At 34.2% G+C, this 288,358-nt stretch overlaps 8 protein-coding genes across 10 annotated transcripts in view; 5 read left to right on the top strand and 3 right to left on the bottom strand.

Moving 5' to 3' along the window:
* The first annotated feature begins 90,203 nt into the window (after window positions 1-90,203).
* LOC149413499 (general odorant-binding protein 28a-like) lies at window positions 90,204-90,593 on the top strand. Its single transcript, XM_089644413.1, has one exon. The coding sequence runs from the start codon at window positions 90,204-90,206 to the stop codon at window positions 90,591-90,593; it is 390 nt and encodes a 129-aa protein (XP_089500539.1).
* A 6,166-nt stretch (window positions 90,594-96,759) lies between these two features.
* LOC149413498 (uncharacterized) lies at window positions 96,760-98,938 on the top strand. Its single transcript, XM_089644566.1, has 3 exons — window positions 96,760-96,828; window positions 97,482-97,995; window positions 98,558-98,938. Exons 2-3 carry the CDS (start codon window positions 97,512-97,514, stop codon window positions 98,566-98,568), a joined length of 495 nt encoding a protein of 164 aa, XP_089500692.1. The 5' UTR covers window positions 96,760-96,828; window positions 97,482-97,511; the 3' UTR covers window positions 98,569-98,938.
* Window positions 98,939-101,746: 2,808 nt separating this feature from the next.
* LOC149413497 (general odorant-binding protein 28a-like) lies at window positions 101,747-102,136 on the top strand. Its single transcript, XM_089644412.1, has one exon. The coding sequence runs from the start codon at window positions 101,747-101,749 to the stop codon at window positions 102,134-102,136; it is 390 nt and encodes a 129-aa protein (XP_089500538.1).
* A 9,414-nt stretch (window positions 102,137-111,550) lies between these two features.
* Window positions 111,551-120,622, bottom strand: LOC149413496 (beta-1,4-glucuronyltransferase 1-like). The gene is made up of 5 exons (XM_089644492.1): window positions 120,337-120,622; window positions 117,512-118,717; window positions 116,723-116,843; window positions 115,418-115,543; window positions 111,551-113,605 (listed from the first exon to the last, which is right to left on the bottom strand). Exons 2-5 carry the CDS (start codon window positions 118,690-118,692, stop codon window positions 113,405-113,407), a joined length of 1,629 nt encoding a protein of 542 aa, XP_089500618.1. The 5' UTR covers window positions 118,693-118,717; window positions 120,337-120,622; the 3' UTR covers window positions 111,551-113,404.
* A 4,693-nt stretch (window positions 120,623-125,315) lies between these two features.
* On the top strand, window positions 125,316-243,302 carry LOC149413494 (uncharacterized). Its single transcript, XM_089644621.1, has 7 exons — window positions 125,316-125,699; window positions 169,810-170,369; window positions 190,074-190,238; window positions 195,218-195,369; window positions 212,470-212,552; window positions 237,184-237,361; window positions 242,340-243,302. Exons 1-7 carry the CDS (start codon window positions 125,670-125,672, stop codon window positions 243,170-243,172), a joined length of 2,001 nt encoding a protein of 666 aa, XP_089500747.1. The 5' UTR covers window positions 125,316-125,669; the 3' UTR covers window positions 243,173-243,302.
* Window positions 202,415-203,752, top strand: LOC149413495 (uncharacterized). Its single transcript, XM_089644381.1, has 2 exons — window positions 202,415-202,664; window positions 203,157-203,752. The coding sequence occupies exons 1-2, from the start codon at window positions 202,415-202,417 to the stop codon at window positions 203,750-203,752; spliced, it is 846 nt and encodes a 281-aa protein (XP_089500507.1).
* An 8,951-nt stretch (window positions 243,303-252,253) lies between the features above and the next one.
* LOC149413493 (glucosamine-6-phosphate deaminase-like) lies at window positions 252,254-274,291 on the bottom strand. Of its 3 annotated transcripts, XM_089644659.1 has the most exons (7): window positions 274,004-274,290; window positions 268,009-268,248; window positions 262,576-262,758; window positions 262,016-262,200; window positions 260,286-260,459; window positions 255,526-255,562; window positions 252,254-252,487 (listed from the first exon to the last, which is right to left on the bottom strand). In XM_089644659.1, the coding sequence occupies exons 2-7, from the start codon at window positions 268,232-268,234 to the stop codon at window positions 252,468-252,470; spliced, it is 825 nt and encodes a 274-aa protein (XP_089500785.1). In that variant the 5' UTR covers window positions 268,235-268,248; window positions 274,004-274,290; the 3' UTR covers window positions 252,254-252,467. The 3 variants fall into 3 exon arrangements, with proteins under 3 accessions (XP_089500785.1, XP_089500786.1, XP_089500784.1); XM_089644660.1 differs by lacking the exon at window positions 255,526-255,562 and having other exon boundaries at window positions 274,004-274,291; XM_089644658.1 differs by lacking the exon at window positions 252,254-252,487 and having other exon boundaries at window positions 252,561-255,562; window positions 274,004-274,291.
* Window positions 274,292-286,903: 12,612 nt separating this feature from the next.
* LOC149413492 (uncharacterized) overlaps window positions 286,904-288,358 on the bottom strand; it is a 17,866-nt gene continuing 16,411 nt past the window's right edge. Inside the window, exon 11 of the mRNA XM_089644411.1 lies at window positions 286,904-287,027. Coding sequence (XP_089500537.1) covers window positions 286,923-287,027 — 105 coding nt within the window. The 3' untranslated portion in view covers window positions 286,904-286,922. The remainder of the gene's footprint in view (window positions 287,028-288,358) is intronic.

The following is a 288,358-nucleotide window of genomic DNA, read 5'->3' as shown; positions in this document are numbered from 1 at the left end:
GGTCAGTAAAGAATCGACAAAACCGAGTACGGTATACCGAGAGACCAAATATTCAACATGTTTGAGGTACTACATATAAGCCAATTATGCATAAAACACTTCTTAACTACATTTTTAACCAAATAAACAAATTTCAACAAACAAAAAATTTCATAAATAGACCAATTAGACAAGCGAACAAAAAAAGCATAAGAACTCCGACAGTATACACAAGCTTTGGACCACAAATACCTAACACTAAAAGCATTCACTAGCAGATATAAAAGCGAGGGAAAGAAAATAAAATACAGATACTAATTGAAAAGATGGATTAAAGAACTAAACGGCAACATTACAAAAGAATTATATCGTAAAATAATAAAACATATAAACGTTATATACAATACAATTAGAATACACACATCATTGTGTACAATCGTACCCCATAGAATGTACCATTGTTACCTATTTTATTTATTTTTTTATTTACCGCCTTTATTTTCTGTATTTTTGTTTCATCACAATTTTATTTTATTTTAATTTATTATTTCATTTAATTTTTTTTAAATTTAATATTAACTGTAACCCGTCGTCTCAGTCTGTGCAGATAGAAAAACAATAGAGCGTGTTGCTTTTACGTCCAACAGATGAAAAAAATGTGTTTTTTTTTATTTATTTATTTTATTTTTATTTATTTATTAATCTTAAGTTAGCTCACTAATCTTTCTTTAAATATTTTTGTTCAACAGATAGCGTTCTTTTTCGAAAAAGCATGTTTTTACCTGTCACAGGTGACATCTATATATTCGAATACACGTGTGTGTATAAAAACACACGTGTATTCGAATGCAAAGTTATGACAAAATTTCAAAGCATTCGGTTAAGAACTTTTAATGATTTATGACAAACCAATATTTACATTTTTATTTATATAGATTATTAAATTGTAGAACGGTGGCTTCAGCACGAGTGAAGCACCCAGTTAGGCCCACATTATCAAATAATGTTTTAAAAAATATAAGTATTGTAACTAATAAAAAATAAATATGCCTTAGCAATCCGATCTATGTATAAATTACTAGATAAGTCCCAAAGAGGAGCGCAAAGTGTACCTCAGTAATAACCCGCTCTGTTAATTTTCATGTTATAAGACTGTACACATGTATCCCATCAGTTGACGCGATCAGCGCTGCTCTGAACGCTCTCATACAGATAGTAAGCGCGTCGGTCGACCGACGACATAGCGATGACGAGCTGGATCGATGACTGTGTACTAGAGTGCTAATATTACAAAAAGAGCATTATTGATATTGTTGAAAACTATTTTTATTTTTCTTTGAAATTTCGAATTTTTGTAAGAACATTTTTAAGAAATTTCATTTTGGCCGTGTGTCGCACGGATTTCCTGAAAATCTTCATACAAAAATCGATTTTCGAAAAAAAAAATGCCAACTATGGAGACACCTTAAAACTACATTACTATATATCTTAATTTGAAACTATACATTGCGACGACATCTGCTGAGTGGCATTGACATACACTACATATATATATTTACCAACATTACACCTACACTACACACTAGCCATAGTCCTAACGGCTCCGCGCAGTTAGGGGCAATTGGGACTCTTATGGGCGGTATTTACATTAAAAGAGAGAAATTCATTGATATCCAATGTTCGGTAAGTAGGTACCTACTAGTTTTCTAGAAGATGGCGTTCGTTAATTCAGTGTGGCAATAAAATGGATAAACCATGTTTTTCTTCGTAACCCTTCAATTTACATATCAAATCAGATAACTTAAATAAACCACCACTAATCAATATCTACTGAAAAGGTAGCACTTGTTTGGATACGCGAATAAATATTAGCAATATTCCCTGAATGAAATGAATCCCTAATTAATTAAATATTATTACCCGTACCTATCTCTTCTCGGTTTTGAATCATAGCTACAATAAAAAAAATCACCCGGAGGTTGCGCCGTGTTGGGTGTCCCGAATCTCAGATTACATGATAAAAAATAAGCAAGATAATAAAATATGATCGAGAAATGAGATTGGATATCGGATATCGCGGGATTTTTGTAAAGTCTGCGGAATATTTTAAATAACCTCTTCAACACGAACTACCCGGTGCCCCCTGAGGGCGTTAAATCAGGTTTGAATGGCATTTAACACCCTTGCGTCCAGGGGTTTAATAAGGTTGTTTTATGGAGTTTTAAACGTAAATATACCCTATTCTTTAAGCTCTGGTTAAAGCTTCTGAACACGTATAGAAGTTATCACGTTAGTTCAGGTTTTATACGAGTAATTTAATTTATTTAATTACTGCTATTAGGGTTTTTAAACAAAGCAAGTCAATGAATAACGTATCTTGTATTTGTATAATATATCAAGTTATATACTTAATAAAGTGATATCCAAACAAAATTATTTAATTCACACTTACATCTGTTTATCTTATTCGGTGAAGATATATTATTCACATCATTACATTATATATATATCGGTACGTTTTTAATCCGGACTAATTTTGTGTGCACGCTTTCACACGCTTTCACTTTCACACTTTCATGTCACCAAACCATCTTCGCATCTTATATTTAGAAATAAACTGTTTCTCACTCAATTCACTCCTACGAAAGTATTGTTTTTCATTCAATCTTAGAGATCTCATCTTTATAGAATTCAAACCACGCTTCCCATATCTGCAATTCACTATCTCAAGAAGTTGGGTTTATTCACTGAAGAGATGATGTCTAGAAAGGAGATCTACACAGATTTTGAATGAAAACTGTTTTTTATTATTATTATTATTCTTTGTAAGTACCCGTTAAAATGCCAAAACAGTTTTTCAGCAGGTCAATTTCACAAAATTGATTATTTAATTTTTTTTTATTTTGGTACAATATTTTTTACATTTCCAGTGTTGGCCTCACTGGGTGGCTTGCCCGTGCTGAGACCTTAATTTTATAATAAAAAAATATAAAACTAAAGTACACATAAAACAAGAAACCTTAAATATATATATGTATATAACACAGTGTGATGTATTATATTACGAGTATATTTACATATCCAGTTGCAATGTTAATTATAGTATACTTGAATGATAAATATTACAAGATGATCTTATGCTTCAGACAGGTCAATGAAATTTATTATCCATAAGAAAAAATATGGTTAAATTATAGACGCACAAATAGAGTTACAGCAACCAACACATACTAATGATTGTGTGTATTGGTGCATATATGCCTGTATACTTCTGACAATGATGTCCTATACGTCACTGAAAAACAGCTGATATGTCACATCTGCCCTGATGATGGACACTGTAACACTGTCCGAAACGTTGGCTAAATAAGGAGTTAGCGCAACATGGCATAACACCCCAAAAACAAATTGCTTGAAATTGCAAACAGCTTGGGATATTATGTATGAACATGTTGAAAAATTTAAAAAAATTTCCATTGTTTTTTTTATTACCTGCGATTTATTTATAAAATACGATTGAAAATAACATGCTGCGCTACCTATACATAATACGGCACACTGACTCGCCCACAACACATTCCTATCGGTTAATCTCTTCAGTTGGTATACTGTAAGTCGATAAGAAAATTCATTTCGCCTTTTTTTTCTTTTTTCCGCACCTTATGAACTTCTGGATATAATTTCGTCTCGGTTTTACGAGGGTTATGCTATCGACAGCCAATGATCGCGATCGGTTCAAAATACAACGGAGCTTTTATAAGATTAGACATCTATTACGTCAGTATACGTCACGTATATACATAGTCCGATAACGTCATCGACGTTCAGACGCCTACGTCAAGACGAACGCTGCGCGTACTTTTTCATACAAAGTTATTTTTTTAATCAAAAGGTAAGCTAGTACGGATTTTTTGCTATTTTATGTATTTGTGTTTTAAATTATAAAATCCAGATCAGAATTAATTTTTTAATTCTTATAAATAAGCAATTTTGACATTTTTGTGTGATTTGATAGAAATTAATGTAAAAACATAATTTTGCCTAACCTGAGAACAAATACTACACGTTAATACAAGAGGCAGCTCGTGACTGAATTTGAAAGTAGTTTATTTCACTTTAAAAATGTACTTAGTATAAATAGGTATAACGGGGGTACTGCAATTCACTCATTCCACTATGTTTAATTTATGAAATAATTGAATATAAAATACTGCTCCGTCAGCGGTTGCAAAAAGAGAGTAAAAGAAACTCAATTTATTGCTGAAAATCTCGCCAAACCAGTGCCAATATGTGAATGTTGTAGCGCTAACATTGGAAATTAGTATTTACAAACGAAACCATTTCAGACGCATTAGGTTACGCATGATGCAAGTTGCGCCGAATTTATTGGTTTTAAAGGCGCTTTGCACATGATGTCAAAAATGCATGAGATGAGTTATTTATGATTTATCTGCACTGTTCCAACACGTGATTTGTCGTTATGAGGGCAATCTGTCTCGGTCATGTCACCGTTTCGGCAGGCCGAAATGTTTCGTTACCGCTCGATGCTGTTCCCAGTACTTCGCAAATTGGAATATGCAATCAATTGTTTGCACTTGCTTGAACTAGAAGATAGTTCAAATATTGACCTATCGGGAATTGTTACTGCAACTTACATTCGTATATCGATGAGTGGAGCACAGATATTTTTTTTATTTTTTTTTTATTATTTTAATATACATCATATGGGTTACATTTACATACATATTTTGCAAAATATAATATGAAGGTTCATATATGGTCATGTATACCTTATCAGAAAAGAGGAGCTCTTGTGCCTGATAAGGGAGCCACGATTCTTACTTAGATTCATAATTCATAATGAGATATAATAATAATAATATAATAATATATATTATAATAATAATATATATATATATTTTTATTTTTGTTTAATATAAGTTTTTTGGAAAAAAAGTTTGATTTTATTTATTTGTTCTTGTTGGTTCGTAATACAGCGCAATTCGGAAGGGAGATTATTGTAGTTTTTTATGGCTTGGTAAATATAATGGTTTTGCATTTGAGTTGTTTTAAAGATCGGCGTAATAAATTGATTTCCATTTCTCATGAGTTTATAAAATTCTTGATATTCTGTGTTATTTTTTTCTTTACACATTTTTATAATGGAAGTTTGCTTAAATATATCATCAATATTTGGTACTGGAAACAATTTAAAAAGCAATTTTGTTGGGAAAGTAGATTTTTTTTTAAGTATTACTTTTATAATAATTTTTTGCGAGACTTTTACTGAGTTTAGGTTGTTTTTATAAGATCCTCCCCAACCTATGATTCCGTAAATAAGCAGGGAGTGGACAAGAGCATAATATACATTTTTTAGTATTTTCACATTTAAAATATTTCTTAACCTAACAAATATATATATACATTTCCTTATTCTCTTTACTAACTCCCTAATATGGCTTTTCCATTTCAGATTTTCATCGATGATCACACCAAGATATTTGATTTCAGAAGAAGAGTTGATTACAGTACACATAGGATTAAGTAGTTCACAGTTGATATTGTCACAATTTTCATCATGGATTATGATATTTACTTCGTGTTTAGGTATTTTTTGTAGTGAAAATAATACATATGTTGTTTTTTTAGCATTAAGTGTGAGTAGGTTATTATCAAACCATGATTTTAAGATATTAATACATTCATTTGCAAGTTTGTTAACTAGTTCCCATGTTTGACCTTTTATTAATAAAACAGTATCATCAGCATAAGAGATTAATTCACCTTTGATTTTCTGTTGGAAAATGTCATTTACATACATTAAAAATAGTAATGGTCCGAGGACCGTGCCTTGAGGAATGCCAAATGTACTTGTTAGTGGTGTACTAAAATTTTGGTTTAATTTTACAATTTGAGGTCTCTCTGTTAAGTAGCTTTCTATCCATTTAAGGGCTAAGTGGTCAATGCCATTTTCTTTTAATTTTAATATAAGTTTTTCATGGGAAATGCTGTCAAATGCTTTCTTTAAGTCAATAAAAATTCCTATACATTTATTTGATTTGTCCAGGGTACTCTGAATACTAGATGAAATTTTTGCAATGGCATCTTGGGTACTTTTTCCCTCTGTGAAACCGAATTGATTTTCATTTATAATTTTGTTTTTATTTAAGAATGCAGTTAGTCTTTTTTTAGCAATTTTTTCAAAAATTTTCGATATATTAGATAAGAGTGAAATGGGTCTATAATTAGAAATGTCCTCCGGGCTACCGGACTTAAATATTGGAGAGATTATGGTTTTCTTATACGTGCTCGGGAAAACTCTTGTCTTAAAGCTATTGTTTATAATATGAGAGATTGGTGTAGAAACATAATTTTTAATGATTTTTAGTGTTTTTACGGTGAGACCGTCAAATCCCGGAGCAGAACCACCTCGCATTTTTGATATAATTTGTACAATTTCAGACGGATTGGTTGGTTCGAAGAGTTCAAGTTTAGTTTCTATATTCGGAATATTTTCAATATACATATTATTTATTTTTTTCACGGTAATTTTTTCTGCTAGACTCTTTCCTATATTTGCAAAGAAATCATTAAAAGCGTTTGCTCCTTTTTTAGGTTCTTCAATACAGTTAATTATGTTATTGTTTTGTATTACACTCTTAATAGTATTACTTTTGGTTTTTTGTTTATTTTCCATGATTTCATTGATTATATTCCAAACTTTCTTACTGTCATTTTCAGAATCATCAAGTTTGTTTTTATAATAAATTTCTTTCGTGTTTTTTATGAGCGTGGTTAATTTATTTTTGTATTCTCTAAAATGACCATTTAATTTAATGTCTAGTGGTTTTTTTTTTGTTTCTTTATAAAGCCATTCTTTGTGTCTTATGGATACAACAAGCCCATGTGTTATCCACGGTTTGATTTTACGAAATTTTGCTGTATTTCCTTTTGGAATAATTTTTTTTGAATCATTTATAAAGTTTGTTAATCTATTTTCAAATATTTTACAGCACTCGTTGACGTTTTCACTTCGGAGAATATCTAACCATAATTCCGATGACAATTTATTTTTCAAAGATTCGATATTAACAATAGATATTTCTTTCTTATTATTAGCAGCTTGTCCGCAATGTTGGTTTATCGCCTGAGGTATTATTGAATTGTAATGTAGCAAAGTCATGTAATGGTCGGTAATTGAGGTTTTTATAATTCCCGAGTTTAAATTATTTATATCCTTGATATTTGTGAAAATGTGATCAATGCATGATGGACGTTGCCCATTGACGTTTCTGGTGTAAGAGTTAATACACGACACATAATTCAATTCCGCCATCATATTTAAGTAATTATCTTTATCGTTCGATGTATAATCGTGCGATATATTTAAATTAATGTCACCTAAAACTATTGTATTCGCGTTTCTGTAGTTTAATAACACATGTCTTAATTCTTCTATAAACAAACCTACAGTAGACGAGTGCGTTCTGTATAGAGAGATAATATCAATTTTTTGTTATAACACTTCATTTGTACATGTAAGCAGTTTGTTCCATTCACATTAATTTCTTCCTCGCACAATATGTCACAATTATTTTGTAGGAACATAACGATTCCACTGTTTTTGTTAATTCGGTTTGTAGTAGATACACAGGTATATCCCGGTATATAGTACGCCACTTCGCCACTTGAATGTGTTTCCGTTAACACAATGCAAGCGGGCTTCCTGAGATCATTATTTACTGTTGTCAAAAATTCATCCATGTTTCGTTCCAAACTTCTTATATTCATGTGTAGAATTAAAGGACTGAGATTGAGATCGTTTTGGTGAGTACGATATTCTTGATAGCTGCTATATGTTTTTTCGTCAATATTATTTTTTTCGTCTAGTGCGTTATATAAAAATTCTGTCATTTTTCTTCGAAGTCTATTCTGTCTCTTGCTACTTTCAGCATTTTATTTTTGTAGGGACATAAGTTACTGAAAGCTGTGTGGTCTGTTTTATTTTTCTCGCCATATTTCTTATTTTGCGATGTGCAATTTGCACAAACCGGTGTTTTTTCTCTTTCAGGGCATTTAGCAAAAGTATGATCACCCGTGCAATGCGGGCACACCGATGGATTCATTCGATTTAGGCATCTGGCGGCTGTGTGCATGAATTTGCAGCAGTGGTAGCACTGGGTTAAAGGATCACAATCCACTATGTTAACCCTTTGGTACTGGATATTTATTTTTTCTAAGGATAGCAAATTTTTTCGTGTTGTACCGCTGGTTTCCACGATATAGTTCGAGAATTTGTTTTGTTCTTCATCTTCTTGATCCCGAGTACCACGTTGGTATTTCTTAGAATGTTTGTATTTTATTTCAGTAATCAAATTTATTTTATTTTCTTCGTTTTTCGTTACAATGTCTTGAATCCCTTCGTTTTGTGTGAGTATCCCATTTACTATTTCCTCTTCCGTCAAGTTCGATTTGAGTCCTTTCAAAATTAATTTGGGTTTTTTCTTTTTTATTTCATTTATTTCTAAGTTATAATTGAGTTTTTTAATTTCCTCCGTAAGAGTGTTGGTATATTCTTTTTTTGGGCAGGATATGATTACTTGCTCTTTATTTGTTTTTCTTAATCCATTTATTCCAATTTTAAGTTGGTCTAGTTTGATGTCTTTCTGTATCTTATCACATATTTCTGCAGCTTTTGTTGTTTTTTTAGTTGATGATATTATTATAGAGAACCTCTCTTCTTTTGAAATTTCTTTTTTATTTGCTGTTAGAACTTGCGCGTAAGATGGTATTTTATTGTTTTTTTCTACGACTTTTTCAATTTTCTTCGTAAGTTCTTCGTAATTTTCGATAATTTTTTTTTGTAGTATGATTATTTCTTTTTGGTGTTTAATTTTTTCAGTTTTCCAAAGCTCTTCTAATATATAAACATTTTGTTCTAGGTTCGTTTTTGCTTTCGAATCTTTCACTGTTGTAATTTTTTGTATTTCAGTTTTTATATTATCAATGGCCGTGTCCATAATGTGTTAAATCGCTGCGCTCGGCGCAAATCGCTCGGCGCTCGGCAGCGCTTGCAATTTTTGCGACAATACTTTACTTCACTGCGCGCGACCGTTCACGTTGATTATAGAACTAATACTGACTGATATGTCTTTATAATGTTCGTAAAGGCAGAAAACAAGCAGTGCTATGCACAATTTAACATATTTCCCTTTCTTAACTTCATCTAAATTTGTTATTTAGTACGACCAACAAAATATTAATTATCGGAATACCAAAGATAACTTGTATGTTAGGCATCCCTTAATTTATTTAAAATCTTCAAACAAACACTATTTTCCGCTACAACGTAGGTAATAAATTCCGCCAAAGGGACATTTACAAGGTGAAGCTAAGAAATAACTCCCGCATATTTTGCATGGGAAAGATGAGAAAAGTTGTTCCAATATTCACCCTTTAAACTTTTAATAAATTAAATTGAAAAACTTCTACTTTGCCGAGACTACCGCCACCTGTTGGAAAAATATGAAGTTCTTGAATTGAAAACGGTAATTTTTTCTTTTTTTTTGTCAAATAGTTTATTTTTATGAGGATTTTTAATTGGAAAGTTTGTAAATGCATTCTTGTAGATTTAGAGTGAATTACCGGAGGAAATTTTATTATAAGAAAATATAATCAATTTTTGAATTTTTTTTTTTTTAATTCCAGATCTCGGGGAGGGTGATGCAATCCCACGAGCTCCATATTATACATAGAATATATATAAAGTAAATATAAACAATATTGTAAGATAATACATACAAAATAAACGAAAACAAAAGACAATAATAATAATACAAAAAACATAATGATTAAAGTTTTTTAAAAAGAAAAAAATATATATATAAATATATATATATTTTTTATCTATGACATCAGGATTTGCCTCCATCGCTTGTAAATAGGTCCCTGCCATTTAAATTACTGAAATATACGATTAATGTATTGCATAGAAAAAGTCCCACAATGTACTCACAACAATATATTAACATTTAAATCTCAAATGAATGGCTGGATATAAAATATAGGGATATCAGATATAGATAATATACTATATAGATCAGAAATAGATAATTTACTATATAGATCAGAAATAGATAAAAGACACCAAATACAGACAGAAAATGAAACAGGACAAAACTAACTTAACTGGACAAAAGAACACCTTATATCACTTTTAATATGTTTATAATTACTTTTTCTTATACTTACTACTAAATTTTAATAACATGGAGATCTCAGTGAGGATATTATTGTATCTATTTATTACAAAAATGAAAGATAATAAAACATTTATTATCTTTACTGCGCTACAAACCTTTACCTTAATCTAGTAAATGATTAATCTGGTTATTTAAATGTGCGCTCTTCGGCGGTGAATATACGACTGATGTGGTTGTTTATTCAAAGCTTTCTCAAACCCTCCTGCTGCCAAAAATATGATCACAAGGTTTGCCTCCAGCTCTTCGAAATAAGAGCCCTGAAGGAGTAACCATCTGTTACTTATACCAGGGCGGGTAAACGGTGGATATCCTCCAGCTCGTTGAATGATACCCAGCCTTCGTGTCAGGGTAATATTAATGTCCATAGTGCTAAGACATTATAACTGTGCAGCGGTCCATCTTCTCTGCTTACTCCTGCGGGAAATATGTAATGGTTATTTAGTTAGTTTAGTTTGGTCGTATTCCCATCTTCTACCAGAATCCTCAAGATTAAGTTTATCAAAACTAGGTCATCAATAAAATCATCGTTTTCCTGCTTAGTTTCTAATGGATTTAAACCCTAATCAAGATGATGGTAGGTCAACCCTTAACTCAATCTAAGTGTGACTTACACTGGTTGCAGGTCACAGATTGCTAGTTAGTAGTACTTTGGTGTCAGATATTATGATCCCTTAACTTAAATTGATAGAAGCAACACTTATGAAATCCAGCCAACTTGTTACCACTACGAAATTTTGAATATATATTTTTTGCAGCATTAATATACTTGTGAGTCATTTATTTTTGCTTATCATCGTACCGTTACTGCATAAACCTAAATTAAACTACAATTTTGGACAATTTTTGCAAATTAATTTGCAAAAATCTCAAGAAACTCACAAGACTGGAAAGCATTCAAAAATGCAAGAAATAAATACTCAAAACAACTGAAAGTTTGTAAGAACGATTACTTCAAAAATAAAATTATCTGTGAAAAAGGAAACACTAAAAAAATGTGGAAAACCATAAAAGGATTAATGCAAACTGAAGATAAAGGGATGAAACATGACATTGAATTTCCACATCAGATACAGGGTAGCATACAGAACTGCTTCAACAAATATTTTGTAAACAGCATAACGGAATTACATCAGAGTATACCAATACTGAAGGAAGACAACCGCGTGAGAAATGTTCCCCTAAACCGAGAAAAACTTGTGTTTAAAGAGATTGATGAAACATATATTTTACAGATTCTAAACAGCACCAAATCAAAAGAGAGTCCAGATGGAATAAGTTTTACAGTTTTAAAGGATGCAATGCCAGTGATAGGACCTCATCTACTGAACATAATAAATGAATCATTAAGAAGTGGAAAATTTCCAAACACATGGAAAACATCTATTGTGATCCCGATTCCGAAAGTTGTTAATACCAGAAAATGTGAAGAATTTAGACCTATAAATATGTTACCAAAATACGAACAGGTACTAGAAATTGTAATAAAGAAACAACTCGTTGAGTATTTGGAAAAACATCATATATTATGTGACGAACAATCAGGATTCCGTAATAATAACTCTTGTGGAGCTGCAATAAACATTGTGATTAATACATGGAAGAAAGAAACAGATAATAAAAAAATCACCATTGCAACATTCTTAGATTTTGAAAGAGCATTTGAAACGATAGAAAGGAAAAAACTTTTGGAAAAATTAGAAGATATAGGTCTTTCTGAAGTAGCTCTAAATCTTTTCAAAGAATATCTCCATGAAAGAAAACAGGTAACAAAAGTGGAAAGCTCAGAATCAGAACCAATAGAAAACAACCTCGGTGTTCCACAAGGGTCGGGTTAATGATATAATTAAAACCATAAAACATTGCAAAATTAGATTATTTGCAGACGATACATTAATCTATATTTCATGTGAAGAGTACATAGATGCAATCAATAAATTAAATGAACACCTACAAAATATAGCGAAATGGCTGAAATTAAACAAATTAAAACTGAATGTCAACAAAACAAAATATATGGAAATAGGCAACAAAACGCATAACACAGAGTTAAAATTGACAATTAATGGCGAAAAAATTGAAAAAGTAAATGAAATTAAGTACCTGGGTGTGATACTAGATTCAAAACTAACTTTCGCAGCAAATTTTGAATATGTGCTAAAGAAGGTATCTAAAAAAGTCAATTTTCTTAGAAGATTAAGAAATAAACTAAATGGAAACACTACAGAGCTGATTTATAAAACTATAGTTGCTCCACATTTAGATTATTGCTCTACTATGTTGTATTTGGCCAATGAAGGAAACTTGAACAAGCTAGATGTTATACAGAATAGAGCTATGAGATGTATACTAGGAAAAGGAAAATACGCAAGCATAGATCAAATGAGAGAACAGCTAAATTGGATTTCTATAAAAAAGAGACTATTATTTAATGTGTTAATTTTTGTACATAAAATCATGAACAACCAAATGCCAAAATATTTTAAGGATGAAATTGTTTTTAATAGAGATGTTCATAATTACGAAACCAGAAATTTAAATAGGATTAGATTGCCACATATGAAAAAAACAAAATCACAGAACTGCCTAATGTACAAAGGACTAAAAATGTATGATGAAATGCCTGAAAGTCTGAAGAATGAAGGAAGAATGAATGTATTTAAAAAGAAATGTTATATTTATTGTAAAAATATGTAAAATTACAAAATGAAATATGATCTTGTTTATATTAGTTTATATTCAAATGTATAAACTAACTCAATAAATAATAAAAAAATAAAAAAAATTTATGAAAGTAATAAAAATTCATTAGGTAACTGGAGTCGGAGACTATGGCATCTGCAATTGAACTATTTTGTGAGGCTATGTTTGAGAAGAGGATAAAGACGAGGAAAATTTGGATGTACCTGGAATATACCTAAAGGCATTTCAAACAACGTTTCGATTCTTATTTATTTATTTATTTATTAACGCCGATTATAGCGGCTTTTACAAAATAATAACAATTGTTTTACATATGAATACAGAATATACATAGATAAAAAAATATATAAATATAAAATACATAAAAGAGAACAATAGAAATAGTAGTATCAACATAAAAAAGTACAATGAGTAGGTTATTATAAATACAATACAACATATTATAAATCCCGGATATTATGTAATGAGTGTTAAGAAATTAATACTTTAAAACTGTATTTGATTATAGTCAATCTGAGAAGCGCTGACAGACAGTTTTAATTAAGTAGTGTTTGTATGAGGTTAAACTAGCAATGTTTGTAAGTTCATCCAAAACATATTTATTTCCAAGTACATGCAGATTCTGAATTATAGTCTTTCATCAGAACGATACTAGAAGCATCTATCATATCTACCATCTGGAACGTGCTTCAGAAGAGAACATAATATATGATTTTTAATCAGTTAATTGTGAAGTATCACAAATTAATCAATCAAATTTACTTGCGCACGCCGGGGATTTGGACCCGCGATATTTGGATTCGATGTTGAGGTCGATCACGGAGGCAGTTATCTTACTACGAAATGTCCTTTTACTATATAAATCCTGTTTTTAACTCTGATTATTAATGATTTATGATAGACATCGCAGGAATGTTCGATTAACTTCCGATCTTAAAATAAAGGACGCCCCAAAATTAAAAAAAATTAAAATTTCTGTGATTTTTGCTAGTTGTCATCACTTTGTATAAAAAGTATATTTAGTGTTATAACACTATTATAATATTAGATCTGTTTTGGGTAAGGCACACTGTACGAACAATTTTAAGAACATGACCACTAATACTGAATTACCGTTTTTAAGTTTGTTTTAGTTAAGCGCACTTGGAGTGAAATGACACTAAACTGCGCTACATAAAGACCACGATATTATTATTATTTTTATGAGAAAACTATGTATCTCAGGTCGGTTAAATTTGATGCTTCAAATACAATACTGATTGAACCTTCACATTTGAAGGTTACGAACTAAGAAAGAGCACTCGCTCAGAGACCGCCCAAGTTCCAAATTATTTGAACGATCTGCCATTACTCCGAGGTCAGAAAAGGATTTAAAAAACTTTAATTCTTCAGGCCTCTGACATATTCTGTCAGAATGTCTGTATTGTCGCTCTGCAAAATTCAAATCAATAGAATAATTCTAAAGGAATTTGAACAATTATTCAAATTTCAAATGATTTGTGATGCAACTGGCTAATAATAATATAAGAACAGAACTTGAATAGAACTTTACAAAACTTTAAAATTAACTTTGAAAATTGAAGAATTGTTCAAATTACCTGTCTTAATATATCCGAAAACTAAATGAAATACGCTTTGAAATTTTATTATTAGAAATAAGCATATAAAAACACAAAAAGTTTTTAGAATACTCACCTTAGGTTTTTTTCGTCTAAACGCTGAACTTAAATTATAGATAAAAAAAAAACAGACGTTGTATTATTATTATAAACATTACTTTTACCTCATTATTGTTCGTATCAAAGTTTTATTTTAAAGGTACCACCAACAGTACAGTAAGAAGAACACCAAGAAAAAGCTCCCTGATAACTTTTAATCCGTTAATTCTTCGGAGACTTAATTTCTCATCTCCATTCAGAGTTATAATTTTTTACCTTTGAGTTAAGCTTCCGCGGCGATAACTTCCGGGGGATTTCCTTGCAAACAAGATTAGCAATTATTGGAACTAAGCTGGACCTAAGATGGATTGAAAAATACCATTTCTTATCGGCGAAGAAAAGGAAGTTTTACAATTAGATAGTGTGAGGATGTCTCAAAGAAGAACCATGCTTGCTAACATCTTAAAATGTGTATAAAAAATCCAATAATATTAATATCTGACCTTCAAACAATTTGGAATAGAGAATGAAACGAAAAAAATAAAGGTTAGGTGCGACCAAGGATAAAGTTAGGATGTAGGTTGCGATCGAGACTTGAAATCAGGTATTGATTAAATTTTCAGGTAAATAAGCGGTAAAAGAAAATTTTTAAAAATGTTTTCAAAGCACGCCAAAAAGTATGCTAGCTGTAAATTGACGCCAAGGGAGGTTTTACTAAATATAAAAAAATTGATTCTTACTAAAATTCTGTTCTTTTTCTAAAATATTATATTATTTTATTTTAGTATTTTTTCATTATATATACTTTTGTTATTCTATATACATTTTGTTTATTTCTTACTTTATAAATAAAAACTTTCTTTCTTTTCGTTACCCAATATAATATATTGTAATGGCAATACTCCCCGACTCAAACACGAGAAACGTTTTTCTCTATTGAATTGTTTAGTTACGTTTAAAAGAAAACATTTTTATTGTAATTAGTTTTTTTAGTACAACATATTTATGTTTTTATATAAAAGAAATATATTTATATAAAAAAAACATATAAAAGTATAAATTCAGACTATTTAAAAATTTTATAGAGAGTGTAAAAAATTAGGTAATTTGAGATTTTATTATGGTTCCTATAAAATGTCAATCTTTTTGGGTTTCATAAAATATCTCTTGAAATGTATGAAATTTTTTTAATTTTATTTATATTACATAATTTATCTATCTCGAAAAACTTAACTTCGTTGACGTTATTTCTGAGTAGATTTATTTGAAAAACAAAAACCAAAAAGATTTGACTTCAATATGGTTGTGGCTACTGTCTGAACTAGATTTATGAACTTTAAAAAAATATATATCCAAAAATAATCCTATATTGATTAATATTAAGATTTTAAAAGTACCTTAAAACATAAATTGTCAAATAATTCTAGTTCCGGCAGCAGCCAACATGTGTCAAATGTGTAATTAAAATTTCGTAATGATACGTTTAGTAGTTCCGGAGAAAAAATCAACGAAGCAAGAAAAAATGTGGTTTCGAGATAAAAGCGTTTAAAGTTTTTTTTTAAATCTATCAGCTAATCAGCGATGCCAGCACCATACAGAATGCCTTCCGCTTGTTCAAACAGTTCATATTCTTCAAGTCTGGTATCTTTTTGGCTCGTTCTAGCTGTTTGTGTATATAAAGCCGAAAGTCTTAAGAAGGGGCAGAGCAGCTAGGCTAACATATACCAGCCCGCTCAAGTAAAGTCATGCTGATGAGAGCGCCCTCAAATAAACTGTAAATTATAAATGCTGCAGATGTATAATTCGTATTTATATAAACACCTAAAATCCACCTTTATTGCTCGTCAAATATCCTAATAAATCATCTGGGATTACTTCCATTTAAACTCATCCCTTCTAGGAATTTGCTTAAAATATTAGGAGGAGTTTGTGATAATTGCGGATCCAATCAATCCCCAAAGTGTTCAAACTTGCTTCAATATCGGTACGAGTTCACCCACTCTATACAGGGTGGAGCAAGACGCCCAAGACAGACATAAACCCCCAGAATTTTCTTGAGAGATGTTTCTTCCAGCATGACGTGGACTCAATATATGAATAAAAGTCATGTATTCTCATTTTGTATTACTGTGAAATATATGATTAAACGGGGTTAGATAGAGAGAAAACCGCGCTTTGTATTTTGATTTAAATGTTTAAAGTAGACGCTCTCGAAAATTTGAATTAATTTTATGAAACAACATTTAACATTTGAAAAATATTTGTCATGGTTAAAAGGAAAAAATGTGAAGTTAGTGAAGATAAATTAATAAATAATTACATAATGCTAATTAAATGTATTTTTGGTTTCATTTAAAATTGTAACAATTACAGTTTACAAACCCTTGACTCTGTGCAGAAACGGGCGGTCCGTTTGATAGATTCCCTAATCTTAACAAACGGACTGCAATCTTTAGAGCACAGGCGTCAGGTAGGTATGCTGTCCTTGTTCTATCGGTATTACAATGGAAGATGCTCTGAGGAACTAGCGTCATTGATCCCTTCGGCACCGGTGCGTAGTCGGGATACACGCCAAACGCGCGCCCAACATTTGTACACGGTTGACATTTGTCACATGAGAACGGGTCGCTTCTACGATTCGTTCTTAAATTCAACAGCTCGGCTGTGGGACGAACTGCCGGCCTCCGTGCTTCCTCCCTCCTACAACATGGGACTCTTCAAGACCCATGTTCACTCCTTCCTCTCCACAAAAAGACCCTCCACACAGCATCCCCAAAGAACACATAGGCCCTGAGGGAAATTATTGTCTTCAGGGCCTCCTGTGTGGATTTAAAAAAAAAAAAAAAAAAAAAAAAACAATATAAAAACCACCGGTAAACGTTTGACGGTTTCCGTGGTCGTGGGGAAAGGCTCGCGACTAGTAAGCTGGAAGTCGCGGGTTCAGATCCCAGCGTGCGCAAGTAAATTTTATTTCGTTCACAATTTACTCATGTAAAATAAAGTGGAAGATACTCTTAGTATCGCCACATTGTATTCATCACATATCACATTTGTAAGACCACCGTTCAGAATTGAAACGTTGCTTGAAATGGCTTTGGCCGTGTTTGGTGTCCATTTCTGAATAGTCAGGTGTTTCCCCACCTTCATCTTTCCCATCTCCTTCCCCTCCCCCACTACCTTCAGCCTCACAAACCCGATTGTAAATGCCATAGTCTCACTGGCTTCAGACGGTTGGGACTCTTGTGCGGTTTTATATATTTTTTTTAAAAAAAAAAAACGACTTTAAAAATATTATTTCGTCTGTTTTCAAAAATATTATTTTATTTTTAAATTTGTTCAAAAACAGCGAATCTATTTGAAATTGAAAATCAAGCGGGAATATTTGATCATATTTGTGTCTTTTTTCTTTACATCACAAGTGTATGTATCAATCTACACCCTGTAGAGCATGAAACGTTAGTCTGAAACTACACCAACTCATGTAAAATATATCTTTGTATTTTGTTACCCCAGAGTAAATTGAAACTAACCCCTTGTGTTGAGTAAAATATGCTGGAATATAATTGGGGAGTTGGCGTATTGAGCCAATTTAACCCCTCGGGTGTGTTATGTTACCAATTGAAATTATTATGGACTTCGTGGGAAAACACACCTGCGGGTATTCAAGATGGGTCGGATTCCGTCAGATATTTCTTATATTGTGATTACAATTCTGGAGTCTCAGTGGATTGTGGCACCCCAATTAGAGAAGTTTTATTGAGAAAGGCAATAGATAAGTTTAGTGCTTTGCAGATCAAGATAAACATAGCTAAAACAATAGAAAAAAACAACACAAGAAGTGGACGTGGTGGGCTTGTTTCGTTATCGAGAAGTCTGGCAAATCAGGCCCTAAATTTCAGACATAAAACTGTGTTTCTTCAAAACAAAAATAAGATGGATTGGTACGAAGTAGACATTTTTGTCGATAATTTATACGGATTAAAAAAAAATACTCTGCTATTGGAAAAAATATGTAAGTTAAATAAATTATTTGTTACTTGTGTCTCTATTGGTGTTGTCTCTTGTCTCTCTTTGTATTATTTTTTACGTGCGTCTCTATTTGTGTATCTCGTTTCTTCATGTGTGTATATTGTCTCTCTTGATATTATTTTTTACTTGTGTCTCTATTTGTGTATCTCGTGTCTTCATTTGTGTCTCTTGTCTCCCTTTGTATTATTTGTTACTTGTGTCTCTATCTCTTTATATTATTTGTTCATTTTGTCTCTCTTTGTATATCTCTTATCTTATTTTGTGTCTCTCGTTTCTTTTTATGTTCTTTGTTACTTTTGTCTCTATTTGTGTATCTCGTGTCTTCGCTCCTGTCTCTTGTCTCTTTTTGTGTTATTTGTTACATGTGTCTCTATTCGTATAACTCGTGTCTTCGCTCCTGTCTCTTGTCTCTTTTTGTGTTATTTGTTACATGTGTCTCTATTCGTATAACTCGTGTCTTCATTTGTGTATTTTGTCTATATTTATATTATTTGTTACTTTTGTCTCTATTTGTGTATATCGTGTCATCATTTGTGTCTCTTATCTCTTTTTGTGTTATTTTTTACTTCCGTCTCTATTTGTGTGTCTCGTTCATTTGTGCCACTTTTCTCTATTTATGTTATTTGTCATTTGAATGAGCTTTTATATCATTTTATTTATATGGGCCTATGCAAATTAGTAGATTTTTGTAATTGTATGGGCATATTGCGTATTAACTGCGTTTTTATAACTGTATTGTTCTCATGTAGTGAGTAGGAAACCAGTATAATTATAAATAAATTAAAAAACCTCTACATGAAATCCAAATCAGTTATGGCGACATGCGATGTCAGGCAATTTTAAGGGAGACAGCGCGTGTGCTAAATGGGCTAAAACCAAAAGGCACATTGAGGCACGTCCCAGTGTGGAAGATACTTGCGTTTGAGTTATTATTCACATCGCTTTATTTTTCAATATTCGCATGTTTTAATTTTCTCTTCATTACTGAGAAAACCATTTCTTGAACAATATTTAAAGTGTTGTGATATAATTGTATTGTAATATAATATTAATATTATATTTTGCAAAATATGTATGTATTAATGTAACCCATATGATGTATATTAAAATAATAAAAAAAAAAAAAAAAAAAAAAAAAAAAAAAATATTATCTGATAGCTGTCTTTAACTTTGTTTCTGATTCTGCCAAATTTTACAATTTTTTTGCAATTTTATAACTGTGAAGTCTTCATAATTTTTAAGAATCTTGGGTTTTCAATTAGATTTCTTTATTGATTATTACCTTGGATGGGATTTTTTTTGTGGCTGTACTCGTGTATTTCGTCTTATCAACATTTAATTTAAGTCATTTTGATACAGTAACCATGTCACTATTAATCTTTTCGATTGCTTTCTGCAAATAAATCAGTGCATCGTCTACAAACAGTCTTATTTCGCAACATTTTAGTATTTTTACTACTTATATCCCACACTATTGTCATGTGTGTGGGGTATAAATCATATCGGGTCCAATACCGATCCTCGCGGTACCCCCAGATTATTTTTAATCAAATAAAAGTATTTGAAAAATTATTCTAGATGGGTAAGAAATTAGTTTGTTGTAAATTTGATCAATCTGATTGTAGCATCAAATGTACCCTAATCAGCCCTTGCAAAGCCAATTTCAGATTACGAATCATAAAAAAAAAAATACAAAATTGCTAAAAAAGTATATTTTTCATAATGATATTTTAACTGCGGAAAAATCCTATTACAATAATTTTTACGATAAAGATCTTCAAATGTAAACAGATATCACAAAAATAATAACCGGACACACTTATCCATGTAATGATCATAGATTTTTATTTATAAAATTACCAACATACAATTGCTTAAATATAGCCGAAACACTAGATTAATCTTCAATTGAAATCTAATTTTCTACAAGAGCTGACGCTTCAAAGTTTGTGATATAAAATAGATATTTAAAAAAAATCACAGAGAACACCTCTGTTGACGGAATAAATAAGTTAATAATATGTCCGACATTTAAGTGCGTTCCACTAACAAACACAAACGAAATGAATTTTTGAAGCAAGTTAAATTTGAAATAAGAACAGTTGAAAGCATTCTTCGAAATGGCGGAATTCAGGGACGTTTATAGGGTGATGTTTCTTCTCGCTCTGGCATTAATTTCGTCTTATGGGATATTGGCGAGTGCGGAAGAGACGACAGTAGTTCCTCCGGAAAATGCGGATTTTGAAGAGGAGGGCGATACGGACGTGGAATGTTCAATTTGGTGTTGGATGCAAAAAGCCCTTATCTGGTTCTTGACAAATGTAGTGTCGAGATTCTTCTAGAAATAGAACACAGATGGCGTTATATGAATATTATATTATGTTTAATTAAAATCTGAGAGATGGCGTTATATGTATTTGATAAAATTAACGAGATTCTCAAAGTAATAAAACACATATGACGTTTTATGTACGTTTTAAAATGTTTTGTTAAAATTGAGGCGATTATTCGTGTAATATACTAGACTCAGAGAGAGTTCGTACGTGACGTCATAGTTCCAATATCTTCTGTCGTTTTCTTTTTCACACGAGACGCGTGAGAAGGAAGAGGACAATCGTCCATGATGTGCGTACGAGCTCTTTCTGGGGCTACTTTAGAACAGCAAGTTTTATTTTATTTTATTAACAGGCTGTTGAGAAAATGAAAATATATTATTTATTTTTAAATTGTATTTTTATTTCAATAAAATTAACCCTAGATTTCCAACATTATTAATGTAACTCAATAAGCTACGACTTTTTGACGAACATTTTTAAAATATTTTTTTTAGTTTCATGTGGTTAAATATAGAATGATGGTGTTATAAATTAAACAACGTAATATCTCATATCGCATATCTTAAATGGAAGTACATACTTTTAATAAATATAACCTTTCAACACTATATACAGAACTATATTTGGGAAAATTTCCTTTTTCCTATGACATTGTGAAGAGAAATGATTTGAATCAACGATGACAATCGAATTAGGTACTTATGTTAAGTTGAACAAACTCATTAAAACACCAAATTGAACTAACAATTTGACAAAATGACGAGTAAAAATAGGTATCTTTAAAACAAAATAACTCAGACTAAATACAACCGCCGCGCCGTGCGCACAAGCCGCCACATAAGAGTAGATTTGCTTTTGATGCTCGCCATTTTGACTAACGTTTGCTACCTAGGGTTAACCAAAGAAGTTATGACAATGTTTATAGAGATTAATGGTATTATCAGATTTACCCATTATATCAAAATAGTTGTAGGTTTATCGAATCAATTCTTAGAAAACTTAAAACCCTTCAAAAATCCTGAATAATTCGGGTTGCTAGTGATGCTACTATGGTAACCTTTACTCACGACTGGCGATAGTGAAAATAAATAGCCAGCTTTGATACCTACGCCCACACAATCAAATCTTCTATTTCTGTTGAAATATAATGTAAAAGGATACTGGCTTGGTAACCCACGCTAGTATGCAGACTGTGCAATAAAGGTTTCCATTGGAAAGAGAGGTATTCCGTTTTAACCCCTTAGACCTTAGACTAAGACAAAATAATATTATACTGTCATCGAAATATTTCCGCTTGTCATTCAAATATTTATATTGAGGGATCAGTAGGATTTATAGGCCCTGTTAGGAGTTCTACGGAGCCGAACCCTCTGATATGAAAATATCTGGAGTCGGTGAATTATTTTCCCATTTGATCTCTGGTAAGTTGACGTGTTGTTCTTGTATTGTTTTTTTTATTTATTATGCTTGTATAATGCACTTGCATAATGTGGATTGACTAGATGATCATTTGTGGAAAAGTGTGTGGATAGGTTTAGTTTTTCCTATGGGGAAGATTTAACCCGGACATAAAGTCGGAAAAAAATCGTAATAATCATCAATAATTTCTGATGATTTACTCGGAAATTAATAAGAAAATTTATAATAAAATTACCTATTAATAACCATCAATAATTTCTGAAAATTTTATCGGAAATCAATAAAGACATTAGTAATAAAATTACTTCTTAATAACCATCAATAATTTCCGACAATTTACTCGGAAATCAATAAGGACATTGAGAATAAAATTAAAACAATTTGATTTCATTAAGAGTAACTATTTTATTGTATTTATTATGTTTAGGAATTAAACAGCTATTTTAAAGATTAATTACACAGTGAAATGAGTGTGTGATAAACCAATTAATTATCTTAATATACAAACAAATAATTATACATCAAGTATTCATTAATATTTTTTCGATTCCGATACAAAATTTTAACAAAAACAAAAGAAAAAATAAACAATAGAACTAATGACCAAAAAAAACAGTGAAAACAACAATAAAAGTAAATAACAAAATTCAGTCTGTTTTATTTTATATTTTTCACGGTTTAGTGTAAAATGTTTACTTCTCGTTTTGCAGATACGTTTCATTAAATAATTTTGCTCTTAGTTAGACTAACAATGTGGTTAGACTTACTTAGGCATACTTATTAAATAATTTTATCTGGCGTAGCCTTCAGAGCAACGATTTTTTTAATACTTTTCGTAGCATACGATTTTTTTAATATTTAAAAAATCATATAAAAAGTTTTTCAACATATTATTTTTTTTGGTTTTTTTACTACTTTTAAGTCCCTAGCCGGGCTTTAACCCATGGATTTTAAGAACAGAATATACCTTGTGAGCTATCGAAAATTATACAGAATATTTCTAAAGCATTATGTAACAGTAAACTGAAAAACTGGACATGAAACAATATTAGTAAAACATGTAACAGTAACATAAAATAATATAGAAACTAGAACAATACTACATGTACGACAAATCACTAAAACTACGTTACCAACGCTACTACAATATGTAGGATTCAAGAAAGTGCTTAGATTACGCTTAGTTATATAAATAGAGTCAATCAATAATACCCAAACTTATTGCCCATATCATACATCATATAGGTTAGTGAGTGTGTCTGATAGTTGGTTGTGTATGCATTGCAGAAGAATTTAACATTTTGTCGTGTGATGGAAATAACATTGTTACCAAACAGAGATTATCTTAAAAAATAACATCATTTTTTATCAGCTTTAATACTCAAATTGTTGAAGAGAAATATGTTAAACTTCAGTATAAATTCGGAATATGGGGTTTCAAATATGCAGGTTTCTTCAGGGTGCGAGATGTTACACAAACTTAAAAAACAATATTGGTTTCACAGGTACATATTGTAAGGGATATATTATTTATATATTCAGATGTAAACAGGACAACCTTCAACAACAGATGTACCGCGTAAATGCCACATAGAGTTTACGGGTATAAACATTTAGGAACAAAGAAGAGATTAAAATTGGTTTCGGAATGAAAATGAAATGGAGAAAATTTCCCATTTCATTAAGAAATCTATTTTAATATGTTCTTTGTAATTAACGGTGATATAATTAGGCATAAAATTGTAAAACGAAATTTTTAATGACAAGAGAAAGTGTAGGTTTCATGAGTTTATTTTTATTTTCAACACCACCCCCAGACAGAAAATGCATCACCACCCAGGGCAGAAAATAAGTATTTTCCATAAATATATTGATGACTCGAGGAACCAGAATATGTGAACCCCGCAAAACAAGCAAATCATAAGAGCCAAATCTACACCAAATGAAGAGAGAATTTAACAAGAGCTAAAAGGCTGCGCTTTCTTGCTTTATTTTGTTTATTTATTTATTGGACAATTTTTATAGCTCCGCTTTTGTGAGATATCACCTCAGGGGAGCTTTACAGTTGATGCAGGTATTACAAAAAATAAAAATATTATAAAAATTAAGTGAAGTTAAGTTAAGTAAAATGAAGTATAGGAAACGTGTCACCTAACGAAGATAGAAGATGGAGACTCGGCAGCAAGAATCCGAGGTGGTGGAGAAACTGGATCAGCTGCTGCAGCGAAAGAGTCCACCGCGTCCACATAAAGTGCCAGCACGAGGTTCGTCATCCGTCCAGGTATGTGTCTGCTGCTGATAAAGCGCTAACAGAATATCCTCTCACAGATACCAGACCTTGGCAGCACCGCTGTGACGTTCGACGAAGATAGAAGATAGAGACTCTGCAGCAAGAATTCTAGGTTATGTTCATAATGTGAGAATAAACAAGATACTGAGAAAAGAAAGCATCAAGACTGTCTTCGGTACCACGGTATGATGACCTCTTCACACATAAACACACACTTTATCGCATCTGCGCTAATAATGGACACTGTAATGCCGTCCGAAAAAATGGTTATAGAAGGAAGTAGCGCAACATGTATGTATAATCCAAAAATAAATAACTTTATAACAATTCTTAATTCCACTCTAGTAATTTAGAAATAATACAAGTCCCCATCGAATTGCGATACCTCGCCTCGAAAACCTAGATATAAATTCCCTGCAGTATAAAACAGAGCCCAAAGTTATCGCTTGATTCCACGATAGTAGCATAGAGCTATACAATTAGAGACACTGTTGCGTACTAATATGTTCCATTAGCGATAATCGATAGACCCGATTTTGTTTCCTGTAGGTCAGGGAGCAGTCGTCGGTAGAGCGTTGGAGGCCAAATCGGACAAATAGGACAGACAAAAAGTGGAACCTATTTCTTCACTCCATGCTCATCTAAATAAAATACATCGATGGTTAGTAGTTTAGTTTTGCTAGAATGGAATTTTATAGCTATCCATGAGGTACAATTTTATTATAAATATTCGTATAGCTGATTAAATATATAATGATAAAGTACGCGGTAGTGCCTGCCTAAAATATTGCTAACTGCCTCAAATTCGTGTTATATTAACACGATGTTAGCGGGAACACACTATGGAAAACCGATACTTTTCATGTGGTGATATTAAAATGTTTGATGTGAACATGGTGAATATTGTGGAGCGTGTTAAATATTTATTCTATCCCTATTCTAATATTGATCATGGTAATTTTTATTTTTATTTCATGTGTGTATTTTTTATTATTTGTAATTTAATGTTTATTATTTCTTAACTAACTAACCATTACGCCGTTTCCCGCAGGGGTAGGCAGAGAGGACGGAGCGCCAAAAAACTCGGTCTTGGCACACACTCCTAGCTTCATTCATGTTCATTCATCGTCTCATACATACTCTTCACTTGACATAGCCTGATACAAGTATCTAATTTACTTGAACATGCCATGTCTTCCTCGGGCGTCCCCGAATTCTGCTACCATTTACATTTACATTCGCTCTACATTTCCAAACCATATAAGCGTCCCTTTCTTAATATCATTTGTTACGCTTACATCATCCTTTCATTCTTTGCGTATCTCGTCGTTCCTCAGACGTTCCTTCGTGGTTTTACTAGACATACGCCTCAGGGATCTCATTTCTACTTTCATCCTTCCTCTGCCAGTTTCATGCCTCACTTCCATACATCAGGGAAAGTACCAGCACTCCATTGTGGACTGCTAGCTTCGCTTCGTAGAACAATTTTTTTGCTAGGTCCAACTGTGTTCAGTCCTCCATTAATGGAGTTACCTGCATATACCATTCTTTAAATATCTCTGTCAGCATTCCCATCTCTCTTAAACATACTTCCTAAAAGTTATTTCTGTCTCGCGAAGTTATACTACGTATAATTGTGTAAGAACCCTCTAGGCGCCATTTAAATATCGTTTTATCGTATGAACATTGGCTTTTATTGTACTTTAACACCACTCATAGCGTGGAGCCTGATCCAATTGTTTCATACATAACCTTAAAGTTTCCGAAAAAAAGGGAAAAAGATTTGTTTTAAATCTAAACGTGAAGAAATTAAAAGCTTTTAAAATGTTTTTTTTTGGTTCTCCACATGATGCAGATTTTCCAGTTTGTGCCCTTTGTTTTCGAACACCGAGTATTTGCATTTTAGCACTAACCAAAAATAACAATCCTCTTACTTTCGGGTGTCATTTGATGGTATTAGGGTGATCAAAATCGCATTATTATGGGATTTCAGTTTCACCCATTTAGTGACGATGGCTTTACGAGCTTCCTAAATGAAAGCCCTTTTCACTGACTTTATTCGGTCACACTAACGCAATAGTTAAAGATATTATTAAAAAGTTGCGCAGATCCTTGAAAAATCATGAGATGTTATACTTGAAAAAAATTGTCGTACGATTTGAAAGACAATTCTTTCAAATGAAGAAAATTACCTTTCGGATGTTAGCAAACTTAAAATTGACGTTTCTATCCAATGACATTATAAAAATACATTCCACAAGATTATATTCACACTAATTGAACAAAAAATGTATCACTGCCTATGAACAGGATAGCAATTCAAAGAATATGAGTGTATGAATGAAATAGCTTTATAAACGGCCCGCTAAAGTGTGTTCACTGGACCTTGTTCAGTGAAATCATGCACACGGCGAAAAATCACTTTTGCTAATTATTAATAATCTCTTTAAATTGTTTGTATTTTGGGTTAAGAACGGGATTGCAGACCTTACGAACAGGTTTCCTGATAAACTTAAGTTTATATTAAGAATATACATCATGATAGCGTGTTCACGAAAATCGGAATATTTTTGTATTACGATGAAAATTCTTGTATCGTCATGGTATCATGGTATTATAGAAAATTGTTAAATTGACTTTTTACTTTTAAGGGATGTTAATTTATCGCAAGAGAAAAATCAATTTATTCTATGTACGTTGTCTTAAGTTTATTAGAAATCTTATTAGCATCTGTCAAATATTAAAAAAAAGAAATACAATTTTTTTTAATAAATAATTATTTTGGTAGTTCCAATTTTAAATTTAAAGTTCATCGAACTTGAATAATGTTACGAATAAAGCAATATTTTTTCACATTACTAACCAACTCACCGACGATATAAATTAACTAGTTAACTGTTGTGCATTAGGGCGGAGTGAAAAAACTTTTTTTCAAATTTCGTGTTTCTTATATTACCAATGGGTGCCTTGGTAGTACCCTATAAAGTACACAAAATATCATCAAATTCCAACTTCATCTTCAGGTGGCGCACTGACCCTAAAGTTCTACAAAAAATGGTGTTTTTTCAGATTTTGTTAGTAAATAAGCGCATCATCTAATCCAGCTTAAACGTCACAAAATGTATTTTAGTTTTGGCCATCTAACTTACTCCTCTTCCCCCCACCCTTTGACACTATTTTGCGTAGCAACAGCTGCAGTTAATCAGTAATTAACAGACATTAACACGTTCGTTGGAACAGCTGCAAAAACTTGATTGTGATTTCTTTGTAATATGCCTAAAACAAGAAAAAAATCAATGTGTTCTATGTTTGGTGGCCCAGAAAAATTAAAAGATAATGTGTTGCCAACTTATTCGGATGTAATAAAATATTATTGTGGATTAGAAATGACTTGCAGTGGTTATCAAATGGAAAAGATCTTTCTGTGAAAGATATATGTGAAATAATTGCAATTGATATAATTACGTTGTGGAATAAAGCGTCTATTCCTATTGTAACTGAACGTCAAATTGTAACTAAACTAATCCGGTATTATCACAAGTACAAATGCTTGAAATGTCGAGTACCTAAAAAGAAAACTGAATTTTATGAAGATGCAACAAAAAAACTCTTTGATATTGCTGTTTGTGTCGATTTTTGTAAATGTTTAGTGAAAATACCCAAGAAGGAGCTTAGAATTCCTGCAAGATCAGAGAAGTACCCGCAAAATGTATATCGGCTCAAAAGATATAGTGGCATCCAAGGCTTTGGAGCGTAGGCAATTACGACTGATGAGGCAAAATAAATTACTTCAAAAACAGACTGTTGAGAAACCTCTGAGCCCCTCACCAGAGACTTCAGAGACCTCGGATGATAGTGTAAGATTATCAGACAGCAATCAAGATCCAGACTTTTATACACTTTTTCCGACATACTCCACGCCATCCACATCGAAATCACAAACAAATCAGATGAGGCATCGATTAAAAAATCTTGCCACTGCCTGTGACAGGACTGGTGTCTCCGACAGATCAGCATCAACCATCGCCAGTGCAGTTCTTCAAGATATTGGTTTTATTTGTAAACAAGATTTCTCAAAAGTAATAGATAGAAGTAAATTACGACGCGAGCGCCGAAAAGTTCGAGAAGAGTTGCAAAGAAGGCAGATTTCAAGCTTCGGGAGTTCTGACGGTAAAATAAGTGGGTTATATTTTGATGGTCGGAAAGACAAGACCATTGTGCAGGAAAAACATGATAACAAGTACCACAGGAAAACCATTACTGAAGAACATATTGTTTTGCTCTCCGAGCCAGATTCTCAGTACATTGGCCACGTCGCGCCTCCTTCTGGAACCGCTAATTCTATTAAGGATTCAATTGTAGAATTTTTAAATTTGCACTTCGGAGATTTATCAACCATTGTAGCCATTGGATGCGATGGAACGGCTGTAAACACGGGCTTCAAGAATGTAAGCAATCGCATTGATTGAAAGACGTTTAAATAGACCATATCACTGGTTTATATGTTTGTTGCATGCCAACGAATTACCACTGCGTCATCTTTTTAATACTTTGGATGGCAGTACTTCAGGTCCCAATACGTTCGCAGGAGTCATTGGCAAGATGTTACAGCACTGTGAAGACCTCCCTGTGGTGAAAATTGATAAAATTACGACAGTCTTACCCGATATCGAAAATTCTAAGCAATGATCAAAAATATCTGTATGAAATTTTTCAAGCTGTAACACAAGGCAGCGTAAAAACTGATTTGGCTAATAAGCAACCAGGAAAGCTGGCACACTCTCGTTGGCTAACCTGTGCAAATAGAATATTGAGACTATATGTAGCAACAAAGTTTCCAACTCATATTCTGGTTGAGATTGCTACGTTTGTGATAAAAGTGTATGCGCCAATATGGTTCACCATAAAAACAAAACCTTCACGTAAATATTGTCCGAAACATGTCCTTAGTATGATAAAAAGATGCTCCTATTTAAAATATGAGCTGAAAACAATTGTTTTTCGAATAATCGAGCGGAACTCTTTCTTCGCTCATTCTGAAAATATTTTATTAGCGATGCTACAAGACGAAAGACAGCATATAAAAGAATTAGCAGTAAGAAGAATTCTTAAAGCCCGACAAAATGCAAATGAGAAAAAAGAAAGGACATTCTTGACTCCAAAACTAAACTTCGAAGCCAACGATTATTATGATTTGATAAACTGGAAGACAGAAAAAATATTCTAGCCACCATTCAAAAAGAAATACGGTGACAGTGAATTATGGGACAAAATTATGAGCGAACATATAAATATCCGGATTGAAAATTTTCCCTGTCACAGGCTGTGGAGAGAGGTGTGAAGCTGGTCACTGAAGCAAGCTTGGCTGTTTGCGGAAGTACAGCACACGATGGATATATCCGAGCAAGAATAAAATCGAGAAAAGAAATGCCGAATTTCGGAACAAAATTACACTTTTCCTCTGGAATTCAGGGAGCTACCCCATACGCATATGACACGACTGAAGGCTGAAATGATTAAAAAAAATATATTTTCTTAATGTTCCTTATATTTTAAAGCAAATAATAAAGTTAAATATGATAATAATTTTGTTTTAAATTTTTAAAAAATTTCTAGAATCGATCATTTTTTCAAAATTTCAGGTCCTCTGCGCCACCTGAAGATCATATGTCAAAAAAAATAAAAAATATTTTTCAACAGCTATTTATCTACAGCAACATTAAATGATATAGGATTATTGAAATTCGAAAAAAAAAATTTTTCGACCTCTTTCACTCCGGGCTATTGTGCATACCAATACAATTTTTTGTGAGTGAGTCCCAACTGCTCTCAACCATCTGGAGCCAGTAAGACTATGGCATTCTTAATCGGGGAATGTTATGAGGCTGGAGGAGGTAGTGGAGGGAAAGGATATGGTGACGAGGAAGGTGGGGAAGTACCAGGCTATTCAGATTTGGTCGTCAAAAGACATTTAAAAAAAAAGACAAACATTCCCGGGTTACGAATAACCTGACAATATTTTAAAATCTCTTACTACCACCACAGTAAGCTGAAAATGTTACTTGTGTTGTGATGGAGGACTTTGGCAGTCGAGGATTGAACGTACAACGCCTGGGTGGGGCCCAAACGCGATGTCAACTCAGCCACCGACCATTTCAGGCAACGTTTCAATTCTGAGATGGTCTTACACCAATGCGATACTGAGAGTATCCCCCACTCTGCTAATAACATTTATTTATAATACATCAATAGTTGCCAAGTACTCCGCTAATAAGATTTATTTATAATACATTAATAGTTGTCAAGTACTCAGATAATTACATTTAGTTATAATACATCAATAGTTGCCAATTACTCTGCTAATAACATTTATTTATAATACATTAATAGTTGCCAAGTACTATTCTAATAACATTTATATGTAATACATCAATAGTTGCCAAGTACTCCGCTAATAACATTTATTTATAATACATTAATAGTTGCCAAGTACTATGCTAATAACATTTATTTATATACATCAATAGTTGCCAAGTACTCCGCTAATAACATTTATTTATAATACATTAATAGTTACCAAGTACTATGTTATAACATTTATTTATAATACATTAATAGTTGCCAAGTAATATGCTAATAACATTTATTTATATACATCAATAGTTGCCAAGTACTCCGCTAATAAGATTTATTTATAATACATTAATAGTTGTCAAGTACTGTGATGAACTTGCCCTGGGATAAATTTTTTTATTGTTGATTTATTATGGTGAGAAAGAATTTTTCAGTTGATCTCACGAAGTAGGGATTTACCAGATGTTGGATAGCTGATTTAAAAACAAGTGCTTAGATTTATTATGGTAGAGAAAAAAAAACTTGGAACATGCCCTGCGTATAGCAGAGACCTCCGGGGTGGTGTTTAGAATTCTTAGATTTAGTTCAGTGCAGTAGTAGCGAATTTGCCAGGTGGGGGGCGGGTAGAAAAAAAACCCTAACAAGATCAATAAGAAACAATTCAACTCCGTTGAGCAATCCTACTAAGTGACTTTCTAAGTAGGAAATACGCCGTTAAATATAGTTACGTAATTTTTCTAAGGATTTAGACGAATTATAATTGTGACTGGCGAGGTAAATCACATTTTAACAGGACGAGTTTGGAAGTTGCCTAATTAAATTAAAATCTCGCAAGAAGATTTAAAAATAAAACTATTACATCATAATTATTTACTACATCCTAGACCGTGTTGATAATTGTAAGCCGAGCTAAAATGCTGGTGGGCCGACACGCCACTGGACTGAGTGGAGTCAGGTTTCATTCCTTTGCAAAGAATTGGACAGTTTACTTGATAAGTAACAAGTTATTGGTTTTGAAACGATTTAAATTAATGTGACGGGTTCTAGAGCTCATAATTGATGTGGTCTTTTAGTGCGTTTCTGTCTTTGAATACACAAAGTTTTCAGAATTCAAAGAACATAAATTAGATGTCGCCATATGGAGAAGGGGAGTTGATTTGGGGGTGGGGGGAGCGCGAGGGTTGGACGAGAGTCTAGATTGGATAGTTAACGTGGAAGAGCGGGGGAAGATAGTCGAGGGTGAAAGAGCGGTTCGAGGAGTCAGGTTTTGAAAGCGTTGGAAGGCGGTCAAATAGAGTCAAGCAGAATAGAATCAAGGGGGTCAGAGATTCAAGGTTTGGGAGACGGTCAAGCATAGCCAGCATCGGTCAACGTTGTAATATAGTCAAGGCAATTAAAAGCTACGAGGCGCGCCAACAAAGAGTTTATCGTCGGGACACGAACACGGCTAAAGTCATTTAGTGTAGGAAGTGTGATTTTTCTAACAACATGGGTATCTTACTGCATGTGACTGTGTTTGGTTTTTTATAATTATTTGGATTGCACTGAGATGAACTGGTTAGTCTTATTATAATCTAATTATTAACCCTTATTTCCCTCATGTAAACCAAATAATTCAATTGTGTTTTGAAGTAGGAGTATTTAACTTTAATACTATAGGTAATTATGTTAAAATCTTCAACAGAATAATAGAGTCCGGACCCTTTTAGCAGAAGGGGCCATAAATCACACATTGTATTGAAGACGACCGGGACTCGGCCATTTCAAAACAAAATAGAAAGGGAAGAGCGGTTACTCTAAAAACGCGTTAGATTATTCAACAATAGGCATTATTTATGAGTTAGACTATTTTTCGCAATTTAACATGATTTAAAATAATTCTCCAGTAGTTATACTTAGCGTCAAAAATTTATAAAATATAAATCATTGTACTTATGCGATGTTTTTATAATCCGGTGAACGGTTATTAGTCGAAACGATCAGATACCTATAGGCGGAATAGTAACGGATAGAACGGTTAATTATATGCTTCAATACCTGTTATTTAACAATAAGTTATCGTATTCTCCTTAGAAATCCAATATATTTGGTATTATCAAAGTTATTCGCGGAATTAACACAGCGGATAGAAAGTAGCCGCCGAGAGAACACATCTGACTAGCTTTCCTATTCTATCAAGTGAGATTTTCATTCACATAAGTTTAGTTTGGGACGAAGTGTACGAATTGTCCGTAGGCTGTCCTATCTTATCAAAGCGAAAAAAGCGAAGGAATCGAAATTGGTAATTGGCTTGCCTAATAGGGACTTTTTTTGTGTTAGCAAAATCGGAACTCTGAATACCGAGGTAGCGCCTATTCCAGTAGAGCAGCGCCGGCCTTTTCCCGTGCTCTTGGTGTGGTTGAGTTATTCCCGTAAAAGAAGGAGTCCAACGAGTTTCAATCGAAGGGAAAAAATATTGCCAATGGGCTTTCCTACTTGAGTTAGCTTGGTAGACGAAGGAACAAAGCGGATAATGGCTATGCTATTCTTTTCTGACGTATGGGGAGGATTTTCTCGCTGACAAAACGAAGGGATCGTGACGAATATGAAGTTTTTTCGGCAATTTCTGACGCCCTTCCTGTCAAATTCAATAAATACTTACCCCACTATAGGAGGAGAAGTCATTCAGAATTAGGTTGGGAATTGACTCTGACTGAAACCGTTTGAGCTGACGGAGATCGGATGATTTCAGATTCACGACCTGATAATTCCAGTATCCCTGATCCTTAGCGCCGGAAGTCGAGGATATCATTTTCTACCATTCTTTGATATTTGAAGCGAACGGAAGGTAACAAACGATAGAGCGAATGACCATGACTTTAAAATGGGGTAAGATCTCCCGTCCCGGAAACATTCGTTATGTCGGATGGATGCCCTCATTTAAATTAAATATTGATATGACTATTTTGAGTGTGGACGAAAGACTTGAAGTATGTTCTGTATTGCACATATAATATACATGTGTCATTACCTCTACTGGAACGAGAAGCTGTATAGACTGGAGCCAGGAGCTATTTGGAGTAACGTGACTGCAGAGGCAAAGGCGAACAAACTGGAGCTGGATCTAACTCATTCTTACAAGCGCAAACCAGAGGGGTATTCACGGGACTCCCGAACTCCTGACGTTGATGATGCAAACCACTTCAGTATATGTTTATAATTGAGGTTAGTAGAGTGGACTCCTAACTTTCGGCATGCTGGCGAAGCTTAACTCATCATCGATTTGGGGGAGGTTGACGCAACCTAAACCTCGCGCTACCCACGTGACCCAAATGGTTACTGACATCAGGCTATCATGCCACCGGACCGGAGCAGCTCCTTGTACCTAACGGTATAAGATGAATCTTCATCAATCATCATCATCATCAACATCATCATTTACCAACAAGGCCCCACATATCAGAATTCAAAGGAATCCTACCTTCATCACCCTCCGGCAGGAGGCAAAACATGTCATTATTTCATCTGTCGCTGAGCGATATTCAATTAATTTCTGGAGGTGTTGGGATTGGACCATCAATTTGGCTGCTCTTGAGCTGATCACGTTGATGGATGGGATTTGGACGGAGACCAATCGAAAGCAACACATGTTTTGTCTCTAGCTATTCCCAAAAATACCTACTCATAGAAATAACTCACAAAACTAACAATCCATAGTTAAATGACTAACCTAGAATCTTGTGCATCTTGAATTAATTGTCTCATTATATTAGCACATCAACGACTGCAGTAACCGGAAACGTTCTGGCGAGCAAACAAGGTAGGAAAAGGTAGTTAAAGTCAGGGTAGTCGGTCATTGTCTTATTTTAAAACCATACAGAATGTAACACGCCTCATCTAAAAAGAACCAAAGTTACCACAACCAATTAAAAGGATCCTTCAATGAATTAATCACTGTCGAAACAAAAAATTGACACAACGTGACATATTAATTCGTTAAGATTGAAGGGTTGATGTACCGCGAGAAGTTGCAAATCAGACGGGAGAGATCATTACTTTTCACGAAGTGAGAAAATAGAGTCAGCGATTCGCTTTGCGCGGGAGAGGGGTATTTACCGACATTTATACCCGAGTAAAACATTAGAATCATTTCAGTGAATCTACGATATAAAACTGAAGGGTAAACGTTAAAAACATTACAGTACTCAGATAATTACATTGAGTTATAATACATCAATAGTTGCCAATTACTCTGCTAATAACATTTATTTTTAATACATTAATAGTTGCCAAGTACTATTCTAATAACATTTATATGTAATTCATCAATAGTTGCCAAGTACTCCGCTTATAACATATATTTATAATACATTAATAGTTGCCAAGTACTATGCTAATAACATTTATTTATATACATCAATAGTTGCCAAGTACTCCGCTAATAACATTTATTTATAATACATTAATACTTACCAAGTACTATGCTAATAACATTTATTTATAATACATTAATAGTTGCCAAGTACTATGCTAATAACATTTATTTATATACGTCAATAGATGCCAAGTACTCCGCTAATAACATTTATTTATAATACATTAATAGTTACAAAGTACTATGCTAATAACATTTATTTATGATACATAAATAGTTGCAATCAATAATTTCTAGTTAAGCCTTTCGATTCGGACTGGTGGTCTTTCAAACGGGATATTTTATCAAAAATATTACGTTGCTTATTGTTGCCATACCAAACGATATATGTAGCACTCTGAATTTATCTGCCTATTCCTTTGGCAACCCAACGCAATTGTGACCCTATCGGGTGGATAACGTAATACCCATACCGCAGTATCGCTTCATTTACCCAAGAATGGAAAGTTCGCTACCAGGAAGCGATATACGTGAACTGTCGGGGAACGGAATAACATAGGGTGTGACAGTATAAGGTTGTCTCCCATAATGTAATTTGATATGTTCAAATGTATGAATATCGTATTAATTAGAGCATGCTGAAGCAATTTTTTTTAATTTTTGGAAAATAACAAATAGTAATAAATTTTAAAAATAGTAAATGTTAAAAAAAAACTCTCAAAATTTTATAAATGTAGCATTTAAAGAAACAATGTGAATTTGTTCACACTTGTTAAATAAGAGAACCAGATTTTTTTTCATGTCTTTGTCTTTATGTCTTTTCCAATTGGGGAATGTTGTGAGGCTGATAGTATTGGGGGGAGAAAAAAGAGAGGAAAGAGGAAGGTGGGGGAGTACCTTGCTATTCAGATCTGGTCACCAAACACGGTTAAATTCATTTTAAGCACAGTTTCAATTCGGAATGGTGGTCTTACACTAGCGCGATACTGAAAGTATCTTCCCTCTGAAACGCAAGTATACTGTATATTATTTTAAATAAATTAATAATAATCTACCTAGGGAATTATACATAAGTACTTTTTCTATCGAGGGAATTTTACAAGAGTAAAATTCTTTTTCTACCAAGGGATTTTTTACATAAGAAATTACTTTTCTACCAAGGGAATTTTACATGAGTAATTAATTTTTCTATCGAGGGAATTTAACATAAGTAAAATCCTTTTTCTACCGAGGGAATTTTAAATAAGTAATTACTTTTCTACCGAGGGAATTTTAAATAAGTTATTACTTTTTCAACGCAGTTTTATCGGTATTACAATGGAAGATGCTCTGAGGAACTAGCGTCATTGATCCCTTCGGCGCCGGTGCGTAGTCGGGATACTTGCCAAACGCGCGCCCAAAATTTGTACACGGTTGACATTTGTCACATGAGAACGGGTCGCTTCTACGATTCGTTCTTAAGTTCAACAGCTCGGCTGTGAAACGAACTGCCGGCCTCTGTGTTTCCTCCCACTTACAACATGGGACTCTTCAAGACCCATGTTCACTCCTTCCTCTCCACAAAAAGACCCTCCACACAGCATCCCCAAAGATGACATAAACCCTGATGGAAATTATTTTCTTCAGGGCCTCCTGTGTGGAGTTAATATAAAAAAATAAATAAAAAAACGCAGAATGGGGGTTCTTAACTCTTGACAGGCCAAGATGCCAAACAAAACGTCTGTAACCAAGTGGGTCTTCCGACGACCCCATGCATTTTTCTGTTTTATGGGCTTTTGAATTATAGACTTCCCAATTATTCAGTCAATTATTAATGGTAACTTATGTATTTGCGCAAGAATACGTAAAATACTAAAAAGATATGTCAAGTATTTAATCTTATATAAGGAGGAAATAATTTTGGGTACTACCTACTCCCCCATTTGGCTGCGGAACTGTTAACAAAGATATTACAATCTAATAATACCATGGGAAAGGGACGGCGCATCATGTTCGGTACAAGTGAACTGGTCTAAAGTTAAAAAATTTTTCATTGAAATAAAATGTCACCCGACATGAAATTTAATTAATGATATAATTTTTTACTTCACTCTTAAAGTTAAAGTCTGTCTGGTGAGACCTGACACACCCTGTATACGTAACGGAATACTTCCACATCATTTATGTTGACAAAACACTTCAGATATTCGATTCCGCGAGAATTTCCCATGCACAATACTTCTCGTTGAAATCCACATTTCTCACACAAAGCGGCATTGGTTTGTGGATTCTAGAATTCTACATTTTGCGTGCTACACGTGTGTGAAGTTTCTTTAATTTAATGGGGACCAGGGGATCGATTCTCCAATAGCTACGTGTACATTAAACCGACCAACGCACCGAGCCGCTCCCAACCAGCAAATACATGATTAAATTAAGCAGTCAAAAGGGCAAAATAAATGTATTAAATAAATTACATGTATTATTGTTCAAGCTGACGTGCACCCGATCTTGCTGGGGGTTATCCTTAGGAGATATACGTATAACACCGTGACCTTTCTGTAGACCTTTTTAAGACATACAATTCCGTAGTACATTATTTTGATGTGTTTCATAAGATTTAGCCAGCGTTTAAAAGCGTCTACTTGATTACAAAACATGGATTTTTTTCTACTTTATATAAATATAATATCCATGCATTATATATATAAACCTTTCGGAAGAAATTCTCTAATTGATGGTGAAAATTATATCACAATCTGTTGTGTTGTTTGAAAGAACTAAGCGAACAAACAGACAGACTCGGATAGCGATTTTATTTTATAATATTTAGAGATTCGGAATCTTTGCGCAACTTATATGGTGGTATGTAGGTATATATTCACAAGGACTCGATGGTTAGGGAGCATCTGTATCGAATCCTGCTGTTGTTCTACCTACCTGATGTACACATCCTAAAATATCACCATGACTGGAATCATTGTTGCAAGAAGAGGAAGATCTCAAAATTATCTTTCAAACTCACAGTTTTATCAGTGTAAATTAATTCCTCAGAAAGAAAGGATCGATGTGTTAAATTAAGAAGATCACGAAATATAATTTTGTAAATTTATTCGTTTTTCATTCCTAGTGAAGCATCCAGAAGCTGACACACTTTGTGGCCCCAACTGCCACAAGTGAATCTTTTTTCTTCTGTATTCCTGTATGGATTAGAAGCCCAGCTTTAAAATATTGAGGAATACTGTAAATCGATGCATAAAAAATAGTTGTCCCATGTAATATGATAGCAGTTCACATTACTTTGCTTATCCCTTAACTTACACCGTGGAGTCGGAGTTTCGCGAAACCGCCGGCCTTCCTATTAAGATTAGCTCCTTTGAAGGCATCACTGTGGAATAAATTATAACTAAATAATAATAAAGCATGTACAGGGTTTTCCAATAAGAGGTGTCATTTTGATATACAATCGTAAAAGATCAATGGTTTCGTTGCTTGTGTGGCACGTAGCGCCGTCTTGTTGAAAGTAAACGTTGTCCAGATCAATACCATCCAATTTCGGCCATAAAAAATCATTAATCATCACTCGATAGCGCAGTCCATTCACCGTAACTGTTGCTCCAGCCTAATTTTCTAAATATTAAGGACTCTGATGTTCTATCAATGACTCCGCTGGACCATATACCGGACCAAACAGTCACACGTTAAAGATAAAGAGGCTTTTCAACAATAACTCTTGGGTTTTCCGAGCCCCAGATGCGACAATTTTGCTTGTTGATGAAGCCACCGAGGTGGAAATGGGCCTCATCACTCAAGATGATTTGCATTTGATTCACTCAAGTGAATTTTAATAATTTTAATGCGTTGTTGAAGCATGTATCGTTCCATTTTTATTAATGACGTAGTTTTTACTTGTCAAATGTCAAAAAATGACAGCTTTAAAAGTAACATCTACCGAAATAGCGGGCTATTCAAAATAACACCTCTTATTGGAAAACCTTGTATTTTACGATGTGTGGGCTTAATGTTGATTTTTTTGTAAAAAAAAAACAGTGTTGTAGAAATTAGCCAATTGTTATTTTAAAGATACTGAATTTCATAACAAACTGACGTCGTATTATATTCTCCTCTGAAATATTTTTTCAGTATCAACGACGTCATAGTTAAGATGCCACCCTCTTTCTTCCCACTCTTAGCTTTTACCTTCTAACTTTAGCCACATCAAACGTCTGGGAAACCCACTGAAGGTATGAACCGACAAAAGCGTGCTGTGGGCGTGTCAGTTAGCTCATAAGCTCTATATTAGTTTACTTCTGCTGAATTTGATTAAACTTTTTAAAAATCGAAATATTTCCATGAATTGTAGACGAAGTCGAACAAGCCCGAGAAATAGAGCACGATCAACTGAATTAGATTCTTAGTCAGGCCATGTCATGAGTCAGAATAATAGAAAAGTATGTATGAGACGATGTATGAATGTGAATGAGGCAAGGAGTGTGTGCCAAGACCGAGTTGTTTGGCGGTCCATCCTCTCTGCCTACCCCTGCGGGGAAACGGCTTGATGACTAGTTAGTTAGTTAGTTGAACAGAACATGCTCATAACACAAGACTATCTGCAAGCGATGGATTTGTTATTCACTTTGAATACCTACATTCATATTATGTGTCGGAACACGTGTTCATCCACCTGCATCATACCTTGATTACATATAATGACAAAATGCGAAAATATAATATTTTTTATGAACTCGTGTTCCGACATCGTGATAATATATTTCTCTTTTACTAAAAGTTCAGGAAACCATCAATCCATTTGTTAAGGGCCCCAAATCCCGTTTTTAACCGGATCACGAATAATTTGAAGATATTTTTTAAAGTTAACAACATTTTATTTTAGTAAGTTTTCTCCGTTTTTTTCTCAATAAACACAAATTTTCAGAACGAGATGGATGCTGAAAAAAATGTGAATATTTTATAAAATATGATTCACTTAAAATAAAACAAAAATCTCTCGACAAATGTCTTAATTGGCATTTAAAGAAATCCAATGTTGAATACCAGAATCAGAAGCATCTTATTATAATTTTCGGAGCATACTTCATAATTTTATATAATCACTTATCGCTCTTTAACGCATTTATCGCATAACGCAAGAAATCCTTTTTAATGGGGTATAATCTTATGTATATCTATGTAACTTTTGTTCGCTTGCTACAAAAAATTAACTGATGACATTATTTTTTTTTTATGTGAAACCGAACAATTCTACTGGTCACTAAACACGGATAAAGCCTTTTCAAGCAACATTTCAATTCTAAATAGTGGTGTTGGGGACGGAAACGCACCATCGCATCGCGGAATGCAATAGGAATGGAAACTTCGGATATATGCCGACTTACCTTTTTCTATTCTTCCGCGTTTTCTATCCTTTGCGCTGGTTCATACACAACACACTAATTTTCACCAAAATGCGCGAGCTCACGATGGTTTTTCAAGTTTCGACACGGTCGAAAAGGGGGGCTCCGTAATCAAATACAGGTTCGATGTTGACAGGACAATTTTTTCAACTGAACTAAAGTTACACTAAGTCGGCGTAGGAAAGGTAGGAACTGGGTCGGTGGGCAACAATAATATTCATAAAGGAGATCAAAAGGAAAGGTGTAGGTAATACGATGCTAGGTACCAACAGTGATGCTAGGTTACACCAAGACGCAAATTTACAAATATATTATTTTAAATGGTGAAATAACACAAATTAATCAAATAAAATTTAAGGCACACGCCGGGATTTGAACCCGTGACTTTCAGATTGCTAGTCGAGAGCCTTACCCCTCGTGCCTTCGACCATTAAGTCCGCCAAATACAACATAGGTAAAATACTAAAAAGCATTAATGAAAGAGATCATAAATTTAGCCACCAGGCATTTCCCAACATGTTGCAATGATTTTCCATTGATCTTCATAGGTAAGAAAACTAGAAATATAAATATTAAAATCAAGGAATATTTAAGATGTTAAAATAAAATTAAAATAAGTTAGCTGATGATCTCATTTTCACCGATCGTTCTTTTAATAAGGAGACACAGGGGTGAAAATTCTTAGCTGGAATAATAAAGGTGAAAAAATAGATAACTTAGAAGCACTTCAAATTAGAAAATCACAATCCGATAATTCTAGTTTATTTCGTAGTCAAATAAATGTATCTTTTAGTGCGATTAAATTGCTCTGTTCTTCAGATAAATTCCATAATTACTCCCACTCCAACAAAGAACACAGTCCTTTTATTTAAGGATTTTACAAGAAAACCGTGAAAACTTCATTGTTACCTCGTTCATACAATTAAAAATGATTAAAAGTATGGTAATAATTCTCAGAGAATAACCAAAAAAATCAGACATTTTGTCATCAATATTTTTGACCAATTTGACCGGTCAGTGGCTGAGTTGGCCACGTTGGGTCCCACCCGGGCGTTGTTGTACGTTATGTATATTCCTCGACTGGCCAAGTCTTCCATCATGATACAAGCAACATTTTCCGCTTACTGTGATGGTAATAGGAGATTTGCAAATATTGTCAGGTTAATCGTAACCCGGGAACAAAACGTTGTTTTTTTTCTTTCTATTTATTTACACATGCACATAAGGCGACGTTATTATACATCATAACTTTCATGGAAGTTTTATAAAATTCACCCTGTGAAAATTAATTAAAAAATAATAAGTCCGAATTTACATCGCTTTTTTCCATAAGATGAAACTCTATTGTTCACAAAGATATTATGAAGGGATTAAACGGACGAAAAATAACACAAATTGTAGTAAATGCAGGGTGCAGAAAAAACAAACATTGCAAAAACAGAAAGTGCAGTTTTGAAGAACTATTAAGAAAAAACGGCACAATTTACGGTAATGGGGTTTATCTAATTTTATTCGGTACATTATGCAGGTATAGCGTCAATTTCCTTCCGAACTCGATCCTTGAATTCTTTCAAAGTGTGAGGCCGATCTTCAAAAACATTTTCCTTTTGGTAGCCCCACGGGAAGAAGTCGCAAATTGTAGTCGTAAGTCCCGCTAGGTGGTGACGAAAGAATGTCAATTTTCATGAAATGTGCGGACGGCGAAGATCCGGTGTGGTCCTGACCAAACTATGGTAACGACTGAAAACGGTACGACCCTTCAGACATAATGAGACTCCTCCCAGGTTCCTACCTTCACTATATGGGATATGCACTCCCATCAAAACTGCACTGTCTGTTTTCCAGCACCCTGTTTCTCTCATAACAAGTAAATCAGTTTCATCACACTTCTATGTAATAGCTGTTCAGTGTCGAAACTAGATACTAGTTGTGTGAGGTAAGTTACATTATATTATACTGAGTGCACTCTATAATCAAGTCCCCACTACTTGAGTAAGGGCAGGGAAAAGATTAGACAAACTGGACCCACGTACGCAACGAGTGCATTGCTACATTCCCAGGCCAACGTTCGAACTTGTTCCAAAATGTAACACTTATCATTGATCGTGTTATTCTTTAATATTTAGGGGTTATAAAAGAAAAGAGCATGTATCAATATAAAAAAAAATATTGGAAAAGAATGAAACTAACAGTTTTAAAGATTCTGTTACCGTGGGATTAAGTAACAACAAATAAAAGTAAGGAAGGGTTTATTTTCTAGAAATAAAAAAAAATATTTAAGAATACTTAAATATATTACCACAAAAAAGACATAATAAAAAAGAAATTAATAAGCATCCTACTATATAATCTGTCTGGCGCTGGGCTTGCATAGGTAAAATGAAGGTGTGATACCAGTTCGTTCTTGATGCGAAGTAGTAGATTTCGGTTCTTCACAGCAACTCAAGTTTATAATTTATCCAAAAAATAGTCTTGTAGTCCAATGCAAAACAGCCTAACGCTGCTGGTCTCCAAAAGGGTTCCTCTTAACCAATGAGGATCGGCAGATGCCATCCGATTCCATCAATCCAATGGTCAATGCTCCATATGCAAAGCTGATGCTCACAAAAATTGGCGAATGTGTTCGTCGAACCTAAGCCAAGAGGAATTCCCGCTGCTCTGGGTTGGTGATCAAAGAATGGCGACTGCTTCCAATGCAAATCACAGATCCTTGCTCCCTCAGGTTTGGCAACTCTCCAAGTCAGAATTCCAGGTCTGTCAAATTGACCAATAGCAAAATGACAATGTGTAGATATTTAAAGGTCCCACACACCAAGACCATAGATGCGATGTGAGTAAAGTGATGCACCACACCTTGTTACAAATCTTATATGTAACAATTCATCATTTATTCATAATTCTATAATTCATAATTCTTCATCGAATGTCTCTGAATTTGATTGTGTAATATATCTCAGAGTGTGGATGAGACTCGAATTATTCTCATCAGATTAAAATTACTTTATATTCATTTGTGTAATTATTACGATAAACATGCCGGTAATTAAATTAATAAATCTTTAAATATGAATCATTTTATAGGGCGCCATCTCATTATTAAACACAACGATAAAAGCAAAAGGAATTAAACAAGAGGTAAACCAAGCAAAAAGTTATAACCTAATACCAGTTTATCTGATTGTAAGTTGTCCAGACATCTTAATGCGTTGTGTACATTGCGTACGTGGACTCAGTGTATCTTATCTTTAGCTATCTTCTTATCCACACGAAAAGCTGTACTGAACACTTATCTCCTCCTATCTAGAACCCACGAGTAGAAAATTCTTAAGGATCCTGCACACTAACCACCAAATTATTGCGTAAAATATATAAACAAATATATTTTATTTTCATTTGACCAGCGAAAATCACGAAATAGTCATAAAGGCGCTATTGCATGAAAATATCTCGTCAAAACGTGTTCTACACGCGTTTATCAAGCGAGTAGCGGTGCGTGGGAACTGAATTCAGTAGTTTACGGTCGTTCAGCGTTAGAGAGTTGGGAGCGTGTAACGGTTATACATTCCAATGTAATGGTTATATATACAGGATCAAAGTAGAGGAATTAATACGGCAGAGCAGAGATCTTAACTCATGATTATGGGATTAGTTTTCTGTCAAGTAGGTAGGAAATCAGAAATAAAAGAGGAAGAACTTTATCAAAACTATAATGTAACCATAAAAAAAACACAACATGGGAGTTCAAAGTATACCAATGTAACATAAAGAATATAAAGTATACACATACCAGATGGACTCCTGAACAAACTATGCTAACCAAACGTGGCCGGGTATCGAAGGAAAACAACGGATGGCGAACGAAAACTTGATTCAGGTAGAGGGGAACGGACCCGTGACGGAACCACGGATCTACCGGGGACGGCGTGGAATCCAGGGAAGCAAGGTAATCCTTCACTTAGGGGAGAAAGGGCGCAACACCTTCAAAGAGCGTCTGTAGAATCTTCATCCGAATAGCACGTGGAATTCAAGGAAGCAAGGTCATCCTTCACTTAGGGGAGAAAGGGCGCAACACCTTCAAAGAGCGTCTGTAGAATCTTCATCCGAGTAGCACGTGGAATCCAACCAGTCTCCAAGTCTTACGGACTTCGGAAGAACCAACAGCAATCCGAGACTTCGCGACGCGGGGTTAAACAGGCATAATATTCTAGCCACAACTAGGACCAATCTCTTTACAATTTCAAGTCCAAAACACAAAATCCACAAAACTGAGCACCGGCCATCACCGAAAAAAGTGGGGTTCACATAACCTCCACTAAAAATAAAAACCTACACGAACTATTCGTGTTAGGAAAAACACCCCGCGCCTTTTTTTAAAGATGAAAACAACTTGTAATCACATGATTTTCTCAGATTAAAACACCTTGATGGTGAGTGACTATTTCCGCGTGCAGCTAGCCCATGCTGACGGGGAGGAAGTGATCATAAACAAAAACTATTTCACTTCCCCAAAAAATACTGTCAAACTTAAAAAAAACACCATAGACAAAATAACCCAAATAGGCAAGAACTGCACTAGTCACATAATATTTATGTGACAAGCGTTGGAGGTCAAGTTTGACTAGAAGTTTGGAGGTAAAAAATGAAAACCAATCAATTTTAACACTCTGAATTCTCGACCAATCAGTTATAATTTTCTGTTAAAATTATTATACATTATCATTTTTACTTTATCTTTTGTCTGAATTATCCAAATAAATACTTGCAATTTTCAAAATTAAACTTAAATTCCGAGTAAAAACTATAGAGTTTGTTAAACCGGACAGTAACAGCTGCAATTTTTATTTTTAATTAACTCCCCACATGTAGTCCAGTCAGTGGGGAGTTTTACCTTGCAAAAGGTTAGGTAGTAGCGATTTTGATATATGTTGTTAAGATTGGGACTCTAAGGAAAAAAAAAAGTTTTCGACCTTGGGAGGGTCGAGCTCGACCCGCCATCTTGGATTGAAGGTGCCAAAATTTGTTTTTTTCAAAATAATTGTGAAGTGGTCGTTTTTACAACCAAATTGTCGAAGGCAAACTTAAAGACAACTAAATTACCTACATTTTTTGTCGAAAGTATTTTTTTGTAAGTCTAATAGGTAACGAGTTACAGCGGTTGAAAGAAGAAAATTTTGACAAAAAATTGTAAAACTCCAGTTTTCTTGATAAATTTTGTATTATGGTATTTTTTTGTAAGTCTAATAGGTTTCGAGTTACAGTGGCGGAAATGTGAATATTTTTATAAAAAATGATGAATTTACCAACTTTGTAATTTTTTCGGGTTATTCATTACATAATTATAATAATTTTGTAAACTCATTTAAACACCACCATGAGGTATAAAACATGGCGCATTTTTTTATTGTGGTATCTCCAGTACGTCTACTCCACAGATATACCAGCGATGGTAGATTTCGAAATTATGTTACATTACTATGAATTATGTTACTATAAATTATGTTACTTAATAACAGTCTTCGTCACCAATGTCATCATCTAACTCATTGCCTGTGATACTGAGATTCTGGGCTTTCATTGACAAAATCTCTTCTTCTTCGTCCTCGACATCGATGTGAACCTCTAGCGAATTTCAGCATGTTTGACCATTACAGCACCCACATACAATAGAACACTTCAATCCAGCTTTCGTGCAGCTATATGCAACGCCGCATCCTTTTTTACAATTGCATGAAATAAATTTTAATAAAGTCTCGGGTGCTGGTTTCTTTGTCATTCTTACTGGAACAAGCCCGTTGGTGTCACGTTTCCAGCCCCAGTTTCTGGATTTTTTTGGATTCCATACCATTTTTGGACTTGATGGTACGTTCTAAATGCATGGTACCGTGCAGCGTCGTTCGTTGGTGGCAAAGAGGCAAGATTGAATTTGCTTTTTGTTGTCGACTTTGCGAAACGTTTGTAGCGGACTTCTTCCAAGGTTTCCTTATTCATGTCACCCCCGTACAAAGCAACAAGAAAGCGTGTTCTTGCAACTGCTATGTCTTCTGGTGTTGCATCATGTTGTTTGAAGATTCCTATCATGGCATTGAGTCTTGTGTCGTTTTGTACAAGCGAACAAAATTTTGTTATTCCTTGGTTGAAGAAGGACGATGTTGTATCGCAGCCGCTAAAGGCATGAAGAAACAGAATATTCTCAGCCGCCTCTTTGTATTTCACACTATTCGCGGAACACAGTCTTCCAAAGTTTTGCCTCTCCCGGGTTTGCGAAGATATATACTACTTTTGGGTGGTGCTTATGCTGTCAGCAGAACTAGGAGATCAACGTCTTCGCCAATAATGAAAACAGCGTCATATGATGAACACAAGGAAATCGCAGTATTGACAATCAACTCATCAGCATCTTCTTCAGCCTGCTTAACTGTAAAATCATCCTGTATAAATTGCTTTGTAAGCATCGAAATCAGACAGACTTTGTTATTTTCATTGGCTAAAAATCGTTCTTGTGAAACTTGAACTGGCATTGTTTCATCGAAAAGAACATCTGCAGACATGAGCATCCAGGCAACGTCCTGTAACCAGGACTCAATCAGTGTTGCCAAGTCAGTTGTAGACTAGGATCCCACTATAACAAATCAACGTCATCGAGTACACGGATGATGCTATATAAGTATATTGTAATGTAGAAATATGTTAAAATGATATTGTGTAATATGTTCGTAAAAAATTTATAAAGAAAACTGGAGTTTTACAATTTTTTGTCAAAATTTTCTTCTTTCAACCGCTGTTACTCGTTACCTATTAGACTTACAAAAAAAAACTTTCTACAAAAAATGTAGGTAATTTAGTTGTCTTTAAGTTTGCCTTCAACAATTTGGTTGTAAAATCAACCACTTCATAATTATTTTGAAAAAACCAAATTTTGGCACCTTCAATCCAAGATGGCGGATCGAGCTCGACCCCCCCAAGGTCGAAAACTTTTTTTTTTCTTTAGAGTCCCAATCTTAACAACATATGTGAAAATCGCTACTACCTAACCTTTTGCAAGGTGGAGCCCTTTTTTATCCCCCACTGACTGGACTAATGAGGCACTGAGGGAATTAATTACCCACAAAACCTATAATAACATGCCTCACTAGCTCCAGGCGGTATTGTTATGAATTCCTTATATATTGTTTTATAGAGCCAGCAGAATCTTCACAGAAATACGTATAATATCTTGTGGGTAGCAAAAGAATTCTTCGAAAACGCTTTACTTTATGATGAAGTCAGAATCCCTAGTATGTTTCAACATTGCATTTCCTTTCTTCTTGGAAGTCGCATGTACGCAGATGGCTTATAGTGCCTTTACAAATTGAAAACAATTTTTATTCAATTACCCCGAGGAAGAATAATCCCTTGGCCTGTAGCTAGATTGAGTACGACAGGCCTTAAAGTCTGGCTTTTAAAGTAAAGTTTAAAATTGGTATTATTTTGTTTAAACATAGGTAGCCAAATTTCGAGGAGATGTTGTACTTAAGGCGACATAAGACTCTAATAACGGGGGTTTTCTCACATTTGAATTATTTCTGATGAACGTATTACTAAAATCTCAAATAATTCCTAGTCGTGACCGTTATCTTTTTTTCTGTGTAATGTTCTGTTCCTTGTTTCGTTTAGATTATTTATTAGATGATTATTTATTGGACAATTTGTATAGCGCCGCTTTTGTGAGATATCACCTCAGGAGCGCTTAACAGTTGTCGGATAAAATTATTCGATGTTTATTTATGTGGGATACCTATAGGCTTTTTCTAAAAGTCTAAACGAATATTTATTATTGGAAGAAATGAAATCCCTGAGGCGCATGTGCGGTAAAACCATGTATGATCGTGTGAGAAATGTGGAGATCCGTGCAAAAAAGTGCAATGTTGATGTAAGCGTAATGAGTAAGATTAAAAAAGGGACGCTTAGATGGTTTGGTCATGTAGAGCGAATGAGCGAAGAAAGGAGTGTAAGGAGAATATATGACACAAATGTAAATGGTAGCACAAGTCAGGGACGCCCAAGGAAGACATGACACCATCAAGTGAATCAGTCGAGTGATGTCAAGAGTCAGAATAAAAGAAGAGTATGTGTGAGAAGATGTATGAATGTGAATGAGGCAAGAAGTTTGTGCCAAGACCGAGTTACTTGGCAGTCCGTCCTCTCTGCCTACGGAAACGGAGTGATAGTTAGTTAGTTACTTCTGTTAATAACTTTGAATATTTTCAAAATTCATCCGAGGACTATCTAGGTTACAAAATAGTCTTTAGAACTTAAGCATTTAAAATGATAGCAGCAAAAAACATGAGAATAATTTTGTTAATTCTGAATTTGAAATATGGGATTGACCATGATGACGTAAAATAATTAGGTCCCAATGACTGAGTGGTTAGAGGCGTTATCCCGGTAAGACAGAGAACTTTGGTTCGATTCCCAGTTGAGACAGTTACCTTCATATTTTGTTTAGATTTACTAGTATTATATTCTTCTTCAATGATATATTTTAAAAAATTAGAAAATTTGAATAAAAAAATATTTCACTTTGAAAAACTGCAACTCTGAAAGTTTTCCGTTGCATGTAGGTACCGCGTACTACAGTACTTAACCAGTTACTTCAGCCGGAGGAATTTATTCTCTTAGAATGCAGTCTCGCATTATATTGTTCCAATTCTTTACTCGTGACCAGAACAACGGTTCCGCGTTTAATTCTCGGGGAATTCTTCTATTTCATTAATAACTTTACTTTCGTGATTAGATTTACATTACACAGCTTATAAATAATAAAAAAACAGTTATAAACAAATTCAATAAAATATAATACTATTTAAAACATGCAAAGAATGGAAAATGATGGCCTAATATTATATTTAACTGTGGGCCAGGGGAAAAATTCCATTCTACACCTATTTTTTTTTGCAAAAATATATTGTAAAATTTTACAGTCTTACTATATAACGTGATAATATGTTTACAAAAAATATAAACATCTATCCATGTAGCATTTTTATTTTATAAGTTTTAAAAGATTACAATTTTGGTAGTTTTCTCAACTACCATACAAATGGCAAAGGCAAAGGACATGTTGTGGCTTACTGAAAGAATTAATTTGTATTAGCTTACAATGATATATTATTCTAAAGACTTTTAAAATTGTTATTTATTTTTTCATAATTTTCTTTAGCTATATTTCTGTAAATTTTTAATTTTTTTGTTTTGTTAATATAATTGTAAACTCACTGTAATAAGATTTATAATGTAAAGACCCGTTAGAAAAACTGCTGAAAAGCAGTTTATCGGGACTTTTTTGCCTTAAATTTGTAAAGTGTTCAATAAATAATTAAAAATAATAATAATAAATCGTGGTAAGTACTTATCTAGAAATGTACCTATTTACGGCTACATTTCACATTGTCACATTTGAATTAATTAATGATATAGTGAAAACTTTTTTTTAAACAGTGTTACCAGCTCATGTATTCTAATAAAGCTCGTCACGTTTCAAATAGCCAATGTTGAACACGGATAGTAAAAAGGTTTATAGAATTAGTTGAATTTATATCGGTGTTCAATGCATTGTGTATTTTAGAAGCGATGAACCAGAATTGTAGTTAGCTACTCATCATAGTCAGAACTATATCTGTTTATTAACAGAAATTTTAATTTATTAAATTTTAATGTTAATCTAATTTTATAAAAAAATATTGTACTGTAATAAAGACATAGTGAAATATTCTTGATTTTTATTTTATTTTCCTGCTAAATAAACGTGATACAGCCGCCCGGGAACCATTAATTGGTTAACCAACACTCCAGCCATAGGTCACCCCAAGAGGTTCGCTACGTTTGGTGACTTAGCAGAGGTGCCCGGGTTTATCGGATGAGGTGTGGTCTGGATGCGCTTGCCCACCAGTTGCGTGGCGTGCCAGTTCGGGAGTTGGTTGAGGGAGATCTTTTGACCTCTCCTACCGGACTCTCTCGCCTTGCACTGCAGTGGGAGTGATCGATTAATAAGTCCGTCACTCCTGGACACATTGACCACTAGATACCTAATCACCCCTCATACTTTTTTTCCTTCCCAGAACTTTCTCTTCTTCCTTTCACAAAAAAGACCAACCGCACAGCATCCCCAAAAATGACATAGTCCCTCAGTGCCTCCCTTATGAAGCTAATGTAAAAACCATCAATAATGGTAAATATTTAGTGATTATGACTGAACCCACAAGGGCAGGATTATTTTTCAAATGACGCATGAGGTAAATTAATTTCAAAACAACTTCTAAAACCTATAATAACAATCTCATCAAACAAATCTCTTCCAAAATAGAAAATTCAATTAGCACTCGACCTTTAAGGTTAAGCTGCTGAACATATAAACTGAGAAATGTGCAATGGGCGTGTCCATTTGCCCAAAGTAAGCTCAATTTTACCTTACTTATTTTTATGTTAGTACCACAGAAGAGTCCCAACTGCTCCCAACAGTAAGAAGCCAGTGAGATTATGAAATCCCCAATTAGGGTGTGTTATTAGGTTGTAGGTAGCGGGGAGGGGCAGGAGATGGGAAGAGGAAGGTGAGGAAGTATCTGGCAATCAATCTTTTTATTTATATAATGTATAGTAGCGAGCGGGCGGTGTGGATTTGATTTAATACAGATCTACAGTTTTATTCCGAAATTGAAGAAATTTTGAACCCGTAACCTTCAATTTATTTGAGTATTTGAGTAGGCTTCAGTTTATTGAGGTTATTTTTGAAACTTTCAACTTTAAATATGAATAATATTATAAAGTACATATTTAGTTTAACCAATTTATTCGAATACGTTTGTGTTTTATATACAGACAGGTAAAAATACATGTGTTTTTTTAAATAGCGCCATCTGTTCAACGTAACAGAAACACGCGCTATTGTTTATCTGCACAGACAGACAGACAATTCCACAGCAATACGTGGCGGGGTACAGCTAGTTTTCAAATAAATACATGCATGGCTTAGTTTAGGTAAATACACAGATATATCGGTAAATTTAACAATATGTATTTATATTATTTGACATTATTATTGTGAATATTCAGTGTTTACAGCTGAAAACCTCACATGGGTGGGTTTAAGTACCTACCCTGTAAAATACTGATATAATATTTTTTAAATCAAATCGTATTAAATCTGTTTCAAAAATTTTAAAATGGTCTTGAACGCCGAAACAGCTGTCACAATAATTAAAACTAAAATTCGTAATCGTAACATTAGTTAATTTGATTTGCATACAATTAATAAGTAATTGTGTAAGGTTATATATTTTTTATAAATACAATGAGCTTTCGTAAAAAGTATCTATTTTGTACGCGGAGCAAAGCAGTTCTTTTAGAACTAGCAGGGTAGCCGAGCCGTCCTTTATCTGAGTAGAGATTAAACAGTTGCATCGTGTAAATTGTTTTATTCTAAATGAACTCAGATGAATATTTTTCAACAGGAGTGTATTTTTTTTACTGAAGTCACCTGAAATCTTAGCATTATTCAATGTAAGTTTATCCAAACTGCCAAGGTAAATTCGACCACTTTGTAAAGAGAAAAGGGTCTCAAATATAATATTATGATTTGAGATCTCTCTAATCCGACATCTGTCTCCCTGATCGCATATTTATCTGAAAATTATAATATTTTCTCTCCGTTTTCTCGGAATCCATTTACGTCAGAGATATTTTGCTGATTTGGGGACCATCGGGAATTTGCATTTTAACTAAATTTAGTTCAACATTATCGGGGATTTATTACGTAGGTCCTTTGCTATAAATAGATTATTTATTATGTTTTTATTGAATTTCGTGCTTGAGTCTAAGTGGTAGAAAATTTATTTTCTGAATAATCTTTCAAGCGCTGAGCTCAGGCGCACTGAAATCAGAGTTTTTAAGTTGCTGCTAGTTCAAATACAACAATAGTCAAAGAGAGTGTAAACGCATTTATTTTACATTTTTTGTTTTTAATGAGTTTTTATTATTCACAATGTACATTTGTTACATATAAATTTTTTTTTTAAATTAGCGACCGGTTTCGACACGTCCTTAGACACGCATTAGAAACATTAGAAATCAACAAAAAAATTAATTCAACCATTAATATAGTAAATAAAATAATAGCACCTTGCAAATCACCTCTATTGACAATGTTCCCCGTTATGTTGACTCCTCCCTCCGTTTCCCTCTCAACCCCCTCCCCCTACCTCAAATCCCTCCCACCAAAGAACCAAACTCAATAAAACCCCATATTTCTGCACTTAAAAATTTAGTTTTAAAATAGCTAGTTAATGTAAACCGGTCGCTAATTTTATATTAAAAAAAAATTTATACGTAACAAATGTACATTGTGAATAATAAAAACTCATTAAAAACAAAAATGTCTAGAAATTGTTACATAGTGAATGCCAAAGAAATACAAAAGCATTTATTTTATCCTGATCAAATCTTCTAAAGCAATCATAAAAGTTATCTAAATCATACTATTTTACAGTATAATAATGGTGTAGAGTAGTTGGGTTATCAAAAAAGTTTACAATATAAAAATTGACGATTTTTGCAAGTTAGTTACGGCCGTTATAAGCCGATATAAACTTGGGTTCGAACTTTTGAGACCGTTTTCTCTGGATCTACTCATCCGAATGGTCTGAAATTTGAAATTCGAACTGAAATTAATGGTCTTAATAACATGAATCGAAATATATTCTACAGAAAATGGCATTTGTGGAAAAATCATTATCCTCACGGACACAAATGAAGACTTGGGTTCGAACTTATGACGCCATTTTCTCAGGATCTATCCAAACGAACAAATTTACTTTTTTATCCACCCCTTACAAATGCGTGCTGAAATTAATGGTATTAACCTGAATCGATTACAAAATCAACAGATAACAGCATTTGTGGAAAAAATAGTATTCTTCCGTGCACAAATGAAAGACTTGGGTTCCAAATTACGAAGCCTTTTTCTCAGGATCTACACATCCAAATGGACTGAAATTTGAAATTCGAACTGAAATCAATGTTCTAAACCCGAATCGAATAAAAAATCTTCAAAAAATAGCATTTGTGGAAAAATTATTATTTTTCCGATCACAAATGAAAGACCTGGGTTTTAACTTTTGAAGCAGTTTTCTCATAATCTACACAACCGAATAGACTGATATTTTCAAAACGTACTGAAAATAACGGTCTTAAGCTAGATCTTATTAAAATCTGCAGAAAATAGCATTTGTGGAAAAATCATTATCCTCACGGCCACAAATGTAAGACTTGGGTTCGAACTTTTGAAGCAGTTTTCTCAGAATCTACATAACCTTATGTTGAAACCACTATTTTCAGTGCGAACTTTAAATTTCAGACAATTTGGTTTTGTACATCTTAAATTTTGGCCGGGAGAGTGATGATTTTTCCAAAAATGCTATTTTTGGTAGATTTTAGATTTGATTCGGGCTTAGAGCATTAATTTTAGCACGCCTTTTTAAATTTTAGTCCATTCGGTTGTGTAGATCCTGAGGAAACGGCGTCAAAAGTTCGAACTCATGTCTTTCATTTGAGCCTGTTAGAATAATGATTTTCTCACAAATGCTACTTTATTAAGGTTTTTTAGTTTTTTTTTTAGTTCTATTTTCAGTGCGTGCTTAAAATTTCAGTCCATTTGGTTTTGTAGATCCTGAGAAAACCGCGTTCGAAAATAAAAAAATGTTCGAACCCAAGTCTATCATTGGTGCCCGTAAAAATAACGATTTTCTCACAAATGCTATTTTATGTAGATTTTATATTCGATTTATGTTGAAACCACTATTTTCAGTGCGAATTTAAAATTTCATTCCATTCGGTTGTGTTGATCTAAAGAAAAAGTCTCCAAAAGTTCGAACCCATGTCTTAAATTTGGGCCCGGAGGATGATGATTTTTCCACAAATGCAAATATATATATATATATATATATTGAATTATTTCGCGGATAAGAGATAAGCCGCCATAGCTCAGTGGTCAGAGCTGTCGACCGGAAATCGAAAGGACACGGGTTCAAGTCCCGTTGGCGTAATGTATCTTTTATCAGGAGATTTTTCAATGTGGATGAGTGTTTCAGGCGAATAATTACTGATTGTAAAATAATTGTTACCCTTTGTGCTATGCATAAAAAATCTTGTCTTTAACATTAGTTTACCAAAAAAATAATAATTACTCCAGACGGTTTCACATTAAAAATATATATATTTCTTAAAGTAAAACCACACGTTCTAAGTGTGTCCTAGCTGTATTAATGAACAGAGAATAATACAACATGAGCGTTTTAATCCTTAAACATGTAACTGGGAGTGGTTACGTCATTTAAATAAGTACCTACTGGAACTATTCCCGACCAAACGGTTCCTAGTTACGAATACCAGGATTACATAAATACACAGGATAATAAATTTCAATATTATTTGCTCCGCCATTTCGCCATTTCCTTGTAAACCTTCGTAATAATAATATCACCATATTTCTTATCTCCTTTTCAAATTTTCGTTAGTGGAGGGGGGAGGGGGGGATGAATGTAAAGGAGTTGGAAGGGAAATTACAAAATTATATTTTAAGGGAGGTGTTATCTTCCATCTATTGATAGTCATCAGGGTTGTAAAGGGTGTGGGTGGTACCAGGGACGCCACAGGCATTTTTTAGAATTCACTGTTAAGGAAACTTACAATAACGAATAATCTACTCATCCATTAATGGTGCAAATAAAATCTCAATTCTTTCAAGAAAGGCATACAAATACAATATAGGATTGAATCACGGATACAATATTGTATTTATATGCCATTCTTGAAAGAATTCAGTTTGTATACGGACGAAGTTATTTATTCATATGCCGTTCGCACAATCGCCAACAAAGCAATTTTTCATCTTAATATTTTAAAACATAACTTGTAAATAATATTTTTTTTCTAAATTAAAAAAAATAGCGCCATCTATGAAGGGATAAATGAAAAAAATGAAGTTTAGCCGCTTTGGAAGACTTTGGCAGGATGGCCACCACAATAGTCACCTAGGCCGCTGCATACCCAATTTTTACCGATTTATAACAAGTTTCTCGTTAACTCTTTAGGTTTTTAAGTTCCAAAAAAATAAATGTTTTTTTTGAAGAAGAATCTGTACATTTGTAGAGCTTAAACGGTAACTACCACTTTTCTCTCAGCTCTGTTGAAACTGCTCAGCTCTCAAATCTCAGCTCTGGTGAAACTGAAGGTCCGGATTTCATACGGAGGAAATGATAATATCCCGTTTGGATCTTCCAGAATGCGACTTTTACATATTGCTCAGTAAAATGTAGCCTTCAGGCCGTTCCCACAGTTCGTATTTTCAAAGTTAGCATAGTTTCCCATATTTGCACATTCGACCCTGCAATAAAACAATTCATTGGCCTGGTATTTTTATAAAAATATTGTCTTGTTTGTGTATCATTTATGATTTAAGAATTCGTGACATTTTACTTCAAGCGGCGACAGCTTTCAAATAGAGCTGTTCGCTCTCTATTTTATGATCACCTTAGTTAAACCATTATGCCTAAAAATATTTTCCAATATCTTTCCCACCCCTGTCCCATAGTAATAAAAACCCCAAATAAAGTTTCATCTCCCTTAAAATAATTCCTTTAAAATATTTGTATTGTTTAAGTCACGTCTGTATTATTTAGGATAGTTAAGTGCATTATCTTTTATGTTCAAGAAACAACTTTATTTTTGTAATATGTATTTCAAGAATTTAGTTTAAATACAGATACCTCCCAGAAAAAGGGCAGTGTTGAAATAACTGGTAGGTACATGCGTACCTACGCAGTCAGTCGTGAGATAATTTCTAGGTTTATGTAAACCTTGGGAAAACTGAAGAATAAAGGAAACTAGACCTTCATTTCTTCCAGTTTAAGTTTGAGCAGAGGAAAATAAGATCCTCTGCAATTATATTGTGATTTAATAAATTTATATGTCAAGAAGAAGAAGTATTTTCCTGCATTCCATCTGACGGCGTGTTCTCGTACCACGATAGCAGAAACATATGGTCCTTCGAGCCGCATCGGGAACAGCAGCATCATGGAAGCGGGACAACACTCAAAGACGTAACAACACTCATCTGTCTGCGGCAGCAAGGCGGGAACCAGCAGCAGCTGGATGGAGGCTCAAATAAAAACTTCAGCAACCAAGGTTCACATCACGAGACAAAAGGCCCGCCTACTTACGGAGATGGCCAAAGTAAAGATGGCTGCTTCCGAAGCAAAGATGGCTGCAGCAATGTCAATCTTGGAAGCAGAGGAGCAACATGCGGCGCTCGTTTTAGAAGCTGCATCAAGGACTTCGCAACGGACTCTCGAGGATAGAGTCAATGACTGGGTGGACCAGTCACATCACAGTTCATCATCAGAACTTGAAGATCACGATGAACAACCTCTTCGAGTTCAAATGGAGCAGCAACAGGAACTGCTCCATGATGGGCGGTTATCACTACAACCGCCCACAAGAACTGCACAGCAACAGCCCTTGGCAGGGCAGACTCTCCCGTGACAAATGGAGTCTCGGGTAGAGCAGGCTCATCCGCTGCAATTGGAACAGCGGTTGGAGCAGCACAAGGGTGGGCGGTACGCATTACTCCCACCAAAAGGATCCTCAGGGCAACAGCCCTTGGCAGGGTAGACTCTCCTGTCGCAAAGGGAGCCTTGGGTAGAGCAGGCTCATCCGCTGCAATTAGAACAGCGGTTGGAGCAGCACAAGGGTGGGCGGTACGCATTACTCCCACTAAAAGTATCATCAGAGCAGCAGCCCTTGGCTGGACAGACTCTCCCATCGCAATTAGAGCCTCGGACAGAGCAGGCTCTTCCGCTGCACTTGGGACGGCGGTTGGAGCAGCAGCAGCAGGGCGGGCGGTACGAGCTACTCCCACCCTGAGGAACATCACATCAGCAGCCCTTGGTAGGGCAATCTCTTCAGCTGCAGTCAACGCAGCATCAGCAACCAAGCAGTAGCTGCTGGGAGCTGCCTACATCAGAGCAGCCATTCAACTTAGCAGAGCAACGCGACGGGCAACAGTGGCCAGAGTCGCTGGGCCGATTCCAGGGACCAACACCTGTTATAACTGAAGACCGTCTCGCGGAATCAATTGGTAAAGCAATGTCTTTATATAATACCAGGCCCAAAGTGAATGATCTTCCCACATTTAACGGCAATCCAATTGAATGGATTGCATTCAAATCAATATACCATCATACCACAGACTTCTTAAAAGTATCTGAAAGCGAAAATTTATATAGATTACAAAAAGCGTTAAAAGGAGAGGCGCGTGACGCGGTTTCTTCCCTTCTATTATCTCCTTGCAATGTCAAGGAAATAATAAATACGTTAGAAAATATTTTTGGCAACACGGATCACATCACACAAAAAACTATTGGCGAGATCCGAAATTTAAGTAAATTAGATGAGAATACCAGTTCAGACGCCATAATTCGATTTTCTTGTAAAGTAAAAAAAATAATTTCTATTTTAAAATCATTTAAAAATATCGGACATTTGCACAATCCAGATTTGTTATCGACATTAATCGGTAAACTACCTAGTACACTACGAACGTTGTGGCTTACAGACAAAGATAGGCGGAACACAACACAGCCAATACTCTGCTATTTATCACTTTGGATGGAAGAAATCATAATTAATTCACGTGACTCACGAATAAGTTTTAATTCTAAAATCAGTAACGAAACTAAATTCCCTTCCAATAACCATTTCAAGCAGTATAGTAATAATTATCATCCACGGCAAGCTAATCAACTTCAAAATTAACAAAATTTTAATAGGCCTTATGCATCCAAAAATAATCATTTCGAACGTCCGTACGATACGTCAAAAAAATTCCTTTATCACACCACTAATAATGGAAAACCACCGTGCTGTGTTTGCAAAGGAGAACCCCAGATTTGGCAATGTGAGAAATTTAAAAATGTCCCAATAACGCAAAGATGGGAAATTGCTAAATATAATAATGTTTGTTACAAGTGCTTAGGGTACGGACATTCCCGTTTTAATTGTAAAGTAAATTTAAAATCACCAAACAAAAAAATTCACGATTTGTTAGTTAATCACAATCGGGTTTAAACCGATGAAGTTGTCACAAACACGTGGGAAAGTAATCGAGTACTTTTAAAAATTATTCCGATTACAGTATACGGGCCACTCGGAATCCGAGATATTCATGCGCTGTTAGACGATGGGTCAACCGTCACATTGTTAGACCAAGAAGTAGCCAAACAAATCGGTTTGTCTGGACCAGTAAATGACCTCTCATTGCATGGAGTCAATGAAATGAGCTCCAACAACGCGGATTCTATGTCAATAAATGTAACAATAAAAGGTAAAAACGAAGTAGAATCGTACATAGATAGTGCTCGAACCGTTCGGGGTTTAAAGATACCAGCTCAAATGGCGCTATCTAATTCTTACATTTCGAGTAATAAACACTTAAAGAACGCTCCTCGCTTTGAAAGGAATGTAAAACCCCAAATGTTAATTGGGCAAAACAACTGGGAATTAATTATTTCCAGAAAAATAGTTCAGGGAGATAAAAATAAGGTATCATTATCTTATACAAAGCTTGATTGGGTCGCGCTCGGCCATATTTCAAAGAAAACGGGAAATAGTGTAGAATTCAATTTTTATGTTCGGGAAAACGAAAATAGCGAATTGCATGAAATTATCAAAGAGAGTTTTAAGATAGACGAGATGGGAGTAGTGAGCCCGAAAATATGCAAAGATGATAAACGTGCATATTCCCTATTAGAAAGTACCACAAAACGCGCTAGTCAGGGGTGTCATTGGGAGACAGGTTTGCTGTGGAAGGAAGTAGAAAGATATTTTCCTGATAGTCTTCAGGTTGCGGAAAATAGATTAAAAACTTTAGAAAAGAGAATGCATAAAGACCCTGAATTTGCGGAAGCCTACTGCAACAAAATACAAAATTATTTAGAGAAAGGATACGCAAAAAATTCAATGTCAGTGGTAGGTATCTGGATAGCTCGGATAAATTTTATTTACCACATTTTGCTGTTTACAACCCAAATAAGCCAGGAAAGCTTCGGGTTGTATTTGATGCGGCGGCAAAATCAAAGGGAATTTCTTTGAATGATAGGCTTTTAACCGGGCCCGATCTATATAATTCTCTGCTAGGAATGCTTTTTAAATTTAGGCAAAATAAAATTGCATTCACCGCCGATATCCAAGAAATGTTTTTACAAATTAAAATTATTGATGAAGATACACCGTTTCAGTTGTTTTTATGGAGAAGAAAAGATCGTAAGGCAGCCCCGTCTGTATACGTTATGAATTCAATGATTTTTGGCGCAAAATCATCACCTTGTTCGGCGCAATTCGTAAAAAATAAAAACGCGGATCAATTTTTATCTCAGTATCCCCAGGCCTTCGAAGCAATAAAAACAAAACATTACGTGGACGAATATTTGATAGTGTAAATTCAGTAGAAAGTGCGAAGAAATTAATACAAGATATTACATACATACATGCTCAAGGCGGGTTTAAGGGGGGAGGTGAATGCAAAATTACCTACTACAACCATTTAGTCATAAGATATACATTTTTTACGGAATTTATAGTTTTAAGACATTACCTACTACAAAATTTTTAGTCATAAGATTTACATATTTCACGGAATTTCTAGTTTTAAGAGTAGCATAAATATTTGTATTTTAGACATTTTAATAAATTTAACTGGTAATTTTCGTAGACAAGCAGTAGGTACCTAACAAAGATAACTGTCGCATTTTTTGTCTATTTTGTGAAGTATCTTCACGGGAGGAGGTATGGATCTTCCAGAATGCGACTTTTACATATTGCTTAGTAAAATGTAGCCTTCAGGCCGTTCCCACAGTTTGTATTTTCAAAGTTAGCATAGTTTCCCACATTTGCACATTCGACCCTACAATAAAACAATTCATTGGCCTGGTATTTTTATAAAAATATTGTCTTGTTTGTGTATCATTTATGATTTAAGAATTCGTGACATTTTACTTCAAGCGGCGGCAGCTTTCAAATAGAGCTGTTTGCTCTCTATTTTATGATCACCTTAGTTAAACCATTATGCCTAAAAATATTTTCCAATATCTTTCCCACCCCTGTCCCATAGTAATATAATATATCATAAAAAGTGGAAGAAATTAAATATCTAGGTGTTATTATAGACTCAAAATTGATCTTCTCAAAAAATGCAGACTATACAATTAAAAAAATTGCAAAAAAATATCATTTCTTGGTAGAATCAGAAACAAAGTAAATAAAGAAACATGCCAGATAATATACAATACAATTATATCACCACACTTTAATTACTGTTCAAGTATTCTTTTTCTCTACAATAAAGAGAAAATGAAAAAAATGCAAATACTGCAAAATAAAGCAATGCGAATAAGCGCAACATATACACACGAATAAGAGACATGTTAAAGGAGCTGAATATTTTGACGGTGAAGCAAACTGTGTATTTGAATGTACTTATTTTTATACATAAAATTAACATAGGGATGATGTCTAAGGAACTGAAAAGAAAAATAAATTACAATAACGAGATACACGGACACGGGACGAGAAACTCTAAGCAAATTAGATTGCCAACAAGAAAAAAAAACAAGCACCCAAAAATCTCTGATGTACCAGGCCATTCAACTCTATAACAAAATCCCGAAGGAAATTGCTGTGATAGAAAATATTAATAAGTTCAAAAATGAATTAAGAAAATACATCTATCTTAATTATTAATGTTTCTTTTTTGTGACTTTATTGAAATATTTAAAGAAAGATTATGTTTGCCAAACAATGTACATGTTTATATGTTTATAAAACTATTAGCACACGCGAAGATGTGAGCTAACTTAAGATTAATAAATAAAAAAATTAAAATAAATAAATAAAAACCCCAAATAAAGTTTCATCTCCATTAAAATAATTCCTTTAAAATATTTGTATTGTTTAAGTCACGTCTGTATTATTTAGGATAGTTAAGTGCATTATCTTTTATGTTCAAGAAACAACTTTATTTTTGTAATATGTACTTCAAGAATTTAGTTTAAACACAGATACCTCCCAGAAAAAGGGCAGTGTTGAAATAACTGGTAGGTACATGCGTACCTACGCAGTCAGTCGTGAGATAATTTCTAGGTTTATGTAAACCTAGGGAAAACTGAAGAATAAAGGAAACTAGACCTTCGTTTCTTCCAGTTTATGTTTGAGCAGAGGAAAATAAGATCCTTTGCAATTATATTGTGATTTAATAAATTTATATGTCAAGAAGAAGAAGTGTTTTCCTGCATTCCATCTGACGGCGTGTTCTCGTACCACGATAGCAGAAACACCGTTATTTCATAAATACTTTCAGCTTCACAAATCCTACAATAACTATAATTTCCCGTTATTTCATAAATACTTTCGGCTTCACAATTTTTTTTTTTTTTTTTTAAATTAAAAAGAAAGACAAACATTCCCAGGTTACGAATAACCCAACAATGTTTGAAAATCTCCTACTACCACCACAGAAAGCCGAAAATGTTGCTTGTGTTGTGATGGAGGACTTAGCCAGCCGAGGAATCGAACACGCGACGCTCGGGTGAGACCCAAGCGCTATGCCCACTCAACCACTGACCGGTCAAAATCCTACAATAACTATAATATCCTGTTATTTTATAAAATTTTTAAGCTTCATTTGTGAATTTGTGGATTTGTCCTACAGTAATTTCGTTATTTTTAACAATAACAGAAACTATAGGTCATTAATTCTGAAGAGAATCCATTTTTTTACAGGCTGGACTATTTTTTGAAGTTTAGGGCGGTAATTTTTTCGCATGTAGGCGGTTGTATCCTTGCGGTCCTGTACGAAATTGAGAGGTGATTGAAAAGAAACTGCGCACAACAGATTACTGGGTGACGGGTTAAGGACGTGGAAGCGATAAACATATTCCCCGTGCAAAGGGATTCCAGGAAGGGAAACAATATTCTTCCTGAAAGGTCGAATCAAATTATTTGGTTTCCGAGGTTCGGCCGTTAGGATTGCAAAATAAACATATTTAAATGTTGTCAGTAGCTTCGTCCACATTACAATTTTGGGGAAAAAAATCGATTTGAGCTTTGGTTTTCAAGTAAGTCAAGTCCTAGAGTTTAATAGGACAGATTTGAAAAAAATCCGCTTCTACGGGATTACTATCAGCTGTTTATTGTCTTTTAAAATGTGTCCAAATGAAGACACAGTTTAAAAGTTTTGGTAATCCTCTATTTGTCGAAAAATAACGTATTTCGTGTATTATGTTTTTGATGCTCAGAAAAAAATGTATTCAAAACATAATTTAATTTACGCTTTCAAAAACCTACATAACTGCACGTACAAACTCTGGTCGATTGACAAGATTCTCTCTACAACATACTTTACAACATAATTTCTCAGTTCGGGTAGACGGACATGCCCATTGCCCACTACACAATTCTATCGTTTTATCCATTTAGTATTTCAAATTTACTCGAACCCAGGACCCTTGTCTTTCCGGGACACTGCTCTACCAACTGAGCTAATGGGACCCTATCCCCCTCGGTCACTTTTAACTGTATCATACTTCGAATAAGAACTACCAACGTTGTCTTCATTTTTTCACCGCACATTTTTCGAGCAGTGTCCCGGAAAGACAAGGGTCCTGGGTTCGAGTCCTAGATGTGACCGTATCCTTTTCTGATTTTTCTGTTTCAGATTTTCGTTTAGAAATCACTTATATTGTCTTCAATATTTAAATATTACAATTTGAGGTTTTACTCAATAAAGTTATTCCGAAAAATAAATAAAAAAATTTCCTTTGCCATATATTTGAGGTGAGTCACACGAGTCAATCAGGAAAACACAAATAGACGGACTTTTACTAATTCAGTCAATGAGAAATGAAATTGGTTGGGTCAACAATAATAGATTGAATCTCTGACCTAATAGTGACCTTTAGCTTTTTGTAACATCATATTTCTGCCCATATTACTTTGTGTGTTTTTGATAGCCATTTATTTTTACTAAAGCAATTTTTGCTATTATAATTCAATGAGAGTATTTTGGTAAATGTTCCAACCACTGAATGTAATGTATAGAAGAGTGTTGTGAGCATGTCCGTCTGCCTGAACTAAGCTCAATCTTATCTTACTTCTTTTGATGGAGGCAGGAAAACAATTTTATTTGCATGTCTGTGGCCCAGTTAAAGGTTTTACGCAAGCTAGTGATTTCAGTTTATATTCATATCTGTACTTGTCGCACTTCTAGGGATAAGCTCTTCGGTGGGAATTTTGGTAAATTTTTTACGGATACATTAATTATAGCATTAAAATAAACTCAAACAAAACCAATCGTTTACTATGAAATAAATAAAGTGTACCAAATGATCTTTGAAATGTCAAAGGCAATTTGAAACAGTAATTTGAAAAAGAAACAATTGTTTTTAATCTTTCGATCGATGTATGTTATGAACACCGATAAAAATGAGTATGGCGAATCTCTTCAACTAATTCATAACCCGGTTAAAAACGGGATTGTAAGCTGTTTAGTAAATTCTTAATACATCGGAATACGTAATAATGACACGTGTTCCGACATCGAATATATTCGTGACTTACTAAAAGTTTACCAGGAAACCTATTAATTCATTCGGTAAGCCCTACAATCCCGTTTTTAACCGGTATACCAATAATTTTAAAAGATTCTCAATAAATTAGCAATAGATGTGACAATATTTGCTGCATGTCCTACCGTAGTAGATATTTCCAGTATAGCCCTACCTACAAATCCAATATTTAGAATCGAAACAATGTTTAATTTTTTGATATTGTAATAGACTTGTTTGGTGACCAGATCTGAATAGCCAGGTAATTTTCTCATATTCCTCTTCGCCATCTCCTTCCCTTTAACAATATAACTAAATTAGTTATGCCAGATTCCCATTGATTCCATAAAAATAAATGCAGCCGATAAATGCAGGGAACTTAAGCACCAATCCAGCTTAATTAATTAGCATCATTACAGTAACTATAATATTTATACACGGTATCCGGAAACTGGTAGTACAAACGCGAAAGTGGTTAATCTACATCATGTAGAGCAGGGTTTTTCAAAGTGAGGGGCGCTCCTCCCAGGGGGGCACAGGGACCTGCAAAGGGGGTGCAGCCACCTGCGTAGTTAAGCACCTTATTTACATATTAACAAGAAATGTCCTTAGTTTTGTATGTAGGCACGGCGTATGTATCAATTACTTCGCTACAAGCGCCTACTCAACGCCCTAACCGCAGCGATCGTTGGTTTTTGTTCTCTTTTTCTGGCTTGATCTCAACCTAAAATTATTTGATAGAAAGATTTTTTTTCTATAGAAAGGAGGCGGGACATAAATAAGTTTGGGAACCTCTGAAGTAGAGAAACCCAAAAAAAATGATTTAGATTTTTCTTCCTTTTTTTCTATTTTTTCGGGAAATACAGTATTTAAACAAATTGAATGTCTATATCAATATACTGCAGTGAATTGGCATTTTCGGAAATACGATAAGTAAAATTAAAATGTAATAAGCAATAATTTTTTAATAAAATACTAGTAAACATTGAATTATTTGGCGGCTTGGGAATAAGTCAACGTAGCCTAGTGGTCTAGATCACCTGACCAACAGAAGGGTGCGGGTTCAATTCCCGTCGGCGGCATTTATTTATACTCTGGAGATATTTGCAATTTGTAAGGGTATTTTTCAGGCGAACAATTATTGCTTATAATAATTTGTTATTTTTTATCCTTTGTGCTATGCATAAAAACCTTGTCTTATAAAGTTATCATTACAAATAATAGGCTTAATTGCCTTCCAGCAGAGCTTGAACTGGATTCTTTCAGGACATTTGAGCCAGTGAAGATTTTTGAGATGCTCTGAAATGTGGGAATCTTTAGATACGACGGCCGGTGATAATTTTTGCCGCAGCGTTGAAAACGGATTGCAATTTGTTAATTTGATATCTGAGTCTTGCGTATATTGCAATCTAGACGTGAAACTGCATTTAATTGCATGAAATCTATCTAGTATATATCATCTATCCCGGGCAGACGTTGTCCTTCCACAGACTACATTCTATGTATACCGCATTTTATATAGACCTCATTTTATGTAGACCGCCTTTTATCTGTTGTCGGATATTTTATGCATTTGACATACATAGAAATACATGCGCAAGTCACATCAATCGTATATATTGTTTTGACGTTTCACTTGATATCGATCATTTCAGCAGATTGTGATTATTGTTCGGTACTCTTAAAAGTACCGTTCTATACTATTAAAACTGCCATGAAGTATATATCTTTCACAGTGAGAAAGATTGGATACGATCCATAGAAGACACTTTCGATATACATTTTTTATTCATCTCATATTCAAGTATAATAAATATAATGAAAAATCTTAATTGATAGTGGATAAAAATTAAATGTTATAAATGAGTTAAATAAAGATTTATTCTTAAGTCTAAACAATACTGTTGTTTTAAATTATAGTTATGAATTTTAATTTGATTTAGTGCGATTTGGTGAACGTTATTTTTTGTCAATCCATCTTTTGCCAACATGAATAGATGAAGATTAAAAAAGTTAAAAATTAATTACAACCGCAGAGAAGTTAAAATTTGTGGTTCTATGTATTTGTTGATGATAAAGCTGAACACGATAAACAAAATTCCTTAAAAAATATTATTTTTTATTTTTTTTTTAGATCTCGACAACAGCGCCACCTATCGGGTCCAAAACTAAGCTTTGTTTCAAGCTGAAACTAATTATACACATTCACAAAATCTCATTGAAATCGGTACGAACACAGTTACACGTGCAGCATAGATAAAAATTCAGTCAAATTCGCGAAACTTGAAAAGTAGTCGGCCGATTTCTATGAAAATTTCAATTTTTGTTCTTATTAATGCCAGAAGTGTTTAGACAGTCGTTTGAATGGTAGAAGTCGGGGACGCCCGAGGAATACTAAAATATCTCTGCACCGGAATGACATACAGAGTGGAATTAAAGTGTTTGTAGTTTATTACCAGTAACATTGTGGTATGCATTAATGGATAGTGGAAGAAGTCGTAGACGGCCAAGTAAGACATTATTAAAAGCAAAGCATTGCGGGCCACTAGTATAAAATGAAATGTTTTAATCCATAAAAAAAGTTACATTATTTCAGCTTTTCCACGAAATAGACAATTCATTATTCGTACTCGTGGTGTAATTAATACCACAAACGCAAAAACACGTTAAAAAGAATGACTTTAATGCCGTTACAAGAACTTTACCGTATAATATGATACGCTAACTGATTCTTTAAAAAGCTTTTTATATAGAAAAGTTTCCAAGCGTTGTCAGCGTATTGCATAAAGTTGTACGTAATATAGACAGTTGTTAGAGGCAACATTATACCCGAGTCCAGAGTCCTTTGTTCTTTCCCTGGAACAGTATTATGTGAAAGAATACACTGGGTATAATAGTGTTCTTGCTCGGTACAGTCTCTATGAAAATTTACGGACAAAAACATAGTTGCAACACACCGAAATTACATTTTACCACTTTAGTACTGATACTAACTAAGAAACAGAGGAATTTGTTAAATTTGTGTGCATTTCCAACTGAAATTGATGAGATAAAGAAACAATTTTGTGAAAGAGTATTTTTAATCAATTTGAAGATTTTGTTTTTGCCATTAACACAAGTAATAATAATAATATTTGGCTAATTTATATAGCGCCGTTTTCGTGAGAAATCACCTCAAGGGTGCTGTACAAATTTATTTCTTAAATAGTTAATACTAGAACTACTGACTTATCTCTAAGACTTATATTTAGTGACTTACGACTATGGCCTATAACTACTATCTTACCGTCATATATACGAGTATTTACATATTTAGCAACTTACAACTAAAATTAATATTAACAATCTAATTTTACTAACGCCAGAAGAAGAAGGAAGTTCTATTATATTAGGGTGTTTTTATTGTTAGCTGGATACATATGTGAAATGAATGAAATTAATGAATAAAATCAGTCGTCAATCTTAAACGCATTTAGATGATTCATCTGCCAAAAATTAAACCGATTGTAGGCAACTCAATAGTAAAATTGAATTAACGGAATCGCTAGATAATATATCAATTACGGTATAAAAAAATGAAAAAAATATATTTGGATAGAATGACGGATTTGTGGAAATGAGTGTCTGAAAAAGGGAGTTTTTAGTTTGGATCTAAATTCTGTTGGGCTGGTTATACATCTCAATTCCATAGGAAGTTTATTCCAAGCCTTAGGGCCGGATACTCCGAATGCACGATCACCAAACTTAGTGTTCGGATTTCGCTTGGGCTCTTTCAAGCTTCCAATTACAGATGATGTCGCTGATCTAAGAGTTGACTGCCTTAGACCAGTATTTTCCGGAATGCATAGCTCAGTAATATACGGTGGCGCCATTTCGTTGATAGCTTTAAACACCATTCAGCATAGCTTGTACTGGATCCTTTCAGGACACTTCAGCCAGTGAAGGTTTCGGAGGTGTTCCGAAATGTGCGAAAACTTGGGTACCCCGGTGATAAGCCTTGCTGCGGCGTTGAACACTGATTGTAGTTTATCAGTTTCGCATTTAGGAAGATTTACATAAACGCCGTTGCAATAGTCAAGACGTGATACTATATATTAATTCACAAGTAATTTAGTTGCCTCTGTTGAAAGATTCCTACGAACTGACTTAAGTTGTCTAAGGTAGAAGAACCCCGTGCTAACGGTCTTATTTACCTGACTTTTTAAAGAAAGGTCTGAAGTACGAAGTGTAAAAAACTATAAAGTATAAAATACCAAAAAAGTACAAAAAGTTTAAAATAATATAATATGAAAAGTATGAAGAATGAAATATATAAGTAAAAAAGTAACAAATAATTTATGAAAGCAGGTATAAAAACATAAAAAAAATTAATAAAGTTTTAAAAAGTATGAGGTATAAAATATTTTTTTTAACTTTGAAAAAAAATTTAAAGACTAGGTTAAGTGAGACTGTGATATCTCCAATTGGGGTATGTTGCGATGCTGAAGGTAGTGGGGAGTAGAAGGAGATGGGGAAGAGGAAGGTGGGGAAGTACCTGGCTATTCAGATCTAGTCACCAAACATGGTCAAAACCATTTCAAGCAATGTTTCAATTCTGAATGATGGTCTAAACCAGGGCGATACTGAGAGTATATTCCACTCTGGAATGTGCCGCAAATGTATGTAAGAAAGTATCAAGTGTAAAATTAGTAAAAAACAACAGAAGTAATAAATAATCCATATAGGTAATTTCTTAATATATGTTTTAAATAGGAGGCCTTGAGGAAAATAATTCCCCTCACGGCCTATGTCATCTTTGGCGATGCTGTTTGGAGGGTCTTTTTAGGAATGGGAAGTTTTGTGAAGGAAAAAGGTATGAGGGGTGAGTGAGAATCTGGAGGTCAGTGTGTCCAGGAGTGACGGACGTATGAAGCGATGTTCCGGGAGAGTCCAAAAGGTCTCCCACCACCAGTTTCTCTCCATCCGGCCCGCCATGCAGTTGACAAAACTCGCATAACCTCACCCTATGAACCGTGGCACCCCTGCTAATTCACCCTGCTAGGGTGTCCTTTAGCGAAATTATTATATAATAATTAAATTTTAAATCATTAACAGTTTTTTTTCCAGATTGATGAAATTTTGCACACTTGTCCAAAATTGAAAAGAAAATTAATTACGACAGTTTACATACAACCTTTCGACTCCTAGGCCCCACACCTGTCAATGCAATAATTTTATTATCTATTCACGAAAAAAAAATCTAAATATATTTTTTCAATTTGTCAATTCCACAAATGTAAAAGGGAAATGAACTAACTTACTGGCAGACGGACTTTTATCTTTCTATCTATTCAGTATTTCAAATTTACTCTGGTGAAGCCGGGTAGTACCTTAACAATATGATATAAACGAAGGTACAGGGAAAGCAAATTTCTTTTGAAAGAACCGCAATATAAGTTTCTCCACTTCACTCCTGTACATGGTGTTCGCAAATTAATGTTATAAGCGGGAATCTGGTGAATCTACATCACATTTGACGTCAATTTTATTGAAGTTTTTAGGTTGTATTTGAAAAATAATCGCTCCCTAGGGAGCTTACCATCAGCTGTTTATTGTTTTTTTTAAATGCGCTGAGACGTAGAGTCCACCCGCAGCCTACCTACGTGGACCTAGAAGTCTACTGATCTCCAATCGTTTATTAATCTTAAAGAATCTAGAAAAATATTTTCAAAAACTTAAAAAAAGTAAAATTTGAAAAAAAAGGGTATCTTTTGTGGGACAGCAAAGTCAAGTGTTTGACTTCGTTAGTGTAGAGCGAGACATATATATTATAGTAGTATAAAAGCCCATGTATTAGTTTCATCTCTCTCTCACATCCCAGCTTGCAACTAGATAGCACCACGTGATCTCTGTACTCGGTTTAGCAATACACTAATGTAATCTAAACTCAGTGTTACGTACCGCTGGTTGGTATTTGTAACGAATGGACTGTAATTTTAACAAGAAATGAAGAATCATGTTTGTTTATCACAAGGAAAATTAAGAGTGGGGAAAAGGAGGCCTTTACATTCTGATGATGTTGTTTCATTTGGAAGATCTAGTGGTTTCTGGAAGGTTTCATAGGCACTATTATTAATAGTTAATAATAATAATGATTGGATTATTTAAATAGCGCCGTTTTCGTGAGAAAATCACCTCAAGGGCGCTTACTTAGATGTAATCTAATAAGCAGCTTTGTTTCCACCACACCAACGGTTTTGCAATCACCAAAAGACATTTTTTTTTTTTTAGATTTTCACGGCCAAAATCATTTTTGTTGTTTGTTTTTGGGGTGTTATGCCGTGTTGCGCTAACTCCTTCTTTAGCCGACGTTTCGGACAGCGTTGCAGTGTCCATCATCATGGCAGATCCGGTAGATCATCTTCGGATCTACCAGATCTGCCCTGATGATGGACACTGCAACGCTGTCCGAAACGTCGGCTAAAGAAGGAGTTAGCGCAACACGGCATAACACCCCAAAAACAAACAACAAAAACCAAAAGACATTGTTTAATATATTTATCTTGGGGATGGTAATATACACTATTTTACGGGCTTTTCGCGAGATTAACGTGTAACGAGGGGCTAGATAATAATATGCAACTTTCAATGAGGGAGATTATTCGAACATAAAACGAAATAACACTTGCTTTGAGCTTCTTTTTTCAAATCTTCTTTTCTTTTATGGCAAGACTTTTAGGAATGGAACAAAACAAGGGAAAAAGCAATTTATGAAGGAACTAGAATGTGGGATCATAACACTCAGAATATCATAATCTTAACAAGTCTGAAACAGTTAATATAACATCTATGTTGCAGATTCCCCAGTTTTCCGCTTGTACCAATCGTTTCCGGACACCATGTACATTGCAGTATATTCCACGTGAAGTCTTGAAGTAACACACAACATACTTATATTAGCTCAACGGTTCTGATATTCTTGATGTTATCATAGCTACCAACGAGAGCGCTCTTCCTACGCTATAAAAGCAGAATGCATATTATCATGCATATAATAGTGGTTAATAAAATATGCATATTACGGTAGAAGATTATGCATATTTTATTATGAAGCGAATCTGAATCTTGACTTTTGAGTGTTTTATTTGCTTTTTAAATGAGATTAAATGTGAACTCTTAGAGTCTAGTACACGGAAAACCTTACTTATATAAAATATTGCGATTTTATTAAAAATCTCTTCAAATTATTCGTAATCCTCTTAAAAACGGGATTGCAAGCTCTTAACGAATGAAGTGATAGGTTTCGTGTTGAACTTTTAGTAAAAAAGGTATGTATTAACACGACGCCGGAACACGTGTTTGTAAAAACCATAATATTTTCGCATTTCGTTATTGTATATTAAGAAAAATAAAAATTTTATTAGGAAACGGTTTGCTGTCACATTTTTAATAGAATTTTAATAAATCATCAATACTAATTTTTCCATGTGTGGTTTCAATTCATGGTTACGAAATTTCTGTTTTTTTTTTATTTGAATATCGTTCCCATTCCCAACTGGCCGGTGCCAGTAGAACTATGGCATCCCCAAATGAGGTATTTTAAGAAGCTAAAGTGAGTGGGGGGAGAAGATGGTAAAGAGGAAGATTGGGAAACACCTGATTTGGTCATCAATCACGATAATAGCAATTTGTGGCAGTAATTAATTCATATTAAAAACAACTTTCCAAGGCCTCCTGGTCGAGGGGTAAGGATCTGGACTAGCAGCTGGAAGTTGGGACAGACATGATAAGTATTCGCTAAGAATGGCTAAACTGCTGGCTTTAGCCGATGTTGGTTAGGATTACCTGTAACATCAAATATCCAAAAGAGCGCTTTGTTTATGCACATTACAAGCTAATTACTAATATATTCAAAAATCATATTTTTTTCATCGCGCAATAGCGCGAAAGAAAGCCAGCACAAAAAAAGTTGTACTTACTAAAGGTACCAACAGATGGCACTGATCGCTACATTTTTGTGATTTGTACCGATAGGCACGGCCTTTTTTGACATTAAGGCGATGCACTACGTAGTAATGCAATATCACGTTTTTTTTGTTTGAAAATTTGGTCGCCTAGAAATGTTTCAGATGCTTTAATTAAATACTGCGAGTAGAATACATCCTGGCCTTTGAAATAATCGAGAATTTTTTAAATTAGTCTTTTTATAAGCTCAAAAAAATAATGTATAAGGCCTATGAAAACTGTTTAAAGTTCAAAATCTCCTACTTACGAACGTATTTTTGATTATGATTTTACTGTATAATGTTGCACATTAATTTATTTATAATATGATCGAAAAACATTTAAATATTTGTGCCTGAACATCCACAAAATAAAATAAAAGGCACTTTTTTGCCATGTTTTTTTCTTGTATAAATCAAAAAAGGTGGATTGTGTTAAGCGGGAATTTAAGCCTTATCGCCATCTACGTAAGGTGTGTTATTGATAGCAGCTGGATTCAAAATATTACACATACTTACATGTACTTTTTGTGGAAAATAGCAGCAGATGGATAGACGCATACACCGCCCAGACCTAGAAAAACCTCCCCCCCCCTCCCTGCTAAGTCACCAAACGCAGTTAACCAATTGGGGTGACCTATGGCATAGGTGTTGGTTATCCAAGAAATATTATAATCTATAGAAAGAGTCCACACAAAAAATAAAAATAAATGTCTAAAAGACAACGAAAGGATATTAAAGGATGTAGGTTTGGTCCTACACAACATATTATTACCAAATAAATAGTTTCATAACATTAAATTAATTGCCTATATTAAAATTGTCCTTCCATAAATTATATTACACCTTTAGCAATTTTTTTTAAATAATATTAAACATATAGTTAACCGTACAGTGATTGTCCACTTTAGTTATTCGATCGCTTCAAAATATGATTACACTTTTCAACAACGTGGCTGAAGGCTGTTTCTGCCGATATGGCATTTTGTCAATTCACATTGGACAAATAAAGACATCTGTGAAATATAATTATTAAATGCTTCGTTCCAAACCCGCATTCCAATTAATTTTAATAAAGAAACAATGCAAACCAAATGCCTCGCCTGAGGGGACTCCGCATGGAAAAACTGAATTATCATATATTCGGAATTGCTTTGTACTTTGCGCAGTTTTTCAGGTTGTTTTGTAGAAAGAGTGTAATTGAAAAACAGTGCCCGGGGCTGATTGTTTGCTTTGTAAACTGCTGTTCTATCAAATACTTAACAAGCAAATCCTAATGCAGTCTGAAGGGAAAAATAATAATGACTTATTTGAGTTTTTAAAAAGGTTGTCGGATCGCGGATGGAAGCTACCACTATCATTACAACAATTTAAAAATATGTCTTTGTGAGTATCATATGCAGGACTGAGAATACAAAGAGACCATGTCACATTTTTACATTTCTTAGTTCATTATCGTTTGTGACCACAGTAAAATAAAATGACGAGGAAAATTTTTGTAGAACTTTGTACGTAATACAATAATTCAGTTTAAACATTTATTCATACTGCTCTTCCATTGGAAGCATTTACTTGTGGATGGAAGGAAGTGAAAAATAATAGTATTTTAATATATACATCCATACTATTGTGAAATAGTTAGCATTTCTGTCTGAATTAAGGAGTTTTTTTTAAATATATATGGGGATGGTTACATCGTAATCATGATTATGAAACTAAAAGTCCTGCATATTTATGTATTTGGAATGAAGAAAAAAATATTATGGAGGATAAATAGAATACTCTAGATATTTTGTATGCTTTTCTAGTGTAAATAGGAAAGCAGTTATTTTCACTTTTTCAATTTCAATTAAATTTTTGTATTTTATCATCAGTATATAATCAATAAAATAAAATAACTGTTCAAATTTTTTTTTTAGTTTTAATGTTGTTTACGTTTTAATGTGGTATAATGTTTTTTTAGTTTTAAGGTTATTGACTTTTAATGTGATATAACATTTTTTTTAGTTTTAATATTATAGACTTTTAATGTGGTACAACGTTTTTAGTTTTAATGTTATTGACTTCTTAAGGTGGTTTAACGTTTTTTAGTTTTAATGTTATTGACTTTTTAATTTGGTATAAAGTTTTTTGATAAACTAAATAAATTTCCACGAGATGTATGTAATATGATCGTGACTTGCGACTCGTGGGAGACACCATGCATTTTTTTGAAGTTCCAAAAGCTTGACTTCTGCGTATTACAACTCACCAATCAATAGAGAGACCCAACTGCATAAAAAAATTTGCATTGACCATCGATATTTTCAACGCCACTTACAGACAGTTCAGCAATTATCTTTTATTTATTTATTTATTTATTTACACATATACGGCACAACACGTGCCACTAACATAATTGACATACTTATAATAGTACAACAACATGAAGAATAACAGTATAATGTTAGTAAAATTTAAGAAAATAGGTAAAAAGTAAGGTAATAAGTAGTGTATAAAAACTATAATGTATAAAAGTAAATTGTAAAGTGAATAGTTTAAAATATAAAGTATTAAAGTACAAACCATAATTTATTAGGAAAAAGTATAAATAAAAATAAAAATTTAAAGATTGAAATAAAACAATAAAATGTACCAATAAGATACCTATCTCAAGGTACCGACAATGACTTAAATATAAAAAGTAATATATCCTGGATTATGTTAACCGATATGATAAATTTTACAAGTACTTATGATTTCAAGTGCATTAATAGTTTTAGAAGTACTGGTAGGCATATTATGTTTACATGATGTATTTACGTGGTACTAGCAAACAAATTTAGTTTAACGCATCTTTTGTATGAAGACAGATTACCGGCAGCGTGATCAATATTAGCATATTCATTGCCTAAAATATGCAAGCGATTGATGGTTGAGTTTTGTTCTGCGTTCGTCATAGTATTGTCACAGTGAAAAGGTGTTTTGAGTCGAGTCGGTCTACTAGGTACATGGTAATTTATTAATGAGACCAATTCAGGGGAGTCAAACCAGTTATTGTTTATTTTAAATAAGAAAATAAGATCATTGAGTATTCTTCTATCTTTTAACGATAAGAGTCTCATTTTTTGTAATAAAGATTCATAGTTTATGTCAACCGCAGGAATACCTAATTTGAAATTAATTGATCTGAGAAATTTGCGTTGGATTCTTTCAATGGAGTTTGCATGGCTTTTGTAGAAAGGGTTCCATATGGGGGAATTGTATTCTAAATGACTCCTAACCAGAGTTGTATATAGTATTTTAAATGTTTGGATATTTTTAAAATCTTTACAAATTCTTACAATGAAGCCCAGAATTTTCATTGCATTACCCGTTATTATATCAATGTGATTGGTAAATAGTAGTTTAGAGTCGAAGGTTATTCCAAGGTCCCTTATTACAGGTACTGACAATAAACTGTGATTGTTAAAAGAGTAACTATATTTGATAGGGTTTTTAATTCTAAAGAAACTCATGATTTGACATTTTTTTTATGTTAAGTGTAAGTTTGTTAATGGTACACCATTCTACGAATTTTATAAAATTGGATTGGAGGGACAAGCAGTCGTATATATTTTTTATGATTTTATATATTTTCATGTCATCAGCAAATAATAATATGTTAACATCAGTGAATATGGAAGTGACATCGTTTATGAATAGTATAAACAATATTGGACCAAGGTGCGAACCCTGAGGCACACCACTAGTGGCTTCAAATTCGTAAGATAAGTGTTCTTTAATACAGACAGTTAGTACACGTTTTGATAAATAATTCTTAATCCAACATAATAAATTACCACTTATTCCTAATTTAGACAATTTATTTATAAGAATTTTAATGCAAACCTTATCAAAGGCTTTACTAAAATCCGTGTAAATTGAATCAACTTGTTCTCTATTAGCAAGAGCACCAGAGATAAAATGTTCATACAGTGTAAGGTTAGTTAAGGTAGATCGTCCAGAGATAAAACCATGTTGAAATGATGAGATATTAAATTTTATGCAAGAACATATTTTTTGGAGAATTAACTTTTCAAAAATTTTTGGTATTGACGATTGTATGCATATTGGTCTGTAATTTTCAACTAAAGACTTGTCTCCGCTTTTGAATATAGGAGTGAGAAAGCTATTTTTCCATATTTGTGGGAACTTGCCTGTTAAAAGTGATTGATTAAATAGTAGGTACAGAGGGTAAGAGACACTACTCCCACAGTTTTTTAGAAATACGGGGGGAATTTTATCTGGCCCTGAGCACGATTTAGGTTCCAGTAGTTTGATACATGCTGCAATTTCTTTAATCTCAATATGTATCTGAGATAGTTGTAAATTTATATCGGACTCAAAGTTTGGAATGTCTTCATCAGGGATATCTGTTTCATATACATCCTTGAAAAAATCTGCAAACAAATTGACAATATCTTTGATTTTACAGGAAGTTTTCAGTTTATAGTGCATAGTTTCAGGTATGCCAAGGTTGTTGTTATTTTGAGCTTTACAATAGTTGAAAAAATATTTTACATTGTTACCGATCGAAAATTCCACATTCTTAATGTAATTATTATAACAAATGTTTGATAATTTATTACAATCTTTTTGCAGCTTGCTGAAAATTATAAAATCAGAAAGATTTGTTGTTTCTTTGTAAATTTTATGCGCTTTTTTCTTCTCAATTACTATGTTAATGAGGTCCTTGCTAAACCAGCGAGGGAAATTTGAAGATAGTTTATAACTAATTGGGACAAAGTTTTCTATGGTTTTATATAGATGATCGTAAAAGGCTTTAATATTCTCATCGAGATTACCTCCTTCTAGTATAGACCAGTCAGTGTTATATAGATAATCGCGTATTGCAACATAATTGGCTTTATTAAAGTTAGGATATTGTGTCTGGTTTTTAATTTGGCATTTTATAGGGTTACATAATACAGTTATATCTAAAGGTGGGTGATGAGAATCAGGGGGAAGAACTGAATCGAGTGACTTTCCAACCGCAGTTGACAAGTCGGTACAAAGAACAAGATCTAGTAATCTATTATTGTCATTTTTTACATTGTTTAATTGAACTAGGTTAAGGAAATCACATAATTCAACTATTTCTTTTTCTGTGTCAGTTAAGCTAGAGTTTTGAGATAATGTAGAATTGTCGCGGGTACCCCAGTTGATTTTTGGTAAATTGTAATCACCGATGATAGTGATTTTACTATTTGGAAATTTAAACGACAGTTGTTCAATATCCTCGAAATGACTTTTGTATACACTTATATCTGATGATGGCGGAATATAAACACTGCCTATGATATTTTTTTGATTTTTGCCGTTTAGTAAAATGTAAACTTGTTCCACATTAGAATTTTTGGTTTTCAGAAGTTTTGAAGGATGTATCTTGTTGACAGCTATCATGACGCCACCGCCTCTAGATTTAGCGCTGGTTTGTTGACTTCTGTCAGACCGGTAAATATGATGGTGGGGTAGACCAAGCTCAGCAGAGTTGATGGATGGTTCCAGCCAGGTTTCCGTAAGAATGAGGATGTCATGTGGCAGTGTTGGGGCATGTATTTTAAAGTCCTTAAGTTTAGTTTTCATGCCTCTGACATTTTGGTAATAGCACTTCAGTTTGTTTACATTGTGTCGTTTTTTGGAAGGGTTGTAACAATAGTTGGTTTGGAGTTTATGTACTTTATGGTAAGGTTTGGTTCACCATTCTCTTGACGGAACAATAACTGCTTTCTAAGCTCCACCAATTGATTCCTTTGGAGGATGGTTAAGTCATTACTTGCTTTGATTCCGTCTTTAAATTTGGTGCTATTACGTAGGAGAGTTTTCGGTGCGATATTGTTTGTAAATTCCAATTTAATTGGACGATTTTTGTTGGCAATTTTCTTGGCACCCAGTCGGAATACTTTGACGTTGATTAGATCTAATGACGGGTCGATAGCTTTTATAGCCGAAGAAACTTTATCTCTATCTTCCGTAATGATGACTGCCTTTTCATCAGACAAGCTCTCGGGAACGTTATATAATATGACGTTGTTAGATCTGATGGCCCTATCTTCCATTTCGGTGACAATATCACCCATATTAATGTCAATCGGGTTGGTCCTGCTGAGTTGCGTATTATTTTTCATTGAATTTAATTCTCCTTGCATTACTCCAAAATCGACTACCAATTCTGCAATCGTAGCCATAAGTTCGGTTGTTTTTGGTATTATTTTTACGATATTTTCCTTAGAGAATTTATTGCTAGGCTCATGAACGATTGAGATCAATCCACTGATTATCGCATTTACTTTGGTAATGTACTGCGAAGCTTTATCACTCAGAGCCATTGTTATTTTTATTTTTATTATTATTTTTTTTTTTTTTAAACAGTTGTGAACCCCTGGATTTTTGGTAGGGCGTGTAAGTACTACCGCTGGCGGCGCGGGCGGTGTAGATGCGGGCGCGGGGGGCTTATAGCAACTGTCACTTGATTACACTAATCCTTGTTTTAAACACTTTTAATGCACTATATACTTTTCTGACAATTAGTAAACTTTAAGCCAGTGTTAATTTAATATAATTAGGTGAAACACTTTAAATTTAATACTTTTTACGACTGCTTTAGATGATTTTGTTAGGATAAAAATAATGCGTGTGCACTCTCCGTATTGTTGTTGTTGTCAATGTGTCACAAAATAGTAAAACTGGCCCGTGACCTTTTATACTTACATGTATCTCAGATTTATTGTCTTCTCCGGATTTATTCCGAAATTGATTCATGTTTTGCACGCTCGACCTTCAAAACCAAAGGAAGGTCACTGTTGACGTGAGATTTCTAAAAACTACCCCTCTCTACTTTTCCCACTCCTTAGAGAAAGTGTTGATACTTCTCGATAAAATTTTACACACTTGACGTTAAATATAAGAGGAAAATTACACTCTAAGTTTACCTGATTGTGAACAACTCTGCGTAGAGCCCGGGAAAGGCTAGTACCTAATAAAATTTAATAAAATACTCCCCAATTGGGGTACGTTGTGATGGAAAGGGAAGGTGATGAGGTAAAGGAAAGTTGGGAAGTACCTAGATTTTCAGATCTGGTCACAAATACGGTTGAATTCGTTTCAAAAATTTTTATTCTTAAATACTTCTCTGGATCATTCCGAAATGTACATTTTATATGAATGAATTGTGAAATATTTCAGTTATGAAAGCGTGGGTAAATGATAAGTAATCTGAAATATATTCCTCCGTAATGCGTAGCATTATTCAATGAACTTTTTTACTATAAAAATTGAAATTAGTTTTTGGAACTACCTATCTTATTTGACAAGCCATAAAGAAGTTTATGAGTAAATAATTCTTTACTATGCGGATTTAATTTGTTTACATTTTTGACAGATGCTTAGAGAGAAGGCACGTTACTGCGAGATTTTTCACTGAACTAGGTCCAGTGGACATACTTTTTATATCATTATGTCCACTGGACCTAGCTCGGAATATTGTATTGTATAGGAATATTGCAAGTCTGCTTACATTCAAAAGTTTCTTCTTTTGAATGTTAGCAGACTTTGTCCGTACACAAACTTAATTCTTTCAAGAAAGGCATTCAAATACAACATTGTATCGATGATTCAATCCAATATTGTATTTGTATGCCTTTCTCGAAACAATAGAGTTTTTAAACGAACAAAACTATTTATTCATTTTCATATTTTGAAAGTACCGCCGCAAACAAATAGTTTGTCTTAATACTGTAAAGCAACACCCTTGCAAAAAGCGTATTTTAATAAAAAATAATTAATTAACGCCATTTTAAAACGCATATAATTATAACGAATGTTACGATTAATCTTAAGGGTAAACGGAACATACGTTGTCATCTATACTATACAGTAGATATACAATTTTTGCAAGTCATGCTTTAAATTATTACGATGAAACATTTGTTTGCGCATATACATACGGAACGCATAGATTACATCGTATGTTCCGTTTACCCTTAATAAATTTCCTCAACGTCAGTTTTATTTGTAAAATAATAATAAAAAAGTCATTAAATTTCTGTTTTAGATCTCTATAATATTAAATTGTATTTTGATCGAATCGTAAAAGCAACATATTTTCAAAGCGTTTTCTCGTAATGCACATGAAATAGTGCCAGGATGCACATTTAATAGTATTTCGATAGCAGGAAAATGCTTTCGTAAAGTAATGGTCTATCTAAAAATGTCACTCGCAGCGATGTGCATAAAATAAAATTTTATGTCTAAGGAACGGAAATATTGAAAAGAAGAAAAATGCTAAACAAGAAAACTTGCGGCCCAAGTCCGACTTGGACACAAAACACGGTTAACGCCATTTCAAAGAATGTTTCAATTTGCCTCAACACAGGTTCGCCTAGTGAGGCAGGTTATGCACAACTTAAATTTATTTATTTATTTATTATTGGATAATTTGTATAGCGCCGCTTTTGTGAGATATCACCTCAGGGGCGCTTTACAGTTGATGCAGGTATTACAGAAAATATAAATATTACAAAAATAGAGTGAAGTTAAGTTAAGTAAAATGTAGTAAAGGAACAGGTGACACGAAAATAGAAGATGGAGACTCTGCAGCAAGAATCCCAGGTGGTGAAGAAACTGGTCCAGCTGCTGCAGCGAAAGAGTCCACCGCGTCCACCAACAGTGCCAGCACGAGGTTCGTCATCCGTCCAGGTATGTGTCTGCTGCTAATAAAGCGCTGACACACTATCCTCTCACAGATACCAGACCTTGGCAGCACCGCTGTGACGTTCTACGAAGATAGAAGATGGAGACTCTGCAGCAAGAATCCTAAGTGGTGAAGGAACTGGACCAGCTGCTGCTGTAAGAGAGTCCACCGTGTCCAACAACAGCGTCCAGGTATGTATCTGCTGCTAATAAAGCGCTGACACCTCACATAGATAAGAGACCCTGGCAGCACCGCTGTGACGTTTGGCAAGTCCATCATTTATCTCCATGTAATCCTGTTCCTGGTAATTGTTAAAGTGGTGCATTCTGTCCGCAATAAAAAGCAACGGTTGGGGTAATAAACCCTGGGCTTAGTAAAAAAACTTGCAGGGTCCAAGCTTGCCCAGTTTCCGAGAATTTTGTTGAAAACATCTGGAGTGCATTTACCGGTCGCCGTTCGTTTCGAAAGTCCGATATTTTTGAGCAAATTTCAGAATATTCACTTTAAAACACTGCACTCAAATCACATATTATAAAGTTCTAATAATTATTAAGTTTATTTTTATTTAAGTTCAAATGTTGATGGATTGATTTTAAAAATAATTCCAAAGGGATGTTGCCTCATTTCCCTTGAAAATACTAAAAAAACACAAAGCGGTTGTAGGAAGCGTTAGGACGCGTCCTGCTGCCACGAAGGGCGCTACAATAATTATAGTATATTATATCATATCTATATAACACTCTTATATTCATATTTACTTTTCTTCAGTTAGAAACTGCTCTATTATTGTAGTTATTATTTCAACAATGTCATTGTTACTAACTTACGTTTAAGTTTTTTACTTACTGATGATAATATATTCTGTAATTTTTTGATGAAATAATTTTTTTTTTTTTTTAAATGGTGGTCTTACACTAGGGCGATCCTGAGATAATCTACCTCTCTATTATTTTAATTTATCTAATACGTTTGTGAAACAGCACAAATAAATCAAATGAAATTTACTTTAAAAATCAGCAGTGTTCAAATGTTAGGCGCGCGTTTGGCTTGTTTCCCGACTATGCACCGTTGTCGAAGGGATCAATGACTCTTTTTCCTCGGAGCATCTTCCATTGAAATACCCGTAGAAAAATAATAGCATTCCCACCCCACGCCTGGCTCTAATGAATGCCATCCATTTGGTCTGGAGCCAGTGAGACTATTGCATCACCAACTGGGGTATGTTGTGAGGCTGAAGGGTAGTGGGGAGGGGAAGGAGTTGGAGAACATGAAAGTGTGGGAGATCTGGCTATTTATATCTGGTCACTAAACACGGCATAAGCCATTTCAAGCAAAGTTTTAATTCTAGAGAGTATTTTCCACACTGGAACTTGCCGCAAGTATACTATATATTATTTAAAAGAATAAATTGTAAAATTAATCAAATAAAATTTACTTGCGCACGTCGGGATTTAATAGCCTTACCCCTCGTCCACGGAGACATCTATCAAACGGACGACCCGTTTCTACACAGAGTCAAGGGTGTAATCTGTAAGAATTCAAACAAACGACAAGTACTTACCTACAAATATGTATATTTTATTAAAGAAAATTACTTTAATTCTATTTTTGAAATGTACATTGTTGAAATTTCTTAGGGTTAATCTTGGCAAGCAAAGTCAAGTTCAAGGGTTTGTGCTTTTTAGCAAACATGCAATTATCAACCCTACAATTGTGATTCTATCGAAGTAATTTTTATATAATTTACTAGCAGTACCTACCGTTAGAAAAACTTTTTTGATACGCTATAGGCACTTTCATGTTTATGCTAAGGGGTCTCCCACTCAAAGTGGTTTAATTTTAGTACACAAACCAGAATTGCTAGGTTTTTTGGAAACTGATATACTTTGTAACTAATGTGAATATGGCACAAGAGTCCCAACTGCCCGTAGTAATCTTATGTCATCCCCAATTTAGGTATGCTCTAAGGCATACGGTGGTTTTACAAGGGAAGAAGATGGAATTTATTATTTTTTATTGCCGGTAAACCGGTCGTTTATTTACAAATCAAGTGCGCTACCCGACTCACTAGACAATATCTGTTCTGAGCCGGGTAGCAGTATCATTACATATATTTTGTAAACAAATCAGGGCTTAATAAAAAATACAAAAGAATACATAAAATAATCTAGTTATAAATTATTACATACAAATATAAAAATAATTGAACAATCTTTAGTGTGAGAGTTCTTATGGAGATGGAGTACCCCATAAAAACCTATCATATGTATAAAGTAAAGTTGTGTTAAAATTAAAATAAGTAAGAAAAATACTTTAGCAATTGCATTTAAAATATTAGAAACAGTATAATAGTCTGTGAATGTGTAAAAAATAAAATAATAACACGCTCAATTGCTTAACATGAATGATGTACCCATAATAAATACATTCCAAGAAGGAAAGAAAAATGCAATAAAGAAAAAAGAGAGAGAGAAAAAGAGTATTCAATAGGGAAAGGTTCGAAATTACCTGACTATTTAGATCTGGCTACCAAACATGACTTATTTAATTTCAAGAAACATTTCGAAACAGCGCATTACTGGGAGTATATACTACTACGCAATAAAAACAAAATTTTAGTCGTAGGAACCAATGACTCGAGTAAGATTAAAGTAATACCCAAACAAAAATTTATTATCGTTTCACGCTTAGATCCCGACACGACGACGGAGGAAGTCATTTCCCATGTCAAAACGAATACAGCTCTCAGCTGTAATGCTGAAAAGTTTATGGCGTTTTCTAAAGAATACTCATCCTTTAAAATAGGAGTCGACGAGCGGAACATCGAGTTGTTATTAAAAGAAGAACTTTGGCCCCGAGGAGTGGTTGTCCGTCATTTTAGTTTTTACAAAAAACGTATTTCTGACAAAGAAAACAATAAAAAGCCACTTCAAACACAATGACTACTATTGTACCAAAACGTGCGAGGACTCAGATCGAAGATGAACAAATTTTATGAAAATGTTCTTAGCCAAGAACATAAGTTTATCGTAATTACTGAGACTTGGCTTAATGAATCGATTTTCAACGCACAGATTTTTGACAGTAGATACATCGTATTCCGAAAGGACAGAAGCACTGGACAAACACGAGGTGGTGGACTACTGATGGCATTACTGAATGAAGAAAACATGAAGACAGAACGTTTTTCACAACTAGAAACGGGCGATGAAAATTTATGGGTCAAGGTCACTATTCACGACGTTTGTTTGTTTATTTGTGCGGTTTATATACCACCCAGTTCCAAAACAAGTGTTTACACGACTTTTTTCGAAATGCTAATTAGTAATTTAAACTACCTTGTTCGCAAGAAAATTTTAGTGATTGGTGATTTTAATATCAATTCTTCACAAAATCCACGTGCTGTGAAAACCGAACTCTCGTATGTTATGGAACTATTTCAGCTGAAACAATTTAATATAGTTCTGAACTCAAGTGGTCGTACTTTGGATCTAGTGCTAGGTAATTTTAATATGGTCATAGAAAAATCTGATTTCTGTCTTGTTCCAGAAGACAACCATCATCCCACACTTTTGTCAGAAATTAACCTTAAACATGATAAACCGTTAAAAAATCATCATATACTATCAGAAAATAACTTCCGTGGTTGGAATTTCTACAAGGGAGACTTTGAGAAGCTGTACAGCCAACTGCGTGACCACAATTGGCAGGCTATCTTGGAGATTTCCGATGTTGACGAGGCAGTTAAATGTTTTTACGATATCCTATTCGCGTATTTAGATGAATGCTTCCCAAGAAAAAAAAGGCATCGAAAAGAAAACTATCCTAAATGGTTTTCGCGCGAAATTATTGGGGACATAAAGATGAAGCGCATACATCACCGGCGGTGGAGACAATCAGGTTTGGAAAGTGAACACGAGTTATTTAAAACTTATCGTACTAGAATTAAACGCAATATTTCAATAGCCCACAAAAATTATATTTCGGAGGTAGAGAATAACGTGAAAAACGATCCGAAATCATTCTGGAAATATATTTCTGACAAGAAACGTGACAGAGGTTTCTTAAGTCATGTTAATCTAAATGATAGCACACACAAAGGATCCGACATACCGGAAGCCTTCGCAAAGTATTTTCAATCCGTATATAATTCAAAAAAAGTTGATTTTGAATCTTATGTTCCAAGACAGACTGAATCAACAAAAGCTCAAAATATATCTATTCATAGCGTTGATATTGTAGATTTTGTTTTAGCAGTAAAGAAATTGAAACCAAAAACATCGTATGGTCCTGATTTCATTCCACCCTTTATTATTAAGGGATGTTCTGAACCATTATGTAAGCCACTTCTATATATATTTAATCTTACGGTTAAAAACGGAATTTTTCCTAAATTATGGAAGCTGTCGAAAGTCACCCCTTTACACAAAGATGGCGACAAGTATCAAACAACCAACTACCGTCCTATAGCGATTCTCTCCGCACCTGCTAAACTATTGGAAATAATTATCCATAAATATGTTTATACCAAAGTTGAACCATTCTTGATCGAACAACAACATGGATTTAGACATGGCCGATCAACCACTACAAATTTAATGGTATTTACAGATTACTTGTCGAGAGCACTCGATAACAACGAGCAAGTTGACGCATCTTACCATGACTTTGCAAAGGCTTTCGATAGAGTTGATCACTTAGTGCTTCTAAATAGGCTCGAAGAAATTGGTTTTTCGGAAAACTTATTGAAACTCTTTTGTAACTATTTGAGTGAAAGAGAACAATTCGTGTCCTATGGTGAGTTCAACTCTAATGCATATCCTACAAATTCTGGTGTGCCGCAGGGATCCAATTTAGGACCCCTATTGTTTTTAATTTTTATAAACAATATTCAGGGAAAGATTAAATTCGTCCGTTTTCTACTTTTTGCCGATGACATCAAACTCTTTCTGAGAATAAGATCGATAGAAGACTGTAGAAAGCTCCAGGAAGATATCGATGCAATTATTGACTGGAGTATTGATAACAAACTTGGGTTCAACTTCCAAAAATGTTCAGTGATGTGCTTTACAAGGGCACACAAGACCATATATTTTAATTACAAAATGAAAGATACGTCACTGAAGCACATGGTGACTTGCAAGGACTTGGGAATTGTGTACGACATTCGCTTAACATTTCACGCTCATATTGAAAAGATCTGTAAATCAGCCACTAAGATGTTGGGTTTTGTCATACATAATTCGAAAGACTTGACCAACCTTGCAGTAATAAGGCTGCTTTACTTTAGCTTAGTGCGTAGCATTCTCGAGAATGGATCTCAGGTATGGGGGCCAGAGGACACTGTCTATGTACTAATGGTCGAGAAGATACAAAAAAAGTTTTTACGATACCTCTACATGAGAGAGTTTGGTTATTACCCATGGCTGTTTCCAACAGCATTTATCTCGGGAATGCTGGGTATATGCAGCCTTAGTTCCAGAAGGGATGTTGCATTACTCCTGATGGCGTATAAGCTACTAAACGGTTTAGTATCAATACCAGACATTCTGGCTAAAATAGGATTTTATGTCCCGGATAATTTCGCGCGAGGCCGCCAACACAGGCTTTTGATTCTTCCTAGGTGCAGAACAAACTTACCAATGGTGATGCCCTTGGGAAGAATCACTAGGTTAATTAACTGCCTCGCAGGAAATGTGGATATTTTCCACATGTCCTACAACGTATTTAAACGTGAAATATTATTATTCAATACTTAAAATTGTAAATCTAAATTTGAAACTTTTTTCTTTGTCCCACTTGTAAATGTACCTATTTGTTATTCACTTTTTTGTAAATGTTAATTATCGATATTGCAATGTTCTGGTTCATACTGTTTTTGCAAATAAACAATAAAATAAAAAATAAAAAAAATAAATAAAATACTCTGGAATGTACCAAAAATAATACTTCGAACCCACGACCTCTGGATAAGTCGAAAATCTTAACTGCTAGACCAATCGTCGTCAATTATTGTCAAATTTACTAGTACATGTCGACAAATTACCAATATTGTTGATAATTTATCGTGGCAATGTTGAATGTTCGTGCTATACAGAAAATCATTTTAATTCTATTCTTGAAATGTGCATTGTTTAAATTTCTTAGGGTTAATCTTGGCAAGTAAAGTCAAATATAATTTAAGATTTTCACTGCCAAAAGTATTTTTGTTCATGCTACGACCCCGAACAGCCAATCCCTCCTTTACTTGTGGGACGTGGTTTGTGTTTGAACGGGGCCGATCCATCACGGGAATGTCGGTAGACATTTCCCTTATATAAACACATTTGTCAAAAATAGTCTTTCAGGCATATTGAAGTTAGGCACTTCTTCCAAGGAGATACGCAAGCATTCGATACTCATGTTGTATACTCATGTTGTGTACTCACGTTGCAAATAACTTTTCGCGCACAGTGCATACACATCGCTACTGAAATCATGACGCATGCATCGCTAAATTATAAACAATATGGCAATATCTCGAATATGAAGATTGTAATAATCTTAATTCCGTAGAATGTAACGAATGGGCATCTTTATAAATAATATCCTCGAATATTTTATAAAAAATAATTAACAATAATTTTATTAGCTGTAAGCTATGAAGTTATGGTAAATAGAAGAACTTGTACAACAAAATTATGTAATAACATTATTTTTACATCTTTTCTTTCTTTTTTCTCTTTCTTTGTACTAACAATGTTATTTATCATCCAAAAGAAGTGCCTACGAAAAATTACAAACTCTGATCACCTGGATTCATGTAGACCAATTTTTAAAAATCTCAAACTTCTGACAGTGACGGACATATATATAATGGAGTTATGCCTGTTAGTTCGATCATCTCCAGAAAAGTTCCCACAAAAAAACTCAACACATAAACACGCTGCAAGTTTCACAGAAAACTAATATACCAAAAGCAAACAAAACTATATTTCAAAAAGGACCACACTACATGGCCATTAAAGTATATGACAACCTTCCACGTAGCATCAAACAAATAACTGACACACTTAAATTTAAATCATCACTAAAAACATTTCTTTTAAACAAATGTCACTACAATTAAATGAATACCTTAGATAAATTAAATACCTCTGTTTTTTTTTATTTTTTATTTACATACATTTGTTACCAGGTAATTGTTGGGTTATGTAATATAATGTGTATTTGTTGGGTTAGCTGGAAGAAATAGGATGTAACCTTTAAGCTATACCCCTTGTACTCTGTATACAATCAATGTTTTTTTTAAATTTTATGTGTTTTATTTTGCTTTTAATTGTTTATGTTATTTCACTAGTAGCATCTCCACCTAGTAACGACAAACCTTAATTTACGCTGTAGACATTTTTAATTGAAGTATTAATATCTATGCATGTCCCAGTGTCAATTTCATTGAAGTATTAATATCTATGCATGTCCCAGTGTCAATTTCATTGAAGTATTAATATCTATGCATGTCTCAGTGTCAATTTTATTGAAGTATTAATATCTATGCATGTCCTAGTGTCAATTTCATTGAAGTATTAATGTCTATGCCTGTCCCAGTGTCAATTTGATTGATGTAATAATTATTAACACTAATTATTAATGTCAAGTGACCGACCAGGTAATTATGGTACTGTTGATAAATGTAATTAAGTAATAATAATAAGATGTGTACATTTTAGCATCACGTTCATCAATCAAATGCATTGTACATTTGGCTTTGTATTGGTGATCGATATATATTTGTACAGCGCCCTTGCGGTGGTTTTGCACAAAAACGAAAACCCAACTATTATTAATATTAATACGAGTATATTATATAACTCACAATTATATTAGTATTTTATTGCCTTCGAAGCCATCATAAACAGAGTTAAAAACCGCTTTAATATTTTTTGAATGTAAGAGCAAAAAAAGCAGTAAAATCGTTAGAGTAGGACCGACATTAATTTAGTATTTTAACTACTCAAATGTCGTACGATTTCATAGAAATGCGTACATTTCCGCGTGTGAGTGCGTGATTGTCGCCAAAAGTTGATTGAATGCATTGTCATCAACAATGAGACTATTGAATTTAAGCTCGATCGGATGTCAATAGCCAAGTACTTCTCAACCTTCCTCTTCCCCATCTCCTTCCCAACCCACTACCTCCAGCCTCAGAGCATACCCCAATCGGGGATTCAATAGTCACACTGGCTGCAGACGGTTGGGAGAAGTTGGGACGCTTGTGCGGTTTCACTCATAAAAAAAGTCCAGAAAATCCACAAACATTTTTTAGATTTTATTATTTTCATATAAGTAGTCAATTAGAATTTCAAGTACTTTTGTGAGAATAATTTAATGTGAGGCCTATAGTTCGAGGGCTATAATATTATTTTAAATAACATTATTACTCCAGACGTATTATGTCATTCGTTTAATAATTGACGTCAGATGACCTGTAACGATAATATTTAAAACATAATCATACTTATACATAATAACACCTGCACGACATATTCATCGTATATAATATATTATTTTTAATTTTCATAAAAAAAATTATAACCATAAAAATAATGCTTTAAGTAGGTACTTAATAAAGATTTTTTTCTAAATATCACTTATAGGAGAACTCTTTTTTGTGAAATTACAGTTTTAAATCACCTTATCATTAGATTCAGTAATTTAATCGATACACATAAAAGCAAAGCTCAAATTTTTAGATAGTCCAAAAAATAAATGTTCACATTTCCTGTGAATTAGATACACAGTCGTTTTAAAAGCAATCAAATGACACGAATCTCGATGATAATTATAAATACTTTATCGAAACACAAAATAATTGTGTATTATTGAGAGCATATAAAATAAGGCTTGCACATTTTTATTTTATACTTTGTCACTGCTCAGAGTGTGTCAGACGTAATTTTTATAGCAATTTCAAAATTAATTAAGCATTTTTAGTAATGTTTTGCAAGTTTGGGTTGTCTTCGATAGCTTTGCTTTTGTGTATCAGCTATGGAAATGGTTTCCCCATGATGGACATGGCAGACATGTTCATGAGACATTCTCAGGACTTCATGAGGAATGGAACCGATTGCATGGCCAAAGTTGGAGCAACAGAAGCAGATGTTGCAGTCTTCATGAAGAAGAAGATTCCTACCACAAAAACTGGACATTGCTTGCTCGCATGCATGCTGGAGAAGATAGACATGATCAAAGATGGTAAATTCATGCATGAGGCTCTGCTCAATGTGGCTAAGATGATATTGGGAGAAGAGGAAACTGTGGCTGATCTGATTGGAGAGGTTGCTGAATCCTGCACGAAGAAGGTAACCACGACTGACAGCTGTGATGCAATTGGTTTGCTGGCTGAGTGCACTGAAAATCACATTACCAGATTTAGGGCTGAAGTCAAAAAACAATAATTAACAATTTTGAGACAAATTTTGGGCCGGTATTTTGACAACAGCGCACGTTGAAACGTTGATTTTCTAGCGGAGAGCGCTACTTCTTCTGTCTGAAATTCCTAGGTCAAAGTAACTGTCAAATAATTATACAACATATGATCTAGATTATTCAAAAAACCTATGACAAATTTGAAAACTTATGACGCTTATTTAGTCCTAGATAGGCCAATGAAATTATATTTCATCTGGTCAAGAAAGAATTTCAAGGAAGATTTGAGCTCAATCCGGTCACACAGCACACTTCTATCGGTTTGTTCTTCAACGGTACCACAATTTGGTTTTATTTTCAAGCTTTGTACTTGTATGGTTTATTTTATGATAAATTCGTGTTATGAGAGCGAAAATAAAAATATTTTTAACAGCAGTTTTTATATTCTTCACTGTTCTCCAAGTATTTTTTAAATAAGGAAGCATACAGGGTGTCCGGGGGTAAAGTGCGGTCAACGAATGCCCGCTGCATTCATTCCCCGACGGGATTGTTGAGGTCCACATGGCGACGCCTGAGACCCTAGACTGGCTTGCAGACCTACATGTCCCTCTCTGACACCCCACCATACGAAAGAAGAAGAAGGGGGTAAAGTGTGCTAACTTTGGTTGATTTGGTTGACACAATGGTAGACTGATAAAAGATAGTAGAAAAATAATAATTTCTTTCTAATTTCCAATACAAAAATAAATTCCATAGAAACAATTCAACTATTAGGTTGTCGTCGTTTCGTAGTCATTTCACAATTTAATAATTCAAAAATATAATTAATATATTTGCCACACGTTCCAGAGTGGAAGATACTCGCAATATCGCTATGGTGAAAGACCACAATTCAGAATTGTAACGGTTGCTTGAAATGGCTTTAGCCGTGTTTAGTGACCAGATCTGAATAGCCAGGTACTTACCCACCTTTATCTTCCCCATCTCCTTCCCCTCCCCACTACTTAACATCTTATACCTACCTCCATTGATAATTGGAAATATTTGAAATTATCAATGATTTTCAATATTTAAATTTTAAAATTAACCCCATTTTTATTGTTTAAATTTGAATAAACATCTTTAAAGTAAGGTGTTTCCAAAGTAATAATTTGAGTAACTCGGGGTTTTCATTTTCCTGCAATAGTAATTTACTAACTTGTATTTTTGTGTTCTGTAATAATTGAACTTCTCTGTAATAATTGAACTTGGCTTTAACTTATCTTTTACTCGATACAAAAAATGAGTGAAACAACAAACATTTTATATACAAAGTTAAAAAATGGATTAAAGAACAAATAAGACAATAATATTGTAATAAAAATATTATTACAAAAATGTGGTGATCTATCGACCACACCAATTTTTTTGGGTGTTTTGACTGAGTCACTTTTTAATAGACTTGTTCCTCTTTGTATATTACCTGTGTTTTCTTCTGGAGAGATGGGTAGCTTTACAATAATAATACTGGAGTATAGGTACACTGTTTTCACTACTGGGCCTCGATTCTTGACGAAGTCATTCCACTCGGACAGTGGAATGACTTTTGACGTTTGACGTATGTAAGTGTGTACCTTCGACGAGATTCAAGAATAAGAATTTCGACCAATATATGTACTTTAGACAGCGATTGCGAGCGGCCTGGATTGGAGAATCTATACCCAGGTACATGTGACTTAGAAGGAAGCTACTCGTAATAAGATCTACTCATCTATACTACTCGGCATAATCATACTGTCTTTTTCATACACGAATGTCTCTTTCATTTTAAATGGGTCCCTCAGCACGGGTAAAGCATCAAATGAGCCCCACATTATCAAATAATATTTTAAAATGTGTAAAGGTATTGTATAAAATAAAAATAATAAAGTAAAAAAGATCGATATATCTGTATTGTTTCTATGTGCCCTCCCGATGTCATTCATTTAATAATTTATTAAAGCTTTTTACACCGGTTGTTGAAAATATCGCAAAATGAACTTTACATTTTTGTTTTCCCCGTTGAAGTTTTTTTTTTCATTAACCCCACACAGTTGGCCCTGAGGAAAATAATTTCCCTCGTGCTGCTTTGTGGAGGGTCTTTTTTAAGGGAAGGAAGGAGAGGAAGTTCTGGATAGGTAAATGGTTGGGTAGGAATCTAGGGATCAATGTGTCCAGGAATGACGGACATATGAAAATATCCTTGCCACTGCGGCGCAAGGCGATGGGTCGAGAGACACTGTTGGAAAGGTCAAAGGGTCAGATTTGTTGGTTATCCAATAAATGGTTCCCGGGGCGGCGGTACAAATTGAAAATAATAAATGGATAATAATGAATCATTTTGTATAATTTTATACTACCACTTCGCTGAGTTACGATAATTGTGTTTGATTACTGTTATTGCGAACAAAAATTCACAACAGCTATTATTTTATTAAACCTTGCAACCCTTAACCTACCGCAATGATTCAACGAGTTGCCATTTGACGTGTATTTCGCAAGGGAAAGATGTTTCATAGTATTTGGATACACGAAAAAAAATGAGTATTGCTGATTTAATAAAACATCATATTAAAATGAGGCCGTTTCCTGATAACATTTTATTACATTCCAGATATATCGGAATACGTGTTCAAGTACCTGCTTTTCCTTTGTTAATATTTAATGACGTAGTAAATAAAATAACAGACCCAGATGTTATTTATTTATTTATTAATCTCAAGTTAGCTCACATCTTCGTGTGTGCTAATAGTTTTATAAACATATAAACATGTACATTGTTTGGCAAACATAATTTTTCTTTAAATATTTCACTAAAGTCACAAAAAAAGAAACATTAATAATTGAGATAGACATATTTTCTTAATTCATTTTTGAACTTATTAATATTTTCTATCACAGCAATTTCCTTCGGGATTTTGTTATAGAGTTGAACGGCCTGGTACATCAGAGATTTTTGGGTGCTTGTTTTTTTTCTTGTTGGCAATCTAATTTGCTTAAAATTTCTCGTCCCGTGTCCGTGTATCTCGTTATTGTAATTTATTTTTCTTTTCAGTTCCTTAGACATCATCCCTAAGTTAATTTTATGTATAAAAATAAGTACATTCAAATACACAGTTTGCTTCACCGTCAAAATATTCAGCTCCTTTAACATGTCTCTTATCCGTGTGTATATGTTGCGCTTAAGAATGTGTTCTATTATAATTTTCGGAGCATAGTTTACGATCTTTTCTATCAAGGTAATTACATGTCATTCATTACTTTTACAACTCGGAATCTCAATAAGATTATTTTAAAAGTAGAATATCTTTTGTAAGAGCCAAATCACTATTTTGATTAATCTTTGTACATTATATAATTACTGTACATTTGTACAAACGAATTGGTGTACATTATGAAAACCAAAAAATATGCTTTAGTTAAATTGAAGGTTTTCCTATCGCTTCGCTTGAGTAGAATACAAATAATATAACAAAAATAAATTAAATTATTGAAGACAATATTGGCGATTTCTAAACGAAAATCTGAAACAGAAAAATCAGATAAGGATACGGTCACATCTAGGACTCGAACCCAGGACCCTTGTCTTTCCGGGACACCGCTCTGCCAACTGAGCTAATGGGACCCTATCCCCCTCGGTCACTTTTAACTGTATCATACTTCGAATAAGAACTCCCAACATTGTCTTCATTTTATCACCGCACATTTTTATTGGCAACTATCTTTACGGAAAGACAAGGGTCCTGGGTTCGAGTCCTAGATGTGACCGTATCCTTTTCTGATTTTTCTGTTTCAGATTTTCGTTTAGAAATCGCTAATATTGTCTTCAATAATAAAATATTACAATTTGAGGTTTTACTCAATAAAGTTATTCCGAAAAATAAATAAATTACTCAATAAAAAATATAAATGCAAACTACTGCAAAAAATATTTTTTCAATAGAAATGTATGAACGCATAAAGGAAACAACTTTAAAAAAATAGAGTTTTATAGTTAAGATTATCTGTGACAGTTTCACTTGATTAACTCTTTTGCTTTCTTATAAAATTATGTACAAAATAAGTAAAAACCAGACTCCGTTTGTCAAGCGATTTAAATGCTTATTACCTACCATATAAAGTATACCAAGAATATACACATTTTTGGCTTGTAGCTTCCTCTTAAAAGTATTCAAAGTTGCGATTGAATGGTTAATGAACAATAGAGCTAGTTCTTTTTGATTATATCATATTTGTACGACTCCTGGTAAACCGTAAAACGGCTCAATTGAATTTTAACCCTTCTTTATCAGGAGATATTTAGAAACGAACGCCATCAAAATTATCCAAGTATTAATTGTTATTACATACTTACGGCCGCTGTTCCCAACTTTTTAATCGTTATCTAAGTTCAAATCTTTGTTTTTGCTAAGCCAAGCGATTTTTAAGCATTTTGCAGGGAACGTTCGATTTGCGTTGTTCCCAATCATTTTATCTTTGAAAATCTTAAGTAGCCCCACACACTACCGAACATTAGCATAGACAATAAAATGACATCAAAATAAAAACTTTCTATGTTTAATTAATATTAAAGAGTTAATTATTGTAGCTCTTATTAATACACATTACTTCTTTTAAATACCGTTATCTATAAACTGGTATTTCATATTTTTTAAACTAACGTATATAATATATTAAAAATAAAGTGACAATTTGAACGTGATGCCACAATCGGGACTTCCCATTTGATTTGGCAGATCGACGTAAGTTTTTTTTTCCGTGCGACAGCAAAACAAACACAAACAAATCTTAAAATGGATATCAAAGCAAAGCGTGCGAAGAACTTCACACAAAATGATAAGATGAGGCTGGTAGAGCTCATTACATCGTCGCCGGCACTTTTATCGAAATCAACGGGCGGTCCGAGTTATTTGTTGAATACGAGAGTAAAGGATGCCGCTTGGAACAACGTTTTAGTCCAGTTTAACAGCGGGAGCTCATCTCAACGGTATGTGATTTATCTTAATAATATTTGGCTAATTTATATAGCGCCGTTTTCGTGAGAAATCACCTCAAGGGCGCTTATATAATATTGTGTCTTCTTCAAATTCAGATGAAATTAACAAGCTTCATTTTGTCCCTCAATTCTGTTTCGTATCTCGGGTTTTCCTAGCTCAATTCTGTTTCGTATTAGAGCGAATGAGACATATATTATGACGCGAATGTGAATGGTTGAAGTCGGGGATGCCCGAAGAAGACATGGCACGATCAAGTGAACCAGATACTTGAGACGGGCCATGTCAAAAGTCAGAATAACCAAACTGTGTATGAGACGATGCTTGAAGGGAATGAGGCCAAATTATTTCTTCTAATCTTTTAAATCATTGCAGATCGCTCGTTGCTCTCAAAAAGGCTTGGGACAATTTAAAAAGAGAAGCCAGAACACAGAGGGCCAGCATCCGTTGCCACATATTTGGTACTGGGGGAGGGCCCAGCCAAGATGTTGAGGACCCTGTATTATTAAAGGTCGAAGCAGCAATTGGCATAAGTTCTTCCGGCCTGGAAAACCAGTAAGTTTAAATTTTTTTTCTTTTTAACGCTCTTTTATTGGCCGTTACATAAGAATATTAAAAATTACTTATATAGTATTATACATAAATGAACTGCCTCAGTAATAATCAGATGTGGTGGTTAGTACCAGAATTTCTGCACAGGAATAAATCCCAACTTGTAGTATAAAGATGGTTTGGGCATGTCGAGTGAAGAATGAAGAAAGTAGTGTAAGAAGAATATTTGACGCAAATGTGAATAGTAGAAGAAGTCGGGGACGCCCGAGGAAGACATGGCACGATCAAGTGTATCAGTTACTTGAGACGGGCTCTGTCAAGAGTCAGAATAATAGAAGAGTATGTATGAATGAGGCAAAGAGTGTGTGGTGTGAGCGAGTTGTTTGGCGGTCTGTCCAGTGTCCACTGTACCTACCCCTGCGGAGAAACGGCCTGATGGTTAGTTACTAGTTAGTTAGTTTTGTAGTATTACGTAGTGGAATCTGAAAGCTTATCATGCATTGTACATTGTAGTTGGATTGTGTATGTTACTTCTTGCTTGCTAAATATTATATGATTTTACTCTCAAGTCCTTCTATTGTATTTTGAAAGGTTTGATTCAAATGATGCGAGCGAGCCAACTACCAACGCAGCCAACTCTAACACGGTACTCGTAGGACAGCATCAACTGAAATCAGTAGAGACTGAGGACTGGATATTGGTAATTTTATTTAATTTTTACTGACTTCTCAATCACATTGAAGGATAATATATATAATACTATATTTAAAAAAAAAATTATAAAATATCTTACCATCAAATTCAACAATAACTTTGAATGTACATTTCAAACTTTTCAACAAAAGGAAACATATACACAGAATTTTAAATAATAACATCGACTGTACTTAACTTGTTTCCCTAATTCATGTTGATATACCCTTAAGACATACGCGCCACACAGAACTATTCCACACGCTGAATTACAAAACGTTAAATAATATTTGCCTAAACTCTAACATCGACATTTTCTCCGATTCACTGCCCAAATTTAAAAAGAGCATAATGTCAATAATATAAACAGTTCAATGTGCATACATCATCACTTCCCACATCACCACTTCTCACATCTACAAACATACTCACACATACAACACACACACCTACCCATTACGCACATCACCCAATAATTAATAAATATACATACCATAAATAAGACACTACAGAGAAACATATCATAGGTACCAACCATGAAATATTATTAATATCTGTAAATTTTCTCACCAATGTGATCAATGTACTGTTTGTTTCTTTATAAATAAATATGTCAGTTATATTTGAATTTTGTTGATATTCTTCTTATCTTTTGTTTAGGAAGAAAATCCGATTTTCACATTTCCCGAGATGTCGGTTCAAGCTGTCCCCCCATTAACCGTTCAGAGTCAGGCCATTCATCCCGTGATGTCGGCACCAGCTGTCTCCCCACTGCCATCTGAAATTCCCCCCACTCCAGTTACGTCCTCACTAACCGTCCCCCCTTCAGTTCCTAGGAAGGCGTTCAAGAGGCGGCTGTGTTTGAAGAAATCAGCGAAGGACTCTCTTCTCGCTGATTTGCATAAAATAGCAGCCGCCAAGCTTGAAGCGGAAGGAACGAGAATTAAGGACATGCAAGACATGGAGGCGAAGGCAAAGGTCCAGTCAGAAATGACAACAGAAATAATTTCTACCAAAGCCGCCCAAGAAAAACTTGTTTTGGAGATGATACAAGAGGAGAGACTCGCGAAGGCAGCGGAATGGGCAATTCGCCATGATATATTAAAAGAGCAACTTGCCGTTGTAAGGTTGGAGAGGGAGGCCAAAGAGATCACCCTAAAGAAATTAAGAAGTGGTAATTGTTTTGTTTACTTATTATTTTTATTTAAATATTCATCAAACTTATTATCTACTCTAAAGAAATACTTATTTATTTTCATAAATAGAAAAAACAAGAAATAGCAAGTAACACACATTTTGGATCGCAGGTTCAAAAACATACCAACTACGAGTAGTGCTCATACATTGTACATATTATTTGCAATCACGTCTCTTTTTAAATTTGCAACGTTCCCCGCATTGTTCAATTCTGCGACATTGTTTGGAACATCGTCAACGCCATTGATCCAATCTTGTGGATGTTCCTCCCCACGATTGATGCATATGTTATGCAGAACTCCACATGCGACTATCACTGCCATTGTGGTGTTGAGGTTTAGTCGCAGGCCGTTCGATAAGACAGGAAACCTCCTTTTCCATAATCCGTATTGTCTTTCCACAACGTTTCTGGTTTTAATGTGTCTTTCATTATAGTTTTGTTGGACAGGTGTTTCAGGATTCCTGTATGGTGTCATGAGATATGTCTGAAATAAAACATTAATATTTTTGTAATAATATTATACTGTTTTCTTTTTCAGAATGTCCTTAAAATCGAGCAACTGGAGCATCTGCGAACGATGCGCGTTGAAATGTGCATTCTTCATTTAATAATTTTATATAACTTTGTATGTTTTTAAACTTATTCTTACATTTAACATTACCCAATAACATTTTTGTAATAATAATTAAATTAGCGCCATCTGTGAACGCGGAGATTATGTACATTCCTTACTGATTTTTCAAGTTTTTAGGAAGATCTTGTTTGAAAATCATTACATACTATGTAAACACTGAACACAATATTTTAAAAGTTATGTTATGCAAATGTCTCTTGTTTAAAAGTCATTAATTAAATTTTTCTTACATACCACATTGCGAAATAACTTTTTGCAATAGTTAAATTATGAAAAGAGATTATAACGTACGTTCCTTGCTGATTTTTCAAGTTATGTTTTTAGGAAGATCTTGTTTGAAAGTCATTACATACTATGTAAACACTGAACACAATATTTTAAAAGTTATGTTATGCAAATGTCTCTTGTGTAATTAATTAAATTTTTCTTACATACCACATTGCCAAAAAACTTTTTGCAATAGTTAAATTATGAAAAGAGATTATAACGTACGTTCCTTGCTTATTTTTCAAGTTATGTTTTGAAAATGTCCTGTTTGAAAGTTAAAAACTATGTAGACACTGAACACAGTATTTTTAATGTTATTTTATGCAAATGTTTTGTTTAAAAGTCATTAAAACTATATAAACACTGAACCCAGTATTTTTAATAATTTTTTTTTTTTTATATTTCTGACTTCACCTTTCAAGGATTGTTATAGGCTATCATTTAAAATTACAGAGAAAGGAAAGGTGAATATGAATATATTAATTTTATTTAAATGTGCATAATTCAGAATCGTATGGAAGATTGGATTCGAGTTCAGACTTTAGAATAGATGAGATGTTGAATGGGGGGGGGGGGCAATTTTAGATTACGCTTGGTAGAACAGAGTATATTTATTTAGAGAGCGACAACCAAAAAATATGTGATCTAAAGTTCCCACGTCTAAAGCACAGAATTTACAATCTGGATGGTCGAGGACGTGAATTTTAAAAAGGTGAGAAGGAACGGAACAATTTACTGACGTTATACAAATATCTTATTTGATTAAAACATTAAAGTTGTGTATTTAATACCTTTAATGGATATCCGCTGTCTCCTACGAGTACTCCATTTGGGTATTGGCCGGTCTCAAAGACCGCTTTGGCGCGGCAACCTTGGAAGATGAGCGAGTCATGCGTTGCTCCTGGCCACCTGGCTACTATGTCTCTTATCCTCATCTTCGCGTCTGATATTGTTTGGACATTTAACGAAAAGTATCCCTTCCGATTTCGGAAAGTTTCAGCTTCTGACCCGCCTGTTTTAGAAAGTAGATGGTTAACACAATACATACTTATACTTATTTGTTACTGTACAGAAAACAATGCAGGCACAACCAACACATGTATTGGTTTATTTGGTTTGGCACTTACCAACGGATTGGATTTTGATGTGAGTGCAATCAATCGCACCTATCACATTAGGGAATCCTGCAACTTCGTAAAACTCCCTCTTGACAATTTCGACCTCCTGTCCTACTGGCAATTTAATGTAAAGTGGTCTCAAGCTTGCCAAGGCATAAGACACTTTTTTTACTATCTTGCTGGTGGCAGATGGACTTATTTTGAAGAAGTCTCCATTTGTGATGTGGAAACTTCCCGTCGCATAGAAGCGTAATGCTATCAGCAACTGATTGCACGGTAAAATTGGACAGTTTCTAAAAAGAAATAAGGTATAATAACATTAAATTGATAGAATATAAAGGTTTTCAGATCTGACATGAGGTAAGGGCAAAATAGTTCGCACATTGATCGCAAAAATGACACTTGCGTAAATAAAAACTTACCTTTCGCTTGCATAAGTTAAATTCTCCTCAATTAGGTTCAAAATATACAAAAAACACGTTTTCGTCATACGAAAACGGTCAAAAAATTCTTTGTCATTTAATAGTTCGATGTAATTGACATCCACACCCTGTCGCCGCCTGTATAACCCGATGTTTTCATCGATTACTTCGGCCCATTCCGCAATATCTAGTATATCTAAAATGTCTAAAACTTCTCTATCCATTTTAAAACGATAATGATAAATGCAACACAAAAAACTGAAAGGAGCGCGACTGTCGATTGTCAGAGTGACATTTGATCATTCGCGGTATTTTTTCACTCTGTCGACACTTTTTGTAACTAGTTTTTTCCTTACATATTGCTTAAATGGTTAATCCATCTGTCCGGCTGGCTTAGACTGGGCGGCTTGCTTAAGCAATTATTGTGTGTTGGAATTACGTAGTGCAGTGATGATTCGCTTAGAATTTGATTATTAGGATTGGGAACAGCGGCCGTTAGAGACGTAAACAGCGTCTGTCCGTCCGACATTCTGGATTGGACATAAAAATCTCTAATACGCCTACTCACTGTCTAACATATTATCTTCCTTTCCGGTACCAAGAGTCGTACGCTCATTCATACCCTTACGCTGAGAGCTGGGAGCCGTACCGGGTGAGTCGTAACAGGCGAGTACAGTATTCACATTGCTCATAGTCTGTGCTCACGGCTCTCGTTCAATTGAGCCATCGTTCAATTGATTCGACTCTTTGAACCGTACAAAATTATTGAGCTGATGATGGCTCCCGCTCTAATTAAAATGAGTCATGACCCATCACTAGCTCAAAGGAATTAAGCCGTATGTCGGTTGATATTTGAAGTAGGTTTTTTTCTAATAATGTGCGTTTTTTTTATCCTTAGGTACACCAATCTAAATTGAAACACATAAAAGCAAAACTCAGATTTTCAGATATTAAAAAAAATATATATTCACATTTCCTGTGAATTAGATTGGCAGTCATTTTAAAAGCAATCAAACGACACGAATCTAGATTCGGATAATTGTAAATACTCAATTGATCAACAAAAAATAACTCAAATATTAGTTACAAAATAATCGCATATTGAGAACCTATAAAATAAGGCTTGCATAATTCTATTTTATACCTAATCGCAGCTCAGAGCTTGCCAGACGTAAATTTTATTTCAATTTCAAAATACATCCACATTTTTAGTAATGTTTTGCAAGTTTGGGTTGTCTGCGATAGCTTTGATTTTGTTTATCAACTATGGAAGCGGTTTTCCGACGATGGATATGGCAGAAATGTTCATGAGACATTCTAAGGACTTCTTGCAAAATGGTACCGATTGCATGGCCAAAGTTGGAGCAACAGATGCAGATATTGCACTCTTCATGAAGAAAAAGATTCCTACCACAAAAACTGGACAATGCTTGTACGCGTGCATGTTGGAGAAGATCGATATGATTAAAGATGGTAAATTTATGCACGAGGCTCTGCTTAATGTGGCTAAGATGATATTGGGAGAAGAGGAGACATTTGCTGATCTGATGGGAGAAATTGCTCAATCCTGCTCTAAGATGGTTTCCGTGACAGATAACTGTGAAGCTGTCGGTATTATGTCTAAGTGCACTGAAGATCACGTTACCAGATTTAGGACTGAAGTAAAAAAACAATGATTAAATTTAAAAAACAAAATCTATACCGGTAGTTTTACAATAGCGCACATTGAATAGGATATAATCTATAAGGATTTTAAATTACGATTTGACATTTGCACAACCTCCTCGGTTTGAAGTTTCTGGGTTAACGAAATGTTATTCTGGTTGATTAAGATTATAGAACTTTGAAATATCTATTAATCTAATATTTTTTGACAGTTACGGTAGTCCACCAAGAATTCAATTACAGTAGTCCATAGTCCAGAAAAAATTTCACAAGGAGTTATGAATACAAAATACCTCTATCGGTTTGTCCTTCAACGGTAGCACAATTTCGTTTTGTTTCCAATATCTGTATTTCTATTGTTTATTTCTTAATAAATTTGTGTTATGTGAGCATTCATAAACAACATTTCCAATTTATATTTCTTCACAGTTCCCCAAGTACCTACTGTTTATTTATTTTATATTATTGAAGAAAATGGTTTATCTCAGTGCATACGTCTTGAAGAGACCCATGTTATAAGAGGGAGGAAACACTGAGGCCGTTTCCCAGAAAGGACGAACCGCCAAATAACTTACTCTTGGCACATACAGATTGCTTCATTAACATTTAAACAAATTCTTCAACTATTCTGACTATTGACATGGCCTCAAGTATTTGGTTCAGTTAATTAGGGCGTCCTTAACTTCTTCTACCATTCAAATTCTGGTTAAATATTCTCCTTATTCGACTTTCCACATTCATTCGCTTTACATGCCCAAATCATACCGTCAAATCGTCCCTTACTTAACTATACTCATTAGTCTCATTACACTTGCAGATCAGTGTTGCGTTCTTTGTGAATCATGGGTGGTTTTACCGCACACACTTCTCAGGTATCTCATTTCTACAGTATTCATTACCTAGTCATCCTTCCTTTGCCAGTTCCATGCCTCACTGCCATACATCAGATTTGGTATCACCGTGGACTGCTAGTTTCATTTCTTTAGACAATGAAATACTAGTAGTTCTGTGAACAGTAGACGTCGCTTAGTGTTGATTACTCCGACTTGACAGCTCGCAACAGTCGAAGCGCTCATGCGCTCTTGTGGAATAAGAAGGTACCATTAAACATCAAGACATCCACAACGACAATACTCGGAATAACAATAAAATCCGCTTTCCTCTAATACACACTACGAAATATGGAATAAAATTTGTTAACTATATTGCCTTCACACTCTATAGTTATAACCAAAGATATTAGAAGAAAGAGATGTGCTATGAGCAGTTCATACTGTGTGGAATTGTTTTGCCCAGTGTCGCCGGTTTTGTTCACCAATACTACTGCACACCTTCGCTTACGCTAAGGTATCCGCACTAATCATAGAACAGATTTCTGTGCGTACACGTCCCGATACCGTTCAAAGTACCCTAATTAGGTAGTATAAAAAATAAAATACGTAAAATTGTCGTGTTTTATTTTGTTTTGTTTCTTTCTCTCTCCTTTTCCATCCCCTGTATTTGTAATAGAGCATAATCTATTTTTACAAATGTATTAGTGGGTAATTGCCTTCTTCTAAATTCCTGCTTTGTCTCTGTGCTTATGTGTATATCCCTGTCTGTTTCCTTTTTTTGTTTCTTCTTGTTTGTTCTACTTAACCTCCCATTTTCTATATTTTTGTACTGTTTCGTATGTGAAACTTATAATTTTGATAACAAAATACCATTGATAAATTGTACCTATTAACTCCCATCTTCAATATTACCCAATTATGTTATTACTCCATTACCCAATATTGTTAGTTCCTCTCGTCCTACAATGAGTTTTGTAACTCATTAGGGATTGCTCTAACAAGAAATAAATAAAATAATATTTAAAAAAAATTAAGAACATGGCTACCATCGTGACAAGATTGATTAGACACGGAACACACAAACAAATTTACTGATAGACAAATTACAGATAGATAGAGAAATTCAAAGTGGTCAAGTCAAAGAAGAACTTCGCTGCGCTTAGCCAATTTTAATAATTAATTAAAGTCACAGGACATGCTCGAATATTAATTTATTTATAATATGTATTGTATAATGATGACTACAACATTTATATCTGGATCATACATTGTTATATCTTGTGGGTAATAAACGTATAGGTATTGATATACAATTCATAAATCATGAATATTCACATATTTAAGTGTTTGTTTATTATGGTTCTAATTTCTAAAACTAACATAACATGTATTATTTTTAATATTTTTTCAATATATCTTACATATATATATATATATATTAGGGTGTCCCAAAAAATTAAAGTTGTTATTTTTAAACGCATACCCTCTAATTTTGTTTTAATAATGACAAAACACTTATAAATTTTTTTTTGTTTATTTTGGACAACTGCAACTCGTGCCGACTTGCATCGAAAGATGTCAGTACTTTTACATTAAGACGCCAGCGAGCAAACGTGTTGATGAGCTTGTAGTAACTTGCTATTTTGTTGGTAAACGAAAATCACTCGTTCAGGCAAGATGTTGTTAGTTTTACGTACTTCTAAAAAGAGTATATTTTTAATAGGAGTCGTAAAACACCAAATATCTGGTTCTAAACTGCCATCTAATGGACAAGTTCTTGAAATTTTGCTCTACAATATCTGGAAAGTGAATTTAACTGTCAATATATACCAAATATAGCCATAGTTGGTATTAAAAGCTGTGTTTGAAGTAAAAATCAGTCAAGTGACCACAAGCCCTGACATACTACTCTTCAAAAAGTTTAGAGATAACTGTAAAAATGTTGATCCCGATAAAATTCAGTGCCACAGAGAAAATCTCACATTGCACCTAACCGCTTCCGAAATCGATGATTTGCTTGACTTTTACCATACTGCACTGACAACAAAAATACTCGGAGATGACTATCGAGAGTTTTTAGAGCTCTGTGTGATAGTTTTTGGAGAAGATACAGCGAGAAAATTTAAAATTCGGCCTCCAGGTGCTCGATGGATGGCAAAAGCGCTTTATTCCTTGAAAATATTATTAATTTGTGCGCAATTTAAAATTACCGGTAAGGATAGGGCGGCACTTTTAGACGTTTGCCTGTTCATAGTAACATCTTATGTCAAGTCATGGTTACAATGTATTATAGCAGTTAAAGCACCTTACCAGGACTTGTGCTTTTTGAAATCGATGAGGGCTTAAGAAAAAATTGATGAAAACATCTCAATGGCAGCTTTATTTCTGTTCAGTAAGCAGTTATGGCATTTGACCGATGAAGGATCTATTTTATCGCTGTTTGGCGACGCTGTGGATCAAACAAATAAAATAAAAATGCTCGAAATATCAAAATAAATAATTTATCAACCCATGACAAACGTTACACCCCATCGAAGGAAGATCTTGATGGTAAATTGTATGGTAAGTTTATTAAGTAGTTTAAATTATGTTTTGTATTGAGGTTTTTGTTCATATCATAATTTAGTGACTTTTGTTTCAGATAAAAATATTTACGACTTCATTTCAGTCAAGAACAAGTATTTGTTTGATCTTCTGAATACAGATGAGAGTTTTCTTAACGAATTCCCTACGATGTGGTCAAATATTGCTTCGTATCAAGAAGTCAGAAAGAAGGTGTCACCGGTGAGGGTAGTGAATGATACAGCTGAAAGAACTGTTAAGTTAATGCAAGATTTTCATGGCTTAATCTCACGGTCGAAGAGGAACAAAAATAATTTTTGTTACAATGCGTTCAGGAACACCGGAAGATTTATCCTGACTGTAAAAAACAAACTTTGAAGAAAAAATTTAATCACAAACCATTTTTAAATATAAAATACTACATAATTGACCATTTGTGCATTTTTAAATTTTATTTATCCGACAAAAATGAAAGTTGAAAATCCTTCCATATTAACTCTGTACCATATGTTTGGCATCAAGTCGGCATGGGTTGCCGGTGTTTAATCAAAATAATATTTACTATATGAGTTATTGGGATCAAATGAAATAAAATAAGAGGGTATGCATATTTAAATTAATGAAAAAAGAATTCTTCCTTATGTCCTGGGACACCCTAATATATCTATATATATATATATCAGTTTTTCCTTATCAAAATAAGGAAAAACTTTTCATTTAAAAAATTACACTTTTTACATAGTCTTACGGGTCTCAGATTGTTAAATTATATTGCTGTAGGTATTAAGATGAGACGCAAAAGGGACAACTGTACCTCAGACTGATTAATCCTTAAGAAAATAGTGAAAAACTAAGTTTCGTATTCCCCTGTTTTCTCTTCTAAAACTGGACCGATTTATTAAAAAAAAAATTTCCAACTGTATTAGAAAAAAATTTTCTATGTCTGTAGATTTTTTTTTTAAACATTATCAAATTTGTATAATTGATGGCGTTCAAACTGTGCAATTTTATGGTTTTTGGTAGGGTCCTAAATCCTGTTACTTTAAAAATCAAAACAAAATTCAGGTACATGACAGTAGTTGATATCTATATTGTTATCAAAAAACTATACCCGTGTCGAAATCCAGGAAGGAAATACATTTTCAAATACGCGGCCTTGTTAATACCAAACTTAAATTTGGACTGGAGGCCAAATACTTAACCAAATACGTACGGATATGTGCTGTTTTTTTAATATTTTAAAGAAAGACAAACATTCCCGGGTTACGAATAACCTAACAATATTTGAAAATCTCCTACTATCACCACAGTAAACGGAAAATGTTGATTGCGTTGTGATGGAGGACTTATCCAGCCGAGGAATTGAACACACTACGCCTGTGTAGGACCAAACTCAATGTCAACCAATCCACCGACCGGTTGATTTATATTTATATATTTCATTTATGTTTTAAAGCATAAAATATAGACGTTTAAAAATTTTAAATTATCTTGATTTCAGAGGTAACTTTAGCATTTTTTTGTTGGTTAATAGAAACCAACAATTTTACCTAAAATTATGAAAATATAAAATAAAAAATTTCAATTTAAAAAAGCATTTTCATGGGCTAAATTTAAATTACAAACGACCGATTTGCGTTGGCACACATATTTAAACGTTGTCGTTTATAAATTTAAAAATTCGACACACAGAATGCTTTTATACATTTTTATAATACCCGTACCCCGCCCCGCGCGTTTTGCTTTTACGTCCAACAAATGGCGCTGTTTGAAAAAAAACATGTTTTTACCTGTCACAGGTGACATCTATATGATATGAGTATATAAAAACACACGTGTATTCGAATGCAACGTGGGGTCAAAATTTTATCCAGGGTTCATTATATGTTTTTTGATAAATATAATTAATTTATGCTCGATCACGCGCAAAACGGAATCATTTGTACGTACATGTACACACCGTAATCTACTCATCTGCTCTAATGATGGAAACTGTAATTATTATACTGTTGGTAAGATAAGGGGCAAGCACAACACGGCATCGTAACGCACCAAAAAGTAAATCTCTATAAGTACATTGTCCTTTTGTTTATAACATGAACTAACCGAAGTTTGAAGATTCTCATTTTATACTTTTTATCGGCCAAGACATATCGGCAAATCAGATAATAAATATCTGTATCTGCATTGCTACACCCCTTTAAAAAATACATCAGAATCATATTTTACTGTTTCAACCAATCAACAACAAATATCATTTTCGTCGTAATTAAATGTTGAATAATATGTTTACATAATTATAAATAAAATAAAAATATCAAGGTCTTATAAGGTAGGTATTTTCGAAAAAACTCAAATCGCTTTTTTCACAACCATTATATTATCCATTCAAACAACCTTTATATATCAATAGTTTTAGAAAAAGTAAAGGCAAATACATAATTAAATCACTTGAATACATTTGTAAATTAATTAGTGATTTTTCACAACCATTGCAAATTATTTTAAGGAAGGTAGAAATAATAGTTCTACTAAGCGCACATTTATTATTATATTTTTTTATAGTTTATTCAACTTTCATTGAATCTCTTAATAACTTTTAATTCTTTTAAATTCAACGGTTAAAAGTTTTTTTGCTCTTCCAGTTTGATTTTAAACTGCTGCCGTAATCAATTATCAAACTGCATTCAACTATTGCTAACAATTATCAACTTTTTTTGCCATTATAAACTGATATTAACCATTATTTGCTAATTATAACTGTTATTAAACTTTATTAACCGTTATGGATTGTTGTTAACTGGAATAAACCTCTATTAACTGTGAGTATATTTTAACTGTTATTATTTCCCGTTATTATTGTCAGATAGTAATAAAATTCACAGGTCTGCAGCGTTCATGTCGACGCTTATTTTAATTAGTTGTGTCATTTTTCCTAATTTTGAATAAAACACTAAATTTCATCTTAACACTCGCATCCAATCCGTTGCACCTTTGATTCTACATTATAATATTGTATTATTTTCCTTACATCTAGAACAAATTTGAAATAACAGAAATCATAACGCTCACCCCCAAGGCATACAAAAAATGATTAATTACCCCCTAGAGAAAAAATACATAAAAAAATATTTCACACGAATGTAAGCACCATAAATCATATTGGAGAAGGTGTGAATTCATTAACCTTATTTGGATGGAATGGTCTCAAAAACCTTTACAGCTTCAAAAACGTGTATTATACAAAAAATATGACCGTAATAACGTTTTGGAACACAAACAAAGACACTCTCCAAGAAGGTTGACAGAAGTAGTCATGGAAAGAACCATTCAGCCAGCTTTCGTGAGGATTCTTGGGACACAATAATACTAACAAATAACCGTTGGAATTCACTAGTAATCGGATAGCATCCTTGGTTAGGAAAGATTAAAGATTGTCCACAGAAGAGACGATCTTTGACCTAAATTAAACTGCTAGGCGAGAACCACCAAGAATGGACAAAGGTGTGGGTATTTGGGAGAGACCTACGTCCAAAGCCGGACATCAGAAGGTTTGTGAATAATATGTGGAAGAAGGATGAAATTGTACGAAATATCTTAAATCCTACATAATATTTTCAATGTTGGTACAACTATGTTTACAATGTGTGGCTGTCATATCCTAAGTGATTAGAAAATATAGTACTTGGACGATTGCAGTAATCTAAACATGCTTTTTGCATGGAGCATAATATAAACAAATTTGTTTTACACATTTTTTAGGACAGTAACAGTTATACTTAACCCATTTACGCCTGCCGTGCCCAAACGAGGACTCCTTCAAATCTACCCACCATTTTGTTATTAATGTGGTAAGTTTTGCTAACAGTGCATTATTGTCGAGTTAATTGATGTGTCTTACATTTTATAACAAACATTTTGGATAACACCATTTATAAAAAGTATTTTAGTGTCATAAATAAAGTGAATCTCAGAGTCGCGGTGATTACCAAATGTGAGTATTTTTTTTTATATGTTTACATTCGTAAATTTTTAATTTTTCTACATAATCTTATTGAACACTTTGTTTTCTTTGGAATAAAAATTTTATAAGGTAAAATATATAATTTACTGAACTGTGAACTACTTTTTTTTGTTGGTGTCCCCAAATAGGGACAGTGGGCACATAAAGAATAAAATATTCTTTTTTTTTACAGAGTTTTGACTGCACATAAATATGTCAAAACGGCAATTTGAAGTAAGCGATAACTATCATGGACTCCAGGAGGCCCTTGATGCTATTATGGCAGAAGAGGACTCAGATGTTGAATTTGATATCGTTGCTCTTCCCCCAGAAACAAGTATCCTCACTGACGAAGAAGAAGGCGATGAAGGCAATATTATTACCAATGACATGCCAAGAGATATTCCTGGAAAGATCGAAGTTTTTGTAAACAGAAACGAAGAAGATTGGGACAGTTCTGATGAAGAGCCTTTGTCGAATTCCGCTAGAAGGCAACGATGCAATGTTGGGCCCCGTTGGCGTAAATGCGAGCCTAGCTACGATCACATGCCTTTTGATGAGAATAATGTACAACAACGATGCAAAAACCTAATTACTGATCTCAAAGGTAAAAATCCTGTTTCAATTTTTGAGAAGATTTTTTATCAGGAAGTAATCGATATGATTCTTCAATATTCTGATTTGTATGCATCACAAAACAGTAAACATGATATCAATATTACCGTTGGTGAGTTGAAAACATTTTTGGGCATTCTATCTCTATCTGGTTTTCACACTTTGCCTCGCGAACGTCTATTTTGGTCTTTAGACGAGGACTGTAATGTACCTGTTGTTGCTAAGGCAATGACGAGAAACAGATTTTTAGATATCAAAAAGTACCAACATTTTTGTGATAATACTGTAGCTGCTGAAACATCAGATAAAATGTTCAAGATGCGAACCCTTGCTGAGGTTCTCATGAAGAAATTTATGCAATGGGGAGTGTTTCACACAAATCTGTCAATAGATGAATCCATGGTGAAATATTTTGGACGTCATCCATCGAAACAATTTATTCGAGGTAAGCCTGTACGCTTCGGTTATAAAAATTGGATGCTCGCTAGTGCTGATGGCTACTGCTACAATTTTGATATTTATTGCGGCAAGTCGCAAATACCCACCAATGAGCCGTTGAGTACACGAGTTGTGAAAAACCTGTTGAACAAGCTAAACACAGATCCTAGAGACCATGTTGTGTTCTTCGATATTTTTTTCACTAGCTATGCATTGCTGCGGGATTTATGGGAATCTGGCTACAGGAACTGTACGTGAGGGTAGGACCTGCAAATTTCCTCTCACACCCGTCAAGGAGATGAAAAAGAAAAGTCGTGCTGACTTTGACTACCGGTTCAACACGTTCAATAAAATATTGTTTGTTCGTTGGCTGGATAACAGCGTTTGTACAATGGGAACAAACTACGATAATTTTCTTCCGAGCTCAATCGAGAAGAAGAAAATCGATGAAAATATTCCTCAGGTATTTATGAATTACAACAGAGGCATGGACGGTGTCGATCAAGCCGATCAGTCGATTTCAACGTATCGAACTTCAATACGAGGCAAGAAGTGGTGGTGGGTGTTATTTACATACATGTTCGATCTACACATACTTAGTAACGACGTGAAGATGGACCAGCTACAATTTCACCCATCAGCCTCTGTAGTCCTCAATTTACAGTTTGATGGTTTTGGCCACTTTCCGGAGAAGTTGACAAAACAGTTGCGATGCACTATTTGCCATAGTAAGGCACGTTAGCAGTGCAAAAAATGCAAAAAAACTTTGTGTATTGTAAAACCATCCTTCGAGAAATACCATACTGAATGTGCCCAGTGTCCCCATTTGAGCACGGCACTTTTTTTTCTAGTAAATAAAAAAAAATGAAATATATTTTTTTTATTTTTGTTAAAAAACTCTATTTCCTACTACACAAAATGAATTTATTCTTTTTTCTACGATTACTTTAGTCTTGGGCGTAAATGGGTTAATTTGGTAGTGGGAATTTTTCATAGCATAATTCTGACCTCAATTCATCAACATGGGGGATTTTAGGTCTTCTCTGCAAATGTTGTTCATCACTCCGGTTCTTAACCATTAGTCTTCAATCGTCAGACCCTTCCCTCCAAATATCTTCCACCTAGTCAATCTATCTCTTCCTCGATCGCTTCCACCAACTAGGCTGTGGTTTTAAGTGTCCTGTCTGACATCCTTTCCATATTACCAAATAGACGCTGTCTTTGTGACCTACAGAGTCTAACGATGACTTCATTCTTCATCAAATTTACAAGATCTTTTTTTAATTTGATTCTGCAGGATCCAGTTTTTGGCGTAGTCTCAAAAACGCGTACCATAAAATGGTCGTCTCAATTTATACATAACCCGAATTTTCCATTCTGAAGTTTTTCGCAATGTTAGAAAATTTATATACCTCAGACCTCTTCAAATGTGTTTACACTATAAGACAAAATTCACAGAATACCTATAATCTAAACACGTATACATATACACTTTGTAAAGGAACAATCCTACTGAACATCAAGTACATGAATAATAAAATCATCATTAACTTAGTCATTAGTGGTACCTAAAAATTGTAAAATATGTGCATTCAATCTACATCGAAATCGTCATACAAATAACGAAGAGTTACCAGACGCTTAGATAAAGTGAACTCAACTATGGATGGAGGATTTGTTATGGCAGCACTGCCTATTGGAATTTCAGGCCACGTATAGATGCGATTAATTGTAACACAAACTTTTCTTGCTTTTGGATAAACTACCCGAGAAACAAGATAAAAGTTTGAATCAAAAAAAATCTTGATTGTGTTTTTGTCGATCGTGATCGAATGGTTTTTATCTTTAGGCTGTCGTTTAGATATATAAGTGACGTCTTTAATGTCTGAATTTGGGTATCTGTCTGTGCCATAGTCAATATATCCATGTTCATCTTCGTATGGTTCGAAAGGCTCCACATCTTGATCGCGCGCTTCATCTTGACTTCTTTGTTCTTCGTTTTCCACAGCATCAGAGTCCGATCCCACCACGTCACGTGAATCGCACCTGGCAATCATATATAAAAACGTATGTCCTAAAATGTTTCGATATAGCTTTGCATGGGTATCGTACCATTTACCGAGTGAACAATGAATTCTCCATTTGAATTTGTGACTTTTGCTGAAAATTGGCAGTGGTGGGTTGAAGGGAAAGTTATCCGGGTTATTTGGAAAACGGTGCAGCCACATTATAGTGTAAGATGAGTATTCAGTAATCAAATCCAATTTGATTACCTGCCTCATTGGCTCGGATACATTGGAATGTCGTATACTACGCCGCGGAAGCTTTTCGATCATTTTTCGGATTGGGTTATTGTCATCGAACTCCGCAACGGGAATGTTTGAACTTTTCAATATTTCTATCTCTTTATGCATATTTTTGGTTTGAGATAGATTTTTCTCATCTAACACCTCATTGGGAACCACTAGAATTTCATTTTCGAATACTTCTTTCTCCCTTTGTATTAATTCTAATCGTTTCCTGATAAGTTCAATTGCAGCCTTTTCATTTTTGAATTCATTTGGATCGTCGCCACCTACTGAGTTTTCAAATGTTCCATTAACAGTCTTAGCAAAAAGTGACAAGTCATTCGATGAATAAACGTCATTTATTTCGGATACCTGATCGTCTGCGAGATGTAAAGCGGCTTTGTTTAACACACTGACTGTGTAATCTTCAAGTTCTTTGGTTTTAGGAGATTCTCGCTCCTCGCTGGACGCTGGATCACATTTCTGAAAATACTTATCGAAGAAGTTAATTTTCAGAAGTCCCAGAGAATTGGCGTACCATCAGCCGAGTCTGCACTTGGGATTGGCGGGGTAAGTTTCGGCCAAACTCTTGACTATCATGTTGTACTGGATGGTGTTCATCAGCTCGTGACTGTATCTCCAAGTCTTCTTCTTCGGCTTTTCTTTTATTCCAGGAGAGTGAATGAGAAAGGCTCCATCCATGATGACGAAATCGTAGGATTTTAGACACATCTCAAGCATCTGAAATAAATGGAAGGAAAGATGAGTACATATTCAGGAAGGTTTAATCTCAAGAGATGTAGCTATTGCGAGTAAAAAGTGCAATCAGCTTATTCTTTTTCAATTATATGTAAAGTGTACAGTTTGGAAACACGTCTGACGTTTGACTCGGGTCATTTTGTGACTCGTTCTTATGCTCAGCATCTTTCTACTATAATACGAATCATTTAAAGATTACATTATCTGATTCATCACAAAAGATTGATTTCACTGCAAACTCAAAATTACATTTTCTGTGGCAAAAACATTGGTCTCCTGTAAATTAATAGTGAAGTCTGAATGCAGCAAAAATACAAAGAAGCATAGGAAAAATTTAATCAATGTATTATCGATATAATAGTGAAGTATTATATTCCTACTACGTGGTGCAAACGTTAGTGGGTGGAAGAAAACGTTCTTAGAACAGGCACTGCCTAGTTAAAAACTAATATTGACCAGGTCATAATGTATTCACGCCTGTATTATTGCTTATCCAATATCACATATCCAATATCCTATTAAATTATTTGGCCAAATATTTGTTTATTTACTAACAGACCAAGTCCGATTAACACATTACATATTGCACAAGTTAATACAAAGTGAAATGTTACAATAAAAGATGCTATGACAAAAATAGGTTAATAATTATGTTACTTATAAATTGTCTGTACCAAATGTATAATAAAAATAAATAAATAAAAAATAGAGAGATATACCATTTTGTATGTAGTAGTCACCGCAACTTGTTCAAGATACCACAAGGCAAAACTGATGTTCTAGCACAGCATACATGACATGATTAATGGTTTAGTAAATGAAATTTCTAAAACAATAGAAATTTAGAGTTATTCTTCCCAGATTTAAAAATAATAAATCTAATGGATTATTAATCTGTCGCACAAAAAATTTATTTATAAGTAGATTTTTTTTTAAAAAAAAGAAAGACAAATATTCCCGGGTTACTAATAACCTGACAATATTTGAAAATCTCCTACTACCACCACAGTAAGCTGAAAATGTTGCTTGTGTTGTGATGGAGGACTCAGCCAGCCGAGGAATTGAACACACTACGCCTGGGTGGGACCCAAACGCGATGTCAACTCGGCCACCGACCGGTCGTTACATGATTAATACATGTATTTAGAAATGATACATTAGACCACCATACTAAGCAGCTGCCTGTTCATGGTGACCAATGGAGGATAGTTAGTTTGAATTTAAGTCTAGTGTAAACATATTTTGGTAGAATTATAAAAAAAAGAAAATCGGTAAAAAATTTTTTCAATAATTCACAAAATTGCCAAAGTTTTCTTTAAAATAAACACAAATATATAAAGTACACATGTGTACATGCATACATACACATACACACGCACATATATACATACATACATGCACGCATACATATATGCATATACATATACATATACATACATACACACACATGCATATACTTACATACATGTATATTCTTCCTCACACATGTAAACAATATGTACACCTCTATCTTAGTACAAGAAGCAGGTTAAAACAATTAAATTAAAAATTAAATTAAATATATAAGCTTTATACCCATGTGGAAAAGTGAACGTTTTTTGGGCACACAATTTGTTTCTAAAGCTCCATATGCTTAGCCTTTTGAGCGTAAGATACTCTTGGTGAAAGATCACTCTTCCCACTTCCGTCAACCTCACAACATACCCGATTGATAATAGCAGTTGGGTGTCTTGTGCAGTATTTCTAAAGATTTTTCTATTACGATTTTACCTTTAATAATGGCTTGGAACCCACCTGCGTCATTTTATCTTGTCGTCCTTCCCACGATAGAGTTTCACTGTACCAGGGGGTGTGCTTAGTTGCTATGTAAATCGGCTCCCAGCGATGATAGGGAAACTGGCGTTTGGTCACTGCAAATGGCTAAAACCCAACAAGAAAAAAACAATAGAATATTATATTAAAATTTACACCCGAGCACAACGGAATGCCATAATAGTTTAATACAACAACGGTTATAGACAACTGTTTCGGTTACCAAGGACAATGCAATGCCATGAGAGGTCAATACAATGGTTATGGATAATTGTTTCGGTTACCAAGCGCAATGGAATGCCATGAGAGTTTAATACAGTGGTTATGGATAATTGTTTCGGTTACCAAGCACAATGGAATGCCAGGAGATTTCAATACAACAATGGTTATAGACAATTATTTCGTTTACCAATCACAAGGAAATGACATGAGAGTCCAATACAACAACGGTTATGGATAATTGTATAGGTTACCAAGCGCAATGAAATGCCATGAAAGTTAAATACAACAACGGTTGTAGACAATCATTTCGGTTACCAAGCACAATTAAATGACACGAGAGTTCAATACAACAACGGTTATGGATAATTGTAATGAAATGTGATGAAATGTTGAAGAAATATCAACAAGGGTAAATTCTTTTAATGATACAATGAGGCATAAAATGGCCAACTAACGATGCAAACTATTAAATTCCCTAAAAGCACATGAAAGTCGAAATCGATTGGTTAATGCCCGAATACAAAAAATGGACGTTTCAAAACGATATATGTAATATATTATTAGTAGTTCTGTGAACAGTAGACTTAATGAATAGACGTAATATTGATTATTCCGATCTGATAGCTAGGATAAAAGTATTAATAGAATAAAATGGTTCTATCTTAAATGGCTGCCATCTCGACAGAATTGACCGGACCCGAAACACGCAAACAAATTTACAAACAGACGAAACGTAAAGTGGTCGATTTGAAAAGGGACTTCTTTACGCTCAGTCAATATTATTATATATTTTTATTCCTCTAGTGAAACTTTATTGCCATATTCTATAGCAATAAAGTTCCACCTATACTATACTTTTAATATAAAACTTTATCATAAAACGCATTTATTTTTAGTACCGTGAGAAAAATCGGTGTTTTATTTGTGACTGGGCCTGCAATTGACGGAAGTTGTTGAAGTAGGACTGGATAGCCCGAAGGCGCCTTGCCGAAGGGGTGGGCCCTTGTCCCGAATATGACGAGCGGGAGATGAAATGATTAAAGACTAGTTTTTTTTAATGCTTACCTTTATGAAGTTTCCAGGGTCGTCTTTAATCCAAGCTTGCAGATCAGGTATCTTCTGGCAGTGGCTGCAAACCCAGCGGTGGAAGTAAACTGCCTTTCCTTCGGAGTATAGCTGTTGGAGGCTGGAAAGAATAATTGTTTTTGCTGGTAATTATTATTGAATTTACATTGAATTTATATTGAACTTATCTTGAATTTATATTGAGTTTATATGGAATTTTTATTTAACGTATTTTGAATTAAAATTGCTTTTATACATTGAAATTTTATTGAATTGATATTGGAAATATATTTAACTTATATTGAAATTATGTTGAACTTGTTTGAGTTTATATCGTATTTTTAGTGAATTTACATTGAATTGATAATTATTTTTAATTTACTTATTTACGCCATTCTGACTTCTTAATACATATAGATACAAAAATATATAAATAACACGAGTACATAATAGTTATAATAATCTTTTAAGCATAATAACAAACTGATGCAGTTAAAATTCATTGCATATCTTTTTTTACATTAGCTCTACACAGCAGGCCCAAGATGAAAATAATGGCCCCTATTTCATCTTTAAGGATGCTGTGTAGAGTGTATCTCTCTTCTTCCACTGCGTTACAAGGTAATAGGTCCTGCATGAATATATTGAATTTTTATTGAATTTAAATTGAATTTATATTAAATTTATATTGAATTTATATATAATTTATGTTGAATTTATATTTCATTTCTTTTAATTTATATTGAATTTTTAGTTAAATTTCTAATTAAATGTATGTAATTCGCGAACCTTGATTTGTTCCTTGGTATATCTTCTCCCTGCTCCACTTCAAAGACGGGTATCACAAACGCCAATCTCCACTTCGGCAAAAGCCCATAGTGGCCGTTGATCTTCTGCCGTTTCACCATCCCAGTGAACTTTGTGGCTAAGCCATCGCTCGGGATGAGTTCTACATCGGACACCAGGTTGTACTGAGTTTCAGAAGCCTTTCGAGCCACGTTCCTGGCAACATTCACCGGGTACACCAAACCGTGCCTAGATCTGAACGTCCTCGTTTCTCCCATGTTAGGAGTGGAACAGTCTTTAAAGTCGATATTAATGAAATGCTTGAAATTATGGACTGTTGAATGTTGAATAGGTACTGCCTTTATCGATGTTTTCTTGGATACACTGTCAACTTTCTTATTTTTCTCCCCCAATTCAGGTGGTATTGGATCTTTTTTAAGAAGTACTTTTCTCGAGCTGTGTTTTGTTAGTTTTTGTTTAGGAGGAATTTTTGTTGTGATGTTCTTTGCCTTCGTTGGATGATTCAAAAGAATCGGCATGTCTGTGACAGGATACATGAGATGAACTGCCACTTTAGCCATGCCATCGTAACATCTACAAAGCTGGGTGAATAGTTTCATTGTAATGTCCAAATCGTAATTTGGTACGAAAGCTGTGACGCTTATTGGACCATCCCAGAATCTTGCAATCTCTACGATGTGGTAAAGAAAGTCAGGAGTGACATGGGTGGCGTATGTTACCTTATCCATGGTGTAAGACGAATCAAACATGCTTCTTTGAATGGCGTTGTAGATTACTCTGTATGGGCTTTTATTTCCAAGTTGTGGGGTCCCAGAAATTGGGGCAAGTCTCCAATCTAACTTCTTTGGTAGTCCGTAGTTGAATCGGCAGAAAGTGTTGTTTAGTGGATACGTTCCTTTCATGAAGAATCCTGGCTGATCTTTCTCCAGTTTTTTACTTTCATGTACCAATAGGTCCCCCATATTGTCCAAGTCTGCTGAATGTTTTTCAAAGGAGTAAAAAAGCGTCGTTAGTGAGAGAGAAATGACGGTAAGCAAGCTAAAAAAGAGGAAGAACCTTGTTAAGGTCCTTGCTGTATTGTTAAGAAAGCACTTCATAATGTCGATCCTTCTCTGCTTGCCTTCCTCAAACGCCACAACTTGAATCTTCATCGTGATCGACATGCAGACTTCTTAGTTAGTTACTTTCCTGCAAAAACATGAAATAATTTATATAATGTGAGAGAACCAACTACGTGGGAAAGAGCAAAAAACAGAATTTTTCTTTGTATTCTTATGAAATATATTTATATATATTTTAATCTGAACCACATTGAGCCATTTTACTACAATTAAATTTTTTGTATTAAATGAGAATGAAATTTAATAAAGTTGTTATTAAGTTCTGCAAGTATTTTAGTTTTTTTATTATTGTGACAGCTGTTTCGGCTTTATGGCTATTTTCATACTGTGGTTAGGCTACGTTCAGATGACTTTTTTTTTTTTTTTTTTTTAAAAGAAAGACAAACATTCCCGGGTTACGAATAACCCAACAATGTTTGAAAATCTCCTACTACCACCACAGAAAGCCGAAAATGTTGCTTGTGTTGTGATGGAGGACTTAGCCAGCCGAGGAATCGAACACGCGACGCTCGGGTGAGACCCAAGCGCTATGCCCACTCAACCACTGACCGGTCAAATTATATTATCATAATTCTATTTACCCCCGTCCAATTTCAATTTTTTGATGTCAAAATGATTTACATATCAAATTGTGCGGGGGTAAATAGAGTCTTACAAATAAGTAGTCTCAACGTGACCTAACCACAGTTTTTAATGGCCTTGAATGCCAAAACAGAAGTCACAATAATAAACAAAACTCAAATACTTGCAGAACTTGATAGTAATATTATTTAATTTGATTATGATTAAATTATAAAATATATTTAATAGAGTTCGACGAAATAAACAAGAAAATTTTTAAAAAAGAATATCTTTTCTTTAAAAGAGTGATAACAATTAATACATATTGATAGAAGTTAGATCATGAGTAAGTGTATAGCAAACGGAAATTGCAAAGTAATAATAAGGTTCTTATTTCAAATGATCTGCATAAGGGTAAATATATAATATATGTTTCATGCTGATAGTTTATATCACCTTAACTGAGAACTCGTGTTTAAAAATTTAAAGAAAATAATAAATATTATGTGTGTATTTTTAAATCTCAGATTATTACATGGGTACATCCAAAATTATAATGTTTAATTTTTAACCCGGAAAAACAACAGTTCTCGCACCCATTTTAATAAAACAGTTACTCTTTTTAGCAAGATTATAACATACATACAGGAAAAATCACATATAAAAACATCAATAAGAGATAAATGAAGTTCGCAGAGCTGACGATATTTGTGATACTGTTTATGTTTTTATAATAAACTGTTTTGTAAACACAAAATGCTATTTTTTATTACATTTCTTCAAACTTCACAACAAATGGTTTAAAACCACAACAAATGAGATTACATACCAAAAACAAAGTCAAACAAGGCTCTCAATGACGATTGATAACATCGGAAAACAAGACGAGATTCAAGTCGGCAGGTAAGTTTGTGACTGGGAATATATCCCCAGATGACCTGCGAAGTATTGATTCTGTCTATATGCGTTTGTGCATCCACCTGTACTTAGTTTCCTGGAATTACCAGGCCAAAGGTCGTGCAAATTCACCAGAATTACAACATTCACAAATATGCTAAATTTGAATTAAAATAAATAAATTTTCTAAAATCATGCAACATAAAAACAGATCAAATGTTTATTTACCTTTGATATTAATTCATCCCTGTTTTCTGGTTTACAGGTACTCAGATTAAAGCACATCAAATTGCGTTAGAATCACGGCATACGATGTTGTTACTGACCACCTTGTGTTAACATAACCTTACATTGCTTCAACGTTTATAAAAGCTGTTTTTATCACATTTCTAACAGGAAACTCACTCACAAATGCAAAACTAAAATACTGTAACTTATTGGTAGTAAAGAAGTAAGTTATTAATGATTTTGTGAAGGTTTTTACGGTTTGCGTTGTTTTTGAGTATATTTACGTTTCTGGAAAAGCTCGTAGAAGCGACGCTAGCACCACCGTGGTAGAAATTTGAAAGCATAAAATCAATAAAGTTATATTATCCTGGTTTCCTAGGACAACAGCTCTTCTATTTATAGAACAGAATGCAACTTGCAGGTAGCCTTTAGATTGATGGCCTACAATTATTTGAATATTGAGATGAAACTTTTTTTTTCTTCAAGAATTATTGCAAAATTATTTTGTAGCGTCATTAAAATTAAATGAAAACAATCAACATTAATTGACACTACTATTTTTAATAAAAAAATATCTTTCTAAAAATATGTTTCTTAATTGGGGTACAAAGTATCTGAAGTACATGACATGCTTTGAAAAAGTCTTTTTTTTACTTCAAATAATGTCAGGAATCACCTGTTAAAGTATGTCAAGCACGTCTCTTAACACCCTCTATAAGAATAGACAAAAAAAATTTTTTTTACAATAATATTACAATGAGCGATAATTAATTAGTTATTATTTTTTTAAATATATTAACACGTTTTATGCGGGCGAAAAAGGGTCAGATTCAAGAAAATGAATTTCGTTTTAAACAGCTAAATCTTTGAATATAATACACAAACCAACTATAAAGGTATTTCTTCATTTGAAGCAATTACATTATGACGTGATATTATAATTTAAAATAAAACAATAAATATATATTATAAATTCTAAAATTATTGTCCGAAATTAAAGCCTACTTTTGCAATACGACTCCATGAACTGAAGTTAAAGTCATCAGGTCATTTAGTGATGTTTTATTTATAAAAAAATGTACGTATTTTATTAAATTTAACAAAAAATATTTTTCGCACAAATCATTACTAAAACAACAAAAAACGTTCTCATCTTTATAATCGATAGACAATACGGGTTTTTTTTTTATTCTTATATATAATATTCTTCCACACAAAAGACAATAATTTTTATATGGGGAAGACTTGGTTCACATTTTATATAATAATACCATATTCGTTGGGACCCCAAAAAATTGATAAAATTATCAGAGAGCAATGCATTTTCCGCCATTCAAGTAGGACCGGCCTAAAACTACCTTAACTACCCTTCCCGTCGGAAATCTGTTAATATCTTGTTTATATAACAAAAACTTTTATAAGAAACAGAATCAAGAAGCAACCAAGATGCCTAAATAAAACAATTTAAATATATTGGTCCCTAGCAATAATGGTGTTATTAACATGATAGTAGGATAATTCTTGAAAATGTATGTTTTCCTCTCGTTCTATTAATGATGTAACTACGCAATAATTTTACGTCTGTGTTATGTACCCACAACCAACAAGCACCATTGTAATTTGATATCTAAGGAAAATGATATTATAATAATCAGTCTTCTTATTGAAAATTATAACCTGCTTATTTACGAATAATCTTAACTTGTGTAAGAAGATACGCTAACGATAATCCTAGTGTTTCAAATTACAGAGCCGAGGAATAATAACAGGGAAGATGCACATGTTTTCTTGTAGAAAAATCGTAGATACAGAGTTTGCTTAAAACCAACATCCATAATCAGAATGTTCTTGAATAGCATAACGACGCGACGTTGGGACGGTAATTTTTTAAGGGTTAACGTAACGTACTCGCACGTTATAATCTACGCTTCATAGGTGGCGTTAATTTAATTATTTTGTTTACCCCCTTCGATAAAAATAAACTTTTTGCAAGTTATCCTTTAAAATATTAAGACGAGTTATTTGTTTGCGCAATATATGAATAAAGATGTTTGTCCGAATAAAAACTCAATTCTTTTAAGAAAAGCTTACAAATACAATATTGGATTTAATCACCGATACAATCTTTTTTTATTTGTATGGCTTTCTTGAAAGAATTTGATATTTATGCGGACAAAACTATTTATTCTTTATTTTTCGGAATAACTTTATTGAGTAAAACCTCAAATTGTAAAATTTAATTATTGAAGACAATATTAGCGATTTCTAAACGAAAATCTGAAAGGATCCTGGGTTCGAGTCCTAGATGTGACCGTAATTTTTTCTGATTTTTCTGTTTCCGATTTTCGTTTAGAAATCGCTAATATTGTCTTCAATAATTAACTATTTATTCTTATTTTATTGCGTATGTACCGGCGCAAAATAATTATTTTGTAAAGTAGAACATGAAAAAAGCGTATTTTAATAAAATTATTAAATTAACGCCATCTATGAACACGTAGATTGTAACGAACGTCACGTTTAACCTTAAGCAACATTGTAAAAAGTGCTTGGAAGGAATTGAAAGCATGTAGGTACATACCTATAAATATTTGTTGACGTCATCCGTGTTCGAGGAGTAAGTAAATGTCATTTAATTAATTTGTGTTATAACAGATTTAAATAATATATAATGATATTTTACAGTATTACTTGCGACACGTTCTAGAATTCAAAATCGAAACGTTGCTTGAAATGACTTTAGCCGTGTTTGGTGACCAGATCTGAATAGCTAGGTACTTCATGACTGACGCCGGTCAGAAGGGGGAATTTGATGCTCTTGTACAGTATTTATGTATTTTTTAAATTATTTTAAAATTAAATTAAATTAGTGTACATTATATTGCACCTTATTATTACCGAACTTTGTCGAAAACTTTCTTAAAAAAACGATGTTTTGGAAAAGGCGTCAACTGATTCAAAACATAGAATTTTCAATATTTTTTTATAAACGATTCTGAAAAAAATTTACCAATTTGTACAATTATTTAAATTATCAAGAGCTGATTGTAATTTTATGATACGAGTATAAGGGAACAGATTTCATTTTTATTTTTATTAGTTTATAATTGGTTCAGACAATATTTTAAAAAGATTAGCTTATCAAATACAACCGGAAATTCATTTGGAAGTAAATCAAAAATGTCATTATGCTCTGACATTATATTGCAATGATCATTTTAGTTCAATCATTGAAATGTAAATTGCAGCATTTTAGTCACTGACCCTATATTTCTATGTCAGTACATCATCTGTTACATTACGCCATAAATCACGTTAAAATAATTCCACTGTGGATATTTCCATTAAATGTGTACGTGGTCATAAAATGGTAACACGTATGGTCATAAAATAGTGACATAGTCACGAAACAGTGACACGTGGTCTTAAAATAGTGACATTTTATGGTAAAAAAATTGTGAAATAGTTACATGTGATCATAAATAGTGACACGTGGTCTTGAAATATTGACATACCGTCACGAAATAGCTACATGTGGTATTAAAATAGTGACAAATCATAATAAAATAGAGATACATGGTCATAACATAGTGACATGTGGTCATAAAATAGTGAAGCATTACTATGCTTCACTATTTTATAACATACTAGCCAAAAGTATTCATCGTTACGTTTATTTATTTATTTATACTGGGTTTTTACAGACGATCTCACTTACGTGAGAACAATCCAGTTATAAAAAGCAACATCTGTCTCCTTCCAGCATCACCGTACAGATGAGGTAGAGCGCGTATCACGTGATTTGTTGCGAGATGTGGCAGTGTGATCATTGGCAACATTTGATAGAATTTGTTTGTTTTTCTGTATTTAATTGAAAAATATATCATCGAACTGCAAAATGACATCTACGAATATTCAAAAAAATATTCTCTGCAATCGCAGCCAGTTGGGCACGAGCTCTTACACCATGAATTTCTTAGAGAAAATGGATCCCGCCAGCGTGAATGAATCAAAGCAAAGATTTAGAACACAAAAAAACACTTTATCAATGTTTTTTTTTATATTTTTGTAAAAACGTATCGTCATACTAGTATTATTTAGAAAGCAGATGGAATAAGTTTTTTTAATACGTAATTTACATGCAGTTGCAAATAAATACAAAAGTTGTTTGCAAAATCATTATTTTTTATAATTATTGGATAACTTTTACAGCGCGGTTTTTGTGAAAAATCACATCAAAGGCCCTGTATTTACGGCCTACATTTTATAAGTAATAACAACAACAAAAAAATCAGCTATGATGCGTGCAGCTCGCATATGTGGGGATAAACATTGAATCAAAAATATCGCAACAGTACAATTCCAGTGTGCTAGAGACATCTATGAATGAAAAATAGAAGCTTTCAATCAACAATAACAAGAGGTTGCTTTCATACACTGACCAATTTAATTAATTATTTTATTATTGAACTACTTTTTTACTAATGAAATTCTATTTATGTCATTGTAATAAAAATAATAAATAAATATCATTAATACATCTATAAAATCATTGCAAGAAACCCAAAAATTTCCTCCAAATAGAACTGAAATTTGATATAAATTATTGTCAAAATTTTTGTTCGTATTTTATTTTGCTATTTCATTTAGCTTTCTTTATTCTTTCATTTGTATTATCTATCTTCTAAGTATTATGTACATTTCTTTCAATAACGTTTTATATCGAATTGTTCTCACTCATGACGTGTAAAAACTCAATATAATAAATAAACAAACAATGCTTGTGCGCACCTAGCGGGAAAATTACAAATTAACGAAAATTATGATAAAGCAGATTCAGCCAAATAAAGCAGGTCTTCTTTCATAAGCTTTCAGGTACAGTCGCCCTTGCCTCCTGCCGGAACTTTGCGGAACTAGCGCTTTAGGCGGCAACGCTCGGGCGGTCTCAGGTGAAATATTCAATTCAAATACGAAATTGACGTTTGCAAGGGACGGTCGTCGCGTTTTGTTTTCTACAATGTAACATTGTGTAGTAAATACGTTCGTAAACAAATTTAGGAATTCGGGCAACCATGTAAAATGTTCATTGATTCATCCGCAGTTCATTATTTTACAAGTATTATTCTCGAAAGCGGATTCATGCTTCATCGCACATATTGTTATGGAGTTAAAAAGTGAAAATTTATCAAATACGTGTTGTTTTTTTAACATTTTGAAATTTAACCTCAAATAATAGGTTTTTTGTTTCAGTGTGGAATAGTTTTTTCTGTTGTTTTTACTGAGTGAAATTAAATCAGTTTTTACATAATTAGTATGCTAATTGTGTTTAAATTATGCAGGCGACTCACGAAGACGATTTAAAGGTAAGTGTATTATAAGTTATAAGAAATGTATATACGGAGCGATTTTAACGTTACGGTAATTTTACGACGTGTGTTTGTACAAATATAATGGGTTTTCTCTTATGAACCCTTCAGAAATAATTTATGTTTTTTTATGTTAGAGCAGAGGTTTGCTTGCACTTATCACGACTCATTTTAATTATAAGTTTTTGATAACAGACGTTATGAATTTCAAGTTCATTGTTTGTTTAATGTAATTTATTCAGTGTATTGTTTTCTTGAACATAATAAATAAATATCTTCCGTGATAAAGATAAATACAAAATGTTGAAATTCAATCAACGATAACATTTTATGTTTTGAATCAAATATTTTTAGCCTAAAACAGTGTACTTATCGAAAATATATTTTTTAATTTTAATAGAGCGGAGCAAGTGGGATTATGGCATCCCCAATTGGGGTATTTTGTGAGGTGGGGTAGGATATGAAGAAGAGGAAGGTTTGTGCATAAGGCTATCCAAATCTAGTCACCAATGCAACGCAACTTTTAGAATTTGAGTGGTAGTCCTTCACTAAGGCGGAACTGAAAGTATTTACCACTTACGGGCAGTGTTGCCAATATGTTCTAAAATACCCGCAATAGATGTTTAAAATCCCCAAATAGGGGAGAACAAAATGACAACTCCCCACAATTTCACATTAACTGCTTTTTTAATTCTAACTCCAAAATGAAAACACCTCTATTGAAATTATCAGTTTTTTTTTTCTTCTTAGTATTAAAAAGAAATTTGTTTGAAAATTTGCTGCAAAAGAAAACGAAATTATAATACATATTCACGTATGATTGATAATACAATTTTTCAGTATGATTGGATAATCAAGAAATGCTCATTAATCGGGATTAGCTACGTCTGTTCTCATATTGTAGAAGCCATGAATTTTTTTCCCATGTGAAGGATCTCCTCAGAAAATACCAGTTAAATATCAGTTTAAATTCTTAATAATTTCTCGCAGTTTGTTGAATTTCCCTCGAATTGGCACCCTGCTTACTGCGAACGGAGAAAATAGCAGCATGAGAATATAAGATGACTCGAAAGTGAATGGTGGAAAAGACGGGGACGCTCGTGGAAGACTTTACATGATTAAATGAATTAATTAAATACTGGTTTAGGGTTCTAGCACAGTGAAATCGATAACTTTGCAATATCGATTCGATAGGCGTTAATTTTATGCCGATTTTGTCAGTATCGTGTTGTGCTCAACCAAGGAATCCATGATATGTCAATAATAATAAGAATAATAGAGCAGTGCTTGGTCGTATGTATGATATGCTCAGAGTTGTTCGGCTGTTCACCCTCTATTCCTACCTCTTCCGACAAACGCTGTGACGGTTAGTTAGTTAGTAAAAAAAATGCATAGCTGTTAAAAACAATGTTTTATTGAAATAATAACAGCGGACTACGAATAATAATAGCGGATAAATTATTATTTTACTGCTTTTTTAACAGTTAATATGATGTAATATTAACTACTGACGATTCAGAAAGTAGCTATTTAGTTAATGAAAATTGTTGTTTGTTATATCTTACTGTGATTTTACCGTTAGCGTCTGGGTCGCTTCACCGTAAAATTATTCTTCTTTTTGTCAGTGGTTTAAAACCAACGGACTGCGTGTTATATTACTAGTTATTAATTACTATTTACCCGTGAAAATCACTGGATTTTTCCGTTTTAGGATTTGTTAAACTGAAAGTATTTATTAAAAAAATATATTATGCCTTTATAATAATTTCAATTTTTTATCTTTGGGGATGCTGTGTGGAAGGTATTTTTCAACTTCAATCCTCACCTCACAGCACCTTATTTCAGTATTTGAATACCTTATTTATACAAACTCTTTTTGTAAAAGTTTTCTTCCCAACACAAAACAAAAGTTTTACACGCACACACGTTTTTACAAATATTCATAATGGACTCATTTTTATAAACTGTTTCTCAGTGACGATTTACAAAAACATCGCTATCTGAAGTGCACACATAGATTGTATACATATACTCACATACAAACGCAATCTTAAGAAGGTGTTGATCGCCTCATCTTTAAGGTTAAACGTGTTCGTAGATGAAGTTAATTAATTTATTTTATTCAAATACGCTTTTTTCAAGGTATTGCATTACAATAAAGACACATTATTTCTTTGCGACCGTACGAACGCAATACGAATGTGAATATACAGTTTTGTCCGTAAAAATACTCAATTCTTTCAAGAAAGACATACACATCAACAACATTGGATTGAATGTTTGGTACAATATTGTATTTGTATGCCTTTCGAAAGCATCGAGTTTTTAAACGAACAAAACTATTTATTCACATTAATATTGTGTATTTACTGGTGTAAACAAATAATTTATCTTAATGTTGTAAAGCAATACTAAAAACGTTCAAGTCTATAACAAAATCCCGAAGGAAATTGCTGTGATAGAAAATATTAGTAAGTTCAAAAATGAATTAAGAAAATATGTCTATCTCAATTATTAATGTTTCTTTTTTTTGTGACTTTAGTGAAATATTTAAAGAAAGATTATGTTTGCCAAACAATGTACATGTTTATATGTTTATAAAACTATTAGCACACACGAAGATGTGAGCTAACTTAAGATTAATAAATAAATAAAAAATAAATACCTTGAAAAAAGCGTATTTTAATAAAATACATTAATTAACGACATCTATGCACACGTAGAATATAAGGAGCGTCGCGTTTAACCTTAATTAGACGAACTACAACTACCAGCTTCAATATGCACATTATATAATATTAAATAATATAACATAAACAGACATCTTGGGAACCTTTCATTGTGGTTTCCTGCGTATTACGAAGAACCAGATTAAAAGTAAATTTTCTATCACACGGTAAAATAAGTCGCGACCATTTTATATTAAAAAAAAACTTTCACCGATATTTTAATATTATTTGCGTATGTTGCCACAATTGTTAAAACAGTACTAAAAAATCTTCAGAAAATTTCAAGTCGACTATTGGAAAAAATAATCTTAATACACCTACCGGGAGACAATGGAACTATGGCATCCCAAATTAGGGTATGTTATAAACTTGAATGGAGTGGGGAGAGGAAGTAGATGGGAAGAGGAACGTTGGTCACTAAGCACAGCTAAAGCCTTCTGACAGTATCTACCATCTGGGTTCATTAATAGTAATATTTCGTTGTTGAATATAACCAATTAACTTACTCAAGAAAATTACGAATTTTTATCCGTAATTTCAATGTGATTTCCAAAAATATACCTTCAAAGTTTTATTTAGTTTTTATCGAGTGTCCTAACAGCGTGCAAATCGATAATCGATTTTTATAACAAGCTGTTTTCGATTCGATATTTTTTACCTCGCCAAGGTTCGAGCTTCGGCGTCGTGATGGAGGCTTGAAGTTACCGCATTTTAAAAGCCTTATTACTTATTTATTTAAATATAAATTCAATGCTATTTATTTCAGAGATAAATATTTTATTATGTTCATATCATGATATATTTATTGCAAAAAAAAACTTGTAAAAGAACACATTTTTACCACATTATATCTATTTTCAATAAAAAAATACGATACATGCGAGTACGTGATTTACACAAAAACCTTTGCATATTCAGAATCAAGGTCAGGATGTGTCCTAGTCGATGTATTTTATATTTAGGTCAATAATGAATCTATTATTTCGAACGATTAAAAAAATTAAGGTCTCTACAAAATAAACCGCCTTTTTGCAACACGTTTTAAACCTTATAAGAAGTTCTTTTCCTTCCTTCATTTCTGATCGCTGAATAGATTGACTGATAGAAGTGTATTGTGAACGTATCGATGTCCTCGAAATAAGCACAATTATTCCTTATTTTTGCTGAAATTGATCAAACGTTATCAAATATTAAAGTTTTTTTCTATATATAACACTTCACAGGAGCGCCCTTGTCTGTATAGTTACAGGACAAGGGAACTATGTCGCTACCCGATTGAGAAGCGTTGTGAGACAGGCTAAGGTGGGGGCTGTAGTAATGGATTTACTAATGCGGGTCTTGAAGACGCCCGGATTATACAAAGGAGGAAAAACAGAACTTCTTGAACGGATAATCAATTTCAGTGGTCTCTAAGGGGACTAAAGTTGAGTCGATGTCTTATAAAAATTATCGATATCCGTATACTTTCAAATTGGTTGATTGACGCCTCTATGAATGATCTCTTCAATGTTTCAAATCATTTGTCAATATCCTGACCCCGCCTGACCGAAAGTCACGAATGTTCACGCTTTATCGAATATTGTGTTTAACAAATATAATAATTGTTTCATTGGTTGTTGTGAAACTATCGTGAGTACCTATCTACCGTGCCAGTTAGGTACCGTTCTCAACAGCACCGTTAAAAATTCTCGTTTCCTTACAATTGTGACGCTTTCTCTCTCAGATGCCACAATAGACTTTGTGGTAAATGCCCTGTTAAGCGGGTTTGCAATTTAAGCTCACTAATTAATTTTCGCCAAAACTGCCAAAGAATCAACACGAAACATGAAGAAACAAGTAATTACAGTGAAATTAAATATTAACACTCCCGGGTAAAAATATTTCTGACTTAAGAGGACTAATGCACTCAGTGTCTGCTTAAAAAATAATAAGAATTATACCTAACTTAACCGAATGGTCTTAATCAAATGTATTACATAATATATGGTTCCATGATTGTGGCTGATAAGCCAACACGGGTACTTTGTAATACTTTTTTAGTCAGTAGAATGTTATTTTTACCAACACACTGCCCAGCTGTAATTTAAGTTTGAATAACTGTGGTGTTTATTTTTGTAATAATTTTGTGGGTTTATATTTTCAATATTATATTAAAGTATGCATGCAATTTTTTTAATTTCCTATATTAAATTAAGCTGTACATCTCGATACAGGAATTCCCTAGTGAGATGAGCGACTTATGATTTTATAGTAAAGTTTTTTTTATATTATTCAAAATAGATTTTCCACGATTTCAAGGGTATGTTTGGCAAAATTAGTTGTTACCAAATAGAAGTTTTAAGAACGTATTCTTTCAATACTTTAGATACATACAATAATGTAACATTTCGAATTTTATTGCGTAGAGTTTTAAATTTTGGAAAACAATAGCGTTTTCTTTGAAAACTCATAACTACGTCAATTATGGATGGATCGAAAAATGAGTTTTACTGCCTTTAATAACTGTTCAAATATAATACATTTTCATTTAAAAACTTAGCAAACAACCTGGTATTTTATCTCATTAAGGCCTTGCGCGCACCACGATTTTCTGTACCACGATAATTTTGTCGCAGAAATGCAACGTATGAGTTAGTAAGTATATGCGCGCATATACGACAAATAAAAAGTTGCTATTTTTAAATTGTGATTTGTCACATTTTTCTGCGACAGCGCGCGACGCGATTGTCGCAAAATAAAATTATAGCATTTGTAGTTATATGGACACGCGCGCACTGCGATTTAAAATCGCTACCCGACAACCTTTCTTCAGCTGAGATTGCATTCCGCCATCTAGTATTATTGTATGCAATTTGAGGTCCAACAATTCTTAATAGTTTGTCAAATGTCTAAATCGTCATTCTATAATAGCCAAAGATTTTTTTTGGAAATTGTCGAAGATCATTGTATTTCAGATAAAATAAACCTTTAACATATCTTTCTGCTGTAAAAGGATGACTCCAGTATTTATGTTCTTTTATTCCTCCTCTTCCGAAGATGCAAAACAATACAAGCAATTTGTACGAAATCCATGTTGAGAATGAACAATTAGGCCTTGCGCGCACCACGATTTTCTGTACCACGATAATTTTGTCGCAGAAATGCAACGTATGAGTTAGTAAGTATGTGCGCGCATATACGACAAATAAATAGTTGCTATTTTAAAATTGTGATTTGTCATATTTTTCCGCGACAGCGCGCGACGCGATTGTCGCAAAATAAAATTATAGCATTTGAAGTTATATGGACACGCGCGCACTGCGATTTAAAATCGCTACATGACAACCTTTCTTCAGCTGAGATTGCATTCCGCCATCTAGTATTACTGTATGCAATTTGAGGTCCAACAATTCTTAATAGTTTGTCAAATGTCTGAATCGTCATCTATAATAGCCGAAGAATTTTTTGGATATTATCGAAGATCATTGTATTTCATATAAAATAAACCTTTAACATATCTTTCTGCTGTAAAAGGATGAGTCCAGTATTTATGTGTTCTTTTATTCATCCTCTTCCGAAGAAGCAAAACAATACAAGCAATTTGTACGAAATCCATGTTGAGAATGAACAATTCTTCGCAATTTTTCATCGCGATGCGCGCAGTATTATTTTAGTGATTTATTATAGCACGATTTTAAAATAGTGTCGCAAAAAATACAATCGTGGTGCGCGCTAGGCCTTATCGCAATTTTTCATCGCGATGCGCGCAGTATTATTTTTGCGATTTCTTATAGCACGATTTTAAAATAGTGTCGCAAAAAATACAATCGTGGTGCGCGCTAGGCCAAGTTGACAATTTGACGTTACGTAAAATTTCGACAATAAACAGGGAGCCGCCTGTATCGCAAACCGCTACCAACTACCAACCAATAGACAGCGGAAGAGGCTATGTCGCCATGTTGTTCCGGTTGGCTGCCTTCCATTTGTATTGTTGCAATGTCTCGTAAAGCCGTTTCCATTGTAACACCACTCTTGCAGCCTCACCTCGTGTACACGTACAGGTGTCTTATTACAGTACAGTTGGGGCAAATTGAACAGGGCAACAGTGTTTCGTTTAATAAAAACCTACAACGAATTTTTGATTAATTAAAAGAGAAGATAGGTTACTGAGACAACGCGCGTGGTTTCATTGAATTAGGTCCAGTGGACATACTAGGCTGTTTTTGTGAAAAAAATGGCTACCTGGGCTTTTGAGAGTTGCACAAATCATTATCGAGCAAAAACCAAATACGATAGAGTTTCTTTCTATTCGTTTGTGCTCAAAAATCACTTATTATTTCAATAAATACAAGTATTCACATTGATTTTTGCTACATGCTCGCCCGCCAGTGGCCGCCGAATACAGAAACGACAGGCGTTCATAATAATATAACTATTTCACCCGTACACACATATATTCCTTGAATGACTACCATTCCACATTGGGCAAGCTGTTATACGGAGATATTTCGTCTATTCAAGCATCGTTATTGACTATTCTTTCCTTATGCGTTTCGTTATTACACTTTGCATCTAGAAACTGGAACGTGTTATATTTTTTGTTCGATTAGTATAACGCATCTTTGTATTTATGTCAATCCAACAAATTGGTAAGTCTTCGCTAATAATGACAAAGCCGCTGATTTTGATAGGAATTACCCGTCACATTAAATGTACAAGTAAGCGCTTAATTTATGCATTTTACAAGCCATTTACTGGATATTTTTTTTATATATATTGGAAAGACAGCTAACATAATAATATAATTTTTATTTTGTTAGTAAAGTGGTACTAATTATTAAGAGGTACTAATAGATGGCACTGATTGCTACATTAGGGATTTGTATCAAAAGGCATGTCCTTTTTTGACACTAACTAAACGAGTCTTCCCTTGAATGAGTTAACACATATAATTTTTGTGTGGAATATAGAACATGCGCGTCATTTTTCATGCTTAGAGCTTGCTTTTGACAAAAAGGGCGGTCGGGTGGGGGCGTGCGACTTCGGTACGGTAAGATAGGTAGTTCGGCGTATTTAATTCTAATGTGATGAAAATTTGTGATTAACCATAAAATATTTTTTGACACTTGTCTACCTGGTAATATCCCCAAGACGTCATCGTTTAAGAATTTATTCCAAAGTGTCTTTATAACGTCTAGCTTGTGTGAGGCGATTTTCTGTCAAGAGTGTAAACAGTAACGAGACTTATATTTTTAGATATTTATTTTTCGGAATAACTTTATTGAGTAAAACCTCAAATTGTTATATTTAAATATTGAAGACAATATTAGTGATTTCTAAACGAAAATCTGAAACAGAAAAATCAGAAAAGGAAACGGTCACATCTGGGACACGATGCGACCGTTTCCTTTTCTGATTTTTCTGTTTCAGATTTTCGTTTAGAAATCACTAATATTGTCTTCTATATTTTTAGAACTATATAACTTTATATTTTCATAAACTATTATTTTTTACTTCTTTTGGTGTCCGTTTATATCAGATATTGCGTATTGTCGTCATCAATTGTCAGTACGCAGGCTACCCACAAAAATTCAACAGAACTACATTCGTACTATTCAAGTAGGTTTCAATTCCAAGCGCAGTATTTTCCACTTTTTAACGTGTAAATTTAAATGTAAATACCGTGTAAGAGTCCCGACTGTCCGGAGCCAATGGGGTATGTTCTTATGCTAGGAGAGAGGAGGGAAGTAAAGGGAGAGAGGAAGGTTTGAGAGTATCTGGCTATTCAGATCTTGTCAATAAACTCAACGGCTAATCTCTTAAGGCGATGCACTACGTCGTGTAATATTTTAAATTGAGCTGCTATCAATAACAACCCTTACGTAGATGGCGATAAGGTTTAAATTCCCGCTTAACACCATCCGCCTGTTTTGATTTATGCAAGAAAAAAACATGGCCAAAAAGTGCCTTTTATTTTATTTTGTGGATGTTCAGGCATAAATATTATTTTTTTTTTCGTTCATTTTATAAATAACTTAATTTGCCACATTATACAATAAAATCATCATGGGTTCGAAAGTAGGAGATTTTGAACTTTAAAGCAGTTTTCATGGGCTTATAAAAAGACTTATCTAAAAACTACTCGATCATTTCAAAGGCCAAGATGTTTTCTACTCGCAGTATTTAATTAAAGCATGTGAAACGTTTCTAGGCGATCAAATTTTCAAATCAAAAACACATGATTTTGCATTACTACGTATGGCATCGCCTTAACGTGTCGACTTTTGATGGCAATCGAAAGACTGTCACGTGAAATTCACGTGAAAACGTGCGGAAAATTACTATATATAAAAGGTGAAAAGCACGTGCCTGGAGGGTTTAAACCTGCAAAAAAACATATCACACGTTGGAACTGATTACGTGATACGCGCTTTGACGGTATATGAATCACGTGACAGCCTAGGCTGTACCCAATTATCCAGTGGCGCGGTGTGATAGTATTTTTTTTTATTATTTAAAACAAATCATCGGACAGTAATTTTTTTAACTTCAATATGCTCAGGAATCGCTGGTTAAAATACTTCGGGTACGCCCTGTACACATATTTAATTAAATTAAATATGTTGGTGCAGAACGGCATTCGATCCCAGGTCAGTTATGATGTCATCAAAAATTGTTTAAATATGTAAATATAGGCGAAGTATGGAGAGTATAAAATGCGAAATAGTCCGTGATATCGTAAGAGCACATAAAACACAACAATCAAACGATATAAATATTATGACGGGTTATCTGAGCAGATGAACGAATGTATGTTCCGGATAACTAACATATGCACAATGCACAATCGAATACAGGGTGGGAAAGAAGTCACTTTCCATTTTTTATTATTAACTCGAAATTTAATTTTTTGACGTTCAAAAATGTATATTTTCTCTGGGGCTACCTGAAATACAAGTTCGACATCAATAAACCACATACTTTACAGGTGCTAAAAGACAACATTCAAATGGAAATTATACACAGGTCACACTGCAAAACGCTAAGAAAAGAGACGACGATGAATTCTAATGGTGAAAACTTAACCTATTATGGCATTTTTCACGCGATGTTCCATTATTTTTTTTAAATTATCACATGAATTAAAAGTTATTATTTATCTTGAAAATGGAAAATCCATTAAATCTTCTTTTTTATTAAATACATAGTATTGAATTGACATTTACAAGACATAGACTAGGCTACTGTCTGTTTCATGGTGACCAATACAAAATACTTCTTTTTTTTAAAGTGTTAACAATATAATATAAGATTGTGGGCCTTACTAATAAACGTGTTTCAAACCCTAAACAACCGATAACCAACACTTTATATAGAGTAATGGTTGTTTCTCAGCTGCATAAAATCTAAAACACGCCCATTGGTAAGGGGGTAAAAATATAAACATTATGAATAGATGTAGTTTTAAATTAAAGGTTTAATTTCTTCACAAAAACGCCTTTGTTCAAAACTACAGGGGTAAAATATTATCTACTAAATAAAACTAAAATTGAATAATGTATTTATTCCTCTTTCTCATTACAATGCTAGAACAATAATTAATGATTAATTAATGTAAGATAAGCAATTATAAAGAGAAAACATAAAAGTGATAATTAGTTTAGATGAAAAGAAGTAATCATGCTGGAAACTGATCCGACTTCATTTGTCAAATTAACCCTAAGAAATTTAAACAAAAGAAACCACATTTTAAATATAGAATTAAAATAATTTTCTGGTAATTTTTTTGTTAAATTTACAGGTAGGTACTATATTATCGCTTGTCTGAATTCTCGACGCAACGGTTCCAATTTTGAAAACGACATAGCTAAAATAATTTTGTTGTTAAAATATTAAACTACAGGTAGGTTCTTTATTATCGTTTGTCTGAATTCTTGACGTAACAGTTCCAATTTTGAAAATGACGTTGTTAAAATAATTTGTTGTTCAATATTATTTTATATGTAGGAACTTTATCACTTGTCTGAATTCTTGACGCAACAGTTCCAATTTTTAAAATGACATAGTTCAAATAATTTTGTTGTTAAAATATTATACTACAGGTAGGTTCTTTATTATCGTTGTCTGAATTCTTGATGTAGCATTCCAATTTTGAAAAAGACGTAGTTAAATTAATTATATAGATAGGTATTTTATCGCTTGTCTGAATTCTTGACACAATCAGTTCAGCTTATAAAAATGATACTTGAATTCAAAACAAAATCGAAGTTCATTGAACTAAAGTTGCAATGACTTGTTTTTATAAATCGGAAAGGGACTTTTTGCACACCCAACCAACAATTATATTATCACGGTACTACTGCAGAACGTGATTTGGATCAGCTGGCATAACCTTCCTATCTGCAAAATCCTTGAATTACAACAACGTGCGTTTATACATCACTACAGTGATGGACTTCTAACCTACATACCAGACTGGCAGATACTCTCAGTATCGCCCCGGTAAAAGACCACCATTAAGAATCGAAATGCTCTTGCTTGACATGAATTTATTCAATAATAATAATAGCAGGACAACTTTTATAGCGCCGTTTTAGTGAAATTCACCTCAAGAGACATTTTATGACTAAGATGAGTAAGGCTCTCGGCTTTGAGTGCGTAAGTGAGTGAGTAAGTAAGTTTTATTTGATTGAATTGTGTCATTTCACAATTTAATCATTTAAAATAATATAAGGTATTTTTGCGGCGAATGAAAGATACTCTCAGTATCGCCCCGGTGTAAGAGCTGCATTCATAATTGAAACGTTGCTTAATGTGGATATAGCCGTGTTTGGTGACCAGATGTGAATAGCCAGGTACTTCCACACCTTCCTCTTGCCCATCTCCTTCCTATTCTCACTACCTTCGACCTCACAACATACCTCAATTGGGGATACCATAGTCATCACTTGCGCCAGGTAGTTGAGACTTTTGTACGGTATTCACAAAAAAAAATTATTTTTTATTTCCTTTTTTTCACGGCATATTAGAGATACCATTGATTATCCTACTGACCCCGGGCAGTTGGGATTCTTGTGCGATATTCACATTAGATCCGCCCGGTAACCATTCATTGGATAACCAACACCTCTGACTAAGGTCACCTCAAGTGGCTCGCTACGTTTGATAACTTAGCAGGGTTGATTCATGGGGTAAGGTTTGTTAAGGTCTTGGCGGCGCGGGATGCGTCGGTCCACCAGCTGCGTGGCTGGACGGATCGGGAGAGACCAGTTGATGGAGACCCTTTGAACTCTCCAGCCGGACTCTTTCAACCCATCGCCTTGCACCGCAGTGGGAGTCCGTCACTCTAGGACACACTGACCCCAAATTCCTACCCAATCCTTTACCCTCATACCTTTTTTCTTTCCAGTATTTGCTCTCCATCAGACTCTCCACACAGCATCCCCGAAGATGGCATAGGCTCCAGGGTCTCCTGTGTAGAGTTAATTTAAAAAATTAATACATTAATTTTAAAAAAAAACATCTACGTATTTGTTATATTATGATATAAAGACAAAATCCTTGGTTATCCAAGAAACAACAAAAATGATTCATACAATCCGAATGTTTCTTTTTTGCTCTACCCGGAACTCGATAATTTACAAAATGTTCACCACACGGTGCTCATTATACTGGAATAGAAATCATATTCATTAAAACCATCATGTTTTATGTAGGTGACCCTCATATTTCATTACAACCATAGACATCAAATTGACTGCCTTGTCATGAAATCCGTATATGATTTCGACGAGCTGGAGGCAAACCACGTGACCATATGTTTGGCACCAGCAGGGTTCGGGAATGCTTTGAATAATCTACAACATCAGGCGTGCGTTGAATGCCGAAGAGCGCATATTGAGATAATCAGACTCAGCGCGGAAAAGTAAAGTTCACCAAAGTAAGTCAACCCAGTTTGCAGCGCAATCCATTGTGGACAGCGCAAACTATTCTGGGCAGGATCTGAATGTTCGTTTTTAACCGAACCGCCTGACGTAGCGTGTCAAAAATGAGTGTGGTGGGTAAATTATAAAACATTTATTTGTAAGTGTCTATCTAAATAGTGTAACAACATATTCCGTTTTGGAAACAAGTGTTTACTGTCAGATTCATTTATTGACAAATTACAGAAAGTAACGCCCCCTCCGCGCTCCGCGCAACTTGATTTGTTCCCCTTTCCTTGACGAGCTAGTCTATCAATATGGATGACTATGATTACAACTTATGATAAAGATAAAGAGGTCTATCAAGGTCTAATAACTTCTTAAAATGGTTATAATCTTTATTATGTATAGTAAAATAAGAGTGAACCGGTATGGGTTTGTTTTTTATACAAATCTACGGCTTTATTCAGAGATTGAAGAAATTGTGCATACTTGACCTTTACACTTACATTAGATGTCAAGGATATTGTTAATGTGAGATTTTAAAACCACTCCCGTTCCCTTTTACGACTCCTTAAGGGAAAATGTTTAGACTTCTCGATAAAAATTTGGACACTTGACCTTAAAAATAAGGGGAAAATTACTGTCCACATCTGATATCGAAAAACTCACCATCGTACCATTTTCTCAACCCTTGGCAGAGTAAATCCCGCGTAATGCTGGGTGCTTCAGCTGCTGAATAATATTTTGTCATTTTGATGCCTATTATTATAACGAATTTATATATATTAGGGTTTTTCATGAGGCTGGAGGGAAGAGGAGGGGAAGATACGGGCTAGAGGAAGTTTGTGAAGTTCCAGAATATTCAGCTCTAGTCATCTAACACGGATAACGTTTTGATTCTAAATCTTGGATTTTTAGAATGGACACATTTTGATTCTGAAAAAAAATCTTTAACTAAATTCGACATTGAAACTACGTGCTGTGTTTATCGTAAATTGGTTTCGGTAGTAAAATAATTTAATGAACAAGATTCTATAGCTGCGCATGTTCTTCCTATTGTAAAGCGGGTATATAATGTATGATAATTTGTATTAAAACTTCAGTATTATTATTTGATAATATGTATATTTAAATTATGATAACAAACAAGAATTAAAATGATAATAATTACTGAAACTGACAGGATGTTATGTTTTTGCAGTTGTTTTAAAATAATATATGCCTACGTACATGGTACGTAGATGTTATTGACGATTAACTAACTCCTCCGGATAATTTGTTCGGTTTTGGGAACGAACGGCTTCTACGCGTAGAGTAACTTTGTTCGCTTTTCGGAATAGCTCATGTGGTCTTTTTGTCTCCCTCATCATTATAGAAAGAGAAAACACCAAGCTTTATATTAAATTATTAGTTAACCACTACTTAAATAAAGTGTACACTTCTTGAAAGCAAATGTTCCGACCGTAATTTGAATAAATAAAATAAACTTTGTGGTTTTTTATGAATTATTTTTACATTTAATGACAAACACGTCAGATAGCCGTACATAACTTTTATGGTAGATACATTTGTCTAGTAAAATATGTGTTTTGTTTTCTTGTCACTAATTTTAGTTCAGTGTTTAGACGAAAAAATGTGAGGTGAGTCATTTTTTTAACTTTCTCTGTGGAATATTAATATTTTAACATTGCGTTAATTATATGTTTATTTCTTATATTAAAATTTTTTAAGTATTTTATCACTTTCAAAAACAGTTTTCATTTTTCGGATATGTTAAGAAATATGCCATTTATTTGGATTTTATTGAAAAGCGAAAATACACACAAATTTTCCGACATTCAAGACAGCATCTTGAAGCAATATAACGGCCAATATGTCAGAGGCCTGAAGGGTTAATAAGATATTTTAAACATAATGTAACCATCATTGAAATGTTACAACACCTGACATAATGACAAATTTTTATATTTGGACTCTTTTTACTGCTATCTCTCCAAAAAGATTTTTTAAAAAAACCCCGACATTTACCGTATTATAATGTTGACTTTATTTAAAAACTTTATTGGGTAGGTTTGTTTCAGCGAATAAAGAGTAGTTAAAAATTCTTTTCACAGCTAAAGGCTGGCGGATACAGAAGTAGGAGGTGAGGATAAATGGAAAACTTCCAAAATGCAGGATAATACGAATATCTCTTTAAAGAGATTGGCGACGTGACTCCAAGGGAGTGTGTATCTCAGGTTGATTTATTACTGTTTACGTCACACTTACAATGTTATAAAATTGCATTTTCAATTTTGCACATATTAAAAAATTGCATAGTATTCTGTCATATTTATGCGGGAATTGTGTTGTGACATACGAAATGGCATAGCAGTTGCAGTTAGTGTAGAACCTTGCTACTATTTTATTTATTTTACAAAACAATAACATTAAACCGATACATTGTGAAGTAGTGTTTATGTAGTTTACATAATAATTGTAGTTGTTACAGTTAAAATTTAACGAAGAGATTGTATGCAAAATGTATTAAAATTTCTACTTTCCAATTCGCACGTCACAAAACATGTCAAAAATATTTTGTTTCAATGAATAAAATAATGAATACTAAATAAAAACCGACGATCTACGTGGTCGAGGTGTAAGGCTCTCGACAGCGAGCCAGAGGTTTTTCTGTTCTCTTTCAAAGACGTATGTGTTTATCGTTCTTCTTCTTTACAAAGCTATTAATTTTTTTAAATTACATTATGTCACACAGGAAGCCTCGAGGAAAATAAATTCCATCTGGGCCTATTTCATATTTGGGGATGCTGTTTGGAGGGTCTTTTAACCCTTCAGGCTAATTTGTTCACGTTTGGCAACAACTCATCTGGTCTCATAGAAATCGTTGTATTTCCCTTACCGTCGTGGTGAGAAACGTGATCTAAACCGTGTTAGAAAGAGAAAGAATCACGCTTTATATTTCAATCTAGAAGAATTAAAATGTGCACCTTTTTATGAAACCAATGGTTTCGAACGTATTAAAAAAAAAAGAATAAACTTTGTGAATTGTTAATCAATGATTTTTATATGAAACGACAAAAAAGTAAAGTAACTATAGCTTTTGTAATACTTTCGTCTAATGAAACGAGTGTGTTTTTTAAATATATTTTTTCAATCACAATAATTTTAGTTGTTGAAAAAGTGATGTGAGCCATTTTTGCGCATTCAAATGTTAACTATAAAATAATTATAAATAGAAAAATAAAATTTGAATGCGTATTTTGACACTTTTCAAAATCAGTTTTTAGTTTTCCGATACGTTCAGTAATAATCCATTTATTTGTATTTTATTGCAAAACGGAAATACTTCGTTCATACCTTCCGTCAAAATATTGCAGAGGCCTAAGGATTTAAGGAAATGAAGGACAGGAAGTTCTGGGAAATAAAAAGGTGTGAGGAGTGGATAGGAATGGAATGGATTTGGACAGTACGTCCAGGAGTGACAAGCGTATAAATTCATCCCACTGCATTGCTGGGGGGGGGGCGTCGAGAGATTACTGATGACGTCTCCCGATCCGGCCTGCCACGCATTTAGTGGGCAGACGCATCCACCGCCAACACATATGGACTAACCCCACCACCGCGAACCCGGGTACCCCTGCTTAGTCACTATCCGTAGCGAACCACTTCGGGTGACCTATGACAGAGGTGTTATTTATTCAATGGTTCCCAGGGCTTATAAAATCTTATCTTCTTTCAAGAAAGGCACACAAATAGAATCCTGGATTAAATCGCCGGTATAAAATTACATAACTTGCAGAATGTATACTTTCATAAAATATTAAACTTAAATTATAAATATTATAAGGTACGTTACGTTTACCCTTAACTAAACAAATATTAAAAGTTTTACGAATACTACCGAATAAGACAAACAAGTTAGCCGTTTGGTGGGTGTTTTTATTGAAGATAAAAAAATATATAAAGGTACATAAATAACCACTTACCAACAATACATTTTTTAAAGTTAAAAATGTAACATTATAATGTTATTATGATGAGCTTACCTCATTATAATGAGCTTACAACGTTAATAATATTATCTATCTCATCTGAGATCAACTCGTATTTGTAATGATTCATTATAATGGTTGTTATTTCGCTACGTGACCGTGTAACGAATAATTTTTTTTGCTAAGCGAATGATTTAAATTAACCCAAAGGAAAATTATGGAAGATTTTTTATGCTGAATATAATTGAAAACTTCCTTTCATTAGATTGGTGGTTCCCAATTATGTTACGTACACATTGTCTGAAGGGTTATCGTGAAAAAACTAATTGGGAACAACTGAATTAGATGGTAAATGACTACCTTATTCAATAAACATTTTGCTTTTTATATATTAACCCCTCACGAAAATAATTTCCCTCAGGGCCTATGTCATCTTTTGGGATGCTGTGTGAATGGTCTTTTTTAGGGAAAGGTAGCATAGGAAGTTCTGGGGAAGTAAAGGTATGAAGGTTGGGTTAGGTTAGGTTAGGTTAGGTTAGGTTAGGTTGACATACGAATGAATATATCCCTCCTACTGCGACGCAAGGCGATGGGTCGAGAGACTAGTTGGAGAGGTCCAATGGTCTCCCCGAACCAGCCTCTCCCGATCTGGCACGCTACACAGATGGTGGATAGGTGCATCCTGAACACACCTCACCCGATGAACCCGGGCACCCCTGCTACATCACCAAACGTAGTGAACCACTTGGGGTGACCTATGGCGAAGGTGTTGGTTGTCCAACAAATGCTTCCCGGGGTGACGGTACCCAAACCCGCCTCCCAAATTGAATGATTACTTAACGATAGTAAAAAAAGTTAAAAACTTCGGTAAGCTTTTGGTTTTTTTTTTAAAGTATGGTAACTTTATTTTATTAGAACAATATTGTTTCTCAGTTTCGCCCCGCTAAAATACCATCGTTCGGGATCGAAATTTCTTTAGCCGTGTTTGTTGACCAGACCTAAATAGCCAGATACTTGCAAATCTTTCTCTAGCCCATCTCCATCTCCCACCGACTAGTAGTCCCACCGACTCCGGAGAGTTAGGAGCAGTTGGGACGCTTGTGCGGTATTCATATTAAAAATATCATTTTTGCTTTTTGCTGTGATGTATTATCTGCTGCTATTTTATTTTATCTCTTTTTTTCATTACTTTGTATTTTTCATCTATTATATATTACCTTCATTGGGTTTTTTAATAAATTGTTTGTTTAGCAAGCGGAAAACTGGTGAATCTGATGATTTTGTGGGATTATTTTTGATTGGGCTATCGTTTTCGAGAAAATTTAGTCCGAAATTGAATTTTTACGGTCAAATTTGAAAAATCGATCTCTGGGGTTTAATATCAGCTGTTAAATGTCTTTTAAAATGCAACGAAGCATTTTTCGAAGGAAAAAAGTTTTTTGTTTCTTTGTGTGATGTTGATTCACATAGAATAAATAAGAAAGCTAGAAGTTCTTCTAAGAGAACCTTCTAGACAAAGTTGAATGAAAAAAAACGTGTCACTTCGGACGGGTTGTTTCACAGAATTTAAAAGTTTCATCAAATTCAAGTTTCAATCATTATAATAAACACGTACAATAGAAACACTAGATCTCATAGTCAAAAACTTATCCAACAAATAACTACTAATACAACTTTTGGGCAAAAAAATCTTTTTATATCATAGTATTAAACTCTACAATAAAATAACACTCTCTCTCAAAAACCTCAACATTATAACATTTAAATCTCACATAAAAAGCTGGATACTTAATATAGGGAGATCTGAAATAGAAAATATACTGATATCAAACACAGACTAAAACAGAATCTACAAAACTGAACTATACAAAAAACACTATCTTACTTATATTAAAATTATTAAAAAAAAATTATATTACATGATGTATGTTCATAATTAAATTAATATGTAACTTTGTTGTAATATTAATTTTCTTATAATTAAATTATAATATATAAATGAAATCCTCAGTACGGGAGATCCCAGTGAGGATATCACTATCTCTATATTTTACTAAGAAAAGAAGACATAGCGAGCGACATCATGAGATAAATAACATGTTATTAATCGGAAGGAACGAACGCCCTTAAACACCAGTAAAGCGTTGCATGTAATGATCAATGTGATCGCGCATTTCCTAAAACTATGACTCAAATACGTAACAACAATACGTTTTGGTACTTTGATTTTACTAGAAAACTTTAAATAATTATTTAGTACACCAATCGGTACCTGGTGCCGGCGGCCACCGAAGAACCGTATTTTCCCAGTAATTTATCAACACCAAAGAACTTCGTGCACATTTCCAGTTCAAGTTTATCCACTTTATTGGCTGTGTGCCACTAAAAATTGCACCTTCAAACTTCAAACTTAATTGCTAAAATACAGGCAGATTTTACTATCTAATTCCTGCATTGTTACGCCATCGTGCATCATGGTTACTTCTCCTTGACCAAGGCATTTTCCTATTTGAAAAAATAACGTATTTTATCAGGGGACATTGGATATTTTATAGACATACGTCATGTGGGTACTATAAACATTGATGGCTTGATAAATGAAATAAAAATCAGTGTTCGAAACACTTATTTATTTATTCACGCCTTGAAGGCTTTGAAATGTACACGTTCTTATAGGTAAGTTGTTCAGGAGTACATTAATAAGTGTATAATACATAACGTAATAAAGTGAGTATGAATGATTTAAGCAGGTACAATACAAGTTATCATAGAGAATTTTGTTGTACAAATGAGTTCAATAATCTCTAATTTATAATAGTACAAAACAAAGTCTCTCTGTTTGTGCATTCAATTCTTCTTAGTTTTGCATCGGATTTTGAAAGGGTTTTCATTAAAATTTGTATGGAAGGCACTTCTAGTTATCTTCTTTATTCTGCTGTTCTGTTTGGACGCATTTAAAAAAAACATTAAACCACAGAAACCGATTTTTCAAATTTGACCTTAAATTAAACTTTTAAAAATTTCAATTTCGGATTACATTTTCTCGAAAACGATAGCCCAATCAAAAATAATTCCACAAAATCATCAGATTCACCAGTTTTCCGCTTGAGCTATGATTTTCTCGATACCGTGTATAATGATTTATTTATTATATTGGGTTTTTAAAGATTATTTGCATCCTAGAGAAAACAAACCAATGAAGATGGGCTAGAGGAAGATTTGGAAGCATCTGGCTATTGAGGTCTGGTCAAAAAACACGGCTAAAGTCATTTCGATCCCGACAGATGGTATTTCAGCGGGGTGAGGCTGATAAACAATATTGTTCTAATACATTAAAGTTACCATACTTTTCCAAAAAAAAACAAAATTTAACGAAGTTTAAAATTTTTTTTAAATTGCTTTTTTTTAATATATTAAGTAATCATTCAATTTGGGAGGCTGGCTTGCGTATCGTCACCCCGGGAATCATTTGTTAGACAACCAACACCTCCGCCATAGGTCACCCCAAGTGGTTCACTAAGTTTGGTGATTTCACAGGGGTGCCCGGGTTCATCGGGTGAGGTGTGTTATGCAGGATGCGCCTGCCCACCACCTGCGTAGCGTGTCAGATCGGGAGAGGCTGGTTTGGAGAGACCCTTCGACCTCTTCAACTGCTTCGTCGACCCATCGCCTTGCGTCGCAGAGGAGGGATATATTCATTCGTATGTCACTCCTTGATACACTGACCCCTAGATTCCTACCCAACCCTCATACCTTTACTTTCCCAGAACTTTCTCTTGCTACCTTTCCTTAAAAAAGACCCTTTACACAGCATCAAATCATTCGCTTAGCAACTAAAATTACCTCTTTGCCTGGTCACGTAGCGAAATAACAACCATTATAATTCATCATTACGAATACGAGTTGATCCCTGATGAGATAGATAATATTATTTACGTTGTAAGCTCATTATAATGAGGTAAACTCATTGTAAAAACATTATAATGTACATTTTTATTTTTTTTAAATGTATTGTGGGTAAGTGGTTTATTTGTTTACTTTTATATATTTTTTTATTCTTCAATAAAAAAAACCCACTGAACTGCCCAATAGTTTGTCTTATTCGGTAATATTATTAAAACTCGGATAGCACAAATAATTTAACATTCTTTTTAAATTTACACAAGAAATTTGACGACTTAATGTGATCTGGAAGGCTATTAAATAGAAGCGAAGCCTGGTACAAATAATGTCTTTGCCCAAATGAGGATTTAGGGTAAATTGCCATAAAGTTCAGATCAGAGCCAATTCTTGTAGTAGGAATTTGTTGCGTTCTTTTCGCAGAACTAATATTGTTAAAAATCTGCATTGCGTTTGTATGATAAATAATTGTTTTAAATTCATGATATTACATTCCTTATAAAGTAACTGTGTAGGATATCTAAATTTTTTCTTGTACATAACTTTGAGAATCAGTTTTTGGGCAATATTAAGTGGTTCTATTACAGTCTTCAGGCAGGAACCCCAGCACACTATAATTATACGAAAGTAGACACTGAATTATATCAAAATAAACTATTTTTCTTTTTTCCTTGTCTAGTACATGTCTGAGATATTTAAAAATATAGATAAGTCTCCTAATTTTATTTACCAAAATTTTGACGTGATCATTCCGGCTCAAAAATTTATCAATTCTTACCCCCAGGTATTTGACGCTGTCTACACTTTCCAAGGGTTGCAGTTACACGTTTGCACACAATGGTGAATAATCAAATTATGAGAGGTCGATGGCTGACTTTTATAAGAAATGCTAAAAGTGATGTATTTAGTTTTTTGTGTATTTAAAGTTAGAATATTATTATGAACTACTTTTAAAACCTGTATCTCATTTTTCAAAAGTTTCACTCCAATATTTACCCTCAAATATTGAGGCAGTGTCATTGTTTCCTTTTCATATTATAATAGTATATATTTTATTCTTTTCATTTTCTAATAGTATATACCTTTCTAAAAAATTTTATTTTATTTTTTACAAACTCTTATTGCCTTTCAGACATTTTATAAGCACTTCATTCTTGCTTATACTACTTTATTGTATATTATTACATATAATTTCTTACTTTGACTTAATACTATACTACAGATTGCTACTTATATTTTATTTATATCTCTTTTTTCATACTTTTAACCTTACTACCATTTACTGATTATACCGTTATACTTACATTTATATTGTTGCATTCCTTATGTTGCTGTATCTACTATTCTCTGTAATTTAGTATGTGAATGGCACATGTTGTGCCGTATATGTGAAAATAAATAAATAAATCTGCAAAACTAAGAAAGTTACCCGGAATTTTTTCAAATCAAATCAAATCAAATCAAAAATTATTTATTGTAAAATTAAAATTACAAAAGGTATAGCTTATGGGTAGACCCCATTTCTTCCAGCTAACCACATTTATTTAATTACAATGTTTATACAGATAAAATAATAACAATATACCAATGAAAAAATAAAAAAAATTGGACTAATTTTGGACTACATATATTGTTTATATAAATAAATAAAAATATTGGCCGACCACACTACCTTGCGGGACTCCAAATGAGACTTATTTACTATTGCTTAACATTTTATTTATTTCTACTTGCTGTGTTCTATCACTAAGGTGAGATCTGAACCAACCCATAGCTGTATTATTTATGCCTAAAGATAATAATTTCTTAAGAAGCAAATCGTGGGAAACAGTATCAAAGGCCTTTGATAAGTCTAAAAATACCGCCAGAGCTTTGTTGCCATAGTCCAGAGCGTTTATAATTTAATATTTTGTATTTTTCTAAGAATGATGCTAATCTTGACTTAGACAGTCTTTCTTTTATTTTTGGGAGAGTATTGAGCAAATATATGGGTCTGTAATTATTAACATTTTCGTGATCTCCACCTTTGAAAAGAGGTATAATCTTGGCATTTTTACAGTGAGAACGAAATATGCCATTCTTAAAACTAAGATTAACAATATGAGTTATAGGACCAGCCTACACATAAACATGCTGTTTATACACCATGATACTTAAGCCATTGATACCACAGGAAAAAGACATTTTTAATTCATTTATAACTTTAGTAACTTCATAAATGCTAGTAGTTTTAAATTCAATCTCCTGTAACTTGGGTACCAGGTATAAAATTGCTAACAAGACACATTTCGTTGGTTTTATTTGCACTGCACAAGTTTTTTGCGAATCTAGGACCAATATCACTGAAGAAGTTATTAACTTGGCTGGTAATTATATATGGTTTCTCCTCCAATGAGATAATTTTGTTATTGATTTCCAATTTTTTTTATGGACACTTGCCCCTTTTGAATATTTATGGTTTCCTTTATAATCTTCCACTGTTGTTTGAAATTACCATTAACTTTATCCAGTTTCCTTCTGTAATACGCATGTTTTGCATATTTTATAATTTCTGTACACCAGTTTCTATGTCTCTTATAATAAGCCAGCAGTTGAATATTATTAAACTCTCCTCCACATTAGTTGTGCAGTTTCTCGCGGGTTCTCAGGCATTTGAAAATTTCATCATTTATCCAAGGTTTTACATATTTCATGTTTTGTTTTACACTTTGTGCCAACGAGCAACTTTAATTACTTATGTCTTTAAGATTCTCACTTTATTTGAGATTTGATAAGGCAAATTCAACCACAGGTCTATCCAAAATTATACCAGGGCCGATCGTGGCATATTTTTGTGAACGGCTGCTTCACTTACGTCGTTAAGATTCTGGCTATATCTTAGGGGGTAACCGGATAAATCATCACAATGATAATTCATCACATCTTTAAAAAGTTATATGAAGTCATGAAAAGTGATGAAACAAAAACTTTATTAACTGGGTTAAGTAAGTTAGGTTAGGTTAGGTTAAAAAAAATTAAATCGTTTCTAAATAATTTATATCACTTTTTAAAAGTGTGTTGAATTGTCACTGTGTTGAGTTATCGTGGAACCATCTTAGGGTATTGTCTCGTCTAAAATAAGAAATATGGGCAACAATTAGGATTAATTGGCAACAAAGAGATGATTTTTTATTGTGTTTAATCCTTAGAACTCCATTTAATCTGTTTTTATTTAATTTAAATCAACCGTTATAATGAAATGATTAAGTTCTGAAGGTATTTTAACTTTTTCACTATTATAACAGCTGTTTGGACGACATAATTGTATGATTTCACTGGTTGAACTCGAGTTGCCCGGGCTTTGTGGAAAGTTTTCCCCGAAATCATACATAGACATTAATTTTACAGTTATTTTGAACGTCATGCGTGCAAAATTTTATCAATAATTTTCAACATTCTGCTTAGCGGTTGGAAAGAGGGATGAGGGTAATATATTTTTATAAATTAATATAGACAGTAACCTTCCCATATGAAACAAAGCCACACCTGGACACTTCTTGATATTATGTGGACATTTAACCGTTCAGGTATTAAAATATTATACCTACAAACCCCAAAGATAAGGTGAAATTTCATTGAATTTCGAAATGCTCCTTAAACTAAAAAATAAAACTTACCGAGGACATTATTTTGTCACGAAACGTCCATAATTTTGAGAGAATTCTGTATTTAGAAAACACATTTCTTTTTGTGGTGATTTACCAAGAGAACTGTCACTTCACTTTTAATGCCGTCTATACAATAAAAAAAATATAAATAATTTTTTTTAACTTTGAAAAAGTCTCGCTAATTTGTAATCATACACCTTGACAAATTTTATCCATGTTATCATGTTTAAGTATTTGAAAGAAACTGAAAAGAATTATTATTTATATTTCCAAGGACTAACAAATCACATATCTACGCATTAGAACACGACTTAGAAAAAGACGATTCAAATACTTTTATAATGTATGAACGCCCGGTCAGATATGTCCTTCAGGGCCTCTGATAGAGTGTGATGTTTGTGGCTAGTAATTTCCATCCAAGGCTTAATGGATATAGCTTAAGTCCCCGGCACTGACCGGGCTTTATGCAAAGTTTTTCGAAATCACTTTTTGTAGACAATAATTTTCCTCATTTTTAACGTATGTGTCAATATACTGCTTTTAGGGATTGGAAGAGGGAATGGCGGTGGTTTTCCGAAATCGTTTTAGAGGTCAAGTATCTTTTTTTTCAATCTCGTAATAATACTATATGAAAATCAAATCTACGCCGCCCGCCACAGATACTATTTTTTATACAAATAGATAGATTGTTTTATTGTTATTGTGTTTAATTCTTAGAACTCAAATCTAATATTTTTAATTGAAAGTAATTCAAATGTAATAATGGTATTTTTAAGTTCTGTAAGGTGTTTTATTTTTATTATCGTGACAGCTGTTTTGGTATTCAATGGCATTATTAAACTATGGCTAGACTACATTGAGACGACTAATTATAATTTTATTTACCCCTTTCCTATTTTTATTATTAGATTTTTTATCATTTTCTGAAAAAAACTATTTACTTATAAAATCAAAAGCGGTAATTGAAATTGTTTATTCTGTGGGAAACTTACCATTAAATTCTGTTTGCACAAAGAATAGAAAATAAAACTAGAAATTCCTTCCTCACAAATTTGAAGGGACCCAATTGTTCCAATCAGCCCTTTAGCCAGTGGCGGTTTTCTCTAAAGTGCATTTGTGCGGCGAACCCCCATTAAAAAGATGAGAAAATAAAACAAACTTGTTTTATAATAATATAAGCACATTATAGATAGCACGCTATTAAAATTTCGCCTTCAAAACCCGCGCCACCGAAAAATACGATACATATTCCAAGTATGTGCGAGTTGTAATCCGCGCCAAACTCTTCATACAAAAGAATTTTAGCCGGTTCAGACCCTATGACGGTGACATATACAAAATTTGGTCTTTCTTTGCAAAACTAAGACAAATTGTGTGCGCCGAACACGCGTTGTGATATCACGTGACCTCCGAACATTGACGAATGTAACCGAAGAAACCCGAGCACTTCGCGGACTGACTGGTCGACGTTTGACCTTTGAACCATAGGGAAGCAAGTGTTATTTTTTATGTTTTATTATGGTATTTAACTTTGTAGTCATTTTTGTACATATTTTTGTTTTCTTGTTTCTGCATTTCTCCAACCGTTTGCTTATGGCATTTGTAAATCTACTACCTATTGAAGTAGACCGTTTTTGATTTCTGTTTTCGTATTTTTTTTTTAGATAAGTCGTTATATTCCTTAATTATATTTGCGAAAGTTTCGGCAAACGCCCCATTGTCGTCGCTAGTTATGCAATTTTGTGTTTGGTCCAGTTCTCCATCTCCAGTATTCTTTCGGATTTCAAATTGAAAGCGTTTGCGTATATGTTTATTTATGCGTTTGCGTATATGTTTTTTTATGCGTTTGCGTTTATTGATTGTCGCGAATATTTTGTCATAATTTTTTTATACAATGGCGGAATACAGTGTTGTCTATATAAAAAATAATTCCAATACTTATGAAAAAAGGTTGGAAATTAAAAATAAAGGGCCTCCGCGTCCTGACCTCTCATTAAAGCAGGTTTGTGCCGCGAAAACCGAGAAATTCACTCGAGTTTTTAAACGTGATTGGTACGCGAGCTGTACTTGGGTATGTGGTTGCGAGGAAACCAATCGGTTATTTTGCTTCCCCTGTTTAGTTTTTGGAGGCGACCCATCGTGGTGTAAAATTGGAGTAAACGATCTTTCCTTTATTAATAATTATAAATATAATTTAATTCCTATAAAACTTTTCGCATTATCTAATAATTGTGTCTAGTGTAAAGTGATTTAAAAACAATAATATGTAGGTACCCCTCCCACTAACTTTATTTAAGTTGTGTGACTGCTGCCGTATTCGACTATTTGACGAAGGACAACAGTAAGTAAATTTTAATTCGATATGTTTATCTTCTCTTGAATTTCTGAACCCCCTGTTAAAAAGACCACGAACCGCCACTGCCTTTAGCCCAGTGGTCCGTCTCACTTAAACTCGCCTGTCATCGTCGATCTCCATCCCATTTGAATTGGAAATTTAAGCCTTGATTAGGCAAATATTTTGATCACGAAACACGCCCACAAGGCACTTTTTGCGTTATTCTTTATTCTATGGTTTTCCCTCTTTTAATGATGATGGCAGGTTTGTCCTAATTGTATTTAATGACGTGAATATTTTTTAATTGGATTGTTCTCACTCACGTGTAAACAATTTGTAAAAACCCAGCAAATATAACTAACAACATAGTGCATTGTTCAATATTACATTGATTTTTTGTAATTTATTAAAAAAATATTCATTCTAATACTCCTCCAAGTCTACGTAATTGTTTGTAAATTACGGCAATCTGTCTCTGATTTAATCTGTATCAAACAACAGCTAAAAGTCTCAATCTTTTAGGTGTGACAAAGATTCGTTTTCCCGACTAGTTATTTCTCTTCCTTGTTTTATTCGGGTCGTGGTCTCATCGGATCGAATCGGAGGTCGGTAATTTGGAGTCCCTGGACCAGGTATTCTCTTACGTTGGAGACAGTTTAGAAGAAATCTTTGAGATTTTTCTGTATGAGGGGCTCTATCCTACTGACTTATGATAAACATGTTTTACTTATTATTTTTTAATGATAAACTAATATTTATAATACAAGTTTTAATGCATAGTACAAAAGACAACAAATTACTATAAGCATGAACTACTCGCCTGAAATATCCATACAAATTGAAAATATATCCCGAGTAAAAATAAATGCCGCCGACGGGAATTGAACCCGCACCTTTTGATGTCCGGTCAGGTGCTCTGGACCGCTGAGCTAATTCCCAACCCGCCAAATAATTTAATATGTACAGATACTTCAACTTTGCGTATAACGCCGGGGATTTCTGCTAGGAAATAAATCAGTGGTAGTTGGTCTTCTGACATTCTAATGGGAGTTTTACCATTGCCTCCTAGATCACAAGGCAGGGACACTGAATCAAATCAGTCTCCTAACTTATATGTGACCCTACAAAAAAAAATATTATTTTTACAAATGAACTAAAACATTCAAGATGTTTTAATAATTAATAGTAAATTGAAAAAAATAAAAATAATTTGAAGGCTTTTTTTAAGCATTTTAAAAGAAAGGTCTTGCGATCTAGGAGGTTTTGGTTTTACACGATAATTTTATTCGTCCAATTTCCATACGGGGCGTCTTTTATTTTATAATATGGGTTGGAGATGAAAAAAGGACGTGTTCTATTTTGGTACCTATTTTCTTACAGTTTAGATGGCGGACATTATTTGACAATCACTGTCGTCAGTAATTGTTTTGCGTAACTATACGATAATGTGGAAATTTTCATTTCGTATTATATTAAAAAGAATGATTAAAAGACATTAACATGTGTTTAATACTGATTATGAACGTGTATTGAAAATTTCACGTGTGTTTTTAATTATTTGTTGGCCGCAACGGCAAAGACAAACGACAATTGCTTTTATTTAATCTATGGTTATTTTCAAGGTGTTGCCATTTTTTGACGATTTGGTACCAAACCAAAATATAATTTTTGTCTCATGTTAACTTTTTGTATTTTATTTATTTATTTGATCTTATAGAAACAAACAGTATATGAGTTACAGTGATTTAACAAAATACAGGAATTAGATTTTCTATGTTGGGTACCTATGATATTTTTCCTTGTAATGTCTTGTAAGTGGTGTGTTTATTCCTTAATTACTAGGTGACGTGTGTAGTATATAGATGTGTGTGTGTGTAATGTGTTAGAAGTTTGTGTGTGTATGTATGCGCATTGAGCAGTTTATATTATTGACATGATTCCACGTTTCAATTTGGGCAGTGAATCCGAAAAAATGTCAATGTATGAGTTTAGACATATATCAATCAGAGTATAAAGAGCTCGGTTAATTGGTGAATTATATGCTGCATTTGTTTTATAATTAAGCCTGTGGAATAGCACTGAATGTCGTGTACTTGTCAAAGGTATCTTAAAATTAATAAGGGACAGAAGTTCGGTACAGTCGATGTTATTGTTTAAAATTCTGTGAATAAATATCGAGTCAGCTATTACTACTCGTATTTGCTGCAAAGTTTCAAATGTACGTTCAAAGTAATTGTTGAATTTGGAGGTAATATATTTTATAAATCTGTTTTGGATACGTTCTATACTATCTATGTAAATTTTATATTGTGGATTCCAAATTGGCGATGAATATTCCAGTGTATTTCTGAATAATGTGAAATATAATATTATGATTTTACGCGGATTACTGAATACTTTACTTACACGTTGCACGAAACCGTAGCACGAATTGTATAAGACATATTAACGATTCAATGTGAAATCGTTAAGTATAAAAATAATTTTCTGGTATAAAGTATATTTTATATTGGTTCCGAATAGTTTCCATGTGGAAATAGGTATGCAAATGGACCAAGCCACCTCAATTGCGGCATTTTCTATGAAGAGACCCACATTGAATCATCTAGTTTCATACTAACGCCATGTAGGTGTAGTTGTTCCGAAATAATGCACACATTGCAATGATATTGTATGCATTCAAGATTGAAACACCGTCGTAATAATGCACCCATAAATAAGGCGATGCAACACGCAACTATTAAATGAAACTGCACCTACCGTTAAGTGTAAAAACGTATTTATAGTCTGTTTAATGTCTTACCTCTTGGCATATGTTCAAGGAATAACGTTACGTAAGATTACACGACTCTCAAAAAACTAGTTTATGATTTCCTGTAGGTGTATTATGTTACATTTTATATTTAAACGCACGTGGGGCTTTTACAGTTTATTGGTACCAATCGCAAGTGTTAAATAGTACATAGTAAAATAAATATTTAATTAAAAGTCAAATAAATATTTAATTAAAGCATTTCTAACAACGCTTTATCCTATATATCTAAGTGTTGACGGCCTTCGTGATGGAGAGGTAAGGCTTTCGACTAGCAAGTTGGGGTTCACGTTTTCAAATCCTGTCGTGAGCAATTAAATCTTATTTCATTATTTTTTGTTATTTCACAATTTATACATTTAAAATAATATATAGTATATGTGTACCCTCAATATCGTCCTGGTGTAAGAACACCATTCAGGATTGAAACTTTGCTTGAAATGGGTTTGGTGACCAGATCTTGATAGCCATATACTCCCTTACCTTTCTCTTCCCCTTATCACTGCCTTCAGCCTCACAACATACCCAGATTGTGGGATGCCATAATCTCACTGGCTCCAAACAGTTGTGAGAACTCATGTGCGGTATTCACATTAAAAAAACAATGTTGAATATTACTTTATTTATTTATCATCAAACATATATTATAACAGGAATATAAACAAACAATTAAAGGTAACATTAGATTTATGAGAACAGTAATAGAACAAAATAATTATAATAGCACAGTAATACAGAGACAATAATAGTAGGTATTTTTAAGACGGGACAATGCCCTAAAATAAATCCAGAATTTTAATGACGTAAGTGAACAGCCGTGCATCAAAAATATGCCACGTGCTGCCCTGGTGTATTAGAAAGTCCTGCGGTTGAATTTGCCATATCAAATCTCTAAATTAAAGTGGGAATCTTAACGACATTTATTTATTTATTGTCGCCCTATTGGGCTTTTAAGTACATAACAATTACAAATTTCGTTTTTAACAACAGTATAAAACAAACAATACAAAATCGAAATAAAATATAATGATTTCTCATACATTATTTACATTTAAAGTGGTCGACTAATTTGGCTTTAAATGTATTCAAGTAAATTAAATATGTCAGCGACATCACTTAGTTCATTGCCCAACCTATGTATTCTTTCTAACACAGAATTCGTAGCGAAGTTATTGTTGTAGAATAAAATATTCCGTCTAGTATATTTTGGAGGTATATGTAAAGATATCAAATTTATAGTGTCAGGGCAGTCCAACCTTGAATGAAGAATTTTATATAATAAAAGGAGATCAAATATTTTTCGCCTTTCAGATAATTTCGATAAGTTAAGTTTACTGCGTAAATTGACATAATTGATTTCAATAATAGGAATACCAATTTTGAAATTAATAAAACGTAAAAATTTATTTTGAATTTTTTCAACTTGTAAACAATGAGAGTTGAAATGAGGACACCAAATGGTTGAATTGTATTCAACCTGACTTCTAACCAGAGACGTGTATAGTAATTTTATAGTTTTTTATGTTATTAAAGTCTTTAGCGATTCTTAATCGATACAAAAGTGATGAAGTCGCGTAAAAATAATATTCGGCGTAATGGACGGACCTACTGTCATTGATGTATACAGTCGACTTTGCGCTAGCAGGTCTAGAAAATTGATCTTTACGTGGGGTCTATTTTGATTATTTTTGATGAACTTCTTACTAAGATCGCAAATGTTTCTCAATGGATCCGTCGGTAAGTTACTAATTCATCGTCTAAAAAAATAAAATCTTGTGCTTATGGCTATTTTTATAGTTTTATGTTATTTAAATGTTTTATAAAATGTTCAAACCGTTTTACATAAAATATTTCTTTGCTAAAGTCCTTTTTTTATTAAACTCAAATATAAATAACTTATCCCCGCATGGATCCCTCTAGAAACATTAGAGATTCTAGTAATACGTTCATCAGTATTAAAATTGTTATTAAATCTGTATGTCTATCTTGATGCTTTGTAATGTTTATAAATGTTCAATGTATCTAAATTTATAGGAATGTGCATCCTATAGTTTACTCTGTTTGTTGCTTTTAAGTTAATATTTTTCGGAATAACTTATTGAGTAAAACCTCAAATTATAATATTTAAATATTGAAGACAATATTAGTGATTTTTAAACGCAAATCTGAAACAGAAAAATCAGAAAAGGAAACGGTCACATCTGGGACTCGAACCCAGGACCCTTGTCTTTCCGGGACAATGCTCTACCAACTGCGCTAATGGGACCCTATCCTCATCGGTCACTTTTAACTGTATCATACTTCGAATAAGAACTACCAACGTTGTCTTCATTTTTTCACCGCACATTTTTACTGGCAACTATCTTTATGTATGATCGCAAGATTCAACCCGAACTAAATGCAATCCTAGACAGCGTCTTATAGATAAACCTATCTTATTGTTTTTATTTTTAATGTGCGACATCTATTGACTTTTTCTGCAAGTCTAGAAATGAATTATTATTTTTCGGAATAACTTATTGAGTAAAACCTCAAATTATAATATTTAAATATTGAAGACAATATTAGTGATTTTTAAACGCAAATCTGAAACAGAAAAATCAGAAAAGGAAACGGTCACATCTGGGACTCGAACCCAGGACCCTTGTCTTTCCGGGACAATGCTCTACCAACTGCGCTAATGGGACCCTATCCTCATCGGTCACTTTTAACTGTATCATACTTCGAATAAGAACTACCAACGTTGTCTTCATTTTTTCACCGCACATTTTTACTGGCAACTATCTTTATGTATGATCGCAAGATTCAACCCGAACTAAATGCAATCCTAGACAGCGTCTTATAGATGTGACCGTTTCCTTTTCTGATTTTTCTGTTTCAGATTTGCGTTTAAAAATCACTAATATTGTCTTCAATATTTAAATATTATAATTTGAGGTTTTACTCAATAAGTTATTCCGAAAAATAATAATTCATTTCTAGACTTGCAGAAAAAGTCAATAGATGTCGCACATTAAAAATAAAAACAATAAGATAGGTTTATCTATAAGACGCTGTCTAGGATTGCATTTAGTTCGGGTTGAATCTTGCGATCATACATAAAGATAGTTGCCAGTAAAAATGTGCGGTGAAAAAATGAAGACAACGTTGGTAGTTCTTATTCGAAGTATGATACAGTTAAAAGTGACCGATGAGGATAGGGTCCCATTAGCGCAGTTGGTAGAGCATTGTCCCGGAAAGACAAGGGTCCTGGGTTCGAGTCCCAGATGTGACCGTTTCCTTTTCTGATTTTTCTGTTTCAGATTTGCGTTTAAAAATCACTAATATTGTCTTCAATATTTTAATATTTTTATATTCAAATAAATAAATCAGAACTAATTAAAATGTGGGCTTCAAGCAAACCAAAGTTATTAAGTTTCCCGTTTGCACTACGAGTTTCCGGACATCATGTTATAAATTATCTGTTAATATCATTAGTATATTTATTTACTTATTAATTTTCGCCCATCGGGCCTTTACATAAAGCAAGTTTAAATTTATTATATTACATAGTGAATTCAGATTAACATAATAATAATAATAGAAATGTATTATATCATATCACTACATAAAAAAATAATACATGAAAAATGTTTTAATACCTGCATAAATATTTACATAAAAAGTAGGTTGCAGATTATATAGCATATGTTTAGCGAAATATAATGTTAAAAATTTCTGATTTAAATTTTAGTACGGAATAAATGAAAATATCAACGGAACCGAATTTATTTCCAAGCCTATGTAGCCTTTGTACTGAGGAATTAATAAAATAATTTGCTTTAGATTAATGAACAAAGAACAACTCAGGAAGTCTCGTGTTACGATTTGCTACTCGGAACGTTATTAGCTTATATTATTACATTAAGCCATTAACTGATTTGAATACAAGGACCAAATCGCACATGATTCTTCTGTAAGATAAGTCTGTTAAATCAAGTAATGTTATTTAATTAACATAATTAATTTGGTCAATGTGTACGTATAGTTTGAAATTGGTGAATATCAAAAATATAATAAATACGTAGATAAAATTAAAATTATTGTATTTTCAGTCTGGTATAACAGATGAACCGAGTTTAAATGTTTGCATATATTAAGAATTCCCCTGGAGCGCTTATTATTTATAGATAGTTTCGATATTAAAATAATGAAGTCATATTTATGTTGAATGGTTACTGTTACTCGAACTTATGATGTCATGTTTGAAGTCATGCCAACATTTCTAATGAAGGAGAACGTCATTCATCAGGTGGTCGACTGTAGCGATGAATCAATGATTAAGGCTTCAATCATAGGGGAGTGTCTTGTCTTAACAAAATGGCATATCCCAATTTAGCTATGATGCTGCACAAGTGCACATCAAGATGGCTTAGAAATATTTCTGACCGGTATGAGCGTAACCTTTAAATTAATGATGGGGTAGTGGCTGAATTGACAGATGAGTGCATTCAATACCTCTGCATGTAAAACTTAGCTAGCAAAGAACAGAGCCCGACGCTTTGGAGCACTCGATCAACTAACTGGTAACTATCCTAATTATTTCTACCTCACACGTTAGGATGACTTGCTTATCCTGTTCTTTACACAAGCATAATAATTCGTTAATAGTTGGGTACCAAGGGGTATCGTATATAAGTGGGGGTTAGGTTAGGTTAAGTTCAAACCCTTTCCAGTGTTGCGTGGAAAAAAAGTTAATATATTGGTAGATAGATTGGAAAATAAACCAATATTATTTGTACCATCTCTTTTATCAATTTGGTGTAAATAATATGTTGTTGAAATTAGTTTTCTTAGAAATACGGGATATTGTTTCTGTATCTGGCAGACTGAGCCCCCGCAACGCGTGGCGGGGTACAGCCAGTATATGGCGCCCTTGAGGTGATTTTGCACAAAAACAGCGCTATATAAATCAAAAAAATAATGAAACACACAAGGACGGAAAGTCTTGATGGACATTTCTAGGAGCGTTTTTTACTTACTGGGGTAAACACGATCTCTCTGCGTCACATACACACACCTGCTACTTGTTAATTACTGAGGTAAATAGAATTAAATTCAACACTTGCATTACCTTAGCCACCTGGCAATATACTTATTTTTTTAACGTCTTCACCATAGATACTTTAAACAAAGGAGACGAGCAGCGAATCAATCATACTTATAAAGATTCCCTAATACGCCGCTGCAGTGTTAGTATAGCTATACGAGGAAGTATGCTCGTGTTAAAATCTTAACTCATAATAATATGTTTTTTTTTAAGCTGGCACCACTCTGTTCGAAACTTCAAAAACACGATCATTTTCGTATTTCACGTTTTGTTGCCAAATTCACTTTTCTTCGAATGACATTTGTGATGTCATTGTCACGGTCTGTTGTGAATTGCATCTAAATCCGGTTAATTCGATTATGCCTTCCATATTTACTTTGGTAAACCGATATTTCGATTTAAAATATTCCTCTGATAGTGTTGCAAATGGGTATTACTGCTTTTTAACTTATTTATTGCGAGACTGATCGATATTTGTTAAATCAACCAGATTTTTAACAAATTCCGCCATCTCTATCTTACAATTATCGTAATACGTTCGTATTCGCCGAAAGTGTCGCCAACTTCGTTCATCCATCGCATAGTCAGTGCAGACAGTCCGTTCAGTTTGGTCGTAGCTTGTCAAAAATCGGCACGCTTCCGTTGCATATCTCCCTTTGTTTCTTTTATCTATAGTTCTGACCTTTAGATTATGACTAATTCTACTGAGCGTATACTGTATAGATACTTATAATATATACATGTTACTTACTCCATTACTTACGTACGGTTATAAAAGCAATTAGTCGATTAGATGCACGCTGCAAACATATAACGATAATATTATTATTTACGAGCTGTGATAAATACGCTATGCTGAAAATAGATAGACCGGAAAAAATACTGAATGTTTTAAATATACAACGTTAAATATTCAATACAAGCTGAAAAAAACGTAAAAAATCATGAGAATTTTTTGTTTGTTTTAATTGCCCCTGCTGAGAATTAAACCTCAATAAACTGCTTGGAAGGCAACTACGTTCACCATTACACCATCAACTATTTTAAGAACGGCGACAAAAAAGCATTAAATTATGTAGCTACCGAATTTTTTAATTTTACGTAAACCGAAATTTTATCATCAAAAATAATTATTTCGGTTGTAGGTTCAATGAACTCGGGTTTGTTTTGAGTTTACGTGTCACTATCAAAATTGGAAATGATTGTGTCAAGAAGTTTATATAATTTAATTCAGTTCTAAGAGCTTAGTTAGTTACCTCCATGAATTAATAAGCCAGTTATTTTGTATAACGAATGAAATTATTAAAAACGTGTGCATATTGATAGTTTATCTGAAACCTTGGAGGCCACGCTAAAAGCAGTGGCATTACCAACTGTCGGAATCATATTCTGACATGCCAGAGCATATCAACACGTCAGGACGTGCTCGCGAATATCGCTAAATGACCATACATGGAGGATTTCTTCAATGTCGTATTGACATAGGGTTTTATCGATCTACCGTGCTTGAATCTACAATTCCCTGAGCTATATCCTTTTACTTAAAGCCAAGTTTCTGCTCTCCTCTCAAAACTTTTAATCCGTGCGTGGGTGAGAAATCAGTATCATATGTATTGCTTCAATGTATAAATCTTTCGTAATGTCAAACTGCATGAATGTTTGCTAATAATTTTCTGAAAGGCGCAATGTTCAGCTATCATTGCGACACTTTCTTTAATTGTCGACAGCTATCTTAAGAAAAACAATGGCTTTGTGATAACTGAACGTTCGTGTTGGCTTAAGACTCGCCAGTCTATAGTATATATACTTCCTAGAGACCAGTGGCGTGCAATATTCTTTTAGATTTAAATTTGCAATACAAAAAAGTTAAAAAGCTTAGTGAAGTTTTTCTTATATATATGATGGAAATCGTTAAATTTTGAGAGAAAAAAATATTTTTTAATTAATCTATAACTGATTCCTCAAATGGCATAGACACATGGCATAGAATGGCAAAGCATACTCGGTAGGTTCGTACTTGTGTTTAAACAGCGTCTTTTTTTAGGCTGTTCGATATACTTTGTATGTGATAACTGCACAAATATTCCAACTGCCCCAAGCCAAAGGGATTTTGGCATCCCCTATTTAACGTATGTTTTGAAGCAACATTAAGGAGGGAAATTAGATGGGAAAGAAAAAAGGTTGGTAAGAACTGTCACGAAATCTGTTGGTTTTAAACTTAAATGTATCAGTTAATTCATGAGAGTAAAAATAAAACCCACTATTGCGTAGAATGCGTGGCGATGCTCTTGCACGGAACTTCATTCGGCCAGCCTTGTGACTCGTCGGCTCTTTTCGCCCGGCCGCCAAAACTCTGTGCGGTATGTTTGTTTCTATTCTCATAAAATTGACATTGGATATATTCTTAATGACGATTATTTTTTCATTTATAATATATTTCTTTGTATTTTATCAATAATAATATTAAAAAATTACCTATCATAAAAAAAAAAAAAAAAAAATAGCTTTTATTTTCTCTTTCTTCAGAAGAATAAAATCAATTTCTATGTTTCACATCTGCCAGGCGTCCGGTGATGGCTATTTTTTTTTCATATTAGTAAATTTTCAGATTGCAAGTTCCAAAAAACAATGTTTTTATAAAAATGACAACCACTCAACTTTTATATACGTACGCCATTGCTTACGCCACGCCACTGCTCCTTTTGTACACAATCCAAGGTGCTTCTGGTACGATGTCTCATGATGGGTCTATAACATTGAAAGACCTTGAGTTCTTAATTTATTAAAGCAATATCCGGTACCTGGAGACTTATTTCAAGTGCTTGTCACGAAGACCAAGAAAAACGCATTATCGTAACTTTTTATTAATTGTAACATTTTTAGAGGACAATCACGCACACCAGTTGGTAGGCAAATTGTACGTTATTTTATCAAACGTTTCACAAGACAGTCAACATTATGAAACCGAGACAAAGAACCGCTATATTTCTTGTATTTAATAAATTTCCTTGGTTTAAAAGTCCCAACTTCTCCCAACCGTCTGGAGCCAGTGAGACTATGGCATCCCCAATCTGGGTATGTTGTGAGGCTGAAGGTATTGGGGCGGGGAAGGAGATGGGGAGGAAAAAGGTGGAGGAGTACTTAGTTATTCAGATCTGGTCACCAAACACGGTCAAAACTATTTCAAGCAACGTATAAATTCTGAATGGTGGTTTTACACCATGGGATACTCAGAGTATCTTTCACTCTGGAACGTGCTGCAAAGTTACTGTATATTATTTTAATAGTACAACTTGTGAAATAACACAATTTAATCAAATTATTTACTTGCACACCACGGAGGCCTTCAATGCCGTATATGTAAAAATCATTACATTTACTACTGCAGAAAACATTTTATTTAAAAGTACACTGTATCGTTCTGACGCAAAATATATAATTTGTCTCGCAATGCACGCCTCTCGATTGGTAAGGGTGAATTATAAATTCATAAAACATTATCTCTTCTTGTGTGTTCTGTTGCTGCTTCAGTGTTCAGAAAGAGTATGGAAAAGTTGAAACAATGGCCTGTGACGTAGCATGTACTTAAATATAACGAGAGTTGTATAACTAGCACTTAAGATGAGTTCAGTATTCGAACAATGAAGTTCCTACTTACTATTGTTTATAGCGTGATAGCGTCCTAGATTATATATTATAACATTAACAAGGTTGGTATTTTACAACTTTGTTTCAATTCATTAAGACGTTTTAGGATCGTTTCATGAAAAAACGTTACTCATAAATGTATTTTTTCACAACTAGTGATTACTGCACGACTTCTGTTGAGATCTTTAGAGATCTCTTATTGTGATTTGGACAGTCAATATTTGCAGTTTTTTGAAATTTTCAATGACCTCATTATTGTAAAAGATTTATAGAAGTGGACCCAATACAGACCCTTGAGGAACACCCAAAAGATGAATAAGGAAAAAAAAGAGAACAAACAATTTTACGCAATCAAATGCTCCCAACTGTCCGGAGCCAGTGGAACTATGGCATCCCCAATCGGGTTATGTTGTGAGGCTGAAAAGGGTGGATAATGTAATGTGATGAGGAAGAGGAAGTTTGGGAAGTATCTGACTATTAACCAGTCTTTTACCAGGGTGATACTGGAAGTATGTACCACTCCGCCTAAAGTTAAAGTTTAGACTTGCAGAAGTTTAGAACATACTAAGAAAAAAAATTATCAAAATTATAATTCATACACAAAACCATGTTTCATTCAAAATTATAATTCATACACAAAACCATTCATACACAACAAAGTGATCTTATAACGGGTTACCCCAGTGAGGTCATATTCTTTTCGGCCATTAAAAAATAAAAAAGAATCCAAATGTCATAAAATTCAAAATGACGTTCATCAAATGTGACGGTGGATTTATTTATTTATTTATTTATTTATTTATTTATTTACGGACAAATAGTCCATTAACAACATATTAATTACACGAATAAGTTTTATAAACAGAGATGACAGTGAAAGGAGAGCATATATAAATGAGGAGCGAAGACAATAACAATGACAATAATAATATAAAAGTAAGAATGGGAGATAATAATAAGTCAAAGCATGAAGATGGTTCAAAGGGCATTAGAAATTAGACATTGCGTATTGACTGTCGAAAGTCATTTAGGCATATACCACAAAATTCAATGCTTTGACTTGACAGTGAGTTGACAAGTCTCGACATTCTGGACAAAGGAGAATGGTATCCATAATTGGTAGAATGTTGATTGACGAACAGCAATTCATTATTTCGGAGTCTACGGGAAGGGATGTTGAATTGGATAAGTTGCAACAAAGCAGGTGAGTCTGTAATACCATTGATAATCTTGAATATGCAAATCAGATCAGTGTCCCTTCTACGTTTCTCCAAAGAAGAAATGTTTAAAGTTTGTTCAACTTCATCATATGAGTACTCTCCTCTTTCAAGACCCAACCTCCAAGCGATTCCTCGTAGGAAGCGATGTTGTACGGATTCTATGTGACAGATGTGGACAGCATAGAAAGGAGACCAAATAACACTAGCGTATTCAAGGTGAGGGCGAACTAACGAGCAGTAAAGAGTTTTAAGGGTACTTATATGTTTAAAGTCAGAGGTTATTCTATGAACGAAGCCAAGTAGTTTAAGTGATTTGTTAACAATGTTGTTAATGTGCTCACGGAAAGAAAGTTTGCAGTCTAGAGTGACCCCAAGATCCTTGATAGATGTTACAGTAGATAAACAAACATTGTTTAATTTATAATCAAACTGAATAGGTTTAAACAACTGGCCCTTAGTAAGTGTCTTGGAAACTTTTATCCATGCTGATTTGCAAGAATTCGTCACCAGTCGCGTTTTAATCATTGCAATTATTGCAGCTCAGACTTTGCAACGAGTAATGAGTTACGAGTACTTAGCTGCATCTAATTGTTATTTCACAAGTTTTCTTCGCGTGCAACAATAAATTACATAATATTATAATATGCAGTTCTAGAACGTACATCAATGTCAAAGAGAATGCATTTATCTATGACAAATAATAAAAATATTTTCACTTCTTCAATTATTAAAAATTAATACTAAATTATATGATAATATGTATTATAATATGCTTCCGTTTTCGTTATAAAAGCCGGGCGTCAGGTAAAGGGCCCACAGATACTCTAATAGTACCCATACAACTGCTGACCCTGTATAAATCTTAAGTGCGCCCCACTGTTGAATTTGACAGCCACCGGAGCCCCAAAATATTATGGAAAAATTTACTATGTCCAAACACAGGCGGTTCATTTGATAGATTCCCCTATCTTAATAATCGGATTGAAAACTTTAGGGCCCAGGCGTTATGCTCTCTTTATTCTACCGTTATTTCAACTGAAGATGCTCCGAGGAACTCATTGATATCTGCGGGATAGCCGGGAAACACGCTCCCACATTTGTACACGGTTTTCACGTGAGAACGGTGCGTTTCTAGGACTTGCTGTGGACCGATTTGCTGACTTCTGTGTTTCCTTCCTTATAGAGGCTCTTCAAAACATACGTTCACTCAAAAGATCCATATGATGACATATTTACTTCCCCTAAAGATGACATAGGTATGTCCTGAGGGATTTTTTTTCCAAAGAACTTCATTTGTTAAATTAATGTAAAAAACCAAAAATAGACGTAGAATTCAAATTGTCACTTAATACACACACACACACACCTGTGTCACCTGAATACAATGTAGTGATTAATCGAAAATATTTAAATTAGCAAAGATTGGTAGATACTTGCAGAAGTATCGCCCATTTTTTAAGCGAAACTCGCACAAGAGTCCCAACTGCTCATTCAGTGAGACCGTGACATCCTCAACTAGAGTTTGTTGTGAGACTGTAGGGTAAAGGGGAGGAAGGAGATGGGAAGAGCAGGGTTGGAAAATTCTTGGCTATTTAAATCTGGTCATTCAAATCAAACTCGACCAAAGTTATTTCCAAACGCGTTGCTTGAAATAGAATTGCCTGTGGTTGGTGACCAGATCTGAAGAGCCAGGTACCTCCCAAGCCTCATCTCTCTCGTCTCCTAAATACCTTTATCCTCAAAAAATTATAAAAGTGAGACGCCACAATTCTACTGGCTTTGGGAAGAGACTCTTTTGCAATATTCAAAACTAAATAAATTGTAAAGAAAAATTGCTTGAATGTATTTCCCGATGCTATATTTTCTGAGTAACCAATCTAATTATTTCGTTACACATACACTATCGCTTGACGAATCGTGCAATATAAATTATGTTACTAGTATGCACGATCAATCTAAAATTATGACGTAAATTGTTATTATATCGCATGCCTTCCAGATATTGCAGATTTGTTTAACAACTTGATCGGCGGTCACGGTAATGTCATTTTTGCAGAGATACATGTGTTATTGCATCGGACATGGGTTATTCGATTATTTACAACATTTGAATAATTATTGTGACTGTAACTAGTGAACTGGTGTGCAATCCAAGAGTGGAATTCGACCTCTTCCATAAACTTCCCCACAGTCTGCGGTCCTTCGCCTTTCGCCTCCTGGCAGTCCTCAGTCCGTCCAGTCCTGTTCCAATCCTCTTCCACAAATTCTGTCCATCACTTTTTTGGTCTGTCTCTGGGTATTTTCTACAGTTATGATTTTTTGGTGTAGTCAATCAGTACAGCCGTCAACGTTCAGCCCATCACAGTATCAGGAATCTACAGATGATCCTATGATGGTCTCATTCTCATAATTTGTTTTCTGTATGGTCTCTTTTCTAGCACTGGTACAAAATTAAAAACATGTTTGGCCAAAAAAACCATAAATTCCATGTAGCAATATTGAAAATACCATGGAGATAAACACTTTAAAAACCAAGACAACAATCAACAAACATGAAGATTGGGTCTGCAAAAAGATGAGGAAATCAAAAACAGTCAACAAACCAATTGAGGAAATCTTAAAAAAATATATATTTGACACCAACACAACCAACCTACGGTCAACAAACATAAATATGAGGTCTACAAACATGAATATGAGTAAATCAACAAGCACAGTCAACAAACAAGTTGAGTAAATCGTAAAAATTATGATTTTAAACCAACAAACCTTCTACCTGTCCGCTACGGAACAGGAATCCCTAGCTAGGAAGGCTGGGAATATGCTATGTATCTTTAATAGTCTTACTATAATAAAAAATAGCTTAATAAATGTGTCTTCATTTCGTGTTAGGCGCCATGTTCAACCGTGGGTAACTACTGGTCTTATTTTTCCTATAGGTAGTCACCTAAATTTTTTTTTGAACAGCCAAGAATAATTAGCTGCCCTAAAGAAAGGCTCCGAATGTATTATTGTTGTATTTATATATTTTATTACTTTTTTCCATTAGACCCATTTCAAGCAACGAACGCTGCAAGAAATTATATTTTTGATTGACAACCGTACAACTTTTGTTGATCGTCACGCAATTTGGACGAAATGGCGTGTCTGCCTTTTGTGATCCAAACACTGTTTTACATTTGTTATTTTTAAGAAATAATGTTTTCATAAGAAGCTAAAGTTCCACCAACTTTCACAGTTTTAGTATTTTTCAGTGAAATTTTGTTTTGCAGCAATTTTAGATAATATATTATCTTTGGATCTATGATTATTCAAGCATCTCTTATACAGTTAAAGATGTGGTCATTATTTTTAAATTTAAATAAGAATTTTATTAAACCGAAGCAGTAATAAACAGCTATTAAGTTTTTTTTTCTAAAGTGCGTTTATGCAGTGAACTTTCATAACAAATAAATTTAAATAATACAAATTCCGAGATGAAAATACCCCTGTACGAATGATACTCATACTGCCCATGAATGAGTCCGAAATGAATCTGAAATCGCACTGGTGCGTTATGAATATCAGCACCAATGAGACCTTTCGTCATATTTCTTAAGCTCATACAAAACATACTAGTGGCGTCAGAGCCGTAGACCTGCAAACCTCGGCTGCCTTAGTGCGCAGCACCTATGATATTTTTGTTAACATAAAGTATAACTATGCGTGTGGAAGAAAGCGTGAACTTTCAGAATTTAAAAAAGACAACGTTAAGAATAATTGAGTTGTGTAATTTTTCCCGTTCAAGTCAATTTGGTAGATTCAAAAGTCAACTTCACATATGAATCTTGTTTTAAAATCGGTGGAGCCATTGTTATGAAATTTATAGATCCATTTTATTAAATTTCTAGATTTTGTTTTAGACAGACTGTACAGCAATGCCATACTGCAAGCCGAAATTCACGATATTAAAGCTGTGTCTACAAAAATTCTATTCTTTGTAGGAATAAAATTATTACTGCTTTCACAAATGATGATCCATTAGTCCCTCAATGTACCAGTTAAAATCAAACGCACACTAAACTATCTACATAAGTATGTAAAATCAATAGACCGGTAAACGGTAAAAATAGATTCTACCACACTAACGATAGTGACATAAATAATTCAATCAATCTAATCGTAAATGGATTTGAATCGTGTTTTCGCGGCTGGTATATTTTAAATGTTATTTATTTAAGTTTTGTGGAAACGTAGGTGTATCCGTAATATTTATTTTCAATTGGTTCTTATCCTTGTTCAGCGTGCAATATCGCGAATGTGGCATGAACCGTGTTTAGTGGCTTCACTCCCTCGCATGTTCCCTTCTCCTGTGCCCCCCCCCCCTCATGTTTTGAGCGTGCATGAGGAATGTTAGCACATGTCTCTCCAACGCTCTATGCAGACCGACCGGAAACTAAAAATCCAATATTAGTATGCAATGTCGCCCCTAATTGTATAGTTCTATTGGTTTGAGCGGATTAAATATCACTCATCGAGAAATGTTTCCTGGAAATATCAATTATCTAAACGCGCAGAGCGTGGATGTTTACCATCGTATTGAAATTTCTCAGAAATATAAGCGGCGCTCATCAACGCCTTGGAACTCTTCGACAAGGTGGAAATACCCGAAGACACAATACATTTATTTGTCACGCTGAGATGGCACCACTTTATAGGCTTCAAAATTACTAATAATCTGTACCTGGCGTAGGGGATAGACTGACATTGTTTTTAGCGCACCACCCATTGGTGTGAGAACAAGCCGCCACTTATTACACGTGCTAATTGTTTGTTTTATTTCTCTTTCAGTATCCAATACCTCGACGACCATCGGCCCGCCGCCCCCAATCCCCAAAAGGCATGGACAATCAGGCCTTCCAATCCAGTCGTGACTCCAACTTATCTGACGCTGGATCCCCCTATCACGACGACGATTCATCTATAGACCAGAAGCAACACAACACACAAAACAAAACCAAATTAAAAGAACTGATCGATATAGAATACGACGCGGAAGCCGAACCTCAGTTCAAAGACATCCAATTAGAAGTTCATAGAAGATCTATGCTGCAGAATGACCCAATTAATAGTGATAATATAGTAAGATCCATGCAGCAGAATGATTCAATGGACCGTGATGTAGTTTTGGGAAAGGTTAGAAGTTTCAAGGATGACGTACATCTGGATGAGATTAGTGTCGTGACGATGATTTCTGGTGTGCCTTTGCTGGACGCCTTGCAAGTTTGTGGTAATAACAAGAGTGCTGTGGGACCTCTAGTGCCTCCGAGGAGGAAGTCCAGAGATGGGTCTGTGGATAAGAAGAAAGCGAGGACAGTGAGCCTTGAGAATCAAGCTCCGCCGGAAATCAGGTAAGAACCTATTGACGTAATATTACCTTGTGAAAAGTTGTTGAGTTGGTGTTGTTAAGTAATTAATCATCAAGTAACTTTGAAATTGCAGTGAACTGGCAAGCATTTCACCACCGTCAAGTAGATCGAAATTAATTATTCGTGAAATAGGTGCTGAGTCTTGAAGGAAATCTTTAATCAACGGTGGTGAAAAAGACCGATTAGCAATAATCGACAGTTTTCTCAGAGGTGGTCAAATACCCCGTAAGGATTATAATTAGGTTTTGTAACGTTTCACTGATTACTATGATTGAAGACTTTTAAGAACATTTCTCCAAATTATTAGAAATGTGTAGCATTCTAGCAAAAGTCTTTCGCAATAAGGCTTGGACAGTGAGTTTCCTCTCGTTTCGAAGGTCAAGTGTGCAAAATTTCAACTATGTCGGAATTAATAAATAATCAATTGGATAAATTTGTATAAAAATCCAACGAACGCCCGCCCGATGGCAGCCACGCGGCCGTCCGCCACAGATAAACTTATTTATATAAATAGAAGTTTATTTTCAGAGTATAGTATTTGTTTTTTATAAATTTTATGTGAGTGCGATTTTTGTGTATTTTTGTCTGAAACGTGACGTTCTATAATCATTATAATGTACGTTATCAATTAACATCTTCCGAGAGTCAATGCATTGTATTATATTTATTGCATGATATCTATAATTTGTGGACTCGTGGTTAGATAACTGCTTACAGTGAAGAACACGTCACGAATTGACATGTTTACAGATGACCTAAGTCCATTTAAATGGTAGAAGTTAAGTACCACATAGTACAAGAACTAAGTGCTCTTATTCTAATGATTTTTGTATTCTTTTAGTGATTTGATATATATATTTTTTAATTTTATTATATTTCTCTATTCTGCTTTGTACTGATTAGTTAACATCATATTATGTTATAAGAATGTATCATTTAGGCTTATCATTATTTGTTATTTATAATGTGCGTGAATTATTAATGTAATTTTTAATACCCTATCTATAAACTACACGCCACTCCCCAATTCGAACACGAGAAATAATTTCTCAATTTAAGTTCCAAAATCCAAATTTAAAATTGTATGAAAAAGACATTTAACATTAGTACAAATTAACAGTATGAATAAAACAGAACAAAGAACGTTAAAATGATCATTCTCGTAAATTATCATTCTTTTAAATTATCATTCTTTTAAATTATCATTCTTTTAAATTATCATTATTTTAAATTATCATTCTTTTAAATTATCATTCTCTTATGACCGTCTTGCCCCATAATATGTGTATAATATAGTCGCTATGTTAAAATGTGACCAACAAGAGTAATTGATTTCTTTAACTTTGACAACCTTTTTATATTCGGCATTAGCTTCGTCCAGACACTCCGCACAACGCACGTGAGCCGTTCCTAACCCGCACTTAAATAATTCAGCCGTCAAAGGGGCAAAATAAAATGTATGAAATCAATTGTGGCTTTAATAATGTATTCGGGTCTTCCCAACAATTTTCAAGTATTTATTAAGGCGAAAATAAGACTCTGATAGCGGGCGTTTGCTCGAGGCTCACATTTTAATTAATTTAGACGAATATACATATTTTCTTTTTTTAGACCGATACATAATTATATATATATAATTTATTTATATTTGAGATGAATAGAAACAGTACCTTGCCATTCAAATATTTTATTTAAGACGATTTGAAAATTTTATTAAAACGTTTTTCAACTCTAAAATTAGCGGTAAGCACAAGATTTTATTTTTCTAGACGAAGAATTAGTAACTTCTCCGAGGATTTTTCTGGAAACATCTGAGATTTTAGTTGTACTTTTATCAGAGATAATTAAAATAAACCCCGAGGAAAGATCGATTTTCTAGGCCTGCTAGGTCTAATTCGACCGCGGGTCTGTCCGTTAGGCCGAATATTTTTTTACACGACTTCTTCACTTACGTCGTTTAGATTCCCACTTTATTTTAGGGTATTGTGTGTCTTAACTTACTTGCTAGTTGGTAACGGCTCACGTGCCTTGTGTGGTGTGTCTTTACAAACCTATTGACCGGCATAAATAACAATCAAAAGTCAAGGATTGTTTGCACGATGGAATTGAGTAATCATTATTTACTAGCAGTTAAAAACCCGCTCCGCGGATTTTTTCTGCTAGGCCGCTCTTAGTTGGGCTTCGCCCATTTTAAGTGATATTAACAACAGTTACATTTAATTGATAGATATTAGGACATTCACAGAGATGGGGTGAGTGTATATATTATTAAAACACGGAACAGGAAGGAGTTAATTAATAATAACATGCTAAATTTACGCATAATAAGAATGACAGTTGTTTGAATAAATTAAATTTGACTTATTTGTGATGGATTATTTCAAATGAAACACTATTATTGACTATGTGTCTACAACTGATATTAACTGTTATCTTACCTAATATAATTAGCTCATAGGAGACTTGCAGTGCTTAAATATGTGTTACAACCGTCAATGTCTATAAGTTTAATCAATATCGTTTAGTTTGTCACAATTAAAGATAGTTATAACAAAGTTGACTTAAATAATAGATAATTATATATTGATTTATTGTACCCGTGTTTATGAATAAAAGGAGGGTAATTGTGCGATGAGATTAGAAGTCGGTTTAATTGAAAGGTGTTAATTTTACTCCAACTGTTGGTAATTCTTTACCTAAAACTGTTACTGTATCTAATAAAGTTTAAAGTTAGATTATATATACACCTTCATCAGGAGAGTAAAAATCTATATATAAAGGTAGATTATTTCAATATAGCGCCCCTGAGGTGATATCTCACAAAAGTGGCGCTATGCAAATTGTCCAATAAATAAATAAATATAATGTTTAAATTTTATTGTGTATGCACCGAAGTCAAAAATTAAATATAGATTGCAATTGGGAAAGAAGAAGTGGAAGGAGGGGGGAGGGATAAGAGTAGGCTGGGTTTATAATAATTAGGAATTACAATATCGTTAGACGGGAAAGACCAGTTAAGTGGGAAAATATTTAAAAGAGAGTGTATAAAAAAAATTCTTGTTAATTATATCTGCTTTTATATTAACATGTTTCCTCATTTCTAAAATTACAAAATTATTTATAGTGAAGTGTTTTAAGACCTGAAAAAAACAAATAGAATATAACCATAAAACAATATATTCATAAGACGAATAGCATTTAATAACGGTTATTCTAATAAATTGATAGTTGAAATACTAAATAAAAAAATTAAACATATTCTATTCAAACGGTCTTTTTAAAGATAGAAATAAACAATGGCGTAGAATTCTGTTTGTGGATAACGATACTTCTAAAATTATATATGAAAAAACAATTCTGGTACTATTTAACTGGCGTTTTACACTAATAACAATGAAAAATATATTCTTAATAATAAAGATAGCAAAATTCAAACAAAAAAATCAGGAGTTATAAACTCAATTGGGATGATTGTAATTTCTTTTACAAAGGTAGAACCAATAGAAACTTTGAAGTCAGAACTATGAATATCGCAGGGCTCTAAATGGAAATAGTGAATTTGAGTTTGCAAATCATCTTTTGAATAATGATCACACTTTCGATAAAAATTCAGGTCTTAAAATACTTCACTCAGGATATAAATTAGAAAAAATGTCAATATAAAATCAGATATAATTAATAAGCAAAAAAATATAAACAATAATGAAAAATGACGTTACAAAGTGATAAGCTTCCAGAAGAAATCTTCTTATTAAATGCTTGTTAATCGTAAATAGTCAAATATTGTGAGCTGCATATTTAAATATTTGCGCCATTCATTTGGTTCGTTTTTATACCGCCAGAGGTGCGCTCTGTCGGCCGTCTATAGCCGTGCGTATCGGCCATATTGAATAAGGAACGCGTGATTTTTTATAAACGTCAAACATAATCACGTAACTGTGGATAATTTTCACTGTAATGTAATTAATCCAATGGATTATGAACTTTGTAAAACATATTTTCTTCGATATTATCCAAAAATTATATGAGCAGAAACGATGCTTTTGAAGAAATCTCGTATTATTATGAGGCGATCCTATTTTAGTATGAAATCGTGTCTTAATTTTCAAGTTAGCTGAATTTGCCCGAAACAGACAATTTTAATTTGACCAATCGGCCTACATCGTCCAGACGCTAGGACATTAATACTATCAGATATTTTGATGGTTATTTTAGCTTACTTTCTTTGTTATTTCGTGACCTATCTAATATTTGAATACGGATATTCGTGTAGGCATACTATGTATGTTACAATTTGTTGGTACCTACCTACGAAATTAATTATCAGAATAGGTAAAACACGCCAATCCCAAGGGTCAATGTTATGTCATTAGGTACAAACATAATAAAAAATAATTTATAAATATTATTATTTCCTGGATTCCCCGGAATTGCCCTGGCTTCACACACAGTTTTACGTAATTTCATGAAATTAATAAACTTTCTGTTGTTTCGAAGGGCAAGTGTGTAAAATTTCATCAACCTCAGAATTAGCATACAAATCACCCGACCGTCCGCCCGCCCGCCCGTTACAAACACTCTCGTATAAATGGATAAACGAATTAACCCGATAGATCATTGGTTCTTCGCGATCGTGTTCCGATGACCAGTTAGACAAGCGTACAAAGAAAACATAAACACTTCGACAGTAAATTCAAGCTTTGGACAAAGACACTACCAATACCATGCAATAAAAGCATTCAACAGTGTAAAACTTGAAATTAAAATTGAGGAAAATAAAAATAAATTCACACACAAAATTACAAAATGGTTTAAAGAACAAAAAGACAACATTACCAAAATTTCATAGCATAAAATAAAAATAAAACCTACACGTAACAAACAAAACCAATATAAACACACATCACTCACAAACACACAAGATTATATTTTAAATGTATTATTTTCTCTTTAAATGTATTATGTAGATTATATTTTCATATTATAAAATGAAGGCCTCAGCACGGGGAAGCCACCCAGTGAGGCCAACATTACTGGAAAACTTTGAAATGTAAAAAATATTGTACCAAATAAAAATAAATAAATAAAATGATCGGGTTACAATGATCGGGTAGTTCATGATCGACCCAGGACTATCAGAGGTTCCGACCTGATTAGAACAAGTAAAAGAAGATGGTTGATATTATATAGCTATCATTTGGGTTCGGAATTATCAACAATACCGCTTCGTACTAAATCGATACATAAAAATTTATGTAGCGTTTTTAAACCTTTCACAATATACAAAACCAGGGCGTAGGTAAATGACCGTAGAAATACGGTTACACTACTCGGCACTCTACACAGTCGTTATCCCTTAATTTTCCCAAACTCAAAAATATTTTGAGAATAGTTGACGAACTTTCAATGGGTGTTTTATTTCGGTCGATTTTTAACAAAATTTGTTAGTGATTCATAGCTCACTGAGACGTTTTAAACCACTGATGAGATAGGTACAACGTTGGTAGTGCGTTTTGGTCGTGTCCGTGTGCCCGAAGTAAATTCAATTTTTCCTTCTGATGAAATATGCATCTTCAAATATCGATATTCTTCCCTGTGCAAATTTATTATGGAAAACATTTTTCATTGTGTTTGCTGTAGATTTTTGCTTATTTTATAATGTACAGAGTAGATAGTGGGTTAACATAAAAAAATAAAAATAAATAACAGGGAATAAAAACCAACCGATCAATAACGGTGTAATAATTAGATATGTAAAACACCACAGGTAAATATTTGGGTCAAGTGACGTTAACCAAAAAAAAATCGAGAAATTTTGTAAAGTTCCAATGGTTTTCTGTAAACATGTCCAGAATCTTGCCAGTACAGTGGGTGTTATATAGTCTATTTATTAATGCAAATAGTAAATTACATTAAAATCAGCTCATCTCACTAGGGAATTCCCACGTCGAGATGTGCAGCAACACAATTATAGAAATAATTCAAATATACAAGCAAAGTATAATATAGGAAACATAAATTAATATAATAACACTAAATTATTACACAGAATTTTTTTTATTTTTTTTTATTAAAGGAAAAAGTACATATAAGTAATAAGGTTTACAATTTACAATGACAATATTTAATACTACTCTTCCAGAGAAGCATTCGCTTGTGGTTGGAAGAGGAGTGTACATTATATTATTGTAAAAATAAATTCCTATCTAAAAGCACAAATAATTGACAAAGTTGCCTCTAAAATCAACCAATCCATCGTAGACGATGATATTGATTTTGATTGTAGTTGATAGGGAATATTCTACATAGTTATTTACGACTTGCTGTATCCCGCCACGCGTTGCTGTAGCTCAGTCTATCTGTGCATATAGTGAAACAATAGCGCGTATTGCTTTTACGTCCAACAGATGGCTCTGTTTTTTTAACATGTTTTTTTATCTGTCACAGGTGATATCTATGTAATTCAGGTATACAAAAACACACTATTATTCGAATACAACTTTGTATCAAAATTTCAAATCAATCAGTGAAGAACTTTTGTATATTTAAGATTTTGAACAAACGAACATTTAGGACGGGTTGTTCGGAGAATTTGAACAATTCATCAAATTTCAACGTTCATTTTCGGGTTCTGTGAAAGTCCTATTCAAGTTCTGTTATTATATCATTGTAGACTAGTTGCTTGACAAAACTGAAATAAAAACAGAACTTGAAAAAATCTTTCACAGAACTTGAAAATGAACGTTGAAATTTGAACAATTCTTCAAATTTCAAATTAATTTTCCAGTTCTGTGAAAGATTTTTTCAAGTTTTGTTATTATTTCAGTTTTGTCATGCAACTAGCCTGTGATGATATAATAACAGAACTTGAATAGGACTTTCACAGCACCCGGAAATGAACGTTGAAATTTGATGAATTGTTCAAATTCTCCGAAACAACCCGTCCTTAGTGCCAGTTGTTTCGGAGAATTTGAAAATTTCATCAAATTTCAACGTGCACTTTTGGGTTCTGAGAAAGTCCTATTGATGTTCTGTTATTAAAACATTACAGTCTAGTTGCTTGATAGAACTGAAATAAAAACAGAACTTGAAAAATCTTTTTAAGAAGAACTCGCAAATTAACGTTGAAGTTTGATGAAAAAAAAATGATATCAGTTTGTTGTGACGTGCGGTTATTTAACCATATTATACACTAGCACTACTCTATTCTCTATTAAATAATATGATCAACTGACTAACGTGTCATACCATACGTATACGCTATACTCGCGCCATAAAAATTACATAAAACACATAATAGTCGTATCTGCTCGTGACTCAATTGTTAATCTTGTGTACACAAAACACACATGGCTGTATCGCCTCGGGAAATGTCAACACGGTAGTACAAAGTTAGTTAGTGCTTAATGCGTAGATGTTAAAAATATACACAAACTGTTATCTTGGCTTCTGTTGGACCAAAATTGAACCCTCGAATTAATACCTACTTAAAACGAGACAATACCCTAAAATATAGCCAGAATATTAAAGACGTAAGTGAAGCAGCCGTGCACAAAAATATGCGATGCGCGGTTCTGGTGTATTGGACAGACCTGTGGTTGAATAAGGAAGTTGAGTCCATTTTTTTTATTTTTTTTTATCAATGTTCGCATTCAAACTTAAATACTGGTATTTTTTTTTTTTTTTTTAAAGTTTGTTTTCATAGTTAAATTAATTCTCAAAGTTTAAATTTTATTAAGCCCGCCAAAACGAGCGGAATCCGAGCGGTAACAGGCGGGGTGTAGTGTGACGTCATTAGAACTGTGAAAACCACGTCGCTTAAGCATTATGTATGGAAAAAAAATTAATTCTTCAACAAGGAATTCCAGTAATTTTTTTACCAATGTTAACCGTCTATTATAATTGATGTTATTAAAAAAAAAAAGAAAATTGATTAAGATTTCATAGTTAAATTAATATTTTAAGTTAGAATATTTGCTTTTCACGCCCGATACGGTACTTGTACGGTATCGCCGTCGCTACTTGTTGACGTTCCCCGCGCGAATTCAGGACCACCGCGCAGAAAAGTAAAGACCAAAAGTAAAATAACGGTTTACAGCCCAGTTCACTGTGAGACTTTTCTGAGCGGCCGGCGGCCTGAAGTGTATCACATGCTTTGTGACATGTATAATAATAAAAACATCTAAGTTATGCAATAAACAACATATTATTATAAAGCACTATACGAATATGTATCTTTAGAAATCCATTTCATATAATAATAATAACAAATACGTACATATATTTGACAAACCCAAATAAACCTTTGGCCTATACACCTCTCTCATCTAAATCGACCATCTCTCATGTAATAGAAAGAGATGCACCATAGGTGTTCCGTTGTACGTACAAGTCACGACACATGTGACGACAGAATTCTTTCGACCAATCGTGGAGCGTATACAGTATATTGCTATTGAATGCTTTTTCAAGAACGTTTAACTAATTGTAAGAATAATAATATAGAAATATATTTATATATTTAGAATCGATATTTTTTGATCTACATGAACATATTTTTTATAAGTCAAAATATTTTTCACTCAACTTCCTTATTCGCTCTAGCAAATCTTTAAAATAAAGTGGGAATCTTAACGACATAAGTAATAAAGTCGTGTAAACAGAATTTTCAGCGCGCGGCCCGGCGTAATGGACGAACCTACGATCAACTTTGCCCTAGCAGGCCTTGAAAATCGATCTTTCCGTATGGTTTATTTTAATTATTTCTGATGAACGTTTTACTAAAATCTCAAATGTTTCTAGAGGGATCCCTCGGGAAGTTACTAGTTTATCGTCTAGAAAAATAAAATCTGGTGCTAACTGCTAATTTTATAATTTAAAAACGTTATATAAAAATTTCAAACCATTTTACATAAGTTGTATTAATTGAATGGTCCTGTTTTTATTAATCTTATATAAGTAACTTACATCCGTACGGATTCCTCTAGAAACTTTTTAAGATTTTAGTAATACGTTCATCAGAAATAATTAAAATGTGCTCATCGAGCAAACAACCGTTATTAGAGCCTTATGTCGCCTTAAAATGACACTATCTAAGAATAATTATTATGTTATCTATGATCTCGTGGTTGAACGGTTGTTCAAACATTGTATATTTGAAATTGTTTTTGCAGATTGTGTATAAGTAAGTATTCGCCTGAAATACAATTACAAATTGAAAAAAATCTCCCGAAAATGAATAAATGCCGCCGACTGGAATTGAACCATCTGCCTTTTGACTGCTGGTCAGGTGCTTTAACCACTAAGCTACGTCGGCTTTTCCATTTCGTCGGGGGATTCAGCACTAACAAAGCCTTTCCAACATAAATAAAGTTGGTTTAAAGGTTGAAAAATGTAATACGCAATAATTGTTGAATGAAAAATACTAGTACATATTGAATTGTTTGGTGGTTTTGGTATAGACAACGTTAAAACGTGACGTCATCCATCGTTGAACAAAAGCACTGCTTTCTTAGAAAACCATAGCTTTACTCTATTTAAAACACAAATTATACTTAGGACGGGTTGTTTTACAGAATGTGAACAAATTATTATTTTTTTTTCAATTTCTGTCATAGTTCTATTTAAGTTCTATTAATATTTAAATTCTGTGAAGCAACTGGCCCATAGTGATATAATAACAGAACTTGAATAGTCTTTCACCGAACTTGAAAATCAACGCTGAAATTCGAAGAATTTGTTTAAGGCGATGCACTACGCAGTAATGAAAAATCATGTGTTTTTGGATTGAAAATTTAGTCGCCTAGAAAGGATTCAGATGCTTAAATTAAATACTGCGAGTAGAATACATCCTGGCCTTTGAAATAATCGAGTATTTTTTAGATAAAGTCTTTTTATAAGCCCAGAAAAAAATAATGTATAAAGTCTATGAAAACTTCTTTAAAGTTCAAAATCTCCTACTTACGAACCCATTTTCGGTTATGATTATATTGTATAATGTGGCAAATTAAATTATTTATAAAATGATCGGAAAAAAATATTTATGCCTGAACATCCACAAAATAATTTAAACGGCACTTTTTCGCCATGTTTTTTTCTTTCATAAATCAAAACAGGCGGATGGTGTTAAGCGGGAATTTAAACCTTATCACCATCTACGTAAGGGCTGTTATTGATAGCGGCTTGATTTAAAATATTACACGACGTAGTGCATCGCCTTAACATTCATTGTGAAAAGCTTCTCTGAAAAATCCTGAAATTAGATGGTTTAAAAAACTACCATGTCACGCTTTATAGCATTAATTCCACAAATCAAACTGCATACGGCGTGTTTAAGGGTACTTAAGCGGATCGAAAAGTGCATTTATCCGTAGTAGGCCTGCATTATGTATTAATGTCTGACACGCTAATACTATTTATTTATGTATCCAAATGGGTTCTTCATTTCCACCTCCTTGAACTCTTTTGATAAGCCCTGTTTGGGAAGGTTTCGCTGGCCTAGTAATGGTGAGGGGCTGAAATTTCCATTTATCTATATTTCGATAAAACTACTTGGTGGTAAATATAAAGAAAAGTGGGACACGGTTGGTATGCACTTTTTTATCAGTTATATAATAATGAAATACAACTATTTCAGTAACCTAAATATTTCGTTAAAAAAATTGATAATTTGACGCCTTTTCTTCAAGCCGTGTTTTGACATAATATTATTAAAAATAATTCTTTTTTTTTCAATAAAACACAAAAAAATTCAATTGGGGAGTCGGGTTTGGGTACCGCCGCCCCGAGAACCATTTATTGGATAACCAGCAACTCTTAGATCACTCCAAGTGATTCGCTACGTTGTGGTTAACTGGGGTACCCGGGTTCATCGGGTGAGGTCGAGGTGTGTTCAAAATGAGCCTGCTTACCAGTTGCGTGACGTGCTAGATCGGGAGAGGCTGGTTTGGGGAGACCCTTTGACCTCTCCAACTGTTCTCTTGACCCATCGCCTTGCGCCGCCACGGTAGGACGCACTGATCCCTAGATTTCTACCCAACCCACACACCTTTTGCCTTTCCAGAACTTCCTCTCCTTCCTTTTGTTAAAAAAGACCTTTCCCACAGCATCCCAAAAGATTACATAGTTTAGTTTCATTGTTTGGGTTAAATTATTAATAACTTAGGAAAGAAAAGGTTACCTTACGCTGGCAGTACACGTTGGGCGAACGCATTGGGCCAACGTTTGCGCCAAACCGCCAACGTGTAAACGATGTTGACGGGTTTGCGCTAAGGTCCTTTGATGTGTGCACAAAAACTGACAGTAATCGTACTGGCCGGCCAATGATGGCCTGCAATGGCCAATATATGGTCCTATTAACGTTGGTCCAGCGCTTTGGCCTAATTATAACATTTGGATTATTTATATAACGCCATTTTCGGGCAAAAATCACCTCAAGGGCGCTGACTGGCAACAATGGCTGCCAAGTGAACAATTGATTTTCGTTTTGTCAGTATTATGAGATGAATAGAGGAAATTTTTTTATGTGAAACCGCAAAAAAAATCCCAACTTCATCCAACCGTCTGGAGCCAGTGAGACTATAGTATCCTCTAACGGGGTATGTTGTGAGGCTGGAGGTAGTGAGAAAGGGAAGGAAATGGGGAAGAGGACGTTGAGGAAGTATTCATTCATTATCATATTCAGATCTGGTAACCAAATATGGCCAAAGCCATTTCAAGCAACGTTTCAATTCTGAATGGTGGTCTTACACCAGGGCGATACTGAGAATATCTTGCACGTGCCCCAAATAACACTATTTTTATTGAAAATTAGTAAATTGTGAAATAACACATATAATCAAATAAAATTTACTTGCGCACGTCGGGATTTGAACCCACGACCGCTTGCTAGTCGAGAGCCTTACCCCTCGACCACGGAGGGCGTCAAAGGTTGGTCAGATCTGGTCACCAAACACGGCTCAAGCTATTTCAATAGATATTTCGGCTCAAGCAATATATTAATATCGATGCCGGATATTGGTCATTCGAGATGATAATAAGATAATCTACAACTCTGGAACGTGTTCTAATATGGACCAAATCTTGAAAATTAAAAATGTCGCTGATCGCCTCTTTGTGACGATGTCAAATATGACGGGACCCAATATAACGGAACCCAATATAACGGAACCCAATATAACCGAACCCAATATAACGGAACCCAATATAACGGAACCCAATATAACGGAACCCAATATAACGGAACCCAATATAACGGAACCCAAAATAAAGGACAACTGAATATAACGGAACCCAATATAACGGAGAACCCAAACGAAGGAAAATCTATTAGGCAACTTTATGCCAAAAACATACTAGCATACCTCTTCAAACATAAAACTGCTTTTGACAATGTCCAAACTGCTCATGATACTAGAACTAAAGGACATAATCTCTTACGTATCCATTTCGCTAAAACAACTTTTGACCAGAGAAATTTTTGATATTTTACAATAATAATAATAATAAATTTTATTCCAGGATGTGGGGAGGTTAGTGCAATCCCACACGTCCCATATATGTATACATATTTTTTGTACAGTAGGTATGTGAAATTGAAAAAAATATATGACAGAGAATAAATTAACAACAAAGTAATTGACAACTATGCAGGGCGTGGTCTTGAGTGAGCTTGGGCCCAGCGCTCACTCAGTAGTGGCGCTTGGTGCCGGTAGGCTGCGGTCACCAACGTATTGGCGGAGGCCATTAGCCGCATCCTGGCTCTAGTGACCCGGTGTCTCATCAGGCCGGCAAATCCATTCAGTCCTAGTTCCGTGAACATTGTCGACGCGCTGCTGTATCTTCGGTATCCAAATATTATTCTACAGGCGTCATTATATTGAATTCGGAGTCGTTCCATCGAGCAAGTTCGGTAGTGACACCATGTCTCACACGTATACAGGCCAGTACAGAATGCGTTGAACAGTCTTTTTTTGACGGTATTGCTGCATTTGAAAAATCTGCGGGAAATCATGTTAGACACTATGCTTAGGCTTCTCCTTTGTCGTTCGATATCCCCATCGTCCGATAGGTCTTGATTAATAATGTGCCCCAAGTATTTCACGTTCGAACATGTATTTTTTTTTCAATAATAATATACAATGCTCTTCCACTAGCCATTCGACTGAACACAATATATTTGAAATATAAAACAGACACCAAGTCTTGGATCATCATCCAAGATAGATCTAAAATCAAAATTTTTATAAAAAACCCCTTTATAAGTATGTACTCAAACTAGATGCTGATTGACCTCTGTCATTTAATGTACTAAAATATTGTTATAAATGTTATCTTAGGTTAATTAGGTTTTATCATTTCATTAACTATTTAATCTTAGCTTTTCCTTATACATTTATAATATTGTAATCCCTGTAGGATAACCTACACTTTCTATTATGGTTTTCACGGTTTAAAATGTATGCAACTTTATAATTTATATTTTGGTTCTAGTTTTGCGTGTATCAAATTTTAATAATATGTAAATAATAATTTATGTATCCAATACGTCTGTCTCGACACAGGTATATCCTAGTGAGGGTTCCATAAATCAACACAATGACAATTCAACACACTTTTAAAAAGTGATATAAAATCATTAGAAACTATGAAATAAATAATTTAAACCTAACCTAACCTAACCTACTTAACCCAGTTAGTAAAGTTTTTGTTTCATCACTTTCCATGACTTTATATAACTTTTTAAAGATCTGATGAATTATCATTTTGATGATTTATCCGGTCACCCGTAGACATATCGAAAAAAACCTGTAAAAAAAATTATATAGCTGAATAAAAAATTTTATAACTAAAAAAAAAGTTTAAGCTGAAGAGTGGGTTTTTATTGTAAGTTCCGTAGTCAATATTATATAGCTATAGCATAGCCTTGAATAACAAAATGCTTTCTTACTATGGTATACGTATTCAAAAAGGCCTGTAACACAATAATTTATAACAAATATTTTTATATCATAATATAATATTGGTCAAATCAATAAAAGTTGTGTTGGCAGTTCGTGTTAGACCCTGTTTGTGTACAGAAAGTGTACATTGTGGATATAGCCTCTCCGCCCGCCGTGTTCAGAAACAAACATTACTTCCCTAGTTATTTTCATGGCGTGTTTTATGTTTTTATTCTGACGATAAGTGACCCACATACGGCTGTTATTAACCCAGGATTACCAAATTTATTTTATGTAATAATTTGCGTTTGACAAACCGTCGTCGATTCGGCACCGAGTTCAAAATGTTGAAATAATAATGAATTAATTCAAAATCGGATTAGTTTTTATGCAATAAAATGCGTTTACATACTGACTAGAATAAGCAGCCGGCGTTTCATCAATCTCGGAATAAATCTGCAGTTTTGTATTAAGACAAACCCATAGACACTATTGTTTATATATTACGGGCTAAAGTCCCCGGCGTTGCTCGGGCTTTACAGAGTTTTTCGAAATCAGATGTAGAAGGTAATTTCCCTCTTTGTTTGAAGGTCAAGTGTGCCAAATTTCATCAATCTCGGAATAAAACTGTAGATTTGTATTTTAAAAATATTATATATTTTCAAAAATAACACATCTGCCCTGATTGTGGACACTGCAATGCTGTCCGAAACGTTGACTAAAGAAGGAGTTAGCGAAACACGGCATAACACCCCAAAAACAAATAACAAAAATACTTTTGGCCGTGAAAATCTTAAATCATATTAGATTTAGGTTATATTTATTTTTAAGGTATCTACATAAAATAACATAATAATATGTTTATAAAGGTGTTGAAAAAAAATGCCGCCGATAGAAATTGAACCCGCAACCTTCTGATTGCCGGTCAGCTGCGCTCAACTCGTGCACTAGATCTACTGCTGAAAAATAGACCAAATTCGCATGAAGTAGGAAGATAAATTAAATGTGTAATCATATAGTTTGAACTCAAGTCTTTGTTTGCAAAATCGCACCCGATAGAAAAATCTAAGTGTGAAAATTATTTTATTACATGTTATGATGCAGGGCTAGACTCCTTTTGTTTTAATATTTTATTCATTAATTTATTCTGCATCATCACATTTATCCTCGCCGATTCTCTAACCTAGTTAGGAACTGGGCGATTGTCGCTGGTATTGGTTTTGGTAAAATTTCGAAACATAATTTAAAATTTAAAATCTGTACCGGGCGGAAACAGAAAAAAACAAAACACTTCCTTGCCTGCCGAGAGATCAGGCCCACCCTCTGGTTTCTCCGCAGGCAAGGAAGTGTTTTGTTTTTTTCTGTTTCCGCCCGGTACAGATTTTAAATTTTAAATTATGTTTCGAAATTTTACCAAAACCAATACCAGCGACAATCGCCCAGTTCCTAACTAGGTTAGAGAATCGGCGAGGATAAATGTGATGATGCAGAATAAATTAATGAATAAAATATTAAAACAAAAGGAGTCTAGCCCTGCATCATAACATACGTTTTTTTCCGATTAATCTGTAAATTTGAAAACCTTTTACACGCAAAAATGTGCATCGATTTTCAGTACCTACTCAGTGCAGACGCCAAATGTGATTACAAAAGTTTTATAAACATATTATAAATTACAATAACAAATCGCCGATCGGAGTTTGTCGAAAATATGTTTCGGCGTAGTCGATTCGACGAAGGTGTGCAATCTAGGGTTAAGTGTTATAGTGCAGTGCCCTCTGCGGCCCTACGCCATGTGTTTTTGAAAACAATTTATCTTAATGTTCGTGCGTGATGTGCCCTTTTGAATAGATAACACTTAACACAAAAAAACAGTAAACGTAAAACAATAACGTAATGAGGACAATCGATATATTTTAGATATTTTCCTATTCTTGATGTTTATTATAATAACCTAACGTATCATGTCTCGTAGGTATATCGCAGCGAAATTTTATATGAACAGATTACTAAGATAGATTAGTTACTTGCGAACAGCACATTGCAAATTTTATATGAACAGATTACTAAGGTAGATTAGTTACTTCTTCTTCTTCTTTCGTATGGTGGGGGGTCAGAGGGGGACATCTAGATCTGCGAGCCATATTAGGGCCTCAGGCGTCGCCATGTGAACCTCATCAATTAGTTACTTGCGAACAGCACATTGCAAATTTGTCAATATTCGAAATTTCCACTAAAATTTTAAGCTATTGTCTTCTAATATATATAAAGTTGACTACATATGAAAGAGTGTCCCGGTTTGCCTTTGTTTTTTTACAAATCTACAGTCTTATTCCGTGATTGGTGAAATTTTGCACCCACGATCAAAACAAGAGGAATTTATAAACACATTTCGGCCGGGTATTTTTTGCGCTGGCGCGGGCGCAATGCTGAGTCCGGGCGAAAATAAAGGAAAATAAAGGTCCCGTGCGAATTTGTTTTCAATCGCTGTATCTTCGAAAATAATTTAAATATTTTAATTTAAATTTCTACATACTAACTCAGCTAGTTTTCTTTAATTTTTTGTATAAGTGGGTACAGTGGTGTTATATAAATATGTTTACAAAATATATTTATAATCGCAATCTCACCAAAGAAAAATAGGAACAATTCGAACTTCTGGATTATCTATATGTGTATATATATATAGGATTCTGTTTCATACTAATTATTGAGCAATTAAGAGAGTAATTAGAAACATCTAAATAAAGTAGAGATGAACATAGACTGATGATAAATATAAATAAAGGGAAAAACAGGCAATTATTTAGTTAATTATTTCTGAAAAGTATAACTTCATTGTTAGTTTAAGTTTGTTGATATCTTTTAATTTCTTTATTTCAATGGGAAGGTTGTTAAAATGCTTTATTCCTAAATAGATATAGTTGTTTCGCATTAGTTTGGTATTTTGATGTTATATTGATATCTTTTTTAAAGGTGGGTATCAAATTTGATGATGATATTATCATTATAAATTTGGATAATTGCATTTTTCTTGAAGATATCCTCCACGCGGGGCACCCCGAAATCTGCAAATATATATAAAAGTTCTAAACGAAAATCGAATTTTATTTAAAATGCAACTAAATTAACCTTGTAATATGTTTATTACGGTCCGCCTATCGGTATTTGCTCACACCTGCTTTCTTTAAATACGCCCGACATCTCTCGCTCGCTTGCACATAGGAGTTGAGTGGGTGAGGAACGGAGAAAGAGATTTGAATCTGGTTTCACGGTCATAAAAACACTCACTCCAGGAATTGAATTATTTCACCAACAAATAATATACTATCCTTGTGTTGAAATACCGATGTAAACGAAAGGCACGAAAATAATTTTTTTTTAAACTTGCGTTACGATTGGATAATTATGATTATGCAGTTAGGACCTTTACAAAGAGATTGGTGTATAATATTCATGTAAAAACATTGAATAATTCCGTATTTTCTGCCATTGAAATCAGGTCGGTGCAAAAGGTAGAATTACCCTTCCCGGCCGAAGTGTGTTAAATTTTGTAAATATCAAAAAAACCACCCCTATCCTCTTTTCCCACCCGTTAACCCTTTCATAGCCGCACATTTATTTCCACATATTGACCATTTATTAAGCTTGAAACATTTATTTGATCATTTTTGGTAAATAAATTTTATTTTTGCTCGCTAATTTAGATTTTTTTCTAATTTAATTTTCATTATTTTTTTATCTTAAGGAGTTCTTTTTTATTAGTTAGAAAAAGAAAGACATCACCCAAACAATTGTTTTATTTAAAAGATATATTAATTAACAGTGTGTAAAAATTGTAATGGATTCCAGGCCAAGCAAAACATCAAAAAATGGATATGTGAAGATATTTACAATATTTGTTGCTGGAATAAAGGTAGCAACCGTACATAAAAAATTGACGCCATGAGAAATATCCTTCAGAAGCGATTCGAAAAATATTGGGCGATTTTATTCACAAAATCAAGAGTTATTAATGGTTTTGTTCATGTTCCTCAGGAGGAACTCTTGTTTTGAAAGGGTTAAAGCAGAATTTTGAAGCTAATCAAAGAATTTTTGAACATTTGACGTTAAAAATTAAAGAAAAAATTTCTGTGTAAATCTGATTTCGATAAATTCTACATAAAATAGTAAGAATCGTATATTTTTAATTTTATAATGTCTGGTACATGACAACCGAAGAATATTAAGCAAATCACAACCGAAATTATATTGCAAGAAATAATTAACTTGGTGTAGTACGATGACGTAATAATGCAGAGATTGGATACTAGATTAATCTGCCTGCAGTTCGGCTATTAACTTTGAAGTATAAAGGTGCAATTTTAGTGGAACACACATATCAAGTAAAGTGGGTGAACTTGAACTTGTAACATGCACGTAAAGGCAGTCGTTCTTTGGTGTTGATAAATAACTGGGAAAATTCGGTTCTTCGGTGGCGGTCCGTGCAAGGCACCAGGTACGGTGTACTAAATAATTATTAAAAGTTTCCAAGTAAAATCAAAGCACCTTATTACGTACCGTAAAATGAGGTGACTTTGATTAATTGTAAAAACTCTCCATTAATTGTTATTTATCTGTTTTAAAAAGATTTTTTAAAACTGATAAAATTAATCAAAACAATTTACACGAAACTCTTTTAATTGTTAAGGAATTTTTAAATTTGTATTTAAATTTTTCTCTTTCTAAAAAATTATTTAAAACAGATTCACAATTCAACCATCAATATGTTTGACTATGACTAGAAACCAATTAATTTGACACTAAGAAGATGCGAGTAATTTCTGAGTTGTAGTGAGAATTATGCAGACATCCGCGTTGATCAAAGTCACCCCATTTTACGGTATTCGATTCATAGATTTATAAAATATAAAAAGTTTCAACTCTTTCGGTGAAACACTTTATTCGATTTTAAAGTTTTTTTTAAATGTTTTGAACACATCCGTCCACTGAACAGGCAACCCCTAGAAGGTTTTTTTTATGAGACTACCGCACAACTGTCTCAAATGCTTCCAACTGTCCGGAGCCAGTGGGACAATTGGAAGTATGGCAATTCGATTCGGGACACATTTTTAGGTTAAAAAGAGTGGAGGAGGGTAGGAAATGGGACATTAGAAGATTTGGAAGTAACTGGTAATTCAGATCTGGTCACCTAATACAGCAAAAGACGTTTCGATTCTGAATGGAAGTCTTTTACTAAGGCGATACTGAGAGTATCTTCCAAGTGAAAACTATACATTATATCGATTTGAAACAAAACGGTTGTCGCTAATATATAAACGGTGTCCGGAAACTCGTAGTACAAGCGGAAAACTGATGAATGTACAACACATTTGTAGTCGATTTTGAGGGATACTTTTTTGCATTTAATTTTTTGAGTAAATCTAATTTTGGATATTTTTTTGTAAAATTTGAAAAGAAACGGTCGCTGGGGGGTTAATATCAGCTGTTTAATGTGTTTTTAAATGCATCAAAGATTACACCCGGCTCCAAGAGTATTTTAAATCTTTATTCACCAGTTTCCCGCTTGTACTACAAGTTTCTGAACACCGTATACAAGAAATTTACATTATTCTCAGATAAGCCAATGACATTGATAATCTATTTTGTTCTAGAAAGAACTTCGACTTTTTAAAATGTTTGGTGATTTATTTATTTATTATACATTTTTAAACATTTTAAATTCAAGTGTTTTTCCTTTTCTCAGATACAACCACCATGAGAGTTACCACGCCGCCGATCTGCCTACCCACTCGGGGCCCACCTCGCTGGTGAGCCGGGTCACCTCGCAAGACATCAAGTGTTTCAAGGACCAGGGCACGAGGTCGAGGACTTCGAGGTCCGTCCAGGTGTGGCCTCCGCCCCCTTATAGGTGAGTTCAGTGGGTTAAATAATGTAGACATACCGCTGTGACCGGGCAGTTGTGACCTCTAATGACCAGCAAATAATGTGAAACGCTGTTTGCTTTTACTTCGTTACTTTCCGATAATTCGAGGCTTGGTTTAACAATATATACTTTCTCATAAACGACACATAATATATATTTATTTAATTTGAATTATTTTTACACGTTACAATGTTAAACCTTTTCACATTTTCCTCACCATAAAATTTTATTTTACTTATTTATTTATTTATTACACGCCCTAGTGGGTTTTTCTTTAAAAAAAACAAGCATTTTGTATCAGAGTAAACACTTAAAAATTAATACAATAAAGAAGAATGTAAACATAATGGCAAAAATGAATCCTCACGCATATAATTGAGTTTAAAAGATTCAACAAAACAAAATAGTAGAAGCGGAGAAGTTATATGGGTACATAGGTCTATTTGTGTCTAGAAGAATAAAAGTGACAGAATATACAACATTTATACTGATTAGTTTTCAAATGAAATATATCACCCAGATCAGATAATTTGTTTCCGAGATTGTGAAGTCTCGGAATCGGAGAATTTTGGTAAGCTAGTGTCCTGGTGTTATTGAAGTAAAAAGGTAAGAAATATCGGCATGATTTTTTGGGAACATGGATATTGATACATTGAAGTGATTCGGGACAGTCAATTTTAAAATGTAGTATTCTTTGTAACAGCTTTAAATCTGTGCTTATTCTTCTTTCTGAAAGTTTCGATAGAGACATTTTATCCAAGAGGTAATTGTAATTTATGTTTTGTATAGGAAATTAGAAGAGTATTTAGTGGGAGAATTCAAGCCCAAATAATAAAGTCAAGTAAGTAATTTATATATTTAACGCCCAGAGGGCGTTTACATAGTAAAATAATGATAATATTTGGCTAATTTATATAGCGCCGTTTTCGTGAAAAATCACCTCAAGGGCGCTGTGCAAATATATTTACTAAATAATTCATACTATAACTACTGACTAAAAACTAGTGACTTACATCTAAGACTTATATCTAGTGACTTATGACTAAAGCCTATTACTAATCTTAATGACATATATATTTACATATGTAGAAACTTACAACTAACATTAACATTAACAATCTAGTTTTACTAGCGCCAGAAGAAGAGGGAAGTTCTATAATATTAGGGTGTTTTATAAGTAATTTTAAAACACGGGTGCAAAATGCGCCTTATGGGTTATTTGGATATATATCTTAAATTAATGTGAATAAATGAAATTAATCTTTGATCTTTACCGCATTACATAGATGAATCATCTGCCAACAATTACGTGTTATGTTCCCACTGATATTGTCTGTTGTTAGGCAAGTCAATAGCATCATGAGTAGTTGAACGAAATCGCTAAAGAATTTATCTGTGTGAATCAACCATTACGGTATAACAAAAAGGAAAAAATGCAATACTTGGATAGAATGACGGATTTATGGAAATGTTGGACCCGTTATGCACCTCAATTCCATAGGGAGTTTATTCGAAGCCTTAGTGCCAGATACTCCGAATGCACGATCATCAAACTTAGTGTTCGGATTTAGCTTAGGGCCTTTCAACCTTTGCTGAAATAGGAAGTACAACTGTAAGACGACAGATAATTATGAAACTTAAAAAGAAATAACAAAAATAAATTTACAATATTAACAAATATAACAAACAAACAAAAAAACAGTAAACAAATAGAGATTTTAAAATATAACGAGTAGTGTTGGAATACAAATTATAAGTGATTAACAATTAGTTACAATTACAATTCGTTAACATTAAATATGTCAATATCACCAGGTATTGGTTTCCCATGGTGTAAAGCCGCTGTATGGGGGTATGGCCAATACAGCTGCATTTGGGTATGCTGCTGTGGAATATTGTATTTTGTTGTGTTGTTATTGTAGGAATGTGTAGGTTTATGATTTTTTTCAGTTTAGTTCACGTGAGATCTCAGTTATAAAGTTTTTTTTTTATGAATGAGGAATGTACTAGTCAAAAATATTTCTATCGTTAGTGTGTCTTGTATCACCACAAATAAGCATAACGATGGCTTGGCAAGTGGAGTCTAGAAATGGTTTATTTATTTTGTGAATAATTTTAAAAGAAAGAAAGTGTTTATCAAGAAAAACTGTCGCAAATAATCTTAGCCATACAATTGTATTTCTTAAAGTTGTTTCTCCTGAATATGCTTTCACGCACGGGAAAAATTATTAATTTAAAATATTACTAATTTATTAAGAATCTCTTCAAATTATTCGTAATCCGGTTAAAAACGGGATAGCAGGCCTCTAACGAATGAATCGATAGGTTTCATAGAAAAATTTCAGTAAAATACAAATGTGTTATGGCGATGTCGGAACACGTGTTCAAATAAATTATAATATTTTCGCATTTCGTGATTGTATATCATCAGGACAAACGCAGGTGCATGAACACGTGTTCCGATATATTATGAATGTACTCAAAGTTTAAAAGGTAACGGCCTGCAATCCCGTTTTTAACAGGATTAATAATAAATCAGCAATACTCCTTTTTCTCCGTGCAATTTTCTAATTTAATAAATTATTTAGTTGTTTACGCTTTTTTTACTCCACACGGGAAGCTCTGAGGAAAATAATTTACTTCGGGCGCCTGTGTCATCTTTGAGGACGCCGCATGGAAGGTATTTTCGAAAAGAGAAAGGAGTGAACATGCGTCTTGAAGAAACCCATGTTGTAGAGGGAGGAAACACAGAGGCCGGCAAATCGTTCCACAGCCGAGCTGTTAAACTCAAGAACGAGTCGTGGAAACGACCCATTCTCATGTGACATGTGTCCACCGTGCACAAATGTTGAGCGCGCGTTGGTCGTGTTTCCTGACTTATGTTGCTGCCGAAGGTGTCAATGACGCTAGTTCCTCGGAGCATCTTCCATTGAAATACCGGTAGAATAAGGACAACATTATCTATAGATGGAATAACGTTATTAACGTATCATTTTAAATTCTACTCAAGTGAAACTGTAGGAAAAGCTTCAAATTATCCGCAGCAAATTTATAAGGACTTGTTGTTTTACCGAATTTGAACAAGTCATCAAATTTCAAAGTTGATTTTCAAGTTCTTCTCAGTTTTGTGAAGCAACTGGCCAATAATGATACTTTAACAGAGCTTGAATAGAACCTTCACAGAACTTTAAAATTAACTTTGAAATTTGATGAATTGTTCAAATTCTATGCAACAAACCGTCCTTAGTATTCATACAGTGAACGGATTTGTAGCATGAAGATTAATCGTAAATAGTGATTTCACCGATAGCTTTGTCTTTAATATGGTGTAAAAAATCTATTTCCACAACGAATCAGTTGTTTTGTTAGGAAAATATAAAATATCATTAGGTAGAGAGTTTATTTTCCGGTTTTTTCTAATGATAGTGATTTATGTGAAACACGTGACAAAATCGCAATTATTTGGTCATCGCATCTGCATTCTTATTTGAAGGTTATTTATTCGCTAGAATTTCCACTCATCATCATCATTAGTGCCAGTGGGACGTTTAATGAATAGACACTAATAAAGTATTGCAAATAACAATAATTATTACTGCAAACCATCCAGATTACACGTAATAAAAAATATACGTAAAACTATAAATAATAAAAACTACAGAACATATTGTAGAAAAAAATGCCCTCAACCAGTTTCCTGTGGGCACATCTGTGCTGAACTAAGTGACTCCCGTTGACTGACTGACTAACCTCAGCTTCCCAGTATGACTTCCACCAACTCTCCTCTACCATGTGAAGAAAAATAACATAGTTATCACCACCAGTGGCGTGTTCTTGAGTTTTAGATTAGGGTAAGGAAAAGGAAAAACAGGTAATTCATTGAGAAAAAAAACTTGCCAAATACAAAATAAGAATGGCTAAACTGCTGTCTGTGGCTGATTTGGTCGGGATTTCATAAACACAGAAAATATTTTTAAAGAAATTATAATTTTTTTTCCGACTTTATGTCCGGGTTTAATCTTCCCCACAGAAAAAACTAAACCCTTCCACACACTTTTCCACAAATGATCATGTAGTCAATCCACATTATGCAATTGTATTATATAAGCATAATAAATACAAAACAGTACAAGAACAACACGTCAACTCACCAGAGATCAAATGGGAAAATAATTCACCGACTCCAGATATTTTCATATCAGAGAGTTCGGCTCTGTAGAACTCCTAACTGGACCTATAAATCTTACTGATCACTCAGTATAAATATTTTAAAAATCTTTCGTAATCCTACATGTATTTAAACTGACTGATTTTTATATATTTTATATATTTTCAATTTATATATATATATATATATATATATATAAATTGAAAACTCTAACGTGAGCGATATTTGGCGTACTGAGTATGTGTTTGACATGTTATATATGCAGCTCGCGGTGCTGCGATTCGATGCATATTGAGGACATTAATTTAGAACGGTAGAGCAGGCAGTGTTTATATGCATATGTGGAATTCACGCCTCTGATCATCACCATCGTCAACAACCCAGGGTGGGATTCGGCCTTCTTCATAAATGTTCTCCACTGGATGAGGTCCCTTTCCATTTACCTCCAGGCAGTCCTCTTTTCTTTCCGTCCTGCTCCAATCCTCGCCCCACCTCTTCTTCGATGTGGCACTGGTTCGCTTCCACTGGCCCACCTTCACAGTCAATAATGTGTGGCATCCTGTTATATGGCATTCTTTCTAAATATCCAACCCATTTCAGTTTTTGGGATTTTCTAGTACATGGATCATTTTGGTTCTGTGTGAACCATTTTCTAGCAGAGATCCAAAGATTTTTCCTCTTCCACGCAATCTATCCACCTCTTCCTCGGTCTGTCTCTTGGTCGCTTCTTGGTCATATTTTTGTATATCCTACTGGCAGTCAACAGCATAGTCATAATTTGATTGTATTTGTCCAGGTTACGGATGCTTCCACGCCGCATGTCCGCAAGTAGCGGCTGGCGGCCCCTTCTGGGGCTCGTGGGGCGCTGGGCCCTCTGCCAGGTGGGGCTCGGGCTCCTCATGCTGCTCTGGTCGCTTGCGGGGGCCGCGGCATTCCGCTACACTGAAGGTAACAAACTCATTCACCTTTTCACTTATGTACTCCTAGGGCCCTAGAGCATAAACATTGTTAATAATATATTTTTTTATTTATTTATTTATTTATTAGCGCCGATTATAGCGGCTTTTACAAAAGGAAACAATTGTTTTACTTATTATAAATACAGAATATACATAGATAAAAAAATATAAATACAAAATACATAAAAGAGAACAATATAAATGGTTATTATAAATACAATGCAACAATGTGTATATATAAATATATAAACAATTAATTTACAATAAATCCCGGATAAACTAATACTTTAAAACTGTATTTGGTTATATTCAATCAGAGAAGCGCTGACATACAGTTTTAATTAAGTGGTGTTTGTATGAGGATAAACTAGCAATGTTTATAGATTCATCCAAAACATATTTATTACCGAGTACATGTAGGCGATTCACTATGGAATTGAGTTCAGCGTTAGATCCTGTATTGTTGCAATGATAGGGTAATTAATATTGTCAATAATATCGGTCATTTGTCAAAAATATTAGTTAAATGTCAACAAGAGAACAAGGTTAAGAACTTTGATAAATTGTCGCTTTTTCTGTTGCTCCCGTTTCTTAAGAAAAAAAATCATTATAATAGTGTAAAATCGAAGCAAATTTGTGTTGAAGTGTAGAGTTTTTCTCGGGCTATCGCCCGGTATCTTTGTCTTCGCGATATCTACCGATAAATGCTAAAAAAAGTGAGTTAGCTATAAAAATTTTGACAGTGTACAGAGGATAACTTTTGTCAATAATAAGTGCATAACTAAACTGAAATATCTTTTTATGGCAATAAAACTCATTGAATTCAATAAAACTCAGTGTCTGTCTTTCGAGACCCCAACGTCGAGTGCCTCTAAAGTGATTATAAAATTAATGGACACAAAAAAAAAAAATTATAAATAATTTATATTTTTAAATCACTTTTATGAACAATTGACTATATTGACGAATTAATCCCTGTTCCTAATAACCGGCGATAGTGTAGTGGTTAGCGCAGTTGACTAAATTTGGCCAGTTCAAGAGGAGCAGTGTTCAATACTCAGCCCAACCAAAACATTTTTACTTTTTTCTTTTTTTCTCATAAGTTTAAAGTGCACTACAACTCCATCTATGTACAGACTACAAAAATAAACAATATTAAAATAAATTAATTCATCGAGTTTTAGTCTTGTACTGACTAAAGTGATATTTTCATATCAGATTGCCTGCAAACAGGCGTCAGAGGTAAAAGTGATATTAATATTGCCTACCAACAGGCGCTACAAAATAAATCTTCATAAACAAATACCACAGACATCAGCTGACAACTTCTGCCAAGTGATATTAAACTACAATAAATCCTAAATGGCTGACCCCCCTTGTACCCCACCAGGTGTTAAAGATCCCTTCAAAAAATCGGGAACTACGCCAAGATCACCAATAATCCGAAGCCATAGCAGCCCAGAACTTAAGTCTCCAATACAAACCCGAGCTGAAAGCAAAAAAGTAGTGGACAAACAACAAAAGAAGGGAATCAAGACCAAACCAGCATTAAGCAAAGGACAAATGCCCGCGTCAACCAGCTTGACCACCGTTGTACCTTCTCAATTTGATATGCTAGTCGAGAAAATGGAAAAAGAAATGTCAACTAAACTGGAAGCCTTTAAATTGTCGATTATAAAAAAAATTGACGATGATAACCTAGAAAGTAGAAACTCGAGAGATCTTATCAGCAGACAATATGACAATCTTATGGCTAAAATGGAAACCATCACTAAATTGGTTGAGTCACTGAAAAATACACTTGTCGAAAAGGACAATCAAATAAAGTGCCTGGAAAACAAATTGTCGGAAGTAGATCAAAGACCACAAGGTGCCTGGAATACGGTTGCTGCTACCCACTCTCAGTCAAGTAGCCAATTTCCCCGCTTGCCACCTATAACAAGGAACAATGCTCCTCCTGGCCCTGCTAGACCTTCAGTTTTAGTTTTTCCAGCTGAAAATTCACAGTCCACCTCTGAAGCTACCCTAAAAACACTTAAAACTGCCATAAATCCTGCCACCCTGGGCATTCAAGTGACGGGGTTGCGTGAGTTAAAAAGTGGTGGGGTGTTAATCCACCCTAGCACTTCAGCCGAAGCGAAAAAATTGGCAAATGCTCCAGCGCTATCTGAAGCGGGCCTAAAAGCAACCATCGCCCCAAACCGCCTCCCTCGCATTGCTATCCACGACCTTCCTCAAAATATTTCGCCTGATGAAATTATAAGTGCCGTCCATCATCAATCCACCAACGATACAGGTCTATCTTTAGAACGTTTAAAGGAGAATATGACCTTTTCTCATAAATCTGGCCCCCGCACAGGAAATTGCATCCACATTTTCAGAGTTCCTCCATCTGTGCGCCACTCGTTGATATCTCGCACTAAACTTGCCATTGACTGGCAGCTACACCGGGTAAGAGACTGGGTAGATAGTTTGAAGTGTGGCCACTGTCAACTGTATGGTCACATTGCGTCGAAGTGCCAAGCAGACTTACCCACCTGTCCTCACTGTGCCAAAGTTGGCCACAATCGAGATGCCTGCCCCAAAAAGGAGAAATCTCCTGTATGTGCCACCTGTACTTTCTTTAGAAAACCGGCTTCCCACAACACTGGAGCTCAAGACTGCCCCGCCCGCCAAGCTGCAGAGAGACGTGAACTTTCTAGGACAAATTTTTTAGGTTGAACCTAAACAATCATTCCGTGAAAAATTCTTTCTCGACGTACTACCAAAATGTCCGTGGCCTAAATACAAAACTAAACACTATTCGCTGTAACGTCAATGTATGTCATTATGACTTCTTATTCTTTACCGAAACATGGCTCTCTGATAATGTCGCATCTGCTGAACTTGGATTGTTTGATTATAATATTTTTCGCAGTGACCGTTCAACTACTTCTGGGAAGTCAAAAGGAGGTGGAGTGATGATATGTGTAAACAAAAAATACCCTTGCCATATTCTAGAATCATCCAACAATGTTTGTGATCAATTATTCTTGTGTGTTCTATTTGGCACCAAAAAGCTTGTACTTGGTTGTGTTTACATTCCCCCGTCTTCCTCGTTAGAAGTCTACAAGTCACATACTGCTTTAGTTGAGCATGTATCTAGAAACGCTGGTTCATTGTTTATTTGTGGTGATTATAATTTGCCTAAAATATTGTGGCTAAATGACAATAAAGGTGTCAACACTCTAACTAGTAATTTTTCCTCACAAGCTATTGAAATTGTTAATTGTTTTGCCTATTTGAATATGTTTCAAGTAAATGCTGTCACTAACTGTTTGGGTTCTTGCCTGGATTTAATTTTCACTAGTATACAAAATGTCATAGTAAGTGAAGCTGATATCTCCTTATTACCAATTGATAGATATCATCCACCTCTCTCGATTAACATCTCAAATTTTTTCAAACTCGCTTCATTGAAACCAAATGTCTCATATCACTACAAATTTCTCGATGGTGACTATTCAAATTTTAACAATTATCTTTCTCAAATTAACTGGTCAACACTATTTTTAAATTCTGATATTAATGACGCTGTATATAAATTTAATGAATGTTTATCACGTGCTATTGATCTGTTTATTCCTAAGGGATTATACTGTCAACCCAAGTTTCCAAATTGGTTTAGCTCGACACTTAAACAATTAATAATTGAAAAAAAGAAAACCCATAAGTTATTTAAAGTGACTGGAAACTTTAACTTTTATCAAAAATTCTCTCAGCTAAGGGAATTGTCCAAAATTGAATCAGCCAAGTGCTATAAATCCTTTGTTGAAGATACAGAGTCAAAACTACTCAAAAATCCTAAACAATTTTGGCAATTTGTTGCGCAAAAGCGTGCTGATAATGATCTCCCCTCAAGTATGTATTTTAATGAAACTCATGCTACTAATGGAAATGACATCGCCAACCTTTTTGCTAAACATTTCTCCTCTGTATATTCTGATGCGTCATGCACCATCCCTCCACTTAACTATGACCAAAATATTGACTTGAATGATTGCCAAATATCACTTGTAGAGGTATACCAAGCCTTAAATAATCTTTCTCATAAAAAAACTTCCGGACCTGATGGCATTCCAGAAATCTTACTAAAAGAATGTAAATATACTTTAGCTAACCCAATTTGTATGTTGTACAACTATCATCTGGAACTTTTGCAGACTCATGGAAAATTTCGTATATTCGACCCATTTTCAAGTCTGGGAACAAATCAAATATTGGAAATTACAGACCAATATCAATTATATCTAATATTCCGAAAATATTTGAATCAATAATTACAAAGAAAATCACTCCTATTTTCAAAAATGTTCTTATTGAGGAACAGCATGGATTTATATCAGCGAAATCTACAACAACTAATTTACTGTCTTTTACAAACATCATTGTTAAAGCTTTAGAAGACAACTCTCAGGCTGATGTCCTTTACACCGACTTCTCTAAAGCCTTTGACAAAGTAAATCACTCAATACTCATGGCCAAACTTTATGCTTTAGGTATTAGAAACCCTATGTTATCATTTTTTCAATCTTACTTGAGTGACAGAAAACAAAGAGTTAAAATAAATAACTTTGAATCCTTTAACATTGATGTAACGTCCGGTGTTCCCCAAGGAGCCCATTTGGCACCGCTTCTTTTTAACCTTTTTATTAACGACTTAACTAAAGTTTTTTCGCACACACGCTTCTGGCTTTTTGCTGATGATAATAAGATCCTTAAGATAATTAAATCCTTTCATGACTGTTTACTATTTCAACTTGATATTGATTCATTTAACGATTGGTGCAAACTAAACTGCTTGGAACTCAATGTTGATAAATGTAAAGTTTTGTCCTTTTACAGAGCCAATAAACCTATTCAGTTTGAGTATAAACTAAATGGTGCTTGTCTATCAACTGTCACATCCATCAAGGACCTTGGGGTCACTCTTGATTGCAATCTCTCTTTTCGAAATCATATAAATAACATCGTAAATAAATCACTTAAGCTACTCGGGTTCATTCATAGAATTACCTCAGACTTTAAACATATAAGAACACTTAAAACTCTATATTGTTCGTTGGTTCGTCCTCACCTTGAATATGCCAGTGTCATTTGGTCTCCTTTCTATGCTGTCCACATTAGTCACATCGAATCTGTCCAACATCGCTTCCTACGGCGAATTGCTTGGAGGTTAGGACTTGAAAGAGGCGATTACTCATATGAGGAAATTGAACAGACTTTAAACCTATCTTCATTAGAAAAACGTAGAAAAGACTCCGATCTAATTTGCATATTTAAAATAATCAACAGTATAACCGACTCACCTGAACTGCTACAACTCATTCAATAGGCCTCTTGCATCCCATTTTTTTATTTTATTTTCCGGTTTAGGCAAATATTCTAAGACATTCTGTATTTTTTTTTTTTTTTTAATCGTATTTTTGAAACCATGGCGATTTTTTGAAAATTTTAATCCGAAAAATCGGACCATTTTTTCATAAACCGGAAAGACGGAACATAATTTATGGGTGCGAAAACAAAATAATTACATAGCCCAAAAACATTTAAAAAAAAAACGACGCATTTCACACGAATGGCAGAGGAGAATAACGAGGCATACCAAAAATATTACATCTCATAAATATTTTTTTCCTTGAACCTTCTTATTGATCATTAATCCTTATTAATTTATTTAAAGTTTTATTCCAGCAGTACTGGGAGGATATTGCAATCTCAGTCTGCCATATTAAATGAGATGACATATAATATAAATATACTTATACACAATATTATAGGATTGATGAATATATACGATTATAATGTTCAGTCACTTAATCCAAATATTTTACAATAAAACCTAATGTACATAAAATTAAATGAATTAAAGGGGAAGGTTTATCAACAATATGAAATATATAAACAAGTATAAAGAAGGTTCTCATAAAATATATTTAGTTGGTCGAAGTACCTATATATTCTATATGTACCAAGGTTGGTTTTTGTTTTTGCAATGAGACTATTTTTAACAGCTGCACATTCTAGTTATATAACATATAACTTGATATTGTACCTCTTGTTTGATACTATCCAAATGTTGCGATTTAAATTATTCTTGTACTCATAAACTCATAATAATATATTATTAAATTTGATTTTGTTAAAATCAGGACCATCACCATTATACTTCTAAGACAGCCGCCACGGAAGGATAATCTGTACGATTTTCACATCATAACATCTGTCACTTCTGAATAATATCTGTCATGTCAAAACGAAGTACTTCCAATTCTAACGCTGCGTTTTGTTACTGTTTTGTTATTTAATTAAACATGGATTCGTGTAGTAACCGTAGGATCCGAGATCGTAAAAATAATTATAAATATTGTATGGTTCCTTTGTGCCCAAATACTTCGGCGACTACTAAGGAAAAAAGATTTTTCGTTGTACCGCGAATTTCAGCAATTAGAAAACAATGGTGTATTGCAATTCATAGGTCCAGTCAATTGGGTGAACTGTCAAATAAAACCGTACGATATGTCTGTGAAGATCATTTTAATGTAAGTATATTTTTTACAATATTATTGTTTGAACACAATATTTAAAAAATACATATTTTTCTTTGTTGCATGCTTCACGAATAGTTTGCTGTACAGTACAGTAGGTTGAGTAGGTGGGTCTATTACCTAGTGACAACAAGCCTACACACATTACAATATTGTTACACTTTTGCAGGCTATTCTCAAATGAAGATACTTATTATATTTGCATTGTTAAGTTTGTATTGAATAAATACAATGTCTCTTGATAAGTTGTATTTTTATTTTCAGTTAAGCGTGGATGCTCGGAAATGGCCCCAACATCTAAGTAAAAGGGTGCTTTTAAAAAAAGGAACCATTCCTCATAAATTTGAATGTCAAATTGGAGCTGATGGGCGAGATCTACTCAATGTGGTGGATCAGCATCCAAGCTCATCTAAAGGCGGTGAAGTGTTTGTTGCAAGTCTCGAGCCAATGTCTCCTTGCCTGTCTGATGTGGATGAGTCTGTGCCACAACAGATCATCAATCAACCTCAAGACTACGTTGAACTGGAAGTGTCGTTTCCTCTCGAGAAGCCTCAATGCTCTGGACTCCAAATACTTCAACAACATGTGGATGGACCACAAGATACATCAAGCTCCGAAGAAAACTTTCACATGTTGATAGTTGAGAACGCAACTGATTCGAAAGCCATTCAATGCAATTTGAAAAAGAAATTCAAAAGTAAATTGACAAATACAGGAAAAGAACACAGTAGGGGTCCAATCGAGTGTTTAACTACTCGTGACGTAAGTACTTCTCCTGTGAAGCATAATAAAAATACCAAGAATGTACAACTAAAGCATGTCACTCTTCAGCCAGACAGTTCTGCCTCGGAATCGGCATCTGGTTCAGAATACTCCCAACAAGCTACGTCAGATTCGTACGTTGATAGTAGTTCAAATAGTGATTTCAAAAGTCTGTCATTGAAATTAACTCTGCAGCATATTGAAAACAAACCAAAGCTGTATTTAGGAATCCTTAAAGATTTTTATTGGATTGTTAAAACCCTAGCACTCCTTGAAAATATAAACATTTTAAATGTTTTAATCGTTTTAAAAAAAATTAAATTAAACTCTAGTTTCAGCATTTTAGGTGATGAATTTGGCCTTTCTGAGGCTCAAGCTTCAAGAATCTTTAAGCAAAGTTTACCGAAGTTATCTCGTCATCTTGCAGAACTGGTATTTTGGCCTAAGTCAGAAGCAATAGAAGCCTTACTACCAATTCCATTCAGAGCAAGATACAAACATGTCGTATCAATCATAGACTGTTTTGAAATTCAGATAGAGAAGCCATCAAATCCACTGCAGCAGGCACTAACTTGGTCAGAATATAAAAAATGCAATACACTCAAGTACCTAATATCAATCACTCCTGATGGCTTTATTAACTTCATTTCAAAGGGCTTTGGTGGACGTACTACAGATATGATGATTGTGGAAAAGTGCGGCTTCTTGGACAACTTGTCTGAAGGCATGTCGGTAATGGCAGATAGAGGTTTTAAGCAACTAGCTACTATTTTAGAAGGCAAACATTGTCAACTTGTGCGTCCACCAAGTGTTGTTACAGGTGTAAATAGCACTAAAAGAGAGGTGAAGTTATCCAAGCAAATAGCAGCCCTGCGTATACACGTTGAACGTGTAATAAGCCGGCTCAGAGAGTATAATATTCTAAAGCCACATTCTTGTATAGACTTCCATTTGACTCAACAAGTTGACCATATTGTTATGATTGCATGTGGACTCATAAATCTACAAAAACCAATAATTTGATCATATTAGTCTTATTAATATTATTAGTCTTTTAGTGTTTTGTGCTCTACGCTAATGTTTAGTTTAAAATGTTATGTGCGCTTCATTATCATATAAACTTTAACTTGAATATAAATATTCATAATATGTACCAGTGTAATTTTGTTTATCCTTCATGTAATGTATATAGAATAAGTCTAAAGTGTATAATATTATGTAATTATAGCGCCAGTATGTGTTTTTTATAAAAACATATGTTGGAGCTTTTACTTAGAGTTTATAGGCAATGAAGCCACCAAAAGGGATAATATCAAATACTGTAGAATAATTTATGTATAACACCTTCAACTTCTTACATTTACCATACATTCTGATTATGCTATACTAGCGCCTCCTAGCCCCGTGACTTCTGTGGGTTGGTTTTTTTTAATGCATGTTATTTGAAATGTTTTCTTTATTTTACGTTAATAAATTATATAAGTCGAAAATAAAATATTTAGTAACCTACATACGACCTTACTGTTCTTATGCTCACACGTAAAAAGAATATTAAAGCCCGCCATTAGGTTTGTTTGTATTGTCCCGAAGAAATGCAACATGCTACACTAGCGCCATCTAGCGGCCAGCGTTACCAGTCAGTGCAAGTACTGACTATAATAATGCTTCCAATATTTTACTGAGAGTGGATTGATTGCTATTCATTCATTACGCCTTACTTTTACATCAAGTTTATATAAATACAGTTGTGTTGTAGCAAAGTGATCATGTTCCACTTTTTAATACATTTCTATTTGTGTTAGAATTTCCACTTTGTAATCATTTTCTTACTTCCAATAATAAATACAAAAAAAATCTATGCGATAATACAATAACATGTGTACGTATTATCAAATAAATACTAGGTATAAATGTAAAAATATGTCTTATGTAAACTTTTTGTTTTTGTTTTTCTGTCACTTTATACAAATACATATTATACTATGGTGGATGGGATGAAAATAATATGATGCTATTGTACATAATCAATATAATCATGTATTATTATGAATAAAGAAGCGAGTGTAGTGCAGTAAATACGTGATTTATTTCAAATAATGTATACCTATACATTTTTTTTAAGTACAGGAAATATAGCTCTGGACCAAAACAGCATGGCTTTATTAATAGCTTCGACACAGAATTCTTCATCGTAATCGATGTGGAAAACATTTATTTTGCCAGATGATTCAAAGTTGGGTTCAGCAACACAAAACACTCCCTTGAATTTGTTCAGTACAAACATTTGTATTTGCATTTGTGCATAATACTTTCTGGCAACAACACCCTCAAAAAAGTAATTTTTCATTGTACTATGTTTGACTGGACACTTGACCTCAACAATATAATCATCAGTGACTGCATCCGGGGAGCCACCGATAATTGGTAATTTGCAACTGATTTTGAAACCACATTCTTTATATTTGTGTCCCAGTTGGTTTGCTAGTACCTTTAACACCAAAGGTTCTAAAAGCCGACCTCGTTGCATAGCCTTTGTGTCTGGAATCTTGGCTGCCCCTAAGATGACTTCAGTCAATGTTCCATCCAATGTTTTGCAGTTAGCTGCCTCGTATAGTTTGGATGCAGTAATTCTGCCATATCGCATTTCGTACCATAACGGGCAGTTAGCCTGCTTTCTTGTTAGTGAAAAAACTTCCTCGAAGATATTTGGAGGAATATTTAGATCACATGTAATAAAATTGATGAAATCTGTAGCACTTGTATTGTGCAGGTTTCGTGTTTTCTTAAAAGCAGAAATCATCCTGTGCATGGACAAACAGTCAGTGGGCTTCGGATCCATGTAAAGTTGAGTCAGTTGGCATCGAAGCCCCTCCTTAAGACTCCTTTGGAGTACTGCTGCCAGGAAATCTCCATTACCTTTTTCCACGCTTTTTACTGCGTTCTTGCCAACTTGGGATGCCAGAATGAACTTTTGGGAGGTTCCGACACACGATAACTTTGATTTTCTCCAATAACAGTCGACAGATGTCGACGCTGGTTCTTCACTTCTCCTATGGAGCCATGTTAGAAATGCCAGTGCATGTTTACAGCCACCTGAAAGCAAAATGTTCCAAATATAAATTATTTGTCAACAGGTAGCTGGCAGAGACCCTCGCAATGATTCTGTGTTTGTTACATCACACAAGAGTTTGCTCTTCCCCACATCTCCATAGGGTAGAAGAGTGTAGAGGTTAGAGGAGAGAAACATATTTTACAATATAGCGACATACAGTTCAACTAACCTCTAGAAGCTGCACAGTCTTGACATTCTAAGACTTGTATTTCATCTTCCATCTCATCACACAAAAGTACAACAGAGTATGCTTTTTGGCGGACACGGTGCTCGGGGGTTATTTTTGCTTTCACTGTGCAGATAGGACCTTCTCTTTTTACCTGCACATACCCGATAGCATTATCACCATAACTTTCACGTGCAGACCTTTAAAATATATAATAATAACACGTTGAAAACAAAAGACAGTTGCATATAACTGAATGTTAACAATTGTCTTAATAATAATAATTGATGGAAACATAATATATAAGTACATATTAAATGTTGTCAAAATATATAACATAATATTCGTATATTAGAAGATACAGAAAAAATACTAACCTTTTTGTTTTGACATTTCTAATTTCGCTTCCAATGAAATTCATATTATTACTTAGAAAAGTAGCCATCATAAATGAATCTATGTTCGGCAAATTGTCAGACTGACCCTGAACAAAACCTACTTCAATCATTTCCAAATAATATATGCTTAATTTCTCAACAAAGTTAGCGGACTACAATACAAACAGCCAAACCCCAAACAAGTGTCAATATTCAAATTCACAAGTCGCCGGAAATCAAGGTGTTGCCATATAAAAAAAATAATCAGTGTGGAATTTTACAAAAATTAATTCAATAATATTGGAGACGGAACATTTTCAAGTGGTGACGTCACAAGCCAAAAATAACAGATTTATTTATTTTATTTAAAAAAAACTATACATTTCAAAATTTTTTGAGTAACATTTTCGTAATCTTAGTAGAGAAATCTATCCACTCATTTTTTTCCAAGTCATTAGAAAATCCTTGCAAGTGGCCTATTCAACACCCCATCCCGTAGACTCCGAAATAATGAATTGTTGTTCCTCAATCACCATTCAACTAACTATGGGTACCATTCTTCTTTGTCTAGAATGTCGAGACTTGTAAACTCAAGTCAGAGCATTGAATTTTTTGGTGTAAGTCTAAATGACTTCCAAAAAGCGATACGTAATGTGTAATTTTTCACAACTTAATCGTTATTGATGCTATGACTTGTAGTTATTTTCTATATGAACATTTTCTATTTTACATTGTCTTTGCCCTTCACATTCATGTACTCTCCATTCACTGTCATCTATGTTTTCTTATTCGTGTCAATATTATGGTTTTAATGGACATATTGTCCGTAAATTAATAAATAAATAAATAAACAATATCGGTTATTTGTCAACAATATCTCTGCTATTTGTCAACATTGACGGATAATTGAGTCGTCGACTTGTAAATTCCCGTTCTGGATATTTCCCCTGGTTCTGAAACATCCTCAAAAAGTGCTTGAAGTAAATTGAAAATATATTCATACGAGTATTTTTCACTACTAGGTTTCCTGAAAAATATCCTTATATAATATATTATATCAAAAAATCATGTATAATTATCTAGATATTTGGGGTAAAAGTATATTATTTTTATATTGAAAGCGTTCCGAACAGTTTTTCATAACAACTAAAGATTTTCGAAAAAATCTGGAGCCACTCATTTGTCAACCATATTGGTTGTTTGTCAATAATGTCGATTGTTGGCTAAAATATCGGTCAGCTGCCAGTAAAATAGGTTATTTAATAATATCTTTTATTTTTCAAAAACAGCGGTTATTTTCAACAACATCATTTTCATTTGTCCTTTTCATTCTTTTCATTTTCATATCGACAATTTGTCAAGAATATCGGCAACTTGTCAATATCTATATCATCGTGGACAGGTAGTTTTAAAGAACTAAAATATTAATAAAATCATTATGCTAAAGTAATACGTTTAATTTTGATATCCCAATAGTCGGCTAAATATAATATTTGCGTCAGGCGATTGCCGACATTTATTAAATTATCGATATAGGTATTAATCGTCGTTCGTGCTTGGGAAACGGTGAACAAAGTCGACGGCTTAGTTTATCTTATCGATTCTGCTTAGTTATCGATGTGTTTATACTATGTCGATGAAAATTCTTCTAATTCTCTTTTTGAATTATTAAAAAGTATAATTATATAAAACGGCATACCTCCGTTTGAAACTCATAAATGACGCTACACGTAACAGACAGATGATTTTATAAATAAACTAGCTGACGTGTACACGGCGTTGTTGGGGGTTATCCTTAGGAGATACATATTACATACATTGCTATAATGTCCCGAGACGCGAGCATATCTCGCCTTACCTCTATCGGCATCGAATACTGAATATGTCGAACAGAAGGAAGTTACATCAAATGTATCAACTGTTCAACTTGATGAATTCAAAGGTTCCTTCCTATCTGTTTGACAGACTGCAGTGGTCCCGTGACTCACGTGCACATAGTACACGCCAAAAAGACCATTTACTTGTTCTCCCCAAACATAAAACTGCTGTTTTTGAGGGTAGTTTTAGCTACTCATAGTCAAAACTTTGGAATAAAATACCACTGCCTATTCGAACGTCAACATCGTTGCAGTGCTTTAAGAATCTCTGCAGCGAATGGTTGCTGACAGCACAGTCAACCGCACAACATCATCATTGATCGAATTTAAAATGAAAGGGACACCTACTTGTGATTATTTTTTATTTTATTTTATCTGTGTATTTTATGTAAATTTAATCCTGAATTAATATTTTTTTATTTTAAAGAAATTTGTATTTTTTATATTTGATTTATTGAATTAGTTTGAATTTTGATGTTTTGTTTAAATTATTAATTAAAAATTAAATTAAATTTATTATTAATTGAAAAATTGAATTATTATTATTATTAATTAAAATGTCTTATTTAAATTAAACGATTTATAACACATTATATTAAAGGCACTGCTGAAAACCAGCTACATTCCCGGAGAAATCCGGAATGTACAGCTGAGCAGTTGCCCTTTTGGCAATATAATCATCTAAATGTATGTATACTAACTATATGCAAACATGTAAAAATTGTTACTAACTATATGCAAACATGTCAAATAAACGTTTTTATTATCATTATTATTATATACCATCGCAGATTTTTTTGTAAGCCTTTTCAAGATGTACAATTCCGCCATACATTATTTTGATGCATCTCATAAGATTTAGCCAGCGTTAGCAATGTAAGCGCCCGAACATATTTTTTTACAACTTGATTACAAAACATCGACTTTTCTCTATTTTTTAAAAATATAATATGCACGTATTATTTATTTATTTCACGCTTATTAAGGCTTTTACATACATATATATATATAAAAAATATTTACGAAATTGTACACGAAAATAGTGCAGGAAACGACTATTTAAAACAATTGCAGAAAAATAAATATAAAGTCAAAATATCACTGAACTTGATCTACACAGCATGCAGGCACAAAACATAAAAAATCCAAAATATTTTTTTTCTGTTTCAGTTGACAAAATTATTATGTGTTCAAAGTCAAATACCTTTATTGAAATATTCCACTACTTGATGAAAAAAACTTCAATAGGGTATGCTTATATATTGAAATTGATGTACTAAATATATCAACAACATCGTAGTATTTGTTTCCTAGCTGTTGAATCCGTCGCATAGGAGTGTGATATTGGGACGTTGATATAGAATTGCTACAATAATATGGTAGGTACTGTCTTGTAACCGACCTGCTTGGAGTATGAAAAGAGATTACATATAATAATAAATCAGGGGTATCAAACATTGAATTAATGATTTTATACAAACAGGTTAAATCGGAAATAATTCTACGATCAGATAATTTTATTAAATTTAATGAACAAACTAATATATGTAACCCTTCTAGAAAACAATCTCTAAATGACGTGAGTGTAAACCCTATTATAATTCGTTACGTCGCTTAGAAGAACTGAGCGCACAAACAGACAGACGCAGATAGCGTCTTTATTACATACTATTTAGAGATTCATAACAATGATGGATAATAGTTTGAGTGACACCTTAATGGCAATATTTAAAACTACCTTTGAGAATTTTATTAGTAGCCTGCAATTTGATACGGTGGTCCAACGCGTTTAGCATTTGATGGAACTATACCCTGGCTTCAGGCTAATTTAAGTGGGTAATATTCCACCCACTTCGCGATGATCGACCAGTCGACAATCGATTCCAGGGACTGCAATAACAGCCTCGGGTGTAGCTGTGCAATAAACTATAATCATAGCGTAAATAATGGCCTTGAAAACAATTCTACCCTTCAAGTGGTGTGACACCTGCTACACTACCCAGAATAAAAAAAAGTTTTATTTTCTATTAAATTATTAATAAATTCCGCTTAGGAGGCCCTGAAGTTACCCACGATGCCACTAAATAAACCGAAAGAAGGGTTTTGTGGGCGTTTCCGTGTGCCCTAAGTAAGCTCAATTTTGCCTTACTGCTGTTAAAATTAATCAAGCTGGCTTCCAATAAACTGGGCGTCTTGTATGCGCTGGAAGATTCTTCAATGGTGGCCATCTGCCAAACCTATACTATAATTACGCCCAACAATTAAATTAGAGGAGTCACCTCTGGGCTGGAGCCCCACTATACTTGATTCTGGAACCTACTAGATTCTGTAGGTAGAAGAGTGATCCGTCTGATTGACGATCCATCGTTAACACACCGATTTCCTTATCTCACGCACAGACGCAATGTAGGCATGTTGAGTCTGTGCTACAGCTATTTTAATGGAGTCTGCTCTATGGAGATAGCAGCATTGATCCCCGGTGCACGAGCGTTAAACTCGACGTACACGAGCGGAACACCCGTTCACAGTTGATGTTAACGTCATGAGAACGGGCTTGTTTTTGTGTAAGATGGCTCGTATGTGGAACGAGCTACCGACATCTGTTTTTCCTCCTTTATATAATCTGGACCTCTTTAAGACCCACATAAATATTTCCCTTACTACAGCTTCCTCCTCACAAAGCTACCGGGTCATAACTTATCTCCCCAGACTTTACAGGCAGGAGTCCTCATGCGATGTGTCATATAAAAATAGAAAAGCGTTTTGAAATGTCATAACAGATAATCATTTTCGTTGGTATCTCTGCATCCAGAACCAGATATTCTTATTTGAATTAGCTATACCAGTTTTCTTTCAAAATCGAATCGTAAATGAATCAAATCGGAATAGACTTCTACAGATTATTTGTTTACTGGCTAGGTAGTCAGTAGAAAGTGGTGAAACGATTGGAGATATAATATAATATTATCTGATATGAAATGTATACCTTACTAAAACACGTCATTTGTGCACTACTGTCGCGTGTTTTTACTATTTGACTGGCCTTTTCCACTTCAATTGGAATTTGCATCAATAAGCTTTTTTATATTATTACGATTGGACCTGGGGTCTAGACAAAAAAATATATGATGTCATAAAATATTCCCGCTCGACATTGAATTTCAAATAGATTAGCTGTTTTTTAACGAATAGCAAAATGCAAGACTTGTTTTGCACGCAGCCAAAGCTTAAGTTTTTAAAATCGCTTACCGATGATTTATTTCTTGTAATCTTTATTTTCCGATTGTACAAAACTAAAAAAACGCATTTGGTTAGACAGACGTACTATGAAGGTTACTGTCACTTAAAAAATATTTAAAACTTGTCTAACCTTAAACGAGAGAACCGTTTAGCGTTTTTTTTTTCATAGAATTAATATTAATTATGCAGGATCATCTATGGTAAACTTTTAAATTCGAAAAGAAAGCTTGTTTGTTCTCTCTTTCTAGATCTGTTTATTTTATATGTGTAATCATAATAGAGCAGGAGATAGAACGAGTTTTATGAGGACGTTTCATTTGGTGACAGATGAACATCTAGATCAGTAAACCAGTCTAGCGCCTCAGGCGCTGTCCTGTGGTCCTCATCAATCCCGCCGGGGAATGAATACATTCTTTCACCAAATGTTTGGTGGTCTGAATCGCACCGCAAGCACACATCGCCGCCTCTTTGAGGCCCCACCTGTGCATCTTGTTGATACAGCGGCCTTAGGAGGACCTTATCCTATTGATGGCGGACCAGAATTTACGAGTCAGTGATAATCGGAGATGGGCAATTCTCACGTCTTCCGATTGCCACTGAAATGTCTACTTATATTTCATCCAAAAGGGTTTTCGACTTCAAGTGGCATGCAGGATGGGGACGACATCATCGTCCAAAGGTATTGCACTTTTTTGCAGCACCTTCTTGTATTCCTTCAGTGTTGCAATCTCTCGACTGATATTTGGCGGGGTTATATTTGCAAGTACGGGAAACCAAGGCAGAGGTGTAGATTTTAACGTGACCCGAGTGGTTTTAACTTATACCAGCTTCGTAAAGGAGATGTTCGGAGATGCTGCATGAAGCGGTTTTTAAGGAGATTAATGAGTTAGGCTTAGTTACTGTTGTAGGAGGGATGAAACACCGAAGGGAGTGTGTTGCCTATTTTATAACTTTATTATATGTTTCAGGTCCTAGAGAAGACAGAGCATCCCAGGAGATGGTGAATGAACAAAAGTTTCTAGTCAATGGCTTAATGTCGGAACTGATGCAGGTAAGAAAATTTACTGTTTTTACAAATTTGACGGCCGGCGTGGTCTAGTGGTATACGCTTTTGACTACAGATCCGAAGGTCGCGGGTTCGAACCCGGCGTGCGCAAATAAATTTTATTTGATTAATTTGTGTTATTTCACAATTAATTAATTAAAATAATATATAGTATATTTGCGGCACGTTCCAGAGTGGAAGATACTCTCAGTATCGCCCTGGTGTAAGACCACCATTCAGAATTGAAACGTTGCTTGAAATGGCTTTAGCCGTGTTTGGTGACCAGATCTGAATAGCCAGGTACTTCCCCACCTTCCTCTTCCCCATCTCCCTCCCCTCCCCAATACCCTCAGCCTCACATCATACCCCAATTGGGGATGCCATAGTCTCACTGGCTCCAGACGGGAGCAGTTGGGACTCTTGTGCGGTAATACTGTAAAAAAAAAAAAAAAAATATTTTTACTGCGGAATTACCGACCAACTTACTAACCAACTTACAAGTGTACAACAAGAAAAATGTAAAAATGCTATGCGATGCTCCAAAATAATAATATTATCCTACATAAAAATATCATTCAGGTATCTTTTAACACAGGTAAACTTATATTAAATATGTCGATATTTGAGGTGAATTTGTTTCCATGTGTATGAAGGCGGGGAATAGTTGTATGTATGTGATAGTTTTTCCCGTTATAAAAATATATTTTTCATGGTTGCTCTATTTGGTACTTGAAAGCCATGAGGTGCTGGAGTTCAAAACAGCTAGATCGGAGTGAAAGCGATGAGGTGCAGGAGTTCACAACAGTCTAGATCGGAGTGAAGGCGATGAGGTGCAGGAGTTCACAACAGTCTAGATCGGAGGGAAAGCGATGAGGTGCAGGAGTACACAACAGTCTAGATCGGAGTGAAGGCAATGAGGTGCAGGGGTTCACAATAGTCTAAATCGGAGTAAAAAATTATATTAATTAAAATGTTTGCATATTTTTGTACGGAATGTATTTTTAAGCGTATTTAATTAGAATATATGGTTTATTTTATTAAAAAGACAAATAATTTAGTTTACATCACTTTATTTTTATAAACACAATCTACATATTTCGCTTCATCAGTGGTAGTAAATTTACACTCATTGTACAATGTATACTCCTAAAAGCGAAACATGTAGATTTTGTATATAAAAATGAAGTGATGTAAACTAAGTTATTTGTCTTTTTAATAAAATTAATTATGCCTTCACGAAGTGATAACTTACCGAAGTGATAATACTGAATAATAGTGATAATTTACTAAAGTGATAATACCCCAAAAACAAAAAACAAAAAAAAAAAAAAAAAAAAAAAAGTGATAACTTGTTTAGAAGAACTTTTCTTAGAAAAAAAAGTATCGTTTATGTCTTGAATAGGAATATCTAGTTTGAAGTTAATAAATCATAAAAAATGTGCTTATTATAACTTACATACTATTATACTTTCTCTTGTTTAATGTGGTTCTTACAATATACTTTGAATTAACTAATTGGTGTAGATTTTATAATTAAAGGCTAAAGGCATTTCAATAAAATAAATTTACATCTTATTACATTTTTTGTCTGTGTCTCACTCTCTCGCTTAACCTTGAATTATTTATATAAAAATTGCCGGGTCATTTTCTCTACGCTTATAAAGCAAATGCGTCAAATCATTTTGAACAAAATATTGTTATCAATTGTTTGCAAAACTCAAATCATGTGTTTTATATTTAACCTCAAATACCTCTCTTCTGGCTCTCAACAGCCAGGCGCTCGCCTTACAACCGACTCCAAAGTTCCGGAAACCAGAGACAGCAACCGACCAGTAATCAATAAGAAAAATTAGTGTCGAAATCAGGGAGCAGCCGGTAGTTAAGGATTTAAAAAACCCCGGTGTTTTCCAATTATTTAGGTACATTATTGTATTAGGCAAATTCCAAAATCACCATTGAATAAGCATTCAATCACACCATTACGACTTCAGAAAGCACTCTCAAAGATTAGAGTATGTCGTTACTATTGATAAATATTCCGGTCTATTTTGAGCCATGATGGTTCCTGCGATCGCTTACCATAAATCTGATAAACACGAGAAGGACCATTCCTATGGCTGTTAAACAAACCTGAGTTGATTGGGTTTGAAGATTACGAACAGCCGAAATTATAATTACACAATAGGTTATAGAATTGGTGGGATTTGGGTGTGGAGATTAGTCTTTACAATTTAACAAAGCGTGCAATATTGGAAGTCTTTTTTTAATGAATTATATATAACTTATTCAGTAAAACCTCTAATTTAATATTTAATCGTCGAAGATAGTATTAATAACTCTCAAACGAAAAATGTGAAACAGAAAATGATTTGTTTGCATCTTAAAATTGAACCAGGACTTTGCTCTGACCGTTCAGCTAATCCGGCCCTATTTCCTTAGGTCATTTTAAACTGTATCACACTTCGACTAAAAACTACCAACATTATCTTCATTTTCTTAACGCATATTTTTTGTCTGCTATCTTTATACGTGATTGCAAGATTCTACCCGAATTTAATTGTAAAATAGATAGCATCTTGGATAAATACATCCATTTTTATTTATTATTGCAAATAATGGCATGGCTTTATGTTGAGTTGGGAGAGATACCATATTTGAGGATATTCAATTTATCAAAAAGTCGTTGAGAAAGTAATGGAATTCCTCCTCCACGATTATTTTCTCGTTTATGTGAAGCTTACCACACAACTATCCAGAACTTGTCAGACGACGGTCCATATTTGATGATGTTAGGCTTATTGGACTTGGAAAGGGATGGATATTGAGAGAGGAAGGGTGAGAATGTTAAGGTTATTCAAATATGATCAAGAAATTTCAAGCAAAGTTTCAATTCTGAAATGTTGTCTTTCGCAGGTGATTTTGTGATGAGATGCAGGGATGAGAGGGTCTACTATACGCGTTATATTAATTATTCTATGAATGAGTATTTGTGTAAATTCGTTTAGCAAAACTTACTTGTTTTTTTGTACGACAGATGAATCATCTATGTAAAGAAAAAAAAAATTCTAAAGAATAATCAAATATAACTACTGCTTTAGATATTTCATTCAATAGCACCATCCTTCATGTCGTGTTATGTTGTGCTAGAACATCTTTTCCGCAATGTGGTATCTTGAACAAGTCGTGGTGACGATTACGGCTGTAATTATCTGTACCTCAACAAAATATTTTGTTTGTAATTACCTACATATAATCATTTATCGCAACATCATGTTGACAAATGTCAGTAGTTAGTCCGTTTAATTCGCGGGCGCGTCCAACTTATAAAGGTCCGCTAAAGGTAACGGAAGGAAATGTTTATTATTACGACTGTGACCTTCCGGATTCTCTTTGTATTCCGGTTACTGGTGGCCCTTTACACGAATAGGTAATAGGCGTGGATTTTAAAGAAGAATCGATGACATTTACTTTCAGTGTTTCTAAGATTCCTTATCTAACTAATGAACTATCCATCACGCCATTCGCCAAACAACTCGGTCTTGACACACACTCCTTGCCTCATTCACATTCAAACATCGTCCCATGCATAATCTTCTGTTATTCCGATTCTTGACATGGCCTGACTGAAGTATCTGGTTCACTTGATAGTGCCATGTTTTCCTCGGGCGTCCCCGACTTCTCCTACCATTCACATTCGCGACATATATGCTCCTTGCACTCCTTTCTTCGTTCATTTGCTATACAAGCCCAAACCATCAAAGCTTCCCGTTCTTAATCGTATTCGAAGAGAAGTTGAAAAATATATAGCGATTCAGATCTTGGTGGCGGATGCGTTTGCTCATCTACTGAATAACAGAATCGATTAATAATTTAGAGAGTACATGTGGTTTTTTGTGATATTTCACTCTCTATGCTAGGGATGAGCCTGTGTTATGGCGGGTGAATTTTACAGTTTGCGGACATAGAATCTATACATTACTATAATTTAAAAAATAAAAATAATGTATAGCTAGTTTGGGTTGCAAGAAGAGGATGGATAAGTTAGAGAATTATAAGATGATGAATAATTTGAGAAATTATTAGTAAATAAATCACACTAATTAATTATGTACATACTATACCGCTAAGTTAGGAAATAAAGATATCTTATGTTTTGTCTGAAAGGTGATTAAATTTATAGAGTGTAGAATCAATGGGTATTGTAGTTGTAATGTATTCCGTGTATAAGGACTTATTTCGTAATTGGTTTTTTAAAGGAATGGGGTTTACTCACGGTTCTTAGGTTTTCAGGTATACCTAAGGTTAAAGATTTTAGGAGCTAGGAAGAAAAATAAAAATAACAATTAAAAGAAACCCCATATTGTTTGTATACGACTCCATTACTTATGTCGTTAAGATTCCCAATTTATTTTAGAGATTTGCTAGGGCAAATTAAACCTTGTGTCTGTCCAATACACTAGGGCCGCGCGTCGCATATTTTTGTGTACGGCTTCTTCACTTACGTCGTTAAGATTCCGACTTTATTTTAGGGTATTTACTAGTTTTAATGGAAATATTAAAGTCGTTCAACAGCAGCGACCTTCTTGATGTTGATAATTTAACAATAGCCCCGCCTTCTCCCGTCAAGAAATATTATTGACTGACGTAAATTTATTTAATTTAGTGTTGCTTTCTGACGGAAATTACTCAAAGTTCTTACTACCTATTCATAAATGGGCGCACACCCAAAATATTAATTTAGTTGTTTTTTGTTTTCAATAATTTTCGTGCTTTGTCGAAAATAAAACATATTCGCGGAATTTGTGCTGAGTGACAACGTTGATGACGTTTAGCTCGTTAAAAAAATCAACCTTTAGAAAACAGAGTATTTTTAAAATAACGTCTAATTTAAAATGTCTTTTAAAACTTTTTTTTTTAAATTGGGTGGATGCAGGAGTGAACTTTCTGGAGTCGACAACTCTACCATCTCCGCAAAATGCTGATCGGGTAGAGCCGATATTTATTACGCATATGAACTGCTGTATTGTCATCCGATTTCTGCGCATATGTCGGTCTGTCAGTACGTAATTACCTAGTTGATAGAGTGCATTGTCATTGAAAATGAGTATATTTGCCGAGTTTCAGCTCGATCGTATGTCGGGAAATGGATTAATTTCCGCTTCCAAGATATGAATTCATTTATTACTGAAAACAAAAGTGTAATTCAAATAGATATATTTAAAAATACAAAGCATCCATCAATCTAATGTGAGCACATTATTTGATGACCGTCAAATCGACGATCCGTTTAATTTTTAACTATTGACATTCTGCCCTTTTAAGCTTTTGATCAAATTGTTGTTAAAATTCAGTTTTCATGCTACATCCCGTGATTTTGTTTATGAACAATGAGTAATATAAATATAGTATTTTGACATGATTTAATAATGAAATCAGAATCGATTAATAAATGTAAAAAAATCTAAATAAAACAATAAAACGTAAAAATAACTTTTATTTTTTTATAGTTAATGCCGACCGGTTTTCGCTACAACCGTAGATTCTTCGGGGTATAATACTGTTCTAAATTCTACAAGTAACATGTGTTAACAATAAATTAAGCTTTCACTAGGGGTTGCAAAAAAATTGAGCTAAATACCCCTGCCTCCTGAAAAATCAGTAGATTGGGGGTTGAGAAGAGAGTGCTCTTTGCAATAGGGAACAACCTAGATATCGGACTTTTATTTAGGTTAGTTTGATTGTTGATGACTTTGCTATTTAAACATCTGATTCAGATGAACAAACGAATGCATTCATGTATTATTATTTTTTTAATGATAAACTAATCTTTATAAGACAAGGTTTTTATGCATAGCACAAAGGATATTTTATGAAAAAATATTTTTTTATCCTTTGTGCTATGCATAAAAACCTTGTCCTATAAACATTAAAAAAAATCGTAATAATATTTGAGAAGTCAAAATATTTCACGCCGTCTAGTGGAAAATTCAGCACTAACAAAGCCTTTCAAACAAAAATAAATTTGGTTGTCTACAGGTGAAAAAATGTAATAAGCATTAATTGTCGATTGAAATACTTGCACATATTGAATTATTCGGCGGGTTGGGAATAAGCCGATGTATCTCAGTGGTCCAGAGCACCTGAACGGACACCAGAAGGTGTGGGTTCAATTCCCGTCAGCGGCATTTAATTTTATTCAGGAGATATTTTCAATTCGTATCGATATTTCAGGCGAATAATTAATGCTTATAATAATTTGTAATGCAATCCTAACTGGGTTTATTTAATTGGGAAATTTCAATAAATTTGGTTACTTTTACCATATTAAAATTGTAATTTTTGCACCGATAACTAAAGATAACCGGATATAATTTGTAAAAATATATTTATATATTTTCTGGTAGATTTTTGATTTTGAAGATAAGTTAAGTTAATTTAAGATAAGATCAGATATGTTTTTAATTTCAGTTGGTTGCCTTAACGTTGAATGTAAATATCGGATAATATTTATTTGAGCTGTCCAAAGACACGGGTTCCCCGGCTAGTACCTTCATCATTGCACAAGCAACATTTTTCGCTTATAATGATGGCAGTCGAAGGGATTTAAATATTGTCAGGTTTTTCACGAGATTGCTTTTATTTCTTTTAAAAATTATTAATTAAAAAACTGCATTTTCAAAATTATTAATTGTATGATTTGACTTACCCACTCTGTTGCAATTCATCCCTTTCAATATCCCTTCCCTTAGACTCTGAATATATATTATATATTGAATTGCTTTTCCTCAATCAACACTTCACAAATTTTATTTATACCATTCACCAATGTCCAGAATGGCCAGACTTGTCAACTCAAGTCAGGACCTTGAATCTTAGAATTCGAAAAATTCTTCAAATTTCAATGTTGATTTTCAAGTTCTGTGAAAGATTTTTCAACTTCTGTTATTATTTCAGTTCTTTCAAGCAACTAACCTATAATTATATAATAACAGAACTTGAATAGGACTTTCAAAAAATCCGAAAATGAACGTTGAAATCTGATGAATTTTTTAAATTCTCCGAAACAACTTGTCCTTAATGATTCATGATCTTTGTCAGTCATTACGCAAGTAATCCAAGTAGTTTTATTGAAATTGAAGTTTTAAAAAACTATAACAGAAGTGGTGAATTCATCAAAACTTTGTTCCTGTCTTGATTTGACATTGTTTTTACTGTTTTTCGTGCCTTTTTTTTGTCATAGTTATATTTTTAGTTGTTTTTATCCTATAACCACTCGAGCGGTTGGTTATCTTATTTACCATATTATTTCATTTATATCATTCCCAAATTATTAATACCGAAACGTAATGAACTGCTTACTGCGGTTTAAAGCTAACGAATCCACATAATTTGCCCTATTTCGCCGTTTATATAGCAAATCTATGTGGATTCATTTGCTTTAAACCGCAGTATGCTAATGAATCCACATAGCTTACTGCGGTTTAGAGCTAATGAATATAGATTTGCCATATTTTTAGGTTTTATAAATTTGGCACAATCGCTCAAAACGTTTTTGCAAACATCCATGCCATAATGTGCGTAAAATCTCTCGAGTGGCTTGTATCCTTTATCCTTCGTGTAATCGGACATTGTCCTTTAATAAATAAATAATGTTTTAATATTTGCACTATTAGGTGTGTATTTGTGAATAATTCTTCGCAATTTTCCGATAATTGAATTCGAATTGACATTCACGAATATCGATAAAAATGTTTGCATTTCGAATTATAGCCATTTGGCATTTTTAACACCGCAATATTCATACCAGTTGTCAGTTAGCTAGACATCTATAAATTATTTCGAACAATTTTTAACATTATTTATGATAATCTATCAGTCAAGGGCTAACTGGCGCATTGTACAGTTACTCCATAAGACAAGGGGTACATTAATTATTTATGATTGATACCGACCCCAATACACGGCAGCAAGGAATGGCAAAATATATCAGAGGAAGAATGAAAGTGGACTGAATGCTGTAGAAATGAACTCGCTGATGCAGAGATCTGAAAATGTTGCAAGACTGAGATAAGCGTAGTCAATAAGATTAAGATAGGAGCGCTTATAGGCCAGTGCAATTAGCGATTCGCGATCGAAGTAATTCCGGTAGTCCCAATTTTTTTATATGTTATATAAACTGATCCCTTGATGTAAAATCTGAGTTTCCGACCTTGGCACACCTGTGCTCGCGCCGCCATTTTGAAAAAACTGGCCGAAATCGGGCCAAAATCTAGTTTTTCCCAAATATCTCATTTCCAATGCAAATTTTGGCAAAAGTTTTTTAACAAGTATAATAGAACATAAAATAACCTACAACTTTTGTAAAAACAAATTTCTACTATCTCTAATAGGTACCGCGGTAGAAAGTCGTAAATGTGCGCATATTTTTGAAAAACAAGTTTTTTGCGCGACTAGGTTTGGTTTTTTATAAATACCTCGTTTCCAGTACAATTTTGTGAAAAAATTATTGATAATAATTTTGTAGAAAATAAAATTTCGTTAAAGAAATAGGTATATAATTTATATTTTTTATCTCTATTACGTATCCAAACTCTAATCCACCAAAACCAGGCAAAAAATTGAAACAGAGGTTATGTGTTTTAAACTTGGCATTCCTTGATTTTATTTTTCTTTAACAATTATTGTTCTAAGAACATATACGTTGACAACAATCGTCATGCCTGTGTCAGACCTAGCTAAAAATATAGAAGATAGACTATTTCAGCATATCGGTCGCCATACATTCCCAATGGGAAGACCACTAAAATAGGCCAAGCCACTACATTTGTGCTCGCAGCTTGGTCTGACATGCCTATCAACGTAATCACAACATACATTTAAGATTATTAATACAATTAAGATGATAAGGTACATAAAAAAGATAAAAAAATGGTATTTTCCTAAAATTAACATTTATTGACATTCTTTTCTTTATTAGTTAAGTTATCAGCAAAACAAAAAATAAAATTAATGGTAGATCAGTTTAGACAGAAGTACGAGCCCTTGACTATAGTTTCTTACTTCTGACCCTGAATAGCTTTTTCATCTGTCTTATCAACCAAATTTGTGGCGACTGGGTCGTCATATTCCTCGTCATCGTCATCAACAAAGGTTTCTACAGCATTCTCGCAGGAGTTGCCATTGCAATGAATGCAGAGTAGGGAACATTTCAAACCCGACATTCTGCAGGTGCACTTTCCAGTGCAACCTTTTTTGCATTGACATGATATGAAGTTCAGCAAGGCCTGAGGTGCAGCTTCCTTCAACATTGTAACTGGAGTAAGTAACCCAACAGCATCTTTTTTCCACCCCCATTCAGTCGGATCTTTATCGTGACCAAGCCAAGTCTGCACTTGCAAGTATGTTCTTGAAGCGTGTTGCTGGACTGCATCTTTGGTGGGTGGTAGCCTGGATAAATTTAATTTGTTCTTTTTTACTCCTTTGACAAAAATGATGTACATCAAATTTGAAATTTGATTTCTCGTTGCCGCCACACAAAAGTGCAAATAGTTGTTCGGCAGCCAAAGTGATTGTTTCTGTCTTTGCTTTTGGGTCTTGAAATACACGAACATGTTCATTCACTGAGTGGTTCTTGAGAAGAATATTACAAAATTTGTGTTTGCCTTGACCGAACGGAGCTCCAGTTGTATCGCAACCACTTATGGCATGAAGGAATAAAATGTTTTCAACTATTTCAATGTGTTTAAAACATTTGTTCGAGTACAACGCGTTAGGTGATTTACCTTTTTCAACTTTTTGGTAATATACGTTGGGAGGTGAGAGAGCTGCGAGGAGTACCAGCAGATCAATATCCTGACCAACGATTATGACTACATCATGTTGAGATGACAACGAATTTGCTGTGTTCACTATGAGAACGTCAGCATCCTCTTCAGCTTGTACTGTCGTTATGTGGGATCGTGCAAATGAGGTTCTGAGTAGGGAAATAAAACGAGACTTGTTCTTCTCATTTCCCAGAAACTTTTCCTGTGGCACTTGTGGGTGCATGCTTTCAAAAAACAAAACTTCAGCAGAAGTTGTAACTCTGGCACGCCGTGCTCCTTCCACCCCTTTAGTGCTTTTATTTTCCATAGAATCTGGGTATCCATCGAATACCACTACTTCATTGGATCTATAATGATTTTGTACATACCTGACATATTGCTGGAAAATTACTGAAAAGGGTTAAGCACGACCCCATACAACTTTGTGCAGTAAATATCCTCCATCAATTGCGTGTATTTTACTGCTTCCCAGTTCTGTATTATTTGGTAGAGGGTTGAATGATGAATAAAATATAGACTTCGTTCCTTTGCGCATGCCTTCCTCTGAGAAAAAAGACAATGGTACAGGAGAAAGTTCATATTGAAAATATTCTTTAAGTTCACTTTCAGACTTTTTGGCAATACACATACGATGGAATAGCATTAATGGATCTATTGCCATAGTCACACCCTGATTTTTGACACTGCTGGTCACCGCCGCAAGAGAAACTATCGCATCATTACGTTTTAAGTGTAGGTTTCCAATGTTCTGGTTGATAACTTTAGACATAGCTAATTTCCCCATCTTTTAAGCCATGTGACAAGTGACTTTGCTATCCCCGATTGTGCCACTGCTCGATAATGACTCGATACCCTCACAAATGTTATGCAGATAAACAAATCCAGCAGTCCAACGAAGGATGGAATTGTCTGTGATTCCCCGTCCTTGGGCCACACCTCCAGATGTTTTCATCGATCTCATCAGAGCTTGTTCGATGGTCATGTCAGACCAAATCCCTGACCAAAATTTTAAATTTTAAATCAACAGTTTGTTTTGAAATTTTATGTTCTACATAATTGGTATCAATAAAATTTTCATGAAATTCCACTGGAAACGAGGTATTTATAAAAAACCAAACCTAGTCGCGCAAAAAACTTGTTTTTTCAAAAATATACGCACCTTTACGACTTTCTACCTCGGTACCTATTCGAGATAGTAGAAATTTGTTTTCACAAAAGTTGTAGGTTATTTTATGTTCTATTATACTTGTTAAAAAACTTTTGCCAAAATTTGCATTGGGAATGAGATATTTTGGAAAAACTAGATTTTGGCCCGATTTCGGCCAGTTTTTTCAAAATGGCGGCGCGAGCACAGGTGTGCCAAGGTCGGAAACTCAGATTTTACATCAGGAGATCAGTTTATATAACATATAAAAAAAATTGGGACTACCGGAATTACTTCGATCGCGACCCCCTTTTTGGCGCTAATTGCACTGGCCTATTAGATGTTCGGACGTGTACAACGAATGAATGAAGAAAGGAGTGTCAGGAGAATATATAAGTGAATGGTAGAAGATGCCGTGGACGCCCGAGAAAGACATGGCACGACCAGGTGTAATTTCTTGTGTAACGACAGAACAAAATAAGTTACACATTCTCCAAAATCATTGCTATCAATGAGAATAATACTCTTTTTATGAAATAGCACAAGAGTCCCAACTGCTCCCAACCGTCTGGAGCCAGTGGGACTATGGCATCTCCAATTGGAGTATGTTTTGAGGCTGAAGGTAGTGGGAAGGAGAAGAAGATGGGGAATACACCAATTAAATTCAAAATATATTACACCACGTAAAATGTATGTAAATTATAAAAGAATAACAAATTAAAAAGTTTAATTTTCAAAATCTTAAATTTCTGATAGTTCTTCGAATACGCATGTTTTAGATACCTATATATTTATTACATTTTTATATAACTGTAACAATTAAGAACATGTTTTTTTTCTAAACAGCACCATCTGTTGGACGTAAAAGCAACACACCCTATTATTTCTCTATTTTTTTTTATTAATAATTTTTCTGGTACATACATTGGTATAATTTTACAATAAAGGAAATACTTTTTTATATTAACAGTTAAGAAGTAAAGAATAATACATTTAGCAGATTAACCAAAAAAATCCCACATAGGCATCGCCAGTTCGTGGGTTAACTTGTGTTTATTAACAGTTAAAATTAGCACAGAAAGATTGAGCAGAAATATTGAGCCACAGTAAATAAATACTTTATCCAGCTTATGTCAAGAAGCTGAATAACAGATGATTTAAGTATGAGATAATGCGTAAGTTTAAACGAAGGAGTGTTCCAAGATATAGTTGTAGTCTGTCCCTTCTGCCTACCCCTGCAGAAACGGCGTGATATTAATCTATGTTAGTACATTAATAATGTTAATTAAGTGTTAATCTCAAGTGACCTAACAGGTAAGTATTGTAATTGTATATTTTCTCCATAAATAGTTAAGTAATAACATAGATCACTGTAGAAATGTATTATAAGTTTGTACAGCGCCCTTGAGGTGTTTTTGCACAAAAACGGCGCTATACAAGTCATCCAAGTATTATTATTATTACATTACAAAATCACTTCTCGTACAAAGTATTGTCGAAATAATTATTCAGACTTTCTCTTTTACTAGAGCACCCGAGACGTGTGCCTTCTTAAACAATGCAATGGCTAAAAAACTGATAACGGTACAAAACAGTTTTAAAATAAACTATTATACACGGTGTCCGGAAACTAGTGGTACAAGCGGGAAACAAGTAAATTTACGTTACATAAAAACCAAAAAAAAAAATTTTGTAACCCATTGCAACCAATTTTTTGCAACTTTGACATTAAAGCCTCGGACTCGAATTACTTGAAAACGAAAGCTAACTAACTTACTAACCATCATGCCGTTTCCCCGCAGGGATAGGCAGAGAGGACGGACCGCAAAATAACTCGGTCTCGGCACACACTTCTTACGTCATTCACATTCATACTTCTTCTCATACAAACTCTTCTATTATTCTGACTCTTGAGTTGGCCCGACTCAAGTATTTGATTCACTTGATCGTGCCATGTCTTCCTCGGGCGTCCCTGACTTCTACCATTCGCATTTTCGTCATATATTCTCCTTACACTCCTTTCTTCGCTCATTCGCTCTACATGCCCAAAACATCTAAGCGTCCCTTAGAAATGAAAGCTCAATTCACAAAAAATAATAATACATCTATTTTCAATTTTCGACCTAGTTGCGCCTTCTCTTGAACCACCTAGTAACCAAATAAAAAGAAGTTTTGTTCTTTAGTTTGAGGATTGAAACTTCCTCCCCAGGAACTAGCTCTTAAACTGCTGTGAACTTTTAAAATGTCATTTAAAACTTTTTTTTAAATAAAAAAAAATGTTTCTGAGGATTGAACCTTCCTCCCCAGAGACTGGAGTCATCGCTATTACCTAAGGATAGTACCGACATTTATTTCGTATTTTAACTGTTGTAAATTTTTAAATATAACTTCGTACAATTTTTTAAAAATGTAAGAGTGTCACCAAAATTTTATATAATGCATTGTCATCGCGAATGTATCTGCCAAGTTTCAGTTTGATCGGATGTCGGAAAGTGGGTTAATTTTCACCTTCTGTATTACATTTCATTCAATCAAGAAAACAACATAGGAATTAAAACAGATGTTCTTAAAAAAAGTTACATAACAAAATTGAAACCAATGTGATGTAGAGTTAAAGCGCACTTGAAGTGAAATGACACTAAACTGCCATTTTTATAAATGGTATGTTATTATTATTATCCACCAGTTTCCCTCGTACAATATATTACAATGAATAAAAAATATAACTTATAGGTGAACATGTTTCCTGCAGCTATAAATTGGAAACCGGTTTGGCAATGAACCGTATTATAATGTGCCAGTAACCTCTCGTTCCGATTGGACGAGCGGATAAAAACACAGATTTGAACCCAGGTGAACAAATTTCACCGTTTTTAAAATGGTTTGTTTTTTGGGTATTATGCCGTGTTGCGTTATCTCCTTCTAAAGAATTCTGGCTAAAGCCAACGGTTCCGACAGCATTGCAGTGTCCATCACACTTCCCACATGTTATAATATTTTTAATGGAATTTTTATAATTAGGTGTGCTCCATGCGTTTTGGGTCTTCCTAGGTCTTCAGGAACAAAACCAAAGTAATGGCTGGTTTATAATGTAAATGAAGGAGTGTTCCAAGATAGAGTAAAGTTGTGTGCAGACTGTTCCTTCTGCCTACCCCTGCAGAATTAAATGCTCGACCTTTGCCGATTTGTCAGGATGACCGAGTTTACATGCTCGAAAATTTTCTGATATACTTTTAGAGACCGTCCGTTCTGTCTGGCCTACAAAAACCTTGTCACATCCACAATTTTCACCGTTCATTAGCAAATTACCAATAAATGAACAGTCGTCTTTACCATAAAAAAAGACATTTTTATTTATTTAAATTTACTATAATTACTACCTTTTATGTGCGGCTCCATTCTCGTGGTATTATTTAGAAATTACTGTACAAAGATTTTCCACCGGAATGAAATGTTTTTCCCGCATGAAAAGTATTCATTGACACTTTCCAGTCTTTCAACTATCCCTATGCAAAAAAAAAACACGAGACGCGAAAATAAGACAAAACGAAAAATCACACTTTCGCATTTACAATATTATACTCAGAACTAGCTGAACTCCCGGCGTTGCCAGGGCTTTGCACACAGTTTTTTTTTTTTAAATCAGATGTCGACAGTGACCCTCCCCTTATTTTGCTTTCAAAGTGAACATTGGTCAAATGTATGCAAATCTACCTCGTGACGTCACACACAATACAATCCATATTTGGATGTTATAGGCTTTCAAAGTGAACATTGGTTAAATGTATGCAAATGTATCTCGTGACGTCACACACAATACAATTCATATTTTGATGTTATAGGCTTTCAAAGTGAACATTGGTTAAATGTATGCAAATGTATCTCGTGACGTTACACACAATACAATCCATATGTCGATGTTATAAGCATTCAAAGTGAACATTGGTTAAATGTTTGCAAATGTGTCTCGTAACGTCACACACAATACAATTCATATTTTGATGTTATAAGCATTCAAAGTGAACATTGGTTAAGTCTCATATTCGAGTGGCAGTGGTGCAGTACTGCCGCGCATGTATAGCGACGTCACACGCTTTTCGGCCGGCCGGCCTCAAATCTCGACGTTTTGACGGTTGATATCTCTGGTCCTTAAGTCCGAAGCGCCCTTGAGGTGATTTTCCATAAAGACAGCGCTATACAAATCATCCAAATTTTTTTTTCTTTTTTTCCCCATAACTTTATACGGGAGGCCCTGAGGAAAAGAATTTCCATAAAGGCCTATGTCATATCTGGGGATACTGTGTTAAGAGTTTTTCGAGGAGAGGGAGATGTAAACATGGGTCTTGAAGAGACCTATGGTATAGATTGTGAGGAAACACAGAGGCCGGCAAATCGTAGAAGCGACCCGTTCTCATCTGACAAATGTCAACCGTTTATGCACCGATGCCGAAGAGATCACTGACGCTAGTTCTTTGGAGCATCTTCCATTATAATACCGTTATAACAAGGACAGCATAACAACCTGACTGCCTGTGCTCTAAAGATTGAAATCCGCTTGTTAAGATTTTTTTTTGATTTTATGGATTCTTTCGTAATCCTCTAACTAGCTAGGGCTTATAACAATACCCTTTCATGTTTCTAGCTGACTAGTACTGCGGCTCATTTGGCCTTATTACTATTACCATCTGATGGTTGTATTTAATTGACTGATTTTATGTTACATTAATGAGTTTTATGAGGAAAAATTCTTAACTGGATAAAAAACCTTGCTAAGATAGGGAATCTATCAAACGGACCGCCCGTTTCTGCGCAGAGTCAAGGGTGTCGTCAGGTATTTTGGGGCTCCAGACCAGAGCTGACTGCCGAATTCAACAGTCAGGCTTCTGTGAGGCTATCATGACTCTGGCTTCGATGGAACCTTCGTGCCTATTCGGCGCTTTCCAAAAATTCTAAAAGTTCTGTCCTCGGCATGCTCTAATTAATATGATATATTTGTAAAGAACTCGAAATTCCGTTGTAGGAGACAACCTCATTCTGTTAAGTTCATAATTCAGGTGAAAGTTTATTCTAAGTTTTAAAGCTTGATATAAAATACAATCACCGAACTTAATATCTGCACTGCGCTCTGATTCCTTCAACATTTTATTTATCCGCATTAAACTAATCTGCCTAAATAATTAGCAAAGGTACACAATACTATAAACTATTCTTCAATTGCTAACACGACATCAAAATACCTGCTGTTTAAATTTTAAACAATTTGCGGTTTGCGTGTCTGAAAACCAAGAAGTCCCATAGGTATAATAAAACCAAAGAAATAACCTGCAGAATAGAACATTTCTAGGTGTTGACTGTTCAGTGCGTGATACCAAATCGAAATATGAACAGGCAATACTTCTCCACTAAAACTTTGTTTTATCGTACTCACTATTTACTGAAGTTGGAATAATTGTTTTACGGACAAATAGTTTTTTTTAAGACGAGACAATACCCTAAAATAAAGTCGGAATCTTAACGGCGTAAGTGAAGCAGCCGTGCACAAAAATATGTGACGCGCGGCCCTGGTATATTGGACAGACCTGCGGTTGAATTTGACATATCAAATCTCTAAAATTAATTGGGAATCTTAACGACATAAGTAATGAATTCGAGAAAAAAGAATATTCGGCCCGTGGCCCAGGGTAATGGACGGACCTACGCTCGATTTTTCCCTAGCAGGCCTTGAAAATAGATCGTTCCGTGGCGTTTATTTTAATTATTTCTGATAAACTTAATACTAAAATTTCAAATGTTTCTAAAGGGATCTCTCGGGAAGTTACTAATTCATCGTCTATAAAAATAAAATCTGGTGCTTACCGCTAATTTTATAAATGAAAAACGTTTTATAAAATTTTCGAACCATTTTTTATAAAAAAATTTAATGGAAAGGTACTGTTTTTATTAAACACATAACATATAAATAACTTACATCCGTAGGGATCGCTCCAAAAAAAAATTATTTTTACGTAATTAATTAAAATGTGAGCCTCAAGCCACCCCCCATTATTAGTCTTGTGTCGCCTTAAATATTAGCACCTGGTAGGTATATTAGCCGATTTCCCCACAAATTACTTTTTTTATTATAAGTCAAACGTTTTCTAATGATCTCGCGTGAAGATTGCGAAAAGTTCGCAATGAATAAAATTATTTTCGAAATAAATTTTAGGTTTCCCTCAAATAACAACGGGGGTTTTATTGTGGTGATTGTGTGTCTGTCATGTATACTTATGGTTCAATGAGCTCTGGTACTCAGACTTGCTTTGACTTTAAGAGTTATTTTCAAAATTGGAACAGATTGTGTGGAGAATTCAACTAATAAAGTACCTTCCCGTGCCTAGTACCTAATAATAATAATAATAATAATAATATTTGAATGATTTGTATAGCGACGGGCAAAATCACCTAAAGGTACAAATATATAATACATTTCTACAATTATCTATGTTATTACTAACTATACAGGGTGAATCGGCACGTACCCGACAAACTTTAACCAGCTATTCCTTGGCACATTTGGAGTAAAAAATGTTATGGGCACTTTGCTGTCTGGTAACATTTTTTTTTATTAAAAAATTTACTATTCATATTTTCACCACATGTCACCAATGTTTTATCCTTTGTCAATGTTTGAAAACCCGTCTGGCAATATTTTGTTCGAGTTTCGTTGAATAATGTACGTACGTACCTACGTTGGCGCGCTTTTACAATCACAACGAAATGGCACGGCACCATTCGTCTAATTTTTAACTATTATTATTTAGTGTGTACGAAAGAGCGAGGACACTTTTTGACACACTTGCTAATAACAGCTGTTGAACATGAGAAACAATGCAAATGATAGTGACGGAGTGTGGATTTTTTATTTATTTTTTGTTTTTAATGGAAAAAAAAATGTTACCGGACAGCAAAGCGCCCATAACATTTTTTACTCCAAATGCGCTAAGGAATAGCTGGTTAAAGTTTGTCGGGTACTTGCCGATACACCCTGTATAAGGAGATAATATATAGTAGGTACCACACTTACCTGGTAGGTCACTTAAGATTAACACTTAATTAACATTAACTAATTGTTTATTAGCGAAATTTAGATACAGGATTTGGGACATAATTTGAAAATTGGATATAATTGGACTTTCTCTCAGGAATGGTATATTTAATTTAAGGGTATGACAGCTTAAAAAATGTAAGTTTTTAATTTAGACCTAAATTCTGTTGAAATTGTTATGGATCTTAGTTTCGGAGGGAGTTTATTCCAAGCCTTCGGCCAAGATGCTCCGAAAGCGCGATAACAAAACTTAGTATTTGGCTTGCCCTTAGGTTCCATTAGTCTGCCTACAGCTGATGATGTTGCTGATCTACTAAAGTACTGGTACATTGCTAGTCAATCCAAGGGAGCCGGCTATGCCTCAATACAAGGACTATCACACCAAAATCCTGGTTTCAACTACTACCTCATTTATTCAAAAAAATATATTTTCTCTCTTATTTGAATGAGAACTGGACATTGTTCCGTTCCTTCTCACATTTTTTAAATTCACGTTCTCGACTCCTCAGATAGTACTAGTCTCAGATAGTGTAGTCTAGAAGTGGGAACTTTAGATCATATATTTATTATTTGGCTGTCCCTCTCTAAATAAATATCCCATCTTTTATCAAGCCTTTTCTAAAATTGCCTCCCCTCCGTTCAAGATCTAATCTCTTCCAAGTCTGACTCCAATCTTGTACGATTATATCTGCAGCTTTCTTCTAAAAGGACTTCGTCGGTTTTTCGATTCCTCTTCATAATTGGGTTATCTTAATAAAATAATCTTTCTATTTTGAAAAATTATTTTACAATTTTTTTGGGGTTTTTGGTTACGCTAGAAAATCATTTTCTCAAAATTAAAACTTGCCAATTAACTAACTAACTAACCATAACGCTGTTTCTCAGCAGGGTTAGGAGGAGAGGACGGCCTGAGTCAAGTATTTGGTTCACTTGATCGCGCCATGTCTTTGACAGTGCGTCCCCGACCTCTCCTACCATTCATATTAGCGTCATATATTCTCCTTACACTCCATTCTTCGTTCATTCGCTCTACATGCCCAAACCACCTAAGCGTCCCTTTCTTATTTTTACTTATTACGTCTACATCAGCCTTGCATTCTTTGCAAATCTCCGCATTTCTAACATGATCATGCATGGTTTTACCACATTCACGCCTCAGAGATCTTATTTCCACAGCATTCAGTCTAGTTTCTCTGCTAATTCCATGCGTCACTGTCATATATCAGGGTATGTATCAGCACTCCATTGTGGACTGCTAGCTTCGCTTCTTTGGACATTTTTTGGCTAGCACCAACCGCGTTCAGTCCTCCATTAATGTAGTTTCCTGCATTTACCTTTATTTCAATATATCTATCAGCTTTTCTATCTCTCGTAAACATGCTTTCCAAAAACTTGATAAAATGGGCAAATTCGACATAGCTCTCGTGATATTTGAAATATGATCAAAACTCGATAGAACTGTATCTTTCTCACTAGATCAAGATGAATCTTGCGTATTGCGGTTAACATGACATCGTTCTCAAGGCCAGCCGGCCAAAAAGTCGCATAACGGTGAGCCGAGTGCTGCGAGCGGCTACGCTCACTGCTTGATGCTCGGAGTTCAACGCCCGCGCGGGTACTACCCACGTATCTACCTGCCTGACTATCTGAGTATGAACAAATGGATTAGCATGCAAAATGAATACATCGATCTGGGGAACTATTATGATTATGAATAATTGATTAGGTTCGTATTGCATTATGTAAATATGCCCAAGTTCGCCAACCTGTTCATAAATTGACACCCTTATCCGCATGAGACCAAAAACCTAATTTTTAAGGTTCCGTAGTAAGCTTTCAAAAAGAAGAAGAAGATGGTTTGAAAAGGAGATATGTAAATATAAATATTAGAGCGGCACGCTAATATTAAAAAAAAATAAGCGAAAATTATGAAAATATTTATATTATATAATATTTAACACGACTCGTTTAAAATAGAGCAAAAATTTCTCGAAAAAAATGCCTAAGTTGCATTTTAAAGAAACACAAAACATTTTTTTTTTCGGAACATAGCGATTTTTTTCTATAATAATTAGAATTTCATATAATTACCCCTTCGGATCTATAAATGTATAGATAGATATAGACTTGAAAAACATGTTTTCAAGAGAAATAAGTTATGAGTCGATGGAAATTCTAAATGTGTGGGCTTAATGTAAAGCCAGTGGGATTAAGGCTTCCTCAACCGAAGTAAGTTGTGAGGCTGCAGGGAGTGGAAGTGAAAGGAGATGTGATAGTGGAAGGTTGGGTTGGGAATTACCTAGCTATTCATATCTGGTCACTAAACACAGAAAATGTCATTTCAAGCAACGTTTGGTTCCAACTTCTCTCAACCGTCTGATTTTATTCTAGCTGTATTTAAACAAGGTGATACTGAGAATATCTACCTACCTAGTATTTTTTTTAAATATACCTTTGTTTAAATAAGTGAATACGATTACTGACGCATTTAGTATCACAAGTTTATCAAGGAAAAACTGTGTCAATTTATTGACTAATCGTCCATGATATGAGTAAAGCAGAGGTACCTATATATTTTATTTTTATTAGATTTTTTTAATGAAATTTTAATTTTATGAATTCTATGAAACCAAACTTGACACAAAAACATAATAATCACGCACAACTCTCACATCTGATTAGGCATCTGACGCCAAAGAAAATACTGCATATATTTAATGACGCCAGAGCTCACAGTTCGTGAGTTTTTGTAAAAAAAAACGTTTTTTATGCTTTATAGTGCAGATTAAGTCTGTCGTATTAACATAATTTCTCTAGCTAAACGTAATACATAATCAATTATATATTTTTAAAATTCTTTATTCCTTATTATGTTTTATATTCTATACTTTTTAAATTCCTCTATATTTCAATCTTCTGATACATTCTTTCAAATTATTTTAATGTACTTCACATCAACACTAACTAGCACATATAAAATATCATCAGTTTTTTTTTATTAGTACTTACACTTTTCATAAATTGAATTTATTTATTTTTTCTAAATTATATAGTTCTTATATTCTCTTAAATTCTTTACTACTTATTTTATTTTATATTGTGTAGTTTCGATACTTCTTCTAGATTTCATACTTGATATATTCTTTTAATGTACTTTATACAGGGTTTTCCAATAAGAGGTGTTATTTTGATATTCAATCGTAAAAGATCAATGGTTTCGTTGCTTGTGTGATACGTAGCGCCGTTTTTATGAAAGTAAACGTTGTCCAGATCAATACCATCCAATTCCGGCCATAAAAAATCATTAATCATCTCTCGATAGCGATCCATTCACCGTAACTGTTGCTCCAGCTTCATTTTCGAAAAAGTAAGGTCCAATAACTCCGCCGGACCATAAACCGCATCAAACAGTCACACGTTGAAGATAGAGAGGCTTTTCAACAATAACTCTTGGGTTTTCCGAGCCTCAGATGCGACAATTTAGCTTGTTGACGAAGCCACCGAGGTGGAAATGGGCCTCATCACACAAGACAATTTGCATTTGATTCACTCAAGTGAATTTTAATAATTTCAATGCGTTGTTGAAGCGTGTATCGTTCCATTTTTATTAATGACTTAGTTTCTACTTGTCAAATGTCAAAAAATAACAGCTTCAAAAGTAGCATCTACCGAAATAGCTGGCTATTCAAAATAACACCTTTTATTGAAAAACCCTGCATATATATTATATTATTGGCTGTAATATACAATGCACTGAACAAAGAAATTTTTTAGTAAAATATGTATTTACCCCAATGTTAAAATACCATTACCAAGGAAATAGTACTTAACGTGAGTGAAAACATTAAAAAAATTAAAATATTCATAACTGTCGCAAATAAACTCCTCATTGCTTCCAAAGATGGTAACCCCGGAAGTTTTTCACAAAAACGAGCCAAAGAAACCATCCATACTGAATCAGGATAAATACTAATCACACGCAGTGGCGAGCAATCCATAAAGAACAGTGATTATTTAAACAGTCCGTGGTCGAGCGGTAAGGCTCTCTATTAGCAAGCCAGAGGTCGCGGGTTCAAATCCCGGCGTACTCACCTAAACTTTATTATATAGTATATATGCGGCATGTTCCAGAGTTGAAGATACTCTCAGATCGCCCTGGTGTGAGACCACCATTCAGAATTTAAACGTTGATTGAAATGGCTTTGGCCGTGCTTGGTGACCAGATCTGAATAGCCAGGTTCTTCCCCTCCCTACTCCCTTCAGCCTCACATCATATCCCGATTGGGGATGCCATAGTCTCACTGGCTCCAGTCGGTTGAGAGCAGTTGGGACTCTTGTGCGGTTTCACATTAAAAAATTAAGAGAAATTAAAAGATAGTAGAAAAATTATGTTTCTTTAAATGCGACAAATTTCTTATAAATGGATAAGAACTTGTACGCTCGTTTATTCTGTTGGCCACAACAACAAGCAGACGATGATAATTGAAATGGCAATTTTCAAATATTCAATGCACAATTATTATACCCTAACTAGAATAACTACGCACAGCCTATATTGGTGTGGGATTAGAAAGACAACAATTTGATTTACGTGGTGTAGTGCGGGACGACAATAGATAAGTCATCATAATAAATCTATATAGAGTACCATCATCTCACTCAGCTTCTTTCCAAACCAGACTATCAACCAAGTTAGACATTAAAATCCGTCTATTGATTCAATAATCTACAATAAAATGCAAATTAACCCTGTAATATCTTTGAAAAGAAAAACACAGTGTATTAAAATACTAAATGCCTTAATAATAAACGCGATTTAAATTTTACACAACTTATAAACAACCATTTATGTATCGTAAGTATTTGGTTCCTTCAAATATCTACCAAAAACAAACACATACTTTGGACACAAAACAATACTGTTACCAGAACATTATGCTTTACAATTCATTTCCTACACAATTCAAAACATCAAATATATATAGGGAACTAATTGCAATTCTCAATTATTATTTTAAAAATTAATTTAACATTTCTCTTGCTAAAAACTTATTTACTACAGTAATATTTCTTAATTTTTAACTGTTGTTATTGATAAAACTTTCTCTTGTATAATGTCATCCACAGCACAGGTGAGCTCCTAGGGTGGAGGACATTATAATATATACTTATCTTGTAGTATAAAAGAAATAAATAAAATAAAATGATATTTTAAAATTTCTTTTATACTACAAGATAACTATATATTATAATGTATATACCACCCTAGGAGCTCACCTGTGGAGGACATTATAATATATACTGTCCTAGGGTGGAGGACATTATAATATATACTTATCTTGTAGTATAAAAGAAATAAATAAAATAAAAAATATATTTTAAAAAATTCAACCGTTCAGTGGCTGAGTTGGCATTGCATTTGGTCCCACCCAAGCGTCTTGTGTTCTATTCCTCGGCTGGCTATGTCCTCCATCACAACACAAGCAACGTGTTCCGCTTACTGTGAGACTCTACCGAGATTTTCAAATATTTTCGGGTTATTCGTAATTCGTTCTTTATAAAATACAAAATATACATATAAATAATAAAAATATTGGCGCAGCCGTTGGGTTAGAAGTGATAGAGCTATGTACGCCACTGATCACACGTTATAATAATAATAATAATGCATGTATGCACTCAACGGAAAATCCTCAGAAGTGTGATATAAGTATATGTAAATTTAAAAAAAAACTAATTTCGCCAATTTACATAAAACCTTTCTACTTGCTGTATGGGAAAATGGGTAATTCAGGACAGTAGCAATTCAACACACTTCAATACACTCTTGATAAGTGATATAAAGTTATGAAAAGTGATGGAAAAAAAGTAAGCTAAATGGGTTACGTTAGGTTAGGTTTATAGTACAGTTCCCCCCCCCCCCTCCCCATCCTCTCCAGCCAACGATTGTAATAGCCCAGCTACACTACTCGCGAAGTTGATCGAAGTTGACCGAATACGATAGTGTGGGCACGAACTTCGCTTCGCTTCGGGCATCTTCGCTTCGCTTCGCAAGACTTCCGATTGTTGTCGGTAAATGCGCCCGAGTCAAAGGACTCGAAGCGTCACGGCATAAATAAACCAATCACTGACTGGTTGGACTGAGTTACTCGCGAAGTACACGAGTGTGTGGGCACGCACTTCGAACTTCGTCGAAGCGAGTAGTGTAGCGGCCGCTTAACACTGAATGGGCTAATGCAAAGTTTAATAAGTTCTGTGATTAAAATTCTACGTCTAAAAGATATGAAAATTAATTTTCTCATTCCATCTATAACTGATTGACTGATCAAGTGCCACAGACGTGGGAACCTCGGCACACGTGTCCGTGGTACTCCACCCGAAGCAGGACCGTGGGGAGCAGAGGAACCTGGTTCAATAGAACAATTGGAGTGGGGCAGTGTGGAGTGGGAGACAACGATTAAAGAAGAATATAATGAAATTGAACTTATTGACGGCACATAGATACTGCACAACACGCATCCAACTGTTTATCTCTTCTGTGTGTGTATTGTAATGCATAATAATCTGTTTGTTTGTTTGTTGCAGTCGGACCGCGACGAGGGACAGTGGCGCGAGACAATCTCGCGGTACATGTCGCGGCACGAGGGCGCCCTGAACTCGGGCGGGGCTGGCGCGGCGGGCGGGGCGGAGGGCGGCGCGGGCGGGCGCGTCTGGTCGCTGCCCGGCTGCGTGCTGTTCGCCGTGTCACTCATCACCACGCTGGGTGAGATATACTGCCCTTCCTAGATGCCAATTTTATATATTGTAATCCACTAATCTCAGGCTGAGCGACTGCGGTGCTGTTCGCCGTGTCGAATCAAAATGAGAGTCAAAAAGTGAACAAGGATGAGAACCAGGATAAAAATCAGGATGAGAATCAGGATGAGAATTCAAAGGTGAACCCGAAGGAGAATCGGTATGATGATCGGGATGAGAATCAGAATGAGAAACGGGATAAGAATTGGGCTGAAAATCGAGATGTGAATCAGGATGGGTCTTAAAATGAGAATCAGGATGAGAATTGAAATTAGGATGCGAATCAAAATGAGAATTTTGATGAAAATCTAGATGAGAATCCTAGTGATAATCAAAATGGGAATCAGAATGAGGTGCTTTTGAGATTTGTGATGAAAATCGAGATGAGAATCAGGATGGGAATTAGGATGAGAATTGGAATAAGAATCGGAATGAGAATCAGGATGAGAATCAGAATCATAATCTAAATTAGATCGGAAATGATAATCAAAATGCACAGGTACCTACGTAAGCAGGTAGTGAAAGTACATCTAAGGAAATCAGCGCAAAGGTGGCGTAAATTATAAAGAATTTCATCCCCTAAAAGTATGATCTATACCGATTTGAAAGAAAACTAATGTCGCCATTTAACACAAGACTTTTCAACTCCTCGGCCGCAGACTGACCAGTGAAATTGATTTTATGTACAAGAAAAAATGTTAATAGGTATTCGAAAATGTATGACCAATTTCACCACAAGAAAATTGGGCCTACTTCGGACATACTGACTACGGATATTGATTTATCAGCTCTCCTGTAGATGTAGGAGATACCTATGTTTTTCGCTGCTCTATCAACAAGATGGATTTCCAACATTTAATTATGACATTAAATGCTTCAACCTTCGGCGGTGTCAAATCCTAGCCGGTCACGTGTCTAAAAGCGTCAATTAATAAATAAAACTAAATAATAGATACCATACTGACGTGGACAGATACCAGTATTCCATACAATACGATATGATGATTATTATTACATACATACAAAGTAGGCAAGTAGAGGCAGAACTAACCGGGGATTCCTCGCATAAGGCTTCTTCGAAATCCGCTTACGTCTGGCTGGACAATAATAATAATTCTAATACCTGTTGTCAAAAACGTGGTAGGTATCCACTTTCATTTTCGTACAACAATTAGAGTCGTGTCGTGCAGTATGATTTATTGCAATAAGTCATGCTCATCAATATGTAACTGATTACCCTATTTTTTTTATTTGTAACCATACAAGAATCCCAACTGCTCCCAACCGTCAGGAGCCAGTGAGACTATGGCATCCCCAATTAGGATATGTTGTGAGGCTGAAGGTAGTTGTTAGGGGAAGGAGATGGAGAAGTACTTGGTTATTCTTACTTGCGCACGCTGGGATTTAAACGACCACGGAGGCCTTCTCCACAAATTGCAGTCCTCAGTTCTTTCAATCCTCTTCAGCCCGATCTATTTCCCCCTATTACTCGGTCTGCCTCTGGTTAGCTTAATAATAATATTTGGTTGATTTTTATAGCGCCGTTTTTGTGCAAAATCACCTCAAGGGCTCACCAGCTTCCACTGGGGGTAGTGCCGGCCCTGTGCTACACGGCGCCTGACGCTAGTAAAATCTTCAATGGTGCTGTAATAGGTGTTAGGATGTTAGGATTTATTTGCTGGAAAGTCGTAGAAAGACAAGTCGATGCACTACGTCGTGTAATATTTTAAATTGAGCTGCTATCAATAACAACCCTTACGTAGATTGCGATAAGGTTTAATTTCCCGTTTAACACCATCCACCATCCGCCTGTTTTGATTTATGCAAGAAATATACAATTTATGTCCAAAAAGTGCCTTTTATTTTATTTTGTGGATGTTTAGGCATAAATATTTAATTTTTTTTCGATCATTTTATAAATAAATTAATTTTCCACATTATACAATAAAATCATCACCGAAAATGGGTTCGTAAGTAGGAGATTTTGAACTTTAAAGCAGTTTTCATAGGACTTATACATTCTTTTTTTCTGGGCTTTATAAAAAGACTTATCTAAAAAATACTCGATTATTTCAAAGGCAATGTATTTATTCTACTTTCAGTATTTAATTAAAGCATCTGAAACATTTTGGTCTTCCTTATTGGTGTCCTATCATCTGGCATCTTTCAACGTGTCCAGTCCATCTCAGTCTTTGGGGTTACAGAATCTTACAATTGCCTCGTGCTCAAATCCATCAGTATTACCGTCAGGTCAGGGGCGGATATAAGACTCAAAAGACAAAGTTATCATCCGCAGGTTCCTTGTGGGAGAGGGGTCAAAAACTCAGTGATTTGTTATGTTTTGTATCCAGCATTTTATTAGAGATTTAAATCTTATAATGTTGTTGTGATTTTTGAATGAAATTTTTGTGAGAGTTTAGTACAATAGTATAAGAAACTTTTTGTCCAAATGTTGTATTCGTAAATTTCCAAATACAATACAATACATCAATGAGTTACATAAATTCTGTCGAGGTTGCAATCTCCACACTCAACATCTGGTTTGCGCTTTGGTTCCTACAACCTTTCGATACCTGATGACGTGATGACATTGCCTGATCTAAGAGTTGATTGCCGTGAATTCGTGTTAATAATATTAATAATTATATACTTATTATAAAACTTACTGCAAGACACTCTGACGAAAAAAGGCATGATCACTTTTGAAGCACACAAAGATACACTGAAGAGATTAACCGATAGAAGTGTGTTATGAGCGTGTCCGTGTGCCCGAATTAAACTCAATCGGTTTTTTTTCATTTTGATAAAACATTTTCAAATGTCGAAATTGTTTCTTTAGCAGGTAATGAATTTCGTCGGTAAGTCGAAAAGTACTATGTAGTGACCGACCTCTTCCCCGAAATTCGACGTCAGAGTTCATTAAAGTTAGTTTTAGTGATGGCCTATGTGATAGAGAGGTAAGGCTCTCTCTTGCAAGCCGGAGGTCGCGGATTCTAATCCTGGCGTGTGCAGGTAATATTTATTTGTGTTATTTCACAATTTACTCATTTAAAATAATATAAAGTATATTTGCAGCATCAACCAGACTGGAAGATAATCTCAGTATCGCCCTCGTGTGAGACCAGAATTCAGAATTGAAACGTTGTTTGAAATGGCTTTGGTCGTTTTTGGTGACCAGATCTGAATAGCCAGGTACTCTCCCACCTTCCTCTTCCCCATCTGCTTCCCCTCCCCACAACCATCAACCTCACAAAATACCCCAATTCGGGATGCCATAGTCTCACTGGCTCCAAACGTTTGATTTGGTTAAATAAAAATACATCAATTCAGTGAGTTAGTAAATTGGCTTAATATTAGTGCTTTTTGGTTCGTTCTTTTAGTTATAGGGTGGTCCATCGGATACGGCGGGGTTCGTTTCGAAATGAAATAGCATAAATTATTATTGATTTATAAAGTAGTCATGTTGACATTAATTATTATTGAATATGATGTCGGCCAAAAGGCCGCCTCGGCTGTGCGGTCATACCTTGGCCCTTTTGATAGACCTTGCCTTTTTGCATAGACCTTGCATTTTTGACTTGACTTGACTTGACAAAATCCCAGAGGTAAAAATCGCATGGCGTCATCAAGTCACAAGATCTGGGCGGCCAATTAACGTCAACATTTCTGGAAATCACACGACCAGGAAAACGTTGTGAAATAAAAAAATAAATAAAAACAAATCAATGGTTTCTCTTGCTGTATGGCATGTGGAACTATCCTATTGAAACCACATTTCCTCGAGGTTCATGTCATCCAATTGATTCCACAACAAGTTAGATATCATAGCACGATATCGTATTCCATTTACAGTTAATTCAATGAAGTTATTTATTTAGTTAAATTTAAATCCGGCGTTTCCGATGGACCACCCTGTATAACAGTTCTTCGATAGGTACATTAGCTTTAGGAATTACAAAAATACTGTAATAAGTATTGAAGCACTTGAAGTTGGCGCGCCGGTAACCCGAATGTTCTGGGTGGTGGCGCCGCGGGTGATCACCGGTGACTCCGTTTGTTGAGTTCGTTCGTGCTAGGAAGGATTCGGGCGACATCGACAGCCACCACACCCCCCTTCTTACTTTTCACTGATTTACACTGATTTTGCAACGTAGACTCTTTATACTTTAGTGCGTAAAGTCATGTAAGGTGGTGAATCAAAAACTAGGTTAAATAGGTTAGGTTTAGAGGTTAGTTTTTTTATCGCTTTTCAATGACTTTATATCACTTTTTAAAAGTGTGTTGAATTATCGTGGAACTCAAATCGACATAGATCATACTTCTAGAGATTCGTTGTTCAGTGCTTACTAATGAATATTTTTATTATCGCCTCTGGTGGTTTGCAAAAGTAACGAAATTGGCTTGACCTCCGTCTGCCACTACCTACAGTACTAGCCTAAAGCGCCTACGTTAAAAAAAGTTAAGACTTTCACAAATTTATTTGTGGGCATCCGTTTTTTACACTATTATACATATTAAAATGTATGACTCGGACAATTAACTGCAGTGCCGGACCCAGTTAATAGGTGAAGTCATTTTTATGAGTATCGCATTCTAACAAGAATCTTATAAGACGTATCACGTATTTAGCAAAATAAATTAGTCCTACAATGCCGTCATAAGCAAAAGGGCAGCTAGGATTTTTCAAGGTCACATTCTGATGTACTTTTTTTAAATATGTGAGAGGTCTCGCATCGCGAGAATCTAATAAGTCTTCACCGTCACTTTCTTAGTGAGGGTTGGTTCTCTCGAAGGATTTTTTTTTAGAGACTGCTGCTCCTCCACCACCTTTTATATGTTGACTTACTGGATTCGCCATTTAAAAATACCTACGCCTTTTGATTTTTATACCAGATGTTCCGTAATAATCTAAGGAGGTTCTAATAAATATTGTTTTATTATTCCAGGATTTGGCGCCCCAGTTCCGAGGAGTCCCGAGGGTAGAGCCGTGGCCGTCATATTTGCCGCAGTTGGCATCCCCCTCCACCTGCTACTGGTTCTCAACATCGGCATGGTTATCGCCGTCAAGCTGCAGACCCTGGCGCACAGGAACTCCGACAAGGAAGCAGAAGAATCCGACGACGAAGGAGAAGACATACCAAAGAACGAAGACAAACTCACCGAGATAACGAGGAGAAGCAACGGACTCACCATCAAACACAGGAGAAGCGGGAGTGAGCCTATCGGAAGACAAGCCATAACAAATATATCGAGAGAAGCAAACTTCATTCTGACGGACTCTAAAGACACTAATTATGTCCACTTAACAGACGCGGACAATCCTGCAGACGATACCAAAAAAACAATTAATGATTTCTTGCCTAAGCCTCACAAGAAGCAAGCAGAATCTAGGTATAACATTTGCACATTCAAAAGCTTGCAGAAGTTGGACAAGGCCGATAGAAAGATCTTTAAAGATATCGGATCGCAGCCGAATATGATTCCTGCCTGGTTGAAATGGCTGCCGTTCATTCTGATTGCAGTTTACTACATATCTGGCGTTGTCTTCTTTGGGTTTTTACGATACCAGCCTTTTTTGGATAGCCTCATGTTTCCTCTAGATTTCACTGTAGCAGGGGGTGTTGCATTTACTTCAGGATATATCCGAGTTCTATATGCAGTTTATCTGGAGGGTGCTGTTGTTTTAGCGGCTACTACTGTATCTATACTCCAAGTATCGGCTACCCAGGGTTTAACTGGCCTGGGACTTAAGTACGGGTTATTGACTAACTCCAGATAGGTGACGAGACGGTGGCCTAGATTTCGCTTGCGTCTCTAACCTTTATTTGCGTACCTAATTGCATACTTTGTGTCCCGTGTGATATTATTATCAATAAAATTATTAAGATGTGATAATTGCATGTAGATTTGCAAGCAAATTATTTTATTATTTACATTATTTAATAAATCATATAAATTTTTATTGAAGATTTTTATTTTTTGATTTTACCCAAAGAGATAGTGAGTATTATTAATAGGGTGGAGAAAAAACCTTACATATAAACCTTACCTATGTAACCTAGTAACATAATTTTTGTTTCATTACTTTTCATGACTTTATATCATTTTTTAAAGGTATGTTGAATTGTCGCAACCCATTAAGCAGGCACCCCGCATTACCTATTTTTTTAAACCTTCGTAGGACACATGGAGTACAAGTGTGGTACAAATATCCAGCAGGCCGCAGGTTGTGTACCACTGTACTAAGGCAATATGGTAAATATGTAATATTAGGTAAGTACTTTTTTTTCTATTATTTCTGGCTTTCACCCTTCATGTGTGTTCTTGGCCATCATTTAAAATTATGGAGAAATGAAAGGTGAATTTAAATATTAATTTTATTTAAATAGGCAAATTTCAAAATTAAAATTGGAGACGAGTTCAGACTTAGAAGAGATGAGATGTTGAATGGAGGGGAGGCAATTTTAGATAAGGCTTGATAGAAGAAAGCTTATTTGTTTAGAGAGGGACAACCAAAAAATAGAGAAAAGTTGGGCCATTTAGATGAAATAATGTCATTGAAAATATTATTGACAATTCGGGCCGGGAGATTGGAATGACTTTTAAGGATTCCGATCCCTTCAAATATTGTTGGGGATAGGGTGACGTGACTATATTTTAATTTGTATAAGGGAATTAGATCATTTTGGATGATGTGAAGCTCTGAGAGAGACTTAAAATTTTTACAGATGTCAGGAAGAGGTTTAGTTGAAGCTCTGATTGTAGATGAATGGTTTGAGTCAATGAACAACGAGACGCTGGGGATAACCTGATGACATTTAGAATTTAAACATTTAAGAACAAATTTGTCAGCAAATAGTTGACGCCTTAAATAAAGAGGAGGATCAGAACATTCTACTTGAAGGGAATTGATGGGTGACGATTGCATCGCTCCAGTTATTATTCGCAAAAATTTAGATTGAATTTTGTCTAATTTATCAAGTAAATCTTTTGAAGCAGTACTAAAAAGTGGGCAGGCATAGTCGAAATGACTTCGAATAAGTACGTTGTAAAGCAATTTAATGCAAGTAGGGTGAGCTCCCCACCAAACGCCAGATAATGATCTAATAATAATAATAATAAAAATAAAGTGTTTATTCCGGTATGTGGGGAGGTTAGTGCAGTCCCACACATTCCATATAGAGATACAATAAAATATATAATCAAAATATAGAGATACAATATAATATCTGATCTGAAAGATCTGATGATATTTAAATTTTTTTCGCATTTAGTAACTACATTATTAATATGGGAAGACCATTTAAGTTTCCTATCAAATGTTACTCCCAAAAATTTTACTTCAGAAACATTGGGATTGGAGAATTTTTAAATAAAATTTGAACAGGGAGGTAGGTACTTTTTTTTTTTTTTCCATTATTTCTGGCTTTCACCCTTCAAGGGTGTTCTTGGCCATCATTTAAAATTATTGAGAAAGGTGTATTGAAAGGTGAATTTAAATATTAATTTTATTTAAATAGGCAAATTTCAAAATTATAATGAAAATTGGAGTCGAGTTCAGACTTAAAAGAGATGAAATGTTGAATGGAGGGGAGGCAATTTTAGTTAAGGCTTGATAGAAGAGAGGATATTTGTTTAGAGAGGGACAACCAAAAAATATGTGATCTAAAGTTCCCACTTCTAGACCACAGAATGTACAATCTGGGGAGTCAAGGACGTGAATTTTAAAAAGATGGGAAGGAACGGAACAATGACCGATCCTCATTCGAATGAGTGAAGAAATTTCTTTTTTGGAAAAATGAGGGAATTGCTGAAACCACGGTTTTGATGGTATAGTCCTTTGTATTGAGGCATAGCAGGCTCCCTTGGATTGACTAGCAATGTGCCAATACTCTGACCAAACATTGCGGGATCTTTCTTTGATGATGGAAAAAATGTCAGATAAGGGAATGTGGTTTACGAGGGTAACAACAGGGTTGGACGCTCCTTGTTTTGCCAAGGCATCCGCAATATCATTACCCATGATACCAACATGTCCAGGAATCCAAATCAGAGTTACAGATTTACCAGAGCTTTGAATGGATGCTATCATCACTCGAATAAGGCATACAAAATGATCATCAGGATGAAGAAGAGGACTGGATTTAAGTTTTTGGAGGGAACTGAGAGAGTCAGAGAGAACGAGGGAATGTTCAAAATTATTTTTGATTATATATTTGAGAGATTCTATTATTGCAATGCACTCAGCTGAAAATATTGAAAATTGATTTGAAATTGAATGAAATATTCTATCATTAGAATTATTGTGGTAAACGTTAATACCTATACCACAGTTAGGAGAGTCGGGAGATTTGGATCCATCAGTAAATAAAAGAGAAAAGTTGGGCCATTTAGATAAAATAATGTCATTGAACATATTATTGACAGTTCGGGCCGGGAGATTGGAATGACTTTTAAAGATTCCGATCCCTTCTAATATTGTTGGGGATAGGGTGACGTGACTATATTTTAGTTTGTATAAGGGAAGTAGATCATTTTGGATGATGTGGAGCTCTGAGAGAGACTTAAAATTTTTACAGATGTCAGGAATAGGTTTAGTTGAAGCTCTGATTGTAGATGAATGGTTTGAGTCAATGAACAACGAGACGCTGGGGATAACCTGATGACATTTAGAATTTAAACATTTAAGAACAAATTTGTCAGCAAATAGTTGACGCCTTAAATAAAGAGGAGGATCAGAACATTCTACTTGAAGGGAATTGATGGGTGACGATTGCATCGCTCCAGTTATTATTCGCAAAGATTTAGATTGAATTTTGTCTAATTTATTAAGTACATTTTTTGAGGCAGTACTAAAAAGTGGGCAGGCATAGTCGAGATGGCTTCGAATAAGTGCATTGTAAAGCAACTTAATGCAAGTAGGGTGAGCTCCCCACCAAACGCCAGATAATGATCTGATGATATTTAAATTTTTTTCGCATTTAGTAACTAAATTATTAATATGGGAAGACCATTTAAGTTTCCTATCAAATGTTACTCCCAAAAATTTTACTTCAGAAGCGTTGGAGATTGGAGAATTTTTAAATAAAATTTGAACGGGGGGGTTTTTATGGCGGTTTGAGAAGGTGACACACTGAGTCTTTTGGATTGAAAGTTCAAGACCATGTAACGTGAGCCATGTGCAAAGGGCATTCATGGCTTCGTTAAGATATTTGACGGCAAGAGGGATGATTTTGGATGATAAGAAGAAAGCTATGTCATCTGCGAACTCGATAATTTTTATTTGTGGGGGAATAGTGACATGCATATCATATGTGTATATATTATACAGTAAGGGGGACAATACATCGCCTTGTGGTAAACCCTTCCAAATAGACCTACTTTGAGGAGAAATATCTGGAAGTTCAATGAAAATTTTTCTATCTAGAAATAGATTAATAATTGATTGGACAAACATGGGGGGAAGGCCAAGGCCTAGAAGTTTTTTTTTCAGGATTGGGATGGAAACATTGTCAAAGGCGCCTTCTATATCTATAAAGACGGCAAGACAAACTTCCTGTTTAGAAATTGATAAATTAATATCAGTGCTGATGATGGCAAGGTTATCCTGAGTGGATTTTTTTTTCCTAAATCCAAATTGAGATGGAGAGAGAAGCTGTTTACTCTCGACAAAAAATTCTAATCGGTTTTTAATTAATTTTTCATAAAGTTTACTGAGGGTGGATGAAAGAGCGATTGGCCTGTAGTTGGATCCAAAATTTGGAGATTTGTTTGTTTTTAAAATAGGGATGATTATTTGAGAACTCCAGTCATCAGGCATTATACCAGTCTGGAAGATTTTATTTAAGATGCTTAAGAAGTGGTTTAGAACATTATCATTACTATTTTTGATTATGCTGTAAGGTATACCATCTCTGCCTGGAGATGAGTCCTTGACTGTTGATAAACCATTTTTTAGCTCAATTAAGGTGAATGGAGAGTCTAGCCAATGATTAGACATGGGAGTATTATAGATGGGCGTTATTTCATCTAAGTTAGGAACAGAAGGGGGGGCAATTTTGTCCAAGAATTCATCTATCCATTTAGAATGGGACGCTCGAGGAGATGGTGAACTGAAGGAGGATCGAAATCTTCGGATCATAGACCAAACTTCCGAAATTGGAGTGTTCGGAGATACTGAACTGCAAAAGTTGTACCACCCGGATCTTTTTTTTGACCTCAATACCCTTTTGGCATTGGATTCAGCGTTTTTGTATATAAGATAGTTCTCCATGGTCATATTGTAACGATAGGAAAGAGATTTAGCTTTCCGAATTCTTACTACTTTGGAACATTCCTCATCCCACCAGGGAGTTGGAGGGAGTTTTTTGAGAGATTTAGTTTTAGGGGGAGGATTTGATTTATTTATTGCAGTTATGAGCATTGATTTGAAGTTATTATAATCATCTTTGACGGAAAATATATCGGTGGCGGGTGAATTTAGTAGGAACTTGTCCATATGAGAGTTAAATTCATCCCATTTGGTGTGTTTCGTTTTAATCTTTGTCGAAATATGAGACTTGTCCGATTGGAAAGAAGTTTGATAAGTAATGATGATCGGGAAATGATCACTGGAGCAAGGGTCGGGGGACACCACCCACGAGGAGAGAGAAGCCAGACTAGTAGAACATATCGAGAGATCCACTGCACTGGGGTTTGTGCTGGGGCGTGAGATCCTAGTAGGAGATCCGTCATTCAAAAGGAAAAGGTTGGATTGATCTAGGAAATCCATCACACTTCGACCATCTCGGTCGGAGAAAGCAGAACCCCAGACGGGGGAATGGGCATTAAAATCGCCTAATATAAAGAAAGGAGGGCTTAGTTGACTTACAATTTGCAACCAAGTTTGTTTATTGAAGTGGGCTGTTGGGGGAAGATAGACTGAAATAAAGGATGTGTCCTTTATTTTAGCTGCAACCATTTGGAAGTCAGCATTGGGGGGTTTGATATTATTTATTGGGGAAAATGATATGGATTTTTTAATAAAAAGGGCAGCACCGCCGCCCGAACCTTCCGGGCGATCGTCGCGGAGACAGGAATACCCTCCCACATTAAAGTGGGTGGATGGAGTAAACCAAGTCTCTGAGATAGCAGCCAAAGAAATAAAGTTGGAATTTAATAGGTTAAGGAGATCAGATTTGTTAGAAATAGCACTTCGGCTATTCCACTGAAGTATTCTGACATCCTGAAGAGCCATTTTGAATAAATGATTTTAATGTGGAAATAATAGTAGCAGCGTTGGACGGTAGATTGGTTTGAGAAGAAATAAGGTCAATTAGAAGAATAATAAGAGTTTGGATAAATGAAGAATTGTCTTGGGAGAGTTTTTCAGAAAGTTTAAGAGAGTTCATTGAGGACGGATTATAATTATTTGCACACCCATTTGTGGCATTTGAAAGAGGTGAACCATTGGGATTTAAGAGCAGTGAGTTGTGTTGTTGCTGATCGTATCCAGGAGCCGGTTTAGAGATAGCGTTTTTGTATGTGAATTTAGTTGAACGAGAAGAAGTTGTTGTAGTGGAGGGAAGAGGGTTGGATGAGGAGTTGCTGGATAAAACCTCAGCAAATGATTTTTTGACAGGCGGGAATAATTTAGAAGCCTGCAGAAAAGACAAGTTCTGAGAGGCCATAGAAATTTTAATATTTTTTTGGCGAGATTGTTCTGGGCAAGATGTGTTGATAGCTGTATGTGAGCCTGAGCAGTTAAAACATTTAGGTGAGGAGGAAGAAGGACATTGGTCAGCTGCGTGGTTTTCTCCACATTTAAAACATCTGGGTTGAGATCTGCATGCAGCTTTAGTATGACCAAAACGGCAGCAATTGAAACATTGAGTGGTGGGATATGTATACATTTCAACTGGTAATGAGTTGAAGAATAAATATATATGGGAGGGAAGAGATTGACCTTCAAAGGTGATAACAACAGATTGGGAGGGCTTCCAGGTAATTATACCCTCAGAGGAGTCCTTGTAATTTAGCCTCCTGGCTTTTATGGGATTGCCAATGTGTTGGGGGATTGAAAGTGAAGACAGAATTTGTTCGATGGACAGATCGGTCGAGATACCTCTGACCAGGCCCATGCGAGTGACATTGAAAGTAGGGATATATGCCTTGAACTTTGAATTAGATGAAATGAAGATATTTTTGATGAAACTGTTGGCAGCTGGCCCTGAGAGGAATTCGACGGAGATTCGGAAGCGACCCTCGGCTTTTACACCTCCAGGTTTGATTGAAAGATTCTTGCTATTTGATAGGAATTTGCCAAATTCAAGAGGGTGGATGGTTTTTCCTTGCTCAGTTTTTTGGGCGTATGCTATGAATGGGCCACGGGAATGAGGAGAATAAAAGTTTGTTGGAGGAAGTTGAGAAAGTGCTGGTGGGGACAGTGAAGTCGAAGGCGAGTCAAGTTTTATTGGGGAAGAAGGAGTAAATTTCCTTTTTTTGGTAGAAGTCAAGATGACAGAATCACTGTCAGAAATTTCTACATTTTCCCCGTCTGGGGGGTCTGGAGAGGGATCTGGGGGCTTTGTAGGGGGTCCAGGAGGGAAATCTTCCTCCATTATTCACAACAGTAAACAACTACAATAATAGTATGAAAAATGACAGAAGTAAAAAAGTTTATAAATATCTGGAAATCAGCAGCGAAAAGTGACTCCTGGAAGATCAGGAGGGAGAAGAAACCTCAAGGCACAACACACTACACTTTTTTTTTGCCAGAAAACAAAAAAGAATGGTAAAAAATTAATTTTAGATAGAGCAAAACAAAACAACTGATGACAGCCAAATGTTATTGTTGCAATCCGAGGTAGGTACTTAATAAATTAAATTATGATTTTTTTCATATAACAAACCAAAAGAGTGAGACTTTATAGTATTAAAGATTTTTGTATAATATGATACCTTTTATGAATAGCAACTGCTCGGAGAAACAAGATGGAAATACAGTTGAACTTGGTTATAACGATCACGGCAATAGCGAGTTAAATGATATTTTAGTTCAGCCTTATCTTCATATGATTGTTAACTGTTATAACGAGGTCGATTCACTGATACACCGAGCAAATAATTTTGTCAACACAATTAATGGATCGCTCGGTTCTGAAAGAAACCCAATAATTGCGAATTATTCTGGAAGTAATAACAAACAAAAGGTGGCATAGCCCGGAGTGCGGGAATTTACTAATCCTTTACAGACTCACATTTTTATGGCACTACCCGTGTAAGATTGTCGGCTAGGTGAAACATTGCTATCCTTCAGGCATTTTGTAAAATTGTCATAAATTCTGTGAGTCGTGCGAAATTTGAGCTTTGTAAATTTGTTCCTTTTTCATGTGTTCTTTTGTATAGGGTTTTCCAATAAGAGGTGTTATGTGTATTTAATTCCGGCCATAAAATGATTTATTATGGCCGGAATTGGACGGTATTGATCTGGACAACGTTTACTTTCAACAAGAAGGCGCTACGTGCCACACAAGCAACGAAACCATTGATCTTTTACGGGAAAATTTTCCGGACCGTGTTATCTCTCGAAGAAGTGATCACAATTGGCCACCGAGATCTTCTGATTTAACACCTTGCGACTTCTTCCTTTGGGGCAACGTGAAAGAGAAGGTCTACACCAACAGCCCAGCGTCGATTCAAGACCTCAAAGATGGAATTCGTGTGGCTATCGAGGACATAAGGCAGCCAATTTGCGATTTGGTTATGGAAAATTTCATGAAAAGGATATGGTCCTGTAGGCGTGGTCGTGGTGGTCATTTGACTGATGTTATTTTTCACTATTAACGGCATACCTTCCTCTTTATAATGAAATAAACATTCGATCATTTATATTAAAAAATGGCATTTTTCTTTGAATATCAAAATAACACCTCTTATTGGAAAACCCTTTATTACAACTAGACGTCAATTTTGTTTTTAAAACCAATAAACATGTTTATCAAGTATATCCCTACAATCCAACATCCCGAGATAAATTTATGATAGCGATGCAAAACATTTTGCACCGCTAAATGCAAACAGTCTGTGACCTACAAATGGATTTTTTTTGTTTATGTTGAAGGGGAGGAACATAAAAATTCAAGGTTTAACCTTTCTGAGTTTTTTTGCTGGTCTGCAATCTGGTTCTTCGAATTTAGTTCCAATTAGAACTTGCAGCTTAAATAAACCAAAACACTTTTAAAAATATGTTCTCATGGTTTTCAAGAATTACCCAAAACATTTTTATTTTTCTCTATAACCAAGTGGGTCGTACAAAATTGACAAGTGGGCCGCACAAATTGGGCCGCTGGTTTGTGACTAGTAAGATTTTACCGAAAACCGTAACAATCCCTCAAGCTAGTCATTTATGAAAAGTGAGATTTTACAAGTGGTACAATACCGCCAAGCTAGTGATATAATAAGACAGACAATTATTCAGTGTTATTTTTCTTGGAAGCCTCGAACCAGGTGATAATAATTATAATGCGTTGATTTTTTTGAAGAAGAAATTGAGAAGCATGAAAGTGAAATCTTTAAAACAATCATTGATTATAATTTTTATTAATAAAAGTGTATTTTTCCAATATTTTTTTTTTAATAAAATATACCTACTTGCATTTGGATATATACAATACATTAATAGTAGACGCAGGAAGTGGTAGGTACATTTGACTTTTAAAAAACCTATTTTGGACGTAACGAGTAATGGCTATAAAGAACAAATGTATTCGGTCCCCTCGTGCTCGTTATAACCAAGTTTGACTGTAAAATATATGTATATGTGAAAAATAGAATAAAGTTGTAAATTAGCAAAAATAAAACAAAATAATTTGTATTACATTATATTTATTCCTAAAAATATATAAAGTTTATTCATAAAAATATTATATAAAAGCTAAAAAATTGTGAGCTGGAAAACCTTGACCTAAATTAAACATGGCAGAAAAATTCTTACAAAAAATATGATATTAATGTATAGAGATTATTACATTGTGTAAAGTTGTTCGATTGTTGGTAAAAATATCATTTCTCATTCAACTTGTTCAATCAACTTGCTATGTACACTCCACAAGTTCTGAAAAACAAACAACAATATTTTTATGGGCAGCATTATTAACATTATATTTTATTTTAAAAACTCGTAGAAATAAAAAGATTATTCTAGAAATTATAATTTTCATGCATTACTTTAAAAATTTAAGCAAATTTTCCCTTATTCGCTCGAGCAATAGAGATTTCGGGGGTTTGGTTTCAGCCACGATTCGGCGCATTCATTACAAATATCATACCTTCAAATAGTATAATACGGGTGACCGGGTATCTCATCAAAATGACAATTCAACACACATACAAAAAGTGACATAAAGTCATGAAAAGTGATGAAACAAAAACTAGGTTAAATAGGTTACATAGGTAACATTAAACCTAGTTTTTGTTTCATCACTTTTAATGACTTTATATCACTTTTTAAAGGTGTGTTGAATTTCCATTTTGATGAAATATCACGGAACCAATACGGAAACATATGAAAAATTAAGCCAATGACTCCACCTAGATTTCACAGTTTATCCCATTTTATCAAATTTTCCAAAAAAAAATCGGATTTATTATTTTTTTTTTTAATATTGTTGTTTTTTAAAAATAGACGGAAACTTGTAATATTTTGCAAAAATTAAACAATAATCATCAGAACTAGGAATTATGATCCAAATTCCCACTTCACAGATTGTAAAAAATGACATTGCAAAATTGACAAAATGTCTTTGTCTATTATAAAAAAAAGATGATTAACTAGAGTTCAAAAAGGGTTCACAAATAAAACAATATAATATTAAGAAAACCATTTTGTTAGTTGTCTTGGTTTAAATATTGTAAGTGAAATGTATTACCTTTTGCATTTTTGTTATTTTGGAACCATCTTTAAAGGCAACAAAATAATAATAAATACAATAAATGATTAATTTTTTTAATTAATTAACATCAAAACACAAACAGAAACAAACATGGATATTGTTAGAAGTGCAAAAATGGATTGTGGAATATTAAAAAACAAATTTCATGCAAATACAAAACAAAAAACAAAATACACATCAGTCTGTTAAACGTAACAAAAAAAAAATCTTTTTTTTTAATTATTCTAAGTAGATGGTTCAGTGAGATTTAATAACTAATTTTAAAAAAGTAATTTTGATGTGAAACATCATTCATTTTCAAAATTATTAGTCACTGAAGAGTTATCACTGTTAGAAGTGTGTTGTGGGCATGTGGCTTGTGGGCAGGTGTGTTGTGCCTGAAGTAAGCTTAAAATTTCCTTACTCCGGAGGAAATCGATCAAACTTTTTCAAATATTGAAATTTTTTCTTGAACATTGAATCAATTTGCATAGAAGGAGGCTATTATATTCTGTGTTTAAAGTGGTCAGGTTTGGAATTTGCAAAGTAAGCTAATTTATAAAGCTGCATTTGATATATTATCAAGATTGTAAGGCACTCTTCTGATGGTCTTTAAAACAAATGCATACACAAATATGTGTAGCGTTAGACGCAAAGATAATAGAAACAAACAGAGATATTGTATGGAAGCATGCCGAGGGTTGCCTAGGTTCGACCAAACTGCACATACTATGAAAACGGCAGATTCTATGAAAGTTATGCCTTCGGTGTATAGATACAAAAAACATGGCCTATCTCCATTGTTTCTATTATCTGTAGCTAGAAAATAAATCAAAATTCATTAATAAATGATAACTTATACACAGCAGTCATCAAAACTTAATAATAATCTAAAAAAAATACAAGCAATTAGTTGTGGAAGCAGCTCAAAATTAAATGCAATTATTGTTCATTCTAGAATGTATTTTAAAATCAAGCAAAAAAACAACAAATAATATTAATTGGACACTGGGTAATGAATTTGTTAATAAACATTGAGCAATATAACATAATAATGATGTTTATAAAATTTTATTTTAATAATCAATTCAAAAATATATTGTTAGCAATCTTCATTCAAATCAAAAGATAAACAGACAATCAATTGAAATTAGGTCAATTATAATTTGAATATATGTAGCATAATCTTGGTTGAGTATTTTATGAATACATAGTAGTTTAAATATTGAAAAGCATGCCAAAAAAAAATTAACTGGTAAAGCAAAAAGATTATAAAATAAAAACAATATACTTAAAATTATATATATATTTTAAATGCAAAAACATACATCCAGTTTAATAAAAACGTATACAGCAAAACTCCCTTCAGATTTACACCGGGACAGTCATATTATTTATAAAATTACTAAACACTTAAATTTAAAGCAAATTTGAGTTCATTGAACTTTGCGTAAGAATAACTAACGCCCACCATCACAGACAACCTAAATCAGTATGTTCGATAATTCCCTTTAAAAAAGGCTTAGGCCACAGGTCAATTATGATCCCTTTGACAGTTAACCAACTGTCATCAGTAATTCAGCTATTTCTCTCGTTGCGACTCCCAATGTGGCTCCCCCGATATCTGAACCCTCTTCCCATTAGTTTTGGGCCGACCGATCATTTTATAAAGCCGGGTAGATCACGACCTACTGGCGAAGTGATAGGATCAGTACAAATAGAAAAAATTCCATAGATATATCGATGGGCCGCCCATGGCGTATCGACGTAGGTAGACCATAGATATAAAAATTGTGTAGACCGGAGACTGATACATAAATTACATATCTCTCATTCTTTTATACAATTGATAATATGTTCCAATTTGGATACTAGGTACAAACCTACCAACGAGAACAAGATTCGAGTCGCTCGATCTACAAAATGAAAACATTTATATAGTCGCCCGCCACGCACATTACGGGTGTTGACAGCTGACAGCTGACACTGACACCGAGCATCATCGATCAAATGATTGGATCTTCATTGATGATTTGTGATTTCAACTGTTATAAATAAGCACTTGGATACGGGACATGGAATTGTATCTGAAGTGAGTTTTGCTGTACACGCTAAGCCTTAAAATAAGTGGTTCTTGTTAATAAGAGATATAATGTGATGTGTTGTTTATTGAACTTGACAAAAAACTAGTGGATGGATCGTTGCAGAGCCAACGGAATACCTTCTTCAATCAACTTCTGATGGACGCCGCTTAGTGCCTGGTGGACAAAATACACATGACAACATTAAGGACTTTTCATCACCATTACTCAAAATCACTGGTGGATCATGACTTTTAAGTGTGCTAAGATTAAAAAATACAATGTCATTGATGGTTTTTTTTTTTCTAATTTTAAATTAAAAATTACATATAATGTAAAAATCAACCCAGAAAAAACAATTTTTTTTATACTATAATACATCTATTTTCAATTTTCAAGCTATTTCCATCTCTTGAAACGGCTAGCAGCCAATTTCAAAGAGAAAAAAATGGTTTGGCTGTGGATTGAATCTTCCTCCCCAGGGACTGGCTCTCAAACTGCAGTGAACTTTTAAAATATCTTTTAAAAAATAATAATTAAATTGGTTTGACTGAGGATTCTACCTTCCGACTGATGTCAACCGCGCTAACAACCTTACCAAATGCTGATCGGGTATGACCAACATTTATTTTGTATATTAACTGCTGTAATGTCATGGGATTTCAGAGAAATGCGTGTAGGTTCGCGTGTGTATGTGAATGCCACTAAAAGTTGATAGAATGCATTGTCATCGACAGTGAGTCTATCTGCCGAGTTTCAGCTCGATCGGATGTCGGGAAGTGGGTTAATTTCCGCTTCCAAGATTTGTATTCATTCATCCCGAAAACAAAAGTGAAGTTCAAATAGATGAATTTTTCAATCTTAGCACCGTAACTCACTCCAAAGTCATGAGCCGCCACTGCTATATACACAAAATTATTTTCTTGTTCTTGAGGTTAGTTGGAAGAAATAAATACATTAAATAAATATTTAAATTAAATTAATAAACCAATTTGCATAATAAATATATAAATTAATAATAATATTCCAGAAACAATAAATTTATAAAATATAATATACCTACCGTCTCCCAATGTGTAAGAAGAGACTAAAAAATTATTTTAATTTTTTTTAAATTTAATTTTGCTACCTTAAATACCTGTTAATACTTGTGTTTTAAATTATAAAATATTAATTATTTTAACATGAGAGGTTTATTAATTTTAGAGGTTACTTTGGCAATTTGCATGCCATTGTAAAAAAAAAAATATTTGTAAGCAGATTTTATTGTCACAGACTAGATACTGATAGGACAATCAATGAGAGTTGCCTGCATTCTGTCAGATTCATTTATTGACAGAATACTTAAAAGGGAGACGGTCACGTCACCTCTCGCTCCGTACAACTTGGTTAAGGAAAGGTTGGGCATGGGCAGGTCTATTGTTTAGTATGTCTACGATAAATAGCCTGATTCTCAAATCTTTGACCAACCTGAATATTAATTCCTGACAAATTTTAGAATTAATGTTACTGTAGTTTGGATAGGTTCATTAACTCCCTTTTAATAAAATATTAAATTTATGTAATAATTTTAATATAAGAATAATATGGCTAGCAATATAACCCCAAAAACTAGTAATTAGTAAATAAGAATAACCATTAGTAAAAACTAATATAATAAATAAAATATTAATTATATAAATACTTTTTTTTACTTTTAACCGGTCAGCAACGTAAGCAGATATACACGATAAAATAACGATAGCAGTCAAGTACAATAAGCGTGTTTACACGTCAACGCGTGTGTTTCCACAAAAATCGTCATAACTCCGTTATTCTTCTAGTGACATCCCTAAAACAAAAAGTAGAATATTCGTATTGAATGAAGCTTCACATCTCTATTCAAAGTTATCCATAGAAACCCGTAAAAAGACCTACTCAGTGGAAGCAAATTTTACCCGCCAAATCGTAAAACGACGCCAAGAAAGCCGTTTGACGTGCCGACCCGCCTCGCAAGTTTAATTATTTTTTTAAAAATATATTTTGTATGAAATGGTCAAAAAGTGAAGTGACAGAATTGTTTATTGTACATTTGTACGATGAAATAAGTGTTTTTTTTTTACATTATCCGTGATTTTAGTATCGTTTTTACATAAAACATTACAGGTGAGTCATTTTTACAATTTTTTCATGTTTCCATTCTAAATTTAAATATTTACAAATGTTAATATTTATTTATGATACAACAATTTGAAAGCCTATTTTGTAACCTTTCTAAAACAGTTTTTACTATTCGGCTCCGTTCAGTAATGTTTCATTTATAGAGCTTTGATTGTGAGGCGGTAATAACACAACGTTTTCGTGAAATTGACATTTCGATAAAGACATTTTAGCTTCAAGTTCGCGAAAAGTCGGAGGGGTTAAAAGACATCTCATCACTGTATTTTTTAAATTTTGCTGTAAAAATTTCCTTTGGAATAAGTGTAAATATTATAGAAGAAAAATGGTAAATACGGGTTAAATGGAGGTCAAAATACAACATATTCAAACATTTAAAACATTTTTATGCCTTTATTAATTTCTATTTATTTTATAAACCATACCACCAGCCACACCAAATACCAAAAATACTATGTATTTCCATTATCTATCCCAGTTATTCCCAATCTTGGCAATATCGCCCCCCCAGTGGACGATTGAAGTCGCTTGTGGAGAGATGGAGATTTAAAATTGTTTCGAGGGGCGATTTGGTATGCGATACGCATACTTTTTGCCCATACTTTATTACAAACACTGTAAATAATTCAGAGCTGTTTGTTGTTGGGATCTACATTTAATGCTATTTTCCGTTTGATAAAATTCCAAAAGATTTTTGGAATCTGATTTTATGAATGATAAGAATTCATTGGTTCTTCCTTGAACATATTTTGTTCTGTAAAATGTTTGCCCACGGCGCTTTCTTTGTACTAGTGTTGGGTAGGATGCGATTTCAGAATGAGTTTGTATAAGGTACTCAAATATTGATATGAGGTAAGGTCTGAGGTGTGAAAGAGCCAAAAAGGAGCTAAAACCTTTTATATCCTGGGGGGGAAGAGTGACCAAAGAATTTCAGAGAAAATTTCCCCAAAATCACAACTCTAGAACAAAAATGTTGCATAGAGGAAATGTAGTGCCACCATACAAAGAAAAGGAATTGAGACAAATATTATGGGACATTTTATGGGTCGTTTGTAGTACATCTGGTATGGGGCATTCAATACTATTTTGTACGCACTATGATTGATGGGGGGAGGAGGTTGAAGAAAAATATACTTTAAAAGTGGGCAATAGGCTCAAAAAGGTTTTGAATCTCTTAAAATTAAACTCTCCTTTGTCATCTCCTTCTTCGGGTTCTGGGTTCAGTTAGGACTCTTGTGCGATAATTACAAAATAAACAAACAAAAATCAAACAGCCAAAACCATCACCAACTTTTATTCACTTTCCAAAATACTTGGTCCAAGAACACCACACAAATTCTTCCTTTTCAACCATCAAAACTTTAAATAACAGCCCTCCATATTAGCGGCCAATTTCACATAAAAGTATCATGCAATACAGATTTAATTCTATTTAAATTTAAGCTATAAAATTTCAAAAAACCGAAAAAGCAGCTCTGCCACCCTAACATAAATACACTTTTCTATTGATTTCCATCTTCTAATTTTGAATACATATTCACTAAATGCCTTAAAATATAATGTAATTAATAGACATAGAGTTATATGCATATTTGAGCCTTTTTACTTGTTAGTGCATATTTGAACCTTTTTGCTAGTTAGGGTATATTTGAGCCTTTTTACTTGTTAGAGCACATTTAAGTCTTTTCTGCTTGTTAGTGCATATTTGAGCATTTTTGCTTGTTAGTGCATATTTGAGCCTTTTTACTGGTTAGTGCATATTTAAGTTGTTTTGTTAGAAGTGCATATTTGAGCATTTTTGCTTGGTAGTGCATATTTGAGCCTTTGTTGCTTGTTAGCACATATTTGAGTCTTTTTGCTTGTTAGTGCATATTGAAGCCTTGTTGCAGTTGGCATATAGTCATAAAATCCTTAAAAATATGAGCTGTTCAAATTAGAAATGGTCGATATTCTTGGCCAGTTTTTTCCATATTCCAAACGACATATTTCTGTTTTCATCACATTACAGTCATATATTTTGGCATCGATATTGCATATTTTGGCATTGTCGGGATGTAATGAACATCTAATAATATATATAGCTAATTTAGTAGGTTATGATGTGCATTATAAGATATTTAGCGACATAATTTAGAATTTACAAAATGGAAATCGATAGAACTTGTTATAAAAAATACTTATTTTAGGTAGGCAGAGCTAGATTTTAGCTTTCTAAGGGAATGTATAGCTTTAACTGTCGTTTGAATCATATAATGTGCAGTATTTTTACTTGAATTTAGCCGCTAGCGTGGAAGACAATTAACATCAGAACAACAACAAAACAGAACACTATAAAAGAATAGATCAGGTAACCTTTGTTTTCCATTCATTTTCTTTAATATTCTGTTTTGTTACGGTTCTATTTTGTAACTGTACTGTTTTTTTACTGATCAGTTTTGTTACTGTTCTGTTTTGTTACTGTTCTGTTTTGTTACTGTTCTGTTTTGATACTGATCATTTTTGTTACTGTTCTGTTTTGATACTGATCAGTTTTGTTACTGTTCTGTTTTGTTACTGTTCTGTTTTGTTACTGTTCTGTTTTGTTACTGTTCTGTTTTGTTATTGTTCTGTTTTGTTACTGGTCTGTTTTGTTACTGTTCTGTTTTGTGATGGAACCACATCATACATTCCTAAATCCCGCTTTCACCAACTTTGCTTAAGTTCCCAGGCCGCTCAGTCCCCAATTGAATCCAACCCCACCAACCTTAAAGTACTTGACAGTCTTGACTCTCAGTTCGAGGGTGGCGTCCTCGTCGCAGATCATCAGCGTGTGGGGGTGTTGCTGGAAGGCGGACACCGTCCACATGTGGTTTACGCCCTCCTCAATGGCCTTGTAGAGGGCAAACGACTTGTGTGTGCCCGTAATTAGGATCATCACCTAAAGAGCAAACAATTTTTTTTTTATTTCGTCGGGACCTTTGTCATCTTTAAGTGTACTGTTTGGAGGGTATTTTTAATGAAAGAAAAAAGAAGGAGTTATGGGGAGGAAAAGGTATGAAGAGTGGGTAGGAGTCTTGGAGTCAGTGTGTCCAGGAATAACAGATGTATGAATCCATCCCTCTCACTGTGGTGCAAGCCAATGTGGAGAGGTCAAAGGGTCTTGGTGAGCAAGCGCTTCCACCGCAAAAACCTAGCGAACCACGTGGAGTGACCTATGGAAGAGGTGTTGGTTATCCAATTAAAGGTTCCGGGGGAAGCGGTACCCATACCTGCCTCCCAAATTGAATGGTTTAGTCGGTAAATTAAAAAGTATTTTAGTCAATGGTGAGCAGCTGATATGATAAGCAGCCCGACGTAAGAAGAGCTAGTAAAGCTGTAATATATTTTTCAGCACTAGAAAAAACCAGTTAACGGAAACAATCGTTACGGACCACCGAGTGACTCTAGCAAGTTCAAGCTTGCACTGAAGGAGCGTCAGATGTTGTCCTGCCTCCCCTCTCAAAAAAAGCCAACAGCATTGACACATCGAACGATGTGCTACCGCTTTCAATACTTTATTTACACAGATGTAACTAAGAGTTTATGCAAAATAACAAATCATCTATATACACGGTGTCCAGAAATTCATATAGTATTCGAATAGTATAAGCAGGAAACTGGTGAATGCACATCACGTTTGGAATTGATTTTGTGGTACATTTTTTTTTTGATTTGAGCTTTCGTTTTCGAGCAAATTGAGTCCAGAGTTGGGATTTTTTCAGTAATTTTTTTTTTAATCGGTCGCTAGGTGGTTCACAACAGCTGTCCATCTTTTAAAAAAATCTTAACCCTTAGTTGCTAAAAAATTGGAAAAAAGTTCTTTTTTTTTTTAAACATATTTTTTAAGGTTCTCTATGTGAAGTTGATTCACCAATTTCCCGCTTGTACTACGAGTTTCCAGACACCATGTATTTCTTGCTCTCAGACGTATTGACAGTTACATTTGTCATTACAGATGCTGTCAGAAAGTCCAAGATTTTTGTGTATTTCCGTTTCTCAATAAAAATCAAATAAATTGTATATTGCTGAATGTATCCAAAAACTAATAACTGTTTTTGAGGGGTGATGAAATATGCCTTCAAATTGTATTATTAGAAATAAAATATAATTTTTAAGATAATAAAATTTTGAAATCAAAAGTTTAAAAAAATGGATCACCTTACGTTTTTTCATCTAAACACTGAACCAAAATTACTTATAGAAAAATGTATTATATACATTATTACAGGCATCTCACATTTTTGGAAAAAAAAATTTCATTTAAAATAATAAATAAAAATTTCACAAAGTTTCATAAATTTTTCTCTAATTGCAGTCGGAACTTTTGGTTTTATAAATGTGTACCTTTTAATAATTCTGTGGTTAAGATCTGTATTTGAATGTAAAGCTCGGTATTTTATTGCTAGTATAACAGAATAATATACACAGAGTGCATTAAAAATATATGTAACGAACCTCCTTAGCGTCCATAACAGTGCCAACGCCTACGGTGAGCGCCTGCTTCGGCACCTTGTTGATGTCGTTACCAAAGAAGCGCGCGTTCGCCTCCAGGGTGTCCTGCGCAAGGGTCTTGACGCGTGTACGCGACACTAGACTGGAGCCCGGCTCGTTGAAGGCAATGTGACCGTCTGGCCCGATTCCTGCAAACATATTTGGTAATCGAAAATAAGTACATTTAAACATAGAAAAAATGCTATACATATATAGAACAATGCGACGCCGTCATGTAGATCACAGATATATAAATTTTGTAGACCGGGCATCTTGAATCGCATTCTCAGGACACAGAAATATAATTTTAACTGAACTGTCACTGTGGTTCGAGAATAATGCGAGAATGATGCACTCACCACGCCAATCATGGGTGCTGCCTGTACTGACTTGATCAATCATCAAAATGATCGGATTGAACCAGGACTAAAGGGAACTGATTTCACTCAGGGCCTCCTGTACAGAGTAAATATTTAAACTAAATAATAAGACTTCTTGTGTAGTGTAGTGGTGCAGATACCGACCTCCGACAAACAATTCGATGCCGCCCGCCTCCACGATCATCTTCTCAAAGTTGTTGCACTCGGCCACGAGGTCGGGCGCGTTGCCGTCTAGCACATGCACATTCTCGGGGTCGATGTCGATGTGCTTGAAGAAGTTGTTCCACATGTAGAAGTGGTAGCTCTCGGGGTGGTTGCGCGGCAGATCTAAGAGATTAAACAGTGATAAGTCATTTGAAAGAAACGAAACACATTAACTATAACGCCATTTCTCCACAGGGTTAGCAGATATGATAGACAAGTTGATTCATTCACATTCATACATCTTTTTTTTAATTTTACTCACCAAACAAGATGATTAACATTAAAATAAAAAATACACAGAATGAATACTGACCATATGTATCTAAACATAAGATATGTATAAATAACAATACAATAAAAATGAAATAAAATAAGCATCACTGGCATTCAAGCAGTAAAACTAGTTACAATAATTAACAATTGAGAAAAATTAATGGACCGTTTAATAAACCTTGTGAAATCCTTTTCAGAAGGCTTACCAGACACTAAGAATGGAGGCAGTAATTCAAATAAAATAAAATAAATCTTTATTGCACAGAATAACAAAGTATGAAGGGAATAGCTTAAAGGTATATCCTATTTCTTACAGATAACCCAATTAACAATAAGTAAAGTACATATTATATCCTATTTCTCACAGATAACTCAATTAACAATACGTAAAGTACATATTTTATTTTATTTCTTACAGATAACCCAATTAACAATAAGTAAAGTACATATTACATCCTATTTCTTACAGATAACCCAATTAACAATAAGTAAAGAACATATTATATCCTCTTTCTCTCAGATAACCCAATTAACAATACGTAAAGTACATATTATATCCTATTTCTACCAGATAACCCAATTAACAATAAGTAAAGTACATATTATAATAAGTGTGGACATTAGAGTGTAAATATACCTACCGAAGAGACAGGCAGAGATTAACAACTTTGGCAAATTTGGGAGATATTCTTCACAGACAAGAAACACTTTGGAAGAATCTTTTTGGGGGATATATATATATCGCAGCCTGACACGGTCAGATAAAAGTTAAGCTATCTCATTTTGTATCATGGTGAGAAATCTGATTTAAACAGTGTTAGAAAGAGAGAACCGTGCTTTCAGTTGGCATTCTAAAATTTACCATAAACGTCTATGAAACAACATTTAGATTTAGAAAAATATTTGTCAAGGTTTGTAAAATTTTTTATACTAAACGAAAAAAAGTGAAGTCACTAACTTTTACGATACCTTTGTCTAAATAAATATGTGTTTTAGTTTTGTATAATGTAGCAATTACGGTTTACACAATAAAAACCATCGATAAGCGACTTTAAAAAATTTTATTGCATTCAAAATTTTAATATTTTTAATTGCATATGTCAATTTGTAATACTAAAATCTGAAAGTCTCATCTGCTTGCCAAAACAGTATTTGGTTTTGAAATGCGCTCAAATAGAGCAAATTTATCTGGAATCAAATATAATGTAAAAATAATTTTCCACAGAAAGAGTCCCAACTCTCCCACCGTCTGGAGCCAGTGAGACTATGGCATCCCCAATTGGGGTATGTTGTGAGGCTGGAGGTAGTGGGGAGGGGAAGGAGATGGGGAAGAGGAAGGTGAGGAAGTACCTGGCTATTCAGAACTGGTCACCAAACACGGCCAAAGCCATTTCAAGCAATGTTTCAATTCTGGATGGTGGTCTAAACCAGGATGATACTGAAAGTATCTTGCACTCTGGAACGTAGGGCAAATATACTATATATTAGTTTAAATGAGTAAATTGTGAAATAACAAAAATCAATCAAATAAAATTTAGGTCACACGGCAGGATTTGAACCCGCGACCTCAAGCTTTCCAGTCAAGAGCCTTGCTCCTCGAGGACTCAAAAGCATCTCTTTTGGATAATAAAAACACCTTTGGCATTTTTATGCTAATATGCAGAGATGACTGTATATGGTTCTTCTAAGTGTGCCTAGTACAAAAGAGAGGCAACTAATGTTCTTTCCAGTTTGTGGTTGAATCTAGTTGTATTCCCAGCAATGAACAGGTTTGGGAAGGTTCATTAAAAGGTAACATCAAATGTTATTATTGGTGTATTTATAGGTGTAGCTTGTACAATTTTAGAACTCGTGTTGTGTTTGTGTTGAGTGATGTATTTATTTATGACAATAATATTTAATGGTGGGTACTATTTATATTAAAAGCATGACTAAAGGCTGTGTTGCTGACCCAGTTTAGTTGTAAATTAATAATGTTATCAAGTATCGATATGCAGCTATCAATTAAATTGATTGATGTCACTCTAATGGCCATGGTTAGGAGGGCACATACATTAGATTTTGATAATGACACTGAAAGAAGAATGCAGTTTATGTGGATAAAATGCTATTTAAGATAACTAAACGATAAAGTTGTTGAATTCCACTTTGCGCATAATAATAGCACTTAGTTTCAACGTGATTATTACAAGAAACAACTATTTATGTCGGGGGAGATGGAAAGAAATGCATTGAAGTTCCATTTTTTCTCTATCAAAGTTGAGTTTTGAGACGTTTAGGAAATAAATTATTAAAATACCCTTTTTTTAATGCGTGCGAGAGGCAGCATTTGGCAAACTTACCCTAAACTATAAAGCAAACAATATAATGTCTGTCTTTTTTGACAATCAAGGGGACATTTCAAAGCTCCATATCTCATGATGGAAATGAGCTGAAAATATTTGGGTTCGAAATTTCAAACCGAAAAAGCTTTTTTAGTGGGACTTTGGGAAAACCTATACATGTCCTACAAAAAGCTGAGTAAATTACATGACAATAAAATAAAGATAAATAAAATATGTTATCAATGGCCCACATATTATATTATTATTGTAAAACAACAATGAGGACAAGCTGATGCCAGGAGTGAAAAACAGAAAACAATCAAAATGTCTGATAAAATGAATACATACTTGCGAAATATATAGCGGGAAAGTAACACATCTAGATACATAATCTAATTATAATCTATAATATGGCCAATTTACCGGCCTACTTGTAAAGGATAATTGATAAAATTTACAAACGTTAAATAATAAAGATCTTATCAATAACATTTTACTGCAGACACACTATTAAAATTCCCTTCCCACTAAGCCGAAGCAATGATAAACTTTTTGGAATTATTTAATAAACAATTCGGAGTGAGAAGGTCGAAAACAAGGGTGACCAACCCGCGGCCCGCTGGGTCTTTCATGTCTTGGACTTCTTTTGCTTCCCGTAATACTCGCCAGCTGCAAGACGCTGAGAAGATACCCCAATACCCCATACAATAATTCCTTTCAGCATACCATTACTTGTAAAAGTAAGTACAAGTGAGAAATACTACAGAACAGGTATTTAGACTAGGTATTTATGCATACTTTACCAGTTGTTCCTAGTATCAGGACGAGCTAGTACGACTCACCTCTAGTACGGCCCGATAGAAAATCTCATTTCTAAAATCTGGCCCGGCTGCTGAAAATGTTGGCCACCCATGGTTTTACATATTCAAAAAATGGTTGAACCCCAAACAAACCTGGCAACTATTCAGACTAACTAAATGATCGCGCTGTTTCTCCACAGGGGTAGGCAGAGAGGATAGACTGCCACAAAATTCTGCCTTAGCACACAATCCTTACTGTATTAACATTCCTATATTTTTTCTTACATACGCTTCAGTTATTCTCTTGTTACTCTTCCCCGGGAGTCCCCTACTTCTTCTACCATTCATTTTCACAAAGCAAAGTGCTGGTTTAACCCAACCGTTTTGCATTTTGTCTCTTTGTAAATTTGTTTTTACATTCCGTTTCCGGTTCAAAATGGTGGCCGTTTTAATGGTTCACTAAAGATTCATTTGTCAAATTTGAAATTGTTGTGTTTATTTGGACATTTCTCCTATTAATTGATTTTTTTCAATATTGGGGTAGCTAACTGCCTAAAGAAAAATTGAAAAAAGAATCGTCATTGAAATAGTATCGTGTCTTTGGACAAAATGTATGATTCCTTTTTGAAATAAAAAAAAAATGTTGCATAAAATATATCACGCTTAGTGTTTTTCCACTGTTTTTTATTATTGAAAAAAATAACGATGGTATTTTTATTTTATTTTTATGTCGCTGAATAAATTTCCTACAATGATTTAAAATGTGCTATTTTCGATTTGCCACCAAAATGACATGTTCATTTCACGTTACGCCAGACAATGTTGGTGTCCTACCAAACATTGGCAGTTCTTATGTCATAATGACATTGTAGCCAGTTGGAACCGTTTCAGAATGTGTGGTTTTTCAAATCAATAATTAAGAATGAAAATAATAAAATAACACGTTTTTAGTGCAATGACCAGAATAAGAAAAATAAGACAGATATCTGAGTACATACCTAGCTCGGTCTATGAGTTTTATCATTTCAGTACGTCACTACATCAAAATAACTGGGCAGTTTTCAAGTAAAAGTTACAGATTCAAGAAAGTTCTAAATTATAATAGTCACTTTTGTAATCTTAATATAGTTCATTTTGCCCTTTTTACTGCATAAGCCATAAAGATTGAGATTTAGATTTAGCTTGCATAAATTTGAGCGACGAATCTTGAACTAAGCGAGGATTCGAAGCGACTGATACAGCTGGCCAAGTGTCTTTAAAATTACACATTTTTCTTCAATGGTTAACGTCTTGGGTTTTCCACCCACCCACCCCATTCCCCGTCCCCCTGTAATTCAGATTATAGTGGGTTCAGATTACAGATACTATACTGTAATAAACAATTCATATTTTTTGCACAATAAAATTACGATAAGTATATTTAAAACCTTCTGTGTGGTTTGTTAGAGTGTTTACTTTATAAAAGATACTTATCTATTTGAAAATCAAGTATTTATTGAATGTGAACTTGGCATGACTTTCTCCTATTTGTCAATAATGCGGTTTGTGGTTATTTGGAAAGAAAATAGTCTACAATCAACATATTGATATGCTAAAAACAAAGACCGAAAATATGTTGTGTTGTGTGGTGCAATGATTGAGCAGTTTTAGTTTGTTACTAGCGCAGATCCTTGGAAAATCACGGGACAGTCTGAATGAGGTAATCTCTTAATTTTTCGGAGAGTGTCTACAGGAAAGGTCACAGCGTCTCACTCAACCTGCCTCAACTGATCCCATCATTCATGCAGTTGGTGGGCAGATGCATACGAAATAAACCAGGGCACCCCCGCCAATTCACCAAACATAGCGAACCACTTGAGGTGACCTATGGCAGAGGTGTTGGTGATCCAATGAATATATGGCGGTATATTTACCACTTTCCCGCTTGTACCTTGAGTTTCTGAACACCGTGTATAAAAGAATAAGATGTTACTTACCAACATACTCGTCCATGTTGAAGGTCTTGACGTACTTGAAGGACACCTTGCCCGCCTTGTAGAACTCGATGAGCTTCTTGTACATGCCGAGCGGGGTGCCCCCAGTGGGCAGGCCCAGCACGAAGTAGCGCTCGGGCCCCGCCGCCGATTCGTTGATCCGCTTCATCACGTACTTGGCGGACCATTCGGCCACGATATCGGCCGAGTCCAAAATTACCAAACGCATCTTGATTGATTACACTAAAAGAGAAATTTAAAATAGATGATAAAAAAAATTGTTAAAAAAAATCGGCGCGTTACAGTTATACAGACCCTAAATACAATCGGAAATCAAACTATAAGTTCCGTCGCGGTATCCAAATTCTCACTATTGCATTGTGCATTTAATTCATTTATTACTTCAAAAACATTACAAAATAGTTAATTTTAAACCGTTTTTAAATAAATTTATAAAGCAGATTTACATAAATATAAAAAGTAGGTATCAGGTACACATATACGGTAGTATTAAAGCTTGCCTTTTAAAGACAGCTTCATTGCTGCTAAATATGTGGATATCTGAATTGATTGTGTTCTACAGCAAGACTGCTCTCCCCACCGGCATGACAATTGGCAAGTTAATCCTGCAGGCTGGAAGATAAAACCGTCTTTGCTGTCGGTGACAGAGATAACCATCAGGAGCATAGAAATTAATGCACTCCGTGATAGCTGAGTTTTAAAACCATCGACGAATCAGTCTGAATAAATGTGGAATCCCTTCCAACTCGTAGATGGTTCATTCCGAGCATACTCAAAAGAAAGTCAGTAGGATAGGGCCACGGGTAGTTGCAATACTGCCTTACGTAGAGAAATCTCAGATTTTTTTTTTCTAAACTCTCTTCAACATGTGGGAATACTTTACCTGGTGTGGAGTATAAATTACCGACCCACTTTCAAGTCTACCTTACTAAGGAATTTAATAAAATTATGAGAACCCGGGTATCTCCAAAATTCCTTGCAGAGTTCTCAATGAAGCACTAAAAGCCATCTCAATATGAGCTTAAAATGTCAGCCTACTATCGAAATCCTTCATGGTGGAGACACGTTTAAAATTTTGGGCGTCCATTGTATACCGATAATGCATGCCCCTCTTAACTTAACCTAACCCTTACTATTGGGATAATGCAAGTAAATTTCATCAAGACCTAAGCCATTATAAGCATGTTTGACTGACAGCTCAATTTAATCTTTTTTTATGTGAATACCACACAAGAGTCATAACTGCTCCCACCTATCCGGAGCAAGTGGGGCTATAGAATCACCATTTGGAGTATGTTATGAGGCTGAAGGCAGCGAGGAGGGGAAAGAGATGGATTACATGGATCGACTGCTATATCTAATGAACAGGTGAAAAATAGGTATGCTAAGATAACTTCATATGTACTTAAATTAATGTATATGGAGTAAAGGTGATTGTTAAGGTGAACGATTGCTAAAATCACATTGTAAAGTCACTGTAAGCGTAATGTAATTAACATGAAAGGGACACAAGGGATGATTTGGACATGTAGAAAGGAGAATATGAAAAGTGCAAGTGGCTTGGCATGATCAAGTGAATGAATTATTTTAATCGGTTCGTGTCAGGGTTCAGATAATATCAGGCGAGTATGCATGATTGTGGACTCGGCAGAGGTGGATGAAAAGTCACAACCCTGCCCTGACAAGCATTCCTTGTCCCTGTCTGTACGATATAAGATACGGAAATTATATCACTACCCGGTTGGAAAGCATTATGAGGCGGGTTAAGGTGGAGGCTAGAGGAAGGGATTTATTAATGCGGTTCTTTAAGATATACAGGTAGTGCATTTCACATGCAGGTCGACTTCTACAAAAACGAGTCAGAGAAACAACCCGTTCATGAAGTCGACATTGACTGTGAACAGAGGTTCCTATCATGTATGTCGAGTTTCGCGTAGGTGCACCAGTGCACAGGGGATCAATGCTGCTAGCTTCTTCGAGTAGCGCTCCATTAAAATACCGTAGAATAGACGTAACACACCTACATTGCACCTATTAACACACTTCGGACAGGATAGGTAGTTCTACCTTTTGCGTCGGCCTCATTTCAATGGCATACAAGACAGAATTATTCAATGTTTTTATATGAATATTATGTACCAATCTCTTTATAAAGGTCCCAACTATATGTACATAATTATCGAATCGTAATACAAGTCTTCTTTTTATATTTATCTTTGTGCCTTTCATTTACTTCGGATTTCAACAAAAGTATAGTACAGGGTTTTCCAATAAGAGGTGTTATTTTGAATAGCCCGCTATTTCGGTAGATGTTACTTTTGAAGCTGTCATTTTTTGACATTTGACAAGTAGAAACTACGCCATTAATAAAAATGGAACGATACACGCTTCAACAAAGCATTGAATTTATTAAAATTCACTTGAGTGAATCAAATGCAAATCATCTTGAGTGCTGAGGCCCATTTCCACCTCGGTGGCTTCGTCAACAAGCAAAATTGTCGCATCTGGGGCTCGGAAAACCCAAGAGTTATTGTTGAAAAGCCTCTCTATCCTCAACGTGTGACTGTTTAGTGTGGTTTATGGTCCGGCGGAGTCATTGGACCTTACTTTTTCGAAAATGAGGCTGGAGCAACAGTTACGGTGAATGGATTGCGCTTTCGAGAGATGATTATTGATTTTTTTTATGGCCGGAATTGGATGATATTGATCTGGACAAAGTTTACTTTCAACAAGACGGCGCTACGTGCCACACAAGCAACGAAACCATTGATCTTTTACGATTGAATATCAAAATAACACCTATTATTGGAAAACCCTGTATATTATTTGTTATTGTAATAATTCAATTCCAGGAGTAAGGGTTTTTATGACCGTGAAACCCGATTCGAATCTTTATCTCTGTTCCGCCCCATTCAACTGCTATGTGCAAGCGAGCGAGAGATGTCAGGCGTATTTAAAGAAAGCAGGTATGGGCAAATACCGATAGGCGGACCGTAATAAACATATTATAAGGTTAATGGAGTTGCATTTCAAATAATATTCAATTTTCGTTTAGTTCTTTTATATTTTGGGTATGCTGAGTTACTATGTAGAAATTTTTATTAAAATATTTTAATTATTTTCGAAGATATAGCGATTGAAAACAAATTAAAGAAATTCACGCGGGACCTTTATTTTCACCAGAAATAGTGTAGTGCCAGTGCAAAAATACCCACCAGAAATGTGTTAACAATGGATTTTCAATCAGACGGTTTGGACAGAATCATGTAGGTTTATCGATCAATTGTTGTTCAAGTCTTAAAATGATCCAAATCTGTTACTTGATTCACTTAATTGTGTTAAGTCTTCCATTTACATCCAAAACAATTTCAATAACACTTCAATTCTGGATGGTGATCTTCCAGGATAACACTGATTGTATGGAGAATGAATCTATGGAAAACTATGCCAATATAGGCGCGTTTAACTTACAATATATTTTAAGTAATAATTAGCAATACGAATGTGAACTTGAGTGTACAGCAATATTACTTTTTTATCTATGTTTTTTCCCAATCATTGAATATATCATTTCCTTTACTTAAGGTACTCATAAAAATTGTAACTAATGATGGCCGTAAAGGTGACAAATGAATATTTTTTTATGAAGACAATTATTACTTTTAATTTACGACTTTTTGTGTGTAGAATAGATAAGTTATAATCCTCGCAAATAGAACATTAAAAAGCATTTAATCTTGTGTTTACGGTAAGCGAGTTAATTTTTGTATTTATGGAATAAGATTTGCCAATCTTTATATATAAAAATTCTATCTGCGTATATTTGCGCTAGTAAAACTCGAAAAGTAGTCAGCCGATATCGTTGAAAATTTCAAATTTTGTACTTATTAGTGCCAGGAGTGTTTAGAGAGTAGTTCGAATGATAGAAGAAGTCGGGGATGCCCGAGGAACATTTAACGTAATATCTCTGCACCGGAATGAGATATGGAGTGGAATTAAAGTCCATGTTATGTAGTTTTTTAACAGTAATATTTTGGTATACGGTAGTGAATGGTGGAAGAAGCCGGAGATTCCCAAGAAAGACATTAACAATAGCAAAGCATTGCGGTGTTCACTAGTTTTTCATAATATTTTGAAATATGTAGTCATTTTACAGATCATTTATTAATGACGTCTACGCTAGCGACAAAATCCACATAAAATATTGAGAAATATATGATTCAATGGAAGATTTAACACATTCACAGACACAAAGTATATTGATGTCGTTTTAGAGGAGTTGCGATATGACAGAACATTCATATATGTCATCAGGAACGCAATATCGACACAGAGGACTAAGAAATCAAGAAGTGTGTAGCCCGTCTATTTGTGCCACAACGCGAATATTGATCATTTTTTAGTAATGATTTTCATCGACTTCACAAAACACGTGTCCTGTGACAAAAGACGAGTGTCCGTCAATGTGTTAAGCTATAAAATTGACAAAAAATTGAAAATGTAAATCTGCTACCCTACCTATGGTGAATTTTTCAATCGTTTCCATTTTCTATCGTAAATTTAGTTTTTATATGCTAATTTGCTAAATACCTCACAAAATTTCATATTTTGTTACATAATTCAGTTGGCTAAGATGTTCATTATAAGGAAGGTTACCTCCACTAATTCTTTTTTTACATGGGGAATACCTAAAGAAGAAAACTACAAGTGCTTTCCTTACAAATCTGAATGGACACAAATGTTCCATTTAGCCCAATAGCCCTGGGCTTCTTATGTTTTTCTTTATTCTATCTTCCACAGAAAACACTGCAATAAAACATTGCTTGTGTTTTTCTCATTCTATCTTCCACAGAAAACACTGCAATAAAACATTGCTTGTGTTCTTCTTTATTCTATCTTCCACAGAAAACAGTGCAATAAAAAAATGTTTACAAAAAAAATACAGTACTGTTGTGTATCACTATTTTATATTGATAGTATCTTTAGCAAATAATAATGGTATTGTACTTCTGTTAGAGGTCTCCATTGACCTCAAAAAACAGCTGGAAGCTTATCAAATGCTTATTATTAATCATTATTAGCAGGTCAATGACTGTGATATTATAAATACTAGCAATATCAGGCCATTGTATTTATTCATTATTTTGATAGGTATATTTTAAAAGATAATAACCAAAATAAATAATTATCCGCAAACAAAGTATTGACAAATTAATCACTATGGTAGTATAAAAACAACCATTCGGAATTGTGTGAAATGTTAGTTCTGATTAACCAGGTTAACCTTCCTATTATTAACCTTTATCTTCCCCATCTCCTTCTCTTTCCAACTACCTTCAGCCTAATAACATACCCCAATCGGAGATGCTATAATCCAACTGCCTTCAGGGAGTTAGGATGTTTATGCTGAATTAAAATAAAGCATTTTTTCCAAAAGTGTTTTCTGACCAGAATCCATCTTGCAAAATAAACCAACAATTAACACTGATGTGCCACCACAATAAACATTTCCAAGCTTTTTTAACTTTTACCATGTTATTTTCGGGGCCAAAAAACAGATTTTTAACCCTGATTCATCTTATAAAAACAAAACGTCAAACAAATTAATCAAAACATTCATATGTCGCAATGATAAACATTTCTAGCTTTGCTGTCACTTATTATTAAGACTTATTTTCGGGGCCGAAGCAGATCATTTCTAACCAGAAAAATTCCAAGAAGAATGCGCATTCAGGGTGCATTGAACCTTCATAATTATCAACAATATTCGTGCAACAAAGGTTAGCGTGACCTTTCAGTTTCTTGTTTTGTTTACTAATATAACCTCACAAAATCGGCAATTACTAGTTAAGTAACACAATGATTATCATTCTTCAATAAATCTAAATCGATTCAACGATTTATTGACCTCAATGCGGGCGAACGGACCCAAAACATAAATGCACCGTAAAATAATTAAATTTATCATTCAACTCACCGATAAAAAAATAACAGCGAAGCGGCTGCCGACAGCTCTCGCGTAGAATGAGCACTAAACTAATCAAAATTGAATAATAGTTAGTGTCTTATACAAATAAATACTGAAATCATTATCTTTCTTATCGGATCGTGCTCCAATTAGTCATGTAAAATGGAAAAATGACGGAGAAAGAATGTTCAAGAGCCCACCGGCCGACTGTCAAAATTTAACTGATTTCGATTTTCAATTTCACACTGGTTTCTGTCACTTACAGGCTCTACTACACGTACACTTCGGAGCGGCAATATCACGCGCCACTCTAGGCCGCCGCGCAGAAAAGTAACTAAGCATTAACTAGTAAACGGTTTACAGCGCACTCCATTGTGAGACTTTTCTGCACGGCGGCCTGGAGCGGCGCGTGGGCGCGTGGTACCGCCGCTCCGAAGTGTTTTCAGAGCCTATCAGCCTATTTATTTTGTCAGTGGAGTCGCGTGTCGCGTGATGACGTTGGCTTCGAAATTTGAAATGCAGGGAAAGGTTTTGTGTACTGATTTTCGAGGTATTTGGATCTTTTTCGTAATAATTCGGTATAGTCCATTAACCATGTACATCAGACCTTGTGTCAGATCTGGTAATTCTGATTTTTTGGTGAGTTGTTTGATGTTGGCCCAATGATTAATCCAAGTTTCTGACCTCGAATGCCGAACCCAACATTATCAAAAATCAAAAACACCACAAAATTTTCTACCTTTCTTTTTTGGCGATTTTAACACTGAATAACTAGTTTTCGATCGTAACCATGTTACACGTTTTCAAAGTATACTAAATTTGCTACAATTTGAGCTTAGAACCGTCCCTTTAGACTTTAGAGGCAACAATTTCCAAAATACAACTTTTCAAAATTAATAAATTTTTTCGAACTCGGAAATTTTTTACAATATTTTGTTGTTCTGCGGGAATTTGACAATCGTGCATCAATCAATCAATGTGGCATCTTTATTATTTTAGACAGCTGCAGGTTAAGTGACCGCCGCCATAAATAAATCAGTCACTAAATAGATCTATCTCTCCATACCACCCTCTCCTCCTATCTCTCACCACCACTCCCTCCCCCTTAATGTCAGGCCCTTCGTAGAGCATCAGTTCGCGTCGGGCACATAAGTTCGCGTCGCAACACCCAACAATTTCCAAAACGGCTTTTGGAAATTTATCAATTTTTCGAACTCGGAAATTTTCGAAAAATACCTTTCTTCTAGCGACATTTTTAAATTACCCGCGTAGACCACAAAGTTCTCCTTAATATAATTTTGGCAGAACGATATATTCGTAAACAGGATATTTTTATCTAAATTCTGACATCGGTTTCATTATTGTGGCCGATGAGATATTTTGCTGCCTCTGGAGGTTACCTATAATGTCATTTGTTAGGTACTTTTCCTGCGCAGCGGCCCGAGTGGCTCTAATTATTGCTGACAAGGGGCGGCCGCGGCCGTCTGCCGGCACTCATCGCTCACCAAGCTGATGCTCCTTACGCGGGTAATTTAAAAATGTCGCCAGAAGAAAAGTATTTTTCGCTCAAATAATCGCGTAGACCACAAGGTTCTCCTCGGCCGAACGACATATTCGTAAACAGGGAATTTTTATCTAAATTCTGACATCGATTCCATTCGTGTGGCCGATGAGATATTTTGCCGCATCTGGAGGATACCTCCAATTTCATTTGTTAGGTACTTCTCCCCACACAAAAGTTGGCCGAACAATTTTTTTTTTCATAACAAATTTGCAATCAACTTTTGCCGTTAGTTTTGGTAATGTGGCACGTCGGAAATTTTCATCCCAAAAATGACACCGGAAGTCATGGCTTTCCAGGACTCCTCCCGGGCCGAAATCTGGATGAATGCGTTTTTTTAACTAATCTTATTTGGGGTTAAAGCCAAGTACTAATTTGGTTCATGTGGCCTATGGGATGGGATTTTTACGGTCATCGCTTGGACTATACGTTACATTATAGAAGCCTTGTCTGAACGTTTCATGACCATAAACCCCTTCCCTTCCTCTCCACCCATGTCGAAAATTCTGTTATGGATGATATTTATCAAGTAATATTGTTTTGACCTTTTACTTATTGTGTGGGGGATCTTATGAAAGAAAATTAGAATAATTAATGATTTCTATTTAAAATTAACTGAAACTTAAAATGTGAATGATAATAATAATTATATTTTTTATTATTTAACAGAATACATCACATAATATTTACAGTAATTTACATTTATACATGGTTATAATGATGTTTCTAATTATAGGTGAGCTCAACATTCATCTCAATATTCTTTGTGTAATAGTAATTGGTTAGTTGCAGTAATAATAAATTTAATTACAAGAATGTATATAAAAACAAGGAGGATCGAAATCAATTGAAAAACAGAATGAAAAACAGAAGAAGTACATTTTGTCCTCTCTCAGGGGTAGGCAGAGAGGGTGGACTGCCAAACAACTCGGTCTTGGCACACACTCCTTGCCTCATTCACATGCATACATCGTCTCATACATACAATCCTATAAAAAATATATAAATAAACAAATAAATCCCACAAAGGCAAAGCCCATAACGTGGGTACTATGTATAACAATTGAGCAAGAACCTATCGAGTCCTTCCTCTCAGCATGTTAATGAAAAACTGCCACCAAGTACACTTTCTTATTTCTTAATTCATCCACTGGCTTAGTAACCAAGCATCGCTTCCATAATTTTGGCTCCACTTCATAAAGTTTAGTAAATAATAATTCCAAATAATTGTTATACCACTCTTCAATATTGTCATATTAACGGCAGGCGGCGTGTCTGTCTTGATTAGCTGCCGAGCGCAGACTGGTGAGTAGAGTAGAGGACTGCTTCGTGCGAGTTGGGCCAACTCCCTTGATTCGGGTATGGTTTACCGCCTCCGGAGCGATCGTTGGTCAACTCGAACTCTAACCTACCAACTAGAACTCCAATGCACAAACCAACCCTCTACACAATCATCCGAACGTTCGGAGTTGTAAGGTTGGCCGCAGTGTGGAGGTACCATAAACATGGTGACCGGGAGGGAAAAATGAGATGCAAAAGCGGTGTAAGTCCTGTCAGAACCCACCGACCAATCACAGGGCGTTTAAGTATATTATGATTTTAATTGATTTTAAGTGACAATTTATTAATTCCACACATAACAAAACTTAAATTTTCAGAATCACCGTTTGTTGATCTATATGAATTTGTTTTTCTTATTGTTGGGGATGCTTATTCAAAATTTTACGAAACACTTCCACTGAAATATTGTTAGAACAAACAAACTTTTTAAATTAGACAAATGAGATGTCACGTCAGTCAATAATGTATTTTTTACTACAATAATGACAAAATAGCTGTCAAATACTAGATATAAGTCTTAGATATGAAGGCCTCAGCACGGGCAAGCCACCCAGTGAAGCCAACATTTCTGGAAAACTTTGAAATGTAAAAAATATTGTACCAAATAATTTTTTTTTTTAAAGTTGTAAGTCACTAGTTATTATGAATCCTAGTAGTTGTAAGTCAGTTGTATTTATTATTCAATACATATATCTGTACAGTGTCGTTGAGGTGATTTTTCACAAAAACGACGCTATATAAATCAGCCAAATATTATTATTAAACAAAATCTAAGAAATAATAATAACATCTAAATTGATAATGAAACACTGCAAAATATGATTGCATTAAACCACAGAAATAATAAGGTGGTTGAACAATAAAAACAACAAATATTGACCTTGCAATGTTATTTGCAATTACATCTTCAAGTCAAATATTTTCAGTATTTTAAAAAGTTCACTTTATTAATCAATTTTTACAATTTTGTGAAAAAACTTATTTGTCTAGATTTGTACTACAATCTACTATAAAGATACCAGTTAACATTCAAAATCCAGACCCTACTTCAAAACGCAAATAAGTTATTTAATTTAAAATATATAACATTTCTTTTTATTATAAGCATTAATTACTAGAGATGTGCCGATTATGACTTTCGCCGACTAGCCGACTAGCCGATTAGTCGGTTGTAATAAGACCGACTAGTCGGCCGACTAGTCGGCTAAGCCGATTACGGTTTCGGGGATAGTTCTAGGTACCCTGAAATGTCGCGCATGGCCAAAGTGTACCTCTGCTGTCCCGCAAGTTCTGTTTACAGTGAGAAGCTGTTCTCAGAGGCCGGAAACATATATGAAACAAAAAGAAATCGATTGCTACCAGAAAGGCAGAAGCTTTAGTCTCCTTACATCATAATTTACCCTTAATTAAAAAATATAAGTTATAAAAAATATAAGGAGATTATGATATTTTTGGTTGTCACAATTGTGACTTTGATTTGATTAGATTATGTAGGTATGGTTATAAGAAATATGTTTTTTTCATTTTTTTGTTTTGTTTTTATCAAACAGTTCATGTTTAGAATTTTTGGATATATATATATATAATATATACATATATTACTGTGCATCTTGTACATACAATCTTGATTTAATAAATATAACTGAGTTTGTTAATTGAAAAAATCTACTTTTTATTTTAATAATAAGAAATACTTATAAATGTTCATTGAAGATAAGAAGATATTATGTTGTTTTTTATGTTAATTAGGATAGATACTAATTTTGTTCAATAAATGTCATAATTATGTTTTCTTTACAAGCAAGTAATTTTAAAAAGTGATTACCAAAGGAAAGATTGCTTTACATTTTTTAATGTATAAGACTGATTATAAAAAGAAAATATATAAATAAGGTTTTTATTTCATGTAGTTCCCCCGCATTCATATTATTGAGAAATACATACAACGTAAGAAGCCGGATAGTCGGCGCTCTTTGCCGATTAGTCGCCGACTAATCGCCGACTACAATAGTGGCCGGATAGTCGGCTTTACCGACTAGTCGCCGACTAGTCGGAACATCTCTATTAATTACTCATCTGAAATACCCATACAAATTTAAAATATCTCCCGAGTAAAAATAATTTGTTATCCTTTGTGCTATGCATAAAAACTTTGTCTCATAAACATTAGTTTATCATTAAAAAAATATTAACATTTCTTTTTTCCCAAGAACTCATAATCCAAAAACGCATTTTATCAAAGAAAATTTTTATGTTGAAAAAAGGACAGCACAAAGTGCAAGGTATTTCAATAAAACTGACTATTAAGTCTAGTAGCGTACAAAACAGAAAAGTAATTTAGAAATTATTGATTCTCTTAAGACATGTAATTAAGTAAGAACTTACTTCCATTGACACCCGATACAGGATTCTCGAGTACATTTATTACGAAGCTAGCAGTGCGCGCGCCATTGTAAAAGGACTAGTAATTCACTAGCCGATTTTATTTTCTAAGACTAAATAGTGATGATGCATTGCAAGTTACCTGTAAACCTGGATCATTTTATTGACGAATCATTGAATCACGCCTACTCTACCTCCCCGCTCTGCGCACTTGGTTTGTTCCCCTGACCCTTATGGGCCCGCCTATGGTTTTCTCGGTCTGTGGTAGAGGTGAGGCGTATTTATCGTACCCAGTAAAAGTACCGGGTATTTTCATGCGATACTTTGTACTTGTGACAAAATACTTGGTTTCAAAATACTCACAAGTATTTTATACCGGGACTAAATATTTTTAATAGGTACTTTTACCGGGTATTTTTGATGGGTATTTTTAATAGGTAATTTTTTTGTGGTGAATTATGTTTCACAGAAATTCAGTATAGAAATTACTTATTCTGAATCAATCCTCAGGTAGGTATTAAATACTTTTGAGCATTTTGTCACCGGTATTTTTACCAGATATTTCTTTGTATGTACCTGTACTCATTGTACCCAGTAACGAAAAGTACTCATAGAACCCACCTCTAGTCTGTGGTTGTTACATATTGATTTACATAAGACTTTTTGACTCGAGGGCCCTAGACAAGCCAATGAAATTAACTATCCGTTCAAGAAAGACTTTTGATAATTGAAAACGTTTGACCAATTTCACCAGAAGGAAAAAAATGAGCTCATACGGGCATGCTCATAACAAATTTCTATCAGTTTAACTATAAAACTTAATGCAATGACAAAGGTACAAAGACTTTCACTTACACTTATAAATTAAGGCGATGCACTACGTTGTGTAATATTTTAAATTGAGCCGCTATCAATAACAACCCTTACGTAGATTGCGATAAGGTTTAAATTCCCGCTTAACACCATCCGCCTGTTTTGATTTATGCAAGAAAAAAACATGGCCAAAAAGTGCGTTTTGTTTTATTTTGTGGATGTTCAGGCATAAATTTTTTTTTTTTTTGATCATTTTATAAATAACTTAATTTGCCACACTATACAATAAAACTATAACCGAAAATGGGTTCGTAAGTAAGAAATTTTGAACTTTAAAGCAGTTTTTATAGGCCTTATACATTATTTTTTTCTGGGCTTATAAAAAGACTTAAAAAATACTTGATTATTTCAAAGGCCAAGATGTATTCTACTCGCAGTATTTAATTAAAGCATCTGAAACATTTCTAACCAAAAATGATTTTACATTACTACGTATGGCATCGCCTTAATATAATTATATATTGATTTGGAGACTGTCCCATAAGCACTCAGGCCATAGGCGGCCACTACACTTGTAAGTGCCCTATGTAAAAGTAGCTTATAGCAAAATTACCGTTTTATATGACTTTGTAAGTTACTGATTTGAGATTTTCACGGTCAAAAGTATTACCATGATTTATTTTTGGGGTATTATGCCGTGTTGTGCTACTTCGTTCTTTAGCCAACATTTCGGACAGCATTACAATGTAAAATAAATCATGATAATTGTAAGTTACTTGTCATAATTTATAGCAACTTACCTGAGTCGTAAGTGGCACAAGTTTTTTACAACTCTAATCGTGTCCATGCAAACTTACAGCCTTCCCACAGCTTATGAAATCAGTTTTATAAGTTAAGAAGCTTACGGTAAGTTCGCAATGGCACCTAGACTCACCGATACTAAAAATCAAATGTTCAAAAACCTGTTGTTTTGAACAAAATCCGGGATCAACTACTTTATGTCTAGGAATACATAATTTTTAAAACACAAATAATTAGTTATTTTGTATTGTCATGACGCCTTTATTAAAATAATACACGCCAATAATTTAGGGAGATTTTCTGTAACATGCAAATCATTTTGTGGCATTCGTAATTTTAATCGGTTCTTTTTAAATGTTTTCATCCCACGACGAACATATTGAAAATTTTGTGATTATTTATCATAACATTGTTTAAACGCCAGTGAACATAAAAATCAGGGAAAATAAACAGATTTCATTATAATTCTAGCATGCTTCTAATAGTAGAGTTATTACAAAATGAAAGATCAGCTGTCAAAGTCAGAGGCAACCATTGAGAACACATTGTTGACGGGAAGACATCTTACTTCAAATAAACTTACGGTCGCTGTGAGCACTTCCGAACAACTTATGTGAGCCCATACGCTGCGGATTCCATGCATTTTCAATATCATTAGTTTATTGTGTAAACATCTACAATGGAATATTGGATAACTTTCGAGATATTCCTAAGCAAAATATGGGTAAAAACAATTGACCAACAAAGTCTAGACAGGGCGTGTGGATGTTAAAAATGACACCGAAACCAAAATTGTTGGTTCCAAAAATTGGGTTACGAAAACATATATCAAAAAGAAAGTGCATTATTTCGCATTCTGTTGATCTCTTGTTGATCTGCAAAGACCAAATTTGTCTCTCTTTGAAATTATCCATCGGTGGGCCGAATTATTCTACCGAATTTGTAAGACACCATATCTAGAGTTGATACATCGATGGTAAGAACCCCTTTTTTTTCATGTTTTTCTTTTTTAGAAAAATAATCAGCACGTTGGTATGTAATATTATCGTGGGTTTAATTTAGTAGCTTACCGGTTACATAATTAACGTACGTTGGACGCAGAGATGTACTTTATTTCAAATAAATCCATTTCAAATGGAAATGAAAAATGGGTATTTTCCATTTTGCATTTAAAATGCTTTTCTAAAAACCATTTTGCATTTTAAATGCTTTTCTCAATGCATTTTCCATTTTAAATGCTTTTTTGCAACATTCTTCCTACTATATTCTCCACTCATCTTTTTTTCATAAACCCCAAATATCAGTCGGTCCTCAACCACGCTATGAGAGATAATTTACATTTGTCAAGTTGCTCCCTGGTAGGAGCCCTGGCAATTGAGTGATACCATTACAAAAAATACTGATTCAAATACTAAACATGGGGCCATGACGCTGTAATATTAAATGTTAGATAGCAGTTTCTATGTTTTTACGTTGGCAACATTTGTCCCGCACAAATTTTTTGTGGTTCATAATCCGTAGTCGTGGCATTTTTTGATTTACCATCATGTAATATGTTTGTTCTAAATTGATGTCCATTATTAAATGACAAAACTGTTTAAAATTCTATATTTATTTTAATTGTTTGACCTGAGAAACCATTTTGCATTTTCAATGCATTTTGAAAATGGGTATTTTGCATTTTGCATTTGAAATGCTTTTCTAAAAACCATTTTGCATTTTCAAATGGAAAAGTTTTGACCCATTTCCATTTTGCATTTCAAATGGTTTTGGGTACCCATTTTGCACATCTCTGGTTGGACGAATATATAAACGCACTAGTAAGTAACATCTGAAAGACTCATGTAAGCCGTATTTAACTGTACGAGTGTAAAACTAGCCAGGTTTCTCATTGGGTGTCTCCTGTTCCACATTATATATTATACATATATTCAAGTCCCAGTTATCTTAATCTTTTTAACATCAAAGCGGGATATTGGCGCTGCAGAGCAGGATGGAAGGCTCAGGCCTAGGACTAGGGATCAGAGAACATTTCCCAAGTTCAATCAAATCCCACCTGCATGTGTAGCACCGTGATGATGAATTCTGTTTTACAGAGATAAATACTAAATCTGGTACATTCATTTCAAAAACAATTGAGGAAAAACAACAAACATACTATTAATTTGTCAATAAAATGGTTTTTACTTCAATACATCTATTTTAAAATGTCTTCAAACATAAGAAGTCATTTTTTTGTTTGACTGAGAATAGAACCTTCAGAGAAATGGTTACGTGGTTGCCACCAAAGATTAATAGAATGAATTGTCATCGTTAACGAATCTGTCTGCCGAGTTTCAGCTAGATCAGGTGTCGGGAAGTGGGTTAATTTCCGCTTCCAAGATTGCCGAATTAATTACCGAAAACAAAAGCGAAATTAAAATAGTTTTGTATTTAAAAAAACCCAATGGTTCCATTATGTAAATGGGGTTGACAAAATTATAAAACATTTTACTAAAGTTAAACAAGGAATTTAAAAAGCTAATAATAAATGTGTAAACAATCTAAAACGAGTCATAAGTTAATTTTTAAATCACCCTAAAAACTAACATCCTGATACGGATAACAATTAACAAATAATATTTACAAAGCAAATAAAAAAACATGTTTAAACTTTTTATAGCTAAACAAAATGTTGCCAATATGAAAAAAGTGACATCATTTAAATTTACATACTTATGTGTATTCTGACCTACATAAATAGAATAATATGTTATTTTAGATTTCAAAAGGTATTTAAATTCTACCTTATATTTATCGTGAAAAACATATACTTATTGCTCAATAACTATATATTATAAACTGTTGAAATTCTCGTCAAAGTTCTTTACAAAAAATAAATACAAACATCAAAACTTCATTTAAGTTATAAAATATTCTAAAATTAAGTAAGCGATTCCATACAGAACTTTGTACACATATTTACAGTCTAAAAACTGGACTAATTTTATTTTTTATTATTTTTTTATTTATTGTATATTATTTCATGTTTGTAAACATGTTAATAATGTATATGCGAAATGGAAAATATTTGATAATTACATACATATAATTTATTGTAAAATTACCATTTCTTAACATGTATAGGCTTGAAAAGATACATTTCTTATAATGTATTCTTGAAAAGATACATTTCTTATAATTTATTCTTGAAAAGATACAGGGTATAGCAAAACGATAGTGCAGTTTTGAAGGGCTATTAAAAAATAATGGGGTTTACTTTATTTTATTCGGTTTATCATGCCGTTTTATGCATCTTGTCCTGAAGATGACATCGGAAAGATGATGACTCCAGCGGCGATACATTTATGAAGGCGATTTCTTCCGGCGTATTTTAGCACAACTCGACAGGTATAGTGGCGATTTCCTCCCAAATTTGAGCCTTGACTTCTTCCAAAGTGTGACGCCACAGAAAGAAGTCGCAAATGCTTAAATCAGGTGAGCGCACGGGCCACCGCATGTCGCAGTTTCGTCATTGAAACTCGAGCAGTAAGGGCCACTGTCCTGTTGAAACCAGATGTCTCCCAGATCTGTCTTCCCGTAAGTTAATAATAATAATAATAATAATAATTGGATAATTTGTATAGCGCCGTTTTTGTGAAAAATCACCTCAAGGGCGCTGTACAATTTATTTCCTAGGATCTACATTTGTTATTTAGACCAACTGTGCCAGCACGAGGCTCGTCATCTGTTCAGGCATGTGTCTGCCGCCAATATAGCGCTGACATGTGTCTGCCGCCAATATAGCGCTGACATGTATCTGCTGCCAATAAAGAGCGCTGACACAACATCCTCACATAGACAACAAACCTTGGCAGCACCGCTGTGACGCTCGACGAAGACAGAAGATGGAGACTCTGCTGCAAGAGTCCTAGGTAGTGAAGGAACTGTACCAGCTGCTGCAGGGAGAGAGACTACCCCGTCCACCAACTGTGCCAGCACGAGGCTCGTCATCCGTTCAGGCATGTTTCCGCCGCTAATATAGAGCTGACATGTGTCTGCTGCCAATAAAGAGCGCCGACACAATATCCTCACATAGATAACAGACCTTGGCAGCACCGCTGTGCAAAATCACCTCATCCTAGTTTACCTTAGTCTCTCCAGTCACCTCCCAGCCTTTCATGCCACCTAGTGCATCCTCTCGACCCTTTCAGACTCCTTCCTGGCTCCAATACATTCTTTCTATTGTCGTGATCCGACGATTTCACACCTCTGTCTCAGACCCTTAGGGCTCGCTTATCGCAGGCTATCATAAGCAAAATCTTGAACCAAAGTCAAAGTGAAGTTTATGAGTGTCATCTGTAACAAAATACATAAATAAAAACAGAAAATAAAAACAAAGACAAAAACTTTAAACAAAATATGGCTTATCTGTCCTCCATGCAGACATCCTCGGTTGAAAAGGTCCCGTAAATCCCAACACCACTTGACACTTGAGTCAGGTATAAAATCTTCGACTGCATTGAGAAATCTTCGTTCTAGCTTCACTTTTAAAAATTAATCGGTTTAAAATGCTATAATAATTGCAAATTCCGGCTAAACGGTAGAAGTTACGCACATTTCGTGAAATAAGAAGGTAAGCACTATATAAAACACGGATGCTGAACAATTTTCAGCGATCTCTTAGCAAGGGAAACCTTCTGAAAGGATCAAACAAACCGGAGCGGTTAAAACACGTCCGCAACGAAGAACCATACTTTACCTTACCCTTTCAAATGAAGTTCAAAAAAGTTTCCAACTCGGGGAAACATAACGTTGAGTGTTACAGTCACAGTTCGTCCATTCTCCTCAAATAAATAAGGCCCAATCACCATAAATTTGGAAATTGCAAATCGGGACCGTGTCCCTTTTAGGGAGTGAAGAGGTCACCCATCAAGTTGCCTGAAGTTAGGTGAGGGACGGTATCACAATGCGCAAGATTGAAGTGCAGCCGGAAGGCTCGCTGAGTGGCGACGAAAGAACGGCCATTTTCTGGAAACATGCAGACGGCGAAGCCCCGGCGTTGTCCGGATCAAACCATGGTAACGACTGAAAACGGCACGACCCTCCTGACACAAGAAGACCCCACCCAGGTTCCTAGCCCTAGCTCACGAGATGTACCGGCCCCTCAAAACTGTACTGTCTGCTTTGTTGCACCCTGTAGGTTTCTTAATTTACAAGTGAAAAGAAACAATTTAAAACTGAAAAGATACGTTTCTTAGAATAAGTTATAAATAATAGAATAATTGAAAGAATACCTTTCTTAAAATTTGTAATTGAAAAGATACTTTCTATGAGCTATACTCTACAACTGGGAAGATATCGGTATGAGGCATCATTGATAATAATTATATTTGTACATTTTGTGTCAACGTATTGTCTATGTATAAAAATATACAATTAGCATTTCAAAATAGTCACAATATAATGTTTTATATAAATTCTGTAAGCTTTATTGGTTTCTGAATTGGAGTTAAAAATTTAAAAATCAAAAAATGTTGTCTTCAAAAATATGTTATTTGTACACTAATCGTCAATTTTTTAAATTTATTGTTTAAGACCTTTTTCCTTAAAATCTCGAGGAAAATGTCATCATGTTATGAAAAGTCATTAATATTATAAAAGAAAATTAGATTAAAAAAAATAGAGTAAAACTGCCATTGTATCCAACCAAACATAACTTATTCAGCACCATTTTGAATTTTTGACATTTCACGGTCCCCGTTAAACATCGACTCTTGGTCCATTTCAGGGTTTGATCGGCTGCCAAGAATAAATGTCATGTTTTTATGCTAGACAACCAATTACAATTTGTTAAAAATTTAAAACAGACTGAGAATCGGCGATTAACGGGCACCGTTGCGGCGCAGATTGTCGATTTGAAGGTCATCAAATTAATGCGACGAGAGTTTGAAACATCCCAACCTAAGTCAACATAGCCGCCATTAAGGAAAGATTGGATGCAACGGCCGATAATATTTAAACATCCAAGAGTTGTGTAGCTTATTATTATTATTTAGTAGCTTCTGCTCCTACTCTAGCTGCAAGATCCTCGAACTTGGCCATGTAGTCTATGCTAGTCTCTCCCATCAGACTGTGGAGGTGGTGGCCATCAACCTAAAAATAATATTAAATAAACATCTTAAACTTCTGTATAAATAAAAATGTAAGCATTTCTTCAAAATCTTAGATCTGCGAAAGTTCACCACTGATTGCTTTGAAATTTTGACACAACGTTAGAATCGAATACGCATGTGTTTTTATATACCTATACTATATAGATGTGACCTGTAACAGGTAAAAACATGTTTTTTAATAGAGCGCCATCTGTTGGACGTAAAAGCAACATGCAATACTGTTTCTCTTTCTGCACAGACAAACTATAATAAACTAATCTATATAAAAATTCAGCCTGCGTTTGTGCTCGCAAAACTCGAAAGTAGTCGACCAATATCACCGAAATTTCATAGTTTGTTCTTATTAGTGCCAGGAGTGTTTAGAGAGTGTTCTGAATGGTAAAAGAGGTCGGGGACTTCCGAGGAATACTCAACACAATATCTCTGCACCGGAATAAGATACGGAGTAGAATTAAAGTAAATGTAATGTAATTTAACAGTAACATTATGGTACACAGTAGTAAATGGTGGAAGAAGTCGGAGATGCCTGAGAAAGAAAAAAACAATCACTTCAAACTTCTTGGTCACATTAAGACGAGCGACAAATACAAGATAATCTTAGAAAAAAAAAAATTATAAGCATTAATTTTGACTTGGAAAATATGATTATTTTTTTGATGATAAACTAATGTTTATAAGACAAGGTTTTTTATGCATAGAACAAAGGATAACAATATTAAAATATTTCACCAACAAACGCAGATATAATATGTCTCGATGCCATCTAGTGGGAAATTTAGCACTAACAAAGCCTTTCCTACAAAAATAAAGTTGGTTGTTTACAGATGAAAAAATATAAAAAGCAGTAATTGTTGATTGAATTATTTGGCATGTTGGAAATAAGCCGACGTAGCTCAGTGTTCCAGAGCACCTGACCGGACATCAGAAGGTGCGGGTTCAATTCCCGTCGGCGGCATTTATTTTTACTCGGGGGATATTTTCAATTTGTATTGATATTTCAGGTGACTAATTATTGCTTATAATAATTTGTTATCCTTTGTGCTATGCATAAAAAACCTTGTCTTATAAACATTAGATTACATTTTTTTTTTTAAATTTAAAAAAATTACAACAGAAAGCCCATAGTTGCTGAATTCATAATGCACAAATGGAATTCATTTGGGACTCAATCTAGGACAGTATTAATTAGGTTGGGTAGATTTTTTAGCACGGAATTTGAATAGCGCGCTGTTTAAAGTGTGGTAAATTTATAATACAAGTTTGTCTTATTTTCTTCGTTTTGATGGGAGTTCACTGAACCAAGGTATTTTT

The sequence above is a fragment of the Hesperophylax consimilis genome, chromosome 21 (assembly GCF_061612785.1).
Source record: "Hesperophylax consimilis isolate HC1 chromosome 21, BYU_Hcon_1.0, whole genome shotgun sequence".
NCBI lineage: Eukaryota > Metazoa > Arthropoda > Insecta > Trichoptera > Limnephilidae > Hesperophylax > Hesperophylax consimilis.
The sequence above is the reverse complement of the archived record's forward strand: the minus strand, read 5'-3'. Positions and strand labels throughout refer to the sequence as shown.

What these genes read in the sequence shown, in the direction of transcription:
- LOC149413499 (XM_089644413.1), top strand. Translation starts at nt 90,204, where the DNA reads ATGGACATGGCAGACATGTTCATGAGACATTCTCAGGACTTCATGAGG.
- LOC149413498 (XM_089644566.1), top strand. Translation starts at nt 97,512, where the DNA reads ATGTCGGTTCAAGCTGTCCCCCCATTAACCGTTCAGAGTCAGGCCATT.
- LOC149413497 (XM_089644412.1), top strand. Translation starts at nt 101,747, where the DNA reads ATGGATATGGCAGAAATGTTCATGAGACATTCTAAGGACTTCTTGCAA.
- LOC149413496 (XM_089644492.1), bottom strand. Translation starts at nt 118,692, where the DNA reads ATGTCGATCACGATGAAGATTCAAGTTGTGGCGTTTGAGGAAGGCAAG. An exon ending in ATACCAAGGAACAAATCAAG is followed by an intron (nt 116,844 to 117,511) that starts GTTCGCGAATTA and finishes TATTCTTTCCAG; the next exon opens with CCTCCAACAGCTATACTCCG. An exon ending in ACCCTGGAAACTTCATAAAG is followed by an intron (nt 115,544 to 116,722) that starts GTAAGCATTAAA and finishes GTTGGGTTTTAG; the next exon opens with CCATTTGCAGTGACCAAACG.
- LOC149413494 (XM_089644621.1), top strand. Translation starts at nt 125,670, where the DNA reads ATGCAGGCGACTCACGAAGACGATTTAAAG. An exon ending in CTCACGAAGACGATTTAAAG is followed by an intron (nt 125,700 to 169,809) that starts GTAAGTGTATTA and finishes TTTCTCTTTCAG; the next exon opens with TATCCAATACCTCGACGACC. An exon ending in TAATGTCGGAACTGATGCAG is followed by an intron (nt 212,553 to 237,183) that starts GTAAGAAAATTT and finishes TGTTTGTTGCAG; the next exon opens with TCGGACCGCGACGAGGGACA.
- LOC149413495 (XM_089644381.1), top strand. Translation starts at nt 202,415, where the DNA reads ATGTCTCCTTGCCTGTCTGATGTGGATGAGTCTGTGCCACAACAGATC. An exon ending in TTTGAAAAAGAAATTCAAAA is followed by an intron (nt 202,665 to 203,156) that starts GTAAATTGACAA and finishes GTCATCTTGCAG; the next exon opens with AACTGGTATTTTGGCCTAAG.
- LOC149413493 (XM_089644658.1), bottom strand. Translation starts at nt 268,234, where the DNA reads ATGCGTTTGGTAATTTTGGACTCGGCCGATATCGTGGCCGAATGGTCC. An exon ending in CAACATGGACGAGTATGTTG is followed by an intron (nt 262,759 to 268,008) that starts GTAAGTAACATC and finishes TTAATCTCTTAG; the next exon opens with ATCTGCCGCGCAACCACCCC. An exon ending in AGACTGTCAAGTACTTTAAG is followed by an intron (nt 255,563 to 260,285) that starts GTTGGTGGGGTT and finishes TTTGTCCACCAG; the next exon opens with GCACTAAGCGGCGTCCATCA.